The sequence below is a fragment of the Lithobates pipiens genome, unplaced genomic scaffold (genome assembly GCF_037356315.1).
Source record: "Lithobates pipiens isolate NorthernLeopardFrog02 unplaced genomic scaffold, aLitPip1_a1.2 Scaffold_8, whole genome shotgun sequence".
In the NCBI taxonomy this organism is placed as follows: Eukaryota; Metazoa; Chordata; class Amphibia; order Anura; family Ranidae; genus Lithobates; species Lithobates pipiens.
This window is the reverse complement of record NW_027507903.1, coordinates 86630785-86919142: the sequence shown is the minus strand read 5'-3', so window position 1 is coordinate 86919142 and position 288358 is coordinate 86630785. Positions and strand designations below refer to the sequence as shown.

The 288358-nt window shown below is 44.1% G+C and overlaps 1 protein-coding gene across 1 annotated transcript; it reads right to left on the bottom strand.

Moving 5' to 3' along the window:
- Positions 1–92624: 92624 nt before the first annotated feature.
- Positions 92625–266079, bottom strand: MINDY2 (MINDY lysine 48 deubiquitinase 2). The gene is made up of 9 exons (XM_077472635.1): positions 265492–266079; positions 235243–235300; positions 229236–229300; positions 203403–203561; positions 202241–202343; positions 185658–185800; positions 151165–151338; positions 105625–105804; positions 92625–94451 (listed from the first exon to the last, which is right to left on the bottom strand). Exons 1-9 carry the CDS (start codon positions 265981–265983, stop codon positions 94329–94331), a joined length of 1497 nt encoding a protein of 498 aa, XP_077328761.1. The 5' UTR covers positions 265984–266079; the 3' UTR covers positions 92625–94328.
- Between the last annotated feature and the right edge of the window lie 22279 nt (positions 266080–288358).

The window sequence follows — 288358 nt, the reverse complement described above, 5'->3', positions numbered from 1 at the left end:
ATACCCTACTGCCTTTAATAAATATCCATAGTGTCCAAGTGCATTCTCTAATTACCAGAGAAGGGGTTAAGTTATTTCTGAGCTTACAAAATGGCAAGCTATTCTGCTAGCTACAAGTCAGACAATTACCATCGGTGAATTTGTGCAACCCAAAGGGTCCCCTTGGTATTTATCCCTTTTCAACAAAGGTGCCACTCAGAACTCCATATGCCAGGAATGATCACCCTATTTTATACTGTGATATCCTCCCAACTGCCTCACCTAAAATGTACAGCAGACTTGACACTAGACCTGGATGCACAAGATTGATCCCAAATATTTGAAACCACCAAATCCTGTTCTTGCAATGCCCTTGTTGGGACCAGCTTTAAAGTCCTAACATATGGGTAGTTGGTACCAACCTGAATACTCACCTTTTGTTTTAGAGGGTATGGTCAGTTGGAATCTTTTTTCACATATGGTGGACCTGTCCTGCATGTAGAACAGTACTTCAGAGATCAACTGCAATAGTTCTTCCCAGAACAAATGGTCTCCACCGTCACCTTTATAGCTGAACTTGCACTCTCAGGCCGCGTACACACGGGCGGACTGTTCGCCCAACCTTGTCCGCTGAACAGTGTTTGGGCGGACAGTCCGCTCGTGTGTGGGCTTTCAGCGGACAGTTTCAGCGGACAGTTGGACGGACAAAGTCTTTCGGAAATTCCGAAAAACTGTCCGCTGAAACTGTGTTTGAGCGAACAGTCCGCCCGTGTGTGGGCTTGTCCGCTGTACTTTCGAAATGAGCGGACTGTTCCTGCTCGGAAAGTCCGCCCATTTCGAGCGCGTGTACAGGTAGGCGGGGCCCGCGAAGGAGACGTCGCGGGCTCCGCCGCCTGGAATGGGCTTAAAGGGGAACCCCAACGCCGAAAAAAATCGGCGTGGGGCTTCCCCCCAAGTCCACACCAGACCCTTGTCCGAGCACGCTACCCGGCCGGCCAGGAAAGGGGGGCGAGCGAGCGCGCCCCCCCTCCTGAGCCGTACCAGGCCGCGTGCCCTCAACATGGGGGGTGCCTTGGGGAAGGGGGGGCCGCGCGGCCCCCCCACCCCAAAGCACCTTGTCCCCATGTTGATGAGGACAAGGGCCTCTTCCCGACAACCCTGGCCATTGGTTGTCGGGGTCTGCGGGCGGGGGGCTTATCGGAATCCGGGAGCCCCCTTTAAGAAGGGGGCCCCCGGATACCGGCCCCCCACCCTATGTGAATGAGTATGGGGTACAATGTACCCCTACCCATTCACCTGTGAACTAAAGTACAATAAAAAACACAACACAGAGAAAAAATATTTTATTGCACAGCTCCGGGGGTCTTCGGGGGTCTTCTCGCCGGACTCCTCCGCTATGTGTGTGTAGCTCTTTTGCTAGCGGAGGAGTCCGGCTTTCTTCCTCCCCGCCGCCGGCCTCTTCTCCCGACTTCGGGGGTCTTGTCCCCCTCTTCGGTTCTTCTGCCGGGCCACCGCGCCTGGTCCGGTGGCCCGGTCTTCTGTCGCCGTCTTCCGTTCTTCTGTCGCCGCCTTCGGTTCTTCTGCCGGGCCACCGCGCCTTCTTGTAGCTCTTTTACAGGCGGTGGCCCGGTCTTCTGTCGCCGCTGTCGTCGCCGCCGCCGCCGCCTTCCGTTCTTGTTCTTCTTCTTGTTCTTCTTCTTCTTCTCCTGGAGATGTTGACTCGACGATCTCTCCGGCCGGAATGCCAGAGCCGCGCTGTGCGGTCACTTATATAGTGACAATGGGGCGGTGTCACATGGTATATGTCACATGGGTTGGTCACATGGTGACCCCGCCCCCTTACGATGTCATAGTCCCCATGTGACATCAACCCATGTGACCAACCCATGTGACATATACCATGTGACACCGCCCCATTGTCACTATATAAGTGGCAGCGGAGCGTGTCCCTGGCATTCCGGCCGGAGAGATCGTCGAGTCAACATCTCCAGGAGAAGAAGAAGAAGAACAAGAAGAAGAACAAGAACGGAAGGCGGCGGCGGCGGCGACGACAGCGGTGACAGAAGACCGGGCCACCGCCTGTAAAAGAGCTACAAGAAGGCGCGGTGGCCCGGCAGAAGAACCGAAGGCGGCGACAGAAGAACGGAAGACGGCGACAGAAGACCGGGCCACCGGACCAGGCGCGGTGGCCCGGCAGAAGAACCGAAGAGGGGGACAAGACCCCCGAAGTCGGGAGAAGAGGCCGGCGGCGGGGAGGAAGAAAGCCGGACTCCTCCGCTAGCAAAAGAGCTACACACACATAGCGGAGGAGTCCGGCGAGAAGACCCCCGAAGACCCCCGGAGCTGTGCAATAAAATATTTTTTCTCTGTGTTGTGTTTTTTATTGTACTTTAGTTCACAGGTGAATGGGTAGGGGTACATTGTACCCCATACTCATTCACATAGGGTGGGGGGCCGGTATCCGGGGGCCCCCTTCTTAAAGGGGGCTCCCGGATTCCGATAAGCCCCCCGCCCGCAGACCCCGACAACCAACGGCCAGGGTTGTCGGGAAGAGGCCCTTGTCCTCATCAACATGGGGACAAGGTGCTTTGGGGTGGGGGGGCCGCGCGGCCCCCCCTTCCCCAAGGCACCCCCCATGTTGAGGGCACGCGGCCTGGTACGGCTCAGGAGCGGGGGCGCGCTCGCTCGCCCCCCTTTCCTGGCCGGCCGGGTAGCGTGCTCGGACAAGGGTCTGGTGTGGACTTGGGGGGAACCCCCACGCCGATTTTTTTCGGCGTTGGGGTTCCCCTTTAAGCCCATTCCAGGTGGCGGAGCCCGCGACGTCTCCTTCGCGGGCCCCGCCTACCTGTACACGCGCTCGAAATGGGCGGATTTGCCTCCGCCTTACGTGGGCGAGTCCGTTCATTTCAAAAGTTGAGCGAACTGTTTGCCCAACCTTGTTCGTCAAACAGTCCGCTCGTGTGTGGGCAAGTCCGCTCATGCAAATTTTGAGCGGACTGTTTGATGAAACTGTTTGCCGAACAAGGTTGGGCGAACAGTCCGCCCGTGTGTACGCGACCTCAAACCTCAAAGCCCCAGGCCTTTCCATAACACAATTCAAAACTACTGCATTTTCTCAAAGCACCCAAGCAAACAACTGTCAAAGCCTGGATGATTTCTACCCTTTCCTTGACTGAAGCCAAGTAGAAGATAAATGCAGTCATGCTCCATGAAAAGACAGAAACTAGACTGAGCCAATGGATACATATTTGATTATCTGTTATCCCTGGGCCACCCATCTCCAATAGTGATCTGACCTACACTTTTTGACCTGTGGAATACATCTATCCTGCCCCAAATTCCTCCTCTCCCTGCTGTCCTTACCTGTGGCCTTCCTGTTACTGGCTACTTAATCCCGGCTACTCCCCAGCCCCCTCCTGGACCTACCCACCAAATAAGATGGCCTGAGGGGGCCTAGGCTCCAGTTGATCTTACATTTGCAACTCCATTCTCCCTTTTGCATGCTCTCGAAACAACCCTTTTCAACTAAGCCTCTTTGCCAAAGTTTATGAATTGTAAGCTTGTGTTCTATGCGCACACTCTTCCGGCAAATTGGCATAAGCTAGCCCCTTTCTCACCACTTCTGATTCTGAGAGCAACATGATTTTAAGTGTTCAGTCCTTGCTGCTGCCTTCAGTAATCTGATGATCTCTAACAATCCAAACCTCTCCTGCTTCCAGTTAGGCTTGTGCAATTCGTTTCGTAATGAATCGAAATTCGGCCGAATTTTGCATCTTTCGGACATTCGGATGCATCCGAATAAAAAAATAACGAATAACAACGAATACGAAAGAAATATTATGAATGAATTTGAATGAATTCAAATGAATTCAGATGAATTTGATAATTCTTTAAAGATCTAATGAAAGAAAAGGTCAGCTCAAAGTAAATCTTATAGTGCAATCAGCTAATTAATTTTGTGTCGGAGGTTGGATTACTGGCAAAGTGCATTCCTGAGAACTGAGTTAGAAGGGTGTTGCATTGTTTGTGTTAAAAGATTCAATAAACAAACGACTTTCCAAACTAGGAATCATTATCAAGAATGTCTATACATACATAAATAGCGAATTTCAACGAATACGAACGAATGAATTTGACACTCTACGAATAATAAGGAATTATCCGAAAACGTATTACCGTAACATAACGAATATAACAGAACGAAATTATGTATTTTACGAATGACAACGAACTGAAACGAAACAAAATTTTCTGTTGTGCACAAGTCTACTTCCAGTCAGTTCATATTAGCTCAAGGTTTATGTTGTATTAGAGAGAAGTTGTTCCCATTTGAGTTGCAACATGTTTGATTTCAAGCACTAAGGAAGCCATTCTGATGAATTAGGTCTTTCAGGTTCATGATCAACTAATAGGCATAAGAGGGAACACTGTAGGCTGCCCTGGAACTGACACACCCTTTGAACGTTGTCCCCTGCTTGAGTCTTTACATTCATTGGAGTCCTCACATTCATTGGAGTCCTCCTTGGCTCCATTGGGTGGGGCTGCTCCTCCATTTTTTATTTTTTTTGCAAATATAATTTTTATTAGAATTTTGAACAATAAAGACATACATTGGGAGAACCCCAAAACAAACAACAGCAAGTATAACAGGAGAGACAAAAGAGGTCGCAGCCTCACAAACATGCGGTATAAGTAATGGCAAGGGAACATGTAGACTATCAGGAAACCATGTCTTATCTGCTGGCCTCGGAGACTAAACCCCCCTGGCCAGGGCCGGCAAAGATGCCCCCGCCTCTGCATAGGAAGCAATCATGCCGAAGCCTGACTTAGCGCTTCGGCACAAGGTCATTGGGAGCATGTTCGGAGTCGCGGCCGAAAGAGAGAGTGAAGATTGAAAGGAAAGTGAAAGAATAACAGAGAAGAGGGATAAAAGGAAGGGAGGGGCGGGGGGGGGGGAGGAAGAAGTAAGGTGAAGAGGGGAGGTGAGGGGGGGGGGCAGGGCGGGATCGGCCTCACCTGCGCGGTACGTCAGACCCCAGTGGCCAGTAAATTAACGGCCAAAAAAGGCTTTGCCCTCATCCGAGTACACAAACACGTTCCAGAGAGACCAAGTCTTACGATACGTCTCCTGCCGATTCTGAGCTGTAAGCACCAGGTCTTTCATTTTGTTTATATCCTCCACCCTCTTTACCCACATTGCCGCTGAAGGCGGCGTCTCTTGTTTCCAAAGCAAGGGGATACAGGACTTGGCCGCATTCGTTAAGTGACGTAGAATCGATCGTGCGTATGTCTTAGGAGGTATGTCCGAAACATGTAGTAAGAAAAAGGCCGGGTCATTAGGGATTCGCCATTCGGTAAACTTCTGAGATATGTTCCGGACCGCGGCCCAGAACTCCGAAAGCTTAGGGCAGGACCAAAAAACTTGAAAAATTGTACCCCGTCCTTCGCGACAGCGCCAGCAGTACTCAGATGCTTCCGGATAGATAAGGTGGAGGCGACTAGGCGTCAGGTACCAACGTACAAGAATTTTGTAGTTCGTCTCTTGTATTTTGGTACAAAGCGAGGACCACAAAGCGAACCGCAGTATGTTATTAACTTGTAGTTGCGTAAAAGTGCGGCCCAGGTCCGCTTCCCACTTAGTGAGACCCGCGATGTGAGGTGGTTGTGTAGGTGTATTAAGTAGGACATACATTTTAGAAAGGATTCGGGAGATCGGTTCAGTGTCAAAACAGTATTCTTCAAAAGTAGTGAGTGGTCTGGTATAGTCTAGGGGGTCCGGGAGAGAATGGAGAAAGTGATGCAGGCGGCAGGCGTTCCAAAAGTCCAGACCATACGGACCTAAGGGGTCCACAAGATCCGGGATGGAAGTCCAGCCATCCCGCCTGACAAAGTGAGAGGCCATAGAAAGACCGGAGTCCCATAGCGGTCGAAAATGTGTCCGAGATAGCCCAGGCGCAAAACAGGGGTTACCTAATATCGGAGTCAGCGGGGACGCCGTGGTCGTCAGAGAATGTTGCAACGCCGCCTTTGCGCCTTGAGAGATCGTGGTACCTATGAGGGGGTGAGATTTCACCGCTCGTGGTAGTGGCTCGTGGCACCAGAGAGCTGTTTTCAATGGAAAGGGGCACTGTTGTTGTTCAATTTGTGCCCATAGTTTAGTAGCAAGATTACGACCCCAGTCCAGAATCCTACCCAAGTGTACGGCAGAGTAGTATTGTTTAACGTCAGGGAGTGCCAACCCCCCATAGGATTTCGGTAGGGAGAGTTGGGATCGAGGTACCCGAGGCCGCTTCTGTGCCCAGACGAAACGGGTGAACAAGGTCTGGACCTGTTTAAAGTACATGGGCGGAATCTTAATCGGCAGCGCCTGAAAAAGGTACAAAAATTTGGGCAAAATGCACATTTTCAACAGGTTGCACCTACCGAACCATGAATGGATCCCTTTTCGCCATGAGTCCAGAAGCAGCCTCACCCCAGCGAGGAGAGGGGGGAAATTCTTTTCAAAGAGGTCCGACAGGTCCGAGGGGATTTTAGTCCCGAGATAAGTCAGGGCGGTAGATGTCCACTTAAATTGGAAGGAGGATTGTAGAGCAGGCAGCAATCGGGGCGGCAACATGAGACCCATAGCTTCAGATTTGGTGAAATTTATTTTCATGTTGGAAAGCCTCCCATATCTCTCAAATTCCCGTAACAAATTTGGTAACGATATCCCTGGATTGGTCAGCGTAAAAAGCATGTCATCAGCATAAGCTGAAATCTTATGCTGTGACCGTCCCACTCGCACCCCTTGTATATCGGGGTTAAGTCTGACCATAGCCAGAAAGGGTTCCAGGGATAACGCAAACAAAAGAGGGGATAAGGGGCATCCCTGCCGCGTCCCATTAGTTATTGCAAAAGGGGTCGAGAGCGCCCCATTAACTTTAACCTGGGCTGTGGGCGTAGAGTACACTCCAGCTATGCTGTTGAGCATTCTCTCCCCCAATCCCACATGTCGGAGCACTGCAAACATGAATGACCAGCTCACACGGTCAAAGGCCTTTTCGGCGTCTGTGTTCAGCAGAACACAAGGGGTTTTCGTGGTTGTCGCCACATGGAGCAGGTTTAACACTTTCGTGGTGCTATCCTGGGCTTCTCTAGAGGGGATAAAGCCAACCTGATCTAGGTGGATTAAGTGTTGGAGATGGGCAGCTATCCTAGTGGCCAGGATTTTAGTATATATTTTTAAATCAATGTTTAGAAGAGATATCGGCCGGTAACTACCACAGGATGCAGGATCCTTCCCTTCCTTGGGTATCACCGAGATATGGGCACTCAAGAAGTCTCTAGGAAAGCACCCGCCCGAGCCTATGCTCCTCCATTTTAACCCAGGAGGACTTCACTGTAGTTATACAGAATCTTATGGGCTAATTTGAAATTGTAATTGTGGACTCTGACTGCATAGAACAGAAGTTTACCTCAATGGCTTCCCCTTGAGAATCATCTAAGCTGCCCGCAGTCTTGGCTGCTTCTGAACCTTCAATCTATCCAACAAAAGTATATTTTTGTCAGATGTTCCTGAGGATTCGCAGGCAGATGCCATAACACCCCGGCTTAGAGAGACTATTTTGGCTCCTATTGATACCACATCCTATTGATACCAGCAAGCCAATTTAAAAATGGAGGGGCAGCTTGTAGCATTTACTACTGCTGCTACCAGTCTAGGTGCCCTGAAAGGCCCTAAAAGTACCAAAACTTCTCATGCGACCATATCCAGCTGTTCTGTAACTTCTTACATCTTCCAAACATTTTGTGGTCCAATACCTATTTGAGAAAGCCATCATTAAGAAGTGGATTGTTTGCTAAAGCCACTCATCCTTTTTTTTTGGCATTGCAAGCTATTATGGCTGTGATCTTAAACTCTCTAACATTTAGGGAATAGATTAAACTCATGGTAAGGAATCCTGTTTTTTTTTTTTCTCCCCATGCTAATCCTTAGTTTTGGACCACTTAATAGTTCATGCTTACAGCCTTGCAATCTGTGTAGGAAGGTTAGTGGGTGTCTCCAGTTTTATTTCCCCACATTAGTCTCCTATCCGAGAACATGCAGAAAACCTTTTGACTAAAATATTGGATTGAAAAGAGAGAAAACACTGCGCTACTATATATAACAAAGGTGATAGAGCAGCTAACACTAAAGCAAACAAAGCTAAACAAAATGATAAAAGATTAGTGTAGCGCTAAACATTATGTACACAAGTGTCAATACAAGTGTGATACAACACATAGAACAGCACTGCACAATGTGATGAAATTTACATAAAAGTGCAAAACAATATATGAAAAAAGTGGACAAAGTGAAGGACTTGGTTCACATTGAAAAACTTAACTCCAGTGTGTCCTATATTGGAAATAGTCCGCATAAGCCCAAATGTGCAGGTGAATCAAGCCCCTGTTGAAGACCTCTAGAATCGAAACGTGCGTTGGGCAGCTTTCTTGTACCCCGCATTCCTTTTACTATTGTTTTACCATTGTTCGTGATCACTTTTTATGGATATTTTTTGGTGTGTCATTTTATTTATGACATATTGCAATAAACCTATGAGTGTTTTTTGACCTGCACCATTTGGAGCCCCTCTGTTCTTTTTTTATATCTCAACCTGAACATTGGAGGACAACAAGTGAACTGGTCCCAGATACGGCCATCTTGGAGTATTTACTCCTTGGAGCTCATGGATACAGAGTCAAGGATTTTTTGTAAGGATCCATCTAACCACTGCTCCCACAGGACATTATATTGTGATTGCAAGCCTCTATGACCCACTGTCGTATGACGTGTGTCCAACTATATCTGTAAGAGTACCAACTTTTTTTCTTGACTGGTCGATGTTGATGTGACTTCAGACAACTAGTCCTAGCCCCCATTGTTGGCATCGCTTTTCCCAGATTTCTCTTTGTGTTTGGCATTATCCTACAGGAACATTCAACTGCACATTTGGGCTTATGCGGACTATTTCCAATATAGGACACACTGGAGTTAAGTTTTTCATATATTGTTTTGCACTTTTATGTAAATTCCATCACATTGTGCAGTGCTGTTTTATGTGCTGTATCACACTTTTAAAATATTGGATTGCAGAGCATTTACTGTGCATGCCCTTTGAGGGTAAATGCCTCTTCAGAAGTGCCTTAAAAACCCCTCAGCAAGGATGTTATTAGGATTAAGAGTGCTCATCTACTCCAGCAAAAAAAAAAGTCAGAAGAATTGCCCCACCCCTGAGGAAGAGTTCATTTTCTGAAACCAAAATAGTAATTCATAGTCCATAGACTGTTGACACAATGGAGCTTTGTACGTAGGTGATATCTGGGCATCCACACAAAGAATAAGGTGTCTAGCCAGTGCATTCCACCATATTTGGTGCTTTCAGAGCAACCTTCCAAATGTCACTGCTTATATTGCCAAACCTCTGTATAGCCCATGTGGACCTATCTATTCCAAATTGCTGTAGGGGAAAGGTTTCAGTGATTTTTATTTCAGCCTTTTATTTTTATTTTTATTTATTTTTTACAGTTCTGCAAGCATAAGATGGCATTTTTTGGGCCCTGAAAGAAAACATTTAAGACTCAGACATAATTTGGGGCAGCCAAATTATGTCTGAGTCCTAAATGTTTTCTTTCAGGGCCCAAAAATTGTACATTGAATCTATCAGGTCTGTCATAACGTTCCTTCATCAGAGACTTTCTGGCTTCTGTACAGTAGACATCAAGGACACTTGGCTGCATGCCCCTATTTTCTTTTTTTTGTTGCACATTAAGATTTCTTTGATTTGCTGTGGGTCTTTTTCAGTTCCATTAAGTTTTCTGCACCCTGTGTATTCGCCAAAATTATAGCCTCTGCGGTTTGCTTGTTACACTTCCAGGGCATCATCATTGTAGGGTATTTGGATGACCTTTTGTTGAGCAAATAGCACAGGTCCTGACGATTAATTAGGGGAAGATTGCGCAGACCTTGAAAAGTTTTTTGTTTAGGTCCTGAACCTTTTTAAGGCTGCCAGTGGCCTCATTCGTAGCAGTCCCATTTGCTCAGTTTCATTTTAAACTCTACAACTCCACCTCCTGTCATCATTGGACAAATTTGGTTTAGTCTCCTGTTTTACCTGACACCAAGGACTAGATTATCTCTGGCTTGGTGGCTCTGGAATACAACAGACACCAGCCTGACAGACTAGATCAACATTTTGGAGCTTTAAATTATCTTTGCAACACTGGACATCTCAACTGGAGGGTCTTCCTATTAGGAACCAGACAATGACCTACATCAACCATCAGGGATTAACCAGAAGTCTTGCCAGGGCAATAGAAATAGAAAAGACTCTGCCTTGGGAACAAATTCACATTCCAATTTCTGTACACTGATCACATCCCAGGTAAGGACAATTGGCACATGAGATGGATGGCATTCTGGTAATCCTTAAATCTCTGGACTGGTCCTGAAGAATGTGACATTCTGACCTGATTACTCCTGGCAGATGCCTCGAGGACTATTGCAGATTAATTGGAACTTCTGTCCCCAGTACTGGCTTTCATGGCATGGCTGTTGAGGGAGTGACAGGGCTCTCTTACTACATGATGTTAAAAGCCAGAAAGCAATTCCTGAAAAGTCTGCCATCTCATGTGGAAGGCATACTTGGTGAAGGAAACTTTAAACCCAGAAAAAGGTCATCATTTTTCCCACAATTGGACCTATTCATGGTCTTCTGTTTTAGATAATCTAGTGAGATACTAGCGTTGGAAGTAAGGTCCTTCATCTCGGTCACTTTTTTTAACCACTTCAGCCCTGGAAGGATTTACACCCTTAATGACCAGGCCATTTTTTGTGATGCAACACTGTGTAGATTTAACTGACAATTGTGCAGTCATGGAACGTTGTACCCAAACAAAATTGTTGTTCTATTTTCCCCCACAAATGGGGCTTTCTTTGATCACCTCTGCGGTTTTTAGTTTTTGTGCTATAAACAAAAAAATTTTCAATTTTTCGTTCATTGACGGACACAGCCCCTTTAATGTTTACCTTAGGGTTATATCGCCACGTTTAGGCGAGGACTAGACAAAACATGTAAAAACAGCAAAACTGCACAGTACCGCCCAGGGGTTGGTCCTACTGGCTATAACCCCTCACTCTGCTTCCAGCAGTTCTTTTTTTCTGCCTAGTGTAGAAGGACGTGGGGACCATTGGTCCTGGGAATTTTTTTTCTTTTTCTGCTTTTTGATTCCTGTGATCTACAATCAACTACAGTCTCCCCAGCCTGGCCATCGAGCGTGAGAAGACCTTAGCTGTGTTCTAGGTCAGCCACGACATGCCCCGTCTGATCCAGGGGCAGCCGGTGAGCTATATGCTCTGGGGCGCACATATGACCGGGCTACTTCTGTCCATGTCATAGTGTGCCGTGGCCGACAGTCACCCCGCACTGCTTGGGTGATGGGTCTGTCCGTGGAATGCATCCAGCAGTCCCTGCAGGAGGGGTAAGTATGGTTCCACCTGTCTCGGCAGGATGGAGCAGCTGGGCATTCCCTTGGAGGTCGACTAGGAGATCTCTCTCTCTCTCTCTCCCTTTCTCTCCCTGTCCCTTTCCCTCCTCCCCATGCTATGGGCTGCTGTGTGGCTGGGCATATGGGGGTACGGTGCACGTACCTGGCTGGGGGTCCTGGGGGGGGCTCCGAGTCCTGTCGGGGCTGCGCTGTGTGTTGGTTGGGCACTCGGCCCGCGGGCATTTTTCTGTAGCCACTGAGTTTTTTTCTTTTTCGGACTTGTTCCCGGCGCCCTCAGACTTTTTTTGCTGAGGTTACCATTTTCTAAGCTTGTTTTGTCTCTAGCGCTGGGTGACGGTTTCTTTCTGGAACAGAGCAAATTTTACACAGAACACCTTGTGGCTGACACAGGGGAGAGTGGACAGCGGCATCACAGCGCAGTACCTGGGTCAGGGTGGTGAGTCCTGTGGGGGGCCCCTCAGTCTGTGGCAACTAGGAGGATGGGAATTTTGTGTGACTTCCCTTAGGTCCCTAAGTGGTGACAGGCAAGGGTGACTCAGCATGGCGTCAGAAGCTGGCGCTTCTTCCCTAGACATCCCTGTTATGGCAACCAGTTCCCCTATATCTGCGGTACCTATAGACGATCTGTCGGCAGTCCTGGAGTCCTTTGCCAGGGTGGAAGCGACATGCGTGTGCAAGGGGGGTAAAAAAACACCCCCACTGTCTTCTGGGGAAGCTCTGATTCAGACCCGGATCCCGCTGTGGCAGGCGGCCCCTGTTCTGAAGTTTCAGATGATGCGCACCAGGACTGTTCGAACAGTGAGAATGACTCAGCGCAGGAAAAAAGCGCTTGTGGGAGCACTTATCACAGCGGTGTGGGATACTCTAAAGATGGAGGATACGGCGGGGGCATCTACAGAGGTGTCGGTCCCTTTTGGGTCCCACAAGCCGGCCCGCATGGCTAAGGCGTTTCCTTACCTAACTTATTTTGATACGTTTATTTAGAAGAAGTGTGGAAGCCCACAGCAGGCCTTTTCAGTCCCGAGACGCATGGCGGTGCGTTACCCCATTGAGAAAAGTTTTCTGATGGACATCTCCAATTGTTGACCCCCTCGTATCCATGTTAAATAAGGTAACCATGATACCAGTGGAAGGGACCCCTGCTTTCAAGGACCCTGCCAACAGAAGGGCCAAGGTGGTTGCCCGATCCATGTTTATGGTAGTGGGGGTCAGCATTGCGGCCTGTGTTAGCCATGGCCCTGGTGTCCCAGATGCTTACTGAATGGGTTAAATTGTTGCACCGTGAGTTGGAGAAGCAACAGGCTTCCTTGGTCTGCATGGAGCTGGCAGACCAGTTGGTGCAGGACCTTAAGTATGTCTGTGGATGTGACCTTAGATATGGCCCCCTTGCTCTCTAGAGCCTCAGTATCAGTTGTGGGGCCACATCGCCTGATTTGGCTAAAATTCTGGTCTGTGGACCAGGCATCTAAGAAAGCACTGGCGGATTTGCCCTTCCAGAAAGAGAGGCTGTTTGGAGCCTCGCTGGATGACATTAAGAATGTTACTGGGGGTAAGAATATGTTGCGCCCACAGTCCAGGATTTGCCCCCTCCCGACTCTCGGGTGGGGGGGTTGCCTTCGGGGGTTTGCAGCTCGGTAGACCTCCCTACTTTCCGACCAGTGGGTCTGCGAACTGGTTTCATCAGGATACAAGATAGTTTCTTGTCCGCAAAACAGGTTCTTTCTCTCCAACCTTCATCTGCCGGCTCAACGGGAATCCCTGTTCGGGGCAGTACAGGACCTGCTGCTGCGTGGGGTGATAGTGCCTATGCCGACGCCGGAAAGGTTTTAGGGATTCTACTTCAATCTGTTTGTAGTCCCAAAGAAGTAAGGTGTCCGTCCGGTCCTGGATCTCAAGGCCCTCAACAGCTTTGTGAAAGTACAAAGGTTCAGGATGGAATCAGTTCGCTCCGTGGTCACTGCACTCCATCAGGGGATTTTCCTGGCGTCCCTGAACATCAAGGACGCATACTTGCATATGCATCAGGCATCAGAGGTTTCTGCAATTTGCGGTCAGGGATGAGCACTACCAATTTGTATCTCTCCCTTTTGGCCTGGCGTCTTCACCAAGGGGCTAGCCCCAATTTTGGCTTTGCTAAGGCAGCAAGGGATCGCAATCGTGGATTACCTGGACAACCTCCCTTTGAGAGCAGCTTCTGCCTCAGATTTAAGGGAGGATGTGGCAAACGCCATGCAAACTCTTCGGGAGTTTGGTTGGGTACTGAACCTCCAGAAGTCGATGTTGGTGCCGACTCAATGCCTGGAGTACTTGGACTAGCTTCTGGACTCCTCAGTGGTGAGAGTCTTTCTCCCTTCGGACAAGCTGCAGTCTCTTCAAGCTGTGGTGAAGTTGTTGGTGTCCCGCAGGTGGTCACTGCTGCGTTTTTTGCATGCGAGTCCTGGGTCTCATGGTAGCCACTTTTGAGGCGGTACCGTATGCTCAATTCCACACTGGAGTCTTGCAAAAGGCGATCCTGTCCAAATGGGACAAATCTCCGTTATCTCTGGATTGTCAAATTTGGGCGAGCAAGCTAGTCAGGGATTCCCTACTCTGGTGGCTGAGGTCTCCGGCCCTTCGGTCCAGGAAGTCATTCCTTCCCTTTCATTGGACGGTAATCACAGTGGGAGCCAGCCTGACCGGTTGGGGGGGGAGTTTGGGGCGTACAGCCGGCCCAGGGTCACTGGACGCAGGAAGAATCCCGCCTGCCGATCAATGTGCTGGAACTTTGGGCGATCAGGCAGTGCCTCTCCACATGGTCCCAGAGGCTGCATGGGCGTCAGGTCAGGATCCAATCAGACAACGCCACGGTGGTGGTGTATGTCAACCATCAAGGAGGAACAAGGAGCTGGGCTGCAGCACTGGAGGTCGCTCATTCTGCGGTGGGCAGAGCTGCACGTGCCAGCTCTGTCGGCAGTGAACATTCCGGGTGGAGAAAACTGGCAACGGACATCTAAGTCAGATGCTGGACCAAGGGGAATGGTCGCTGCATCCGGATGTGTTTCGGCTCCTTGCCTAAGGTGGGGCATGCCAGATCTCCTGCCTTCTCGACACAATCAATAGGTACAGAGGTTTGTGGCCAGGTCAAAAGATCCCTGGGTGGACGCGGCAGACACATTGGTGGCTCCATGGGGGCATTATTGGCTGATTTATGCCTTCTCCCCACTCAAACTTCTACCACGTCTGCTGCGCAGAGTGGAGGCCGAGGGGATTCCGGTGTTTGCCCCAGATTGGCCTCGACGTCCTTGGTACGCCGACATAGTACGAATGGTGGCGGATGTTCCTTGGTGGCTGCCGATGCGAGAGGACCTTCTGTCGCAAGGTCCAATACTTCATCCTACTTTACCGGCGCTAGTTTTAACAGCATGACTTTTGAAAGCCAGGTGCTAAGGGACTGAGGTCTGTTGGATTCGTTAATCTTCACTATGCTGAGGGCATGGAAGTCATCTTCTTGGAAGATTTATCATCGTACGTGGAAGGCCTACATCTCCATGTGTGAGGAGATGGGGTGGCGTCCGCGTACATATTCCGTTTCCAGGATCCTGCTGTTTTTGCAGCGAGCAGTGGATCAGAAACTTGCATTAAACACCATTAAGGGGCAGGTCTCAGCTTTGGCTGTCTTTTTTTTCAGCGACCTTTGGCGACTCATTCATTGGTGAGTACATTTGTTCAGGGGGTTCGACATGTGGCCCCAGCGGTTCGACCACCGCTGCCTCCGTGGGATTTGAATCTGGTACTCTCGGTGGTTCAGAAACCGCTGTTTGAAAACATTAGAGAGATCCCCTTATTGACTCTCTCAGAAAGTATTTTTTCTAGTGGCTATTACATCTGCCAGGAGGGTTTCTGAGTCTGCAGCCTTGTCATGCAAGTTTCCCTACTTGATACTCCACAAGGATAAGGCGGTGCTGCGTCCGCAGCCTTCATTTCTTCCAAAGGTTGTTTCGGCCTTTCATCTAAATGAGGACATTGTGCTTCCATCCTTATTTCCTAGGTCGTCACATCTCAAAGAGGTTGCTTTGCATTCTTTGGACGTGGTCCGGGCTCTGCGGGGGTGTATCTGTCTGCTACAGCTCCTCTCTGGAGGTTGGACTTGCTGTTTGTATTGGTGGCTGGTCCGAAAAAGGGTCTGGCAGTCTCGTCGGCCACCATTTCTCAGTGGATCAGACAGATTGTGGTTCAGGCTTTTGCCATAAGGGGGCGGAAACCCCCCTTTCCTGTCACGGCACATTCTACCAGGGCAATTGGTGCCTCCCTGGGCTTTCCAACATCAAGAGTCCGTTTCCCAGGTGTTCAAGGCGGCAACCTGATCGTCCGTTCACACTTTCCAAAATTTTGCAAGATTGATGTGAAGGCATCTCCGTATGCTTGCTTCGGCCGCAAGGTTTTGCAGGCGGCTGTTTAAGGTTGCATCTCCTGTTGAGGAGTTATGGTTGTTATGGGTGGAGTTTTTTTATTGCTGTTCCCATCCCTCGTTTTTTGACAATGCTTGGGTCAAGATTAAAGGTGCTGTGTCCATCAATGAACGAAAGAGAAAATAGGAGTTTTGTACTCACCGTAAAATCCTTTTCTCTGAAGTTTGACGGACACAGCACCCACCCCTCCTATTTATGTTTGTATTGCTTTTTGACGAACTGAGGTGCTGGAAGCAGAGTGAGGGGTTATAGCCAGTAGGACCATCCCCTGGGCGGTACTGTGCAGTTTTGCTGTTTTTACATGTTCTGCCTAATCCTCTCCTGAAGGTGGCGATATAACCCTGAGGTCAAGATTGAAGGTGCTGTGTCCGAGAAAAGGATTTTACTGTGAGTTCGCATTGTGCGCTATACAAGTATTTCATTCATTCATTCATTCATGAGTACAAAAATCCTATTTTTGAAGACAAAAAATAATTATTTCTGCTGTAATGCATATCCCAAAAAAATTTAATTTATTCAGCAGTTTAGGCAAAATTGGGATATTCGTGGTAAAATCCCAATAAGTGGTATATTGATTGGTTTGCGCAAAAGTTATAGCGTCTACAAAATGGGGGATAGATTAGGGGACTTTTCATTTTTATGTGTTTGTTTTTACTGGTAGTGGCGGCGATCTGCCATCGAATCCCAATCTCCGCCGCACGGCGGAGTGGTAGGCGGAGAGGGAGAGAGGGGATGTCCGCTCAACGAGGCACCGGTTTCTCAGACTGTCATCCATCCGTGTGAAGGCTAGTGGGCTGGCGGGGAAAGACCCCGCTCATTGCGGTAGCATGGAGGGGAGAGCGAGGCGTCGGCTCACTCACACACACACAGCCTCCTCCATCCGGTCACGCCCCCCCCAAAGCTTGGAGTCTTTTAGCACCAAAACCAGCCAAGGTTCTGCAGTTCTAACAGCTATATAGGGGTTCGAGGTTCATATTTGTTTGACATTCAGCCTTCTCTGCACTTACAGGGGTTTAATAAGCCCTTAGCCCTTTAGTGATAGATTTAGACCTGCTTATGGTCTTCTGCTCTATTAAGACCTGATTTCTATCCTACAGAATTGGTTACACTGTGCAATCTAACCCTGAAGACCACATTTCTGGTTTCTACAATCTCTGTGAAAATGGTGTCGAGCTGCAGGCTTTGTATTCAAGGCACCTCACCTAACGTTTAACCCAAACAGAATAGTCCTAAAACCCCATCTTTCTTAGTGAAGCAAGAGAACCACAGCCCCTGGATGTTGATCTAGGTTGAATGTTAGAGGTTTGAGAGATCTGAAGAAGAGGACAGCGGTCAAGCTAACGGCTAGGTCTCATGGAGTAATGCTTCTTTGTCTACGGGAGACACACTTCACAAATGCTTCTATTTCACAGCTGGGGTGGGGGGAGTACCCTATTCAATATCATTCATGCTATACCTCCTTTTCTAGGGGGGTCAGTATTTTGATCAAAGGAGGGATTCCCTTCAACTGTTTTCAGGCTAAGATTGATGAGCAGGGGAGGTATATTTTTTTATCTGGTAAATTAGAAGAAAAAAAGGACTCCAAGCTTTTGCTGCGTGACATCTGCACATTTTACCCATGTTCTCTAGTAAGTCTTATTCATGGAGACCCTTTTGGCTTGACACAAGGTAGCCAATACCTGCACTGAGTACCCTTGACTTTGTAGCCTCTGCTGCTAAACTTCCATGCCATCAAAAGTAGTCTCTTTGAGCTGGATGGCAAAACTGGCCATGAGAGAGCAGATCTGTCAATAGTGGCCGAGGCAGTGGTGAGTCAATGCTCAACTGTAGGAGAGAGACACTAGAGCCTCCTCAGCCTTCAGATTTACCAAAACCATATAATATGAGGTCAAACCTTAGGAGTTTGAATTTGTATGTAATCAGGCAGGCCCTTGCACTACATGGTTTTGGTAAACCTGAAGGAAAAAAACAGCAGAAAATCTGATAGTGTGTATGGGGCATAAGAATCCTACCCTTCCACTGCTGTCTAGGCACACTGAAACTCTTGTTCCCCTTAGAAAAGGAATAAATGACAGAAGGGCGTTGAACACTGCTCTCAGTTTGAGGGCATTCAATACTATGCCTCATAAACTGAACATCCCATAACCTTGAGCAGCCTGCTCTTTGAAATGTGTCCTCCAACCTCTCTGGCTGGGGTCTGATGTGATAATGTTCCATTCAAAAACAACTATTGGTCAGTTTTAAGAGATGTAAAGGGTCCCCCCCCTTTTATACTTAGTTAGGTGGATGCAGCATGGGACCAATGCTGCATCTGTCCCCTGGCGTCTCTACACTGAGAACCGGGCCATTAAACAATGCCAATGGCGCGGTTCTCACAGATCTCTGAGAGGAGAGCTGCTGACTGTCAGCAACTCTCCTCTCTGCTTTATGCTCACTTGAGAGCTAAGCTGTGAAGGGGCAGGGAGCGGCCGTCTCAGTGGCTTGCTGAGACAGGCATCAGTCCAGCCAGGTACCTGGTGGATCCAGACTTTATTGTCGTGATGATGCGGTGCCTGGACTGATTCCAGTGACATCAGCAGAGAGCGGACTTCAGACTGCTCTCTGCTGAAAACGGGTCACAGAAGTGCAAAACAAATAGTACTCCTGTGACCCATAGGAGAAGCCCAGCCAAACAAGCTCAGGCTGGACTTCTCATTTTAAGAACTAAGGATACTTATTCACTGTTCTGCTTGAAGAGACTTCGCTCCCAAAGTGCCTTTGACTTTATCAGAGGACATATCTTCCCTTGTGGAAGTTCTACTAAATTTTTCTGTTAATCTAAAAATGCCCACAAGAACCCCATTCTTTTGGCTGGGCAGAGGAAGTTCCTTATCCAATTAGCTATCAAAATTCTGTAGATTGTGTAGCAGAGTGTCCAGATGCCAAATAAGCATCTCACAATTGCTGGCTAGAAGAAGAACTCCGTCCAAGTAGTGGTGTATTCTCATCCCTGTCGCTAATGCAGGCAGTAGGACATTTGTGAATGTCCTGGGGGAGGTGGACAGACCGAAGGGGAGGCATTTAAACTGGTAGTGGAACTGAAATGCAGGATGGATTGGCACAAGTAGGTGTCTGATAAATCTGAGAGATTGGATGCTCTGTAGGTTTATCAGTAAAAGGATTGATTGGAGGTTCCTCTATCTTGCATTACTCCAACTTTCTGTGCTTATTGAGGTTTCTTTTTTTTTTCTCCAAGTTTAGCACAGGACACAGATTGCCTGATTTTGATATTTTATTTTTTAATCTAGGAACAGAGGTGACCTGAATCCTCATCTCCTCTGGGCACTTGTAACATTCTGAAATGCTCGTCTTTGTTTATTTTTTTTATTATTCGACTACAAACTGGATGAGAATTTGACCTTTGGCTTTCTTGTGCATCAGGGGACACAGAGCTGTAGTAGTTACTATGTGGGTTATAGACCACCTTCAGGTGATGGACACTGCCACGCCCTAAATTAAAAAGTGCACTCCCTATATAACCCCTCCCACTGGTGGGAGTACCTCAGTTTTTTCACCAGTGTCTAAGGTGTTGGACTAGAGTAAAGATGTGCTGTGCTGAGCTCCACTGGGCTTAGCCATGCTGACCGGATCCATTCAAAGTGTCCTTTTTTTGGGCCAAATTTAATAGTACCCGGGCCTCGTAGCCAAAGAAACAAAGTTTTGCCTGCAAATGCTTCTCCTTTTAGAGAGCTGGACCCCAGGATCCAGTACTTTATGGTAGCGAGGCCATAACATTTTTACTGGCAGGGTGCTGTTACAGGTCCAGGATTGTGGGTTACCGCTAGGATCCCCTGCTCCTGAAGGTTTAACGGAACCCATCGCGAAGGGTGAAGATTGGGTCTGTTGGTTTTCCACAGAAAACCCTGCAGCGGGAAAAGGTAAGTGGCGTTTTCTACGAATTTCCTTGGAATTTTCTTAAGAATGTCTCCTTTAAGAAATAATGTCATGCCTATGTGTCACCACTCTGAACTGTATTGAGCACTCACCGCCTCACGCTGAGAGAGCATGCTGTGCCAGGAGAGCTGAGATGCTTCTTCCTCCAGGCAGACAACCGGACCTCCGGTAAACTTGGGGGGGGGGGTTTCTTCTCCCCACCAATCACCCCCCCCCCATGCTGATTGTTTCCCCCCCTCTCCTTGGGGGAAGAAGCACTTTAGGTTTTCTTTAGAGAAAAAAAAAAACTGGTGCGATCAGCACGCCACGCGGCAGCTTACAAGACCCCCCTGCACTATGCTGCTTCATCCCGTGGGTCCCAGGGACCAGGAACACGCCGCTCTCACAGGAAATGCTTCTTTTAAAAAAAAAATAAAGTAATGGAAAAACCGTGGCTGACACGGGCAGGCGGGGCTAAGCGCGGTGTTGGCATCCTCGGACATCCAAACACAAGAAGGCATGGTTTAAAGGCACCATATCTATTGTTGCAGCTGTGGAGGGACACAGGAGCAAAGTGGCATTAGAAGTTGGCGACACAGGCATTCCTTTGGCACATTTACTATTGCATCAGGCTGGGCATTGATAGCAGCAGAGCTGGACTATCGCTGAAGCAGTGCATGCGATTTCTTCTGATGGTACCTCTGCTTTGTGCATCGGGCTAAGGTCAGAAGGGCAGTTAAAACACCCCCAGAAATAGCTAAAGGCGCCCCTCTCTAGCTCTGGTAAGCCTACTCATCTCTACAGATGGCATTCTCCCCTGAGAGGGAGTGACTGGTTAGAGTATGCATTAGGGGCATGAAATGTTTACAATTGTTTTCAACACTGCAGCCCCTGTGTATTTTGCCAAAGGTTCTTTTTTCCCTCAGCCATGATGGGGTTAAAAAAAAAAGTTTAGCGAATTTAATTGCACAGGTTCTCTTTCATTGCCCAGGACCCTCAAATGAGAACTAGGGATGGGAGAAGACAAATCCCCACAGGGGACCGTGGTGAGGCTGATGACTCCTCTTCTGAGGTGTCAAATGTGGGAGAACCAGCTGGTTTCAATATCTTGCTGAATGGGTCCACTCTACATTTATGCTCCCTTAACTAAGTATTTGGGTTCGTTAAAGCCGCCTCAGACTGTGCATGCTTTTTCCTGTCCATTTATTGTCGGAAAAGCCTTTTTCTCTTTCGTTCATTGACAGACACAGCTCCATTAAATCTTGACCGTAGGGTTATCACGCCACCTTCAGGAAAGGACTAGGCAGAACATGTAATATATGTGAAACAACAGAACTGTACAGTTCCGCCCAGGGGGCGGTCCCTCTGGCTATAACCCCTCAGCCTGCTTCCTGCAGCTCTGGTTTTTTTTATCCCTAGTGAAGGAGAAGGACCTAGGCTCCCTTCTGGGACCATCGGTCCTAGGGATTTTTTTCTGGATTTTGCCTTTTGCACAAGATATTGATCCTGTGATCTTCTATCAACAGCCGGCTAGGTGACAGGCTGGATAATATATGTAGTGCTGACATCCTTGCTTATTGATGTGGTTATGTATACTTTAATGTAAGGTTAATGGACATTACTGTGGTTCCGTACCAGAGCCATCTAGTGACCAAATATGGGTAACGCACCTGTATATTATTACCTGAGAACAACCTAAAGACTTGGACAGGAAGTGACTGTTGTTTTGATTGAGAAGGTTGACCTTGTTACCGAGGAGTCTGTGTGACCTTCCCAAGAACACTCTCTTACGCAGTGCATGCTGGGTAGGGGATAAAAAGGACCGGAGCGGCCATCTTAGGTCTCTTGGGATCACGTTGCCTGCCTGTGCGGATCTGTGGGGTGGCTTCCCGGAGACAGCGGCCTGTGTTTGCAGTAAACAATATTTCTGGTTAAGTATCCAGTTGTGTGGCGTACTGTTTTTCCCCACCAGGTGAAGCCAGTGGATCCCGAGGGTATAATACAGGTGCTTTGCATTGTCATATATTGTATTGTATTACATTGCACCACAGCTGTGTCAAGGGGATTGAGTCAAGTTAGTGGGGTTTCTCGGTAGAGTGCAGGCCCAATTCAAACCAGCAGTATCTTCGGGGGTAAGTGCTACATATAGATCTTTGTAGTCTCCCCAGCCTGGCCATCGAGTGTGTGCAGACCCTAGCTACACGTTGGGCCAGCCACGACATGCCCCTCAGGCTGCAGGGGCGGCCGGTGAGCTACATGCCCTGGGGCACACATGACCGGACTACGGATGTCTTTGTCACAGTGTGCCGTGGCCCGCAGCCACCCCGTACTGCTCAGGTGTGGGTCTGTGATGGGATGCCTCCAGCTCGTCTGGATGGTAAGTACAGCTCTCCCTGTCTCGGCAGGACAGAGCAGCTGGGCATTCCCTGGGAGGTCAATTAGGGGGTCCTTCTCCCTTTCCTCTCTCCCTGTTTTCACTCCCCCCCTCCCCTGTGGCAGATGCTGCATGACTGGGCTGAAGTGTGGTGTGTGTACCTGGGCCAGGGGTCCTTCGGGGGCTCTGATCCTTGATTGGGGGCTGTGCTGGCTGTCTGTGTCCCTGTGCTGTCATCTGTCTCTCTGCTGGTGTCTGTGGGCTCTGCATGTGCTTCCGCCATAGCACAGACTGCTGCCATTTTGTGTGTACAGTATATCATCTGCCATTTTTCCTCTGTGAGAAGCATGGTCAGTGGCCGTTTTCCCTGTGCTTTTTTGCTATGCAAGGGTGGCCGGAGGCCATTTTGTTGTAGCCTCAACACAGTTTTTCTCCCCAGCGCTGGTTTCTGTTTCTCAGAACAGCGCGGTTTTTGTTCCTGGACACTTGGGAGCTGACACAGCGATCATCAGCAGCATAGCGCAGCACTCGTTCGAGGTGGGGCCCCTCAGTCTGTTAGTAACTAGGAGGGTGGGATTGAGCACCTTGTCCTAAGTCCCCAAGGGTGGTAGACAGGGTGGGTCAGCATGGCGTCAGAAGCTGGTATTTCTTCCCCAGACCTCCCTGCAATTGCAACCGGCTTGCCTGCAAACAGTGCAGTGCCGTTAGACGCTTTGTCAGCAGTCCTTGAAACATTTGTTGCCAGGGTGGAGCCGGTGTGCGGGTGCAAGGGGGGTAAAAAACGGCCCCTGTCCCCTCTTCCTCCAGGGAGAGCTCTGATTAAGACCCTGGCGACCCCTGTTCTGATGTGTCAGAGGATGCTGACAAGGACCGATCGGACAGTGAGGATGATTACGGGTCAGGAATTGGAGCACTTTTCACCGCTGTGCGTGATACCCTGAAAATACAGGATGCGGCAGGATCCTCTGCCAAGGTGGTGGTCCCTTTTGGGTCCGGTAAGCCAGCTCATACACCTATGGTGTTTCTGCATCTGACTTATTTTGATAAGTTCATATACAAGGAATGGGGAAGCTCACAACGGACCTTTTCGGTCCCAAAAAGAATGGCGGTGCGTTACCCTTTTGAAGAGAGCCTCCTTAAGAAATGGTCAGCTCCCCTGGTCGTTGACCCTCCAGTATCCAGGTTAAATAAAGTAACCTAGACAGTCTCCTTCTGAGAGCAGCTTCCACCTCAGAATTAAGGAAGGATGTGGTGATCGCCATGCAAACGCTACAGGAATTTGGGTGGGTGTTGAACCTCAAAGTCGGTACTAGTGCTAACTCAGCACCTGGAGTACCTAGGCTTACTGCTGGACTCCGTGGAAGTGAGAGTGTTTCTTCCTTCAGACAAACTGCAGACTCTCATAGCCGCGGTGATGCGGTTGAGGAGCCGCAAGTGGTCGTTTCTGCATGCGAGTTCTGGGTCTCATGGTAGCCTCCTTCGAGGCGGTGCTGTACGCCCAATTTCATACCAGAGTCTTGCAGAAGGAGATACTGTCCAAATGGGATAAATGTCCATTATCCCTGGATCGGCAGATTCAGGTGAGCCAGTTAGTCGGACTCTCTTCTCTGGTGGCTGAGATCTTCGGTCCGGGAAATCGTTCCTGCCTCTTCTTTGGACGGTGATCACAACGGACACTTTTTTTTCTCTATGTTGTGTATATGTAAACAGAATCCATCTCACTGGGTCGCCTAATTGGGAGTAGTTCCAATTTAGAGGGATATAAGTGTATTTAAAACAGTCCCAGTTTTGAGAGATATAGGTGGAGTAAAGGTATTCGTAATATAAACGTGGACATATAATGAGAGATAAATTACCTTTGATATAAGTGTGATATAAGTGTGGGTTTAAATATCCATATTTGATGACCATATGGTTTGTCTGTGGTGACAAGGAGATTTTAAAATTCATACCTTGTATTATATAAGAGTGTGGGTTATGCAGGTGGGATATACGAGAAGGTCATATTCAATTCATTTTTATTAACGTTAATTTTTACTAATATTGCTATGTGTGGATTAATTAACGCTGGTTTTGTAGACCACTCAGAAACCTGTGCCGATGTGATGTTGATGTTGGAGCAACATTGAGGCTTGGTTCATTGGTTTTGAGGATGTCCGGTCTTTAACCGAAAGTGACGCGCTGTCCTTACGCGCCAGTTCCGGCAGCTTCACACATTAGCTACAAAGACATTGAGGCTTGGAATGCAAGCCTTGATGCGACCTGGATGACCCAGAAGTGACGCAACGGACATCTTTCTCGTCTCCTCCGTGTTTTATGCCTAAATTTAATGAGTCATAGGGGGGAAAGAGAGCCTTTTAGAGCTGCCCTTTTCTGGATTAACACATGCCAAGTGGCGCTATTTGTTTGGCGATATATCCGTTGTAGATTCCAGGTGGAATGCACGATTGTGCTATGGAAGGGAGGCGTGGAACGCACGCCTAGCGGCCATTTTGGCAGCAAACTGGAAATGATGAGTGGTGACACGGGGATGGAATCTGGCTCATTTGCACTTGGCACCTTATATAAGTAAGTTTGGCAGCAGTGGTAGTACACCCCAGATGATGTCCAAGAGGACAAAACTCGTCGGGAGGACTCCACTACTATTTTTTATTGATAAGCGCTTTAGTCACTTCAAAAATGTACGTTTGTTACTTTTTTTAAACGGTATTACACTATATGGCCCTATCCTTCTGCCCTATATGTATTTCGGCTGGTGTCGGAGATCTTTGATAAGTGGAGAAAATCGGTTTATGTCCGTAAGTTGGAGGAAGGCATTTTCCACATTGAGTTCGACCATCCTTTGATCTGGGAAGTTTGTCCCCCATAACCAGAGCATTAAGCATGTATGACCCTTAGAATATATGTTCGTTTGGGTCAACACCATTCGGTAGGCCTACATCTATTAAGATAGTGGTATCGTCACATGGGTGATTGCTCGGCTGAACCATAATTGGACTGCTCTTCTGATTTTTCATCTCATATTTGGGACTTCACTTTTATAAAAGACTGTCTGTCTTTTTCACCAATTACTTAAAATTTTTCCTTTTGAGTGTAATTTTTTTTTACACATGGTTTATTCACTTATTGATGCATATATATTAATAAGCATAAGTATGTATTGATTGTTGGAAATATAATACTTTTAATGTGTACACCAACAAAAATTATATGAGTTTTCACGTACAAGTTCAACTATTGAACTGATTCACGTATTATTATTTCTTTTTTTAGCGCTACACTTTATATATTGTTTACATGATTTGAGCTAAAATATAAATTTTTTGCGTGTTAGCGGCTTTATTTGGATCGAGCAGTGTCACTTTTGGGTTATAGTTTTTGTTCACAAAGGACGCCAGCCTGACCGGCTGGGGTGGTGTACTGGGAGTACAATCGACCCAGGGCCTCTGGTCGAGGGAGGAATCCCAGTTACCGATCAAAGTGCTCAAGCTTTGAGCGATCAGGGTATGCCTCTCCACATGGTCGATGAGACTGAGGGCGTCCGATCAGAATCCTGAATTTTAGAATCGGCTGATTTACACCTTCCCTCCGCTCAAACTGTTACCACGTCTGCTACGCAGAGTGGTGGTCGAGGGGATTCCAGTAATACTGATTTCCCCAGATTGGCCTCAACGTCCTTGGTACGCCGACCTAGTACGCCTGGTGGCGGATGCTCCGTGGCGGTTGCCGATGTGAGAAGGCCTTCTGTCACAAGGTCCAATACTCCATCCTGCTTTACCGTCGCTGGTTTTAACGGCTTGGCTGTTGAAAGCCAGGTGCTAAGGAACTGAGGTCTGTCGGACTGGGTGATTTCCACTATGCTGAGGGCACGAAAATCTTCTTCTCGGAAGATATACCATCGTATGTGGAGGGCTTATATCTCCATGTGTCAGGAGATGGGGTGACGTCCACGCACCTATTCTGTTTCCAGGATCCTGCTGTTCTTACAGCGTGGAATAGACCAGAAGTTGGCCTTGAGCACCATCAAAGGACACATATCAGCCTTGGCTGTTTTTCTCCAATCACTCCTGGCGTCTCACTCATTGGTGACCACCTTTGTACAAGGGGTCCGGCTTGTAGTCCCTCCAGTGTGTCCACCCCTACCTCTGTGGGATCTGAACCTGGTGCTATCGACGCTTCAGAAACCGCCACTTGAGAACATCAGGGAAATTCCATTGTTGACTCTTTCTCAGAAAGTAGTCTTTCTAGTGGATATTACATCTGCCAGGAGGGTTTCTAAGCTGTTGGCCTTGTCTTGCAAGTCGCCCTATCTGGTTATCCACGGGGATAAGGTGGTGTTGCGTCCGCAACCTTCTTTCCTGCCGAATGTGTTTTCAGCCTTCCATCTCAATGAAGACATTGTGTTACCATCTCCGTATCCTAAACCAACACATCCTAAGGAGGTGGCCCTCCATTCCCTGGACGTGGTCCGGCCCTAAGGGTATATTTGTCTGCCACGGCTCCCTTCAGGAAGGCAGATTCTCTGTTTGTTTCAGTAACTGGTCCAAAAAAAAGGGCTCGTCGACCACCATTTCCAGGTGGATCAGACAAATTGTGGTCCAGGCTTACGCCCTAAAGGGGCAGATGCCCCCCTTTCCTGTCACGGCCCATTCCACCAGGGTAATTGGGACCTCTTGGGCTTTCCAACATCAAGCGTCAGTTTCCCAGGTGTGTAAGGCAGCGACCTGGTCGTCCGTTCACACTTTCACAAAGTTGTACAAAGTTTATGCGAGCGCATCTTCTGAGGCCTGCTTTGACCGCAAAGTTTTGCAGGCGGCCGTGTAATCATTGCATTTTACACTCTTTCCTCTTGTTGGAGAAAGTTACATTTTGATTGTTAATGCATTTTGATGCATATGTTGGCTACAAGTTCTGATGCGGTTGGTTCAGAGGGTGACTCCTCTATTGGGGAGCACCTCTGGTTCTGGGTGAAGTTATTTTTGCTGTTCCCACCCCTTGTTATGCCACTGCTTGGGGACACCCCTACGGCCAAGATTAATGGAGTTGTGTCCGTCAATGAATGAAGGAGATAATAGGATTTTTGTACTCACCGTAAAATCCTTTTCTCAGAAGTTCATTGACGGACACAGCACCCACCCCTCCTATTATTTTACGTTATACTGCTTGTTGACATACTGAGCTGCAGGAAGCAGGCTGAGGGGTTATTGCCAGAGGGACCACCCCCTGGGCGGAACTGTACAGTTCTGTTTTTTTCACATGTATTACATGTTCTGCCTAGTCCTCTCCTGAAGGTTGCGTAATAACCCTATGGTCAAGATTAATGGAGCTGTGTCCATCAATGAACTTCAGAGAAAAATATTCTACGGCGAGTACAAAAATCCTATTTTTTTTCAACAACCACTTGCTTCTCACTCTCTGGTTCGTAACTTATTCAGAGGGAAACGTGGATTAATCCTTCAGTTAGGTCACCCTGAATCCTTGGGACTTAGAATTGGTCCTGTCGACTTAAAAATACTTTTTTGAGCCAATACAGGATTTTTCCCTTGGTCCTCTTGATGAGGAACATAATTTTCCTGGTTTCCATATCTTCTGCAAAAAGAATATCAGGGTTGGCTGCTCTTTCTTGTAAAGAGTCATATTTGATTATTCTTAAGGATAAGTTTGTATTGCGGCCTCATCCTAATTTCCTTCCGACGGTAGTGTCAGGTTTCTTTCATTTAAACCAGGATATTATTCTGCCTTCTTTCTTTTTTTTTCAGAACTTCATTCTCTGACCGCTCAGATGCATAAAAACTGATTTTTTTTTTGTTTGTGTTGCCTGACGGTTCTAAGAGGACAGGCAGCATCGGAATCTGCAATTCCTAGGTGGATTCGTCAAGTGATTGTTCAGGCCTTTGGCTTAAAAGAAAAGAATACCTCCTTTTTCATTTTAAAGGCATTCCACCAGGGCCGTTAGTGCTTCTTGGGCAGTGCATCACCAAGCCTCCATGGCTCAGATCTGCAAGGCCGCAACTTGGTCTTCAATCCATACTTTTACCAGATTCTATCAAGTAGATGTAAAAGATTGAGGATATTGCCTTTGGGCGCAGTGTACTGCAGGCTGCAGTTTGAGTCCTCTAGTCTCTTGGTGCCCTACTATTGCATCTCCCTCCCTTCAGTTAGCATTGCTATGGGACATCCCATATAGTAACTATTATGGATCTGTATCCCCTGATGTATGAAAAGAAAATAGGATTTTTAAAACAGCTTACCTGTAAAATCCTTTTCTTTGAAGTATATCAGGGGACACAGAGGTCCCTCCCTTATTTTATACCTATATTGCTTTGCTACAAAAATGAGGTAATCCCACCAGTGGGGGGGGGGGGTTATATAGTGCATTTTTTAGGAAGTGCATTTTTTAATTTAGAGCGTGCCAGTGTCCATCACCTGAAGGTGGCCTATAACCCAAATAGTAACTACTACGGCTCTGTGTCCCCTGATGTACTTCAAGGAAAAGGATTTTACAGGTAAGCTGTTTTAAAAATCCTATTTTTTCTCTGACTTCTTCCGGGATTAACTCTGCCAGTCGTTCAATTAAGTGAAATGAGCGTTTCCTCCATAAAGAGGACCTATCACGCACCATTCCTATTACAAGGGATGTTTAAATTCCTTGTAATAGGAATAAAAGTGATCAACAAACAAACAGGATTGTAATTTTGATAACAGACGTGCGCCCGAACCAGGCAATGGAAGATCTATCCCACCACTGGAGGTCCTGACGTATACTTTGTAGTTTTGCCAAAAAGTTCCTGCTGTAAAGATCTGGGAATCTAACAGAGTTGTATGCCTAGATATGTTATGGCATCAGTTTTCCACTTGAAAGGAAAATGTTGTCGACATTGCTGAACCATGCTTGCCGGTAGGGAAATGTTCATAGCAAATGACTTGGCATAATTGATTTTTAAGTTCGATAAAATTTTGAACTGTTCCAGGACCTGCAGGAGACTAGGTAGGGTCATCAGTGGCGAGGAAAGAAAGAGAAGGACGTCATTGGCAAAAGCCGCAATCTTGTATTCTCTTTCTTGCACTTTAATACCCCCAATATCCAGATGTGATCGAATACATCTTAAGAGCGGTTCTAGTGTTAGAATATACAATAGGTGAGAAAGGGGGCAGCCTTGCCTTGTCCTGTTGGGGATGGAGAAGGCGTCCGACAGGTATCCGTTTACTCTGACTTTAGCATTGGGATAAGCATGCAGGGACATAATGAAGGTTCTTATGGGAGGCCCGAGCCCTACTGAGCCCAGTGTCACTTCCATATGGTCCCATGCTATCCTGTCGAATGCCTTCTCAGCATCCATTGCAAGGAAAAAGCCTTCACTTCTGGTAGACGTAAGCCAGTCATGTAGATTTAATGTTTTGGTCGTAATGTCCCTGGCTTCCCGGCCAGGGACAAATTCCACTTGATCCAAACCTATCCAATTGGGCATGTGGAAGGAGAGGCGTGTTGCCAGAATTTTAGAAAACAATTTGACATCCACGTTGAGGAGTGAGATCGGGCGATAGCTGAGCGTCATTCGAGAGATCCATCCAATCTTTGGGGATCACCGAAATATGAGCCTCCAGCAGTCGCACCAATTCGCAAGGGATGGTAGCAAGTGAATTAAATGCCTTAAGGAATCTTGGTGCTAAGATGTGGGAGAAGCTTTTGTAATATTGGGCCGTGAACCCATCTGGTCCTGGGCTCTTGCCCAGCCTCATGGCTTTTAATGCTGCTAGGAACTCTTCCGGCGACAATGGTTCCTCTAATGCCTGGGCGTCATCATCCAATAACGCTGGGGGGCCATGCAAATCCAGGAATTTTAGAGAAGAGGGATAAAATCGATTCTTGCTGCTCTTTTTTCTTCCTAGAGGCGATGGCTAACAATTGCCCCCTGATAAAGTACTTGTAGGCCTCCCATTGCGTCATAGGCGCAGTGTCTGGGGTGTCATTACGGAGTAAGTATTTCTCTAGCTCCCGGCTCAGGCTCACGTAATCCTCAGGGTCTGGAAGAAGAGATGCATTTAATCTCCATATCTTAGTGGAGGCGACTCTGGTTGGGAATTCTAGCGTAATTGTTACAGGGTGGTAATCTGAGAGAACCATGTTTTCAATAGAGGCACCATGAAGGTAGGATAGATCTGCTTGGGAGATAAAAGGGTAATCTATTCTCGCATATCTGTTTTGTGGTGGAGAGTAAAAGGTAAAGTCCCTACCATGATGGTAAAGGGTTCTCCATGTGTCGTGCAAGGTCAGGTAAGCTAATTGCAGTTTGATTTGGCGTAGCGCAGAGTAAGGGAGGGAGGAGGTTTTTGTAGAGTTGTCAAGCAGTGGGTCCAAAGGGAGATTAAAGTCCCCCCCCCCAGAATTAACAGTCCTGATTGGAACAGGGTGAGTTTAGTTACAATCTCCCGTATGAAGGGGACCTATTTGGTATTGGGGCAATACACATTAGCTAGAGTGATCGGTTTGTCGTTCCATTTACCCTTTATGCCGCGTACACACGATCAAACAAGCGGGTGGAAAAGTCCGGCAAACTCAAGTCCGCCAGACAATCCCCCCGTGTGTAGCCTCCGGCATACTTTTTTGACCCGAAAGTACGGCGGACTTAGAAGGCAGTGTTGCACTCCAATCTTCCCGCCGGACGCGCATTTCGGCGGACATTCCGGCGGTGTGTATGCCAGTCCGCCGTACTTTTGAAATGAGCGGACTTTTCCCGCGTGGAGAAAAGTCCGCTCATTTGGAGCGGGTCTGCAGGTAGGCGGTGCCCGCGAAGGAGACGCCGCTGGCACCGTCACCTGGTATGGACTTAAGGGGGAACCCCAACGCCGAAAAAAATCGGCGTGGGGGTTCCCCCCCAAGTCCACAACAGACCCTTGTTCGAGCACGCTACCCGGCCGGCCAGGAAAGGGGGTTACGAGCGAGCGCCCCCCCCTCCTGAGCCGTACCAGGCCGCGTGCCCTCAACATGGGGGGTGCCTTGGGGAAGGGGGGCCGCGCGGCCCCCCACCCCAAAGCACCTTGTCCCCATGTTGATGAGGACAAGGGCCTCTTCCCGACAACCCTGGACGTTGGTTGTCGGGGTCTGCGGGCGGGGGACTTATCGGAATCCGGGAGCCCCCTTTAATAAGGGGGCCCCGGATACCGGCCCCCCACCCTATGTGAATGAGTATGGGGTACAATGTACCCCTACCCATTCACCTGTGAAAAAAAGTACAAAAAAAACAACACAGGGTTAAAATATTTTATTGCACAGCTCCAGGGGTCTTCCGTCTTCGGGGGTCTTCTCGCCGGACTCCTCCGCTATCTTCTTGTAGCTCTTTTTCTAGCGGAGGAGCCCGGCTTTCTTCCTCGCCGCCGGCCTCTTCTTTCGACTTTGGGGGTCTTGTCCCCCTCTTCGGTTCTTCTGCCGGGCCACCGCGCCTTCTTCTAGCTCTTTTACAGGCGGTGGCCCGGTCTTCTGTCGCGGTCTTTACGTCGGACAGACGGCTACGTGTGTACGCGGCTTTAGAAACAAATACCTCCCTGCTGGGTCTTGCATCTGGTCGGTGATTTCAAAGCGGAAGGATTTGGCCAACAAGATTGAAACCCCCTTAGATTTAGAGTTGGGGGCATGTCGCATGATATGCTATTGGAAAGCGGTCATTACGGAAACATGGGACTAAATCTGACTTATAGTGTGTTTCTTGAAAGAAAAGAACTTGCGCTCTTAGTCTATGGGCCTCTGCAAGGACACGACTTCATTTTTCTGGTAAGTTTAGCCCTCTTACATTAAGTGAATACACTTTGAAAGATAAAGGGGTTGAGCGGGACCTTGTATGTGTCATTATCGAATCTGTGTTGTAGAGAATTTTTTTTCGAGAGTACTGCACGTGCCGCTAGCGCACTTTGGGTCTGGAGAGGGCAGTTGGGATGGTATAGAAGAAATAAAAAAAATAAAAATAAAAATCCAGGAGTAGGGAAGGGAAGGAAACTGGGCTAAGATTGGCGGGGGGGTCACAAGTCTTAGCCAAAAGGCCTGCCCTGCAACCCTGTCCCCACCCCAAAGCAAGAGGGAGTATGCTTAACGAGGAATTACCTGGAAAAGATTCAGGAGGTGTGCACAGACCTGCCGGCCCACCTAAACCGTCTAAGGGCCAGGGAATTGGGATTACCGGAACTGTTCAAAGAGGGCCTGCCACTCTGAGGTGGGAGCGAGGTCTAACAATAGGACTTCTATAAAAGGGCGGATTTGGGACTTTAAATGAGGCACGGTAAGGCGCCTCCATCCCTATATTCGTTACATCAAAAAGGAGATTGGGACTTTAAATGAAGCAGTTGAAATGTGGAGGTGAGGGTAAAAATAATTTTATTGATCATAAATATATAATAAGAGAGTAATATCATTTATATACATGCATATAATAAGCACAAGACATAGACATGATAATACAAGGGTATAAATAAATAACCACATGATTCAGGAAGAGTACATAATAATCAAATGATAATGTATAATCTAATTAAGTTAAAATTGATGACATCATCAGGGCGTAATAGGTATCACTGTAGCATCAAGTATAGCTCAGCGCGTTTCGTGGATGTTTCTCCACTCATCAGGAGCAGCTGAGACAGGGTGTTATATTCTTAATATCTAAATTTTAATTGGCTTTATTATACTTTATTCAGAATATAATATTTTCATACTGTGTGAAAGGAACCTTTGAGTCAATTAATTCTGTGTTATGGCTTGCATAGCTGGAAAAGTAAATATTTAAAACCTGTCAGGATTTTGATGAATATTGTATATCTTATATATACTTTTAAGGGCTATGTAAGTGATATTGTTTATGTAAACTTATCTAGTTCATTATATATATGTTTTTAGAAGGTCTTTCCTATGTAATAAGAGACGATATTTGTATTAGACAGAAATCCTCTCTCATATCCATTTCCTGCCAGTTCATTAGAAGCTAGAATTGCGTTTTAAGTGGTAACACATGTCAGCTCTGTTATAACAACCACTCTTAGCCCCCCCACCTTTGGAAAGGAGGATCTGTCTTTTTGGCGCGAAATTAGAAGCCTGGTTAATATAATGGTAAACCTGGGAGGAAGACTGCCTGTTGTTTCTTGCTCTCGCCACGAGGCAGATGTGCTCTTGAAAGACCAAAGCAGGCAAGCTAATACATCTCTTATACACAGCAGACAAAGGGTTATTCCACACATGCAATAACTTTATACAAATGATTATCATTGTACTATTTTTGTAAGCATCCTTTTGTATTTAAATGTGTACAAATAAATACACATTTTTTGAATTACGCTGACTCAGATCTAATTAAGGAAATTCGTCGCACAAGATTGATCGATTTCAACATATACTTAAGACTTTGAAATATCGTTTATTATTTCATATATTTCATTGGCGAACTGCAGCCAGTTTAATCATAAGTCAGAAGTTTTTTTTTTCAACTTCCATCCTTTGATCAGAGGGGAAGGAATTGATGAACAGAGATTAAACTTCGCAAAGATTGAAAAAGAACCTAGAAGGAAAATCGATCGATTGATTGTGAAAGACCGGAGAATTTCAGATATACAGAAGTCTTGACAGACGTGAATTTCGAGGACAGCGGAAAATTGATATTTGGTGAGTAGAAAATCAATTATGGAATTTGTAGATGTTTTAGCTGATGAAAGTAAATTAGAATTTACAGGTTTATCGAAACAGGTCTCTGATGCTGTTTTATGGAAATCTATGTATAGTCAATGCTTACAAGCAAATACTGAAATTGAGAAAGCTAAATTTTCATTAACGAAAACTAAGAGGAAACTACGTAATGTAATGAAATTAATTTCAGTTTTTAATAATATGATATTTGATGAGCCAGAAAAACAAATGATTTGTGTAGTAAATCAAGCAGCAAGTAAAAATGTAACTGAAAATATACAAACACATGAAAATTTATTTTTTGAACCTAGCTGTTCAGGTTGTGAAACTTTTTGTACATATATTGAACATTTAGAATTGCAGAATAATGTAACTTCAAAAGACAAACATATTTCGGTAATTTCAAAGAAAGCTGAGAAAAAACAGTCAGATGCAGCAAAATCCTCGTTTATACCGGACAATCCGGTTGACATAGAGGATCCTTCTTTGGATGATGTTCGAAAACAGAAATTGTTAGAAAGAGCGTCTAGACTTAAGTTGCAAATACATGATCAGCTGATGAAGATTTTGAAAGATATCCCTCGTTATGATCCAAGAGCAGATGTGTTTTTCAACGGGAATGTCTTTGAAAGTTTTTGTGATCGTTTCAACTTGAGTGATGAACAAAGGAATAAAATCTTTTGTTTATGGGTTCCTAGTCACATTGCAAGACGTTTAGTCAAAACACCCTATCTTGATAATTATGGCACTGAAGTTCATAGTGATGCATCTGAAAGACTGCGTCAGTTGTTGAAGTGTATTACTGGGGAAGAAACCCCAACAGCTGAGTTATTGGATTCTTTAAAAGTAACAATACATGATGATCCATTTCATTTTAGTGAAACATTTGCATAGGCATTTAAAATGGTGTATGCAGTGGATGAAGAGACTTCTGCATTAATAAAGGCATTTGTTCGCAAATTTACATATTTAGACCCTGCATCAATGGCGCTAGCTAGTCAAAAGGAAACTTTGGATGATGCTACTTCAGTTATAGATCTTGTAAGGAGACAATTAAAGAGAAGTAATTTAAAATCAAAAATTTCTGTCATTCAGGATAGCAATTCTGAATTAGATAATCAGAAAGATGTTAAAGCAGGCAATACTGCCACCGTCAGGAATGGCAGGGTAAGACAATTTGATAATAAAAAATCAATAACTTGTTTTTTTTGTCAAAAGCTTGGTCATTATAAATCTCAATGTAGACAGTATTTAAAACATATTGAGTTGAAAAACATTGGAAAAGAAAATGGATTAGTATCCAATAAACCTTCTGCCCCACCTTCAACAGAAGAAGTTAGAAATTTTTCTCCTTATGCCCCTCTGAGAAGGGAATTGAAAGAGATTGGAATGAACATGAATGCTCATTCAAACGGTGATAGCAATGGGAGACAACCTTTGTTATCGGCCCCATGACAGATAGAGGAAAAGGAAATAATTTATCATTCTTTGCCCCTATATTTTTAGACAAAAGTGGACGCCCTTATTTAAAAGCTAAAATTAATGGACAAAAAGTGAAAACTCTTTTGGATACAGGTGCTCAGATTAGTGTCACTGGTTTGAATTTACCTGTTTTATCGGACGCGGCAGTCTGTACAATTGTCGGGTTTAATGGAACAGGTGATTCTCAAGCTAAAATGTGTAAAAATGTTTCTTTTGAAATCCCAGGTTATTTGCAAACTGAAATAGACATGTGGTGTTGTAAGGGATCTGAAAATATTATCGGAACTGATATTTTGTACCAAAGAGGATGGATTATTGATTTAGGCAATGGAGTGATTTGGAAGGGTTCAGCTAATCGTAAGCCTGTGGTAATTGATCCAGCTGATTATTCAGAAGTGGGAAGCATTTGTTTAACAGAAGCAGTTGACACCGATTATAAATGGCCTGATACAGGAGATAATTTGAAGTTAAAACAAGTGATACAGTCACACAAAAAACTTTGGAGTCAAAAAAAGAATGATGTTGGCTTATTTAAGGATATTTTAGTAAATATCGAAGGAAGGGATCATCCTTTTGTGAAGCCATATAAATTACCACCAGATTCTGATGAACCTGTTTCATTGATCATACAAGAGTTTTTGGAACAGGGTATTATCAGGAAAGCAAATTCGGTAACAAATAATCCTTTATGGGTAGTGGCTAAACGAGATGACCCTAGTGCATACAGACTTTTGATTGATCTAAGAATGCTAAACAAATACATACCCTGTTGTTCGCCTATTGTAGCGGAAACACCAGATATCATGTCACAGTTAAATGCTAATGCAAAAGTTTTTTCTGTATTAGATATTGCGAATGGATTTTTTAGCATTCCTTTGGCCAAAAGCTGTCAATATAAATTTTCATTTGTTTTTAAAAATATATTGTATGTTTTCACAAGACTTCCACAAGGCTTTCATAGTTCCCCATCTATATTTCATCAGGCGTTGGCAAATGTTTTATCAAGGTTTTCTAGACCTGATTGTTTGATTCAGTATGTAGATGACATACTTCTTTCCAGTGAAAATGAGGAGGAGCATTTGACTCTTCTGGCAGAATTGCTGACAATTCTGCAGGAAGAAGGTCTAAAGCTGAATACACGCAAAGTTCAGCTCATGAAAAGTGAGGTAAAGTTTCTAGGAATTTTGATTGGTCCAGGGAAAAAGCAGCCTTTGCAGGAACGTATAGAGGCTATTGCATCTTTACCTGTACCAACTACATTTAAAGCATTGAGACAATTTTTGGGATTGGTGAATTTTTCCAGAGATTTTATTGAGTCATTAGCAGAGAAGGCGAAACCACTATATGACTTATTAAAACATACAGAGGATAATGAATTTGGTCCCTGGACAGAAGTTCAACAAAAAGCTTTTGAAATTTTGAAAAATGATTTGCAGTCAGCTCCTGCATTAGCAACAGTGGATAAACAAGCACCGTTTGCTTTGCAAGTGCATGCTTCAGAAATTGCCATCTCAGCTGTTTTGCTTCAGAAACAGGGAGAAGATTGGAGAATTCTAGGGTATTTTTCACGTTTAATTACCCCAGTGGAGAGGGGATTAGACGAATGTGTTAGACAATTAGTGGGTGTGCATTATGCAGTAAAAGCAACAGAGCATATTGTAGGATTTAACAAAATCATTTTACAAACCCCACATAGTACCTTGAAGTTCCTTTTTGAGAAAAATGTTCCTGGAGTCTCCAATCAAAGATTTTCTCAATGGTTGTTGGCTCTGTCACCTAAACAAATACAGGTTGAGCACAATGCTAAGTTTTTTCTTCCTCAGTTGATGGAATACAATGGGCTAGAACATGAATGTTTGTGTGAAGTCCATGATACTCATTCTCCTCTTTTTCGTAGAGAGGCAGAGAAAATTGATGAGCCTGTATTTGTTGATGGTTCGAGATATTGTGTGTCAGGCAATTATTATAGTGGGTATTCAATTTGGTATCCAAAACGTAATTTTGCCATACAACACAAGTTGCCAGGACATTTTTCAGCTCAACGAGCAGAACTTGAAGCAGTAAAAACCGCATTGATTATTGACAAGGAAGAGAAGAAAGGTTCACTAGCGATTTATAGTGATAGTTCATATGTTGTACGTTCTCTCACCGATTACTTACCTATTTGGAAACGTAGAGGTTTTGTGGATTCATCCAACAAGACTCTTGTGCAGAAAGAGACATTAGAAGCAGTTTTTGACCTTGCAGAGAGTAATCCTCTTGCATATGCTATTGTAAAAATTCCAGCACATAAAAAAGATGATAGTGAGTTATCTGTAGGTAACAGAACAACAGATTCATTGGCAAAGGAAGCAGCTTTGCATGGGAAGTTAGTAGTTCAACCTGAAATGGTATTAATTAATGTTGTGAAGAAAACAGACACACAGATTCCTTCATTTTCAGAGGAACAGAAAAGGGACACGTCACTTTTTTCTTCCTCACCGGTTGACACAGGCTCTTTGGTTTATGAAAACGGGATCTTATGTCATGACTCAGACGGAATTCTGTGTCCGGTTATACCACAACACCTACAGGTGGAATTCACTAAATTTAACCATGATAGTTTAGGTCACATTGGCAAGCAAAAATTACTTGAAATTCTTAAAGAGAAATTCTATTGGGATAAAATGGAGGAGACAGTAGACAGTGTGATTAAATCTTGTTTAATTTGTGCACAGGTGAATCCTAGACCAAAGGGACAGAAACCTCCATTGCAAAGAATTCCTCCAGCAGACGGACCTTGGTCTTCTATCCAAATAGATTATATAGGGCCATTACCATCAGGGAAATATGGATACAGATTTGCTTTGGTTTTGATGGACATTTTTTCAAAATGGCTAGAACTAATCCCAGTACGTAAAGATGATGCTTTAACAACTGCTAGGATGTTGATTAATCATGTTTTTCCAGTTTGGGGTATACCAGCACATCTCAGTAGTGACAGAGGATCCCATTTTACAGGTAAAATCATGCAGGCAATGTGTAAAATTTTGGGTATAGAACAGAGATTTCATGTGCCATATCATCCACAGTCTGCAGGTATTGTTGAGAGGATGAATCGAACAATTAAATCTAGAATTGCAAAAATGTTGTTGGACAGAGGAAATACTTGGGTTGATGTTGTTCCTTTTATTTTAATGGGTGTAAGAAGCACAATTTCTGCTGCTACAAAGTATTCTCCATTTGAATTAATGACAGGAAGGAAAATGCCACTTGTATTTCCCCATGAACCTTTTTTGTCTACACCTCAAAGAGAGGCAATAGAAAAGTCAAAATGGTTGCAGATGTTACAAGATAATTTGAATAGTATATTGCCACATGCAGCTACATGTATGCAAAAAATGGTTCCTCCTCATATTTCTAAGTTTGAGAAAGGAGGTCAGCTCATGGTAAAGAGTTTCAGGAAAAGTGGGCCATGGCAAAGTAATTGGGGGAAGGTCCATTTGACATTTTGGACGTTCGAGGGGTGATGGTACAGGTACAAAGACCTCTTAATTCAGTGAAAAACGCACGTAGACAACAAAAAACGTGGGTACACACTGATCAATGCAAACTTTATATTCCGAGATAATGATGCTGCCTTTCTTTTTTCAGGAATTAAAAATAAAAATTGAACCTGAAGAAAGTGCGTATTCCAAAAGAAAAAGATGTCAGCACTACAAATGAAAAGTGTAAAAGAGAGAAAATGTATCCTCATGACAGGATTCATTTTTTTCCTAATGACAATTTTATTTGTGATAATATATATCAAGAACTGCTCAAGTTATGCAAAGACTAACAACATTGAAGGATTACACAACAAAGGTCACATGTTATTCAGAAATAAGAGAGATGTAGACACTGATCTCATTACAGATGAACAAAAAGATAACAATGCTGAGATCATTACAAAGGACAAAAATGATATTGATATTAATGCTCATGATAAAAACCATGATTTTAGATATGTTGATATAAATACAGCAGAAGATTTGTATGGATATATTTGTATTAGTCAAGGGTATGATTGTTGTTTGCAATTGTATTTCATTCACAGCAATAATATTGACATCAAAGTTAAAATAGAATCCAAAACAAGTTTTGTTAAAATGCAGGGATCTTATAGACTAAATAACAAAACCGGAACTTTTGAATGTAACATATTGTTGAGGAGTTCCTGGTCTATATTTTTAAAGGGTAATGAGTCAACAATTTGGTCAGGAGATGTGGATAATAGTATGTCAAGATCTGGAAAATCACTTTATCCATTAGATCAATATTTTTATCTTTTTCAAAGTTTTGTAAAAATATTAGATCCAGAACATTTAGACATCATTGGAGATGAAAAAGGAGACGTTGTAAGAACATGGGATTTTAAAGTTACAAGAAAATTTACTGAAATAAGGGTCAAAATTGATATCTTTATAATTGATAAGATTGTTCCAGAAATTAATATTTTCCCACAATCTTTGAAAATTATGGAAGATAAAGATAATTTGCATTTGATATGTGATACAAAAATATCTTTACCTCAAAATTCATTGTTGACTTGGAAAAGGAATGATGAGTTTTTGGGTAGTTTTCTTTATAGTTCTATTATCATAATTCATAAAGGAATTTTTGGTAGTGTGAAAGCCGGAATGCCAGAGCCGCGCTGTGCGGTCACTTATATAGTGACAATGGGGCGGTGTCACATGGTATATGTCACATGGGTTGGTCACATGGGTTGATGTCACATGGGGACTATGACATCGTAAGGGGGCGGGGTCACCATGTGACCAACCCATGTGACATATACCATGTGACACCGCCCCATTGTCACTATATAAGTGGCAGCGGAGCGTGTCCCTGGCATTCCGGCCGGAGAGCTCGTCGAGTCAACATCTCCAGGAGAAGAAGAACAAGAAGAAGAACAAGAACGGAAGGCGGCGGCGACGACAGCGGCGACAGAAGACCGGGCCACCGCCTGTAAAAGAGCTACAAGAAGGCGCGGTGGCCCGGCAGAAGAACCGAAGGCGGCGACAGAAGAACGGAAGGCAGCGGCGACAGAAGACCGGGCCACCGCCTGCAAAAGAGCTACAAGAAGGCGCGGTGGCCCGGCAGAAGAACCGAAGAGGGGGACAAGACCCCCGAAGTCGGGAGAAGAGGCCGGCGGCGGGGAGGAAGAAAGCCGGACTCCTCCGCTAGCAAAAGAGCTACACACAGATAGCGGAGGAGTCCGGCGAGAAGACCCCCGAAGACGGAAGACCCCCGGAGCTGTGCAATAAAATATTTTTTCCCTGTGTTGTGTTTTTTTTTGTACTTTATTTCACAGGTGAATGGGTAGGAGTACATTGTACCCCATACTCATTCACATAGGGTGGGGGGCCGGTATCCGGGGGCCCCCTTCTTAAAGGGGGCTCCCGGATTCCGATAAGCCCCCCGCCCGCAGACCCCGACAACCAACGGCCAGGGTTGTCGGGAAGAGGCCCTTGTCCTCATCAACATGGGGACAAGGTGCTTTCCTGGCCGGCCGGGTAGCGTGCTCGGACAAGGGTCTGGTGTGGACTTTGGGGGAACGCCCACGCCAATTTTTTTCGGCGTTGGGGTTCCCCTTTAAGCCCATTCCAGGCGGCGGAGCCCGCGACGTCTCCTTCGCGGGCCCCGCCTACCTGTACACGCGCTCGAAATGGGCGGATTTGCCTCCGCCTTACGTGGGCGAGTCCGTTCATTTCAAAAGTTGAGCGAACTGTTTGGCAAACAGTTCGCTGAAACAGTCCGCTCGTGTGTGGGCAAGTCCGCTCATGCAAATTTTGAGCGGACTGTTTGCCGAAACTGTTTGACGAACAAGGTTGGGCAAACAGTCCGCGCGTGTGTACGCGGCCTGAGCGTCTATTTGCAATCAACAACCTAAAATGCCATAAATTTGATAATAATTGGAAATTATGGTGCGACTGTTACAAACATTTTTAACATTGTGATTTCCAAATTGTCTCGCTCCCGCGTACTTCTATTTGTATTGACTCAGTTTTACTGATTAGCATATCACTCACTACTATCCTGGTGTATTGGGTGTATTGTGTGTAACTAGTGCCTGATTTACTGTTATTTTTTTCTTTGAAACGTTGTCTTTCATGTACTTTGATCAAATGTTTGTTTGAAAATATGAAAACCCAATAAAAATTATTGAATGAAAAAAGTTTTCCTGACAGACTCCATGGCAGCCTACGTGTGGGTTTAGTCCCGCCTCCATTACCTTATAGGACGATACTCCCATAAATCTTTGCTCCCTGCCAGAGGCCGTGTTCTTTTTTTGTCCTCCCCTCCATAGGACCTAGCATGTGTCTTTTTACCCTGAAGACTTGCATTTTTTTCTGCGATACGGACCGGCCGAGCGACTTGGAGTCGCATATTTCCAATAAGCTCTAGCTACTAGCGGAGTATGGAAAAGGGGCATATGGAAGAGGCGCTGAAGAGGTGTATGCCTGGTCACTGACAGGTGAAGCCGCGTGTTAGTCGTGAGCCTAGCTACTAGCAGGTGACTATCGCCCCCCCCCTCCCAGAAGTCCGGCATGTGTTTGGGGACCTACCTCGGCTGGTGTCCGTCTACAGGAGTGGTGAGCTGTATGTTGTCCATGGCAGCCTTTCTGTGTCATTTTCTGTGTGTTTCTTGTTTTATTGCGGTGTGTCTTTTTCCCCCATACAGCGCTGTGCAATGTATCTGGCTGGCTGGGCGGCTGGTTTCCTTGTGTTCCAGCCACCCAGTTACTTCCTCGTTCGCCGCTCGGTCGTTCTGCGCATGCGCGAGACCGGCGCGAGGACGAGGCTTGGTTCGCGCATGCGCTTTGCGGGCTTCGCGCATGCGCTTTGCGGGCTTCGCGCATGCGCACTAGCGTTTTCATGACGTAATTCGCGACGTCATTAAGGCGGCAGTTTTAAAAACAGAGAACAGCTTGCAGAGCCTCTGGGATGCTTGTAAAGCCTGCAGTGCCATTCCTGAGCCCTGGTTTCTTCAGCATTAGGTATGTGTCTTTGATAAAGGCCAGTTTATCTTTGCTTACCCTAGCTGTTCTCTGTGTTTAATTGGGGCTGTTTTATTTCCAGCCCTGATGGATCCTTTGGATGCCTCGCCGTCTGCTAGTGGCCAGCCCTCTCGGAGAAGGTACTTTTTTTTGGGTTACCTGCCAGGGGGGGGGGGGGGCAGTGGAACATTAGGGGATGTTCCACTAACACTGCTGGGTTTTCCCTTTTTCAGCCCTTCTAGGTCTACTCAACGCCGGAGTTCTCACCGAGGAAGTGATTCGTCTAAGTCCCACCGCCGGCATTCCTCTTCCAGATCCAGACGACATGATTCTCCTGTGAGAACTAGTCTCCGTAGCCGGGAATCTTCCCGCCCTTCAACAGCTTGCCCAAGTCACGCAGCTGAAGGTTTATGCTGGGGGTGCAGGATGCAGGTTCCTGCTGACAAGTCCCTTTGCGATGCCTGTTATGTTAAAGCGACGGGTGAAAGGAGTGACTCTGACCAACAGCTGAAGTCTATGGTGGAAAGATTGGTCAAGGACAGTCTAAAGAAATTTGAAGCCCCCCAGTTGTCTCCCATAGAGTCTCCAAGGTCTCCGGGGAGGGATACTCAGGCCCAGGACACATGGGATTCCTCTTTGCCTAGCCATCCGTCTGCTGTCCTCTCAGATAGTGAATCTGCGGAAGAAGAGTCTGGTTAGGGTTTTGACTTTGCCCTGCTTCCTCCTTTGGTCAAAGCCATCAAGGAAACGCTGAACTGGGAAGAGCCAAGAACGTTTTTTTAAGCAATTAAAGAAGGAGCGTATTAGCTTCCCTTTCCTCTCAGAGTTGGGAGAAGTGATCTCGGGTGAGTGGAGCAAGGTAGAGAAAAATAATTCTCTTCTATCTAAGATCCAGAGACTTTACCCTTTTAAGGAGGAAGAAGTAAAAAATTTGGAGTCTTCCCCTCTGGTGGATGCGGCTGTAATGAGATTGGTCAGACATGTGACCCTTCCTCTTGAGGACACAGTCTCTTTTAAGGATGCTCTGGATAGGAGAATTGATTCTGACCTGAAGAGGATCTATCTTACGGCTGGCATGGCCTGTAAACCGGCTCTGGCCTTGGCGGCTCTGTCTAGAGCGATGGAAGTTTGGTCTGATAGTGTTGATGAAACACTCAGGAACGTCTCAGAAGATCTGGCCAAGAGTTCTCCCATTCAAGAACTAAGACTGGCTTCAGCTTTCTTGGGAGAGGCCTCGATCGATATTATCCGACTGGTGGCTCGAGCTATGCTCTCATCTGTAACTGCCAAGCGTGCCCTGTGGCTCCGTCCTTGGCTAGCCGATCCCGCTTCTAAGCAGGTTTGGTGCCGTATTCCTTTTGATGGTTCTTCCCTTTTTGGCAATAAGCTGGATAGTGCTATAACTCGAGCCACCGGGGGTCAGTCGGGGTTTCTCCCCTAGGATAGGCGCCTGCAGAATCAAAGGAGATCGTTCCCAAGAAAGCAGGGTCAAGATCGTGCCAGGGAGGCATGCACTTACAGGCCTGGACGGGAATTTTCCAGATCTTGGAGATCCAGACAGACATTTCTCAAAAAATCTGCAAAGGGCAGTTCGATGGGGGAAAAGGAGCCTACTAAGTCCTTTTGAGATCGGGCCCATCCAGGCGGTCCGGGTAGGAGCTCGATTGTTCCACTTTTGGCACGTCTGGGCAGCCTTGATCCAGGATTTTTGGACCATCAAGACGGTCTCCTCCGGGCACACTTGGTCGTTCAGCAGTGTCCCCAAACTCAAGTGTGTTCCCACATCCATTCCAAGGTCAGAAGAAAAAAGAAATTCTTTTAACCTACATAAAATCTTTGTTGGATCAAGGCGCCGCTATTCCTGTTCCAGACAACCAACGCGGCATGGGAATGTATTCCCCTCTTTTCCTGGTTCAGAAAAAGAACGGTACGTGGAGACCCGTAATAGACTTGACGCGTCTAAATCGCTTCATAAGAAAGGAGAAATTCAAAATGGAAACTCTGTCCACGATTCAACAATCAGTGCAGCCAGGGGACTGGCTTGTCTCAATAGACCTCAAGGACGCCTATTTTCACGTTCCAGTGGCCATAGAGTTCCAACAGTTTCTTAGTTTCTCCATTTGCCGGCTTCATTTACAGTTTACCTGCCTTCCTTTCGGTCTGTCAACCTCCCCTCGCACATTCTCGAAGGTCCTTCTAGCAGTCGTAGCATTGTTGAGAGTCAGGAAAATCCGGATTCATCATTATCTGGACGATTTGCTTCTTCTTGCTCAGGACAAGGATTGTCTCTTGAAACACAGGGATCAAGTCATCGCAACCCTCAAGGAATTCGGGTGGTTCCTGAATTTAGAGAAAAGCCAGTTAGTTCCTACACAGTCTCTCGTGTTCCTCGGCGCTCTGTTCAATACGGCAAAAGGTACCATCTCTCTGCCCGAGGAGAAGATTGCAGTAGTACGGGACAGGATCCACCTGGCTCTCTCTTCGTCTCGTCTCAGTGCTCTTCATTGCCTAAAGATCATAGGCACCATGGTGTCTACCATACCGATGGTGAAGTGGGCACAGTGGAGGATGCACCCCTTTCAAATGGGTTTTCTTCGCCAATGGTCGGGAGAAAAGGTCCAGTCCACCGAGATTACTCAGACCATGAGAGGTTCCCTCCTCTGATGGCTTCGTCGGGAGAACCTGTTGAATTGCCACTCTCTTCTTCCAATCAAATGGATCTCAGTGACGTCAGATGCCAGCAACAAGGGCTGGGGGGCACATTGTCTGTCGGAAGTGGCTCAGGGCATTTGGGACTTTCCCTCTCGGGGAATAGTGTCAAATGTGTTAGAACTACGAGCAGCCTTCCTAGCGCTGTTGGCATTTCCGCATCTGATAGTGGGAGCATCCGTAGTCCTCAGGCTGGACAATACGACTGCGGTCGCATACGTAAGGAAGCAAGGGGGCACCAGAAGTCGGTCTCTGCTGAGGGAAGTGGATCCAATAATGCGTTGGGCCCAGAGGAATCTAGCCAACCTAACAGCAGCCTATGTGCCTGGAGTTCTCAATGTCCAAGCGGACTTTCTCTCACGAGTCCACTTGGACAACAACGAGTGGACCCTTCACGAAGATGTGTTTCAGTGGGTTCTATCCCTGGGGATGTCTCCAGAAGTGGATCTCTTCGCCTCCCGTTTCAACAGGAAGCTAACGAGGTTCTATTCGAGGTTCAAGGATCCGCAGGCCTACGGGATAGATGCCCTAACAGAGCAGTGGTGGTTCCACAAGGCATACGCCTTCCCTCCAATTCCAATTATCTTTCAGTTCCTGAAGAGACTCAGATGGGAAGAAGTGGAGGTGTTGGCAATAATTCCGCATTGGCCCAACAGGCCTTGGTTTCCTCTCCTATCCCTCCTCAGCTTTCGGGACCCAGTTCCTCTTCCATCCAGACGGGACCTGCTCTCCCAGGGTTCGATTCTCCATCCATGTCCCGCTCACCTTCAGTTGAGGGCCTGGTTCTTGAGAGGGGAAGGCTGGAAGCACTAGGGTGTCCTAAGGAAGCCATTTACACCCTCTTAAGTGCAAGGAGAAGAAGTACTAATAAGGTGTATGAACGAATCTGCGCCAAATTTGTATCTTATGTGTCCTCCAGAACCAGTTCCTGCGTTTCACCCACAGTTTAAGACGTTTTGGGTTTCCTGCAATCAGGCTTGGACTTACCCTTGTCAGTTAGCTCCCTTCGGGTTCAAGTCTCGGCTATCTCCGCATTTACAGGGGTTCAATGGGCCAAGCATGCCCTTATCCAGCAGTTCTTCAAAGGCGGAGTAAGATTGAGACCCCAGAAAAAACCCAGATTCCCTAAATGGGATCTGCCTCTAGTTCTGGACTTCTTTTCTCTTTTCAGTAAGGCTCTTTCCATCAAAGAACTCACCTTGAAAACTGCATTCCTGGTGGCGGTCACCTCGGCAAAACGAGTATCAGAGATTCAAGCTCTAGGAGTCAAGGAGCCTTTTCTAACTTTTTTTCCGGACAGAGTGGTCCTGGTTCCAATGTTGGGGTCAAACCCTAAGGTCACTTCGGTTTTTCATGAAAATCAAGAAATCTCTCTACCCATATTCAGATCCTCAGATTCCTCGGACATTCATCCACTTGATGTTGGACGCTCATTAAAGCTCTATTTGGAAGCTACAGCTCCATTCTGGCAGTCGGACTTCCTGTTCGTTCAGTTCTGTGGCAAGAACAAGGGCACTAGAGCATCAGTCAGGTCAATTGCGGCATGTATAGTTCAAACAATCCAGTGGGCATACAGAGAAAAGGGCTTGGCTCCTCCTCACGACGGCGCATTCGACCAGAAGTCTTTCTACCTCGTGGGCGGCCTCTCGCCACGTGGCTCCTGACGTGATATGCAGGGCGGCCTCGTGGTCTTCAATACACACCTTTATGTCTCATTATTGTGTTGAGCCGGCGGCTGTATCCTCAGTTGACTTTGGAGTTAAAGTTATGTCGGTTGACGGTGTCAAATAAATCTTTGTTAAGCAGCATTTTTGCCCACCCGGGTGTGTCTTGGCGAGTTATTTCCCACACGTAGGCTGCCATGGAGTCTGTCAGGAAAACGGAAAATTTATGTCAAAATACTTACCGTAATTTTCCTTTCCTGATGGACTCCATGGCAGCAGGAGTTCCCTCCCAAATGGCTGGAGTAGGATAGTTACCGAACACGGCCTCTGGCAGGGAGCAAAGATTTATGGGAGTATCGTCCTATAGGGTAATGGAAGCGGGACTAAACCCACACGTAGGCTGCCATGGAGTCCATCAGGAAAGGAAAATTACGGTAAGTATTTTGACATAAATTTTCCGTTTTTTTTTTCCGGTTACCTGGTTAGAGTTACAGAGGAGGGGCTAGAATTATTGCTCTCGCTCTGATACCTCACATGTGTGATTTGAACACCGTTTACATATGCGGGCGCGACTTCCGTATGCGTTTTTTCTTTGCTTTGCAAGCTCGCGGGGATGGCGGGCGCTTTAAAATTTTTTTTTTTTTTATTTATTTTAAAATGAATAAATTGTTTAAAAAAAAATAATGTATCACTTTAATTGCTGTCACAAAGAATGTAAACATCCCTTGTGACAGTAATAGGTGGTGACAGGTACTCTTTATGGAGGATTCTGGGGTCTAATCATAAATCCCTCCTTTACACTTCAAAGTATTCAGATGGCTGAAAACGGCGATTCTGAATACTGTATATTTTTTTTAAACGGGTGCCATTGGCAGCTGAGTAAGCAGGAAGTGACGTCATGACGTCGCTTCCGTGTTTACTGTTAGGAGACTGGAATGACGGCGCTTACGGCGTCATTCCAGTTCCTCCCCAGCAGCCGGAGGCATCGGATCGTGAATCAGTGCTCCCGATTGAGTGGGAGCACCAGTAACAGCGGCGGGAGGCGGCCGCATCGGTTGTTATGGCTGGATAGCCAATCGCCCGCTGTAAAAAACGGTATCGGGATGATGCCTGCAGGTACGGGCATCATTCCGGTATAACCCCCAGAAGCCGAGTATGCACATCTGCGTACGCTCGGCGGGAAGGGGTTAATCACTTCAGCCCTGGAAGGATTTGCCCCCTCATGACCAGGCCATTTTTTGCGGTACATCACTGCATTGCTTTTACTGACAATTGCGCGGTCGTGCGACGTTGTACCCAAACAAATTTGACATCCTTTTTTACCCACAAATAGAGCTTTCTTTTGGTGGTATTTGATCACCTCTGTGGTTTTTATTTTTTGTGCTATAAACAAAAAATAAAAGACCATTAAAAGAAAAAAAAAAAACATTTGTTACTTTCTGCTTATAATGCATATCCAAAAAAATTAATAAAAAAAAACTAAATTTATTCATCAGTTTAGGCCGATATAAATTCTTATTCATATTTTTGTTAAAAAAATTGCTATAGGTCTACATTGATTTGAGCAAAAATTATCGCGCCTACAAACTACAGGATAGATTTAGGGACTTACTAGTGTTTTTACTGGTAATGGCGGCAATCTGCAATCGCTAATTAGTGGGACTGCAACATTGTGGTGGACAAATCTGACCCGAAATTACACTTTTTGGGGACCAGTGACATTATTACATTGATCAGTGCTATAAAAATGCACTGATCAATGTAAAAATGACACTGGCAGGGAAGGGGTTAGGTGTGCTCTAACGGTAGGGGGGATGGGCTCACTGAAACATGATAGATCACTGCTCCCAATCACTGGGATGAGTAGATCTCTGTCATGTCATCTGGCAGAACAGGGGGGTCGCCTTGTTTACATAGGCAGTTCCTTGTTCTACCTCTCACCGCGATTGTGGGTCGCCGGAGGACATTGAGTCCGCGGGCACATGCATGTCCGCTATCCTCCTTGCACGAACAGCAGAGCCAACCTGCCACAGTATATCTGCGTGAGCTAGTCGGCTAGTGGTTAAAGCTTTCTTTGACGGGTCTGCACAACCAGAATGGGGCTCCAGCCATATAACTCATGTAGAGGCTGTACAGGAAGGACTTCCATCTAGGAGAGGATAAACTATACCCCCCAGAATGAGGCTCCAACCATATAGCTCATTTAGAGGCTGTACAGGAAGCATTTCCACCCAGGAGAGGCTGAACCTTGCTGGTGCAACAAACGGTAAGGTATACCTCACGACACCAGTCCTGATCAGGTTAGGACAAAATGGAGAATGCTGCAAGTTGGGCCTGTCTTTGATTTATAGTTAAACAGTCCTATCATGTTGTGGGGGTCAAGCCACAACCCATGGTATGCTGCCATGATGCACCAGGAAAGGGATTTTATGGCAAGTACTAAAATCCAATTATTTCATTCATGAAAACCAGTCAAGTATAATTCAAAAGCTACAGTCCAACAGTGATTACAAGAAAACTTTTTTTTTTGATAGTGCTTTATTTTAATAAATTTGAAACACAAATGTTTAGCGTTGATCATTTTGCTCATACCCTTTTACTCTGCACTGATGCATGCTTTACAGCTCTGAGACAGGGCTTCTGCAGGAGGAGCCAAGTAGCCACATGATCTCCCCGACTGACGTCAGAGGGAGATCTCGGCCCCTCCCACAGAAGCCATGTATCGGAGCTGTAAAACGTCCGCGAGTCACGTGACCAGCCTGAAAATAGGTCTAAATAGATATTTACATGCCTCGTTTTTAGAAATTACTACATAGCTGTGGTATGCCAAGCTCTAATAGAGGGGCTGGCAGTGACCATTGTAGGTTTTTTATTTTTAATAATAGCAGTGGGGGGGGGGGGGGTGGAGACAAAGACACAGATACGTACTTTTGTACTAGCACATGTACACAAAACAGTTCTGATAGATGTCTCTTCTACTCTTCTAGTCATGTTCTTTTGCTGCTTGACAGAAAAAGCAATACGATTTTTGTACTCATAAAATCCTTTCTTTCTCGTACATCACGAGACACAGAGTCTTAGTAATTACTGATGGCTTATATAGGGTATCACTAGGTGATTGGACACTGGCACACCCTAGACAGGAAGTTCAACCCCCTATATAACCCCTTCCCTTACTGGGAGTACCTCAGTTTTTTTGCCAGTGTCTTAGGTGTTTGTTGGTCACGAGTAAAGATGTGCTGTGCTGAGGTCCGCTGAAATATCCTCACTGGGGCAAGCCATGCAACCGGATCCATTCAAGGTGTCTTTTCCAGGCTGAATTGGATGGTACCCGGGCCTTGTATCTGAAGAAACAAGGTTTTACCTGTAAGGGTTCTCTTTTTAGAGAGCTGGACCCCGAGATCCAGTATTTGGTTTTTCCAGGCATATTCCTGTTGGGGTGCTTTACAGGCCCAGAACTGCGGATCTCCCTATTCAAGGGGACCCCAGTCTCTGAAAGTTTTTCTCTAAACGGAGCCCACAGTGAGAGGTGAAGATTGGGTCTGTTACACGGAACCCTGTAGCTGGATAAGATAAGGGAGACTCCTCAAAATGTTTTCTTATTCTTGTAGGCGTCATGTCCGGTTCATTTCTCCCCTCTCTGTACCGATCAGTACAGTGGGAGGGGAGAGATGAGTGGCAGCAGCATCCATGCTCACCCATCCATAGTGATCATACTCATCCATCCACCCATGCTCAGCTATCCATACTCAGCATACTCCTCCATCCATCCATGCTCAGCATTAACATCCATCCATGCTCACCCATCTATACTCAGCATAGCCATCCATACTCAGCACACTCATCCATCCATCCATGCTCAGCCATCCATCCATCCTCAGCAATACTCATCCATCCATCCATCCATGCTCAGCCATCCCATCCACACCCATCCATACTCAGCCATCCTATCCATACCCAGTTGTACCCATCCATAGTTGTACCCAGCAATACTCAGCCATGCCATCTATACTGGGCCGTACCCATCCGTACCCGGCCATACTCAGACATACTCATTCATCCCATCCATGGCTCACCCATCCCTATTCATGCTCATCCATGCCACATCAGATCTCATGCATGCCACTACAGTGCCTCACAAAAGTGCAATAGGTAGTCCTATTAGATTTGAAATGTATGCCCCTAGAACACCTGACAGTGCTCCCTGCATGTTGGGCCTCTCTATGTGGCCGCACTGTGGAAAAATCGCACACATGTGGTATCGCCATACTCGGGAGTAGGAGAATCTATTCTTGAGTGTAATTTTTGGTGTGTACATGCTATGTGTTGGAAACATTGTGTAAAAAAAAAAAAAAACTTTTTCATTTTCTTTACACATTTTCCAAAAATTTGTAGAAAAAAAATGTCAATTTTCAAAAGACTCATCATGCCTCAGATTATACATTGGGGTTTTTTCTTTCCAAAAAGGGGTCATTTTTGGGGCGTTTCTATTGTCCTGGTTCTCCAGGGCCTTTAAGAGTGCAAGAGGTAGTCAAAAAATTATATGTGTAATTTATGCTCCAAGAACGCCTGATGGCGCTCCCTGCATGTTGGGCCTCTGTATGTGGCTGCACTGTGTAAAAGTCTCACACATGTGGTATTGCCATACTTAGGAGGAATAGTAGAATGTGTTTTGGGGTGTAATTTGTGCTATGTATATGCTGTGTGTGAGAAATAACCTGCTAATATAACAATTTTGTGGAAAAAAAAGAAAAAAAAATCTTGATTTTGCAAAGATCTGTGGGAAAAAAATTACAACTTCAAAAAACTCACCATTCCTCTAACTAAATATCTTTTAATGTCTAATTTCCAAAAAGGGGTCATTTGGGGGGTATTTGTACTTTCCTGACTTGTTAGGTTCTCAAGAAATGAGATAGGCCATCAGTGCATCAGGTGCGATCAATTTTCAGAGACTGGCACCATAGTTTGTGGACTCTATAACTTTCACAAAGACCAAATAATATACACCAATTTGGGTTATATTTACTAAAGATATGTAGCAGTATACATTTCCGCCAAAATATATGAAGAAACAGAAACAACGAAAAATTCATTTTTTTTAACAGAGTTTTCGGTCTTTTTATAGCACAAAAAAAAACAAAAAAAAAAAACCCAGCGGTGATTAAATACCGCCAAAAGAAAGCTCTATTTGTGTGAGAAAAAGGACAAAAAATATACATAGGGACAGTGTTGCATGACTAGTCCTCATTCAAAATGTGAGAGCACCTAAATCTGAAAATTGGTCTGGTTAGGAAGGGGGTTTAAGTGCCTAGTGGGTAAGTGGTTAAAGTGAACCAAGATAGAGTATTTAAACAAGGTGCACAATATATGCAAACACCTTGAATAAGAAAAAATTAACAATAAGTGAATACAAAAGTGAATGTACACAATATCAAAACGTAAAACAGTGTTCATAAAGTTTGTTAAAAGATCATGGGGAGACCTAACTTTCAACATAATAATTAAATCCACAGGTCTCTAATAAAAAAAACAATTGTGTGAATATCATAGAAAACAAATAAATAGAGCAGCAGTCCAGAAAGTGAAATAATTCAAAGTCCATAGATATATGAACATAACAACAGGGTGACTTCAGATTAAAGGTTTGCTTAGACCAGAATGCCAATACACGCTCCACCACCAATTGGTACAAGGCTTACCGGAAAGATTGAACTAAAACAGGCATACGCCTAATGAATCAATCAAGCTTGTGGTGTAATATACTAGGGAAAACCAGCATCAACATACACGACCTCTGGTTGGGGATATAAACTCCTGTGGTCCAGCAATACTTCTAATGAATAACCCTCCAAAGGGGTGATGAGAGGGATCCAGATGAGTGATCTCTCCCTATAAACCACACCATACAGAAGAAGAGAGAGGCCACATAGTGTAAATTCCATTTCAGTAAAAAGGTATTTATTATGTAAAAATGAACACTTACGGGGGGCGTGGCTTGACAGCTGAGGAAGATGGCCGCCTAAGTCTCTCTCTCCCGCTTACAGAGACACTTTTTCATTAATCTCGGAGGTAATCTTTATAATTTTCCTATAGGAATTCTATGGGAACATCTTCTAGAACTTCCTCCACCTAACGATTCCATCCTCCTCACGATTTATCTCCAGGATCGATAAGTTTTCTGCCTGATTTGTCCCGATATGGCTTCTTCACGAAATAGGCAATTACGGATGGAACATTTACAAGTACATGACGATTCATCTCTTTCAAATTTACCTCATGCTGATACTGAAGGTACTATTTTACTTTCACCAAATCAACCACCTAGCTTAAATGATCTCTACTCCATTGCAGCAGATATAAAGGACTCTTTATCAGCGAAAATTATGGCGGCCATTTCTGAATTGCATATTGATATTCAATCTATTGCGGGCAGAGTCCAAGATGTTGAAAAAATCAATGCATCTCATTCCATCAAAATTACTAAATCTCAGAAATGACTTTTTACTCATTCTTTGCAACTTCGTGATTTTAATAGACATTTGGAAGATCTTGACAATCGTGGCACACGTCATAATTTACGATTGAAAGGACTTCCAGAAAGTGTTGCACAAGATCAATTACAAGATGTGGTAGATAATATTTTCAACAAAATTCTGGAGAGAGACACTGCAACACCGATTGACATGGATAGAATACATTGTGCGCTTAGACCCAAAGGCAAAGAAACTGATCCACCGAGAGATGTAATATTTTACATTAATGATTATCACCTCAAAGAAAATATCTTACGGAAAGCAAGGAATAAATCATTACTTTCGCATAATGGTAAAAATCTACAATTGTTTCAAGACCTTTCTACTATTACCCTTCAACGTCGTAGAGAACTAAAACCTTTATTGGAAATCCTACGTAAAAATGGAATTACTTATCGTTGGAAATTTCCTTTTTGTTTATCTGCGTCATCGCAAGGCCGCACTGCTCTGCTTAGGGTACCTGAAGATCAGAGGTGGCTCTTTAATTAGGCAAATTAGGCGATTGCCTTAGGCCTCGCCCACAGGAAGGGCCTCGCCATCGAGCGATTGCCTAATTTGTCTCTGAGGTGTTGTGCTGCACTGTCTGCTGCTGTGTGGAGTGTGGGACAGTCTCTCAAACGGCTGGGTGAGCGGGCGGCGGGTGCGCTGCACACAGCTGCAGACAGAGTGAGCTCCGCGGCGGTGGACGAGGGGGGGTGATAAGAGTATGTCTGACTGTCTAATCTGCATGGCTTAGGCTGCCTGCGTGTCCAATAGCAGCAGCGCCGTCCTCCGAGTCCTATCCCTTCCTTCCCCTAACGGCGGCCCCATTGCATGCCGGGAATTGTAGTTCTCCCACAGAGCACAGGCACATAGACTTCAACATGGCCATCTGGTGCCTGTGCTCTGCAGAGACTACAACTCCCAGATTGCACTGCAGGGCAGAGCTAGAACATCATGTGTTGCTTCTCCAACTGAGTCCTGCTGCCTTTACCAATTTGTCACCAAGGCGAGGAGCAGGAGCAGGTACAGTTTATATATATATATATATATATACATATATATATATATATATATATATATATATACATACATATAAACATATACATATATATATATATATATATATATATACACACACACACACACACACACACACATATATATATATATATATATATATATATATAGGTTTTTCATATATATATATATATATATATATATATATATATGAAAAACCTAACAACAATGCACCCCCACCAAATCTAAGAGTCCAAAGGCCATATTAACTCTGCATTGACAAGACAGTTTTATTTTCACACATTCTAAAAATAACTTTTCATCTGCTTTACTGAGGATGCTTTACAGTGGCTGCGTTTGATGGCACGGTGGCTGCAATTGATGGCACAGTGGCTGCGTTTAATGGCACAGTGGCTGCAATTGATGAGCACAGTGGCTGCGTTTGATGGCACAGTGGCTGCATTTGATGGGCATGGTGGCTGTGTTTGATGGCACAGTGGCTGCATTTGATGGGCACGGTGGCTGCGTTTGATGGCACAGTGGCTGCATTTGATGGCGCAGTGACTGCATTTGATGGGCACAGTGGCTGAGTTTGATGGCACGGTGGCTGCAATTGATGGCACGGTGGCTGCAATTGATGGCACGGTGACTGCATTTGATGGGCACGGTGGCTGTGTTTGATGGGCACGGTGGCTGTGTTTGATGGGCACAGTGGCTGCGTTTGATGGGCACAGTGGCTGCGTTTGATGGCACAGTGGCTGCGTTTGATGGCGCAGTGACTGCATTTGATGGGCACAGTGGCTGAGTTTGATGGCACGGTGGCTGAGTTTGATGGGCACAGTGGCTGAGTTTGATGGCACGGTGGCTGCAATTGATGGGCACAGTGGCTGTGTTTGATGGCACGGTGGCTGCAATTGATGGGCACAGAAAAGGGGTCATTTGGGGGGTATTTGTACTTTCCTGACTTGTTAGGTTCTCAAGAAATGAGATAGGCCATCAGTGCATCAGGTGCGATCAATTTTCCGAGACTGGCACCATAGTTTGTGGACTCTATAACTTTCACAAAGACCAAATAATATACACCAATTTGGGTTATTTTTACTAAAGATATGTAGCAGTATACATTTCCACCAAAATATATGAAGAAACAGAAACAACGAAAAATTCATTTTTTTTAACAGAGTTTTCGGTCTTTTTATAGCACAAAAAAAACAAAAAAAAACCCAGCGGTGATTAAATACCGCCAAAAGAAAGCTCTATTTGTGTGAGAAAAAGGACAAAAAATATACATAGGGACAGTGTTGCATGACTAGTCCTCATTCAAAATGTGAGAGCACCTAAATCTGAAAATTGGTCTGGTTAGGAAGGGGGTTTAAGTGCCTAGTGGGTAAGTGGTTAAAGTGAACCAAGATAGAGTATTTAAACAAGGTGCACAATATATGCAAACACCTTGAATAAGAAAAAATTAACAATAAGTGAATACAAAAGTGAATGTACACAGTATCAAAACGTAAAACAGTGTTCATAAAGTTTGTTAAAAGATCATGGGGAGACCTAACTTTCAACATAATAATTAAATCCACAGGTCTCTAATAAAAAAAACAATTGTGTGAATATCATAGAAAACAAATAAATAGAGCAGCAGTCCAGAAAGTGAAATAATTCAAAGTCCATAGATGAATGAACATAACAACAGGTTGACTTCAGATTAAAGGTTTGCTTAGACCAGAATGCCAATACACGCTCCACCACCAATTGGTACAAGGCTTACCGGAAAGATTGAACTAAAACAGGCATACGCCTAATGAATCAATCAAGCTTGTGGTGTAATATACTAGGGAAAACCAGCATCAACATACACGACCTCTGGTTGGGGATATAAACTCCTGTGGTCCAGCAATACTTCTAATGAATAACCCTCCAAAGGGGTGATGAGAGGGATCCAGATGAGTGATCTCTCCCTATAAACCACACCATACAGAAGAAGAGAGAGGCCACATAGTGTAAATTCCATTTCAGTAAAAAGGTATTTATTATGTAAAAATGAACACTTACGGGGGGCGTGGCTTGACAGCTGAGGAAGATGGCCGCCTAAGTCTCTCTCTCCCGCTTACAGAGACACTTTTTCATTAATCTCGGAGGTAATCTTTATAATTTTCCTATAGGAATTCTATGGGAACATCTTCTAGAACTTCCTCCACCTAACGATTCCATCCTCCTCACGATTTATCTCCAGGATCGATAAGTTTTCTGCCTGATTTGTCCCGATATGGCTTCTTCACGAAATAGGCAATTACGGATGGAACATTTACAAGTACATGACGTATCATCTCTTTCAAATTTACCTCATGCTGATACTGAAGGTACTATTTTACTTTCACCAAATCAACCACCTAGCTTAAATGATCTCTACTCCATTGCAGCAGATATAAAGGACTCTTTATCAGCGAAAATTATGGCGGCCATTTCTGAATTGCATATTGATATTCAATCTATTGCGGGCAGAGTCCAAGATGTTGAAAAAATCAATGCATCTCATTCCATCAAAATTACTAAATCTCAGAAATTACTTTTTACTCATTCTTTGCAACTTCGTGATTTTAATAGACATTTGGAAGATCTTGACAATCGTGGCACGCGTTATAATTTACGATTGAAAGGACTTCCAGAAAGTGTTGCACAAGATCAATTACAAGATGTGGTAGATAATATTTTCAACAAAATTCTGGAGAGAGACACTGCAACACCGATTGACATGGATAGAATACATTGTGCGCTTAGACCCAAAGGCAAAGAAACTGATCCACCGAGAGATGTAATATTTGACATTAATGATTATCACCTCAAAGAAAATATCTTACGGAAAGCAAGGAATAAATCATTACTTTCGCATAATGGTAAAAATCTACAATTGTTTCAAGACCTTTCTACTATTACCCTTCAACGTCGTAGAGAACTAAAACCTTTATTGGAAATCCTACGTAAAAATGGAATTACTTATCGTTGGAAATTTCCTTTTTGTTTATCTGCGTCATCGCAAGGCCGCACTGCTCTGCTTAGGGTACCTGAAGATCAGAGGCGGCTCTTTAATTAGGCAAATTAGGCGATTGCCTTAGGCCTCGCCCACAGGAAGGGCCTCGCCATCGAGCGATTGCCTAATTTGTCTCTGAGGTGTTGTGCTGCACTGTCTGCTGCTGTGTGGAGTGTGGGACAGTCTCTCAAACGGCTGGGTGAGCGGGCGGCGGGTGCGCTGCACACAGCTGCAGACAGAGTGAGCTCCGCGGCGGTGGACGAGGGGGGGTGATAAGAGTATGTCTGACTGTCTAATCTGCATGGCTTAGGCTGCCTGCGTGTCCAATAGCAGCAGCGCCGTCCTCCGAGTCCTAGCCCTTCCTTCCCCTAACGGCGGCCCCATTGCATGCCGGGAATTGTAGTTCTCCCACAGAGCACAGGCACATAGACTTCAACATGGCCGTCTGGTGCCTGTGCTCTGCAGAGACTACAACTCCCAGATTGCACTGCAGGGCAGAGCTAGAACATCATGTGTTGCTTCTCCAACTGAGTCCTGCTGCCTTTACCAATTTGTCACCAAGGCGAGGAGCAGGAGCAGGTACAGTTTATATATATATATATATATATATATATATATATATACATACATATATATATATATATATATATATATATATATACATACATATATACATATATATATATATATATATATATATATATATATATACATACATATATACATATACATATATATATATATATATATATATATATATATATATACATATACATATATATATATATATATATATATATGAATATATATATATACATACATATATACATATATATATATATATACACACACACACACACACATATATATATATAAATATATATATATATATATATATATATATATATATATATATATATATATATATATGGTCCAGAGCCCTCTGACCGATACGGATAAGGATGACAAACAAGGTTAACATAAACTCGCTTACTTGAAATGGACCTGAAAGTATGCCCTGGTTTAACGTACGGTATACCAGAATAAGGGGGCATACCTTAGATAGAGAAGTGGGTGATAATGAAATGAATATGAAATGGAGTGAAATGAGTACTCTCATGAGGAGTATGATGCTTGAGAAATGCCCTGAAAAGGGGATGGGTGGGTGTGTATCGCGCACCGGAACCGACGAGGAAGATAGGCGCACGGGCTGGTTATATACTCCCCCGGGCTCCACCCATAATTCCAGGCCACCATACTGGCCTTTCTATTTATGGTCCAGAGCCCTCTGACCGATACGGATAAGGATGACAAACAAGGTTAACATAAACTCGCTTACTTGAAATGGACCTGAAAGTATGCCCTGGTCTAACGTACGGTATACCAGAATAAGGGGGCAAAAACATTCAGGTAGGGGATGCATTTTATTGGTACAAGTTTGTTACTGGGTGAGCTTGACAAAGGCCTGGGCCATCTCTACTTGCGGATTGGGTATGTAACGGGCAAAACAGGTAGACTTCCATCTACCCAACTTCTTAATAACATGGTCCGGGACCCCTTGGCGGGAGGCAGTTGAAGCTGCTCCGATACGGAATGAAAGTCCAGAGTAGTGAGCAGGATTGAGGTGAAGGATGCCCAGGAGTATCCTGACATGTTTCATGAACTGGGCTGCGTTCAGCGGCTTAGCGTGAAATGGCAGAAGCGCGCCAGTTCCTGGCTGATCGGCCAGAAGGGTCATCAAGCGGGTGAGAATGGCGACCGGGCACCAGCGGTTGTTGGTCTTATAAAAGTGTATGTCCGTGCCTGAGCCAAGCTGCTGTGTCTTGGAGACTGCTATGTGAAGGATAAAATGGTCTTTATACCTGACCAGGTGGTGCTTGCACAGCATGCGTGCTGAGGGGCTACTAGAGGTAAACTCACCTGGCCGTAGGAACCCGTAGAAGGCCAGGTGTATGGCTGCCTGTAAGACGACACTGGTGTGAAGACCGAAAGGTGAAGTGGCCAGAACATCTGACATGTCTCTGAAAATGTCTCCTGTGATGGGCAGCCGTTTGGTGCAGGCCATAGGCTGGCGCTTCTGAATGCCGTGCATGACAGCCCGAACGGCGTGGAAAGTGAACAAGGAGGGTTCGGTAGGGTCCTGGAGGGATGTGAAATGTTGTACCCCGGCCAGGTATAACCGGATCGTGTTAAAGGATAACGCCAACTCCGAGTGGCAATAAGAAATGAAGGCCAGGACTTGTTTGACCCGGGAGGACTCTGAGCGGTGATACGTCATAAAGCGGTTAAAGGCCTTGCGGGTATTGCCTGAGAGGGAGTGATCGATGAGTTGAGTTGCTGCTAATAGGTGTGGGGCTAATCCAGGGTCAGTTGAGTCCAGTCCGGGATAGCTGCTGATGTTGGTCCGGCTCCGGGCACCTGATCAAAAAATTAAATTAAGTTAAAGCGGGAGAGGGCATCCGCTGCCTGATTGAATTTACCGGGGATAAAGGAACAATGAACGTTGAACTGAAATAATAACGAGAGCTGGACCAGCCGCCGCAGGAAGGACATAATCACTAGAGACTTGGACCTGCCTTTATTAACGATCTCTGCAGTGGCCAGATTGTCTGTTGAAAAGGTCACCGTTTGACCTGACCAACTGTGGCCCCATGTATGTGCAGCGGCTACGATGGGGTACAATTCGAACAGGGAGGACGTCTCGGTGAAGCCGGGAATTGCCAGTAGCTGAGGAGGCCAGGGGGCCGCGAGCCAGAGGTGGCCAAAAATTGCCGCAAAGCCTGTGGAGGCCGCTGCATCGGTCACCACCTGGGGTGAAAGGGAGGACACGGAGGGAATGAACAGGGACACGCCATTCCAAGATGTTAGGAATTCCTCCCACATGGCAAGGTCTGCTATAGCCGCAGGATCCAGGCTAAGGACTTGCTCCGGGTCCTGTGCGTGGGACAGCAAGACTAATAGGCGTGATACGAATGCACGACCCTGTGGGATGATGCGCATGGCAAAATTTAGCATGCCGAGCAGGGACTGTAACTGTCTCTTGGTGCAAGTTCTGGCGTGGGTAAAGTCCCTCAAGACCGTCCTGATGCGGGTCAGTTTATCCGGAGGGAGGCTGGCCTGCATAGTGCTGGTGTCTAGGCTGATCCCGAGAAAGGTGATGGCCTGCGACGGACCCTCCACCTTGTGCTCGGCAATGGGGACGTTAAGGTTATTGAAGACCACCCTTAGCTTATCCAGATCTCCTGGAGGAGAGCCGGGTGGCTCTATCAGCAGGAAGTCATCCAAATAATGTATGACTGCCTGACACTGGGCTACGTGCAGCAAGATCCATGCGAGAGTCTGCGCGAACATGTCGAAGAGCCAAGGGCTACTCTTGGACCCGAACGTTAGTTTAGTGGCAAAATAGTACAGTTCCCTCCACTTGATGCCATGCCAGCACCAGAGAGATGGATGGATAGGAAGAAGCTTGAAGGCGTCCGAGATGTCGGCCTTGGAGAGCCAGGTTCCTGTGCCGGACTTGAGAATGGCCTGGATGGCCGTGTCTACAGATGTGTATTTAAGGGAGAACTCCTCAGAGGGGATAAGGGAATTAAGACTGGGGATAGAAGAGGAATGAGGCGCTGACAAATCGTACACCAATCTGAGTTTATTAGAGAACTTGCCCTTGACAAGCCCAATAGGGCTGACTCGCCAGGTGTTAAATGGGGGCTGTGTGAAAGGGCCTATGATGAAATCCTGGTCTAGCTCTGACTGTAACAGTTGGTCGATGGCTTGTTCATCCGTGGCTGCTGACCGCAGGTTCTGGCATTCGTGCGTGAAGTGAGGGAGAGAGATAAGTCCAGTATGAAAGCCTTGAGTGAAGCCCTGAACTAGGTAGGCAGATAGTGAGGGGGTAGGATGATTGATGAGGTAGATACTGAGCCACGAAACGTTGACCCGGCTTAGTCAAGATTTTTTAATCTGTCTGACCTCGCACATAAGCCTGGGATGAGCTCTATGACACTGGGTGCACACGTGGAGCAGCCTGCACTGACTGAAATTACATGACCCGCTGTTATAATTATTGCAGATTGCTGCACCTCCCATGGTTTTGACCGGGCGCCCCAGTTTATCTGTCTGCGGCAGGCGTGCTGGCGCCAGCGGGCCCTGAGCAGAACCTGAGGTCAATGGACCATCTAAGGGCGGGGCTGCCACTGAGCTAGCGCACCAAGTCGCGGTATGAGTAGCCGACTGGCAAATCGCACAGAGAGGAGACCGTAGCCCCGCGAAGTGTCGGCAGAATAGCTCGGTATCCATGACGCTCCAGTCAGTAGGCGTGTGGAACTGAGAGAGCCTGGCGGCCGCTTTAGCGGAGAAGGAGCGGTGGTAATCATAAAATGAAAAACCGCCGTATTTATAACCCAGGTCAACTACCACATGGAGGTAACGATCCAGCTCCTCCCTCCTGCCGGGGGAGGCTGCGCAGATGATGTCCCCCAACATGCCGAAGGCCAAGGTAAACTCGGTGACAGAAAGCTTCCTGTCCAGCCTGGGGTCTTTGGTTTTGAGGACCACTGACACGTCCCCCCAAGTATAAGCTTTGTTCTCCGCCAGCTCATGAATGGAGATGAGGAGAGAAGCCAGATTTACGTCCTTGCCCTCTAGGATGTCCTTCCTGATGTTAGCTGACACCAGATGAGAAGGGTACACTATTGGTGTACCCCTAGAGATACCTGCGAGCGTGTTATCCACTGCCTGGGATGCTGGTACTAGAGGAGAAACAGATGGGCGGGTCTCGAGGAGGGCCACCCGATTCTGAACCTCTGACATTGAGGTCGTCAGAGACGATACCAGGGTGTGAAGCTGCGAGATGGAAGAAGCGATAGAGCCCAGGGAGGCCTGCTGGGTACTAGCCTCAACCGCGGCTGGGGGAGGAAAAAGGAGCCCGAAAAGCTCGGCCTTTCTGGCTGTTGCTGGAAAGGGTATACCCCTGCGCCTTAACTCGGCTGTCAGCCTGGGGATGGTCCATGCTCTGAAGGACCTTTGACTGTCGCTCTCTGAGAGAGGAGATGGAGATAACGGAGCCGTGAGGTCCTCGCTGCCAGCCCGGGACATGGTGGCAAAATCCAGGCCTGGCGAGCCTATAAGTCCTCGGGTCCGGGTTTTCTCCTATATGGAACCTATGAGGGTGACATGGATTACAAGATTCGTTGGAGACTCCTAAGGAAAATACATATTTTGAAGAGAAGGATGCTTCCGCTCGTGAGCGTATGCCTCCCAGATTTTTTATTTTTTTTTCCTTACCTAAGGAGGCACCGTCCTACCAGGTGCAGGTTGGACCTACTGAAAACTCGACTGACCTGAGGAGATGAAGGTGAAGTTTGTTTGAGATTCCTATACCTAAACAGAGATGGCTAGCTAAGCAGTGGAGGTGAGATCAGAAATGAGATGAAATGACATAAATGAAATGAACAACCAAACGAAATGTTGCTTTTAGAATAACGTGCATATCTTGACTTTAACAATGAAATGAGGCTGATGAGCAAGGCCCCCTGATAGGAATCCAACATTGAAGAATCAACTGGACTAAAACCGGGGAGCGGTATGTGACCGAGAAATGAGTGAATCTGCCATGACAGAGATCCGAATCGCCATGCCACAAACTTGCGACCGAGCACGAAACGGTTTCTGGAGCATGTACTGAAATGAGGCCATTCCTGGGGCACGCCGAGACGAATTTGGTACACAAACGTGACTATTCGTACCGGAACGTGATAGGTGAAATGAAATGAAACCCATGACAAGACAAGAATCGGAGGACGAGCCCATGAAGCCGACAGATGAATCCTGTCTTTGGAGCATGTACTGAAATGAGGCGTAAAAGCTGGGCGCACCGGAACGAATCGGTGCATAAATAAATGCAACGGAGTTCGAATCGGAGCGTAATAAGTGACAGAAATGATATGCCATGACAGGGACAAGATTCACCGATTGGACTGATGGTTACAACAAAGAATCCGTCTCTGGAGCATGTACTGAAATGAGGCGTAGCAGCTGGGCACGCTAGAACGAATCGGTGCATACAGAATGCGACAGGATTCGAATTGGAGCGTAATAAGTGACAGAAATGATATGCCATGACAGAGACAAGATTCAACGACTGGACTGATGGTTTACAACAAAGAATCTGTCTCTGGAGCATGTACTGAAATGAGGCGTAGCAGCTGGGCACGCCAGAACGAATCGGTGCATACAGAATGCGACAGGATTCGAATTGGAGCATAATAAGTGACAGAAATGATATGCCATGACAGAGACAAGATTTCAACGACTGGACTGATGGTTTACAACAAAGAATCCGTCTCTGGAGCATGTACTGAAATGAGGCGTAGCAGCTGGGCACACCAGAACGAATCGGTGCATAAAAGAATGCGATAGGATTCGAATTGGAGCGTAATAAGTGACAGAAATGGTATGCCATGACAGAGACTAGAATCAAGGACCGTGCCTGAACCTATGAGTGACTCAGTCTCTGGAGCATGTATAGAAATGAGGCCGAACCCTGGGGTGCTTCGAAGCGAATCGGTGCATTGGAGATGCGACGAGATTCGCACCGGAGTGCGGTAAGTGACAGAAATGATGAAATGATTTAGAAATGGTAGAAATGAAATGATCTGACATAACAGACTGAAATGATTTGAAATGAGATGAAATGATGGATATAATTCAAACGGCATGAAATGATTGAAATGATTGAATTTATTCGGATTTGGAACGGTTTCGACCGGTTTTGTGGTTCAAAACAACATGAAATTTGACATTTGTCCGGACTGCTCGTTTTAACGTGACGAACAGTCGGCTGTGATTTCGAACGATTCGATCGATTCGAATATAGAGAACTGATCGGGGAGTCGTGCGGCTTAGAAATGACGTACCTACAAAACGAGGTGCCTGATTTGGCACGATCGACATGTCCCGAAAAGGGCATAACGACTTCTTTCGAAGAAGGGGTAGTGACATAAAGTAACGAGTACGAGTGCCACAGTTAAAACGTTCGTGCAATAAGAGTGAGAGGTTCGTGAGTTCAGAGAATCTAGTTTATGTGACATTGTAACGCATGAGAAATGAAAAGGGTGCCGAAGCCCTACCTGCGACAGCCGGCCCAGACGTGTTGTACGACAACCGAAAATTTCGTTGAGTATGGCGATACTCGGACGGCAAACACACGGACGCTGATAAATGACAAGATGATTTTGTCAAATGCGAAGGCGAACGGACAACGTGGGAACTCACGAACCCGGCTCACTATGTTTTGGTCTCGAGGATAGTCGGCCCTTGATTTCTGACGTATCAGATATCGCGCACCGGAACCGACGAGGAAGATAGGCGCACGGGCTGGTTATATACTCCCCCGGGCTCCACCCATAATTCCAGGCCACCATACTGGCCTTTCTATATAGGTTTTTCATATATATATATATATATATATATATATATATATATATATATATATATATGAAAAACCTAACAACAATGCACCCCCACCAAATCTAAGAGTCCAAAGGCCATATTAACTCTGCATTGACAAGACAGTTTTATTTTCACACATTCTAAAAATAACTTTTCATCTGCTTTACTGAGGATGCTTTACAGTGGCTGCGTTTGATGGCACGGTGGCTGCAATTGATGGCACAGTGGCTGCGTTTAATGGCACAGTGGCTGCAATTGATGAGCACAGTGGCTGCGTTTGATGGCACAGTGGCTGCATTTGATGGGCATGGTGGCTGTGTTTGATGGCACAGTGGCTGCATTTGATGGGCACGGTGGCTGCGTTTGATGGCACAGTGGCTGCATTTGATGGCGCAGTGACTGCATTTGATGGGCACAGTGGCTGAGTTTGATGGGCACAGTGGCTGAGTTTGATGGCACGGTGGCTGCAATTGATGGCACGGTGGCTGCAATTGATGGCACGGTGGCTGCAATTGATGGCGCGGTGGCTGCATTTGATGGGCACGGTGGCTGCGTTTGATGGGCACGGTGGCTGCGTTTGATGGGCACAGTGGCTGCGTTTGATGGCGCAGTGGCTGCGTTTGATGGCGCAGTGACTGCATTTGATGGGCACAGTGGCTGAGTTTGATGGCACGGTGGCTGAGTTTGATGGGCACAGTGGCTGAGTTTGATGGCACGGTGGCTGCAATTGATGGGCACAGTGGCTGTGTTTGATGGCACGGTGGCTGCAATTGATGGGCACAGTGGCTGAGTTTGATGGCACGGTGGCTGCAATTGATGGCGCAGTGGCTGCATTTGATGGGCACAGTGGCTGAGTTTGATGGCACAGTGGCTGCAATTGATGGGCACAGTGGCTGTGTTTGATGGCACAGTGGCTGCTTTTGTTGGCACGGTGGCTGCGTTTGATGTCGCAGTGGCTGCGTTTGATGGGCACAGTGGCTGCGTTTGATGGCACAGTGGCTGCGTTTGATGGCACAATGGCTGTGTTTGATGGCGCAGTGGCTGCATTTGATGGGCACAGTGGCTGAGTTTGATGGCACGGTGGCTGCAATTGATGGGCACAGTGGCTGTGTTTGATGGCACGGTGGCTGCAATTGATGGGCACAGTGGCTGTGTTTGATGGCACAGTGGCTGCTTTTGATGGCACAGTGGCTGCGTTTGATGTCGCGGTGGCTGCGTTTGATGGGCACATTGGCTGCGTTTGATGGCGCAGTGGCTGCATTTGATGGGCACAGTGGCTAAGTTTGATGGCACGGTGGCTGCAATTGATGGTGCAGTGGCTGCGTTTGATGACACAGTGGCTGCATTTGATGGCACAGTGGCTGCGTTTGATGGCGCAGTGGCTGCATTTGATGGGCACAGTGGCTGAGTTTGATGGGCACAGTGGCTGCAATTGATGGGCACAGTGGCTGTGTTTGGTGGGCACAGTGGCTGAGTTTGATGGCACGGTGGCTGCGTTTGATGGCGCAGTGGCTGCATTTGATGGGCACAGTGGCTGAGTTTGATGGGCACAGTGGCTGCAATTGATGGGCACAGTGGCTGTGTTTGATGGGCACAGTGGCTGAGTTTGATGGCACGGTGGCTGCAATTGATGGCGCAGTGGCTGCGTTTGATGGCACGGTGACTGCAATTGATGGCGCAGTGGCTGCGTTTGATGGCACAGTGGCTGCGTTTGATGGCACAGTGGCTGCGTTTGATGGCGCAGTGGCTGCATTTGATGGGCACAGTGGCTGAGTTTGATGGGCACAGTGGCTGCAATTGATGGGCACAGTGGCTGCAATTGATGGGCACAGTGGCTGCGTTTGATGGCGCAGTGGCTGCATTTGATGGGCACAGTGGCTGAGTTTGATGGGCACAGTGGCTGCTATTGATGGGCACAGTGGCTGCAATTGATGGGCACAGTGGCTGCGTTTGAGGGCACAGTGGCTGCTTTTGAGGGCACAGTGGCTGCGTTTGAGGGCACAGTGGCTGCGTTTGATGACACAGTGGCTGCGTTTGATGACACAGTGGCTGCGATTAATGGCACGGTGGCTGCTTTTGATGGCACAGTGGCTCCTGTATCATTGTCCGCCCACAGTCTCTGACCATTTCCTGTATCATTATCCGCACACAGTATCTGACCATCTCCTGCATCTTTGTGGCATGATTGTCTGTCAGCACCCTGTCAGTGGCTCCAACTTTTCATACCGTGTTAGCCAGGTAAGAGTTTGCTTGTCAAAATAAAACCGTCTCCTGTATCATTGTCTCTGCAAGTCTCTGACCGTCTCCTGTATCATTGTCCACACACAGTCTCTGACCGTCTCCTGTATCATTGTCCACACACAGTCTCTGACCGTCTCCTGTATCATTGTCCACACACAGTCTCTGATCGTCTCCTGTATTATTGTCCACACACAGTCTCTGACCGTCTCCTGTATTATTGTCCACACACAGTCTCTGACCGTCTCCTGTATCATTGTCCACACACAGTCTCTGACCGTCTCCTGTATTATTGTCCACACACAGTCTCTGACCGTCTCCTGTATCATTGTCCACACACAGTCTCTGACCATCTCCTGTATCATTGTCCACACACAGTCTCTGGCCATCTCCTGTATCATTGTCCACACACAGTCTCTGACCATCTCCTGTATCATTGTCCACACACAGTCTCTGGCCATCTCCTGTATCATTGTCCACACAGTCTCTGGCCATCTCCTGTATCATTGTCCACACAGTCTCTGGCCATCTCCTGTATCATTGTCCACACACAGTCTCTTGCCATCTCCTGTATCATTGTCCACACACAGTCTCTGGCCATCTCCTGATTTATTGTCCACACACAGTCTCTGGCCATCTCCTGATTCATTGTCCACACACAGTCTCTGGCCATCTCCTGATTCATTGTCCACACACAGTCTCTGACCATCTCCTGATTCATTGTCCACACACAGTCTCTGACCATCTCCTGTATCATTGTCTACACAGTCTCTGACCATCTCCTGTATCATTTTCCGCAGTCTATGACCATCTCCTGCATGATTGTCTGTCAGCACCCTGTCAGTGGCTCCAACGTTTGATACCATGTTAGCCAGGTAAGAGTTTGCTTGTCATTACCATAATAAAACCATCTCCTGTATCATTGTCCACACAGTCTCTGACCATTGCCTGTATCATTGTCTGCACAGTCTCTGACCGTCTCCTGTATAATTGTCTGCATAGACTCTGACCGTCTCCTGTATCATTGTCCACACACAGTCTCTGACCATCTCCTGTATTATTGTCCGTACACAGTCTCTGACCATCTCTTGTATCATGGATGTGAGGTCGGTGACTGTCCTTTAGCTGGGTTGGACTGTCCCTTAGCTGGGCTGTCTCTTATCTGGGACTGTCCCTTGGCTGGATTGGATGGGTCGGACTATGTCCCTCAGCTGGGTTGGACTATGACTATATCCCTCAGCTGGGACTGCTCCTTAGCTGGATTGGACTGTCCCTTAGGTGGATTGGATTGTCGCAGTCCCATAGCTGAATTGGACTGTCAAACTCCTATAGCTGGATTGGGCTGTCTCTCAGCTGTATTAGGCTGTCCCTTAGCTGGGCGTCGGACTGTCTCTTAGGTGGATTGGAATGTCACAGTCCCATAGCTGGATTGGCCTGTCCCTCATCTGATTGGCCTGTCCCTCATCTGATTGGCCTGTCCCTCATCTGATTGGACTGTCCCTCAGCTGATTGGCCTGTCCCTCAGCTGATTGGCCTGTCCCTCATCTGATTGGACTGTCCCTCATCTGATTGGACTGTCCCTCAGCTGGATTGGACCATCCCTCAGCTGGATTGGACCGTCTCTCAGCTGGGTCGGACCGTCCCTTATATGGGACTGTCCCTTAGCTGGTTTGGACTGTCTTCACTAAAAGAAGAAATTTTGTCATATGAGTTTGTTCTGTCATTAATTGTATGGTATGAGATTTTAGTAAAAATCAACCTTATCAGCAAGGTGTGGCAAAAGGATTGTCTGCCTTAGCAGTTTTGTACATTGAACTTGATATTGGCTTCAAAATTAAATTATTCATCTGTGATAGATGAATTTACAACTGCCAAATGTAGGCGACTGTTTTGCAACTTCTGATATTGAAACATTCAAAAAAATGTACTACTGTTAAAACTTCCCAGGGGGTTTGTGTATGAGCCCCAACTATAGTTAGCACATATATTGTGGTATTGTATATTGAAACAAAGGTTTTGTTTTGTTTTTGTTTTGATTGGCTTTCAGTAAGTGCTTGAGAAAGGACCCTGGTATAAGTCTAATCTAATAGGGCACTCTTACACCAGGCTGTTTTCCTGCAGGCACCCTAAACAGACACCTGTTCAGAATTGACAGTCATTTGTTGGAGCAGCACCATGGTAGTTGCAGATCAAACAGAAGCAGCTTCTTTGGCTACACAGGATAGCAGGACTTAATTTTCTGACTAAAGTTCCAATTTAAGTTTTTTTTATTGATGTTTTGCTAAAGAATACAAGAAACTGAGTTATTTTGTTACTTGAAAAATATTGCACTTTATACCTATTATGTTCCATGCACTACTGAGCAAATATTCAAAGTTACATATTTATATGTTTTTATGTTTTACATTTTTGTAAAAAAATCACTTGTTGCATTAAACAGGTTATGTTTTAGAATATGTTGTAAAATTACTTTTTTTTTTGTTTTATACTTTGTTGACAAATTAATTTCACATTTATGAGACAGCACAAAGGATAATGAGTAGGCAGCTGCACAATTTGATCTATATCTGTGTGCGTGTAACATATATACCCACCCACCCTATGTTTAATGATATTTGATTAAAGAATAATTGGCTAGAGAAATTTATAGAAACTGTGAATTCATAGTTCATAGGATTTAAGTAAATATATGCATTCATACAGTTAATTTTTATCATTTTTATAATATTTTTCCCATTATGGGCGTGAGTGGGGCCTCATGTCTAAGTTTTGCCTCAGAAAGTCTAGAGCCGCCTCTGCTGAAGATCTTCCTCAATTTTGTGACGCACTTAATATTCCACTTACTGATGTACCGGACTGGTATGCTGAATTTCAAATACCGATTCAAACATCATCACCTCGTAGTGAGCTTATGGATACTCAGGATGTTTGCTTCAGGAGAAGAAGATCTCCTTCTGAATCTTACTCACGTGCTCCTAATGATGTCCATCTGGATTCCAGCCCTCAAACTGCACCTAGAACCAGAAAAGCTTGCTGTGATCAGTAATATTTGTTACAACTTTTATGTATTCTGGTTTGTGATTCCACTGCTGTGACTGTAAACTTTCTCATGATCTCTATTCTCCTCTGTTTACTACTTTGATGCATTTGATACATTGACTAAATATTTTGATCTCCTCTATTTATTTATTTATGTATTCTAGTTTGTAACATTGTATTTTATTAGGGATGTTTTGCTCTTGTTACCAATTAACTCTTTTAGGCTGAACTTTCCCTATATGCTCTGCTGTATTGGTAGATATTTTTAATTAATTAATTAATTAAATTCTTATTTATTTGGGATATTTATTTCTATTGCTACATCCTACATATAGCGATGATAATATTTAGCTTTCTATATTCTCTTGATTTCTTATGTCATGAATTTCATATGAATCTATTTATCTTACCTAATTTTAAAATAAGTTTCCTTTAATTCATGCATGACTTATGAGTTCCTCATGTTTTTTAATGGAATATTAATTCCCTTTGCTACTTTTCTTTTTACAGATACTATATAATATTTATATTAGCCTATCATACTATGAAATATGATATTGTCACTTATTTGAAAAAAAAATAAAAAATACAGAGGAAGGAGAATTAGACAGTCATAAACTTTAATACCTCCTTCTATATTATTATTCTCTATATAGCGGGTTAATATATCTTGATTTTTGAGACCTATCTACTCAGTCTCTGGTTTCGTGACCCAGAAGTGTTTTTTATTACCGATCTATTTAATATTTTTTTTCTTTTGATTGATTTACTTCATACCACTACTAATTTCCATTTACACCGTTTTATTAGTGTGTAACATCTTTGAACTAGTACATTTCTTTTTACTAGTTAATGGAATTTACTTTTAGTTTTAGATTTTTGTTCCCCTTTTCTTTGTTCCCTTTTATTTTCCTTAGTAATAATTTAGTATTGGTAATAGTCTTTACCACTGACACATATTCACCTCATTATCTTCGTTAGGTATATAATATTTTGATTTATAATGTCTTTCTCTTCTTCTTAGCCCTTGTACACACGGTCGGAGATTCCAACGGAATGTGTCCTATCGGACCATTTTGGCGGATAATCCGACTGTGTGTGGTATGCATCGGACTATTTCCGTCAGAATATCCGTCGGACCCAATTTTCCAACTTGTTGGAAATATTTTCCGACAAACTGCTCTGATCGGACATACTCCCATCATGTGTAGAGAATTCCGATCGGACAAAGTGCCACGCATGCTCAGATCAAATTCCTACATCAAAGCTATTGGCTACTAGTGTGAACATAGTCCTGTCGTAACGAAATAACGTCATTGCGTTCTGAACGATCGGATTTTCCGACAACTTTGTCCGACCGTGTGTATGCAACAGTTTCGGACACAATCCGTCGGACAAAACCTGTTGGACAAAATCCAACGGATTTGGTTGGCAGAATGTCCGACCATGTGTACAAGGGCTAAGACTACATTACCCTCTCTTAAACTCCTTTCTTTAAATGTAAAAGGCCTTAATGTTCCGGAAAAGCACTCTCAATTACTTCATTCCATTCATAAAAGTAAAGCTGATATTATCTTTTTGCAGGAAACCCATTTTAAAACGAATGCTACCCCTAAGCTTCATGATGCACGTTATCCAACTTTTTTCATGCAACAAATAGTTCAACTTTTACAATACTCGCTGACTTTCAGGAAGGTATACTCCTCTTGGGTGGGGATTTTAATGTGCCTCTTAATCCTTTACTCGATACCTCTACTGGAACTTCTTCAGTGCCTTATGTAGCTTTGTGTGCCATTAAAATACAACTCCAAAAATTAACACTTCATGATTCCTGGCGTACCCTTTATCCTACTGTTAAAGATTATACTTTCTATTCGGCTCCCCATAATCGTTATTCTAGAATAGATTATATTTTTAGATCGCAACAAGATTTACCAATGGTGACTTCTGCCACCATAGATCCTATGTACTCGTCGGATCATCATCCGATATCAATATCCATTACCTTTCCTGATATGCCAAAGAAATCTGGTATTTGGTGTCTAGATCCCTCTCTTCTTACTGACAAAAACATCACACAACATTCTACTGCACAATTATCTCACTTTTTTTATCCGAGATGACACTTTGGGAAGCTCACAAATGTTCCATTAGAGCAGGGGTAGGGAACCTATGGCTCGCAAGTCAGATGTGGCTCTTTTGATGGCTGCATCTGGCTCTCACCCCTCAATCCGCGAATTGCGTGGTGTGCCGGTTTGTGGATTGAGCCCACAGGAAAGGCTGCGGCTTCAGTCTAGCTCCACAGCTGTGGCCATCTTGGTATACCCGGCGGCGGCCTAGGTGGATGGCGTGCTGACATCACCATCACCCGCCTCAACTGCTGGTGGATCTGCCTGCCTGTGTAGTGGTAAGCAAGCAGACAATCATAGGGGAGATGTGGATATTACAGTGGAGGAGATGACGTGGATATTAGTTATAATTGAAATTAATCGATTTAAAAAAAAATGTTTTAAACATATCGTATGGCTCTTGTGGAATTACATTTTAAAATATGTGGCGTTCATGGCTCTCTCAGCCAAAAAGGTTCCCTACCCCTGCATTAGAGGATCGTTAATAACCATTTCTATGCATTGTAAGAAAGAACGCCTGGCTCTCATTAATAGATTGACATCTCGTATTCACCAATTAGAGAAGGCACATAAGGCTACACAAGCAATTTCGTCTTTGAATGAGTTAATTCAAGCAAGAGAAGATTTATTACTTGAATTAAATAAACAAACCAAAAGAAACTATATTCTTGCAAATAAAATATTCTGAGTTTAGTAATAAATTTGGGAAGTTGCTGGCTAATGCTCTTCGCAAAAAAAAAAATCCTCTACTTCATTCTATTACCACTCCGATGAGACGCAAATTAGTAACCAATGAAAACATTGCTACTGAATTTGTTCAATATTATACACACCTTTATAATTCGAAATCTGCTGCTACTCCTATTAATGACTCTTCCCGCAAGCAGATGATCTCAGAATTTCTTACACAGTATACTCCAAATAAATTATCTGAACATGAAGCTGAAGCTTTGGACAATAATATATCTTCTGAAGAATTTGACTTAGCTCTTAAGCAATTTAAGCCGGGTAAGAGTCCTGGTCCTGATGGGCTTACTACTGTATATTATAAGATTTTTTGTGACACACTTCGCCCATACATTTTATCTGCATTCAACTCTTTTGCCTTCAATCATTCCCCGCCTAGGGATCTTCTTAATGCACACATTTCTGTGATTCCTAAACCTCGAAAAGATCCTACTTTGATTACTAATTATAGACCAATTTCTTTACTGAATGTTGATCTTAAAATTTATGCTAAAATTCTAGCCAATAGACTTTTACCCCTGCTTCCTAATCTCATTCACTTGGATCAAGTGGGATTCATACCAGGTAGGGAAGAAATGGATAACACAGTTAAAGCACTTAATGTACATAAATAGTTGACCTCCACGAATACTAATGTTTTTTTCCTTTCCCTTGATGCAGAGAAGGCTTTTCGATAGGGTGGCCTGGGATTTTATGACAGAAAGTCTTACAATACTTGGTATTCCACGTCGTATGTTAAACTTTATTCTTGCTTTATATTCCACTCCCACTGCTCAAGTTAGGATTAATGGTCAACTATCGAAGACCTTCCCGATTTTTAAAGGAACTCGTCAAGGTTGCCCCTTATCTCCTTTAATGTTTGTTCTTACTCTTGAACCATTTTTACACCGCATTAGGTCTAACCCTGATATTAAAGGTGTTGCTCATAATACCTATAAAATTGCCGCGTTTGCTGATGATATTCTATTATTTCTTACAGAACCTCACATTACCTTGCCAAATGTTCTCAAATATTTTGACTTGTTTAAGAAATTGTCGAATCTTCAGATACATTTTTCAAAGTCGGAAGCTTTAAATATATCCTTGGATTCTAAAACGATATCTTTGTGTCAATCTAATTTTCCCTTTAAATGGAACCTCAATTCAATTACTTATTTAGGTATTCAATTACCCACATCCCTTTCTGACCTATATTCTAAAAACTTCCTACCTATTTTACATAATATTCAAAAAGACTTAAAATCTTGGTCCTCTGGACTTTTTTCTTGGTTTGGTAGAGCCTCAATAATTAAAATGAACATACTACATAGAATATTATATATCCTACAAACATTACCTATCAGACTCCCCAAAGCTTTTTTTACTTCTATTCATCATACATGTTCTGAGTTTATTTCGGGCAAATCTAAACCTAGAATTAGCTTTGAGAGACTTACTTTACCCAAACTTAAGGGAGGCATTGGCTTGGCTACTGGGGCTTGCCATTTGACGAGAATTACTGATTGGAATGTTCATTTTACTACTAAAGCTTGGGTTGTCATTAAACATGCATTTTCTAATATACCTCTTCACCACTTACCATGGATTTCTGCAACTCATATAAAGTTGTCATGTAAACAACATCCTTTCATTGATAATACCCTACAAATTTTTCAAAAAATATGTGACACTTTTGATATCTCTTCAACTTCCGGTCTTCTTACACCTACATGTAAAAATCCGGATTTTCCTCCGGGTATGGTTAACTCTTTTCTCAAAGGATTTTGGCCTCATGATATTGTCAGAGCTGATGATTTTTTCCATGACAATTCTTTTATTTCTTTACAAGATCTTAATTTACTTTCTCCAGATCGTCCTTTTCCATTTTGGTCATATATGCAAATTAGACATTTTTTGAATGATCCTCACACTCGTGGTACTTATTCTAGAAAACGTACTCCCTTTGAACATTTTTGCACTTAATTGGAACCTCAAAAACATTTAATTTCTAATATGTATTCACTATTTTTTTTCCACCCATTCCCCTAAATCCAATCTTGCATGCAAACATTGGGAAAATGATCTTGCTATTGAATTATCAGATGCAGAATGGGAAAATATTTATTCTTATATTCACAAAGGCTCTCCCAATGTTTTTGCTCAAGAAAATAGCTTCAAAATTTTCTCCAGATGGTATCATACTCCTGTTTGGTTACGCAAGATGTCCTCTTCTTTTCCTAACTGTTGGAGATGTGCAGATGTCGATGGCTCACTACTACATATGTTATGGTCTTGCCCCTTAATTCAACCATTTTGGACAGAAGTTCACCGTTTGATATCTTTAATTACAACGTACCCTTTGAATTTTTCTCCTGCCCAAATGCTTTTACACCATTTTTCTATTCCCAAATCAACTTATCAAAATTCCTTGACTTTACATTTATTAAATGCTGCGAAAACGTGTATCCCAAGGTATTGGAAGTCTACTGTTACTCCATCCATTTAAGAATGGTTTAAACGCATTAATACTATTGCTACCATGGAAGAACTTGTTCATAATTCTAAGGATTCACCTGATAAGTTTCTGAATATTTGGTCTTGTTGGCACAACTTTCAATCCTACTGAATATTCACGACTACTTATGTCGTTATGCTATATTTTATATTCCTTTTTGTCAGTGGTTAAGGTATTCATGCTTTATTATATCTTCCCCTGTTGTTACTAGTTGTTTTTTTCTTTTTTACTATGATTAATTCGATGTTTTCTTTTTGTTTGTGATTATCTGTTATTTCTAATTTACAATCTATGAATTTGTATCATCATACTTTTTACTCAATAAAATATTTTATTGCAAAAATAAATAAATAAAAAAAACATGAACACTCACATTTGTGAAGATAAAAAGCACTTCATATAAAATACGGATTTTGATGCAGTGGTATCAGCAGAGCCAGAGCTATAGATTAGCAGAGCCTGAACTATTCAAAAAACAGATCTAAAAGTCTCCACCTATGCCTTTCCTCTAATCAGCTGTCTTGGCTGTATGCCCAGGCTTCACTGCAGTGTTTAACAGTAAGAAAAAAAAATCTAGCAATGTGCACTTTCTAAACAGTATATAAAGATGAAGACAGCAGATATACATGTAAAACTTATGTAGGGAGATTTGTTTCATCCCTGTGTATCAGCTGAGGCTGTTCACTTCACTGGGTATACCGTGCCTTGCGAAAGTATTCGGCCCCCTTGAACTTTTCAACCTTTTGCCACATTTCAGGCTTCAAACATAAAGATATAAAATTTTAATTTTTTGTGAAGAATCACCACTTTTCATTTTTTTATTAGTTAAAAAAGTTTCAAAAATCCAATAGATTTCGTTCCACTTCACAATTGTGTCCCACTTGTTGGTGATTCTTCACAAAAAATAAAAATGTATATCTTTATGTTTGAAGCCTGAAATGTGGCAAAAGGTTGAAAAGTTCAAGGGGGTCGAATACTTTCGCAAGGCACTGTATGTGAGGGTTTACATCCATTTTAAGCTTCTTCTACTGAATATGATAGGTGCTCGTCGACAGTAGCATTCTTGTTAAAGGCATCAAGAGCAAGAGTTGATCTGAAGAGACGTCCCTCAAGGGTCTTGTGAAGCAGAAACTTATTAGACACAGATTCAGCAGTCCAGCACTTTAGCCAGTGTACCAACATGAGACCCATGCGGGAGAAAAGCCAGGAAGCCTCCACAAAACCAACAAAACTGAAGGATATAATCACCCATTCTATAAGTAAGCGTTTAACTGCAGTAATAAGATTCCTTTAACCACCTCAATACAAGGCACTTACATCCCCTTCCTGCCCAGACCAATTTTCAGCTTTCAGCGCTCTCACAATTTGAATCACAATTACTCAGTCATGCAACACTGAACCCATATGAAATGCGTCCTTTTTCACACAAATAGGAGTTTTCTTTTGGTGGTATTTAATCACTAATGTTTTTTGTGCTATAAATAAAAAAAACTTAAATTTGTGAAAAATGCCTTTTTCTTTGTTTCTGTCATAAAATTTAGCAAATTAGTAATTTTTCTTCATAAATTTTGCCCAAAATTTATACTGCTACATAGCTTTGGTAAAAAATAACCAAAATTAATGTATATTATTTGGTCTCTGTGAAAGTTAGAGTCTAAAAATTATGGTGCCAATCACTGAAAATTGATCACAACTGATCAGGCCTTCAGTACATCGGGTGTATCTCATTTCTTGAGACACTAGAGAAGTCTTGCGGCCCAGAGAGAGGTCATATCCTAACTTTGTCAGAAAACAATATACCCTACCTATTGGTAATCTTCATTCCAGGAATAGAGAATTAGCAGGCAGACTACTTGAGTCACCAGCAGTTGTTCCCGGGAGAATGGTCTCTTCAACCTATCTTTCTGACAATATGTCAAAATTGGGGAATTACGGACGTGGATCTGTTTGCCTCCAGGTTCAACAAAAAGTTTGACAACTTTGTGTCAAGAACAAAAGATCAGGTTGGCATGCGGAACAGATGCCTTGGTATTCCCATGGAATCAGTTTTCACAGATTTATGCATTCCCTCCTGTTCTTCGGGCTTCCTCGACTTCGCAGGATCAAGCAGGAAGGGAAGTTGGTGATTCTTGTGGCCCAGGAGATCTTGGTATACAGAGATTGTAAAGATGGCGGTAGGGGTCCCATGGACCCTACCGCCATGTCCAGACTTTCCCTCGCAAGGTTAGGCCGCGTACACACGCGCGGACTGTTCGCCCAACCTTGTCCGCTGAACAGTGTTTGGGCGGACAGTCCGCTCGTGTGTGGGGCTTCAGCGGACAGTTTCAGCGGACAGTTGGACGAACAAGGTCTTACGGAAATTCCGAAAAACTGTCCGCTGAAACAAGGTTTCAGCGGACTGTTCGCTCGTGTGTAGGCTTGTTCGGCCAACTAAGTCTCGCGCATGCTCAGAAAGGATTTCCACGTCGGAAGGTTGCATTGCAGTGTATAGGACGTCGTATTTTTCGTCCCGTCGTACGTGCCGTTCACGTCATCGCGCACGGTTTCAGCAAACTGTTCGTCCGTCGTGTGTGGCCATGTCCGTCCATGCTAAGTTTGAGCGGACTGTTTGCCGAAACTGTTGGACGGACAAAGTTGGGCGAACAGTCCGCGCGTGTGTACGCGGCCTTAGGTATTCCATCCTACCTTACAAACGCTAAATTTAATGGTTTGGCTATTGAGACCCACATTCTGAAGAAGCGTGGGCTGTCAGGTTCAGTGGTGTCTACCTTGGTTAATACAAGGAAGCCAGCCCCCAGAGTCATATTACAGAGTCTGGAAGGCATGTCTCCTGGTGTGAATCCAGGGGTTGGCACCCCAGTTAATATGTCATAGGTAGAATCCTTGACTTTCTACAGATGGGGTTGGAAATTAAGCTGGCTTGAGTACTATCAAAGGCCAGGTTTCGGCCTTCATGGTATTATTTCAATGACCACTTGCTCCGCATTCTTTGGTTTGTAGCTTTATTCAGGGGGTAACGCGGCTTAATCCTGTGGTTAGGTCACCCCTGAACCCTTAGGACTTGAATTTTGTTCAGTCAGCATTACAGAAACAGCCTTTTGAGTCGATACGACATATTCCCTTGGTCCTCCTGTGAAGGAAACTAGTCTTTCTGGTAGCCATATCTTCTGCAAGATGGGTATCAGAGTTGGCTGCTCTTTCTTGTAAAGAGCCATATTTAATTATTCACAAGGATAAGGTTGTATTGTATCCTCATCCTAATTTTCTACTGAAGGTAGTATCAGGTTTTCATCTAAACCAGGATATTGTTCTGCCTTCATTTTTCCCAGAACCCTGCTCTGTGGAAGAAAAATCACTATATTCTCTTGATGTCGTGAGAGCTGTCAAAGTCTACTTGAAGGTGACTGCTTAGGCGGCGTACACACGCGGGGACTGTCTGCCGAAACTAAGTTCGTCAAACAGTCCGCTCAAACTTTTGAATGAACGAACACGCCCACACACGGCACTTTTTGAGCGGACAAATACGGCAAACTTTGTTCGTCGTACTAAGTCCGCGCAACTTTTGAAATGAGCGGACTCGCCCACACACGAGGCAACAGTCCGCTCATTTCGAGCGCGTGTGCAGGTAGGCGGGGCCCGCGACGGAGACGTCGCGGGCTCCGCTGCCTGGAATGGACTTAAAGGGGAACCCCAACGCCGAAAAAAATCGGCGTGGGGGTCCCCCCCAAAGTCCACAACAGACCCTTGTCCGAGCACGCTACCCGGCCGGCCAGGAAAGGGGGGCGAGCGAGCGCGCCCCCCCTCCTGAGCCGTACCAGGCCGCGTGCCCTCAACATGGGAGGTGCCTTGGGGAAGGGGGGCCGCGCGGCCCCCCCCCCACCCCAAAGCACCTTGTCCCCATGTTGATGAGGACAAGGGCCTCTTCCCGACAACCCTGGCCGTTGGTTGTCGGGGTCTGCGGGCGGGGGGCTTATCGGAATCCGGGAGCCCCCTTTAATAAGGGGGCCCCCGGATACCGGCCCCCCACCCTATGTGAATGAGTATGGGGTACAATGTACCCCTACCCATTCACCTGTAAAGTAAAAGTACCCAAAAAAAAAAACACAACACACGAGATAAAATATTTTATTGCACAGCTCCGGGGGTCTTCCGTCTTCGGGGGTCTTCTCGCCGGACTCCTCCGCTATCTTCTTGTAGCTCTTTTGCTAGCGGAGGAGTCCGGCTTTCTTCCTCCCCGCCGCCGGCCTCTTCTCCCGACATCGGGGGTCTTGTCCCCCTCTCCGGTTCTTCTGCCGGGCCACCGCGCCTTCTTATAGCTCTTTTGCAGGCGGTGGCCCGGTCTTCTGTCGCCGCTGTCGCCGCCGCCTTCCGTTCTTCTTCTTCTTGTTCTTCTCCAGGAGATGTTGACACGTCGCTCTCTCCGGCCGGAATGCCAGAGCCACGCTGAGCGGCCACTTATATAGTGACAATGGGGCGATGTCACATGGTATATGTCACATGGGTTGGTCACATGGTGACCCCGCCCCCTTACGATGTCATAGTCCCCATGTGACATCAACCCATGTGACCAACCCATGTGACATATACCATGTGACACCGTCCCATTGTCACTATATAAGTGGCCGCACAGCGCGGCTCTGGCATTCCGGCCGGAGAGAGCGACGTGTCAACATCTCCTGGAGAAGAACAAGAAGAAGAAGAAGAAGAAGAAGAACGGAAGGCGGCGGCGACAGCGGCGGCAGAAGAACCGAAGAGGGGGACAAGACCCCCGAAGTCGGGAGAAGAGGCCGGCGGCGGGGAGGAAGAAAGCCGGACTCCTCCGCTAGCAAAAGAGCTACAAGAAGATAGCGGAGGAGTCCGGCGAGAAGACCCCCGAAGACGGAAGACCCCGGAGCTGTGCAATAAAATATTTTATCTCGTGTGTTGTGTTTTTTTTTTGGGTACTTTTATTTTACAGGTGAATGGGTAGGGGTACATTGTACCCCATACTCATTCACATAGGGTGGGGGGCCGGTATCCGGGGGCCCCCTTATCAAAGGGGGCTCCCGGATTCCGATAAGCCCCCCGCCCGCAGACCCCGACAACCAACGGCCAGGGTTGTCGGGAAGAGGCCCTTGTCCTCATCAACATGGGGACAAGGTGCTTTGGCCCCCCCTTCCCCAAGGCACCCCCCATGTTGAGGGCACGCGGCCTGGTACGGCTCAGGAGGGGGGGCGCGCTCGCTCGCCCCCCCTTTCCTGGCCGGCCGGGTAGCGTGCTCGGACAAGGGTCTGTTGTGGACTTTGGGGGGGACCCCCACGCCGATTTTTTTCGGCGTTGGGGTTCCCCCTTAAGTCCATTCCAGGCGGCGGAGCCCCGCCTACCTGCACACGCGCTCGAAATGAGCAGACTTTCCTCCGAGCGGGAACAGTTTGCTCATTTCGAAAGTGGCCTACACACGGGCGGACTGTTCGCTCAAACCAAGTTTCAGCAGACAGTTTTTCGGAATTTCCGAAAAACTTTGTTCGTCAAACTGTCCGCTGAAGCCCCACACACGAGCGGACTGTCCGCTGAAACACTGTTCAGCGGACAAAGTTGAGCCAACAGTCCGCCCGTGTGTACGCGGCCTTAGATTTGGAAAACTGATGTTTTATTTACACTGCCTGAAGGTCCTAAAAGAGGACAGGCAGCATCGAAATCTACCGTTTCTAAATGGATTTGACAAGTAATTGTTCAAACTTATGGTTTAAAGAGGAAAATTCCACCTCTTCAAATTAAAGTGCACTCCACCAGGGCTGTTCGTGCTTCCTAGGCAGTGCATAGCCAAGCCTCCATGGCACAAATCTTCAAGGCCCCAACTTGGTTTTCTGTCCATACATTTACCAGATTCTATCAAGTAGATGTAAAAGTTCATGAGGATATCGCCTTTGAGCGCAGTGTGCTGCAAGCAGCAGTATAAGCCCTCTGGTCTCTCGGTGCCCTAATTTTGTTGTGTCTCCCTCCCTTCAGTTGGCATTGCTCTGGGACATCCCACATAGTAACTACTATGGCTCTGTGTCCTATGATGTACGATTAAGAAAATAGGATTTTTATAACAGCGCACCTGAAAAATCCTGTTCTTTTAAGTACATCACGGGACACAGAGTCTCTCCCTTCTTTCTGGTATACACATGTATGGCTTTGCTACAAAAACCGAGGTACTCCCAGTAGTGGGAAGGGTTATATAGGGAGTGGACTTCCTGTCTTAGGGTGTGCCAGTGTCCATCACCTGAAGGTGGCCTATAACTCACATAGTAACTACTATGGCACTGTGTCCCTGATGTACTTCAAAGAAAATGATTTAACAGGTAAGCGGTTATAAAAATCCTATTATTTTTGCCTTGTTATATAAAGATTGTTTATATATACGCGTTTGATTTCCTATAGAACAAATTCTCCTCTGTGTTATACTCCTTAAGAAGCAGTTCACCACGAAACATGTAGCGTTCCGAACTGGGAAGGGATGAATATTCAATCCCTCATCTTGGGTTGATGCATTTGTATTTCATTCCAGTTCTCATCAGATATTTCACTGTTTTAATATGTTAATTGTCTGCCCTTATTATTAATTGATTCTTTTCAATAAATTTATATTTTTCTGTAACTGTTTTGAGCATTGTGAGTCTATACCGTACCATGAAAGTCCAGGGTTGCCTCAAATTTTCTTTCTTTGAACTAATGGGACGAAAGTACATTATTTAATATATTCCTCTCAAAATCAGTAGTAACAAATCATTTTCAAAGCATAATTGTGGCATTCTAGGCTGGTGCAAAGGTTAGAAAACCTGAGTTCCAGCATACATTTGAGAAATCCTAACCCTATTTAAAGCGGGAGTCCGCCGGGACTCCGCGTTTTTTTTTTTTTTAAAGTCAGCAGCTACAAATACTGCAGCTGCTGACTTTTAAAATAGTGACACTTACCTGTCCAGCGCGCCCGCGATGTCGGCACCCGAAGCCGATCTCTAGATCGACACTCGAGTGCTGCCGCCGCCATCTTGGGTATGGGAGTCAGGAAATGGAGCCTTTCGGCTTCATTTCCCGGTTCCCTACTGCGCATGCGCGAGCCGCGGTGCGCAATGAGGACGGTCCCGCTGCCTCTGGGATCTGTATGTTTCCCAGCAGGCAGCGGGGCACTTGCGGAAGGGGGCAGGCACTTGCGGAAAGGGGCGTAATGTACGCCCCTTTCCGCAGAGAGCTAGCCCGGAAGTGGGTGCAGTTACCTGGATTATCCAGGTAACTGCACCCCCTCCCCCCTGAAAGGTGCCAATCGTGGCGCCGGAGGGGGGGAGGAATCCGATGAGCGGAAGGTCCATTTTAGGGTGGACCTCCGCTTTAAGTTCACACAGATACCAGATAATAGGGAGCGCAGATCCAGTAACCAGTCTTTGAAGAAAAATAAATTAGGGTTTTCCAAAGTAAAAGGATCTGAAGGCCGTTTTAAAATTTCTCAGATAGATTGCAATTTCAGGAAAGCACATAATTCTTGAAGACGACACTAAAGCATTTAAGCATGTAGGCCTTCGAGGCGGCTCAATCCCCTCCGGTCTAATATCTCCACAGATATTCACTTGGGTAAAGAATAGGATGCAGTGATAGATTACCAGAACCAAAACTCATTGGCTTTGTGAGATGGGCTTTTGATCCTTTGCTACCAATTAGTTAACAAATGAGGTTCTCAACCTATACCTTTTTGTTATATATAGAATAGAAAAAAAATCCCAGTTTTTTATTTAAATCCCCCACATGGTATTGATGCCTTTTCACAAATCTAAATTATAACTTTCCTTTGAGCATTTTGCAAAGTCCTTAAAAATCTGAACAAAGGGATCACACACTAACCGGCCACTTTATTAGGTACAAATAAAATATTATTCACAAACTATCTGATGTGCTGTCAGCTATCACTATTTTATACAAGACAGCATGTTTTTTTCACATTGTTCTACACTTTATTAGGTACACCTGTTCAATTGCTTGGTAACACAAACTGCTAATTTGCCAATCACGTGGCAGCAACTCAATACGTTTAGGCATCCAGACGGGTTTAAGTGACTTTGAATGTGGCATTGTTGTTGGTGCCAGACTGGTTGGTCTGATTATTTCAAAAACTGCTGAGCTACTGGGATTTTTCACACAACCATCTCTAGGGTTTGAAAGGGAATGCAAGTAGATGTGTTGCTGCTCATGCATTTCATACAATATCATCTAGTCTGAAATATAAGATAAAATTATCTAGAAATATTCAATATAATTATTAGTGATGTGTTGCAGTGAAACAATGTGTAGTCTCTGTGAGGTGTGATCTCATCCACCTGAGATCTACTACTAGATGTACTACCAGTATTTATTGCAAATACTACCTTAAATTTTAAAACCAAATTACTTAGTATAATTATGTGCAAAAAAACATGTATAGCATACACATTGCAAGGTACGCTTCAGATGACGGCACATTGGTACACATCAATCCCAAATATACATATTAAAAAATAAAAATTAAAAAATATTGATAGAATGAAATAAAATAAAAATAAAGTCAAACTAGGGATAGATTTCCCTTAAAGTTCAATAATTTGTGCTCAAAAAGTGTTTAGTGCTTGTGGAGAAATAAAATGTCACGGTGCTGGTTTGAATTCCTCTTCCCAAAGTGATCACAGCATGCGTGACTTATCCGTGCTCTTATTGTGACCGCAATCAACAGAAATTTCTTCTCCGCCTGGGGCATGAGGCATTCACAGTATTTGCCACTGTGTAGCACCCTAAGGCTTGGCCAGTCCGGGATGTTTTGTTGGTGTTCCGCTTATTTACCATGTAAAAGAAGAGAGGGTCCCCAACAGTGTAATACTATTTAAAACTTTTTAATTCCAGTTAAAAGAAATGTGGAAATGCACTCACATTTTACCATACACAATAAAGCATGTATTGCTGACACTATCAACGACAACTGGAAGTGATGCTAGAACGTGTGCTGACTCCTTCCTACGCATTTTGTCACACTGACGTCATCTGGAGCGTACCTTGCAATGTGTATGTTATACATGTTTTTTTGCACATAATTATACTAAGTAATTTGGTTTTAAGATTTAAGGTAGTATTTGCAATAAATACTGGTAGTACACATTTTGATCTCAGGTGGATGAGATCACACCTCACAGAGACTACACATTGTTTCACTGCAACACATCACTAATAATTCATCTAATATTTTTAGATAATTATATCTTATATTTCAGACTAGATGATATTGTATGAATCGCATGAGCAGCGCCACATCTTTCATTCCCTTTCAAATTCTTACCCCACCCAGGTGGGAGCAATGAAGTAGAGGCAGCAGTTCTGATTCTTTCCTTACCTCCCCATTTTTTCTCTGCTGGCACTTTTCCTTTGCATGGAATCACACATATTTATTTAATCTCTAGGGTCCAAAAAGAGAAAATATCCATTAAGTGGCAGTTGTGTGGATGAAAATGCCTTGTTGATGTCAGAGAATGGGCAGATTAGTAGAGTCGGAATTTGGCATAAACATGAAAGCCATGTATCAACGGTTCAGGATGGTGATTCAAGGGTATGGGGGATACAGTGCCTTGAAAAAGTACACAAAATGGCACATAATTGTGAAGTGGAAGGAAAAAATGGTTTTCAAATTTTTTCACAAATATTTTAAACAGTGTGGTGTACATTTGTATTCAACCCCCTTTAATCTGATACCCCTAACTAGAATCTAGGGGAACCAATTGCCTTCAGAAGTCACCTAATTAGTAAACAGCATCCACATATGTGTAATTTAATCTCAGTATAAGTACAGGTGTTCGGTGAAGCCCTCAGAGGTTTGTTAGAGAACCTTAGTGGACAAACAGCATCATGAAGTCCAAGGAACACACCAGCCAGGTCATGGATAAAGTTTTGAGAAGTTTAAAGCAGGGTTAGGTTATAAAAACATATCCCAAGTTTTGAACATCTCACGGAGCACAACTGCAAACCTACCGAGACATGGCTGTCCACCTAAACTAACAGGCCGGGCAAGGAGAGCATCAGAGAAGCCGCCAAGAGGCCTATGGTAACTCTGGAGCAGCTGCAGAGATCCACAGCTCAGGTGGCAGAATCTGTCCACAGGACAACTATTAGTTGTGCACTCCACAAATCTGGCCTTTATGGAAGAGTGGCAAGAAGAAAGCCATTGTTGAAAGAAAGCCATAAGAAGTCCCGTTTGTAGTTTACGAGAAGCCATGTGGGGAATACAGCAAACATGTAGAAGAAGGTGCTCTGATCAGATGAGACCAAAATTGAACTGTTTGACCTAAAAGCAAAATGCTATGTGTGGCGGAAAACTAACCCTGCACATTACCCTAAACACACCATCCCCACCGTGAAACGTGGTGGCAGCATGATTATGTGGTGATGCTTTTCTTCAGCAGGGACAGGGAAGCTGATCAGAGTTAATAGGAAGATGGATGGAGCCAAATACAGGGAAAAGAAGAATGAGCAAAAAGTTCACTCTCTAGATGTGAAAAGCTGGTAGAAACATACCCAAAAATACTTGCAGCTATAATTGCAGCTAAAGGTGGTTCTACAAAGTATTGACTCGGGCTGAATACAAATGCACACCACACTTCACATATTTATTTATAAAAAAAAAATTGAAAACCATTTATCATGTTCCTTCCACTTCACAATTATGTGCCACTTTGTGTTGATCTATCACATAAAATCCCAATTAAACACATTTACGGTTTTGGTTGTAACATGATATAATGTGGAACATTTCAAGGGGTGTGAATACTTTCTCAAGGCACTGTACAATAGAGCTTTCTATGACTTTAAACTGAACTCACCACATTGGACTCTTGAATATCCTTTCAGCTAAACATGCCCTGCATATAAATCCTCATTTTGCCATTGTATAAACTAAGCACCACTAAAAGTAGCATATTTTCCAAATGATCCTTCTATCACTGCTGGGGAGATTGAGGTGTTTTCAATCCTGAAACCATATTTTTCCAACATATGATAAAATTGCGATTCATTTTCACCATCCACTACTAATTTAAAGTACCATCAAACTTCTACCATAAGCAGGAAATAATCCTAACCCCTTTCATCAGTCCCATGCTAAACAAGAAGTAAAGAAAACTTAATCTTCTGGGTATTAGGAGATGTGACCTGTACTATCTCCCTTGACCATATTAAACAAATGGCATAAAAACAGTTTTACTTTTTCTTTTAGCAGGGCAAAAACTGGTACAGATATACCCATGTTAACTGTTGTGAAGTGGACTAATATAGCTATCTCAGTGTTTGTAATGGAAATTTGTAGGTTCTGTATATAATTGTATTCTATTTTATATGTATTGCACAATGCCCTCACTGTGCACACGGCACTAACAATGTTTTCAGTACATGTTTTGCATTCTTTCAAGACCAGATTAGAATTAGTCTGCCTATGTAACGCCCCTTGTTACCATAAACATACAATTGTAATATTAATGTGATACCTACGTAATCATGTGTATAAAAGCCTTCAAATGCGTCATAATAAAGGAGAACAGTTATTTGGAAAGATGCTGAGCGTATCTTTTGTGTCTGTTCCCTACTGCAGTAGTTATTAATTTGGAACCACTAATCAATATGAGGATAGGAGTTGCCTATCAATTATAAATCCATTTCAGGTGGCGAAGCCAGCTCAGCAGGGGTTATCAGGTGACCCTGAGTATCCGAAACGAGGAGCTTGAGACGACCAGGGAATTTCTGATAATCAGCCGGCTGAGGTAAGCCTTTTGCTTACATTTGAGTTATCAGACTTCCTTGATCGGTAAGGCATTTTCGGGACAAAGGGTACCTATTTTACACCCCTTAATCGAACTGTATTGATTAGTGGTTATATGTTATGTTGTCACTGTCTACTGTCCATCAGAGTGTTATAGAGAAAGGGAAGAATAGTGCTGTTCACAGGTATATGTAGCACATCTGCTAGTTAAAGTAGTTTAGAGGCAAAAGGGTATAGGCACACGTAGAGAAGACTGGCCAGTCATTATGGGCATTAAATTAAGTAAGGGAATGATGGGTAAGAGACCCTCAAAAATGCCCAGCGCAAGAGGAGCGCTATATATGAACCGAAGGTGCGGTTCCGCCTATACTGAGCCCCTAGATTAATGGTTAAAGTGGACAGGGATCCACAAAGGGTAACTGGGTTACCACCAAAGTCCACAGGGACAAAGAATCATGCAGAGTATACAGCTAGAGAAACAGCTATTTATGTGAGCAGGATGGATCAAGAGTGACATTAACAGTAGACAGAAAGGGACTTTTTGATGTTAAGTTGTGGGATGAATTTGGGGTCAGGCACTACAACTAGTAAAGTCAAGAAACAGTAATGAGAGTTAAAACAGAATGCTTTATATGTTGTCAGAGAGGGAAGATGGGATGAGCACTATAGGTACAGTATGTGAAGTATGGTTTTACAATACATTGGATGCAAAGGATATCAGAACAAAATAAAGAAAGCAGAAATTTAAGCAAGGAAGTATTAAAAAGCGTTAAAAGAAAGTGAGAGAATGATAGGCATGTGTTGTGTACAAATGGGAATAATGTAAGCGATTTTAGAGATATGTTTGTGAATGCTGGAACCTTTAGTTCTATCGCTTGTGTCATGTACGCAGATGTGACCCCCTCCTTTGTGCTCTCCTGAAAGAATGTGGCTGACATGAGAGATTGGTGATAAGCTGCAAGGACACTATGCCAATTTCAGTTTTTTAGACAAAACATTTATAACAAAATGTGCCGGGTTTAACGAATCTAATGATAAACAATGTGATCACAATTATTTTTGAATCTGTTTTCCAAACATGGTAGAATGAAGGTTACAAATTAACCGTGTCTTACACAAATGTAATTTCCTGTGATAGTGGAAACAGTGCATTAAAAAAAAAAAAAAAGAGAGAGAAATTGAGTAAAATTAAGGACATTTATCTGTGCATATATATTAGTGTGTGATATTGAAATTATCATATGAGTATTCATTTCTAATATGAGTTTAACAATTTTATTAATAAATATAGATATATTAAAACTGGTTTAGACAACCTTTGGTTGGAAATGAAATCCAGGTTAATGGGGAAATTGGTAAAAATGGAATTAGTTTAGATTAAGATAACAATTTTGTAATTTTACATTTATTGAGTGGAAAGAAAAAAAAGATTAAGATGAGGTTGTTAATTTGAATACAGCTGCAATAATGTTTAACAAAGCCAAGATGGATGGGATACATAGGAAGTTTTTCTACAGAAATGAAATCTTAAAGTCTGATAATAACTTGATGTGCGGTCCATGATGTGAGAGTAATAATAACATGTAAATATAACAGACCCATCACATCAAGTCCACACACCCTGTTAGGATAGCTGCTGCCTGCAGCCAGTTGGTTTACAGTTTTTGATGGCCGAGTGCTTTCTGGTCCGTCATACATATTGTTGGTCCTTTTGTTTTTATGTATTTTTATTTTTGAAATCCAAAGCAGAATGTGTGGATTGTGAAATGATGTGCCCCTTTTCCTTGTAAGTGCAGTGGGTATAAGTAGAAGAATATTTTGGATTTATGGACATCTCTGCATGACTGCAGGGTATTCTTATCATTTATTATAATATTGCCAGGAAAAAGTTGTCTTTTTGAAACATGAAACTGGAGTTCTTACACAAACAGCATGATAGAAAACAAGCCATTGTTATATTTATGCAAGCTGGACCCAGTAATGAAGGGTTCACTCCGATGTATCAGAGCTGTAGCTTTATGCAAAGTTGCTATTAGACAAAGTTACAGATATTATTTTGGTTGAATATTGAATTTTTAATAGTCCGACATTCTGCACAGCAAATATATAGCTAAGTGTTTGTCTAATGAAAGGTTCAAAATATGAATTTGTTTTGTGTGTTTATGTACAAATCTAACAATGAAAAATGTGTACATTTGAATCCGGCCACCTTATTGCCTCTATTGGAGGAGGCTGGAGACAAAGAAAAAGCACATGTGTTAAATTGATGACGTGGGAATCAGCTGCTGTGAGCCCAGTGCAGGACACACTCCCTGGAGACCAGAGTATTTACTTTTTTGTAGTGTTATTCCCGGTTTTATACCGAGGATGAAGTTTATCACCCAGAAGGATTCCCTGTATTCAGAGTCATTGGATCTTTTTTCCCCAGCTCAAGAAGCAGAGCTCCATGTTTAAGTAAAGCCCGTTTGCTATAAAAAGAGTATATATTTATATAGTCAAGAGATAGAGAGCTTTTGGTTCCATTTGAAGGGCCAGAAGTTTGATTTTCCTTCGGCAGGTAAACCAATCAAGCATGCCAAGTTAATATGATCGGCTGTTTTCAGCCTTCCAGGTTCTTGCTGAGGTAGCCATACTAACAGTAAAACTCACACATGGAAGCAGACCAGGCGACTCTTAGGATGCTGCATTTACAGCCCCGGACACTTGCTGGGTCTGTGCAACTCACAGATTCCACCCTAGTTCTGGCCCAGTATAGCTGGGATTAATAATTCAACTTTAAGGACCCCAGAACGAGAAGCACAAGTGGTCCACAGAGGGCAACTTCTTACGAAACAGGACTTTGGAAAAGGTGATCATTTATGTTTGCCAGACACTCCTTTCCCTTCAGCTTGACACGTGGACCGTGTCATCAGTCACAAGTAGTTATGGCTGCCTTAGTAAATGAGCATGGGATAGAGCCAGGGTTCTCCACAGTTGTTTTTATAACATACCACTTCTTGTTTTACCTGTTACCAAAGGTGTTACCAAAAGCTGAACATCCCTTCCAGAGATAGCAAAAAGATATATCCAGATGCCCAAGTCAGGATCTTAGTATGTATTTTGTTTGTATGGACATGTTTTCTGGATGTCCAGTGGCAAATGCTACTACAAAGGCCACAGTAAAAAAAAGTGTTATCAGAAATAGTTTGTAAGTACAGAATCTACAGACAGTAACAGAGGAAATCATTTTTATAGGAGAGTCCTTACTGGAAGTTTTGAGGTTTTATTTTTACACCCCCTACTGTCTACAATGTAGCGGACAAAGTAGAGTAAGAAACTAGAAAACTTTTGCCTGAATGTTTTATTATATTTTATCAAGCCCGTAGGGGGATGTTGGACTCTCTCCCTATGGGATTTGCTTATATTTTGTCTCAGCAGCTGAAGTCCTCCTTTCGGATCTCACAGAGAATGTTGCTGATTTTTTTAAGGTTTTTGACAAACTCATTTATGTGTTTTCTCCCCAATTCCAGATCCTACAAGTTTGGAAGGATCTAAAACTAAAGCCAGTTGACATTTATATATAAGGAAATGTTTGGAGACTCAATACAGCATCTATTTCAAGTACAGTTTTGCAAAACTTGAAAGAAAAGTCACCTGGATCCACACCAGACACTGCAAAAATGTCTAAATTAAAGAAATCTCTGTGTTTGATTTGTTTCCCTCTTGCGATCACAGTCTAGGGTACTTTTTGATTCAATTACTTTAATTGTAAGGGATACATATATTTGAAAAGTAGTTTAGCCATGCTGAAGTCATATTTGTCTTTTGTACCTCTTCCATTTTATGTACAATTGTCTGTGTTTACATGTGCTGATAAGTCAGCATACCAGCAATTAAGTTAGAAGGCCATTCTGGCCACAGGAGTGTACAGCCAGTACTCTGTAAATATGTATTTGTTTTTCACAGTGAAAAGTCATTGTGTAATGAAAAAAGCTGCTCAGCTATTATTTTCTCCACAATGGAGTTTTTGCCTCTTTGGCCGGGACTACCTCCACCTAAGCGTGTGGAGGTTTCAGGTTAAAGGTGATAGCAGGTATGGTTAGTGATCAAAATATTGATCAAAAGAGAGGAGACTGTAATGGAAATTTGTAGGTTCTGTATATAATTGTATTCTATTTTATATGTATTGCACAATGCCCTCACTGTGCACATGGCACTAACAATGTTTTCAGTACATGTTTTGCATTCTTTCAAGTCCAGATTAGAATTAGTCTGCCTATGTAACGCCCCTTGTTACCATAAACGTACAATTGTAATATTAATGTGATACCTACGTAATCAGGTGTATAAAAGCCTTCAAATGCGTCATAATAAAGGAGAACGGTTATTTGGAAAGATGCTGAGCGTATCTTTTGTGTCTGTTCCCTACTGCAGTAGTTATTAATTTGGAACCACTAATCAATATGAGGATAGGAGTTGCCTATCAATTAAATATCCATTTCAGTGTTATACTTCATTTTTACAATGCTTGTACCGTAGGAATAAAGGGCCCACAAATCCTTACTTCTAATTCCAACATAGGTAAATCTATCCCCAAATAATTATTTAAACGGCTGTATTCCAGTAAATAGTACTCGTAATTATCTCTTCACTTTGTACTTCTTCATTTCTGCCCCTGTAGGTGGGTGATCTATTTCTGTGTCCTGTCTGGATTACATAGAAACACCATCACAGAGGAGTGTAATTTCTATTTTCTCCAATTTAAAGATCATTTCCTCTATCCTATGTACCCAACCTTTTCCCGCTGACCATACACATATATGCAGTCTCACAGAATGGACCTTTATCCAGGGCCATATGTGTATCTGTCTTTGTGCTCAAAGCGTGCTCCCAGCACAGAGATCGGGTTCTCACTGGAAGCTCTGAGACTCCAGATTCCACATCCCCTGAACGCTGCAATAGCCTCTGAATGGCTATCACAGTAAACAATCACTGTGCAGCCCGATACTGTTTTCTTTCTCTGAATGGATGGAGAAATACATTGAGTCTCTCTCCTTGTAGGGGGAAAGATATAAATAAAAAGTGTACAAAAAAAGTGTCATGGTCAAAGGTCGGGGTTAGTATATTTTGGGCAGGATTTTATTTTTATTTTTTTAATTTGTATCAGTGTATGGTTTAGGTAGGATTTAAAAAAAAAAAAAGGCAAAATATGCACTATTGTTTCTTGGCCGTGCTATGGGTACAAACAACTAACATTACACATGTGGTATCGCTGCAATCATCTGAAGCAGGATAATTTATTTCCGGTTGTTCTTTGGTGGTAGGTTATGGTAGTAGCAGGAAATATACAGCTAAACTTTTTTCTTTTTTTTTTTTTTTTACTATTTTGGGACAGTTTTTCTTTGATAATAAAAACAAAAATCAGATATCTTTTATGATATTTATGGTTTTACAAACACATGTCAAAGTTGTAAAATTGTGTTTGGACATCAACATTTGTTTTACCCTCAGTCAATAAGGAGTTAAATACCTCTATTACAAGAAATGCATTCACCCTAGTCTGAATTTTGAATTGCCCATTGCTTGCCCAACAAATGATTACTGGTTAGTTTTGTAGAAAGCAGAATAAGGCATGATTTTCTAATCTGCTACATTCATAGCCATTTATTGGGGATATCTTGTGTTCATCAAGATTTCTTCTTGGAAAAAAAAAATGCATGTATTCTTACAAGGTATATGTAAATACACAAATCACAAGCAATGACCTACTTTGGTACAATCTAGAAACTACACCTCATACAGCATCTTCTTAAAAGGTAAGTCCATTCAAAAATCTTGGCTTCATCTATATTTCTGGGACTCTGCCTGAGAGATATTGGTGATTAATATCCTATTTGAATTATGGAGTACACATACATAGGAGTGCAACTCTCTTGCGCCAGGGCTTGAAGTATTCGCTAAGGACAGGTATGTTGAGATTATCCAAATGATACCTGAAGCCAGCGAGTGACTAAAATACCAGCAATTACAAAATTAGGTATAGGTGGACTTGACTTTTAGCCATATTTCCACAACTCATCTAGACAGCTACCTGTAACTAGTCTATATTAGTAGACAAAAACAAGTGGATAACTGGAGCAGACATTGATTGTCTACAGTCATAAAACATATAGAATAAAACCACATTAACTTTACAGCCAATATAAATACATACCAACATTAATCATTCTTCATTCAGCCACTCTTGCAGCCTTACAGAACCAGTATAAGAAGTCAAACACAATTAAAACAACAGCTTTGTTCAGTCTTCATCATTAAAATGTGTCCTTCCGAGCTGCAAACACCAAGTGGTGCTTATTGCAGTATTTAACAGTCTCATTTGTTGGATTGAAAGGTGTTCACCTTAGATAACCTTATTGACTAGACACAACTTCAGCTCCTTATGCTACCAATTTATCACATACAGAACATTGTATACAAAAAGACTGGTCCTAAATATTAAAAAAAGAGTACTCTGTCACAAAATATTCAAACCTGATATTTTGGGTAAAATGCCCAGATTATGACACAGTGAAGTAGTAAATATTCCCTTAATTACATTGAGTAAAAGTCTAACTGGATCTATATTTACAGGGGCAAATACATAAGACAGGCTTCATTGAAACTTGTGGGAAAAAGTGCAAGTCCCAGGATAAGAGGAAGTAAGGCCAGCACTTGAAGACACAAAGCATGCTGGGGCATGCTTTTACTCTCAGTTTCCTTCAACAATATGCTGTTTATTATTCAGAACATTTTCCTATGTCCAGAATAGTAACCATTCTTCGTTCCCATGGGTAGAAAATGTTGGGATAATTTATTATGGCTTAATATCAAGAAAGCCAAACAGATACAAAAACATAACGTAAATGATGCACTTAGTGCTTTTGCTCCACACCTTGTAACACGGACACATGGTTTCACCACACTACTCCATATGAAAAAAAAAGTAATGTGTACCAAGTCTGTAACAAATCCCCCCTAACAAACTGAAGCACAGCAGGGGGTGTTCAGGCACAGATGGCTTATAACCGTTGTTTACTTTTTCCTGGACCTATTTTCATGACATATTGCTAAATAGGCATTTAGCTTCATTACAATAGTGTACACGTGTTCTTTTCTTTTTCCTTCTCTTTGGACTCTTTTTTCTTTTTTTCACTGCTCCCTGATGGTCGCCCACTGGACAGACTGGTGCTTGCTTGAGGTTGCTGTCCCGGCTGTAATAAGCAAACAGATATAAATTATTTACAGTTAAAAGCTCTCTCCTGGGCCTCTAAAACCACCAGGAACTATTGTATATTTTCTTTATGCATAATATAAAAAACAACACTGGAAAAATTGGTGACACAATATAAAAATGGCAATTCCAAATTGAGTAAACCTTGGTTTAAGAGTAACTTGGTTTGAGAGCATTTTGCAAGACAAGTAAAATTTTTTTTTATAAATTTTTGATTTGATATGCAAGCGATGTATTGATACACAAGTAGCGTCATGTCACAACGGAGTATAAAAAAAGAAGAGAGGCGCCTCCAAGTGTAGCAATATGGTTAAACTTAATGAAGGTACAACATTTAACAACTCACAAGGTTGATGATTAAAACAGGCATATTTAAACATGCAGGCACCCGGGGTAAAGCTATCCACATAGACCAACCTCCTCACCACTATTGACGTCACTTCCATGCTGCTCTCCACGAGCGATTCAAGCCTCGCTTTCAGATCGCTCTACTGCAGGGTAGTCTTCCCAGGCACAATTGCAGACTGACAGCCGAGAGAGTGAGAGCCGCTGGGGATGGTCGATGTGGACCACTTTACCCCGGATGCCTGCATACTTAGATTTGCCTCTTTCAATCACCATGTGAGTTGCTACATGTTGTACCTTCAATAAATGTAACCATATTGCTACACTTGCAGGTGCCTCTCTTCTATTTTATACTCTCTAGCTCCTGCTGGATTTTGCTTCTAATCCCTTGGAGGCTTCCATTTGTGGATGGATGTCTTATGGTTACACAACCTATCACATTGCTATAATCTTTTTATATGGGATATAAACTGAATGACTTATGCATAAATGATTGTGGAATGAATCATTTGAGTTTCCATTATTTTTTATGGGGAAATTCGCTTTGATATACGAGTGCTTTGGATTACAAGCATGTTTCCGAAACCAATTATGCTCGCAATCCAAGGTTTTACTATACATGCCTTGCAGTTAACACAATTGTGCAAAATTTTAGACAAGTGTGAAAAAATGCTGTAAATTATGACTGCTTTCAGAAATAGTGTTAATAGTTTGTTTTTTTCAATTAACAAAATGGAAAGTTGAATAGAAATCCAAATCAAATCAATATTTGATTAGAATTTCTGTTTAGGTACACTTTACACAGTTTTTCAAGGAACTTGGCCGGTAGGTTGTTTCAAACATCTTGGGGAACGAACCTCAGATCCTCTGTGGATGTAGGCTGCCTCAAATCTTTCTGCCTTGTTGTGAAATCGCAGACAGACTCCATGATCTTGAGATCTGGGCTCTGTGGGGGGTCAAACCATCACTTTCAGGACTCCTTGTTCTTTGAAACACTAAAGATAGTTCTTAATGACATTGGCTGTATCTTTGGGGTCATTGTCCTGCTGCAGAATAAATTTGGGGCCAATCACACGCCTCCCTGATGGTATGGCATGATGGATAAGTATCTGCCTGTATGCTTCAGAATTGAGAACACCATTGATCCTGACCAAATCAACTCCATCTGCAGAAATGCAGCCCCAAACTTGCAAGGAATCTCCACCATGCTTCACTGTTGCCTGAAAACATTCATTATTAAAAGAAAAAGGAAAACTGCCCTAGTATGTACTAAAAGCCCTAAACAATATGATCAAAGCAGCAATTCTGTGTGCAACACAAACGCCAACAGTGCATATAATGGTTGCTACGCAGGTGCCTTATCCGATCGTTCACCTACCGAGTGAGACCAGATGTGGGGCGCAGCTGTGAGACAAGGAGAAATCTCCAGGCTGGGTGATAAGCCACAGGCGGTACCCGACCTCCTATAATAAGGGGTCCACAGGAGCTGGTAAACAGTTTCTTCAGCTGGTGGTGGATTCACAGTGGTTGTGGTGTTGGAAGATGGACTTGTTTCCGAAATAGATCAGCTTTACAAATCACCTTTTTATGGACAGTTTGCACATAATTTAAATTCCTTCACAAATCTATGCACTGTGGCAATTCATTCATTTGTATAGCTTATTGTTTTGATTTATCATGTATGAATTTTTCACCATATAGCACAATTCCTATTATTTATATAAACGCTCATTATTGTATGGCTCTCCAGTCCTTCAATGGGCAAACTGTCTCCTGCTACAGCCAAATATTTTGACTCATCTGTCCAGAGCACCAGTCCAGCTGACATTTTTCTGCACCCCAGTTTCTAAGTTTCTGTGCAGAGTCGTTTAGCCTTGTTTCCAACATCGGAGGTATGGCTTTTTGGTCACAATTCTTGCCAGGAAGACCACTTCTGGCAAGACTTCTCCAGACAGTAGATGGGTGTACCTGGTTCTGACTGGTTTCCACCAGCTCTGTGCTGATGGCACTGCTGGACAACGTCCAATGTTGAAGGGAAGCAAGCATGATATGTCATTCATCTGCTGCATTAGGTTTCCTTGGCCAACCACTGTGTCTATGGTCCTCAATGCTGCTGGATTCTTTGTGTTTCTTCAAAATAACTCGAACAGCACATCTTGACCCCAGACTGCTTTGAAATCTTTGGCTAGGAGAGACCTTGCTGATGCCGTATAACTACCTTGTGTCTTGTTGCTGTGCTCAGTCTTGCCATGGTGTATGACCTGTGAAATGACACTGTCTTCCACAACCTCACCTTAGTACCAGAGTTTGGTTGTTCCTTACCCAGTTTTAAGCCTCCTACGCAGCTGTTTCAAACTACATATGAATTTGATGATTATTAGCACCTGATTCCTACAAAATCCCTGACTTTGTGTAAGTGTAAAAATTGATGCTGGTTTGAAGCCAAAGGGTAATCACTCCAAATATTTATTTGATTTAGATTTTTGTTTTGGCATTTTGCATCCTGTAAACTTTAAAAAAAATTAAAAAGATTTTTTTTACTTTACAGCATTTCTTCACATCTGCCCTAAACTTTTTTTTTTTTTTTTTTTTTTTACGTACACGACCATCTGCCCTGGGCCAAGTGACAATGCAGCTCATCCAGTCAGATATATTCACCAATCCAGGTTTCCTTCTCACCTCCCTACTGCAGATGTGATGTTGGAGCTTACCTGGATGTATGGTGTCACTAGACCCCTCCCCCATTCCTGGCGACTGAATACTTAAGAACAGTAACATGCTCCCCCATATTCGGCAGCCTTTTTCAATTAGAGCAATGGAGCAAAGGGGGTGGTCTATCAAGCGGCATCTCTGTCACTTTGCTTATTCAGTATCTCTTTAACCACTTAAGGAATAGTCTCGTTTTGAGATTTTGGTGTTTACATGATTAAAACAGGTTTTTTGGGGGGAAAAAAACTTAGAACCCTCAAACATTATATATTGATTTTTTTTCGAATACCCTAGAGAATAAAATGGCGGTCATTGCAATACTTTTTTCACACTGTATATGCGCAGTGGTCTTACAAGCCCACTTTTTTTGCAAATAAAACACTTTTTTGAATAAAAAAAAAATAAGACAACAGTAAAGTTAGTCCAATTTTTTTATATTGTGAAAGATAATGTTATGCCAAGATTAAATTATATCCAATATGCCACGCTTCAAAATTGCTGCTCATGGAATGGCGTCAAACTTTTACCCTCAAAAATCTCCATAGGCGACGTTTAAAAAATTATACCGGTTGCATGTTTTCAGTTACAGAGGAGGTCTAGGGCTAGAATTATTGCTCTCGCTCTAGCGATACCTGACATGTGTGGTTTGACCACCATTTTCATATGCGGGCGCTACTCACGTATGCGTTCGCTTCTGTGCACTAGCTCATTGTCCCAGCACTTTAAAAAAAAAAATGTTGTATGGGTAGCTGCACTGTTGCTTCTGTTTATATTTCGATTCTTGCCCTTGTCACATGTGAATACTTGTATACAGAACATGCTTGTTAAAAGAAGACCGTATATTCCTGGCTTTCCAGAGGACAGTTTCTTAAAAAGCCACTGCTTTAACTGCTCTTCTAGCCGATGCAAGTATTCACACACTTCCAGGTATGTTAAGAACTGCACCTCCTCAGGATTGCACTAAGCACAGCAAGTGCAACGACCATGTTAACATCTGTCCCCCCTCCTTTGTGTGTGCATCTGCACACTATTGCTGTTTTTTGATATTAAAAAAGTGTTCACATTAAAGATTAGGGGATGCAGGCAAATAGACTTTTTTTTTATTTTACACACGATTTGACTTATTACCAGGCAGCTCAGCTGTCACCAATGTCCATATGCACCCTAAATAACGCGCCCTCTCTTTGATGACCATTGAAGCCCCAGCTTGTAACCATAGATCTATAGATATCCTGATGTGGCCCCCATGAATATAAGATCACCAATACTGAGCCCATGACTTTTGATGATGCGGACAAATCGAGTAGAAGATTTTCACTAGCCTCAATCCAAACCCTACTACCCATAATTATAGACAACCCTCAATTTCCTCCTTGGCTTCAACCTTGTAACTTCAGATGGTAGAACAACTAGGACTTCCACAACTGAAGATAGGGCGGCACAGTGGTTAGCACTCTCACCTAGCAGTAAAACGGGTCGCTGGTTCAAATCCCAAACCATGAACTGGATGGACTGGTGTCTTTATTCAACCTTACTAACTATGTAACTATTTTATTTCACAACTGGGAAATAAAAAACACACATTTTTCAAGTTGCAACTCCAATTACCAACTACTTTACATTCAGACAAATTACTAATTTTCAGACAAATATAACTAGAGCAACAAAGATACTCCAGATCTTACCCCATTTGGAACCGCCTGTAAATCATCAGGTTCATCAGTGGAACAGGAGGATTTTGTCTCACTTTCCGCAAAACTCAATCAACACTTCTTTGAGAGAAGCTAATCAATTGGCTTTCTAAAAACGGTACATGATTCAAACCGGAACTTTTACATACTGTATATTCCATAGCTCCCCCCCCCCCCCCAAAAAAAAGGAATTACCTGCTTCTCCTGCTGCTCCCAGTGGTTTCTCCCACTGGCTTGTACCTCACTAAAGAACATGTGAGCCAGCAGAAGAAGCAGCAGGGAGTGACGGGAAGCTGCTATTTGACCCATCCAACTGAAATACTTGCAGAAGACAGTAAAGAGCGAAGCTGCGCCTTTTCAAGATAAAGGCCAATGGAAAGGAAAGTACTGTATGTGTGGTGTTCTTTCAACAGAATACAAACAACCCTGTGCTGACTGGGTCACTAAGTAAGTGAACATGCGCACCAAAAGTTAATTAAAGACATTTATTTTTAGTTTTTAATAGAGTGGGACAAAAACCTCTTGAAAATCTTTATTGCTGTCTTTAATCATACCAGGGAGGTTTTCGCTCATGGTTTGCTTTTGGCAACAACCCTGTGACACTACAATAAAAAGATGAAATAGGGACCAATACAGGAAGGTACATGAATAAAAACCTGACTGGAGTTCTAACTTTTATTTACAGTACTAAAAAACAAAACAAAAAAACAAACAAAATACGTATCTGCCTGTTGCTGTCTCAGTCTGCATTCAGTAGTTTTCCCATCGCCTCTTTACCCTCTGACTCCTTGTCATTAGGACAAGATGTGAGGATATCTAACCAATGCAGACACACACATGCAATAGAATTCTAAAATAGGTTCTAATCCCCTCTCCCCTTTCTCCATACAAGACTAAAATCAAAGCTTTGGCTATAGTTCAGCTTTAAAAAAGAAATCCAAAAACTACTATGGCTCTGTGTCCCCTGATGTATGAAAAGAAAACAGGATTTTTAAAACAGCTTGCATGTAAATTCCTTTTCTTTGATGTACATCAGGGGACACAGAGCCATAGTAGTTACTATTTGGGTTATAGGGCCACCAATAGGTGATGGACACTGGCACGCCCTAAGGCAAGAAGTGTACTCCCTATATAACCCCTCCCACTACTGGGAGTCCTCAGTTTTGTAGCCAAGCAATACAAGTGTATACCAAGAAGGGAGGGACCTCTGTGTCCCCTGATGTACATCAAAGAAAAGGATTTTACAGGTAAGCTGTTTTAAAAATCCTGTTTTCTTTTCATACATCAGGGGACACAGAGCCATAGTAGTTACTATGTGGGATGTCCCATAGCAATAGCAAGTGAAGGGAGGGAGACACAACAAAACCGTAGGGCAAAAAAAGAGACCAGAGGACTCCTACTGCAGCCTGCAGTACACCGCGCCCAAAGGCAATATCCTCATGACCTTTAACATTGATTTGATAAAATCTGGTAAATGTATGAACTGAAGACCAAATTGCGGCCTTACAGATCTGAGCCATAGAGGCCTGATGATGCACTGCCCAAGAAGCACTAATCGCCCTGGCTGAGTGTGCTTTAACATGAAAAGGAGGAATTTTCTTCTTTAAGCCGTAAGCTTGAATAATTACTTGACGAATCCATTTGGAAATAGTAGATTTTGATGCTGCCTGTCCCCCTTTTGGATCTTCTGGCAGTACAAACAAAACATCTGTTTTGCGAACCTGAGCGGTCGCCTTTATATAGTTTATTTTATATAGATTAGTTTATATATATTTTTTAGCCCCAGCAAGGATTGCTTCCAGTGGAGCCCAGCACAGCACATCTTTACTCGTGACCAACACCTTAGATACTGGTGAAAAAACTGAGGACTCCCAGTAGTGGGAGGGGTTATATAGGGAGTACACTTCTTGCCTTAGGGTGTGCCAATGTCCATCACCTATCAGTGGCCCTATAACCCACATAGTAACTACTATAGCTCCGTGTCCCCTGATGTATGAAAAAATGTATACTTCTTCAGAAATGTGTTTGTATGTGCAGTATTCAGGTCATTTTGTCATCTACAATACAAGATTATACAATGAGATGTAATTACAGCTAGAAACAGACAAGCGACAGCAGAAAAAAAGACCAAGTGGTCCATCAAGTCTGCCCACTTTTTTTATTTTTTTTATTTATACGCGTTTTTGTATTTTGGGTTTTTTTTGGTAACTTTTTTGTCCAAGTATAGATCTAGGTTTGCCCCAAGAAGGTTTGAAACCACTTACTGTTGACCGACTCACTACCTCTGTTGGAAGTTTATTCCAAGCACCAACTAACCTTTCAGTAAAAAAAAAAATGCTTTCCAAGATAAGTTTTGAACTTTCCTCCTGTGAGTTTGGGGTCATGTCATGTCCCTGTGTTCTTGATTTTGGTTTCATATTAAAGATCATGCACTCCTGAACCTTATTCACCTTTTTGATGCACGTTTCCCTTCTTTCCTCCAGACTGTACATATTAAGTTCCTGATGTCTCTCCTGATATGTTTTATCCCCCACACCTTTCACCATTTTTTTACCCGTCTCTGAACTAGTTCTAGTTTATCAATACCATTTTGTAAGTGAGGTCTCCAGAACTGGTTACATAGTCAGGTTGAAAAAAAAGACACAAGTCCATCAAGTTCAACCACAAAAAAATAAAAATAAATAAAAAATAGCATACAATCCCATATACCCAATTCTATACCCACAGTTGATCCAGAGGAAGGTGAAAAACCCCAGCAAAGCATGATCCAATTTGCTAAAGCAGGGGAAAAAATTCCTTCCTGATCCCCCGAAAGGCAAATCGGATTTTCCCCGGATCAACTGTACCTATAAATGTTAGTACCCAGTTATATTATGTACACTTAGGAAATAATCCTGGTTTCTTAACCACTTTATGACCGATGCACGATAATGTACGTCCATTTTTTGAAGAGGGATATCTCGGTAACGATAATGGCCACCCCCCGTGTCCTCCGCCGCTTACCGGAGCCGTCGAGAGCAGCTGAGGCGATTGGGTCCTGCACACTGCTTGGTATGGAGACGAGTGAGGCTAAGATGGCCCCCACTTGTCTCTATACCATAGGAGGGCGGAAGCGACATCAAAATGTCACTTCCGCCCATACCTCTTAAAGGAACATTTTTTCAATGTCATTTTCGCGAATTCATTTTTTTATTTTTTTTATTGCATTTAAGTCCAAATATGAGATCTGAGGATTTTTTGACCCCAGATCTCATATTTAAGAGAATCTGTCATGCTTTTTTCTATTACAAGGGATGTTTACATTTCTTGTAATAGGAATAAAAGTGATACATTTTTTTTTAAACAGCGTAAAAAATAAAATCAAGTAAAATAAATAAGAAAAAAATTGTTTTTTTTTAAAACACCACGTCCCGATGAGCTTGCGCGCAGAAGCGAACGCATACGTGAGTAGCGCCCACATATGAAAACAGTAGTCAAACCACACATGTGAGGAATCACCGCGATCGGTAGAGCGAGAGCAATAATTCTAGCCCTAGACATCCTCTGTAACGCAAAACATGTAACCTGTAGAATTTTTTTAATGTTGCTTATGGAGATTTCTGAGGGTAAAAGTTTGACGCCATTCCACGAGTGGGCGCAATTTTGAAGCGTGACAGGTTGGGTATCAATTTACTCGGCATAACTATCTTTCGCAATATAAAAAAAATTGGGCTAATTTTACCGTTGTCTTATTTTTTTTTATTAAAAAAAGTGAATTTTTTCCAAAAAAGTGCGCTTGTAAAACCGATGCGCAAACACGGTGTAAAAAAAAGTATTGCAATGACCGCCATTTTATTCTCTAGGGTATTAGAAAAAAAAAATTAATGTTTGGAGGTTCTAAGTAATTTTCTAGCAAAAAAAAAAACTGTTTTAAACATGTAAGCACCGAGCCTGAAAAAGAGGTCCGGTCTTTAAGTGGTAATCTACTGAGCTGGCCAGAACCACCTCTGCAGGGAGTCTATTCTACATTTTCACAGCTCTTACTGTGAAGAAACCTTTCCGTACTGGTCACAGTATTCTAAATGAGGTCTCACTGGAGAGTGCTCTATTGATGCAAAAGGTACCCCCAAATCTTTTTTGTCTGTCATGTTGGCCAAACTGTACCCCAATATTGTACTTCAGGGATTATTTTCCCTAGGTGCATTTTTTTACATTTAGAAACATTAAACTGCAGTTTTGACCAATCTTGCAGCAATGTCAAATCATGTCCCATGTTACAGACACCTCCAGGTATATCCACCCTATTACACACCTTTGTGTCATCAGCAAAAACGCATACCCTATCCAACAACCCTTTAGTTACATCACTTGCATATACGTTAAATAGAACAGGACCTAGTACAGAGCCTCGTGGTACACCACTAGTGACTGGTCTCTGTGCCAGATGAACCCCATTTACAACCACACGCTGGTATCTATACTTTAGCCAATTTCATATCCACTGAACCACTAAAAGGTTAGGTCCTAGCTTTTACAACTTTTGCTTTAGATCATTAATTATATAGGATTTATATAGCGCCAACAGTTTACACAGTGCTTTACAATGTAGATCACTATGTGGAACCATATCAAATGTCTTGCTGAAATCAAGATATGCTATGTCTACAGCACCACCCTGGTCCAAAACATTGGTAATATAGACAAAAAACTGAATCTGATTAGTCTGACATGATCTGCCTTCAGTAACGCCATGCTGCTTTGGGTCCAGCAAGTTGTGTATTTTTAAGTGATCAATGATCCTTCTTTTCAGGAGTGATTCCATAAACTTGACTACAACCGATGTTAAACTCACTGGCCTGTATTTGCCAGTCATGGGGAACTTCTCCTGTTTAGAAGAGATTGGTTAAAAAGATCAGTAAAATACATGGCTTTTTGGTAACAGTGGTACAGGTGGCTGAAAAGCTGCCCAGTCACTTTTATGGTACTGAGAATATAGCACATCCATTCCTACATCTGCTCTGTGACTAAAGAACATGGAAGTGATGAGCCTTTTTGTCACTGCTGGATTGGAGCGGTCATTCCCCATCTACAGTGGAGAGCAGTTAACACTTGGTGTTTGGGACTTTAAATGAGACGCCTGCCTATGCAAGGGCTTGGTGCTATGAGTAGGGCAGCTCCTACATTAGAGCTAGGTATCTCCATACCTATTCATGACACAAAGGAGAGGCGAGTTGGGACTTTGAATGAGAGGTGTAGCTTACAGTGGGCAAACCACAGTATCATATTCAACCAAAAGCAAGAAATAAAGTAATAATACTAATAAGGACTAGTTTTTTTTTTTTAATAAAACTAGGTCTCAGCAATATTATTTCTTTATTTCTTGCTTTTGGTCGATTAGGATCCTGTGGTTTGCCCTCTGTAAGCTACACCTCTCATTCAAAGTCCCAACCCTCCTCTCCCTTGTATTTCTATAAGCAAGTGGGCATTAAAGGGGGAAATCTCTTGTTAAATATATTTATTGAAGTTTTAAGAGATAAGTATAACTGCAGAATTGACCACTCAGAGGGATCTAAATTTCTGATTTACCCTAGGATCACATCTTTGCGTTCTGTGTGGGCTGCATTTGCGTGGGCATGACAGCCCAAATAAATGGGCTGCCGTTCCTGTGTTTCTGCAAAAAAAAATAGGTGCATTCACCTTTTCAAAAACGCAGCCACAAGGGAAATTGCATGGTCTTTTGGACCATGCAATTTCCCTGCGGTTGCCGCACCTGCACTGCAATTTTACATGTGTGGGGTTGTAAATCAGAATGATTGGCATCACCACAAGTTTTCCGCAGAGCAGTGCGTTCTCACTGCAGGTGGTTGCAGGAATCACTGAGATTCCCACAGCCACGCATAGAGATGTGACCCTAGGGTAAGATGTAAATGCTGACAACAAAAAAGAACACAAAACATAAGCAGAGTTTCACAACCCTATAGAGTAACATAGGTGGCTGGCCATGGCAGGGACTCATGAGAGAGAGTATGCTCACAGTAATGAGGAAAAAAGAGAGAGAAGGCAAGGCGGAAGAAAGATAAAAAGGAAGAATGAAGAAGAGTGGGAGAAAGAGGGCATGCGCTCTAGAAGGGGAAAAGGAAGTGGCCCCCATGTACTCGAGTACAATCAGTCGGACAATTTAGAAGTTAGACATACTGGAGATATGCACTGAAGGCAGGGCATACAGGAGCCACACCCCCCATATCTTTAGGAATTTGGGATAAGAATCGTTAAGAATGCCGGACATCTTTTTAGAGAGGGAAATCTCAGAAAAATTTACAAAAGTAAGCAAAGTAATTATGTTGGTGAAAAGGATAGTCTTTTTATAGTGCACTTATCACTAAAAAGGTGAAGTTGCACATTACCTTAATAAGAAATGAGAAAAAGTACCTGTGGGGGAGCAGAAACCGCTGCCTGCTCCTGTTCCTGATAATACTGTGAGGCTCTCTTGTCCTCTTCCTCCTGAAGTTTTTTGGCCAGCTCCAGGTCACTGATGCCTTCTGGTATTTGCTCCCAGTCTATATCTTGGTTCTGCTGCTCCTGTTGTAGTGATAGTGCCATCAGATAATCCTAGTAAAGACACAGTCTGTGAGAATTCCTTCAAGAAAAATCTAAAGGCATGCACAATTATTCCATTTACTTTACAGTGCTCCATCAAATTGAACATTTTTTTTTTTGGATCAGTCAAGTCTCTAACCTTCATATAACTCTCAATCTAAATTCCCTATGTAGCTAGAAACCATTTTTGGAAAAGGGCTATCAGAAGTTTTTTGAATGGTTGTAGGAAAAGTTAAACACACTGAAATCTAAATCTTGAAGCAGTTTGTTCTACTTGAGTTCTCCCTGTGTGGACTCTAGACTCTCCGCCACCCCCCCACCACAATCTAAGTGGTGGGTAGTCTGTCTTTCACACAGGAAAACTCAGGCAGGGTTGACAACATGGCAGCCTTGCAAGCCCACTACAGGAAGATAGAAGCAGCTCAATGGATATCTGGCAGCATTAACAGGTTTTTGTACTTGCAGTGTTTTTAAAGATTCAAAACGTAGTGAAATGTTCATTTATTGATTTGTTTACACTTAACCCTCCCTTCTGGATTGTAAGCTCTAACGAGCAGGGCCCTCTGATCCCTCCTGTATTGATTTGTATTGTAAGTGTATTGTCTGCCCTCATGTTGTAAAATCCTGTATTAAAATAATAATGTATTGCAGAGATGTACAGCATTTTTATTTTGGAGAAGACATACACTTTAACTGAATTGGCTGCTGGATTCCTAAGAGCAGCAGGTTTAGGTGTCCATCAAAAGACACTGCATTCCATAGTGAGATTAAGCAACAACACACACTGGCCCTAAAACAGGCCACAGATGGGCAGTACTTAACAGGAACCAACTGGTAGGCAGGTATCGGCTCATCCTCATACCACAGATACGAGAACAGGGATCCACCTTGATACTTTTCTGGTGTTAACAGCTTTTCATGCACGGTGGAAAGACCACTGAAGAGTGAAGATTTGCACCAACCTGAAGAAATCTTTGCTTAATCATTTTTAATTTGCATGCTTTATTTATAATTTTGCTAATATACAAACATGAAAGGCATATTGAGGAAAAAATAGTCAAGGAAAATTTGACATATCTAACATCAACCATGGCAGTTTAAAGTTTACAAATGACGTGTATAAATAAACATTGATTTGGAAGGTTTAGAGGAACCAGAGCTAGGACACAAAAATCAGTTGTAAGGATAGATGTCAAATAAGTGAAATGTAAGTCCAAGGGCCACCACGTCATATTGTGACTCTGGACTAATATTGTAGTCAAGTCGAAAGTATGAATATATCGATGGTCAATGCCCAGTGGTAGCAAAAATGTGTCACTCAAGGGGAATTAATAGGGATGTTGTGCATAGGGTAGATCTAGGCAAAGTAAAGAGTAAGTAGAAAGGGTAGTATCTGGTTAGGGCTAAAAGATAGGAAGTGGAGGGAAGGAAAAGGGCATCAGGCGAGGAAAGAAACCCTGACTATCAAACATGCAGTCACAATGGATGCAAACATAATTTGAGGGAAATGTACACGCTGTGTTTACCAAATTATTTTTATGACTGGTTACGGGTATTGAGTTATGTAGGAGTAAAAATTCAGCGATTTAGGGACAATCCTATCTGTACATTTTTGGGCTATCTCATGTACTTGTGTCCACAAATTGCTCAGAATTGAACAGGACCAGAAGACATGTCACATTTCTCCAGGTCCCTGCCTGTATCTCCAGCATGTTGCCGGAGAGGCATGGTCGATGGCATGAAGTACATCTGGTGTACTATACCAACGGGTAACAATATTATAGCCAGATTCTTGGTATTTACTGCTTATGGAAGGTTAATAGAACATAGTATTTTTTGATTGTCTTTGGTGAGATGGTGATAGAGGTCCTTCTAGTGTTGTAAAAAAAAATGCAGCTGGGTTTTTGAAGCTTCTATAAGGATGAATTGGCAGGATAAAAATAGAGCATGTTGGATTTGTTCATACATTCCTGTTAAAACTGGGTTAATGCACGTGAGAATTTTTCGGGGGGCAGCTGCGATTGCAGGAAATGGGCAATTTGTAATATTTGCAGAGTGCCTCAGGAGGAAAAACATCAGATTCAGTGCCATTTAGGTGGGTGACAACCAGGATGAGCAGTATAGAAAATGTTTTGCGCATCATTATTCTACTAAAGAAGCCGGAAGAATGTTTTATCCTGGAGGCCAGATAGAAAATGAGGGTTTGCCAAAATATGAAAAGTGATCCTTTTCTTTTTTTTTCAAATTCTTTAAGATTCTAAAGGTAGCCAAGACAATAAATAAAATCAGAACATTGGAAACGTAACCATTTTGCTATCCTGTTTGGGTGTGATAGATCGTCCCAGATCTGCTTCCCATTTGATAAGGCTGGGATGACTGAATTCTGCAGGCGGGGAGATCAATATAGAGTACATTGTGGAGAGAGTGCGTGTTAATGTGCCTCCCTCCACGCAATCGGATTCAAATGTGGTCGTTGGCCTTCTGTATTCTGTTGGAGACCCTAGCATTTGGAGGAAGTGATGGAGTTGGAGTGCCCTCCAGAAAACCAAGGCAAATCTCCCATCAGGTTGCATCAGTGTCGGGATAGACGGCCATCTGTCCAAACTGCGAAAATGTGACACCTGGAAACAGCCTGTATCTAGCAAGTGCTGAAGAGGTCCTCCCTGAAGATACAGGGGAAAATTGGTATTACCCAATATCGGGTATAATAGTGGCATAGAGGAGGTAATAACCGGGTTTTTACACAGAACGTTGCAAACTCGTAGAGTTGGACCTACGACAGGGTGAGCTTTGAGTATCAACGGCAAGACCTGAAAGCACCAGGGAGCTCTACGAAGAGGGTATGGTACATAATTGTTGTAGTTGGGTCTGCAATTTTTGAGTGCCGTGTCTGCAACAATCAATCACCCATGTGAGGTGAACAGGGCAGCACAGTGGTGTAGTGGGTAGCACTCTCGCCTAGCAGTAAGAAGGGTTGCTGGTTCGAATCCCAACCACGACACTACCTTCCTGGAGTTTGCATGCTCTCCCTGTGCCTGCGTGGGTTTCCTCCCACACTCCAAAGACATGCAGGTAGGGTAATTGGCTGTCCAAAATTGGCCCTAGAATATGAATGGGGACCTTGGATTGTGGGCTCCTTGAGGGTAGGGACCAATGTGAGTGTGCAATGTACAGGGATAGGGACAATTGTATACACTCACTTTGGTTGAACTGGATGGACTGGTGTCTTTATTCAACCTTACTATGTAACAGCTTGGTGATATTTTTTGGATATCTGGGACCACGATCCCCCCAAATATTTTAGGGAGAGTCAATAAATGTCCCCTTATCCTGAGCTTTTTGTTAGTCCAAATAAAGTAAGTGAAGAGGGCGTTCACTTGTTTAAAGTAGGCCATGGAATATGAATAGGGAGGGCCTGAAAGACATACAAGAATTTGGGTAAAATACTCCTCTTTATAATGTTATATTGACCGACCCACGAGTGTAGCCCATAACACAATTTATCCAGAAGCTTAACCAGGCCCAAGAGAGGTGGGAAGTTCAATTTAAAGACATTGGACACAGATGGGGGATATGTGTCCCTAAATATTTTAATGACGTGGAGGTCCAGTTAAATCTAAAATTACTTTGTAAGTGGTGTAGTTGTGTGGGAGTCATCTCCACTCCCATAGCCTCAGATTTTGAAAAGTTAATTTTCAAGTTTGATAGCTCGCCATATCACTCGAGTTCCTGTAGTAGATTAGGCAGAAATATAATCGGGTTCGATTTTATAATGGGAATTGCCGATCTGTAGGCCTTTGATGTCATTGTTTAACCTCTTGCTTACTGGGCACTTAAACCCCCCTCCTGCCCAGACCAATTTTTAGCTTTCAGCACTGACGCACTTTGAATAACAATTGCGCGGTCATACAACACTGTACCCAAATAAAATTTTTATAATTTTTTTCCACTCAAATAGAGCTTTCTTTTGGTGGTATTTAATCACAGCTAGGATTTTTTTTTTTTGCTAAACAAAAAAAGATCATGTTTCATAGTTTGTTATAAAATTTTGCAAACAGGTAATTTTTCTCCTTAATTAATATCTGCAGATGAGGTGGCACTGGTGGGCACTGATAGGCTGCACTGGTGGGCACTGATGGCCCCTGATGGGTGGCACTGATAGGTGGCACTGTTGATGAGGCACTGTGGGCACTGATGGGTGGCACCAGTGGGCACTGGTAGGCAGCTGCTAGGTGGCACAGGTGGGCAATGAGGTGCTGGCTGCAGCTCTCCCTTATCGGGACTATTGTCCCTCTCACAGCCGTCGGTGATCAGGAGAAAAAATAGCCAATCACCGGCTCTGTTTACATCACATGATCAGCTGTCATTGGCCGACAGTTGATCACGTGGTAAGGGGTTGGGATCTGACTCTACACAGGAACAGTTCCAGGGTAAGTGCGAATAGTAGTGGTGACAGAGGACAACCCTGCCGAGTCCCGTTCGATATTGCGATCTGGTCTGAGGACACACCGTTAACCTTGACTGAGGCCCTCGGGTAGTATATACACCTCGGAGATCCACTGAATCATCCTGCCCCTCACACCGAATTTTTGAAGGGATGCAAACATGAAGCTCCAATTCACCCTATTGAACGCCTTCTGAGCGTCTGTGCTCAAGAGGACGCATGGTATTTTGGTATAATTGGCTAAATGTAACAAATTCAAGACTTTTGTGGCGTTATCACGTGCTTCATGGGTGTTGATAAAGCCTACTTGGTCTACATGGACTAGTTGAGGAAGAAAAAGCTGAAGATGTGTAGATAGGATTTTAGAGTTTTGAAGAGTTTCAGGTCTACGTTAAGTAGTGATATGGGTCTATAGCTGCTGCACAAGGAAGGATCTTTACCCTCCTTGTGTATGCCTGAGATATTGGCTAGCAATGTTGCAGGCAGGAAGGAGGAAGATTGTCCCAACACATTAAATGTTTTTACCATTTGGGGTCCTAAGATTGGTAATAAGGTCTTGTAGTACTGGATGGTGTAACCGTCAGGGCCAGGAGCTTTGACTGGTTTGGCTGAGTCCACAGCAGTCTATAACTCCAAGGATATAGGGGCCTCCAAGTCACGCCGTTGTGGAGACGACAGCCTAGGGAGGCGGCCTGAGGAGAGAAAATCGTCCAATTGCATCTGTGATGGTGGGTTGGCAGTGAGGTTATATATAAATTATTAAAATTATGTAAAAAATATAAATATTGTCAAATGAATTCTTTCAGGGGGCGGAGGTGTGAAACGTTTCAATCGAACCAATAAGTCCTATAACATTGAATCATTCATCACGTGCTCTGAGTGTGTGGTGTACAGTGCCTTGCGAAAGTATTCGGCCCCCTTGAACTTTTCAACCTTTTGCCACACTTCAGGCTTCAAACATAAAGATATAAAATTTTTATTTTTTGTGAAGAATCACCAACAAGTGGGACACAATTGTGAAGTGGAACGAAATCTATTGGATTTTTGAAACTTTTTTAATTAATAAAAAAATGAAAAGTGGGGCGTGCAAAATTATTCGGCCCCTTGCGTTAATTGTAGAGCCACCTTTTGCTGCGATTACAGCTGCAAGTCGATTGGGGTATGTCTCTATCAGTTTTGCACATCGAGAGACTGAAATTCTTGCCCATTCTTCCTTGCAAAACAGCTCGAGCTCAGTGAGGTTGGATGGAGAGCGTTTGTGAACAGCAGTTTTCAGCTCTTTCCACAGATTCTCGATTGGATTTAGGTCTGGACTTTGACTTGGCCATTCTAACACCTGGATACGTTTTTTTTGTGAACCATTCCTTTGTAGATTTTGCTGTATGTTTGGGATCATTGTCTTGTTGGAAGATAAATCTCCGTCCCAGTTTCAGGTCTTTTACAGACTCCAACAGGTTTTCATCCAGAATGGTCCTGTAGTTGGCTGCATCCATCTTCCCCTCAATTTTAACCATCTTCCCTGTCCCTGCTGAAGAAAAGCAGGCCCAAACCATGATGCTGCCACCACCATGTTTGACAGTGGGGATGGTGTGTTTAGGGTGATGAGCTGTGTTGCTTTTATGCCAAACATATCGTTTTGCATTGTGGGCAAAAAGTTGGATTTTGGTTTCATCTGACCAGAGCACCTTCTTCCACATGTTTGGTGTGTCTCCCAGGTGGCTTGTGGCAAACTTTAGACGAGACTTTTTATCGATATCTTTGAGAAATGGCTTTCTTCTTGCCACTCTTCCATAAAGGCCAGATTTGTGCAGTGTCCGACTGATTGTTGTCCTATGGACAAGACTCTCCCACCTCAGCTGTAGTTCTCTGCAGTTTATCCAGAGTGATCATGGGCCTCTTGGCTGCATCTCTGATCGGTCTTCTCCTTGTCTGAGCTGAAAGTTTAGAGGGACGGCCAGGTCTTGGTAGATTTGCAGTGGTCTGATACTCCTTCCATTTCAAAATGATCGCTTGCACAGTGCTCCTTGGGATGTTTAAAGCTTGGGAAATCTTTTTGTATCCAAATCCGGCTTTAAACTTCTCCACAACAGTATTACGGACCTGCCTGGTGTGTTCCTTGGTCTTCATGATGCTCTCTGCGCTTTCAACAGAACCCTGAGACTATCACAGAGCAGGCGCATTTATACAGAGACTTAATTACACACAGGTGGATTTTATTTATCACCATCAGTCATTTAGGAAAACATTGGATCATTCAGAGATCCTCGCTGAACTTCTGGAGTGAGTTTGCTGCACTGAAAGTAAAGGGGCCGAATAATTTTGCACGCACCACTTTTCAGTTTTTTATTTGCTAAAAAAGTTTAAATTGTCCAATAGATTTCGTTCCACTTCACAATTGTGTCCCACTTGTTGGTGATTCTTCACAAAAAAATTAAATTTTATATCTTTAGGTTTGAAGCCTGAAATGTGGCAAAAGGTTGAAAAGTTCAAGGGGGCCGAATACTTTCGCAAGGCACTGTATATGATTCAGTGTCGGATGCATTAAGAGAGCCTAACGCGTACGTCTTTTTGAGCATGTAGGAAATATAAAGCGTGGCTTCAGTAAAGATAATTTGTCTCAGCATTATGCCATATACCAAAATAAAAAAATTGAAGGGGACATTATTTGTAGCCTTGGATAAACTTCAACCTCATTGAAGGGGTACAAATAAAATTAGAACTATTTCTAGACTTGAAACTAAGTGGATCTTTACCATGCAATCTTATGTGCCTCACAGTCTCAATGTAGAGTGGGACATAAACTCATTAACACAACTCAATAATTCTTAATATTTTAATTTTGTAGTGATATGTTTTTATTTTTTCTGATTTGTTATAAATGTATTTTTTTTTGCAATAATATTGATTTGTTATAAATTTATTTTTTTTGCAATCTTTTTTTTATAGATATTTTAAGGTTGTGAACGCGGCGTCTCCCTTACCTCTTGCTCTTTTTTTTGTGTATCCCATCAGCTCTATGTAGATATATTTATATTGACCACAAGGTGGCGATAATTTTTTATAAAAGGAAAATCCTTTCTTCTTGTGTCCCATTATGTATAGATAGGGTGCCATTAGTAATAATGGCGCTGCCATGTTGTTCCCATCCTTTATACTTTGAGCGGCCAATACGTAAGATGGCGCCACGCGATTATTTAAGCTCCGTTCGCAATGACAGTGGCACTGGCCAATCCCCAGACGACGTCCTATGGTGATGAAACGCGTATGGCGAAGCCTTGTGGTGGTGATGTCATTATGTTTGTTGTTCGGAGACTGATGGAACACAGTTAGGAGGCAGGAGGAAGTGAGAGGAGACGCCGCGATCTTTCGTTTTTATATGATTATACCATGCTTTACTTGAATAAATAATCCTGTAAGTGCAATTCATTTTACTATTAAAACCTCTTAAAGAAATATTACACTATGGGAGCCATTTTTGTTTTATGAGTTCTACAGTATATCTTTAGTGGTGTGGTTCTCTACGGGTTGTGGGGAGACCTTAACTTTTCCCCATGCTTGGCGAGACTATGCTTATGGTAGTAATTTGAAGCTGGTTAGAGGCTTTAATATACACTTGGGTGGGAAGCACTCTGGACATGGGACTTTTTCACTGACGTTTCATCTGGGAGTAGCACTGGCACTTTATGGACTTTTGTTTAATATTCTGAGATACTTTAATGCACTGGCACTTTATGGACTTCAGTCTAATATTTTGAGATATATTAATGCACTATTTCATATTAGTTTTTTCTTATATGTTTGGTATATTTGATTTATGCACATATATCACTTAATTGGATAATTTATTAATTGACTGCCTTGGTGATTGTTGGGTGAGAGTTTTGGTGACTGCTTTAGTTTTCTTCACCAGAGTTTTTTCACTCTTACTTTTTTATAGATTAATTTTTATATTAATTTTTTTTTATTTATTTTGTTTTTTTCATTGCATGTAATGTTAAATTCATGGTATCATTTCCGCTTTTATGGCATATTAATGATTTTGGGTTATCATGTTTTTCTCACATAATTATTAATTGGCGCCGCATTCACATTTGTTATTTATTAGGTTATATAAAGACTAGTAGTATTCTCCAAAGGACTGTGCTAGGCATTTCGGTAGTGTCATCTTCCAAGACCGGGCCCACTACGTGGTGAATACGGGAAGCTATTCTTTGATCCTGTAGGGTATTTTCCAGTTGTTTTCCACATTTGTCTCCGGATTCATAGTGAAATCTCCTGCAGGTCTGAATCGCTGCCTTAGCGCGATAACGTAGTAATTTTGACACCTGGCGGCGTAAGTGTGTGAGGTCGTGTTCTAGAAAGGCTTCAGGGGTCTGCTTATGACGCAACTTCAACGCTTGTATGTCTGTAAGTAACGTAGTGAGTTTAGCGTCCCGGGCACGCTTGATACGGGTGCCATGCTTGATCAACACCCCTCGGATGACCGTTTTATGTGCCTCCCAAAACGAGCCTGGGATCGCTCTCTGGGATATCCTTGAATTGAAAATATGTGGTAAGTTCTCTGGTAACATCTGCCAGAACTGCAGGGTCTTGTAACAGACTTTAATTTATGTGCAAGCACCACTCTCAGGAGGGAGAAGGCTCCGTGAGTCTGTACTGTAATGTGATAGGTGAGTGATCTGACCAAGTGATGTTGCTGATCTTCACATAAATGAGATCTGAGAGATGTTGATGGGGAGCCAAGAATAAGTTTATTCGGTAATATTAGTGGTGTTGGGTGGAAAAAATGTATAGTCCCGTTCCCCGGGATGGAATAGTCACCACGCATCGATCAGTTGGTGATTATGCAGGGTTTGGAGTATGTGTCTGCGAGTGTTGGGGAGAATGGTGGAGGCGCCCATAGACGTATCAACCGCTGGGTCAAGAGGAATATCAAAATTTCCTCTAGTATCAGCGTTCCCTCTGTAAACTCTGCCAGGAAGGATAGGGTGCTAGAGAGGAAGGCATCTTGATGCTGATTTTGGGAGTATACCGTAGCCATTGTCACCTTCACACTGGCCTTTCACAAACAAGAACATACCATCCTTATCCACACAGATATCCAAGAGGGACCAAGGAACGTGGCTAGAAATTAGGATAGAGACGCCTTTAGATTTGGCTGAATGGTTTGAGGCATGGTAGACAAAGGGGAAGAACCTGTTTTGAAATGTGTTTCTTGTATGAACACTACGTCAGATCGAGAGCCTTTCAAGTCGTGTAGAAGCATCACTAAAGCCATCCCGTCACTGAGCAGCTAATTAAAAAGGGGGGGGGGGGTAGGACTAGAGTGGGAAGGACTGAAAATAAAGAGTGTTCAGATGGAGGGATAAAGAAAGTAGAGGAAGGACACAAAGTAGTTGTAGGATACCAAGTGGTTCTGGGTGAGAAACCCTAGAGCCCAATAGGTAACTAAATTATTAAGGCACTCACTGCGGCGTCACAGCGCCAGTGAGTGCAGGTCTGGGGGGGGGGGTAAGGAAACAGCAGGTAGGCCGTGTTCTGAACTTTCCAGCAAATTTCAAAAACCAATGGATTAATATCAGGCACTAAAAAAATGTAAAAAGGGAGTGGAAAAGAGGAGAAGTAAACATCAAATCACATCAAAAGGGAAGGAGAGACATGGATCATCCAACATTTTTAAAAACAGTTGAAACATTACTAAATGAGCTTCCGCAATAGCCACTCTTATGCGTAGGCCAGTTCTATCCAGTCGGGTAGCACCTTCAGTTCTGAATGTACAGATGGACCTGGCTGTCATCATAGGCATAGCCAATCTGTAGATATTTTCTGTATGTGCTTCAGATATAAATGTAAGATATGCAGGCAGCGGTATCAGTATGTTTGGTGTTGTAGGTTTGACTGGATATAAATGTCCGACTGGGTGCGTGAGTTAAAGTGGCGTTGCACACCAAAAAAAAAAAAAAAATCATAAAAAAATTTTGGGGGAAAAAAGCATTTTTTTTAACTCACCTCTAAATGCCTGTTGCTAGGGGGTCCCTTGTAGTCTGCTTCCTTCAGTGCCTGGGCTGGTGACATCACTTCCCCTCTGTGCAGGAAGGGCTCAGCTCTGCCCCCTCCCTCCACGTGACAGGTCCCAGGTGACTGCGCGGCCAATCACGGCGCTCGCGCATGCGCAGTGGGCCCACAGTTACAATGCCAGCGCTGCCGAGCGGAGAGGGGGACGAGTGGGGCTTCGTTCCCCCGCATCGCTGGACCCTGGGACAGGTAGGTGTCTGATTATTAAAAGTCAGCAGTTGCAGTATTTGTAGCTGCTGACTTTAAATTTTTGGGGATTTTTATTATGGAAACTCCTCTTTAAGAACTACTGTAGGGCAGACGTAAAAAAAAAAAAAAAAACATCAAAGCTGTGGGGACCAAGTCCACTTCATTTGTTGTGACCGAAGGTATAATTGTCACCTTATGTTGAAATGAAATATGCCTTATGTAACAGGAAGGCACTATATAATTATGTCAAGAGTATGAAGGAACATTCATCGGAATGGCTTATGTCCTAACAAGCAGGCATCTCATAACTTGTATGGGTACAATAAGGACAGCAGTAATCTATATATGGTGCTGGTCAATGTAGCTGTATTGCACTTTGTGTGGTGTTTATAGTGCAGGTGTCAACACCCCAATCTTCAACCGCATGTCAGATAAAAACATTTGCAGGCCCAGTGGGACCGACAGCCATGGGACCATGATCCTGCAGGACAGCTCGAAGTACCTGCTGTGCCCCACCATGGGACCGCCAATGGCAGAACCACGTGACAGATGGAATACGGTAAATAAAATAAAAAACAGACGTGAATTTATGTAGAACTAAAAAAGAAAACAACAATGTATAACATAGCATAACACCCCAAACAGGAGATAGGGAGCATTAACATAAATCAGGGGCTGTCCTTGTCCCTGCATATGGTGGGCAGGAAGTTATTTAGAGAGCTCTTCAGTGCCCTTAAATATAACCCTGAGGGGAAGAGGTCACAAAAGAGGGGACATAGTACAGACAGTCATAACAGCAACACCATAGGATGATGAGTATATTACTGACAAGGAGCGTAAAAAATTGAGGAACAAAGCCCTCCAACCTGAAGAGAGTGTCCACGGAGCATCAATACAAGGCTGATAACAGGCTTACCATGGTGGTAGCTGTATGTGTATAGAGGCTAGGAGGAAGCCCATAAAAAATTAAGGAACTGAGCCCTTGTCCGCGTGGAGCAAAAATATATGAATGCAGCTCAGTGTAGTACTGTGCAGTGCACCGGGACAGTGTAGGCACCATACTTCATTTGCAAGACTTTAAACAGTACCTTACAGAAAAATGGAGTGATCAAGGCTCAGGGTCAGAGGAGCTTGGTGAATTCCTAGGGATTTGAAAGATCCTGGGCGTTTCAAGAGTGGTGGATCCCCTAGCGACTCCAGTTCTCCTGACAGGCCGTGGTAAAGGTTGTAGCCAGTCCAGTACTGGGATGGGATCCATGTCTAGGAAGGTGAATAAGGCTGGGAGGCCATCGGGCTGATGCAATACAAAGGATGAGGAGTTCTTTCGATCCATCAGTGACAAGGGATATCCCCATCTATATGTGCCCAGTGGACAGAGCAATGCTCAGAGTTGAAGCATCACCTTGGAGAGATCCGGGAGTATTTTCACGAATGCTCTGTCCACCTCCCCACGTTCCCAAGGATCATTTCCTTGTGAGTATACCGGTGAATGCGGCATATCACATCTTGCAGCTTGTTGGGATCTGGCGAGCGGGGGCCCAGGGATCTACGCACTCTGTCCAGTTTCAAGTTCAGTGGAGGGAACGAGTCAAGTAGCCTGTTGAAAATTGCCACAACTGTGACTGGCAGGTGCTATGGTCCGATAGCCTCCGGGAGGCCCGGAGCCGTACGTTGTTTCAATGGCTCCGGTCCTCAAGATCCTCCAGGTGGAGCTGCAGGGACGACCCATGAGCAGCCTGTGAGGCCTGCACTGCCTGTAGCTGTGTGATGCGAGCCTCCATGGAGACAATAGAGGCTTCCCCCGTGGAGACTCGCTCCGCCACCTGGTGTACTTCCGTGCGGACTACCTGCAGGTCTTTGTGGTGCGTCTCCTCTAGACGATGGAAGAGTGCCTCAATGTCTGTCTCCGGTATTCAGCAGGGCTCTCATCTGTTCACATGAGGAGTTCACCAGGTTAGAGCGGAAGACGTCCGGGAGATTAGGGAAGGTATCCGAGCATGAGAAGCCACCATCTGAGAGGCCTCTGTTGATCTGCTACGTGCGACCACTGAACGGGCCTGGTATTTACCATAATTCCGTGAAATAGTGCAGCATCTCCGATCAGATGTTCTGTGGAGGCTTTTCACTCTCCTCCATGTAGAGCTCATTCCATGCAAGTTTGCCTTCTGGAACGTGTGGGTTTGCTGGAAAGGGAGCAGGAGCTCAGGCACTGTGCTTCTCTACTCCGCCATGTCCAAGCCACTCCCCCAGTGATCTTTTTCTTAACCTTTGATACAATGGGGCACATATGCAAACTACTCTTTATACCATCTGTCAGCAATAACACCAGCTGCTGCACTTGGCCCACATTTATCATGAAACTGACTTCTGATGCTGCTGTGACATGCCTAGCAGAAGAGGGTGGGGACTTTTTAAAAGGGCACAGTGCTTCAAAACTGGTACATGGGTTAAATGATAACTTCTTCGATCAACACTTTATAAGTACATTTTAGAGTAGCAGCAGTAGAGGAAGCAATGCCTAGGCAATAGAAATCAGTTTAGTATGCTGGTATTAGCTTCGGTAGAATATCCCAGAATTTTTTTTATAAGGCCATTGTAATTTGTTAGTGCGCTGTCAGAATATGTTGTTATTTAACAAATAAGCTGTAAGCGAAACCTTTAATATATATAGTGTCAATATACGTCAAAGAGACAGACCACATAGCAACAATCCACTGTTGAAAATTCAAATAGCATAACGTCAGTCACAACACACAAAGTGAACATGTTTATGGCACAAAATTGGCCTTTGCAAAGTAGAGAATAACAGAATTTCTGTACTTGCCTTAAAATGCGCTTCCTAAAGTTAATTAAAGTGGTTCTAAGCATTAAAGTATAAAAACCTGTGTTCAGCACACCCCTCCCCCACAGCCCCCTTATACTTACCTGAGCCTGATCTTGATCCATTGCCATGCCTGAGAGCAGTAGCTCTCTCCTCTCTGTCTCTACTCACTGGACATGGAGGTAGCGGCAGGAGCCAATGGATGCCGTTAATCACAGGCAGTGACAAGGGAGCGGAGGGCGGGGCTAAGTCTTGCTGGCTATGTCAATAGACGCAGACAGCGATGTTCAGGAAAGAGCCTACACAAGTGCACCCACAGCAAGCGGTTTGCTGTGAGTACTCCCTTTTAACCCCAAAGAAAGGATTAAAAGTGCCCATGTTGCGGCACTTCCGAAACGCTTTTCAGGCATTCATTTCAATGGGCAGGGTGTTCTGGAAGCGCTAAATACAGCGCTCCCAAATCACTCCAAAGATGTTGCTTGCTGAACTTTTCCTAACACTCCGCAAGCACACCGTCCCAGTGTGAAAAATCACCTTGAAATGAATGAGAGGCGGTTTTCTGGCACTTTACAGATGCTATTTCTAGAGCTAAAACGCCTGAAAACAACCACAGTGTGAAAGGGGTCTTCATTTGTGGTTATCACAATGCCGCTCATTGCGATGTTTTGTGGTGACCTGCAGCACCATCCATTATGCATCAGAAAAATATAACAAGTCTGCATTTCACACCAAAATTGAGGTGTGAATGACACAGCTCCAATAATCTTGACCGTAGGTTATTATGCTACCTTCAGGAGAGGACTAGGCAGAACATGTAATACATGTGAAAACAACAGAACTTTACAGTTCCGCCCAGGAGGCGGTCACTCTGGTAATAATCCCTCAGCCTGCTTCCTGCAGCTCAGTATGTCAACAAGCAGTATACCAGCGTAAACCAACAGGAGGGGAGGGTGCTGTGTCTGTCAATGAACTTCAGAGAAAAGGAGTACAAAAATCCTATTTTCTTTTTCATTCATTGACAGACACAGCTCCAGTAATCTTGACCGTAGGGATGTCTCCAAGCAGTGTCATAACGAGGGGTGGGAACAACAACATTACTTCACCCACAACCAGTGGTGCTCCCTAACAGGGGAGTCACCATCTGAACCAATCGCATCAGAACTTGCGGTCAACAAACGCAGCAGAGTGCATTAACATTCAAAAAAGGTAACTTTTTCTTAACAGAAGAAAGTGTAAAATTGCAACATTACACGGCCGCCTGCAAAACTTTGCGGCCAAAGCAGGCATCAGAAGATGCGCTTACATACACTTTGTAAAACTTTGTAAAACTTTGTAAAGGTGTGGACGGACCACCAAGTTGCCGCCTTACACACTTGAGCGACTGACGTTTGATGTCCGAAAGCCTAAGAGGTCCCAATTGCCCTGGTGGAGTGGGTAGTGACAGGAAAGACGTAAGCCTGGACCACGATCTGTCTGATCCACCTAGAAATGGTGGACGACGAGACCGGCATCCCTTTTTTCAAACCAGCTACCGAAACAGTCTGACTTCCAGAATGGAGCCGTGGCAGACAAATATACCCCGAGAGTCTGGACCACATCCAGGGAATGAAGAGCCACCTCCTCAGGATGTGTCGGCTTAGGACACAGAGATGGTAACACAATGTCCTCATTGAGGTGAAAAGCCGAAACCACCTTCGGTAGAAAAGAAGGTTGTGGACACAACACCACCTTATCCTTGTGGATAACAAGATAGGGCGACTTGCAAGACAAGGCCGCCAGTTCTGAAACCCTCCTGGCCGATGTAATGGCCACCAGGAAGACCACTTTCGGAGAAAGAGTCAACAAGGGATTTTCCCTGATGTTCTCAAACGGCGGTTTCTGAAGCGCCGATAGCACCAGGTTCAGATCCCACGGGGGCAAGAGTGGACGCACCGGAGGGACTACATGCCGGACCCCTTGTACAAAAGGTGCTCATCAGAGAGTGAGACGCCAGTGGTCGTTCGAAAAAGACAGCAAAGGCTGATATCTGTCCCTTGATGGTGCTTAAAGACAGTTTCTGGTCTACTCCTTGCTTTAGGAACAGCAGGATCCTGGTAACGGAATAGGTGCGCAGACACCACCCCATCTCCTCACACATGGAGATTTAAGCCTTCCATGTACGATGGTATATCTTCCGAGAAGAAGATTTCTGTGCCCTCAACATTGTTGAAATCACAGAGTCAGACAGGCCTCGGTTCCTTAGCACCTGGCTCTCAAAGGCCACGCCCTTAAAACCAGCGACGGTAAAGCAGGGTGGAGAATCGGACCTTGAGACAGAAGGTCTTCTCGCTCTGGTAGCCACCGGGGAGCGTCCGTCTGGAATCCCCCTGGCCTCCACTCTGTGGAGCAGACGTGGTAACAGTTTTAGTGGAGGAAAGGCGTATATCAGTCAGTACTGAGCCCATGGAGCCACCAAAGCGTCTGATGCGTCCACCCAAGGATCTCTTGTCCTGGATACGAACCTCGGCACCTTCCGATTGAGCCGAGAGGCCAGGAGATCCACGTCTGGTGTGCCGCACCACAGGCACAGAAGCCTGAACACCTCCGGATGCAACAACCACTCTCCTGGGTCCAGTATCTGGTCGACTTAGATAGTCCGCTTGCCAGTTTTATACTCCTGGGATGTATATGGCCGACAGGGCCAATACATGTCGCTCTGTCCACGGAAGGATGTGAGCAACCTCCCGTGCTGCAGCCGAGCTTCTTGTTCCTCCTTAATGGTTGACATATGCCACCGCTGTGGTGTTGTCTGACTGGATCCTGATCGGACGCCCTCTTAGTCTCATTGACCATGTGGAGAGGCATAGCCTGATCGCTCGGAGCTCGAGCACATTGATCGGCAACTTGGATTGCTCCCCCGAGCATAGGCCCTGGGTCGACTGTACTCCCAGTACTTCACCCCAGCCAGTCAGGCAGGCGTCCTTGTGATCACTGTCCAATGCAGAGGTAGGAACAACTTCCCCGACCGAAGTGCCAGGGGATCTCAGCCACCATAGCAGTGAATCCCTGACTGACTGGCTCACCCGAATCTGCCGATCCAGGGATAACAGAGATTTGTCCCATTTTGTCAATATCTCCTTCTGCAAGACTCTGGTGTGAAATTGGGTGTACGGTACCGCCTCGAAGGAGGCCACCATGAGGCCCAGGACTCGCATGCAGAAGTGCAGCGATGACCACCTGCGGTGCATCAACAGCTTCACCATGGCTCTGAGAGTCTGCAGTTTGTCTGAAGGGAGAAACGCTCTTGCTTCCACGAAGTCCAGCAGTAAGCCTAGTTACTCCAGGCACTGAGTCGGCACAAGCACCGATTTCTTTAGGTTCAACAGCCACCCAAATTCCTGCAGGGTGTGCATGGCGATCGCCACATCCTCCTTTAATTCTGAGGCGGAAGCTGCTCTCAGGGGGAGATCATCTAGGTAACCCACGATTGCGATCCCGCGTTGTCACAACAACGCCAAAATTGGAGCCAATACCTTGGTAAAGACTCGGGGTGCTGAAGCCAAGCCAAAGGCAAGAGCCACAAACTGGTAGTGGGCTTCCCCTACTGCAAATCGCAGAAACCTCTGATGCCTATGGGTATGTGCAGGTACACGTCCTGGATGTCCAAGGACGTCAGGGAGTCCCCCTGATGGAGTGCAGCGAATACTGAGCGAACTGATTCCATTCTGAACCTCTGTACTTTTATAAAGCAATTGAGGGCTTTCAGGTACAAGATTGGACGTACCCATTCCTTTTTTGGGGACTACAGATAGGTTTCAGGTGTTCTATTCCATTCTGTTTCCGGAACAGGCACTGTCACCCCACAGCTTACCAGGTCCCTTACTGCCCCCAGCAGGGCCTCCCGGCAAACCGGGAGTAAGGGTATACTGGAGAGGAAGAATCTGGTGGCCAAGAGAGAAACTCTATCTTGTAGCCCGATGAATTCAGTTCGCAGACCCATTGGTCGGACAGCCGAGAGACCCACCGAGCTGCAAACTCCCGAAGGCGACCCCCCACCCGAATGATGGGCGGGGGCAAACCTTCATGCGGAAGCATTTTTGCTCGCTGGCTCGTTAGGCTTGCGAGTTCAGTCCCACAGTAGTCGCCCTGTCGGACTGGTAGGACGAAAAAGTCTCTTGAGTATAAAATGAGGGCCCTTGCCTGTGGCGCGGCTCCTTACTCTTCCTCGACTGTGGGAGAAAGGTGCTCTTCCCACCTGTGACATTTTTAATAATGTCATCCAACGAGTCTCCAAATAGCCACTCATCAAGAAAAGGTAGATCCGTCAAGGCTTTTTTAGATGCCTGGTCTGCACAGCAGCATTTTAGCCAAATCAGGCACCGCAGCACCACTGCTGACACTGAAGCCCTGGAGAGCAAAGGAAGCGCATCCAGGGCCACGTCACAAACATACTTAAGGTCATGCACAAACTGGTCTGTCAATTCCACGTAGACAGGAGAGGCCTGCTGCTTCTCCAATTTGCGGTGCAAAAGTTTTGCCCTTTCAGTAAGTCTCTGCAACACTAGTACTCTAGCCAGTAATGGTCGCATTGCTGACACCAACAACCATAAACAAGGAACGGGCCACTGCCTCGACCTTCCTGTCGGTAGGGTCCTGAAATGCAGGATTTCCCTCTACTGGGATCGTGGTTACTTTATTCATCCTGGTTACTGGGGGGTCCACGACCAGAGGAGCCAACCATTTTTTTAAGAAGGCTCTCTTCAAAGAGGTAGCGCACTGCCATTCTTTTAGGGACCGAGAAGGTCCGTTGTGGGCTTCCCCATTTCTTGTATATGAACTTATCAAAATAAGTCAGACACGGAAACACCTTAGGTGCACGGGCTGGCTTACAGGACCCAAAAGGGGCCACTACTTTAGCAAAGGATCCTGCTGTAGCCTGAATTGTCAGGGTATCATGCACAGCTGTGATAAGTGCTCCAACTAGCGCTTTGTTTTGCGTGGACCCGGACGGGGAATCATCCTCACTGTCCGATCGGTCCTGGTCAGCATCATCTGACACATCAGAGCAGAGCCCCAGTCTGAGTCAGAGCTCTCCAAAGAGGATGGGGGTGCAGGGGCTGCTTTTTACCACCTTTGCGCCCGCACACGGCCTCCACCCTGGCAAACATTTCAAGGACTGCCGACAAAGCATCCAAAGGTACTGCACTGTTTGCAGACGAGCCGGTTGCAATTGCAGGGAGTTCTGGGGAAGAAACACCAGTTTCTGAAGTCATACTGACCCACCCTGTCTGCTACCCTTGGGGATTTAGGATAGGTGCACAATCCCACCCTCCTAGATACTGCAGACTGAGAAGCCCCCACCGCAGGACTCACCACCCCGACCGAGTGCTGCACCATTCTGTTACAGGTGCCTGTGTCCACAGTCAGCTCACAGGTATCCAGAGCAAAAAACGCGATGTTCTGAGCTACAGGGACCAGCGCTGAGGATAAAAACCATGCTGAGCTACAACAAAATGGCCAGCCATCCTGTATAGAGGACAATCACAGGGAAAATGGCCGCCGAACTGCGGGAAAATGGCCTGACCATGCTTTCCACAAAGACCCACAGAAAATGGCCGACAAGCAATTGTACACAGTGAATGAACAGAGATAATGGCGGCAGAACAGCGCTATGGCGACAGCACACGCAAAGCCCCAAGCAAAGCGGTGAGACCACAGACACAGAGGGACACAGACAACCAGTGCAGCCCCCAATCCAGGGTCAGAGTCTCCCAGAGGACCCCTGGCTCAGGTGCACACACTGCTCAGCAGCCCAGCCATGCAGCATCCCCCACGGGGGGGGGATAGGGACAGAAGAGAGGGAGAAAAGGGACCCCCAAATTGACCTCCCAGGGAATGCCCAGCTGCCCAACCTCGCTGAGGCAGGAAGAGCTGTACTTACCATCCGGACAAGCTGGGGACATCCCATCACGGACCCACTCCCAAGCAGTACGGGGTGGCTGCTGGCCACGGCACACTGTGACCAAGACATCTGTAGTCCAGTCATATGTGTGCCCCGGAGCGTTGCACTCACCGGCCGCCCCTGGAGCCTGAGGGGCATGTCGTGGCTGACCCAGTGCATAGCTAGACTACAAGGATCTAGATTATCCAGCCTGTCACCCAGCTGGCTGTTGATAGCAGATCACAGGATCTTAAAATCTTGCGCAAAAGGCATAAAGAAAAATTCCCAGGACCGATGGTCCCACAGGGAGCCTGGGTCGCTCTTCACTAGGCAGAAAAAAACTGAGCTGCAGGAAGCAGGCTGAGGGGTTATTACCAGAGGGACCGCCCCCTAGGCGGAACTGTAAAGTTCTGTTTTCACATGTATTACATGTTCTGCCTAGTCCTCTCCTGAAGGTGGGGTAATAACCTATGGTCAAGATTACTGGAGCTGTGTCCATCAATGAACAAAAGAGAAATTGTTTCTTCCTCCAGAGTGTAGGCACCCTAATAAAGGAGGTGTGCTACTGTCATGAGCACCAGAGAAAAAGCCTAAAAAAAGAAAATTAATGCAGCCACCACATTTAGTGTTAATAAACCCACAACAGTAAAATCAGTCTGTATATACAGTAAAGTATGCTTGTTATATTTGCCGTGGAAGCTAAGGAGGCAATTCTCAGAATTGTCTAAAAAGGCTGTTTGATCCTGTCTTCTATGATCCTCCCCTTCTTTCATTGTCTTCAATTCATCTGCCGATAGTACAGAGCCTTGTGGGTACTTTGCACATGCTCAGGCGTGTTTTGCTAGAGAGATTTTTTTTGGGGGGATGTGATCAGCACAGGGCCAATTAACACTGTTAAGACAGAGGGTCAGGGATCATGCAGTCTAATAGGACAGTCAGAGGAGAATGAATACTCCTCCTACAAGCTTATAGAAGTCACAAGATTGCTATATACTACTAATGAGAAAATATATTTAGCTGTTTATGTTTACTAAAATAATTGAGACCAGATATCATGAATGCAGGGTCCTGGGTTTAGTAACACTTTAACCACTTCCGTACCAGCGCCACAGTTTTACTGCGGCAGGTTGGCTCGGCAAATCGGCATTACCTTACGTCGCTTTTCCTTGTGGCCAACAGGGGTGCGACCGCAGCGCGTGCTCTGAGCCGATGCGAGTGCCTGGCAGCCGCGATGACTGACGGGCACCTGCGATCGCTCGTGACAGAGCAAGAACTGGGATCTGTGTGCTGCTTGGGCGCTGTGGTTCGTAGGTTCCATGGTTGGCTCTGCTGGGCCTGGTGGGGTGCTCCACTATCTCCATAGTGGAGCACTTCTGCTTGCTCCTGGCGTTTCCCCCCGACTGGCAGCGACAAGCTCTAACCACAGCTGTCATTTCCGGGTGTGCCAGCCATAGCCAGCTCTGTCCATCGATCTGGCATCCATTGGGTTCACCGCCTGTCCCCAGGACTCCAGGGTTGGAGGCGTCCGTTTAAGCCGTCGAGCTCAGCGGAGTCGACTGTGGAGCCTGAGGATTGCGGAGCCTCACTGACGCTTCCCTGCATTGGCTTGTGGTCTCCTTGCATGGGCTTGTGGCCTGTTTGCAACACACACTTCTTTGCAGTGCAATTTGTGCCAATTGCACTGCAAAGTATCGTTACTCGATATCGGCGACTTCTTGACCGAATGTATCGTACTCACCGATAAAAAAAAAAAGGGTATCGGTGCAACCCTAGTTCCAGTGTTGACCTCTGATGGTTCAAGATCCAAGCTAAAGCTGGTCTGGACTGTCCAGGTATTCCATAAAGAGAACACCATGGGGATTCACAGTAAGGCTAGCACAGGTGCAAACAATATTTCGTGAACACTAGAGGGGCAGAAGACAAACCAAATTATAAGGCTACAAACTGGCAGTGTCATGCTCCCACGGCAAAAGGGAGGTAGCGTGGATGCACTGGAATGATAATGATAATATGCAAAGTACACACTTTTGATGTTCACAGATGCACGGAAGTCTTCCTGATGAAGACCATGGAAGAGTTGGTGAATTCAATGCAACATTTTTGAACTGGAATAAAGACAAGCTTTTCGATCCAAAATGGGACGAAAGGAACAGTGAAAAGGATAGAGGAAAACCCTAAAGTCTACCCTTGGGAAAAATGGCAATAACTGTGCAGACACTGGCAGATTGGACAGCAGGGAGGGCAGAGAGCAGAACTCTGCTTCTAGTCCTGGTAGCTACATCACTTAACCAGGCATCCAAGATGCTTTCTGACTATTTAGGAGACAAGGGCTTGTGCTTGAGCTGGGCTCCTATTCCGGGTCATGTCTTGGAGATTGAACCCTAGGATTAATGAAAGGAAATCTTTGTTGGTCTCTAAGAGGGGGAAGGAGTCTTCCCGGTTTATGGCTTAGGCTTCTGCTGCGGAGGCAAAATAATAATTTTACCCATACGGACATCCTTTATGAGCATATCCAAAGAAGCACTGAAGAGTAGTTCACTATCAACAGGCATGTGCAGCAATCATTTTATACAGTGAGGGGAAAAAGGTAATTAATCCCCTACATTTGCCCACTGATAAAGAAATTATCGGTCTATAATTTTAATGGTAGGTTTATTTTAACAGTGAGAGACATAACAAAAATATCCAGAAAAACGCATTTCAAAAACTTCAGAATTGATTTGCATTTTGACGTGTGAAATAAGTATTTGATCCTCTATCAATCGGCAAGACTTCTGGCTCCCAGATATCTTCTATATAGGCAACGAGCTGAGATTATGAGCACTCTATTAAAGGGAGTGCGCCTACTTTCAGCTTGAGATAGAAATTAGAATAAAGGGACATTTGAGTTGCCAAAAACAATAAAAAAAAACGATGTCATGTATAGTAAAAGTAACATTTTATTGAATACATCTAGTTAAAGATATAACGATCTCAAATTAAAATGTCATGTCTGTGGAAGTATAACTACTGCACATAAACATCATTCTCGACATGTTTCGCTAGAGTATATAGCTTCTTCAGGAGATTTGACCCAAAAGAAGGCTGCTTTTGGGTTAGCATGCGAACATATCCGGGTCAGTGGGCCGCCATTTCAGAGGTTATCAGTAGATCATAGGACCACCAAGGTGCCTATAAAAAAGATCTAATGTATAAAAAAAAAACTTGATTCTAAAAATTGGGAAGCTGCAATTTATTTTTTCAACCATCAGATAGAGCCCAAAGGAAAGGCCTACTAGTAATCACAGCAAGAAAAGATAAGAGCAGTCCAGGTATACAAAAGCATAGACTTCTACAGATCACATTATTTCCGGCTTTAAACCGACCAAATCTTAGGATTGTAAAAAAAGAAATACGTGTGGCTTGTTAACTATATAAAAAGACACATGTCCACAGAAGCAATCAGATTCCAATCTCTCCACCATGGCCAAGACCAAAGAACTGTCCAAGGATCAAGATTGTAGATCTACACAAGAATGGAATGGGCTACAAGTACATTGGCAAGCAGTTGGTGCGATTATTCGAAATAGAAGAAACACAAAATAACTGTCAATCTCCACCAGTCTGGGGCTCCATGCAAGATGTCACCCCATGGAGTTTCAATGATCATGAGAACGGTGAGGAACTACACGGGAGGATCTTGTCAATGATCTCAAAGCAGGCTGTTCCATTTTAAGGTGGCATGTATCACATTCATAAGAATGCATATGGTATATTTAAGCCTGGGAACTATGGCAGCTGCTTGCCACTCTGAGGAACCTTAATCATCCAGCAAGGATTTGTGTGACACTTTGACAGACAGATCCTCTGCAACAGAGGGCACAGAGACCTCTGCCCTTTCAGGTAAATACAGGTATGTCAGACATAGATTCTGGAGGGGCATATGTAGATGTATGCTTATGGCCTCTGCATTCAGAGTCAGCAAGCATAATTGCAATTATTCCCAAACATTCTAACATAGCTGTGGGTCACATTCGAGACAAGAACTGAAATCTTTGGTCTAGCCTTCCAACGCTATTGCTGAGGATATGCTGGTTAGAAAGGCTGCATAAAGAGCCCAGCACAGCCACATGTAAATGTCTTGATTGAAGAAAGAAAAATGAACTTAAAAAAAAAAAAAAAAGGAAAAAAAACAGCTACAAAGATAAGTACAAATTTTTCAAAAAAGAAAAGACATCAATCCTCCCGGGACACTATCAAAAATCTTAAGCATGCTAGCAGTGAGAGAGGTTATACCTGGTTGGCCAAAGACATTTTTGTGTGCCAATGTCCAATTTATTCAATATGTGGCAGTATAACCCTATTGTATTAAAATGACTGAATGTGGTGTCTCTTCATGAATGAGAAAGAACATTTTTAGCTATACATACACCTTTGAGCCCTTCATTAAAGTCTTCATCATTTTGTTTTCCTTTTTCCTGAAACCTATTTACACACACATTAGCATCTTAATATGAAGAGAATAAAAATGTAATCAAAAGAGATGAACATGTATAGAAAGACCAACCACTCACACAAATGATCTAATAATTTAATATACCGTATCTGTATTTGTCTTCACGCCAAATAATATATAAGAGGTAAAAAAACAACTGCTGTACTTTTCTACATTTTAAAAACCCTCTTACAAGTTGAAAAATATGACAAGTAATAATAGGATGCCTGAGCCATCAGCAGTTGTCACAGAGCTGATAAATAATATATAAGTCTCATAAGCTTTGCCGAAAGACATGGCAGTTATATGACAACAGTACTCAATCACTGCTTACATCAGTAGGGTACCCATGCTAATGGCAAAAATCAAATAGAATTTTCTACTTGATTGTGGGAATAGAAACAAAATAAAGAGCCCTGTTGAGATTCTGTTAAAACTCTTTGGTTAAATAGGAAATCGCTGCCAGAGATTAAACTCCTGTCGTGGTCTCCATGGCTATGTTTTATAAGGTTTATTTCCCCATTTTAACCTCTTCTTTGCTTACATTTTTTTTTATAGGTGACCTGAAAGAGAAAGTGGGTAAATGTAAATCGATCCTACAATACAGCGGGTAAAATAAGTATTGACCACGTCATTTTTTTCCTAGGTAAATATATTTCTAAAGGTGCTATTGACAAATAAGTTCAGAAGTTGGGTTATGTGTAATAAAATGGAATGTCAGGGAAAAAGCATTGAACAAATGAAGAAAGGAAGGTGCAAAAAGGACCTGAAAGACAAGACATCAGCTGAAATCTATCAGTTATTAGAAAGCAATCCTGCCACCTATCAATGAAAATGAATATCAGCTGGTTCAGTCTTAACTGATGGCCTATAAAAAGGTGTCTCATTACCAAGGTGTCACACAAGAAACTCATCATGGGTAAAAGCAAAGAGCTCTCTCAAAACCTTTGCAACCTTATTGTTGCAAAACATATTGATTATTGGTTACAGGAGGATTTCTAAACTTCTAAACCAGTGAGCACTGTTGGGGCCGTAATCCGGAAGTGGAAAAACAATTTCACTATAAACCGGCCACATCCAGGTGCTCCCTGCAAGATTTCTGACAGATGAGTGAAAAAAATTATCAGAAGAGCTGTTCCACGAGCCAAAGACCACTTGTCAAGAGCTTTAGAAAGGCCTAGAATTAGCAGATACAATTGTTTCAAAGAAAACAATAAGTAATGCATTCAACCACCATGGCCTGTATGCACGCTCACCACGCCAAGACTCCATTGTTGAAGAAAAAGCATGTTGAAGCTCATTTAAAGTTTGCTGCACAACATTTAGACAAGCCTGTCCAAATTTGAGACCAAAATTGAACTGCCATAATACACACCATGTTTGGAAGTCAAATGACACTGCACATCACCCCAAAAACACCTCCATACCTACAGTGAAATTGAGAGAAGGTGGGAACAATAGGATTTTTAAAACAGCTTACATGTAAAATCCTTTTCTTTGATGTACATCAGGGGACACAGAGCCGTAGTACTTACTACGTGGGTTATATCGGCGTATCAGGTGCTGGACACTGGCACGCCCCTTAAGGTGTGAACTTCCTCCATATAACCCCTTCCACTACCGGGAGTCCTCAGTTTTGTAGCCAAGCAATCAAAGTATATAAGGAGAAGAAGGGAGGGACCTCTGTGTCCCCTGATGTACATCAAAGAAAAGGATTTTACAGGTAAGCGGTTTTAAAAATCCTATTTTCTTTTCTTACATCAGGGGACACAGAGCCCTAGTACTTACTACGTGGAATGTCCCATAGCAATGGCAACTGAAGGGGGGAGACCCAACAAAAAAAGGAAGTCAGAGGACTTATACTGCAGCCTGCAGTACGCTGCGCCCAAAGGCAGAATCCTTCTGACCCTTAACATCACTTTGATAAAACCTGGTAAATGTATGAACTGAAGACCATGTCGTGGCTTTACAGATCTGAGCCGCAGAGGCCTGACGATGAACTGCTCAGGAGGTACTAATCGCTCTGGTAGAGTGTGCCTTAATATGAAAAGGAGGAATCTTCCACTTTAAACCATAAGCCTGCACAATGACTTGATGAATCCACTTGGCAATAGTGGATCTAGATGCTGCCTGTCCTCTCCTTGGACCATCCGACAGAATAAACAAAATATCGGTCTCACGAACTTGAGCGGTCACCCTTAAATACACTCTGACCGCCCTTACTACATCAAGGGAATGTAGCAACCTCTCTTCCCTAGATTGAGGCTCTGGGAAGAAAGAAGGAAGAATAATATCCTGGTTTAAGTGAAACCCTGTCACTACCTTTGGCAGGAATTCAGGATGAGGGCGTAAAACCACCTTATCCTTATGCATTATCAGATATGGCTCCTTACAAGATAGAGCCGCTAGTTCAGAAACTCTTCTAGCAAAAGAAATGGCAAATAGAAAGGCTATCTTTCTGGTCAACAGAACCAAGGGAGTTTCCCCTAATAAGGGTTCAAAAGGCTGCTTTTGCAAAGCTGACAAGACCAAATTCAAATCCCAAGGATTTAGGGGTGTCCTGATCGGAGGACTGATCCGTGTTATCCCCTGCACAAAGCTACGCATTAAAGAGTGAGAAGCTAAAGGCCGCTGAAATAATACTGACAAGGCCGAGATCTGGCCCTTGATGGTATTCAAGGCCAGATTCATCTCTAATCCCATGTGTAGGAAATCAAGAATTCTACCTATAACATATTTCCTGGGATGCCAACCCTTGGATCCGTACCAGGCAACATATGCCTTCCAGACTCTAAAGTAAATGATCCTGGAAGCTGGCTTCCTGGCATTAATCAAGGTAAATATGACTGAAGGAGATAACCCACGATCCCTTAGGATGTGGGTCTCAATAGCCAGACCGTCAAATTTAGCATCTGTAAGGTAGGATGGAATACCGGACCCTGCGAAAGACAGTCTGGCCATAATGGCAGAGTCCAGGGAACTCCTACTGCCATTCTTATGATCTTGGCGAGCCAAGGCCTTCTGGACCACACTGGGGCCACGAGAATCACCTTGTTCCTGCCTGATCCTGCAAAGAAGACGCAGAAGTAGCAGAACTGGAGGAAATGCATAGATCAAAGAAAACTGATCCCATGGGAAGACTAATGCGTCTGTTCCGCAAGCTAGCGGATCCCTTGTACTTGACACAAAGTGGTCGAACTTGTTGTTGAATCTGGACGCGAACAGGTCCACGTCCAGAATACCCCATCTCTGACACATCGCAAGAAAGATGTCGGGGTGAAGAGACCACTCTCCTGGAAATAATTGTTGGCGGCTCAAGTAGTCCGCCTGCCAATTCTCTATCAGGAATGAATATTGCAGATAGGCAAGGGACGTTGTGTTCTGCCCAAGACAGAACGTGATTCACCTCTCTCTGGGCTGCACAACTGCTCATGCCCCCCTGGTGATTGATGTAAGCCACCACCATAGCGTTGTCGGAATTAATCCTGACAGTACAGCCATTCAGTCTGATCGTCCAGGCTCTTAAAGCCAGACTGATGCCTGAATTTCCAAAATATTGATAGGCAAGATCCTTTCCAACCTGGACCACTTTCCCTGGACAGAATCCTCTTCCAGAACTGCTCCCCAGCCTAAAAGACTGCCATCCGTGGTTACTACCTTCTAGGTGGAAGGTAGAAACGTCCTTCCCTTTTGAAGGTTGCTGGATATCAGCCACCAATTTAGGCTCTGATGTACTTCGGGAGCAAGCTGAATTGGGAAATCCAAGACCTAAACCCTTTTGTTCCAGGCTGACAGGGTTGCGCTTTGCAGCAATCTTGATTGAAACTGTGCCTAAGGGACGGCCTCGAGGGAGGCCACCATCTTCCCCAACAGTCTCATGCACAACCGAATGGAAGGCTTTTACTTTGCCTTGATGAGATTAATTACTTCTACAATGGAACTGATTCCCTTTGGAGGTAGAAATACCTTTCCCTGCCTGGTATCTATGATTAGTCCCAGGTACTGTACTCTCCTTGATGGCCTCAAGGAGGATTTTTCTAGGTTGAGAACCCAGCCTAGAGCTTCCAGGTAGTTAACCATTGTCTCCAGACCCTGGTCTAACCCAGAAACTGAATGATCTACTAGGAGATAGTAGATCTAGGCTAGAACCATTATGCCCTGAGCCCTTAACCTGGCTAAAGCAGGAGCCAGAATCTTTGAGAGTACTCGAGGAGCTGTGGCTAGATCGAATGGCAGGGTCACAAACTGAAAGTGATGGTTTTCTACTTCGAAGTGTAGAAACTTCTGATGAGCGGGAAATATTGGCACATGAAGATAGGCATCCTTGATATCGATCAAAGCCAAAAATTCTCATCCTTGGAGGATGGCTACTACCGACCGAATTGACTCCATGCGGAAGGATCGGATGCTCAAATGCGGATTTAGATCTCTAAGATCTAAAATATTTCTTACTTGCCCGTTTGGTTTCGGGCCTGTGAAGAGGGTTGAATAAAAACCTGTGCCCTGTTCCTCTAAGGGAACCTCTGATATGACTGCCCTGGCTAGCAGATGGTTCAGTGCTAGTAGGAGAACCTTCTTCTTTTCTGGATCCTTGGGAACCCCTGACCTTAGAAATCGGGGCGATGGCAAAGCTCGGAAACTCTAGTTTGTAACCTAGAGAAACCGCAGAAGCCACCCACTTGTCCTGACATTGCTCCTGCCAGATCTTTGAAAATTGCAGGAGCCTCCCCCCTCACCCGAGCGAGCGTGGGCGCCCCTTAAGGAGGCTTTAGTACTCTGCTTGGTGGGCTTCTTTCCCCAAAATCTTTTCTGACTTTGATGCTGTCCCTGGGGTTTCCCCCTTGAACCTGATGGCTGAGGCCATCGAGACTGCCTAGAGGCCAATGTCTCTGAGACAGCAGAAGAGGCCCGCTTAAATGAGAAATGTATAAAATGTCTTCTTTACTGGCAACAGAGAGCTTTTGCCATTGGAAATTTCTGTAAGTATTTATCCAAATCTTCTCTGAATAGCCATTCACCATGAAAAGGGAAACTGGCTAGGAGCGTCTCACACGGTGCTTCGGCTGACCAACTCTTAAGCCAAAGAACTCTGTGAGAATGCACTAGTCCCAACATCAGACGTGAAATCTGAATGGACGCATCTCTCATAGCATTTACTGTGAAACACAGTGCGTCTGCTAAATCAGCGTACTGCTGAACCTGTTCAACAGGTAAAAACGTAAGCATCTCCTCAAATTGTTCCTTAATCGCCTGGGATACACCCATTGCGGCCAGAAACGCCTGCACTGCTGAACCTGCTAAAGCCATCTGGTTCTCAGAAAGGTGCTCCAGCTTCTTATGCGCTGACATTGGACAGGGTCTTAGTTTGTTGTGACCCCTTACAACCCTTAGAGGAGTTCCTGGACCCCTTGCCACTTATAGCTTACAGTACAAAGCAGCGGCACTACCAGCAAAAGAATGTTACACTTGCTAGGCTATAGTACAGTACAAAAGCTATTAGTCCTAGCTATACAGTGCAATGTTGTCAATCCGCCAGACTGCAGATTTTCCTGTATAGCTTAAATTACTGCCTCTACGTTTAGCCACACACACCCCCGTGCGAAAACGCCCCCCCTTCTCTTTCAACAGGGATGTGTGTGAGCACCAGAATCCTGGCGGGCAGGGGGTAAATCCTCCGCCTGACAAGTGGCCGCGACCTGCCAAAATTTTTTTTTAATTTTTTTTCCCTTTTTTTTTTATTTACAGTGGGGATCGAAAGTTTGGGCACCCCAGGTAAAAATGTGTATTAATGTGCATAACGAAGCCAAGGAAAGATGGAAAAATCTCCAAATGGCATCAAATTACAGATTAGACATTCTTATAATATGTCAAAAAAAGTTAGATTTTATTTCCATCATTTACACTTTCAAAATTACAGAAAACAAAAAAATGGTGTCTGCAAAAGTTTGGGCACCCTGCAGAATTTATAGCATGCACTGCCCCCTTTGCAAAGCTGAGACCTGCCAGTGTCATGGATTGTTCTCAATCATCGTCTGGGAAGACCAGGTGATGTCAATCTCAAAGGTTTTAAATGGCCAGACTCATCTGACCTTACCCCAACAATCAGCACCATGGGTTAAGCAGTTGTCTAGAAAACTGAAAATAGTTGACGCTCACAAAGCTGGAGAAGGCTATAAGAAGATAGCAAAGCGTTTTCAGATGTCAATATCCTAAGTTCAGAATGTAATTAAGAAATGGCAGTCATCAGGAACAGTGGAAGTTAAAGCAAGATCTGGAAGACCAAGAAAAATATCAGACAGAACAGCTCGCAGGATTGTGAGAAAAGCAATTCAAAACCCACGTTTGACTGCACGATCCTTCCAGAAAGATCTGGCAGACACTGGAGTTGTGGTACACTATTCCACTATAAAGAGTGTGGCAGCAGGCAGGTAAAGTCACCTGGTTGTATCCAGGATGGGAAATATGTGTGCCCTAGATTCAGGCTTTATGCAGACTTGTACAACTAGAGGAGAAGAGTTAATGAGCCCAGCTGAAGTAAGTGGGCTCATTAAGACCTCTACAAAAAACCCCAGCATGCTTAGGGAGATGCTCCATCCTGGAACCAGTTTTGTGTTGTATAGACTGGGGAGTGTGACACCTGTTCTGTGCGGTGAGTTAACGCCTGTGTGGCAAACCTCTACAACAGAGACAGGGACTGGTGCAGCACAAGGCTGCATTCAGTTGTTAGACAGGGAATCTATGTGTGTATTTAGAGGTCAAGCTGACCAGGATTTATTTTCATGTTTTTCTTTTGTTTTGGCTGTTATATTTTTTACTGCATGTAGCATGAATAAACCGCATCTTTTGTTTTTTTTTACCTACAACGCTGTCTGCTGTGCCTGATTTTGTGTTGTGAACCCATCCAGGGGGTCACACACACCCGCTGCCGAGCTAACCCCTCACAAGAGATACTTGTACAAATATGGTCTTCATGGAAGAGTCATCAGAAGAAAACCTCTTCTACGTCCTCACCACAAAAATCAGCGTTTGAACTTTGCAAATGAACATATAGACAAGCCTGAGGCATTTTGGAAACAAGTTCTGTGGATCGATGAGGTTAAAATTAGGGCTGAAACAACTAATCGATTATGAAATTAATCGATTACTATTTTCATAATCGATTAATCTGCCAGTAACAAAATGGGGTTAAAAATAAATAAAATGAACCCTTTATAGTACAAAAAGAGCAAATAATCACTACTGTAAATATTACTCACGTTTCTACAGTAAAAAAAATGAACCCCTTACAGTAGTGATTATCTGCTTTTTTTTCTACTATAAAGGGCTCATTTTAGTTTTTTTTTAACCCCATTATGTAGTAAAAGTCTTAGACCTGGTTTACATCCATGTGTTGGTGCTTTTTGCAGAAATGCACTACAGTTCATTTACATGGTTTCCTATGGAACACGTTCACATCTGAAAGGGTCAGGGACTTTTAACGCAAAATGTTGCTTCTTTGGTTCAATATACTTCAATGGAGAAGCTGCAGAAAAGCACGTAATGCGTTTTTGCAGCAATTTGTGTTTTTTAATCTGCCCAAAAAAAAAGGCAAAAATTGCTGTAAAATCACGTGTGAAAAAATCAAAATGTACAGCAAAAAGCACGGCAGAAACAGATCAAAAGCAAACTGCCTAGGTGTGTACAGAGCCTTATGCTGGCCACATGGATCAATTTTCAGATGAGAATATTCAGACAAAAAATGTTTGTACATTCGCTGAATGAAAGAATTTTGTTTGAAATTTTCACTTGTTTTTAACATTCTGTTTTTAAAATGAATGTAATTTCTGAACGAAAACCACATACATTGTCTGAAAATTCCTTTGACTAAGAAGTTTTCTATTATTTCCAAATTTTCCCATCACTGTGGTTGAAAATTAACATCAATTCGACCCACTTTTTTTTTAAAGGTTATTAACCGATTAATCGAACAAATAATCAGCCAACTAATCGATTAAAAAAATAAACGTTAGTTGCAGCCCTAGTTAAAATAGAACTTTTTGGCTGAAATGAGCAAAGGTACGTTTGGAGAAGAAAGGGCACAGAATTGAATGAAAAGAACCTCTGTCCAACTGCAAGCATGGGGGTGGATCAATCATGCTTTGGGGTTGTATTGCAGCCAGTGGCACAGGGAACATTTCACAAGTAGAAGGAAAAATGGATTCAATAAAATTTCAGCAAATTTTGGATGGTAACTTGATGCCATCTGTGAAAAAGCTGAAGTTAAAGAGAGGATGGCTTCTACAAATGGATAATGATCCTAAACACACCTCAAAATCCACGGGGGATTACATCAAGAGGCGTAAACTGAAGGTTTTGCCATGGCCTTCACAATCTCCTGACCTCAACATTATTGAAAATCTATGGATAGACTTTAAAAGAGCAATGCGTGACAGACAGCCCAGAAATCTCAAAGAACTGGAACACTTTTGTAAGGAAGAATGGGCAAAGATACCTCAAACAAGAATTGAAAGACTCTTGGCTGGCTACAAAAAGCGTTTACAAGCTGTGATACTTGCCAAACGGGGCAGTACAAGATATTAACTCTGCAGGGTGCCCAAACTTTTGCAGGCGCCATTTTTTTGTTTTCTCTCATTTTGAAAGTGTAAATGATGGAAATAAAATCTAACTTTTGACATTATAAGAATGTCTAATCTGTAATTTGATGCCATTTGGAGATTTTTCCATCTTTCCTTGGCTTCGTTATGCACATTAATACACATTTTTACCTGGGGTGCCCAAACTTTCGATCCCCACTGTAAGAAAAGGAGGCAGCTGGCTGGCATTAAAAAGATCAAAAACTGCCAATCTGGGGGCCCAGGAAGTGATCAGAAGCCCCCTTCATACCTGAGGGTCTGAGCTGGCTTGAACGGAGAGGGGAGTGGAGCTTCTGCTGTTTCCAGCGTCAGAATGGTGAGTGCTCAATACAGCCTCAAGTCGTGACACAGACATGACAACACAATACATGGAAGGAGAGATTCCTGAAAAAATCTCCTCTACCTTTCCTCGCAGCAGGGCTTATCAAAGATAAAAAACCCAATCTTCGCTCTTCACGGTAGGTTCCGAGACCTTGAAAGGAAACCTTCATGAACAGGGGTACTCTCAGGTAATCCCGCAATCCTGGACCTGTGAGAAGACCCTGCCAGTAAACTTTTATTGACTTTACTACCAAAAAGTACTGGATCCCAGGGACCAGCTTTAAAAGCATTCACAAGCAAAAACTTGTGTCTTTGCATGACAAGGCCCGGGTACCATTCATTTAGTCCATTACGGAGACATCAGAAGGGATCCGGTCAGGATGGCTGGCTCTCATCAAAGGATTACTGCCCGTGGAGCTCAGTACACACATCCTTACATGTGCCCAACACCTTAGACACTGGCGAAAAAACTGAGGACTCCCAGTAGTGGGAGGGGTTATATGGGGCAAGTTTACGCCTTAAGGGGCATGCCAGTGTCCAGCACCTGATACGCCGATATAACCCACATAGTAGGTACTACGGCTCTGTGTCTCCTGATGCAAGAAAATAAATAATGGTGTGGGGCTGTTTTTCAGCATTCAGACATTCTTTATAAAAATCTGCTGCCATCTACCACGATGATGAAGATGAAATGAGGGTGGACATTTCAGCAAAGCAATGGTCCCAAACAAAAAGCCAAGGAAACTCTCAATTGGTTTCAAAGGAAGAAATAAAAAAATAGAGCTGCTAGAATGGCCCAGCCAATCACCTGACTTGAATTCAATAGAAAAACTATGGAAAGAACTAAAGATCAGAGTTCATAGAAGAGGCCCATGGAACCTTCAAGATTTGAAGACTGTGTGGAAGAATGGGCCAAAATCACACCTGAGCAATGCATGCGACTAGTTTCACCATACAGGAGGGGAGATGCCTTGAGGCTGTGTCAGGGATACCACATGCAGGCACCCAGCATGGGTGATCAGACCAGTTGGCTACACCTAAAGGAACCAGGACCAGATGAGTACGTGAAATATATATTTATTAAAGCGGAGTTCCACCCAAAAATGGGACTTCTGCTGATCCGGTTCCTCTACCCTCTGAGGTCACATTTGGCACCTTTCAGGAGAGAGGGGGGAGCAGATACCTGTCAAATCCAGGTATTTGCTCCCTCTTTTCGGTGAAAGAGCAGTGCAGATTCTGCGGCGAACAACACCATGTCCAGCCCTTCCTCCTCCCCCCCCGGCTGTCTTCTGGAAGAGACACATCCCAGAAGACAGCAGGGATCGTTCAGAACACACAGCGTGACTTGCGCATGCATAGTAGGAAAAAAGCTGTGAAGCCGCAAGGCCCCATATAATAACTAACTATCGTATATACAAGTGGGAGGAACACACATGACAAGGGGAACAGGAGGCCAGTTAGGCTACTTTCACACTGGGGCGGGGGGGGCACGTTAGCGGTAAAGTGTCGCTAGGGCAGCGGGCAGAGGCACATTGGGCTGGGCAGCAGGCACCGAAACATCAGGCTGGGCAGGGGGCACCGGAACATCAGGCTGGGCAGCAGGCTTGTACAGATTGGCTGGCGTGGGGGGGCAGACTGGAACAGATCGGCTGGCGTGGGGGGGCAGACTGGAACAGATCGGCTGGCGTGGGGGGGCAGACTGGAACAGATCGGCTGGCGTGGGGGGGGGGGGGGCAGACTGGAACAGATCGGCTGGCGTGGGGGGGCAGACTGGAACAGATTGGCTGGCGTGGGGGGGCAGACTGGAACAGATCGGCTGGCGTGGGGGGGCAGACTGGAACAGATCGGCTGGCGTGGGGGGGGGGGCAGACTGGAACAGATCGGCTGGCGTGGGGGGGGCAGACTGGAACAGATCGGCTGGCGTGGGGGGGGGGCAGACTGGAACAGATCGGCTGGCGTGGGGGGGGGGCAGACTGGAACAGATCGGCTGGCGTGGGGGGGGGCAGACTGGAACAGATCGGCTGGCGTGGGGGGGCAGACTGGAACAGATCGGCTGGCGTGGGGGGGCAGACTGGAACAGATCGGCTGGCGTGGGGGGGCAGACTGGAACAGATCGGCTGGCGTGGGGGGGCAGACTGGAACAGATCGGCTGGCGTGGGGGGGGCAGACTGGAACAGATCGGCTGGCGTGGGGGGGGCAGACTGGAACAGATCGGCTGGCGTGGGGGGGGCAGACTGGAACAGATCGGCTGGCGTGGGGGGGGGGGCAGACTGGAACAGATCGGCTGGCGTGGGGGGGGGGCAGACTGGAACAGATCGGCTGGCGTGGGGGGGGGGGCAGACTGGAACAGATCGGCTGGCGTGGGGGGGGGGCAGACTGGAACAGATCGGCTGGCGTGGGGAGGGGCAGACTGGAACAGATCGGCTGGCATGGGGGGGGCAGACTGGAACAGATCGGTTGGCGTGGGGGGGCAGACTGGAACAGATCGTCTGGCATGGGGGCAGACTGGAACAGATCGGCTGGCGTGGGGGCAGACTGGAAGAGATCGGCTAGTGTAAAAGCAGGATTGGATAGTGACAGGATTGTTCGGGCTGGGAAAAACTTCTGTTCTTTTTGGGTTTAGCCACTGAAGTTCTGTATGTGAATGCAGGGCTGTAAAAAGGGGGTGCAGCTGATGGAAGAGAAGAGCTAGAGAATGGAAAAAAAAAAAAGAGGGAGCAGTTGCTAAGGGAGATCTTTGCAGGCAGCTGAGAAGAGGTAAATGGGTTAAAGGCAGGGTAGGTGCAGCAGGCGGAAACAGGGTACTGACACGTAGTTGGTAGCAGGGTATATTGGGCTGCAACTGTGGTTGATAGAGAGAGAGAGACAGATATTTGAGCAGACAGGTGTCTAGCAGCAGGAATGGGTTGTTGCAAGCTGGCGGAGGTTGAGTGCAATATATCTGACCATGCCTGCAGTAATGGTTACACAAAATTCCGTTTAGACTCCTGTACCTGTAGGGAAAATGCTGAATAGTGCTAAAAGAAATAAGCTGAATCATCCTCCAATAACCACACCAGAGATGCTACCTGAGCCTAAAAGGACCACCAAAAGGAGGAGAATCATAGCTACCATTAGGGATACTAAACAAAGCCAATGCTGCACAGATTTGAATGAGTGGCTGAATTTCTTCAAACAAAAATCTGCCTTGACCAACAAGAGAGCGTGCCAGAAGGATGCATTTCAACAAATGCTCCCTAGTCTGCTCTTTCAAAATTTGGCAGCGATATTCCTTGTCTTCTGTTACAAGCAGTGAAAAATATAGAACCTCCTCAGAACGCATCTTGCAGTAATTAGCAAATGCTTAGACGTAATTCCCAGGTGCAGCCGATCTGACTGTATGGCTTCAGTATTTTGTCGGGGATACCACATGCAGGCATCCAGCAGGGGTGATCAGGTCGGTTGGATGCTCCTAAAGGAAACAGGACCAGATGAGTAAGTGAAAATATATTTATTCCGATAATGACACACTTCAAATACCAACACCAGTAAATCATAAACTAGCAAGTGGAAAGTAAACGTAACGCAGCCAAGACCCCATATAATAACATAACTATATACAAGTGGGGGGGAACACACATGAGCAAAATAGGACAGGGACAAGGGACAAGGGGAACAGGAAGACAGGAACTGGGAACAGGAAGCAGGTTCCAGGGGGACAAGTCTCCAGATCAGGGTACAGGATCAGGAACAGATCGTACTCAGGCAGGGACACAGCTTGCAGGGAAAAGGCGGGCTTATATACCCCCAGCAGTCTATATCAGGTGCAGCCTAATTCCCTGTATAATCGATCTGCTGGGAGAAACTGGCTGGTGGACACTGGAACTGCATCCTATGGATCTGGGAGCCACAGTGCCACCAGCAAGTGAGTCCTTTCCTGACACTGTCATTACCAGAGGATTTGTACAAAGTATTAAATAGATTTCAGTTAGCTTGTTCAATACTTTTTTCCCTTTGTCATTCCATTTTATTACACATAACTTCATTTCTGAACTTATTTGTTTTGGTTTCTTTGTATTTATGGACCAACACGTGGTGAAAATTTAATGTCAATAGCACATTTAGAAACATATTTACCTAGAAAAATGGTGATGTGTTCAATACTTATTATACTTGCTGTATATACCTTAAAATTTTAAAAACACATTCTGTAATATTAATTTACAGAAGTTAAAGGATTGTATGTTGTATTCCAAAAAGTAGCAACCCGCGGTACTCCACTCAAAAAGCCACATTGCCACAAGCACAGAATGCATCACTGACCTCTGAACTGATGGTCAGATGGCATCTTTCATGGATCAATTTATAAGGCTAACTGACAAAACAGTAGTGATCTGTATGATACAGGTCTTATTTTGATGGTGCAACAGATTATTTCTAGTGTCTCATTCACACTGGCACTGTCTTATCTGCATTTATAAGGATATAGAGGAAATGCATGTCATGATTTTTCATAGGTGCCATTCACATTCACTTGCTTGAGTCCACATTAACTGCTTTACAAATTTGCCCCAGAGAGTCTCCAAAGATGCCCTTCCATAACCATACTAAGCCAGTTTCTTACTCTTTTAGCCTTCTTACTTCAACCCAGTTCTAATTGCTTTATCAAAATCTTTAGGGATTTATAGGTAAATATGTATTTTTATTATTTGTTTCCATCATAAGTATTAATACAACAATGGGTTTTACACAAATAAAACTGTTTGAGTGAGCAACGATAAAGGCTTTCAAGTAAACAGGTGATAACATTGCAAGGCAACATAGCAGGGAGAAGAGGCTGCCATGTCACTGATATTTATATTAAGTGGTGAAACCATAAAGCAAGTACTGTGTGTGATCTATGCAAGATTAAAAGGGAGAGGAAAAGGGAAGTAAGGTCAAGGCCTAGGGAGGCCTAAGAAATATTAGGAAAGAAAGAATGCAGACTCTCTCATGTCTAGACAATGGGGGAGGGTTAAAAAAAAAAAAATTATTAGGTGAGTATACTAATGGTTTAGTTATAGCATGTTTTTAAGAGCAGTGGAGGTGGAGTAGTCAAGGCACACACACACCAGAGGATTTTGAACTTCTCAAAGGTATCGTTATCCAGCGTAAGCATCTCCACCATTCGCATAATATTGTTGACGATGGAGACCCACAGTGACAGTGAAAGGGACTTGTCAGTTTTCCAAAAAAGAAGGATTAATTGCCTCGCTGCAGAAAGGAAAAATCATAGTAGGCATCGTTTCCGAGACGATATCGATCCCGGATATTGACAGAAGTGCTATTTCAGGGGTTGGCGTCAGGGAATCCTGATAGATTTTATTATAAATAGTAAAGACTTTGGACCAAAATAGGCGTGTCCCACTGCACTCCCACCAAACATGTAAATAATTTCCTTCTGTCAAGCCACATCTCCAACAGGAGGCTGACATCTCTGGAAACATCCTATGTAGCGATAAGGGGTCCCTGTAGCATCTAGAAAGGACTTTACGATTTATTGTTATGCTCAAGAAAGAGAAATTATAGACTTGTGTGTAAAGTGAAAGAAGGTCTGCCAATCTTTAATTGTAAACTCTTTCCCCAGAAAGATGGCCCGTGTTCGACTATATGATGGGAGTCTATCGTGTAGCAATGCGTGGATTGATTTATAACATCGAAGAGAGTAGATGTTTGGGGGTCCTGAAGAGGGAGCACAGTCGCTCATATTCAGAGGGTGGTCCATATGAATAGCATAAAATATTCAAAAATATGACAACTCATATACTACAGTAAAAAATCCTCATGTGAGATCACACCATACATAAACCATGAACTGTGATTTTCATTGAAATGTCCAACAATCTATTAGCAATGAGCATAAAAAAAAAGTGTATGTCCGGTTCTCCTATTGACAGTTCAATGACGTGAAATATATAACAAGTCAAGACATGGTGAGATGCTTCTGATCCAGACAAGATCTTATACTTTGAATCATTTGCTGTCACACTTTCACCATTCCACCTCATGCACGCCCCTTTGTATATTTGCTTACCAGAGGTAAGTGTTAATTGGACCTGTAGAATCCTTCCAATTGTAAGGCTGCTATGCTCTTACTGGGGAATCTGCTCCCCTTACCAGGTACAATGAGGTGGATGTATCATGTAAGAATACAAGGGGATACTTTCCATAGTGTCAAACGGTTTATTGAAAGTAACCAATCCCCGTCTTACAAATTATGCTTACAAGAATTTAAAAAGGTAACCAGCATGTGACAGTATTAGCGTCAATCTCACCGCCAATCAGAGTTCCAAACGAACCACCCACCACGATGAGTCCCAGGATGACGTGGATTGCAGCAGATTTTGTATTTTATATTAGTGGCTGAAGGTGCAGGCTACATATTTTGATTGAGCGCTGGGTTCAGGAGTACTGCATATTTCTGACTTTTATTTTATAGTACACATTACATGACAGACACTGCATGGCACAGCACAACATGGTGCGCACTGCAAGGCACCGCATGACATAGTGGGCACTGCAAGGCACAGCTCGTGACTTGGTGGGCACTGCACATTACATGGGGGCACTGCATGGCAAAGCACATGGCATGGTGGGCACTGCACATGACATAGTGGGCACTGCATGGCACTGCACATGACATAGTGGGCACTGCATGGCACTGCACATGACAGTGGGGGGCACTGCACATGACATAGTGGGCACTTCATGGCACCGTACATGACATGGTGGGCACAAGAGAGCACATTACATGGGGGGGAGCAGCACTCTGTCCCCTAGCACAATCAGTACACCCCTCAGGTCAGTTTCTAAACAATCCTCCCTCCCTAATGAGTTTACTAACCTCATCTCAACAGCATGGCAGATTTCCTTCCTCCCGGGCTCCTGCTGGTTAGGATGACATCAGCGCCCCACCCCCAGACTGCTGCCTACGGCTTTTAGAACACTGTGTGAGTGGAACAGATCCTGTGATAGGAGGCATGCATCGGCAGAGACAGGACTCCGCTGCAGTGGCTGACACTTGTCTCCTCCATGTGTGCAGTGCACAGAGGGCTCCTCTTCCTTCAGGAAGAAACACAGATAAGCCACTGCCATGGGCCTATATTGAGGGAGGGGCCTGGAGCTGCAGCTGCAATAGCCCCTATGTTAATCTGGCCCGGGGTCCGGCCTTAACTGGAGTATGCTGTCCAGTTCTGGGCACCAGTCCTCAGGAAGGATGTACTAGAAATGGAGCGAGTACAAAGAAGGGCAACAAAACTAATAAAAGGACTGGAGGATATTAGTTATGAAAAAAGGTTGTGAGCACTGAACTTATTCTCTCTGGAGAAGAGACGCTTGAGAGGGGATATGATTTTAATTTACAAATACCGTACTGGTGACCCAACAATAGGGACAAAACTTTTTTGTGGAAGGGAGTTTAACAAGACTTGTGGCCACTTACTAAAACTGGAAGAAAAGAGGTTTAACCTTGAACTGCGTCCCGCCGAGCTCGCATGCAGAAGCAAATGCATACGTGAGCAGCGTCCGCATATGAAAACTGTGTTCAAACCACACATGTGAAGTATCACCACAATTGTTAGAGCGAGAGCAATAATTATAGCCCTAGACCTTCTCTGTAACTCAAAACATGCAGCTTGTAGAATTTTTGGCAAAATTGAGATTTTTAAAGGTAAAATTTTGGCGCTATTCCACAAGCGGACGCAATTTTGAAGCGTGACATGTTGGGTATCAATATACTCGGCGTAACATTATCTTCCACATTCTAAAAAAAATTGAGCTAGCTTTACTGTTGTCTTATTTTTTTGATTCAAAAAAGACCACTACGCAAATACGGTATGACAGAAAGTATTGGAACGACCGCCATTTTATTCTCTAGGGTGTTCGAAAAATATATATATAATGTTTGGTATTTTCTAGCAAAAAAAACTGATGTTAACTTGTAAAACACCAAATCTCAGAAAGAGGCTCGGTCCTTAAGTGGTTAAATAATTTATAGTTAATCAATAGTTTTCATTGTGGTTACAATATCTAACAGCTATCGGCCTCTGCTTATTCCCATGTTTAAATTATACGTTTACAGTGCCTTGCGAAAGTATTCTGCCCCCTTGAACTTTTAAACCTTTTGCCACATTTCAGGCTTCAAACATAAAGATATAAAATTTTTATTTTTTGTGAAGAATCACCAACAAGTGGGACACAATTGTGAAGTAGAACGAAATCTATTGGATATTTTAAACTTTTTTAGCAAATAAAAAACTGAAAAGTGGTGCGTGCAAAATTATTCGGCCCCTTTACTTTCAGTGCAGCAAACTCACTCCAGAAGTTCAGCGAGGATCTCTGAATGATCCAATGTTGTCCTAAATGACTGATGGTGATAAATAGAATCCACCTGTGTGTAATCAAGTCTCTGTATAAATGCACCTGCTCTGTGATAGTCTCAGGGTTCTGTTGAAAGCGCAGAGAGCATCATGAAGACCAAGGAACATACCAGGCAGGTCCGTAATACTGTTGTGGAGAAGTTTAAAGCCGGATTTGGATACAAAAAGATTTCCCAAGCTTTAAACATCCCAAGGAGCACTGTGCAAGCGATCATTTTGAAATGGAAGGAGTATCAGACCACTGCGAATCTACCAAAACCTGGCCGTCCCTCTAAACTTTCAGCTCAGACAAGGAGAAGACTGATCAGAGATGCAGCCAAGAGGCCCATGATCACTCTGGATGAACTGCAGAGAACTACAGCTGAGGTGGGAGAGTCTGTCCATAGGACAACAATCAGTCGTACACTGCACAAATCTGGCCTTTATGGAAGAGTGGCAAGAAGAAAGCCATTTCTCAAAGATATCCATAAAAAGTCTCGTCTAAAGTTTGCCACAAGCCACCTGGGAGACACATCAAACATGTGGAAGAAGGTGCTCTGGTCAGATGAAACCAAAATCGAACTTTTTGCCCACAATGCAAAACGATATGTTTGGCGTAAAAGCAACACAGCTCATCACCCTCAACACACCATCCCCACTGTCAAACATGGTGGTGGCAGCATCATGGTTTGGGCCTGCTTTTCTTCAGCAGGGACAGGGAAGATGGTTAAAATTGAGGGGAAGATGGATGCAGCCAAATACAGGACCATTCTGGATGAAAACCTGTTGGAGTCTGCAAAAGACCTGAAACTGGGACGGAGATTTATCTTCCAACAAGACAATGATCCCAAACATACAGCAAAATCTACAAAGGAATGGTTCACAAATAAACGTATCCAGGTGTTAGAATGGCCAAGTCAAAGTCCAGACCTGAATCCAATCGAGAATCTGTGGAAAGAGCTGAAAACTGCTGTTCACAAATGCTCTCCATCCAACCTCACTGAGCTCGAGCTGTTTTGCAAGGAAGAATGGGCAAGAATTTCAGTCTCTCGATGTGCAAAACTGATAGAGACATACCCCAAGTGACTTGCAGCTGTAATCACAGCAAAAGGTGGCTCTACAAAGTATTAACGCAAGGGGGCCGAATAATTTTGCACGCCCCACTTTTCATTTTTTTATTAGTTAAAAAAGTTTTAAAAATCCAATAGATTTCGTTCCACTTCACAATTGTGTCCCACTTGTTGGTGATTCTTCACAAAAAATAAAAATGTTATATCTTTATGTTTGAAGCCTGAAATGTGGCAAAAGGTTGAAAAGTTCAAGGGGGCCGAATACTTTCGCAAGGCACTGTAGTTTCACATCTCTATGTGGGGGACACATGCAAATTGCCTACCTTTCCAAACTGCAGAGAAACGTGTTGCACTTTAGCAGATGCATGGGATGCCATTAATAAATAGGCTGCCCTACACCCACAACATGCGCATGATCTGAACTGAGAATTAGAGGTGTACCGAAATTTCGTCTGCCGAAAATTATAGGCCGAAAAATGTGTTTTTTCATTTGGCTGATAGAAAAAAACAACTGATAACGAAAGGGGGCGGGGTCCACCCCGGGTGCTGCTCATTACAGAAGTGTCACCCTGGCGTGCACCAGTCCCCCCCCCCCTCCTCGCCACGATCTCCTTGTGTCACAGAGCTGAATTGTCTGGGGCGTAGTAACAATGTCCCTCCTCCTGTGATAGACGTGCAGTGATCCAATGGTGGGACACTGAATCGGTGTGACGTGATCACAGGAGGCGGGACATTGTTACTGCCGTCCAGGCAAGTCAAAACCTGCTCCGTGACACGCGGAAATCGCCACTCTGATCCGGACACAGGCATGCTGCTTTTAATGGGCACTGGTGAGGCTGCTGGGCACTGGTAGCTAAATTTGACGGGCACTGGTGAGGTTGCTGGGCACTGGTGAGGTTGCTGGGCACAGGCAGGCTGCATATGATTGTCACTGGTGAGGCTGCTGGGCACTGGTAGGCTGCATATGATGGGCACTGGTGAGGCTGCTGGGCACAGGCAGGCTGCAAATGACAGGCCCTGTTGAAGCTGCTGGGCACTGCCAGGCTGCATATGACAGGCCCTGGTGAGGCTGTATATGATGGGCATTGGTAGGCTGCATCTGATGGACACTGGTGAGGCTGCATTGATCTCTTGTATCATGTCTGCAGTCTCTGACCACCTCCTGTATCATATCTGCTAGAGGTACACAGAATGGAAATTTTGCTACTATTAGCAATGTGTTTAAGTAAGAGAATGCAGACATGATACAAGAGATGGTTAGAGACTGCAGACTGCATTTTTCTTGCCCTTTCTTGCACTAAAGGTGCCAATAATAGCAAAAAATAAATTCATATTAATTTAAATTGATGATATTATTAAAAAGTTGAATATAATACAATTATATATAAAAATCTGGAAAAAAAAATTCGGTATCGGTTTTTGGCCTAGTGCATCCTTGATTTCTGGTTTCGGCACCAAAATTTCCATTCAGTGCACCCCTACTGAGAATAAATAACACTTTTACAGGATCAGTTTAAACATTTTGCCCATTCCTTAAAAGGGAATCTATAGTCCTTTCCTTTATTTCTCATAAATTCATGCACGCAAAAGCAATCAGCCTGATGTAAAATAATCTTGTGTGTTATTGTTCTAAAAAAACATTACATATATGAATAGATCTTAAAGTGGATGTAAACCCAATTCATGAAATTTGAGCTGGGCACATATCGCTGCAGTGTTTCATCTCTCTCCAAAGCACTATGTTCCATAGCTGTCTCCAGCTCCGTTCTTCTGTTATCAGCCTGATAACTCCTGGAAAGTTCTCCGCCACATATGATAAAAGCAGCATGAGTTTTGTATTGGGGAGGATGCTATAAATAGATTAGCAGAGCCCTGAACTATTCAACGATCAGCTCTGAAAGTCTCTACCTATGAGGAGAGGGAGTGTGTGCCTTTCCTCCATTTAGCGGTCTTGGCTGTATGCACAGGCTCCAATGCAGTGCTAATAAGGAAGAGAAAATCCCCTAACACGATCTGAGCTTTCTAAAGAATATATAAAGCTGAAAGCATGTAAAATGTATGTAGGTGGATTTGTTTCATCTGAGGCCGTTCACTTCACTGGGTATATGTGAGGGTTTACATCCACTTTAACATCATGGGGACAGCCATATTTCCTTATCAACTGCCTTTTGCTTTGCATCGATACACAATAGCTCTCCTTAGCTGTTCTTTTTTTTTACATTGTAAGCCAATGAGTCAGCAGACTCAAAGAACATACCTCCAAACTTTCTGAAACAGGAATGAGGGACACTTTCCAGCACAAAGTATGCAAAGGACACATCCCTGACATGCCCCCAGTTACAAAGACCGTAAAAAAATGAAGAAAAAAAAAATCTACTTAACTTAGTCAATTATAGATGCCATCCATGTTAAGTGTGCCACATCCCTTACATACCAAACAGCAAAAATTTGAGGATACCTTGTTTGCTTTTAAGGTACAAATGTTCTGGTGGCATCCTACATGGAGGGGATCCAGGGAGCATTAGCAGTAACCAATTAACAATGTGGAAATTAATTACATGTTGTGAAACCCCAAACTAAGAGTCTAAAAAGCAACAGCCCTTAAGAATGTGAAGGAAAGTGGGAACATCAGCATACTACTAATATATTGGATATTTTTCTGTTAAAAAAAAATATATAGGACATATTATAAAAAAATTTTGCAAATGGATAACACTTTACACTGAATCCATTCAACCAAGCACACAACAATGGTGTCACTTTCGTTTAGAACAGCAGAACCTTTCCATTAACTGTTTTTGGTTGGTCAGTATGCTTTGAGGACATTACAACTTTATTTAGAAACCTTAAACAATGGAGATGCTTCTCTTCTGATGGCCTCCTGGAGTCGCCCCAGTAGTGGCCGGTGCTTAATTTATTTTTTTGGGGGGCTGCAAACAAACCACCCGACCCCGTTTCGGTCCCAGTCCTGTTCGGTCGGTTCATATCTCCATGTCTTAGACACAAATTTGCACAAAGATGTTTTGACTTTACTGCACCCTTTCACATACCTGATCAATTTGATCTTGCTGCCCTTGGTAAACCGTCTCTGGATCAGTTGGAGGTCTTAAGTGGAAATCTGAATCACAAAAGTTTCCATCTCCATCCACATTGTGTAGACTTTCCCAGACAATGTTCTCTTCTGTAAGAAAACCTTGGTCCGTGACAAGCAAGTACAGCAGTCCCTAAAAAATAAGCAACATTGTTTTTCATTTGCACCATAACCCAAGAAAGCAATGTTATTTACTGATGGGAGGAAAGATGATCACTGGGAGCTGAAAAGTCTTTAATATTGATTACATTATAACCCACAGAAGATTCCCTAATAGCTCTTCAGTAAAATGTTCTTGTAAACAACCTTTTGGATGTTGCTTGGGAGATGTCTTGGCTGACCAAGTAATCCTGAACAAGGACAGAACGAGCTCTCTCATTAATGTACAATGCAAGAAGTCGAGCCACTAAACCTTTAGCATTTTGTTAGAACAGTGTTCAAATCTAGTTACAGCGGAGAATAATGCCCTGTACACATGACCAGACTACAGCAAAGGTCCAACGATCGTGTGTGGGCTTCATCGGACCTTTGCCGTCTAAGAATCAGACAGACTTTAGATTTAGAACATGTTTAAAATCTTTCCAATGGAATCAAGTCCAGTCGAAAAATCAGTTAGTCTGTATGCTAGTCCAACAGACAAAAACTGACGCTAGGGCAGCTATTGGCTACTGGCTATGAATCCTATTCTAGTCCGATCGTACGTCATCACGTTTGAATCCTTTGGACTGTGGTGTAATTGTGTGTGTCCAAGTCCGTTCATTCGGAAAGTCAGTCGGAACTCCGCTGAAAAGACTGTCGGACCTAGTCTGCCGGAAAGTCAGATTGTGAGTACACAGCATTAGGATCTGCCTGCATGGTACAGACAATTGATTATTGCAAACACGGATGCACAGACCCATCATAAACAAAGAGAACTATGTAGGATTTCACAGTGCTGAAGGTTCCAGAATAGAGCATCTAAAAAAGGTAAGCTGCATTAAAAAAAAAAATGTTGTATCAGTGTAAGGCCAGCTTTACTTTGAATGGTTCCTCAGGCAAAAATATAGAATGGTAGAGGTGGGGACAAAACACAGCATGTCCCTCACTGACTTTTAGTAAGTATAAAAGTATAACTAAAAGGCAAAACTTTTTTTTTTTAGTTTTGGATTGAGTTTGTTTTTTGCTGTCCGAGTCCCTGTTAAGGATATTCACCCTCTCCATTTGTTCTGTTCACCATCATCATTTCAAGTGAAAGTAAAAGAAAATCCCAAATTTTGGGTTGCCCCCAAAAAAGTAATAGAGGGAAATCTTCCAATGGGTACACTGGTTCTAATGACCGGGGGGGTCCCAAGAAATTACTTTAATTTACAGAGATCTCATCTCACTTCAAGTTTGGCTTTGGGACAAGAAGTGAAGATAAATCTCCAAAATAGGACACAAATGGCAAATAAAATAAAATTCTGACAGGGGTTATAACCCTCCCTTACACTATTCAAAATTAAAAAAATAAGGTTGTCTATAGTTCTACTTTAAGGCTAAACCAGTGGCCATGGGACACGCTTGTCCTTTTCGGCAGCTGGACGTGTTGAGCCGCATCATGCTGAAGACTTGGTAGAGTGGATGACCAAGCCCTCTTCATCCTCCTCATCCTCTCTCACCCAGGCTCAGTGTACTAGCAAAGCAGCTGCCAACGCATCGTCTTCCCTCGTCTCAATGTCATCATCAGTGACTTCTTCCATAGACCCACCACGTCCTCCTGAGGAGTCCCCTGAACTCTTTGAGCACAGTGTTGGGTACATGGTCCAGGAGGATGCCCAGTGTTTTGTAGGCTCTGATGATGATACTCAGCTAGAGGAAGGCAGTAGCATGAGCACAGAGAGAGGGGATGCTCAAGAAGGACAGCAATCTGGCAGTCATGTTCCACAAGCTGCAGCATACTGCCAGGTTTGCTCCAGCGATGAAGAGGGAGGGGATGATGAGGGCACTGACTCCACGTGGGTGCCTGGTAGGAGAGAGGAGGAGGAGGAGGCACATGTCCAATGAGGCAGGATGCCCTCCGGGGGCCAGCTTAGGGGCAGCGCACCGACTGAATCACACCGCAGAGCTCCGCCTGTGCAGGGCGCTACCTCTGCGCGTTATTCTAAAAGTTCTTTGGTGTGGGCCTTTTTTTGAGACAAGTGCATCAGATCGTACTGCTGCTATTTGCAACATATGTCTCAAGCGTATCTCGCGTGGCCAAAACATCAGCCGCTTGGGCACCACATGCTTGACCAGACATATGTTGACCTGCCATGCAGCTCGTTGGCAAGCGTACCTCAAAGACCCACACCAAAGAACAAAGCGGACCTCTCCTTGCTCCTCATCAGCTGGGATCTTCAACCCCACTAAACCTTCAGTCCTCTCTGAAACCTGCTCTGAGAGGAATGAAGGTGTAGAATTAGGTGTGTCACAGCCAAGTGCTTGCGGGCACTCTGCTAGCAGTACACCCACGTCTGATTATAGCAGGCAAATGTCCCTGCCCCAGCTGCTGGACCGTCGAAAGAAGTTCACTCCCAGCCATCCACATGCCCAGCGGTTGAATGCTAGCTTGGCTAAATTGCTAGCACTTCAACTGCTGCCTTTTCAGTTGGTAGACTTGGCCCCCTTCCGTGAGTTTGTACAATGTGCGGTTCCTCAGTGGCAGGTCCCCAAATGCCACTTTTTCTCATGGAAGGAGATTACGGCTCTCTACCGGCATGTGGAAGGCAAAGTCCTTGCCTCGCTGGACAGGGCGGTCAGCGGTAAGGTGCATATTACCGCCAACTCATGGTCCAGCAGGCATGGACAGGGACGTTACCTGTCTTTCACGGCCCATTGGGTCACTCTTCTGGCTGCTGGGAAGGATGCAGGACAAGGTGCAGTAGTGTTGGAGGTTGTTCCGCCACCACGCCTCCAAAATGCTACTACTGGTTGTGACACACCTCTCTCCTCCATGGCCTCTTCCAGTGCTCTGTCCTCAGAACAAGCGGTGCTCCGTAGGTGTTCCAGGGGCTACGCAAGTACGCAGGCAAAACAATGCCATGCCGTGCTTGCGCTGGTTTGTTTGGGGGACAGGAGCCACACTGGAGCAGATATTTTGTCAGCTCTGCAGGGGCAAGCCGAGAGATGGTTGACGCCACGCCAGCTTAAGCCAGGAATGGTGGTTTGCGACAATGGCACCATCCTCCTATCCACCGTCCGACAGGGACAACTGACCCATGTGCCCTGTGTGGCTCACGTCCTTAACCTGGTGGTGCAGCGATTCTTGGGCAGGTACCCAGGCTTACAGGATGTCCTGAAGCAGGCCAGGAAAGTCTGTGTGCATTTCCGCCGATCATTTAATGCCTGTGCTCGGCTGGCTGAGCTCCAAATGGAGTTGAACCTGCCCAAGAACCGCCTTATATGTAACATGCCCACCAGGTGGAACTCAACGTTGGCCATGCTGCAGCGGCTGCACATGCAGCAGAGGGCCATCAATGAGTACCTGTGCGACTACGGTACCAGGACAGGGGTGCTCGGTTTTTTATCACCACGCCAGTGGGGCATGATCAGGGCTGCATGCACTGTCCTGTCACCATTTGAGGAGGCCACAAGGATGGTGAGCAGTGACAGTGCATGCATCAGTGACACTGTACCTCTTGTCCACCTGTTGGAGCATACGCTGCGTGGAATAATGGATAGGGCACTTGAGGCAGAACAGAGGCAGGAAGAGGAGGACTTCCTTGCCTCTCAAGGCCCCCTTTATCCAGAAAGTGTTCCTGCTGTCCCACGCATCACACAGGAAGAGGAGGAGGAGAAGGAAGAGGATGATTGTGTCAGCATGGAGGTGGAGACTGGCACTCAGCATCAGCAGAAGCAGTCTTGTAGGGATGATTTACAGTCCCAGGAAACCCGTGGACTTGTACGTGGCTGGGAGGAGGTAGCTGCAGATCATGTTGTCCTTAGTGACCCAGAGGACTCCAGACCGAATGCCTCAGCTAACCTATGCTGCATGGCCTCCCTGATCCTGCAAAGCCTGCGGAAGGATCCTCGTATTCTTCGGATCAAGGAGAGGGACCATTACTGGCTGGCCACTCTCCTTGATACATGGTACAAGGGTGAGGTTGCCGACCTTATCTTGCCGTCGCAGAGGGAGCAGAGGATGAGACATCTCCGGGAGGCCTTGCAGAAAGGTCTGTGCAACGCGTTCCCAGAGACTGGGAGGTTACAAACTCCTGGTCCTGGACAACGTGTTGCTGAGGCATCGGTCAGAAGGAGTGGTGGAGAAGGTGGCCGTCTGACTGATGCGTTCAGACAATTTTTTAGTCCGCAGCCCCAAGGTATGATCGGTTCCAGCAACCATCGCCAGCGTCTGATTTACATGGTGTAGGAATACCTAGGGGCAAGGTCAGACTTGGACACCTTTCCCACCAAAAATCCTCTGGCTTACTGGGTCTTGAGGATGGATCACTGGCCAGAGCTTGCACAGTATGCAATTGAGCTACTGATCTGTCCTGCATCCAGCGCTCTTTCAGAACGCACCTTCAGTGCTGCTGGTGGCTTTGTTACCGATCACAGGGTGCGCCTGTCCACCGACTCGGTTGATCGACTGACCTTCATAAAGATGAATCAGTCTTGGATCACCCACAGCTACCAAGCACCTGAAGCTGATGTAACCAAATATATATTTTTTTTGAAATATCACATCCCTTCAAGACTGCCTATGCTGATGCTTAGTGACTGTCCTGTTATGTTGATCGTCTATCCTCTTCCTCCTCCGCTGGTATGTTGGAAGAACATTTTTGGTTCTGGGTGATGCCACCAGCCCAATTTTTCAGCCCCTGTTTAACAGGGGCGTTTAATTAACATTTTTGATGCAATGCTTTGCAGCAGGGCTCATTCCTGCACTACAACTAGAGTATATGGGAGAGGTTGGAGTGTCGTGGCACCAGCACCAGTGCCTAAGGCCCAATTTTTCAGCCCCTGTTTAACAGGGGCATGTAATTACAATTCTTGATATAATATTTCACAGCAGGGCCCGTTCCTGTGACCACCCAGAGTAACTGTGAGGACCTATAGTGTTGTGGCACCAGCACCACAACCACCAAAGGTCAATTTTTCTACCACTGTTCAACAATGGCATGTAATTACAATTCTTGATATAATCGTTCACAGCAGGGCGCTCCAGCGCCCACCAAGAGTCACTTTGAGGGCTTACAATGTTGTGGCAACACCAACACCTTGTTCCGCCATTTCTGCAGAGCATATAGGGCAGGCCCCTACTTTCAAACATCCAACTTACAAACGTCTTCTACTTGCAAACGGAAGGAGACAACAGGAAGGGAGATGAAAAAAGACGGAGCTACACTTTAAAAATGTACCAGTTCAAAATTACAAACAGATTCTACTTAAAGCGGGGTTCCACCGCTGTTTTGTTTTTTTGGGGAAATTGCAAGAAGTACGTTTTATAATTTTTTTACTTACTTTTTTTTTTTTAAAATGCTCCTGCTGCCGTTTTTCCGTATTCTAAACACTTTATAAAAACGTCTCCTGACGTTTTCCATTTTGCCTGCGGGCATGTGAAGCCCACAGGCATTGTCTTCCGGGACACTGTGCTGCTGATGTCCCAGCATGCACCGCCAGTTTAATCGCCGATCTCGCGCATGCGCAGATGAAACCACTCGAGCGCTGACAACTCAGGTTGCCATCACAACGGGCGGCGTCTTAGGAAGTCCTGCTCCGTTGTGATGGGAACTATTCCTTCCTCGCGCGAGAACTCGAGCCTGGGCGCCGCACAGACTCCTGGGAAATTGAAAAAATGATCCCAGGAGACAGTGCGGCCAACAGGAAGTGCAGACCTGCCGCTGAAGCCCTGCCCTTATCCGCAGCCGCTCCGCCCCTATCCGGAATCTCCAGGACCAGGAAATTTAAAAAACGAAAAAGACAGAAGATGACAGCAGCAAGGTAAGGGGGATATCCTGCAATTACATAACAAGAAAATCCTAAGGGCATAGGAGTAGTAATTCGGGTGGAGCTCCGCTTTAACACAACAAATCGACACAGTCCCTATCTTGTTTGCTCCGCCTGTATACTGCTGTTCTGAGTATATAGGGCCTGGGGGCCCCACGTCTTTCCTTTTTTTAATATGGGTATGGGGTTCCCCTTAATATCTGTACAAGACCCAAAGGGGCTGGTAATGGGCAGGGGGGGCTACCCATGCCATTTTTCTCAATGATTTTCATCCATATTGCCGGAACCAGATATTACATTAAAAACGCAAGCTGTTTGAAATGACTTTTTTTCTGTTAAATGTCATTTTGTGCAGGGACTGTTCTAAACACGGGAAACGCGTGGCACTTCACAGGCATACTATAGACACCCCCCAGGCACGATATTTAAAGGAATATTTCACTTTTTTTTTCACTTTAATCGTCATTAAAATCAGTGCTCCTGCCAAAACGGCCATTTTTAAAAACATTTTAGGCATTGACCCATGTCCCCTGGGGCAGGAGCCAGGTCTCCAAACCCTTTTTAGGACAGTATCTTGCATATTAGCCATTAAAATTAGCACTTTTTATTTCGAACGTTCGAGTCCCATAGACTTCAATGGGGTTCTAAAGTTCGTACAAATTTTTGGTCCGTTCAAAAGTTCTGGTGCAAACCGAACCGGGGGGTGTTCGGCTCATCCCTAGTGTTGATTAACCGCTTCAGCCCCGGAAGATTTTACCCCCTTCCTGACCAGAGCACTTTTTGGGATTCGGCACTGGTTTCTTCTACATATTTTTGGTAAAAAAAAAAAATTGCAATAAGTGTATATTGATAACAAAAGTTATAGCATGTACAAAATAGGGGATAGTTTTAGGGCATTTTTATTATTATAATTATTTTTTCACTAGTAATGGCGGCGATCTGCGATTTTTATCGGGACTGCGACATTATGGCGGACACGTTGGACAATTTTGACACATTTTTGGGACCATTGTCATTTATACAGCGATCAGTGCTATAAAAATGCATTGATTACTGTAAAAAGTTCACTGGCAGGGAAAGGGTTAACACTAGGGGGCGATTAAGGGGTTGTGTTCCCTAGTGTGCGTTCTAACTGAAAGGGGAGGTGACTGTATAGGGGAGATGACAGATCGCTGTTCATACTCTGTATGAACAAACGATCTGTCTCTTCTCCCCTCAGAGAACCGGAAACTTTGTGTCTCCATACACAGATCCCGGTTCTCGGCGTGCTCCGAGTGATTGAGAGAGCCCGGCGGTGATCACGACTGCCGGGCACTCGCATCGGCTCCATAGGTGAGCAGGGGGGTGCGTGCACACCCCTAGTGGCCAAAAAAGGAAGCAACATAAGATAACGGCGATTCACACAGCCGAGCCATGTTGCTGCAGTACAACTGCGGCGGCTGGTCGGCAAGTGGTTAAATAGATAGCATGTCAAGCCTTAAAATTGCATAAAATGGAACAAAAAAATGATGGTACCCAAAAGAGTTATGATTTAAATATAGATACACATGCTTACCCTAATGCTGTGTTTAAAGCGGAGTTCCACTTATTTAAAAGTGTAGCTGCTGACTTTTAATAATCAGACACTCACCTGTCCCATGGTCCAGCAATGCAAGTGCAGGAAGCCTCGCTCCTTTCCCCCTCCTCTCTGTGGGGCCAGCATTCTGTGGGCACCCGACTGTGGCTTCACACCCAGGCGCACACTGTGCATGAGCGAGCCTCGTGCTGTGAATGGCCGGGCAATCTTCTGGGACCTGTGACGTGTCCCACAAGATTGGAGGGAGGGAGGGGGAGAGGTGATCTTCCTTCCGGCACCACAGCACCAGGAAGGGAAGTGGGAGCTGGGTGCCTCCAAAAACAGGTTACTCACTCCCCCACAAACAAATTACATGCCAAATGTGGCATGTCAGGGGGTCATCAGCACTTAAAGAGGACTTTCCATTTTTGGGTGGAACTCCGCTTTAAATTGGAGTTGGTGATGGAGTATTGGGGATGCTTTAAAAATGTTTTAATAATTTTTTATTTATTTAATTTTTTTATTTTTACACTTTTTAGTAAAGTAGCTGCAGCAGTAACATGTTACACCCTGTACACAGGGGTATAACGTCATAAAAGGTGAACTTAGCCTTTGAAGTGGTTCTAAAGTCTGGGTACTTGCATTTTCTGTATTAAAGTAAAAAACACCCCATTAACTATTCCCCCCCTCCCCAGACAATTACCCAACTCCTCATTCGATTCAGTGCTGTACTGTCTGCAGCAGTGGGGCTCTCTCTCTTCCTAGTCTCATGCAAACTAAGAGCAGCAGGAGTCACTGGCACTCAGATTTCTATGGGGCATCTGAAGAAAGAAGGAGAGGACAGTGCAAACGGGGCACTGCCAAAGAGTTAACGGACTGGGATCTGTGCAATTATGTTTCACAGGTATGCAAAAAATAAAAAAATTTAAATAAAAATGTGCCTATAGAACCACTTTATCTTTATTGTTAACAAGCCCCCTACCTGACAGCATCAGGCAGGTGACAGGTACGCTTTAGGAGATATCAGGGCTCTATCAGACAATGTCTCTCCCTGTCATCCACTGCAGTTAATCAAGCACCGATAGTTACATATTACATAGTAGGTGAGGTTGAAAAAAAAGACACAAGTCCCACCTATGTGTGTGATTATATGTCAGTATTACATTGTATATCCCTGTATGTTGCGGTCGTTCAGGTGCTTATCTAATAGTTTTTTGAAACTATGAATGCCCCCCGCTGGGACCACCGCCTGTGGAAGGGAATTTCACATCCTTGCCACTCTTACACTCACGAACCCTTAACGCAGTTTTAGGTTAAACCTCTTTTCTTCTAATTTTAGTGAGTGGCCACGTGTCTTATTAAACTCCCTTCCGCAAAAAAGTTTTGTCCCTATTGTGGGGTCACCGGTATGGTATTTGTAAATTTAAATCATATCCCCTCTCAAGCGTCTCTTCTCCAGAGAGAATAAGTTCAGTGCTCGCAACGATTCTTCATAACGAATATCCTCCAGACCCTTTATTAGCTTTGTTGCCCTTCCAGTACATTCTTCATGAGGACTGGTGCCCAGAACTGGACAGCATATTCCAGGTGAGGCCTGACTAGAGTCCTGTAGAATGGGAGAATTGTTGCTTTATCCCTGGAGTTGTTCCCCATTGACGTCTGCTGATGACGAAACGCATCTGGAGGAAGGCACGTAGTGACGTCACCACACGATCTGAATAGGACGGCGGGCTCCGTTTGTGCCGGCCGGCCGGCATTCATTTTACGCATTATACTACTTTTTAACTGTAAGTGCAATACCTTGTTTAAATAAATCTGGAATTTTAGACTTTATTATACTATGGCCAGTTTTTTTTCTCTGAGCATCCATTGAACACACACTGACATTCTACCAGGAGAGAGGGAACTGTCAATACCATCCGACATCGCTGTCATTGTGGTCACCTGCAAGTTTAAAGGCCCAGGCTGGGTTATAGTCATCTGCCTTTAAAGTAGAGCTGCCACGACGTGTCGACGTAATGGACTACGAAAATACGTTGACGCGTCACGCTCATCTCATCTCGCTTCATCTCGTGGGTAAATGGCAGTTGCTGCTCCTGCTCCTGGGAACGGGGAAAGTTCCAGTGCAGCACCAAAAGCCAGACCACGACTTTCAAAAGTATGGGAATACTTTAAACAGAGGCCAGATAAAATGGTCCTTTGTTCCCTCTGCAAAACCCAAATGCTGTACCACGGCATTACTACTGTGATGCACGAGCACCTCAGAAGAAAACCTTCTGGCGCTCTACAACCTCAAACGGATGAGCCATCTTTGTAAGTAGTACTTTAGTTTTGGGAGACCAATATGGGAGTAATTATTACAACTGCGTTGTGGTCAATTAATATATGCTAGTAAATAATTACGGATACATCATTATTAATGCATGCTCGGGGGTACCCATATTTGTTGCTGTGCTTTGCTAATTTCTTTTTTGTAGTGGCCATCTCACTTTTTTTAAATGTTTCACAAGGCACTTTGCATTGCAGCCCTCAGTGTCTTGCTGATCTGGGGATCCCTCAGGGCATGGTTGACATTGACAACTAACTGCAATGTATGACCAGCACAGAGAAGAGATGCCATGCTTTTCTTCCAAAATACGCAGAGCAGCAACAACATTGCATTTGGATATGGCCATGGATATCTCAAACTTTTTCAAATAGATGAAATACATATTATTATATTATAATCATTATCATTCATAATTAAACATAAACATAGTTATTAATCACATTCAGTTCATATTTATTATGCAGATTTACTACCCTACCCGTACCCTCTTTGAAATACAGTACAAGTACATTATTAGCATTGAGCATTCATAGATTTCATGTTGGTTAAGCTTAGTTGGTTCGTAAATCTTATTAATTATTGTGTGTTTTGTTGTTTTTTCTCAGGAAGAGGCAAAGCTGTGTACAGGAGTTCTTCTTTCATAAAAAGGATGTCACTGTTTGCACACCCCAAATGGCCATTGCACATACCAATAACATACTCAACATGATTGTAAAAGATATGAGACCTCTGTCTATTGTAGACAGTCAAGGATTTTGTGAGATGATCAACACATTTTACCCAGGATACGCACTTCCCTCCAGGTCCCATTTCACTAAGCTGATGGAGAAGAAATACGAGGAGAATTTTGAAAGATTGAAAGCATCTCTCAAAGATGTGAAATCAAAAATAGCTCTCACCACAGACGCATGGACCAGTATTGCCACAGAGGCATACTTGGGGGTCACATGCCACTTCATTAATGAAGACTGGAATCTTACATCGTACAATCTGACCACTATGCCACTTGAAGATCGGCACACAGCTGAAAACATTGCTAACTGGGTGGAAAGAGCAGCTGAAAAGTTTGAGATATCCATGGCCAATGTAAATGTAGTTGTCCATGATAACGCTGCAAATGTTGTCACTGCTCTGCGTATTTTGGAAGAAAAGCATGGCATCTCTTCTCTCAGGTGTGCTGGTCATACATTGCAGTTAGTTGTCAACCATGCCCTGAGGGATCCCCAGATCAGCAAGACACTGAGGGTTGCAAAGTGCCTTGTGGAACATTTAAAAAAAAAAGTGAGCGGGCCACTACAAAGCTTAAAGCAAAGCAGCAACAAATGGGTACCCCTGAGCATGCACTAATAAATGATGTATCCGTAAGCTAGAACAGTACTTTACACATGACCAGCCGCCTGCTAGAACAGAGGTGGCCTGTGACTGCAACTCTTTCCGATCCTGATGTCACACCACGAGGGAAGCTCTTCCTGGATTTAAAACATGATCAGTAGAGCTTACTTGAGGAAGTGGAACAAGTCCTGAAGCCTTTTGAGTGTGCTACTGTTTTCTTGAGTGGAGAGTCCTATGTGACTGCTTCCGCTCTACCTCCTCTGGTAAAGGGCCTCCATAAATCCATACAGAGCACAATTTGCGAGACAGCAGCAGTCAAGGCTTTCCAAAGTGTTGCTGCACAGGAGATGACATCAAGATGGGAGCGGGAAACTAAATTCAGAGATGATGGTGGAGAAAATATATGTCTTATTGCAGCAGCCCTAGACCCCAGATTCTGCAAACTAAAATTCCTGCCAGCAGAGGACAGTTTAAAAGTTCACCTCAAGGTCCAAGCTCTTGCTCTTAAAGTGAAAAGAAGATATGAGCAAGAGCAAACGCAACATCGGTGTGAGGGACAACAGTCAACCAGTGCAGACATGACATTTTCTGAGAAGAGCCAAGTGTCTCTGTTCGACACTTTGCTTGTTTCTTCAGATTCAAATGACCACCACAGTAATGGCGAGCATGACATGACTGGTCACATCCAAGATCAAGAAACCCACAGTGAAGTTGTGAGGAATGAGACACACATGTATTTTAGTGAGCAGGCTATTCCAAAGGAAGAAAATCCACTGAAATGGTGGAAGGAAAATGAAGAGAGGTTTCCCATCTTGGCCATGCTGGCAGAGTTACTTGTCTGTGCCTGCAACATCAACCCCATCTGAAAGGCTTTTCTCAGTTGCTGGCAACATTGCGACTAAAAAAAGAGCAAGCCTACCTTCAGAGCACGTCGATATACTAACCTTCCTCCATTGCAATGGAGTAAGTAACACAGGCCCCCAACCTTTTGTACTGTTCTTGTTGGGCTGTATTTATGTTGAGATGGCTGCCTTCAGTTTGCACTGTATTGGCTATTATTTTTGCACAGTGTTGAGCAGTGCTTTTGTTGGGCTTGGTTGGTTGGTTCCTTGAAAACTATGTTACCTTACAGGTATGTTTTACATTACGATTACAAGTAACACACCACAAAAATACTGCTCAATCAACACTCTACAATAACACTATGTAATGATTACATAGTGTTATTGTATGTTGACCAGCATTTTTGTGGTGTTACTTTATAAACACTTTAGGGCAACAGGCCCCATATAAATTCTGCCTAACACTTTGCAAAACATGCATTCTGAAGGCATTATGTGGTTGAAAGTAGTAAGGTTATCACATAATGCCTTGCTTTCAGAATGCTTCTTTTGCAAAGTATTAGGCAGAATTTATATGGAATTTTCATGCCTCATGCCCGTGTTACATTTTATTTTTTGGCACTTTATTTTTGTATAAAAGTCTTTCGTGTGTTTTTGCACACAGTGTTGAGCAGCAGTGCAGAGCAGCAGTGCTTTTGTTGCATTTTTTTTATGCTTTTGGCTCTGAATTAATGGCAATGCCATTATTCGTGCCTGATGCTAAAGTGTTTATGTTTTATTTTTGGCACTTTTTTATACTGTAAAAGCTTCAACCACTTTGAAGTATTTTTTGGAAAAAATGTAATAAGTTGAAATATTATATTAGAAGTTGTACTTATTTTTTGTAAAGTTATCCAAAGGATTAATTATCTAATCACAAAAAGAACACACTAGATTAAGTAAAAAAAAAAAAAATAATAATAATTGGTATAGTCGATGACTAATCGAAAAAAATTAATGATAGATTAGTTGACAGACAAACTAATCGTTAGTTGCAGCTCTACTTTAAAGCTTGCCATCTGGTAAGCAGAATCTACAGCTATAGTGGTCGGGCAATCTGTCTGTCTGTGTGTGCACATTGCCGTGATTTTAAATTTTCAAGTGGCTTCCAGTTTCCATATGGTTGATTGTTTTCCATGTCAGTATGCCAGTTTCCGTGGGCTTAATACATTGAGACTTTGTAGCGCAGCTTTTCCAACTTTATCCCTGGAGTCGATCCCCTTTTTAATACATGCTAACATTCTGATTGCTTTATTAGCAGCAGCTTGGCATTGCATGCTATTGCTGAGCCTATCTACTAGGATCCCCAGGTCCTTTTCAGTCCTAAATTGCCCCAGAGGTTCACCCCTAATGAGTAGATTTCATTCATATTTTTGCCTCTTAAACGCATTATTTTACATTTTTCTACATTAAACCTAATTTGCCATGTAGTTGCCCACCCCATTATTTTGTTCAGCTCTTCTTGCAAGGTTTCCACATCCTGCAGAGAAGCCATTGCCCTGCTTAGCTTAGAGTCATCTGCAAATACAGAGATTAAGCTGTTACCCTACCCTTCAGGTTGTTTATTAACAAATTAAACAGGATTGGTCCCAGCACAGAACCCTGGGGGACCCCACTTCCAACCCGACCATTCCGAGTGTTCAACATTCATCACCACCCTCTGAACTCGCCCTTGTAGCCAGTTTTCAATCCATGTACTCACCCTATGGTCCATGACAATGGACCTAACTTTGTACAGTAAACGTTTATGGGAAACTGTCAAATGCTTTTTTTAAATCCAGATACACCACATCTACGGCCTTCATTTATCTAGATGGCAGCTCACCTCCTAATAGAAGGTTAATAGATTGGTTTGGCAAGAATGATTCTTCATGAATCCATGCCGATTACTGCTAATGATACAGTTTTCATTACTAAAATTTTGTATATAGTCCCTTCTCATCCCCTCCAAGAGCTTGCATACTATTCATGTTAGGCTAACTCAGGGTGTCCAAACTTTTTTCAAAGAGGGCCAGATTTGATGAAGTGAACATGCACGAGGGCCGACCATTGAACCATTAAAATTCTGTCTGCCTGTTCGTCCAAGCACTAATACACTGCCCAGCAAGAATTCTCTTGCCTCTGTACCCCACACATTGGAAAACGTGGGGTTCTTTTGGTGCAGCTCAATAAAAAAAAAAAAAAAAAAAGATTGGGGACTTCTTTCCCTGCATTTTTGTGAGTAGGGAAGTCCATTGAATTGAATGGGCTTCCCTACACACAGCACGCAGCCACACAGATGTGAACCAAGGGCTTGTTCACATGTCAGGTTGGAGGGTCAGTAAAACTACATGGTTAAGCTGTTTTTACCACCCCCAATTTCTACCCCTTTAGCTGCAGAGGGAACAGGTGGGGGTGTACACATGATATGGCTGCAGCTGGAGGTATACCCAGGGTGAATGGGCCTGCACTGCAACTACCCCACAACTGTGTGCATTGCACAGTTGCGGTATAGTGATGCTGCATTTACGGGCTTAAAACAGGTGGTGAGGAGGCAACATAATGCCTCTTTACCACGTTTCAAATGCCTCTGAAAAGCGATCTGTGCATGGGTTGCTTTGCAGAGGAGCAGCAGTCCTGGCTGCTATCACACACAAGCCCTACAAAAGCAGTTCTGATAGTACAGGAATGGGGGGGGGGTCTGGATTAAAAGTAACATACATACAGACACACAGACAGACACACACACAGACATACAGACACACACAGACATACAGACACACACACAGACATACAGACACACACAGACACACATACATGAATAAAGCACTTTTAAAACGAATGTAACTTCTAGCATAGTACAGTACCTTTCCAGCTTCCTCATTCAGCCGGGTACTGCACTGTAGGGGGAAGCAGAGAGCACAGCACACTTCCCTGCATTTTACTTTCACTTTTGGGGCTGAGGAGCCTCTCAAAGTGTCGATGTACAACTCGGCAGGGGATCGCACATCTGACAGCCCTGATAGCCAGGCGGGCCGTTCAAAACCAGACCGCGGGCCGCGATTGACCCGCGGGCTGGACTTTGGACATGCCTGGGCTAACTGGTCTGTAATTCCCATTTTGGCCCTTTTTTAAATATTGGTGCTACATTGGCTTTTCTCTAATCAGCTGGTACCATTCTGGTCGGTAGACTGTCAGTGAAAATTAGAAACAATGGTCTGACAATTACTTGACTGAGTTCCCCATGTACCCTCGGGTGCAAGCCATCTGGTTCCGGTGATTTATTAATGTTGTTTCCCAAGTCTATGTCTAATTCTGTCCTCTGTTTGCCACGCTTCCTGTGACGCGTCATGAAGAGAAACACTACAGTTCTGGTTACTGAAGCCCCCCTGATTCCCTCGGGAAGACTGAGGAGAAGAATAAATGTAATACCTTCGCCATCTACCTCCCCATCCTTTGTAATCCTATGTCCTTCCTTATTCTTTATGGGGCCAATATGGTCTGTCCTCCCTTGTTTACTGATTATATACTGAAAACATTTTTTGGGGATTTTTTTTGCTCTCCTCCACTATGTGTCTTTCTCATTCTATCCTAGCTGCCCCCAATTACATTACATATCTTGTTGCATTCTTTGTAAAGTCTGAATGCTGATGATGATCCTTCAGCCTTGTATTTTTTGAAGGCCTTCTCCTTTACTTTTACATGCATTTTTAAATTAGAGTTAAGCCATCCAGGACTTTTGTTCACTTTCTTAAATTAATTTCCCAATGGGATGAACTGGCCAATGTCCTTATTTAGTATGCTCTTAAAGCAAACCCATCTCTCCTCCGTGTTCTTTATTTATAATATTTTATCCCAATTTATATCTTCTAGCAAGGTTCGGTTTCTCATTTGTGTGATTTATACTGAAGCTTGATTAGCTACATCTACAGCCAAGGAATGACAACTATGAGCTTGTAAGTGACATAATACACATTGATTCTGGGTTCATTAGTCGCAAGGGCGGTGTATGGAATTGATGTTCTCCAGTCACCTCCTGCTCTCACTGTAGGAGACATTTTCCACAGTTCTGCGCTCCCTGGGGGAACAGGAGAGCCCAGGAACCATTGTGGATGCCAGGGTGGGGATTACACCTTCAGAGCCCTATAAAAGTGATCTAGCTAGATCTGGAGCTGTGAGCTTGCTTTAACCCCTTGTATACCAGACTGTTTATAAACACACCTTGTTGGACAAAGAGTTGGGTTTAGTTGTTTTTTTAATCAGCACCAGTAATTATACTCACATCAAATAAGAAATGTCCCTTGTCCTGGAGGCTGCTCTCTTCACTTAAATCTTCAGTCCTCTGCCTCCCCACATACTCTCTCAGTGGGCAGTGCCGTCCTTTCCATCCCTCTACTACATAAATAAAACCTGTTCTATAGCTTCCCTCAATAAAAAGCGCTCTATGAATGGAAGAGGTGGACATTTCATTTATCCTCTCATCCTCCATTTACAGAACATCTTTCATTGCCAGAAGCTATAGGACAAATTCCACCTACTATACATTTGTTACAAGATCCCATTCAGCATAATTTTCGAGCATTTTTCATACTTTATTTGCTCTAATTGAAGTCAATGGTACTAAAAATAGACTGTCACACCAAAAGAAGTGCCTGCACATTGCATAAGTGTGAACAAGCCCCATAAGCAATAACAGGAATTGTTCTGTTGTGCATTTTTGTGCAATGGCCACGACATGGGTGAATGGGTCTTTAGAAATTGCTAGTTACCCTTTTACTTGCTTAAAAATTCTACATAGCTTTCCCCTTCTGTGTAATGTCAAAGAGGGTATTGTTGCAGTTACACCATGGTGATAGAAATTTATCTCAGTTTATTCTATAACTGACAAAGACATTCGTTTTGGAAAAGAGATAAGGTAAGATAACGTGTTAATTGGCTGCCTGGCAACCAAGGTCACTTCAGGCTGTATGCTTGGGTGTCTTCAATCTTATCTCAAATTTTCCATGATAGGATAGTTGAAACAAATTTAAAGATGAACTCTAAAAAGTAAAAAAAAAAAATTATAATTATTTTTAGGTATGCTGTGTGAAAGGGAACACAAACATACAGTGCTGGTTTCTCAAATCGGACTGCAAAAGTGAAAATGTAGGTTAGCAGGATAGACACCCATAGCAAACAATTTCATTACAATAAAGAAATAACAGAGCCTCACCTCTGACAAGCCCTTTATAAATAACTGTAGGGATCCAATTCTACTGCTTGAAGTGCTTGGTGAACTGAAGAATCTGTGTCTGAATGGATACACGGAGCTCTGACTCGACTTGGGTACCCCCTGTAGCAAGCTTCTGGCTGAGGGGCACTCAAAAGGAGGGAGGGCCTAGGACTAGCGAAGAGGGACCTAAGAAGAGGAGGATCCAGGCTGCTCTGTACAAGAGGAGGGACGTATTATTTTTTATTTTTTTAACAAAAATGTTAAAGAAAATGCCTTTACAATCACTTTAAGTGTGAATATGTGCAAAGCATTTCAACAAGGCGAGTCAGTAAAATGTTACCATTAAATATAGTGAAATGGAAAGAGATTTCGAACCTGGAGAAATTCTTGGGAGTGTCGGGTTTAGTGGGTAGGGCTGAAATTAGGTTGTAGAACATTCTGGGGTCATGGATGGGATCTCAGTACCATTTGTATGAGGCACCTGCAAGGTCTATAGGTGAGTAAGCTACAGCCAATGTTGTTTGGTAGGAAGTGAAAAAGCCATGAATTCTAGTTTTCCTTGAGCTACGGCATGGTGTCCAAAAGTTTTGTGGGTTTTCCATTGGATTACGTTCAGTGGATGCTGGATTTGAATTCAGCTAATGCAAGTGAATATAAGGCCATGCTTCTGCAATAGTTTGTTTTGTCTCCTAGAAAATATGGGTCGATAGAGTAACTGATGTTTGACAATACCTTCCATTTTCAGGTTTAGGAGTGGTTCACAAGGGTTTATGTTAATGGAAGTTTGTAGCAAACTTTCCTTTCTAATTCTGTGATATGCGAAGTCTACCATTTGTGCATAAATGCTTCTGGTTGCAAGTAACTCTGGTCAGAGGCCTGTTACATGTGCTAGGCGAGTACCAGTGGATTAGTACTTTATAGTTTGCATTCCCTGTATCACAGTCTTATTGGCATTCTGAGAGGTAGATTTGCTGGTACACCATATTTGGAAACACATCTTGGGTTCCAGGGTGACATTTACATCAGCTGCCCATTATTATGCAATGATGTCCTATCCAAAGTAGGTAATCCACGCAGAGGGGGTCACAGTCAATTGCTTCAAGAGCCACCCTGAGTGGGAATTCCTTAAAAGCATGATACTTGGGGTGAGTGGCCAGTTGTGCAGCCTGATAAGTGTGGGACTCCATTGAGTTTAGACTGGTGCAGTGTGTGTCCAGGTAATTGCAGCCTATTTTCCATATAAATTACAAAACCTGGCACTGCAAGATTCTCATTGCAAGAGAAAGAATCGGGACAAGCAAGATGCAGAATAGGTTGAGTAGTTTCAATAAGTACGTAATTTTTATTGTGGCTATTTGGCCCAGCCAGGAGGGCAGTAGGTACCCCAGGCCATGTGAAGGGCTTTAGGTATAATCCCAAGTAGGGGGGTTGTTTAGGCTCCCACAGGCACAGAAAGGAAAATTAGTAAATAGGGTGCTTTTATGGTGGTGTCTGGCAAAATCAAAAACAACTATACCGGGATTTTTCCTAATAAGTTGTGCCAGGGGCTTGAAAGCTAGGGTAAATTGAAGCAAGGATAATGGACAGCCCTTTCTAGTCCCACAGCCAATGGGAAATGGGGGAGATTTAAAATCCTCATTCTTCACACTGGCTAGGGAAATTGAATAAAGGGAGGAAATCCCATTAAAATTTAGGGCCAAAACCCTTTTCTGCAGGGTAAAGAACAAGTTTGGCCAGGACAGTAATTTGGAGGCTTTTTTAATATCAAGTGAGAATGACATGAGGGGGTATTAAGCTTCCTAGCATCCTCCATTTAAATAGTTAGTCTGTGGACACTGTCACATTCTTGTCTGGAGGTTATATGGTTATGGATCAATTTCCCTGGGTTTGTGTTAAGCCTATTTGCTAGGAATATCAACGACAGGGAATTTGGTGTAAGGGGAAAACCATGCCTCAAGTTGTTGAAGGTGCGTGTCAGCAGTGCAGTTAAACTATATATAGTAATCAAACCTTTGCGCCTAGTTATTATTGTAGTCAGGATCTATGTTGGTGACAGTCTGGTTGAGAGTCTCCCTAAGGGAGTCTGAAACCTTTGATAAGGTAATTGAAGAGACTCAGTGGATGAGTAAAGAGTTAAATGTAAATGTAAGTGTCATGGCCTACGCAGAGACGGATCCGTTTTTGAGTCGGGCCTGTGTTGTGCAGGCACTCCAGGAGGGAGTTTTGTTCATTCCCCTCCAAGTAAAATTTGTGCTTAGTCCATCCAAGAAGCTGTTTGTCTGCAGAGAGGTCTTGATCTTAACTTGGGGCTTATTTATCTTTGTTATGTTGTGGGGTAGGGGACTGCTGAAATTCTCTGGTCTTATCTTAAAATTTGAGTGCCAACCAGAGAAGCTTTTTAATTGTCTTTTGTTTGAGACTTCCCCTCTGTACTGGAATTCTTTGTTTGGATCTCTCCTCCCTGAGTGGACTGTTCTAGTATATTGTGGCATTAACACACCACTATATGAACTTCACTCACTATTCAATTATTTGGCGTTTTATCACTACATGAACTCTATTCACAATATCATTATTTGTATTTTTTATTTGGTCGTTTGGTGACTTTTTTGCACCTTTGTACTTGGCACTTTAGTCTAGGAATGTGATTTGATTATTGCATTGTATGATTTATTTTGCACATGATTTATATGCCAATATTTTGTTTTAGTGCTACTTTAGCGCTGTCTTTCTATCTGTTTTAATTTGTCGAATTTTGTGTTAACTGCTTTGAATTGTAATTTCCGGTTAGCGCAGTAATCTCGCTCTATGTACACTTATAATTTGATTCAATAATTACCTGATATCTGCCATTGTACAAATAAATGAGAAGGTCTGCACAAAGCTATTCCCTACTGTGTGGTTTTAATCGACAGTTTACAGATTTTGAAGTGATCCAAAATACCATAGATTAAAATGAAGACTGGAAATTGCCTGAAGGCCTGCTTGTGGTCAACATGCCTACAATTCAGCTGTATCCTTTGACGCCTTTGCTTTGGTTTTCAACAAAATCACATTTACTTGTGACTTACATTTTCCAGAGAGAATTGAATTAACCGGTTCCCGACCAGCGCACGCCGATGTAAGTCGACAGAATGGCACGGGCAGGCATATTGGCGTACAGGTATGTCCAATCTTCAATGCCGCCCTGCCATCGGGAGCGCGCCGCCGGCAGCGCGTTCCCGCGCTGGTCAGGACCCGCGGACTCGATCGCCGCGGGCATACCCGCGATCGTCTCACGGGACGGCTGAATGGAGGAAATGCCGTGTAAACAGCATTTCTCCATTCTGCCTAGCAACTAGTGACGCTGATCTCTGCTCCATGTGATTGGAGCAGAGATCAGTGTTCACTAAATGAAAGCCCAACCCCCCCACAGTTAGTAAAACACCCCTAGGAACACTTAACCCCTACACTGCCACCCACTGGTTAACCCCTTCACTGCCAGTGTCATTTACACAGGAATCACTGCATTTATATAGCAGTGATTACTGTATAAATGACAATGGTCCCAAAAATGTGTCAAAAATGTCCGATGTGTCCCCCACAATGTCGCAGTCACAATAAAAATCGCTGATCGCCGCCATTACTAGTAAAAAATAAATAAATAAATAAATTATTTTAAAAAATGCTATAAAACTATCCCTATTTTGTAAATGCTATAACTTTTGCGCAAACCAATCAATAAATCGCTTATTGCGATTTTTTTACCAAAAATATGTAGAAGAATACGCATCGGCCTAAACTGAGGGAAAAAAATGTTTTTTTTATATATTTTTGGGGGCTATTTATTATAACAAAAAGTAAAAAATAATGCGTTTTCTTTCAAAATTGTCGCTCTATTTTTGTTTATAGCGCAAAAAATAAAAACCGCAGGGGTGATCAAATACCACCAATAGAAAGCTCTATTTGTGGGAAAAAAAGGACGTCAATTTTGTTTGCACGTCGCACGATCGCGCAATTTTCAGTTAAAGCGACGCAGTGCCGAATCGCAAAAAGTGGTCTGGTCTTTGACTAGCAAAATAGTCCGGTCTGTAAGTGGTTAAAATGGTTCAACAGGTTTGTTTAATAGGCCTGTGCAGAGAATACTATTACTATTAAACTGACTAGGCAAATGACCTACTAAAAATATACCATATATTGTCAACTTTAAACGGCCTGTGACAATACAAAACTAGGCAAACATAATCCAACATAACCACTTCACGCAAAACGGCGTACCCGTTTGCCGCTAAATACCAGGGTTATGGCAGCAGCTAGCTGTGCTTTCAGAGGAGATGAGCCATATTGCTTGTTCCTACTAAGTAGGAAAAACAATATGGCTCCTCTCCTAGTCAATCCTATCCCCATACAGTTAGAACACAGTGAAGGAACCCACAATTAACCCCTTGATTGTCCCCTAGTGTTGACCCCTTCCCTGCCAGTGACATTTACACAATAATCAGTGCATTTTTATAGCTGTAGAGTGTTAAATAATAAATAATGTCTGGGGGTTCTATGAAATTTTCTAGCAAAAAACAAAAAAAATGATTTTAACTTGTAAACAAGTGTAAAAAAGAGGCTCGGTCCTTAAGTGGATAGCAAAAATCGTACTCCAGAAAGCAATGAAAATGTAAAGCCATGAAACAAGCCACTTAAAACTGCACTTGTATTTCCTTTTGTTTCTTTGTTTTAATATTTACATTTCATGTCGAACACTGTTGTTTATGTGATAATTTGATGGAAGGATCCAAGGAGGTATTTTGGCAGACAGCCTTTTCAGCATTTTATTGTGCAGCAGTAAGTCAGAGAGAAGCAATTATAGCTTTGAAAAATAGAGTATAATTCACAATTTGCAAGGTCTTCTCAGCAGAAACAGGCTCCATTATATAGGTCGTTTGCAGCAGAAAATGTCTCTTGCAGTATTAAAACAAAACTGCAGAGAATCAGAGTCCATGAGCTAAAACAGCACTTATGTTTGGCAATGGCAATTCTCCTTCTGTGGCAATGAACACATTGATATAATAATACACTACCCCATCTACATTCAATTATAAGACTTTCAGTTTTTGTTTTAAACCAGTAAAATTTCAACTCTCTTTATTCTACAAAAAAATGTATATTATTATAATGGCAATCAATGGGGATCCTGAAATTTGCTTTGCTCATGCCTTTTAGAGGATCAGTTAATTACACAGCCATTTATTTCTTGCTAAGGAGAAGTGGGAGAGTAGTGGGCTTTTATTATAAAATAAAAAACACAGCACAGAATTATAGACAATGGGAATAAGCACCACTATTGCCTTTGCACTTGTGTTTAATTTAGGTATAGTATGTTCTGGGTGAAAGAACGTTTGTGACTATACTTACCTACAATTATATCTGGAAAGACTATCCTTATTGCCAGTTTTGACAATGCTACTCAATTTTGTAAGATAGTCAACTGCCAAACCTAAGCAACAGCTTGAATTATACAAAAGCAAGCTCTATAATTTACATGCAAACAAAGAAAAAGTTCAGAAGGCTGCCAGAAGTGAAAGCAGCCCTGCAGAGATATTTTTCTATACTCAGTTGACTGTTAGTCCAGTAATCCCACTGACAGTGCAGGCAGCCACTTGTAAACCAGTTCCTGTCTTTCTAATTCTACTGGCCATAGACATTTAGGGAAAAAAAAAAATCTACAATTTTTTTTTTTTTTTTTATAAGGGCTCGTTCACTTCAACCTGTACAGAAAAATTTGCAATTTTCCCGTGCTGGTTAGAGTTGTTAAAATTTTTAACAAAAGTGATATTTTTGTCATGTACTGCAGCAGTGCTGTGTAAAAATGCACAAACATTTACAGAAACATAGAGCTCTGTCTTTTTCTGCACACCAAACCTCTCCACTGCGTTGTATGAATGGGGCATATAAACAATTGTTTTCTGTGTGCCCTTGCAGAGACCACCATTTTTAAAGTGTAGAACAACAATGAATGTCAGGAGCCCTTTGTGATCACTTAATGCACCTTGTATAAATCAAATCTAAAGTTCAATCTGCTTATATTTTACCTTCCCTGGTTCCTCATTTCACCTCTCATCAGCATGCTAATGAAATTTTAAAAATATTACTGGTCTTCTCAACATTTTTTTCTTCAGTGTCTGTAGCTTTCCATGCTCCCCCAAAAAGCTATACATTCCATGAAATACTCCTGCCTGATAAGCCATAGTGGAGGCTAATGTTTAACCACTTCAGCTCCGGAAGGACTTACCCCCTTAATGGCCAGGCTTTTTTTGTACAATATGGCACTGCATCGCTTTAACTGACAATTACATGGTTGTGCGACATTGTACCCAAACAAAATTGATGTAGTTTTTCCCCACAAATAGAGCTTTTTTTGGGTGTTTGGCATTTGATCACCTCTGTGGTTTTTATTTTTTGCGCTATAAACAAAAAAAGACCAACAATTTTGAAAAAAAAAAATATATATATATATATATTTTGCTTTTTGCTATAATAAAAATCCCCCCAAAAATATATAGAAAAACAAATTTCTTCATCAGTTTAGGCCAATATGTATTCTTCTACATATTTTTAGTAAAAAAAAAAAAAAAAAAAATTGCAATATGTGTATATTGATTGGTTTGCTCAAAAGTTATAGCATCTACAAAATAGGGGATTTATGGCATTTTATTATTTTTTTTTTTACTAGTAATGGCAGTGATCACTGTTTTTTTTAGTGGAGGACAGATTGGACACTTGACACTTTCATATCCACTGATCACTGTATAAATGACACTAGCAGGGAAGGGGTTAATACTAGGGGGCGATAGAGTGGTTAAGTGTGTCCTAGGCAGGCGTTTATAACTGTGGGGGGAGTGAACTGACTGGGAGTAGAGAGATTGATATCCACAATCACAAGGAAGAGATGATGACACTGTACACCCCTGATAGAGTGGGGATCTGCTTTGTTTACATTGACAGATCCCTGTTCTGCCTCTCTGTGGAGAGATTGCGGTGGCCAGCGGGCATCGCAGCTGCCAGCCACGCGCATCAGCGCGCACCTACTGTATCTATTACACAATAAGCGCCATACCGGTACGGCGATTCACGCAATACAGCTGCCCTGCTGCAGTATAACTGCAGCGGCTGGTCGGCAAGTGGGTAAACAAATCTAAAATTTCACATGCTGGTAGGTTAATCGGCTCCTGTCAAAATTGGCCCCAGTATGTGTATGTATAAAATGTGTGTTAGGGACCTTAGATTGTAAACTCCTTAAGGACAGGGACTGATGTTAATGTATAATAAAGACATAAAGCACTGCATAAATTGACAACACTATTTAAGTTCCTGTAATAAATATATAAATAAAAAAATACATTTAAAGTGTTTGTTACTCCAGCAACTAAACTGAATGGACTGTTTTACAAGGTGATCATTTACAATCACTTTAATAACTATGCACGAGTATAGATGGTGATCTGGCCTTGTCCCTTCCTAACACTACCCCCTTGGCTAAGTCTCAGGACTTGTGAGAAATGCGTCATGCCTGTTGGAAACATTTGCCACTTGATTTCACACATCTGGAAGAAAGATATAAATCACCATTTCTGTTTTAGAAGTAAAGTGGCTATCCATACATGACCCAGCATACCAAGCTACAATCTGCTCCATCTCTGCCTCATTTCTCTTCACTTCCTAGGCCATGACAAGGTCTATAAACATAAAAAAGTGACGGCAGAAAAAAGACCAAATCGCTCATCGAGTGTGCCCAGTTTTTGTTTTTTGTTAACTTTTTTGTCTGAGTATAAACCTATGTTTAAAACCATGTATAGTTGACTGGCTTAGTATCTCTGCTGGAAGTTTATTCCGAGCATCAATTACCCTTTCAGTAAAATAATACTTTCTAAGATTAGTTTTGAACTTTTCTCTGGTTAGTTTGAGGTCATGTCCCTGTGTGCTTGATTTTGGTTTAAAAAAATACTGCTCTCTTTAACCTTATTCACCCACTTGATATATTTAAAGGTTTCAATTATATCTCCCCTTTCCTCCAAACTGTACATATTAGGTTCCTGAAGTCACTCTTGATACAGAATGTTTTATCCCCCAGACCTTTCACCATTTTTGTTACCTGTCTACCCCTGCATCCTCTCTCCGGGAAACATGATTATTGGCTGCTCTCTCCATTTCCTGCCCTTTAGCAACCTGCTCTACTTCCTTCCTAGCCAGCTATAATCATCTTTACCTTTGTCCCCCAACCATGTTCAGCCCTACTCTACCTAATCTCCAAATGGTCCATGATCAGATAGATCACTTCCTCCATTAGTTGTCCATGATCATTTGCCTCCTATAACACACAGATTCACAGCTTCACCAGTCAACTTCAACTAGGTCTTTCCCCAAATCAATTAAGTGAAATGGCACACCAAATAGTATGTGCCCAACAAAACTATTCTCTGTATGATCTGTACAGTAATGTACACCAGTGTGTTGGATCTCTCAGAGACCCAAAACCACTCAGCCTAAATAAACCATTCATAAACAGCCACGAAACCCACAATTCCACAAATACAGGGACAAAATGTTCTACTTACCACACTCTGCACTGAACATGGAGGTGTCCCAAATGTATCCAAGTCTCCATCATGGCTTCTGACCTGTATATAGCACACTAGCTCCAGGAGTACAGGTTGTTTCCTGCTCTCGGGTGTCTGAGGGGAGATGTAATTGTAATTTTTTTTTCCCAATCCCCTCCCTCTGGTGACACTTCCAAGTCCATAGACAGGTCAGTTACTCTGGTTTTCTGGGTTCACCTTCACATTTTTGAGTCTGTACTATAAATGGCTACCCTGCTCTGGGTGTGTGAGATTCTTGTTAGCTGATTAATAGTCCCAGTAATGATTTTTACATGGTATAATTCTACTTTGCATCCCCTAGGGGGCAGTGAAGCCATCGGTTTCTTTTTTTGGGGGACATTTCTGCATCCAAAAGGGGGCACCTTTTTGTCTTTTGTCTACTGTAAATTATTTGGCTTATTATAGTTGGTAAAACTGATTTGGTCTGTTGGGCACATTGTTGATATTCTTTTTTCAATCAAACATGTGTCTCTCTTGTAAGCTCTTTTCGTTATGCAACTAGTAGGGGTGTGCCACTGTTTGGTTTCTCATGTTACCCCCATACTCACCTCCAGTGGTCCTGACTGTTGTCAGGTACCCGAGTAGTGAAAATGAAGTAGCGAATGACTACACATCCTATTCCTTTTATCTCCCTTAACTTGGGCAGCCAAACTTTTTTTTCCCCTCCTCTCGCTTTGACTTTTCACCCAACCTCCTTCCTCTTTTTCCCTTAGCCCTCCCCCTCTCTCGCCAACCCCCACCCCCTACTTTTTTTTCACTTTTTTTTGCACACCCATTTTAGTGTCCTTAAAGAGGAGTTCCCCTGAAAAAAAATTAAAAGTCAGCAGCTATAAATACTGCAGTAACTGACTTTATAATCAGACACTTACCTGTCCCAGGGTCCAGCTATGCGGGGGAACGAAGCCCTGCTCGTTCCCCCCTCCTCTTGGCGGCGCCGGCATTCTAACTGTGGGCACTGTGAAGCCACAGTCGGGCACTCACTGTGCATTCGCGAGCGGCGCCGCGTGCCGTGATTGGCCGCACAGTAATCTGGGACCTGTCACGTGTCCCAGGTGACTGACAGGAGGGAGGGGCAGAGCTGAGCCCTTCCTGTGCCGAGGGGAAGTGACATCAGGAGCCCAGGCACTGAAGGAGGCAGACTACGAGGGACCCCCTAGCAATAGGCATTTAGAGGTGAGTTAAAAAAAAATCCAAATGTTTTATTTTTTTAGGAATTTTAATCTTTTTTTGTGTGGACCACCACTTTAACTCTGATCTTCTTCACCAATCGAAACAAATGAGTGAAAGCTTTCCACTCTTTTCAGTCTTGCTACTCTGATGTGGTGTGCTTACAGACCCATTTTCAGTAGCGCTCGATCCCAAAGTTCTTACGTGCTTTGTGAGGATTTAGCTCAGGAGTGGGCTGTGCGTGACTCCCTGGATGAGTTCACGGTATGGTTAAAAAGCACAGCAGACAACAGGATCTTGGTAAAACACAAGCACTGTTTATAAAGTCAGTGTTGATACAGGCATAAAAACAACAGTATAATAAAACAAAAAATAACACAATAAAAAAAGCACAGAGTACGCAGACCTGCTTCAGCTGGGCTCGTTAACTCCCAAGCAAGCTCACTAAACAGCACAGCAAGAAAAGTATTCTGTATACTGCTTGAATTTGGGATAAATATCTCCCATCCTGGACACAACCATTCGTTTTTCATGATCTCCTGTCACAGCGTCTTAACCCCCAATTTTACACAGCCTCTGCGAATACAAAGCAGCAAGGAGTACTAATAGCTTTTCGTAACTCCGTCCATTTCTCATGTAGCAAATTGCTAACTCTGAGGGTAGGTACATAGTTCTTGTGGGCTCAATCTACAATAACCACATTACATTTGCCACATATAATGCCCCTGATTCGGACCCCTTATCACAGTACAACCTTGTGGATCTTTGACGGGAACAACATCTTTTCACTGAAACCTATATGTTTTACTCCAATCCTCAGAATACCTTCTCCCATATAGTTCACATTCTTGTATACCATAGCCTCCGACCCCAGGCAAATAACACTTTAATTTCCCCCATCTTGTGGTTTGATCATGATGCAGTCGATTTAACTCAACATTAACTTCTAGAACTGGTGTTACGTAGTCCCTAAGAGAGACATCCTTCTCTCAGACCCACAGGCCTGATGAAGGGGTCCTGTAGGGCTCTGAAGTTTTGATGTTTTCTGCGGTGATGTGATCATTCAATAAAGCATTGAACAATTTTATGGAGTTCCTTGGTGTGCTGGTGACATAACTCTTGCCTTGAAGTCCTTCTGGTTTCCTGCAAGTGGTTGCTTCAGCACCCATTCACTCTTTAGCCATATTCAGGAATAACTACGGTCTACGACTCGACTGCGGTATTGGCTGGATTGGATCCTTTGAGGGAATTTTTCAAACAAAATAACCAGTCAAATGGTTAATTTGTAATGGTTTGGGAGGCTTACAAACCTACCATTTGTGGCACACTTATCCAACTGTCCTCACAATGTAAAACAATTGAAAAGCTCATTGTGACGGAACCGTTCAGCGCCAGGCTTCAGTGCTTCTGTCAGTATACAGCTTCCTCCAGTCTGGACATAGGAACCAGATATAGCTGACCATAGCTTGTATGAGAACTGCAACTCTTTATTGAAAATTCACACAGGTGAGGGGTGGATTATATTACCCTAACAATACAAACTGTAAACAGTAAGCCAATTAAACTAATAGCCACCCAGACAATGTTGTAATTAATTAATCAAAGATTTCACTCCAGGTCAGACTGCTGGCACCGAGCTCACAACAAATAATATTACACATTATCATAAGTATAAACACATAACACCTTAATAAACAGACGATAGCAGGAGACCCCCAGTAACATACTGTCCAGCTCCTACATTGGAGTACTTGGAACAGAGGCCAATGTGACCAGCTCTTTCAATTTACATGTAAAATTCTGAATTAAACAAACCAGGAATAGTCTTCAGGGCAAATACAAGAAAACAGTCCCTCAAAAATGTAACAGAAAGAGAAATAAAGCAATAACAGGGTGAATGTGGGATGAAAAGGTCCCTGCAGCCAGTGTCTGTGACAGTCCCGCCCCCCATCCCACAATCTGGTAGACCCAGTTAGATCAAAGATGGGTTGGCTTGGGGCTATCCGGGATCATCTTATAGTTCCGTTTGGCACGAAAGCCCATCAGGATGGTAAAATTGTAAGTCTGCAGGGCCAAGCTCCATCGTAACAAATTTCTATTATCCCCGGAGACCCGTTTAACCACTTCCCACCGCACATATACGGCCGGGTGGGTGCTTCCTCCTTCTGAGTGGACGTTCAGGAGTCACTCAGAAGGAGGGGGATCGCGTGCGCCGTGGCACAATCCCGATGCGCTTGTGTCACCCTGACATCTCCGATCGGCAGGAGGGCTCTGTGATTAGCCCTCCTGATCACATGACGGCTGTGTCCAATCAGAGCCGTCATGTGATGTAAACAGAGAGCTGGTTGCTAGGCAATCGGCTCTCTTCTCCTCACATGCAAGTTGTCAGTGAGGAGAGGGGAGCAGATCGCTGCAGTCAGCCGGTGATCAGTGAGTATGAGCTTTTTTTTTTTTTTTTTTTTTTTTTTTTTACACACTGATCACCGGTCCCCACACAATGTAAAAACGCACAGTGTCCCCTAAATACTGTTCCCCACACATTAAAAACACCTGTCCCCCACATATGTAACACTAAAATCATATGTCCCAATGATGTAGTAGAATACATTGGCTTAAATTTATGACAAAATTAGATTTTATTGGATTTTAAAACAAAGTAGAATTTTTTTTTCAAAATTTCAATTTTTTTTCACTTATGTTGCAAAAAATTAAAAAATTGATTTGTGAATAAATACCACCAAAAGAAAGCTCTATTTGTGTGTACAAAATTATAAAAATTCATTTGGGTAGAGTGTTGCATGACCATGCAATTCTTATTGAAAGTGCAAGAGCACTGAAAGCTGAAAATTGGCCTGGGAAGGAAGGGGGTGAAAGTGCCCGGTATTGTAGCGGTTAAGCAAGATTAATGAATTGTGGTCAGTGAGCACCTTAACAGAGCATCCATAGAGATAAGGTTGGAATTTCTTGAGGGGCCACACCAGCGCCAAACACTCTTCTTCCATGGCTGCATAACTGACTTTCCTGGGTAGCAGCTTCCAACTGATGTAGGACACTGGGTGCTCACCACTATCAGGTCCCACTTGGCTCACCACTGCTCCCAATTCGAATGTAGAGGCTTCCGTCTGGACACAAAAACTCCAACTGATCTTACCTTGATCCTTTTTTTTTCCCCATTTCCTGTCTGCCTACCACTGGAGTAAACCATTACATATACCTAATAATGTGACTGGCCTAAGGTGATACACAGAGATTCAACAAATCCTTGTACATAAATTGTCCCTCTTTATCCGCAGCCCTCTCTTCTCTACGGTACTTCAAACTGTAGCATTCAAATAAAGCTTGTCTGAGCGGTCAGAAAAAAGGGCGGAGGGCTGACGTTATAAGCTGCAGAGCTCAGTGAGGGGAGCTCTGAGAACTGATTGGAGGGAAGAGACAAACCCTTTTTCACAGAGAAACATGAAAAGAGCTGGGACTCCATCCTGTCAGCCTGTTTTTTTTTTGGAGGCAGGAAAACTTGTCAGAAATGTTTCATGCTGATAGCAGAGGAATGAACCAGCAGATAGGAATGATATTTCATTTTCTTAAAGTGATTGTAAAGGCTTGTTTTTTTATTTTTTTTAAATAACATGTCATATTTACGTCCTCTGTGTAGTGATTTTGCACAGAGCAGCCTGGATCCTCCCTTTCTCGGGTCCCTAATTGCTACTCCTAGCTCCTCCCTCCTTTAAGTTCCCCTCAGCCAGCAGCTTGCTACATGGGGCACCCAAGCCGAGTCAGAGCTCCGTGTATCCATTTAGATGCGGAGCCCAGACCTGGCCCGTCTCGCCCGATTGGCTGACTGACTTTGATTGACAGCCTCAGGAGCCAACTGCACCACTGCTCTGTCTCCACCAATCAGGAGGAGTGCCTTGGCTGGCTGAGGGGATTGTGGACATCGCTGGAACAAGATGGGGCTCAGGTAAGTATTGGGGGGGTGCTGGGGGGGCTGATACACACAGGTGTTTTTTTTATTTTAATGCATAGGATGCATTAAGATAAAAAAAACCTTCTGACTTTACAACTCCTTTAATGAAAACAAGTACACACTATAGAGCAGTGATGGCGAACCTTGGCACCCCACATGTTTTGGAACTACATTTCCCATGACGCTCAGCTGCACTGCAGAGTGCATGAGCATTATGGGAAATGTAGTTCCAAAACATCTGGGGTGCCAAGGTTCAGCATCACAGCTATAGAGGGACATGTTTTGTTCATATTTTACGTTTGAAGTTTACAACCAACCACTTTAAATAATTTTTTGCCTAATCCCAGTCCCAAAATGAAATATCTCTGGGAACACTACTTCTAGTACACATTCTGGATGCTATAACGCATTAATAACTATCCCATAGTCCTAAACGATAGTCTCATGTTGCTTTTTACTTCTGCTACTTTATGTGCAACATAATAACTACGTACTGTTCTGTTCCACAGTTTTATTATCTGTAAACTACTGAAAATTCAATACAAAGTATAGAAACAAAAAAAGCCTACTGTTTGGGCAGCAACACAGCATTACCATTGTAATGCATTAAACATGCAAGTATTGGTAGTACAACCCCTTTACATTAAAACATTTACAATACCAAACAGGAGTGTGCACTTCACATAAAGATAAATCTTCAAAGCTGGTGCAAATAAAGTGCTAGAATAGTGCTAAGATACTCCTGAATGCAGTTTAACCATTACAATGCCAAATATGGCTCAACATGATAATGCTCTTAGAGGTTATATATTTTTTGGAGTCAGAGTAAATGCAGCTAGAAATACACCTAACTGAATGATCTTCTAAAGATTAAACACATATTACCAACATAGTAAACAACCAGGACCAGAACATTGACTTGCCTGCAACAGCCCTAAAAATTGTAAACACTGCAGAAGAGACAAAGTAGTCTGCAAGCTCTAATGCACGATTCACATACGTGGACTGAATCGCAGTCCCACTCATGGGCCTGCGCACATTTCTACTGTAAGAGAGGACAAGGAAGGCGATTCAAAATGTCAATGTGCCACACAGAGCTTAACCACCTCTGTATTCCGTTAACGTGTCAGGTCTACATCAGAGAATGGAAAAATTTCAGAAGTAAAATGGCAGTTGAGCCTACACAGTGGTTGGCTGGCTAGGTAGTGATCAGTCCCAAATCCTAATAAAAATGAGGGATCCAATTCACTGCATCAGAGAAATCAAGACAGAATACAATCCTATTAGAGAAAATAGAAAGGCTCCGAAATAAAAGTTACCTTCCCAACCACACAGCCCACTTCATGCAGCAGCTGACGACCCCAAAGTAGCCATGCTCGTCACTCACAACAGAAAGTCTAGAAAGATGGGGGTCAGAAAAACTGCCAGTCCGAATACTCATTCAGGAATCCCTGCTAACACTGGTCTGACTTGAATAGCTGAGACGTGTGATAACTACACAACAGAGAGAGAATGTCAGGAAAACTGCCACATTTCTTGTCCTGATACTCAGCCAGCAAACCCCAGATGCTCTGGCCTGACTAGAATAGTGGAGTTTTGTGTTAATAGGATACAGTTTGTTATTGCAGTTCTCTCCAGAATGCTGCACAGGAGACAGCCACAGTACGTGATGAATCCCTAGCATGGCCATAGTAACTGCACATGCTCAAAACATGTCCCAGCTCTGGTCCCATTATACAATAATTCTCAGACAATACTGGACTGACCTCAGCTATGAAATCCTCACAAGTGGTTGTCATCACTAGAACAGGGCCATCACAGAGAGAAACTGGGAAAACCTGCGCCCAGCAGATTGTAGAGGCTTTCAGCATTTCATCAATCTATCTTCTTAGCTAACTGGAGAAACCATACAGCATTATTATATCCAACATTAATCTACAAGCACCAATGGCTGACTGGAGAGACTGGCATAATTTTATATATCCAGCATGAACCTATAGTACATGCAACTGTTGATCGTAGAAATTCATCCAGAAAATTTTCCGAGCTGAAGAAAACACATTCATTTTCCTGTGGACACTAGCAAAAACGAAGGCATGATGCTGTGCCAGCCAAGGGCTTTTATTGTTGGCAGTGTCCCTTTTTCAAGTAGGGGGCAGAGTAACCTGACAGTCTAATAATGCTGGCGTCTCTTAACTGACAGCTGAGCAAATGGGCGTACCTGTACGTCCCTTTGAATTTGCCGCCGTGCCATTGCATGCACACCGCAGGCACGCGTGCGCCCGCTGAGAGCTCCATGAGTAGGATCACGGGTCCCGTGAACTCGATGTCCACGGGGATAACCGCGACGGAGAGGAAGAATGGGGAAATGCTAATGTAAAAAGGTATTTCCCCGTTCTGCCTAGTGACCCTGTCACTACTGATCACAGCTCCCTGTAATCGGAGCGGTGATCAGTGATGTGTCACACGTAGCCCCTCTCCCCCACAGTTAGACTCACTCCCTAGGACACACTTAACCCCTACAGTGCCACCTAGTGTTAACCCCTTCACTGACAGTCATTTACACAGTAATCAGTGCATTTTTAATCGCACTGATCGCTGTATAAATGTGAATGGTCCAAAAAATGTGTCAAAATTGTCTGATGTGTCCGCCATAAGTCACAGTCACAATAAAAAAATAAAAATAAAATAAACAAAAATCGCTGATCGCCGCCATTACTAGTTAAAAAATATGAATAAAAATGCCATAAACCTATGCCCTATTTTGAAAACGCTATAACTTTTGCGCAAACCAATCAAACACTTTTTTTTTTTACCAAAAATATGTAGAAGAATACAGTTTCAAAATTGTCGCCATTTTTTGTTTTTTAGAGCAAAAAATAAAAACCGCAGAGGTGATAAAATATCATCAAAAGAAAGCTCTATTTGTTGGGAAAAAAAGGACGTCAGTTTTGTTTGGGAGCCACGACACACGCCTGCTCAATTGTCAGTTAAAGTGACGCAGTGCTGAATTGCAAAAGGTGCTCTGGTCTTTGGCCAGCCAAATGGTCCGGGGCTGAGGTGGCTAATACACAATAAAGACAATATGTTTTCTTTTGGCAGTTAAATATGACATAACGGATCTCATCCCCTGTTGAAAAAAAAATCCTATTCACAGATATCAATATCTCCAGTTGCAGTTTGCACACAGAACTGAATGACTCTTCCAAGTGACCCATCGCTAATCAAACAACTCAGTCCCAGGCTGCAATCTAAGACAGGCATTTAATTGTTGTAGTGTCTCTGTAGATAACCTATAATGCTCTGGAAATCTTTTGTCATGTATTAAAAGTGTTTAAACAAAAACAAAAGAACCAATATAAATAGGATTGACCCAAATTCTATATAGCTTCCCTTTAAGTGCACATTATTTAACTTGTTAGACTATATCCATTGCAATAAAACAATATAAAAGTCCTACCTTATATTTGGTCATAGTGCTAAAATGATTGTTCCTGAAGAATACACATAGCTCTCCCTCCTGAATGGTTGATGTCAACTCACTTAGCCCGTGGTAAGTCAGCTGTGTGGCTGTGCCATTTAAAAACTGTTCAGCTACATAGCCTGAAAGAGAATGAGCAATGCAATAATTAGATCAATTCACAGTAAACATGAAATATCTTTATATCTGCAACTTGAAATGTAACGCATTTAGAAAAAAAGATTAAAAGCACCCCCACACTCTTCCCCAAAGCAGTGGTTTAGTGTCTCGCTGACAAAAACGACCTTCTTCATCTTTTGCTAGATTAAAATTAGATACCCTAGTTGCCAAGACTCTTTTGGAAAATTGGTGGATCACATAGGCAGCATCTGGAAGGTCTCAGGTGGATAATTTACCAAACATTTCTGTATGTACTGTACCTTCCAAGACCTCAGGGGCTACTGAACTAGGCTCTCATATTTTGCCACTGTCTATTCTGCAGACATGAGTAAAGAATGCATCTTCCATTGCACTAAAAGCTTTTGCCTCCTGGGCTGATTATGTACCTGCAGGTGCACAAGTGACCTTTAAGTGTCTTCCCACAATTCAGGGCTTAGTGCTTATATGTTGCAGTTATCACTATTGGGACTGAAAGTGCTGCATGACATCCACTTCACAAAAGATATCCACTGGGAGTCGGGGAAAATAATGGCAGGGTTTATTCTTCTGTTGGTTCTGAAGGATTATTTTTAAGCAGGGGCAGCTCATCTATTAAGGGCGCACTGGTGATGCCCCCCCTCCATGTGTCCGGTCCCTTTCAGGGGGATTCCAATGCAGAGGGGCTGATTAGAGCCAGGGGATGGGTGGTTGTTTGCTGCCCCAAAAAAAAAAAAACAGCCGCCACTGCTTTTAAAGAAGAAGCTTGTTTTTTGGCTGTACTTCTGTGGATCACAGGAGTGCAGTTTGTTCTGCACTCCTGTGACCCGTTTTCAGTCACTGTTAGAACTTCGCAGAGAAAGGAAAGTCATTGTCTTTACATTTTAAAAGACTAGAAAAACATCCTCTGTACTGCACTCTAAAATAAAATAAAATTTGATTCAAAGTCTGTTATATTGAAGAATTAAGCTGCCTGTGGGTGGTGCCAAGTCAGCAGGTGACCACAATGTCTGGACAGACTGGGTCTAAGAAAGCATGTCAATGCATAAAGTGGCATTTGAGAGAGAACTTAAAGCGTAGTTCCGACTAAAAAAAATACATTTAAAAAGTCAGCAGCTACAAATACTGCAGCTGCCAACTTATAATAATCGGACACTTAACTGTCCCAGGGTCCAGCGATGCGGGGGAACGAAGCCCCGCTCGTCTCCGCCTCCTCTCTGTGGCACCAGCATTGTCACTGTGGGCGCCTGGCTTTGGCTTCAAAGCCGGGCACGCACTTCGCTAGCCACGCTGTGACTGGCCGGGCAATCATTGGGGACCTGTGACGTGTCCCAGATGATTGCCGAGAGGGAGGGGGAAGAGGTGAACTTACTTCTGGCGCCACGGTGCCAGGGGAGGAAGTGGGAGCTGGGATCCTCTAAAAAAAGAGGGTTTCCGCTCACCCCCCAAAAAAAAGGGTCACCTTCCCTTAAAGCGGAACTTCCATTTTTGGGTGGAACGCCGCTTTAATCAGTAGGACGCTACTTTCTCATTAGCTACTGAGGAAGTCCTATCTAGGGACATAATAAACATAGAGGACGGAGCAATGCTATTGACATCATCTTGCGGAAATTTAGATGGCCGAATACTGCAATGTTGAGTTTGGCTTGAATAATGTGGTTGTAACTAGCACAGCACTAGTGATAGCACTTTATGTGCTCTTGTCTTGTAAGTGTTTTGTAAGTGTTTTTAACACTTTCTTAGCATCATTAAACATAGTATACGGAGAACACCATTTGTCCCCCTTTTTCTCTTTGCATGTTTTATGAGTTTGAGAGGTGCTTATAGTGGAGAAGCCTTGGAAGCATGGCCCTTACCTTGGCATTTGAGGGAATGAAGGCATTTTTAGCTAATTTTTCATTTACGGGTCAAATTTGGAGGCGAGTTGCTATATATGTAACATGTGGTGGAGGCACACAAGATAGTGTTTGTACTGTGAATTTGGAGGATCTTATGTACTTCATACACAGTGATGATTGAAGATTCTTCTAATGGACTATATATGTGTCATGAACATTATTTGTTTGAATTTTATATAGGTTGCACTACACTATAATGTACCGTATTTATCGGAGTATAACACGTACTTTTTTCCCCTTAAAATCAGGGGAAAATCGTGGGTGCATGTTTCACTCACCTTTGGCCCTTCTCAGTGGCTTTTGGCCGCCTTCGGCCCTTCTCGGCGGCATATAGCTGCCAAGAACGGCCGAAAGCCGCCGAGAAGGGCCAAAGGCGGCCGAAAGCTGCCGACAACGGCCAAAAGCCGCAGAGAAAGGCCAAAGGCGGCCGAAAGCTGCCGACAATGGCCAAAAGTCGCCAAGAACAGCCAAAAGCCACCGAGAAGTACCGAACACTGCCGAGATACACAGGATATCCGACTCTGTATGTGAATTAAAGTGGTTGTATAGTCAATTTTGGGACTTTTACCTACAGGAAAGCCTATAATAAGGCTTACCTGTAGCTAAAAAAAATATCTCCTAAACCTGTACAGTTTAGGAGATATTCCCCTCGCAATGCGGCACTGACTGCAGCAGCGCATGCGCACAGGTGATTCTCGGCTGAAAGACTGGCAGACGCCGGAGCCTGCCGTAAAGTAATCTCCTGCGCGGGAGTGACGACATGTTACCTTGGCGTTTCTTTGGGCTATTGCGGCTCCGGCGCTGTGAGTGGCCGGAGCCGCTATACCTGGAAGAAATGCCAAGGGAACATGTCAGCTCCCTCGGCGTGGATCAGGCCAGATGTCAGGGCCTCGTTCTAAGGTAAGTATTTCATAATGAGCTAGTATGCGGTGCATACTAGCTCATTATGCCTTTTCCTTTGCAGGTGAGTAAAAAACAAAAAAAACTTCAGCGGGTATACAACCGCTTTAAACTGACAAGGCTGCAAATGATGGACAAAGCTGCATATGACATTGACAAGGGTACAATAATGGACAAGGCTGTGTGTCAAGGCTGCAAATGACACTGAGAAGGGTGCAATGATGGACAAGGCTGCAAATTATGGACAAGGCTGCAAATGACACTGACAAGGCTGCAAATGATGGACAAGGCTGCAAATGATGGACAAGGCTGCAAATGACACTGGTAAGGCTGCATTGATGGGCATTTAAATATAATTGTTTTCCTTAAACTTCCCTCCTAAAAGTTATTTTTCTTAAAATTACCTCCTAAACTTGGGGTGCGTGCTATATGCCTGCGCGTGTTATACTTTGATAAATACGGTCGTTTTTATGTTACAGACAGCTCTGGGTCTCGTACTAATGATTGGAAGCTGGGACAACTGGCTCCCAATCACATGATCACTGTGATAGCCAGTGAGTTCCAATCACAGTGTTCGCTCTGTAAAACCTGCCCCTATATTTACTTTCTCCAAGAATGGAAGCCAGAGAAGAAAGCCTCCTACCTAGAGGAGAACATTTTCAATAAAAAAAGTGTCAGGGTGAATGTCTGAGTCAATGGTCAAGGTCAGTGTGTTTGAGTTAGGACAGAAAAAAGGAGCAAAAGCCACTATTATTTCTTGGTCCTATTACGGTTACACACAATAATAAACACATAAGTGGTATTGCCATGAACGTCAGAAGTATCAAAACTTATTTTGGTGGTGGGTCATGGTAATGACAAGGAATATACTGCTACATTCCACAATATGATTTTTTTTTTTACTCTTTCTGGCCAGTCTGGACTGGACCAGTGAAAGTCTGGTCAAAACCTACCTAAGCCTAAACTTTCTCCCACCCCCATTCCAAGCCCTGTACCAATTAGCCTGTAAACTGTGTATACTTACCTAAGGGCTCTCCGGTCCAGTCATGTAATTTCCCCAGCAGCTAGCTTTAGGGGAGAGCAGTGACTATAGCTGCAATGCCAGTGCGGTGGCAACACCCACAGACTTACAATGGGGCATCCATGTGTGAATAGACACACAGAGCCACGTGCCTGCTTGGGTACCCCCAGATCAAGCTGCTTGCTCTGGGGGCACTCAACAGGAGAAAGGAGCAAGGAGCACTAGCATGGGACCAGAGGAGAGGCGGATCCGGGCTGCTCTGTGCAAAACCACTAGACAGAGCAGGTAAATGGAACATATTTGTTTTTGTTTTTTCTTTCAAAAAACAAGGCTTTAATATCACTTTAAGCTTAGACTTCCACTTTAAGCAAAACAAAAAAATCAGGAGATATCCATTAACATTTTGTCCAAATGAAACACTTAGGCAGGCCATACATGGGTCGAATTTTGAAAAGAATTTGCTTTTGAATTTCCCACCATTAGTGGGCTGCAGCAACAGCTGTTTTTCGTGCAACTATAGAATTTGAGTAATCGGGCATGTTGGAAATTTTTTGAAAAACAAACTATTTTGTAATGAATGATGCAATGCAAATCGAAAAAGAAATGGGCATGTGCAAGAAAAGAAAATTCCCAGAAAGAAAAGAAGATTCCCAGCCACGAAAATTCTTTTCTGCAGCAAAAAGAGGTGAAATTGAAGGCTTGGTTGGATGAATTTCGAAATCAATGGTGGCACCATCGGATAACGCACAATATTTCTGATTTTCCTAAGAAAATTCTTTCAAAATGTGACCATGTATGGCCAGCTTAAGTTGTCCTAAAAAAACAAGGTACACTGCAAGTCACCTGGACACACTAAGTAGTTGCAAAGATATGTTCAGTTTTAGTAACACATGCAAAAGTTGTCTTGGCCTTTACTATTAAAGCCCAAGTTTTACCTCTATAAAACAAAATAAGCACAAGGTACATTACTCACTTTCAATGTGATATGTCCTTGTGCTTCTCTTAATTTAGTAGAAACCTCCCCCCACCGCCACAATCTTCTGGTGAGCCAGGGGTTAATAGAACTGAGTTGGTCTCATGCGCTTTTATCAAGTGTGACCGACTATGCCTGCCTTTTTCGCCTAGCTCCTCCATTCATAGACGTTATACTACAACTTCTATAAGGCCGCGTACACACGCGCGGACTGTTCGCCCAACTTTGTCCGTCAAACAGTTTCGGCAAACAGTCCGCTCAAAATTAGCATGGACGGACATGGCCACACACGACGAACGAACAGTTTGCTGAAACCGTGCGCGATGACGTGAACAGCACGTACGACGGGACGAAAAATACGACGTCCTATACACTGCATTATAACTTTCGGCGTGTAAATCCTTTCTGAGCATGCGCGGAACTTAGTTTGACGAACAAGCCTACACACGGGCGGACTGTTCGCTGAAACAAGGTTTCAGCGGACAGTTTTTCGGAAATTCCGTAAAACCTTGTTCGTCAAACTGTCCGCTGAAACTGTCCGCTGAAAGCCCACACACGAGCGGACTGTCCGCCCAAACACTGTTCAGCGGACAAAGTTGGGCGAACAGTCCGCGCGTGTGTACGCGGCCTAAATAAAACAAGAATTATGAATGGAGAAAGCAAACTATTCAATGGTCCATCCATTCTCTATTTCATCCACAGAAGTCAAAAGGACACATCACACTGAAGTAATGTCCCTAGTGCTTATTTTGTAGACAATCTAGCCAATCAGGAGAGAGGGAGTGGGCCAAACAGCGGCTCCGTGTCTAAATGGATAAACGGAGCTGCAGCTCGGCTTGGGTGCCTCCATAGCAAGCTGCTTGCTGTGGGGGCACTCAACAGGAGGGAGGGGCCAGGCGTTCTAGACAGGGACCCGATAAAAGGAGGATCGGAGCTGCCCTGTGCAAAACCACTGCACAGAGCAGACAAGTATAACGTTTGTTATTTTAATAGAAAACAAATCAAAAAAACAAGACTTTACAATCACTTTAAATTAATAACATTTATTATTTTTTTACAATGGCTTATTGTTAGTGGGATATATTAGGCAGCAAGTAAACGTGTTGTTCCTGAAGTTGATGTGTTGAAAGTAGAATAAAATGGGCATTGCAGGTTGTTCTGCATGGGGCTGTGTAGCCACAGACAGTCCATGCTGGCTCGTGTCCATAGTCAAAAGCTGCTACAATGGACATGGTAGCATCAGAACTGGACAACAAAGCAATGGAAGAAGGTGGCTTTATCTGATGAATAATGTTTTCTTTTATATCATATAGATGGCCCTATATGTGTGCATCACTTAACTGGGGAAGAGATTGCACCAGGATCCAGTAAGGAAGGAAGGCAAGCCGGAAAAAGCAGTATAACATTTTGGGCAATGTTCTGCTGGAAAACCTTGTGTCCTTGCATTCATGTGGATGTTACTTGACACCTGCCATCTACAGTACCTAAACATTAATGCTGACCAAGTACACCCCTTCATGGAAATGGTATTCCCTGGTGGCAGTGGCCTCTTTCAGCAGAATAATGTGACCTGCAACATTGCAAAAATGGTTCAAGAATGGTTTGAGGAACCGGAGTTCCAGGTGTTGACTTGGCTTCCAAATTCTCCAGATCGCAATCCAATCAAGCATTTGTGGGATGTACTGGAAAAACAATTCCAATCCATGTAGGGCCCACCTCTCAAATTACAGGACTTAAAGGATATGCTCCTGACACCTTGGTTCCAGATACCACAGCATACCTAGGTCTAGTGGAGTCCATGCCTCCATGGGTTAGGGCTTAGAGCTTTTGGTTACAATGGGGCTGTTTTGGTGGCAAAAAGGAAACCTACTCAACATTAGGTGGGTGGTCATAAAGTTATGGCTGATTGGCCTAAGTGCCTGTATGTTTCAGTAAACCTCTAGTGCTGTCTAGGAGCTTCAAAGCCCAATATTTACTATTAAGTAAATGTTCAATTAGTCTGTGTCATCTCCAGCGCTTTATCACTGGTCTGTAAGGCAGCCCATTAAACAATATTGGGGTCAGAGAATTCATACTTCAAGTCAAGTGAAGCTAACAGGTTCTCAGGGTGTTCTGGATAAAATACTATGATCTCTAAAGGCATTCTGGGTGCCTGCAGAATAGGTTCTCTTGTTCAATCATTTTTATTGTAGGTACTGTATATCAAAAATATAAAGTAATACAAACACACTGCAGAATATGTTCAAATATTCACTTGCATGCTATTAATAACTTTTTCCAGAGAAAGAGATAAAGCCCAACTCCAGGCAACCAAATATTATCCCTTGCAGTGGGGCTGTTGCCCCACGGCAAGAGTTAATGATTTGTTTAGGTCTAGGGGACCTAGGCAAACAAAATTTACTTACCTAATCTTCCATTCCTCCTTTTAGCTAGATCAGTCCCTGCAACCCTTTCTCCCCATGTTGTAGTGGTCTAAGGTCCCGTCATAAAACACAAAAGCAGGGACCATAGCCAGTATTGAATGTGTCGACGCCTAGCGACAGTTTGCCACTGGACTGTGGAGGAGCGCCATCTGCTGGGGGAGCAGAGGATCAAGTAAAAGTGTTTTCCTCTCCCCTGAAAAAAAACAAAAAACTAGCAATTAAACCTTGCAGTGCGAGCACAGCCCACTGCAAGGGATAATTTTAAAGCTAAACTCCAGCTTTTGCTACACTCTACACAGCTTGGCACAAACTAACTGTATGTCCCTCACTAACATGTAAGGCCACTGGATGTGCAGTATAAACTGTATGTAGCTGGGGCTACATACAGCACTGTTTTTTGGGTTAGAGTCAAGACTTCTTGTCTCATACCTGGAACACACTAGTGTATCTGATCGGGCTCAGTCAGAAAAAATTATGTATTCTGACCGACACGATCGGTCGTCTGACTGGTGTCTCTCTGGAGGGGAACCCTGCGGCCTGCCTGCTGCACTTGTCGGACCGATCCATTAAAAAGTATAGGAACTCGTTGACTATTCAGCTGCTTAACGCGGCGAAGGCCTGTATCCCTCTGTGCTGGAGATCTGAGAACCCACCGGCTATGGCTCTATGGTTCTCTAAAGTGAATGAATTAAGAGATATGGCAGACCTCACAGCAACGCTTCATAATAGGGAGGAGGCCTTTCGTGAGACTTGGAGACCTTGGAATCATTTCACCTACACTGAGCCTTACCTTCGGGTGGTGGCTTTAAATGCCCGCTGAGAGAAGGTCTCTGCCGGCTGGCTTTGGCCCCCCCCTGCGGTCCGGTGGTGCTCACAGTCTCCGTTTTGCTCTTTTCTGTTAGCCTTCCTCGCTTTCGCTCGCCTGGAGCCTTCTCTAGGTTTCTTCTGCTTGGTCTGTCTCTCTGTTCTGATATCCCTTCTTTCTCCCTGGCTCCCCTTCCTCTCTGTCTCCCCCTGTAGTCCCTCCCTTCCGTACTCCCCTTCCCCCTTACCGTTTTGCTTCCTCAGCCCTCTATCTTTCATGATTAGATCCTGCCGGTTAGCCCTGGCGGGCAGCGGTGGGTTGTGGGCTTCCCTGGGAATGACCAGTTTTCAACGAGTGTTTGTTCTGTCCGTCTGGGGCCCGACTCATCGCCCATCTCCCTCCTTTTCCCTTTCTTTATAACACAAAAAAATGTGTCCATCTCGCTGTAATGCATGGCCATGCGATGATTGCTGCTCACCTAGGTGGGATTGGTTTGCTAATTGGTGTTGGAGGTCTGGAGAAGGGACTCTAGCCCCCGGTCTGGGAATGTTTTCTTGTTTCATTTAAGCCTGTATTGGGGGTGGTCTCTATGTATATCCCACCTGAGTGATACTGTAAGCTGTATGTTTGAAGTTCTGTATGTTTTATTATTGTTGTCCATGTGCCTGTTATTTCTTCCGCATTAAATAAAAGAATTACAAAAAATTATGTATTCTAACAATGAATACAAAGCGTCCTCTGAATGGTCAGAGGTTGTGACATCATCAGCCAACCTCTCTGAGTCAGCCAATCAGTTAAAGCCTTGTAGTCATAGCTAGAACACATCACTTTCTCTATCTATCAGATAGACTCTAATGTGTTCTATGAGACAAAAAGTCTGAGATTGAACCCAGAATACAGTATGGTATGCTGTATGTAGCCTCAACTACATACCATACAGTGTATACCACACATCCACATGGTAGCGAGGGACATAGTTTGTTTGACCCAGCTTGGTCCAAACAAACTATGTAGAGTGTAGCAAAAGCTGGAGTTCAGCTTTAAACGTTCCCAGAGTGGGGTTTTAATGTGGGTTTATGTTTAGTGTTTTAACCACTTGCCGCCCGGCCACAGTACATTTACTGCGGCAGGGCAGTATGGTTAGGCAGGATCATGTACATGTATGTGATCCTGCCTCTTCTGGGTGTCAACTGGACCCAGCAGATTGTGGCTCCCATTACCTGGCCAATTATGTGATCGCTATGATCACAATGTCATCAAAGCTGTTATGAATAAATTGCATTCTTAATACCTGTGTTTTCTACAGTGATGCTGTGATTGGCCCAGGTACCATGTCAAAGCTGTGGGCCAATAACAGCACACAATAGTAAATCACAACTGTGCTAGCTAGTCCATCTCAAACAGTTTACAATTTGTTGTTTTTTCCCCCCAACTAGCTCTTAGGGCTGGTTCACATTTGTGATAGGGGGGTGGGGCAGTCAAACCCCTAAGCTGAGGTGTCTTTTTACCATCCCTCAATCACCCCCACATTTGATGCAGAAGCAGCAGCTGGGGGTGTACACATGCAACAGCCACGATGCTTTGTCTATACTATGAAAATCCTCCACCTTACCAGTGCCATGCCATTACATTTTCTCCACCGTGCTTTACAAAAGGGATAGTGCAGTCCTCCATCATATTATTTTGCTATATGTCTTGCATATTTTCAATGACTAATTAAAATGTGGCACTATCTGATACTCTTACGCCACTGTCCCAAAATCATCCTTTCACTGCGGCAAATAATGTTGGTATTTAGCATACACAATTTAAAGCTAAACTCCATGATAAAGCATATACTGGCCTTGTAAAAATAAATAAATAAATAGCACAGAAGTAAATTAGATGTAATTTATTCTTAAAAAAAGAACAATCCATAAGTCTAAGGATTACAATTCCCTTTTATTTGCATTAGCTGCAGCTCCTCAAATTGAAGATAGCTCTATAAAATGTAAAGGAACACCAGAGTGCACCAGACTTAGTGCAGTATACAATAAATCTTTAATGATTAAAATTTCAAATAGCAACTCACAAGATGGTTGATAACATGGCACTTATCAAATCTGCCCATCAGCACAGGAACTCAGTGGGGACACATGAGTCCAGTTCTGGAGTCCGTGGTACTGCAGTTGGCTGGGTCATGTGAAGTTACCAGCTACCAGGAGGCAGAGAGGATTTGTGGAACGCAAGGCTGACATGAAGTGACATCACACACAGTGCGGCAGGCAGTGGGAATTGCTACATAGTTCTCTCAAAGAGAGAAAATCTAAAATTTTACGTTTTCACCAGAACAGGAATACAGGTGAAATCTATCAATGGGGGGACACCTGTTCCAGTTACAAAGTAGAGAATTCCCCTTACTTTTAGAGATTTCATCTTCCATTCTTGTTGTGTTCCTGAGACCGTAAGTGAAAGCCAATATTCCCAATTCTCACACATGTAGGGAGTTCATTGGTCGGCATTAGGGATGAGCCGGACACTCCACGGTTCGGTTCGCACCAGAACTTTCGAACGGACCCCAAATTTGTACGAACGTTAGAACCCCATTGAAGTCTATGGGACTCGAACGTTCGAAATTAAAAGTGCTAATTTTAACGGCTAATATGCAAGATGCTGTCCTAAAAAGGGTTTGGGGACCTGGCTCCTGCCCCAGGGGACATGGGTCAATGCCTAAAATGTTTTTAAAAATTTTTGGCGGGAGCACTGATTTTAATGACGATTAAAGTGAAAAAAAAAAATAAGTGAAATATTCCTTTAAATATCGTGCATGGGGGGTGTCTGTAGTATGCCTGTGAAGTGCCACGTGTTTCCCGTGTTTAGAACAGTCCCTGCACAAAATGACATTTAACGGAAATAACATCATTTAAAACTGCTTGCGGTTTTAATGTTATATCTGGTTGCTGCAATATGGTTGAAAATCATTGAGAAAAATGGCATGGGTAGCCCTCCCTGCCCATTACCAGCCCCTTTGGGTCTTGTACGCATATTAAGGGGAACCCCGTACCCATATTAAAAAAAGGAAATGCGTGTGGCCCCCAGGCCCTATATACTCAGAACAGCAGTATACAGGCGGTGCAAACAAGACAGGGACTGTGTAGGTTTGTTGTGTTAAGTTGAATCTGTTTGTCATTTTCAACTGGTACATTTTTAAAGTGTAGCTCCAGTCAAAAAAACTATTTTTAAGCTTTTTGGAAAACATAGGGAAGGGTCATCACCCCTGTATAATTTGTTTTGTCGTCCATCTTTTTTCATCTCACTTGCTGTTGTCTCCTTCCGTTTGCAAGTAGGAGATGTTTGTAAGTTGGATGTTTGAAAGTAGGGGCCTGCCCTATATGCTCTGCAGAAATGGTGGAACAAGGTGTTGGTTTTGCCACAACATTGTAAGCCCTCAAAGTGACTCTTGGTGGGCGCTGGAGCGCCCTGCTGTGAACGATTATATCAAGAATTGTAATTACATGCCATTGTTGAACAGTGGTAGAAAAATTGACCTTTGGTGGTTGTGGTGTTGGTGCCACAACACTATAAGTCCTCACAGTTACTCTGGGTGGGCACAGGAACGGGCCCTCCTGTGAAATATATCAAGAATTGTAATTACATGTCCCTGTTAAACAGGGCAGAAAAATTGGGCCTTAGGCACTGGTGCCACGACACTGCAACCTCTCCCATATACTCTAGTTTTAGTGCAGGAATTAGCCCTGCTGCAAAGCATTGCATCAAAAATTGTAATTAAACGCCCCTGTTAAACAGGGGCAGAAAAATTGGGCTGATGGCATCACCCAGAACCAGAAATGTTCTTCCAACATATCAGCGGAGGAGGAAGAGGATAGACAATCAACATAACAGGACAGTCACTCAGCATTAGCATAGGCAGTCTTGAAGGGATGTGATATTTCAAAAAAATTATTCGGTTACATCAGCTTCAGGTGCTTGGTAGCTGTGGGTGATCCAAGACTGATTCAGCTTGATGAAGGTCAGTCGATCAACTGATTCGGTGGACAGGCGCACCCTGTGAACGGTAACAAAGCCACCAGCAGCACTGAAGATGCGTTCCGAAAGAACGCTGGATGCAAGACAGGCCAGTAGCTCAATTGCATACTGTGCAAGCTCTGGCCAGTGATCCATCCTCAAGACCCAGTAAGCCAGAGGATTTTCGGTGGGAAAGGTGTCCAAGTCTGACCTTGCCCCTAGGTATTCCTGCACCATGTAAATCAGACGCTGGCGATGGTTGCTGGAACCGATCATACCTTGGGGCTGCGGACTAAAAAATTGTCTGAAAGCATCAGTCAGACGGCCACCTTCTCCACCGCTCCTTCTGACTGATGCCTCAGCAACACGTTGTCCAGGGCCAGGAGTTTGGAACCTCCCAGTCTCTAGGAACGCGTTGCACAGACCTTTCTGCAAGGCCTCCCGGAGATGTCTCATCCTCTGCTCCCTCTGCAATGGCAAGATAAGGTCGGCAACCTTACCCTTGTACCGTGGATCAAGGAGAGTGGCCAGCCAGTAATGGTCCCTCTCCTTGATCCGAAGAATACGAGGATCCTTCCGCAGGCTTTGCAGGATCAGGGAGGCCATGCAGCGTAGGTTAGCGGAGGCATTCGGTCCGGAGTCCTCTGGGTCACTAAGAACAACATGATCCGCAGCTACCTCCTCCCAACCACGTACAAGTCCATGGGTTTTTTGGGACTGTAAATCATCCCTACAAGACTGCTGCTGCTGCTGAGTGCCAGCCTCCACCTCCATGCTGACACAATCATCCTCCTCCTCCTCCTCTTCCTGTGTGATGGGTGGCACAGCAGGAACACTGCCTGGATAAAGGGGGCCTTGAGAGGCAAGTAAGTCCTCCTCTTCCTGCCTCTGTTCTGCCTCAAGTGCCCTGTCCATTATTCCACGCAGCGTAAGCTCCAAGAGGTGGACAAGAGATACAGTGTCACTGATGCATGCACTGTCACTGCTCACCATCCTTGTGTCCTCCTCAAACTGTGACAGGACAGTGCATGCATCCCTGATCATGCCCCACTGGCGTGGTGAGAAAAAACCGAGCTCCCCTGACCCTGTCCTGGTGCCGTAGTCGCACAGGTACTCATTGATGGCCCTCTGCTGCGTGTGCAGCCGCTGCAGCATGGCCAACGTTGAGTTCCACCTGGTGGGCATGTCACATATAAGGCGGTTCTTGGGCAGGTTCAACTCCTTTTGGCGCTCAGCCAGCCTAGCACAGGCATTAAATGATCGGCGGAAATGCACACAGACTTTCCTGGCCTGCTTCAGGACATCCTGTAAGCCCAGGTACCTGCCCAAGAACCGCTGCACCACCGGGTTAAGGACGTGAGCTACACAGGGCACATGGGTCAGTTGTCCCTGTCGGAGGGCGGAGAGGAGGTTGGTGCCATTGTCGCAAACCACCATTCCTGGCTTAAGCTGGCGTGGCGTCAACCACCTCTCGGCCTGCCCCTGCAGAGCTGACAAAACATCCGCCCCAGTGTGGCTCCTGTCCCCCAAACAAACCAGCGCAAGCACGGCATGGCATCGTTTTGCCTGCGTACTTCCTTGGCCCCTGGAACGCCTACGGAGCACCGCTGGTTCTGAGGACAGAGCACTGGAAGAGGCCATGGAGGAAGAAGAAGAGGGGGTGGAGGAGAGAGGTGTGTCACAACCAATAGTAGCATTTTGGAGGCGTGGTGGCGGAACAACCTCCAACACTACTGCACCTTGTCCTGCATCCTTCCCAGCTGCCAGAAGAGTGACCCAATGGGCCGTGAAAGACCGGTAACGTCCCTGTCCATGCCTGCTGGACCATGAGTCAGCGGTAATATGCACCTTACCGCTGACAGCCCTGTCCAGCGAGGCAAGGACATTGCCTTCCACATGCCGGTAGAGAGCCGGAATCGACTTCCGTGAGAAAAAGTGGCATTTGGGGACCTGCCACTGAGGAACCGCACATTGTACAAACTCACGGAAGGGGGCCAGGGTCTACCAACTGAAAAGGTTGAAGTGCTAGCAATTTAGCCAAGCTAGCATTCAACCGCTGGGCATGTGGATGGCTGGGAGTGAACTTCTTTCGCCGGTCCAGCAGCTGGGGCAGGGACATTTGCCTGCTATAATCGGACGTGGGTGTACTGCTAGCAGAGTGCCCGGAAGCACTTGGCTGTGATACACCTAATTCTACACCTCCATTCCTCTCACAGCAGGTTTCAGAGAGGACTGAAGGTCTAGTGGGGTTGGAGATCCCAGCTGATGAGGAGCAAGGAGAGGTCCGCTTTGTTCTTTGGTGTGGGTCTTTGAGGTACGCTTGCCAACGAGCTGCATGGCAGGTCAACATATGTCTGGTCAAGCATGTGGTGCCCAAGCGGCTGATGTTTTGGCCACACGAGATACGCTTGAGACATCTTTTGCAAATAGCAGCGGTGCGATCTGATGCACTCGTCTCAAAAAAGGCCCACAACAAAGAACTTTTAGAATAACGCGCAGAGGCAGCGTCCTGCACAGGCGGAGCTCTGCGGTGTGATTCAGTGTGCTGCCCCTAAGCTGGCCCTCGGAGGGCATCCTGCCTCGTTGGACATGTGCCTCCTCCTCCTCCTCCTCTCTCCTACCAGGCACCCACGTGGAGTCAGTGCCCTCATCATCCCCTCCCTCTTCATCGCTGGAGCAAACCTGGCAGTATGCTGCAGCTTGTGGAACATGACTGCCAGATTGCTGTCCTTCTTGAGCAACCCCTCTCTCTGCATTCACGCTACTGCCTTCCTCTAGATGAGTATCATCATCAGAGCCTACAAAACACTGGGCATCCTCCTGGAGCATGTACCTAACACTGTGCTCAAAGAGTTCAGGACACTCCTCAGGAGGAAGTGGTGGGTCTAGGGAAGGAGTCACTGATGATGACATTGAGAGGAGGGAAGACGATGCGTTGGCAGCTGCTTTGCTAGTACCCTGAGTCTGGGTGAGAGAGGATGAGGAGGATGAAGAGGGCTTGGTCATCCACTCTACCAAGTCGTTGGCATGTTGGGGCTCAACATGTCCAGCTGCCGAAAAGAAGGACAAGCGTGTCCCATGGCCACGTGCTGATGATGACGATGCACCGCGTCCACGACCAGCACTGTTGTCTCTAGACACAGAGCTTGCTTTCCCTCTTTTATCGGCTCGCGCCTGTCTGCCTCTCCTTGCTGGCCTTCCAGACATGGTAATGGCCTGAAGGGAGTTGGGAAAAACAGCAATTGGGTAGTGTATATTGTGCTGGAGGCACACACAACTTCCACTAACTCCTGCAGATGGCTCAAATAGAGAAGAGCTATGTAGGTGGATATAGCGGTGTATACTGGGTTCAGAGCACGCAGACAGCACGCACAAGCTCCTACCGCTGACTGCAAGCTCTATTTAAAACGAGCAAGATAGTTTGCTAAATAGGTGGATATAGCAGTGTATACTGGGTTCAGAGCACGCAGACAGCACGCACAAGCTCCTAACACTGACTGCAAGCTCTATTATAAAGATAGATACATCACTAGCTATATAGGTGAATATAGCGGTGTATACTGCGGTCAGGGCACACAGACAACAACCACTAGAGAAGCGCAAGAATGAAACATCGGCCCATAACGATCGGTGTATACTGTGTTGAAGGTACACAGAACACCCACTAACTGCTTCAGACGCCAACACACTACACAAGGCCGCCGCGCTGGTGGCCTTATATAGTGTGAGGCGTGTACTACACAGCCTGAGCTATGATTGGCCACAGGCATCCTGCCTGTGGCCAATCATGGCTCTCCTCGCTGCCAGCACTGTGATTGGCCAAGCATGCGGGGCCACAGTGCATGCTTGGCCAATCATGAGCCAGCAATGCACTGCGCCATCGCAGTGCATTGTGGGCTGTGAGCGCCACACGAATTTGGCGCAAACGGCCCATAACGTTCGGAATTCGCCTAACAGGCAAACAGCCGATGTTCGAGTCGAACGTATGTTCGACTCGAACACGAAGCTCATCCCTAGTCGGCATCTGTGCACCCGGGTACAGTACAGCTTACTACGCGATGCACCATCCCATACTACACTGGATCTCCCCTGTTCCTGCCATTTGTGCAGGGCAGGCAAGGATCTGTGAGAGCCACCGAGAGGAAAGCCATTCTTGTAAACACAGAAGGCTTCAGGCTTTTCAAGTGACAATGGTGAGCCCTGGATTGCGAGGGTGACATGAGATTGCCAGGTTTTACATGTATTCTAGAACCTTTGCATTACAATGGTTGTAGTCATACTGCATTGCTCTGTATGTTTGAACTTACAGAGAACTGCGACATGCATGGGCATTTTTCCAATAATTTGTCAATTTTTATTTTGAATTGAAATGTAAGTAAAGTAATCAAAATCACTCACCCACCTTCACTAACCAGCTCACTGTTGTCTGACTGCTTGCATGAAATAATCTTCTCTACCAGCTGGTTGTAGCTGCAGTTACTGACTGCCTTTGCAACTTCAGAAATCTGAGAGATGAAAAGTGTAATCATAATTAGAAAATGTACTGAAACTGTGTACAGAGATTCAATGTGTGATTCACATTCACTGATAAACTTGAGGTGACATGGCATGAAAGTTAAAATTATGCTAAAAAAAAAAAAAAAAAAAAAAAACTGCTGGAAAACATTAATTTTTTTTTTTAAATGTCTAAGTTTGAAAAAGAGATTGCCTTTCACTTACTGTTGTGACTATAGAAAGTGTACAAGCACAAGAAATGTTTCACCATTTATGCATCTCATTATGTTATTTGGTATAGAGATATACAGACATTCAAAACATCCCATTTTCACATGAAGTTTAGGATAGAAAAAAAAAAAAAAAAAAAAAATCAAATCAGAAAGCCACATACACATTTCTTGGGCTTCATGAACATCACGGGAACCATGTTACCTTCTGATGTTCACATATGCAAAAGACAGGCATGTGGAGGCAAAGTTAGGATCTAATCTGCCCTTTATCACACTTTACTATATTACTATTGGACCTTAAACATGATGGGTGGCCTCAATGGCCAATAATGAGGTGTGGGAGAAAGGTGGGACCTTACTCTAGTATCTGCATATTACAGCTTTCATAGTTATGGGGAGGATCTTTATTAATGAGGATTGAAATTATCCAGCTAAACATATTAGCAAGCCATGGTGTCCTGCTTTATCAGTTAGGCCCCTTTCACACTTGTGCAAAGTCATATGACAAGTCCTACCCCATGATTTTCAATGAGTACCATTCATATCTGTGTGAATTAAAATTGCACCAACTTCAAAGTAGTCCCTGTCCGACTTTGATGCGAGTTGAGGTCCATAGACCTCAAGATTACAAAAACATTCCCTGAAATTGTGGCGAAGTCGCAGTAGTGTGAAAGGGGCCTCACCAGGCACTTTCATTCTGTACTACTGCCTCTAGAAATGTCTGCTAACAAAAAAATAATTTTAAATAAAGCCATAAAAAAAAAAAAAAATCAGTAATAAACCATTTTTTCTTTTTCTATTCAGTTATTTTGGTAATGACTCAAAATTTAAACATACCTCTGGGTCCACTAGCCAGCCATGGTAAAGTGGTATATCAAGAAGATCAAACACAATGCACTCAGGAGTGTACTCAAAAACCCTCACTCCAGTGAACTTCACATTGACATCAAGGCCAGTCTGTAACTTATGTAGAATAGCCATGGCATCACTCATATTCTGTAACATAAGAAAAGATAAAGCATGAAAGCTCATATATATATGAGTATATATAATTTCTACTGTATACTGTTTTCTCATGATGCAGGCTCTGTGGCTCATAAGTCATCCAGCCAAACTCTGTCACTTTGGGGAGGAAAATTTCATAATAGCTGTAAATGTTTTAACAAATGCCTTTAAAATATACCGGTCACAAACCAGTAAATCAAACCAAGCACAATGTGAAAAAAACAACAAGCAGATGTTTATTTCAATAAAATTCACACGAAAAATAAAAAGATATAGGCAGCTACATGTTACATGCAGATTTCCACTTACTTGTAAGGGTCCTTACACACGGGGAGGATCAGTGATAATGGATTATGTGGATATCCGCTTGCTCAGCAGGGATCGCTCCGTCGATCCTAGCTGAGCAGGAAGATGACAGGTCTGTCTCTGCACACTGTGCAGGGATGGAACTGTGAGAGCGCCGCTCTCCCCTATGGGAGATCGGATAAAGACGGACCACAGAGTCCGTCATCACCCGATCTGATGACAGATGGAAAAGTAGCTTTTTCCTCTGTCACCTTTTTTTTGGATCGGAGCGGGTTGGATGTCAGCGGACATGTCACTGCTGACATCCGACGCTCCATAGACCTCTATGAAGCATCCGTTCAGGTCCGCCTGAAAAACTGACAGGAGGACCTGAATGGATCGGTAGTGTGAAAGAGGCCTAAATGTTGAGCTAGAGCAGTGGTTCTCGACTTTCATAGCGCCGTGACCCCTTGATAAAATTTCCTAAATTGTGGGGACCCCTAACAGTAAAATTATTTTCGTAGCGCGAGTTGTCAGCACCCAAGGCAAGACAAGTAATTTGCACCCCTAACCAACGGACATTTAGCTCTCCCCGAGTTCCTTCCACTCGTACAATATTAAAACCCCTTGTGGTACATTTTAGAATGTACCACTCTTTCTCCTTGTTCTCCTTTCTTTCCCTTTTATCTCTCTCTATCCTAATTTCTTGTTTATTTCCCCCCATCCCTCGCTCTAGCCACCTTTCTTGTTCTCTTATTCTTTCGCTCCCTTTTTCTTTGTTCCTCCCCCTCCTTTCCTCTCCCTCCCATGTATTCTCTATTTTTATTCCTTCTCTTACTCCTTGGTGGGGGGTGGGGGGAACGGGATGAGTGTCAGTGCTGGTGGGGAGTTGGGATCAGTGGCAGTGCTGGTGGGGGGGTGGAATCAGTGGCAGTGCAGTCTTGATCAAGGACATCTGCTGATCTGAGAACTGTAGTGGGGACTTTTAATGGCAACTATAATCACAGGTAGTGTTACTCACTGTGTCTCCGGCTTCACGGTGTCTCAGACTTTGTGGTGTCTTGCAGCAGTGACACCTATGCCGAAATCAGGAGATAGGGTAACCTCCAGCCCCTTCACATTCCTCACCAGTCAGCTGATATTTAGTCTCTGCCCCCCAGCCATGCCATGAACTGAATGGGTGGCTGCGGGCTCCAGGAACAGCTCAGCTGGGCGGCCACAGGCTCCAGGGACAGCCCTGCTGGGCGACCGCGAAAAGGCTGGGAGAGTGGTGCAGGCTTCAGGAACAGCCCAGGATTCGGTGACCCCTGACAAATCATTTGACCCCCAGGTTCAGAATCACTGAGCTAGAGCTTAGTCTTGGCTCTAAGCCCTCCTTCATACCAATGGAATTTGGCAAGTTCAAAACAAGTTGCACCCTATTTTCGAAAATGGAACCATTCAAATCATTGAGACTCGAGTCAGGGCAACTTCGAAAGGTTCCTGCACGACTTTTCTGCGATTTGCATTGACTTTTCTTAAACAAAGTTGCAAGCTGCAATGAAATCAATGATCCAAATCACACTGATTTGCGGCTTTGAAATCACGCTGATTTAGTACGATTTCAAAGCTATACTGGTATGAACCAGGGCTAACGCTACAGTCCACTAACAGGTCTTTCAGTGCAACAGACCACCGCCTTATTTATTGTGAAAAGTGGAATATTAATACCAGCTCTGGAAAAAAAAAATTCTTTTGAAATACATGGTAATACAACTAAACTACATATAGTTTGTTTGCTGAAGCACTGTGTATCTAACAACTGGCATTTTCTTTAATTAAAATAAAAAATTTTTATTTATTGAAGCATCTTAGTGTTGCTGATCTCCAGCAGTCTTTTTGTAGACATTGTCTGTCTACATGCACTCCAGAGAAGGTTGCACTTCTCAGGGTGGGTTTCCTGATGGCGATAAGAATAGACCATGCCTGTGTGATGTATACTGAACTAGTCACTTACAGTCTCCAGTAGAAGTCTGTGGGACAGGGTGACATTGTAGGAGTACAGGTTAGAAGCAGTGTGTTATCACTCTGTAACAGAAATGGCTTGCCCCAAGATCTCTGTGACAGGATCATCAGGTAATATGTTAATAAAAGATGCAAATTTAAAAAATATTAAAAATAATTGCAACATGTTAAAGCTCATATTAGATTTTAGTGATTAGGTTTACATAAACTTTCCAGTTCAGCTGATGATTAACCTTCAGTGACTTTGGTGACTTCCTTTGTGAAATAATTGCATTTTTGCAAATAAAATTACAGAATTAAAAGTGAATACTCCACCCCCCCCCCCCCCCCCCGATTGTTTCACATTTATCAGCCTGTATTTAAAAAAAAAAAAAAAAAATACATACACACACACGGTGTGTCCATTAAATAACGAGACTCTGATCCCACCTAGTAAACAAAGCAGTCAGAACCGATTATAACTGCATGCGTGGGGACCTTGAAAATATTTGAACCTGTATGACAAGCAGTAACACTCTGACGTTCAGTGGATTGTGAGTCGCCATTTCATTTGGTTGTGTTTTCTGTAGTGTGCCAAAAAAATGCTAAATTTAAAAGTTCAACAACGTGTCAATTTTAAGTTTTTAGTAAAATTGCACAAAAACACCATGTTTTCAAGTGCTTACTACAGCTTATGGGAATGATGGCCTGTCTTGTGCACGTTTGAGTGGAACAAAAGATTCAGCTTGAGGCATGAGAATGAAGTTCCAAAAGTTAAATCAGTGCTTAACCACTTTAGCCCTGGAAGATTTGGCTGCTCACATGCAGAACCCAGTTCTTGCTCTGCCACAAGTTACTGTGGGTGCCCGGCGGTCATCTCGCCCTCTGGACACTTGCTTCGGCCAAGTGGCCAAAAGGTGAAGCAATGCAAGGTAACGTCGTATCGCCCAGCCGTGCCATTCTGCTACAGTAAGGCCCCTTTCACACATGCGGACATTATGTCCATATTTCATCCATCCTTTTGCGGATGAAATACGGACATACATGCATTCCTATGGGATAGCGGGTGTCTGCGGATGAACATCCGCAGACATCCGATATCGTCCGCCTCTGCCATTGTCCGATTCTGCAGACGGAGGAAAATCCTATTTTTCTATCCGTCTGCAGAGCGGATCGGATGAACATGGACAGAAGGTCCGTGTTCATCTGATCCCCCATAGAGAAGAGCGGAGAGCTGACAGGGCGGGCCCTGCACAGTGTGCTGGGACCGCCCTGTTATCCGCCGGCTCAGCGGGGACAACGGAGCGATCCCCGCTGAGCAAGCGGATCATCACGGGGCGGATCATTACTGATCCGTCCTGTGTGAAAGGGGCCTAAAACTGCGGGGGCTGGTCGGCAAGCGGGACAAAAAGGAACAGGTTTTGAGTCAGTTGATGCTGTAAAGACAAAAACGGTGGAACTATTGAAACAGAAATAGATTTTCTCTAAGCCTTCGACCAGTGGAAAACAAGACTGCAGCAATCTATTAGTACAAATGGGGAATATATTGAAGGGGACAAGCATTCAATTCATAATACATATAAAGAGGTATTTAATCAATCAGTCTCGTTATGTTATTTAATACACACAACTCATACACATATATACATCTCACAAAAGTGAGTACACCCCTCACATTTTTGAAAATATTTTATTATATCTTTTCATGTGACAACACTGAAGAAATTACACTTTGCTACAATGTAAAGTAGTGAGTGTATAGCTTGTATAACATTGTAAATTTGCTGTCCCCTCAAAATAACTCAACACAGCCATTAATGTCTAAAACATTGGCAACAAAAGTGGGTACACCTCTAAGTTAAAATGTCCAAAGTGGGCCCAATTAGCCATTTTCCTTCCCCGGTATCATGTGACTCGTTAGTGTAATGGCGCATACACACGACCGGACTTTCCAGCAGAAAAGGTCCGGCGGTCTTCCCGGACTTTTGACGGAATTATGACAGACTTCCGAAAGAACGGATTTGCCCACACACAAACGGACTAAAGTCTGTTCGAAAGTCCATTCGTTTTGAACGTGATGACGTACGACAGAACTGGAAAAGGAAGTTCAATAGCCAGTAGCCAATAGCTGCCCTTGCATCGTAAGGGACAAACGGTTTTCCCGATAGGAATTGAGTCCATTGGACAGATTTGATACATGTTCTACAGTGGTGTGAAAAAGTGTTTGCCCCCTTCCTCATTTCCTGTTCCTTTGCATGTTTGTCACACTTAAATGTTTCCGAACATCAAACCAAATTTAAACAATAGTCAAGGACAACACAAGTAAATACAAAATGCAATTTGTAAATGAAGGTGTTTATTATTAAAGGTGAAAAAAAATCCAAACCATCATGGCCCTGTGTGAAAAAGTGATTGCCCCCTAAACCTAATAACTGGTTGGGCCACCCTTAGCAGCAACAACTGCAACCAAGCGTTTGCGATAACGTGCAATGAGGCTTTTACAGCGTCCTGGAGGAATTTTGGCCCACTCATCTTTGCAGAATTGTCCTAATTCAGTTACATTAGAGGGTTTTCGAGCATGAACGGCCTTTTTAAGGTCATACCACAACATCTCAATAGGATTCAGGTCAGGACTTTGGCTAGGCCACTCCAAAGTTTTTCTTCAGCCATTCGGTGTTGGACTTGCTGGTGTGTTTAGGATCATTGTCCTGCTGCAGAACCCAAGTTCGTTTCAGCTTGAGTACACGAACAGATGGTCGGACATCCTCCTTCAGGATCTCTTGGTAGACAGCAGAATTCATAGTTCCTTTTATCACGGCAAGTCTTCCAGGTCCTGAAGCAGCAAAACAGCCCCAGACCATCACACTACCACCACCATATTTTACTGTTGGTATAATGTTCTTTTTATGAAATGTAGTGTTCCTTCTACGCCAGATATACTTGGACACACACCTTCCAAAGAGTTCCACTTTTGTCTCATCGGTCCACAGAATGTTGTCCCAAAAGTCTTGGGGATCATCAAGATGTGTTGTGGAGAAATTGAGACGAGCTTTGATGTTCTTTTTGCTCAGCAGTGGTTTTCTCCTTGGAACTCTGCCATGCAGGCCATTTTTGCCCAGTCTTTTCCTGATGGTGGAGGCATGAACGCTGACCTTAACTGAGGCAAGTGAGGCCTGCAGTTCCTTGGACGTTGTTGTGGGGTCTTTTGTGACCTCTTGGATGAGTCGTCGCTGCGCTCTTGGGGTAATTTTGGGCGGCCGGCCACTCCTGGGAAGGTTCACCACTGTTCCATGTCTTCGCCATTTGTGGATAATGGCTCTCACTGTGGTTCGCTGGATTCCCAAAGCTTTGGAAATGGCTTTATAACCCTTTCCAGACTGATAGATCTCAATTACTTTCTTTCTCAATTGTTCCTGAATTTCTTTGGGTCTCGGCATGATGTGTAGCTTTTAAGGATCTTCTGGTGGACCTTACTGTGTCAAGCAGCTCCTATTTAAGTGATGCCTTGATTGTGAACAGGTGTGGCAATAATCAGGCCTGGGTGTGGCTAGAGAAATTGAACTCAGGTGTGGACAACCACAGTTATAGTATGTTTTAACAAGGGGGGCAATCACTTTTTCACACAGGGCCATGATGGTTTGGATTTTTTTTCACCTTTAATAATAAACACCTTCATTTACAAATTGCATTTTGTGTTTACTTGTGTTGTCCTTGACTATTGTTTAAATTGGTTTGATGTTCCGAAACACTTAAGTGTGACAAACATGCAAAGGAACAGGAAATGAGGAAGGGGGCAAACACTTTTTCACACCACTGTATTTCTAGGTCCGTCTAAATTTTTTAAAGAAACCGATTTTAAAGAAAAACTATCCCATACACGATAGGACTATCCGACAGAATGATTCCATCTGACCTATTCTGCCAGAAAGTCCGGTCGTGTGTACGCGGCATTACAAGGCCTCAGGTGTGAATGGGGAGCAGGTGTGCTAAATTTGGTGTTAACACTATCACTCTCTCATACTGGTCACTGGAAGTTCAACATGGCACCTCATGGCAAAGAACTCTGAGGATCTGGAAAAAAAAAAAAAGAAGATTACCAAGACCCTGAAACTGAGCTGCAGTACAGTGGCCAAGACCATACAGCAGTTTAACAAGACATATTCCACTCAGAACAGTCCTCGCTATGGTCGACCAAAGAATTTGAGTGCACGTGCGCAGCATCATAGCCAGAGGTTGTCTTTGGGAAATAGACATATGAGTGCTGCTAGCATTGCTACAGAAGTTGAAGGGGTGTGGTGTCAGCCTGTCAGTGCTTAGATCTTACGCTGCACATTGCATCAAATTGGTCTGAATGGCTGTTGTCCCAAAAGGAAGCCTCTTCTAAAGATGATGCACAAGAAAGCCTGAAAACAGTTTGCTGAAGAGAAGCAGACTAAGGACGTGGACTACTGGAACCATGTCCTGTGGTCTGATGGGACCAAGAAAAACTTATTTGGGGGGGTACCTGGTTTTGAGAGGTACCCAGCTCCCACTTTCTCTCCTGGCTGCGCGGCGCAGAGCGGAAGTTCACCTCTCCCCCTCCCTGCAATCTTCTGGGACATGTCACAGGTCCCAGAAGATTGCCCAGCCATTCAAGACAGCGCAGCATGACTCGCGCATGCGCAGTGCGCCCGGCTGTGAAGCCGCAAACTGCCATAGCCGAGCACCCACACTTATAATGGTGGTGCCGTGGAGAGGATGGAGAGAGGATTGGAGCTTCGGGCGGATGCATCAATGGACCGTGGGACAGGTGAGTGTCTGTTTATTAAAAGTCAGCAGCTACACTTTTTTTGGAACTCCGCTTTAAGAACATTTTTATAAAAATACTCAGAACATTCCAATGTCGTTCAAAGGATTTTGTTTGGTTTTAACATTTGATTTTGGAATGAAAGGACTTTACCAAATGAAAACCACACACATTTTTAGAAATTCATTAGTTCGAGAAAAAATACCACCCTGCTCCTTCCAATTATCTTGTCACTGCAGTTGAAAAAGAACATCGATTTTATCCACTAATGATTCGAAAAATTAACAAACTTTCTTACAGCATTGATTTCCTAAGAATTTTCATTCTAAATTCTACCCATGGCAAGCTTTACTGTGTTCTTTTAACCACTACAGGACCACTCGACGCATATATACTGTAGCAGGATGGCCCCATTGCCCCCGTGCGTGGTTTCATGCACGAGATACTGCAGGCGTGCACCCGCTGCGCGGCGAGACAGCAGATGCATGGGTTCGGAGGCCACCATGTCTGCTGGCCACCCGCGATTGTTCCTCATAGAGGCAGAACGGGGATCTGCCTATCTAAACTAAGCAGATCCCCGTTCTGACTGGGAAGTACAGAGATTGTCTGCTAATATTGATCAGGAACAGTGATCTCTCTGCTCCCAATCAGTCTACTAACTCCACAGTTAGACAGCACCTCCCTAGGACACACTTTACACCTTGAAAATGCTAACTTTTTGAACAATTTCAAAATTGTTGCTAATATTTTGTACACCATGCATTCATTATAATCTAAAGTCTGAAAGTTTGCTTGACCAGTTGTGGGCCGGGCGGCTACAGCATGGTCGGAGAACCCTGGGAGGGCGCCATATGTCGTCCTCCTAGAATCACGCTCCCATGCGCCACCTGTGGAGCACAACTGAGAATGTAACCGTCAGGTCTTCCAGACTCGATGCGTCACCTATCGGAGGAAAAGGGGCAATGACTGAGACCCTTTACCATGTAATCGTTCCGTTCAATGATAGATCGTTTCATTGTCTACAAACAGGACATGTCCAGTTCAGCTCCTCCCTCTCCTCACACCGATTGGTACAGTGCGCGAGGAGAGGGGGGGTGGAACAGCGCTGTGGGCTGGATCTGAAGTTGCCACAGCGTTGCTCTGTGCCTATCCATTCATCCTCATCCATCCCCATCTGTGCCACATCACTGCTCATCCGCGCCACATCAGTGCACATCTGTGCCACTACAGTGCCTCACAAAAGTGTAATAGGTAGTCAAATTTGATTTGAAAATTATGCCTCTAGAACACCTGATGGTGCATCCTGCATGTTGGGCCTCTGTATGTGGCCAGGCTGTGGAAAAGTCTCACACATCTACATACTCAGGATGAGTAGCAGAATATATTTTGGAGTGTAATTTTTGCTATGTACATGCTATGTGTTAGAAATATCTTATAAATTGACAACTTTGTGTAAAAAAAATTAAAATAAAAAAAAAAGTTTATTTTCTTTCCATATTTTCCAAAAACGTAAAAACACTCATTGTGCCTCATAGATTTCTTGGGGATTTACTTTCCAAAATGGGGTACTTTTTTGTCCATTTCCATTGTCCTGGTGCTCCAGGGCCTTCAAAAGTATAAGGTGGGCTGTGCATTATACAATTTCGTAAATTCTTTTAGATTCATCTTTAACTATGTAGTGCAAGGACCTGTCTGACTGCATACCAATTGAAAGTGTTTAGGTGTGACCTCAGGTTATATGGTTTTGGTAACTCTAAAGGAAAATTGTGAAAGACAATGGTATAATATATGGCCTGCCTAAAGGCCCATACACACAAGAAAATCATAATGTCCGATTTTAATTTAATTAGTATAGTTTTCATCTAAAAAATAAATAAATGGAGGTGATCTCAATATTGCCCTCTCCCCATCCGCAGACACATCCTCGGGTAAGTCTTCTGTGCCTTGTTCCACCTTGACACGTATTAAATCACTCCTCCATTCCTCCCATCTGGTGGATGCTTGGCGAGTCCAGCATCCCACAGAAAGGGATTACAGTTATTTCTCAGTTTCACACAACTCCTACAGTAGATTGGACCACTTTCTCATATCGCAATCCCTTCTAGACACGCCCCTCCATACGGCGATCGGTAACCTCCTGTGGTCCGACCATGCCCCCATCTATCTGACTAGTCCGCCCTCCCGTTGCCCGCCGGGGGGCGAGCTGGAGACTTAACGACAATCTGCTGCGGGACACCGCATGCGTAGCGGATGTCTCCAAAGTCATAAAAAACTTCATAGGTGACCACTCCGCTGACACAACCTCCCCTTTAAACCAATGGGACACGCTCAAATGTGTGATCCGGGGTACCCTCATACAACATGGCTCCCGCCTTAAGAAGGCCCGCGCTCATGATATACGCAAACTCCTCTCTACCATAGCGGACCTCGAACCCCTTCATAAAAAAGAGCTGGACCCTGCGGTTTTTGTCCAGCTCTCCAACGCCCGCAGAGACTTGCTCCAGCTTTTAGACGCGCACTCCCCAATTGCCAGGGATAAAGCGCGGAATCACTTTTACTCCCTGGCGAACAAATGTGGTAAACACCTGGCTAGAACTATTCACCCTAGACCCCCACGACATTCTATCCCCTTTATCGTCCAATCGGACCATAGGAAAACATTTAACACTTCTGGTATTTCTGAATCCTTCCGGCAATACTATTCACAGCTTTATAACCTTTCGCGTGCAAACCCCTCCGATCGGTCCCCCCCCTTTCCCGACCCCACACTGGATTATATTATGGAAACTGCCTTACCCACTATTGATGATGCAGACGCGACATCCCTAGATGAGCCCCTAATTACTTCTGAATTTTTGCAGGCCATCAAAGCCCTTAAAGTGGGAAAATGCCCGGGTTCAGACGGCTTTACACCCCGGTTCTACAAGACATTTGCCCCACAACTTGCACCCCTTCTGACGAAGGCCTTTAATTCGGTAGACAGTCTTAACCTCCCCTCCAAGGAATCTTTATCTGCCAACATCTCTATTATCCCCAAGCCAGGCAAGGACCCTTCCCAATGCAGCAGCTATCGACCCATATCCCTGCTCAACATAGATATTAAGCTATTTGCGAAGGTTCTGGCTACCCGTCTGTCCCCTTTACTGCCTAAAATTATTCATAACGATCAAGTGGGGTTTGTCCCTGGCAGAGAAGCGAGGGACAACACCTCCAAGACGATACATCTTATCTCCCTGATCCAACGTAAAGGCCTGAAATCTTGCCTCTTGTCTTTTGACGCTGAAAAGGCCTTCGATAGGGTCAGCTGGAGGTTCCTACGGCTGTCTCTACAACAACTTGGCCTCGGATCACCCTTCATCTCTAAAGTTATGTCCCTATATTCACGACCCTCGGCTGCAGTTCTAGTCAACGGTACCACGTCGGCCCCCTTTGACATTGCAAACGGTACACGCCAGGGCTGTCCCCTGTCCCCCCTCCTCTTTGTCATCATTATTGAACACTTGGCATGTGCCATACGACAAAACCCCTCCATTCTAGGTATCCAAACTCCGTCTGCACATCACAAACTTTCCCTGTATGCTGATGACCTCCTTGTGTATGTTCAGAACCCACACACCTCCCTACCATCCCTACTCAGAGAATTTCAACGTTTTGGTATCCATAGTAACTTCAATATCAACATTGCTAAGACTGAAGCCCTTAACATATCCCTCACCCCCTCCACGCTGTCCCTTCTAAAATCCAATTTCTCATTCAAATGGCAGACCAAGGGGATCTCTTATCTAGGGGTTATTATACCCCCCAACCTGGCTAATTTGTTTTCCCTGAACTATATTCCCCTGCTTAACCGTATACGGAAGGACCTTGAGGAATGGGGGGGATCTCCCCTGCCCTGGTTCGGAAGGATTAATATTCTAAAGATGGACATCCTGCCCAAGCTCCTGTATTTATTCCAAACCATCCCCATTCAAGTCCCCAAATCTTTTTTTATCTCCCTGCGTTCGCTGGCCATCAGATTCATGTGGAACAGGGGCCTCCCCAGAGTTAAATTTAAACTGCTTACACTCCCGAAGACTATGGGGGGAACAGGCCTCCCTGACTTTGAGACCTACCATACGGCTGCTCACATGACTCGCATCATAGAATGGTTCCCCCGTCCTCCCTGCAAGGCCTCGGTGGCTGTTGAACAGGACCTTTCTCCTGTGGATCTCCGAGCTCTTCTATGGGGCTACAATCAGGACTACCCTAGTATGACATCCTTATCCCCGTTGACTTTGGCCTCCTTGAAATTATGGTATAAGACAGGGCTAAACACCACCCTTTCCTCTGATCCGGGCCCCTTGACGTCCCTCTTTGACCATCCTGCCCTGCCACAAAGTACAGGGGCAGCTTCCCTAGGACCCTTTAGGCGTGCAGAGTGGCCACAAGCTCTCACTTTTGTACATCCCTCTCAGGGGACCCCGGTCCCCCTGACAGACTCTGGAGATTGGCTCACGGCCCTACAGGTGTCCGCATTTACCAAACGCCTACACTCCTCCTCTCAAATACACCGCAAGCTTACCAACTTTGAGGTATTGTGCTCGCTCCCAGAAACCCCCAAACACCTGCTATCCTCCTTATATAACTTGCTACAGACTTTAGCGCATGATCAGCTCCCATCCTATACTAGGCTGTGGTCTGCGGATTTGGGTGAAGACATCTCTGTGCCGGAATGGCAAACCTCTTTTCACTTCACGCACAAGTCGACCATCTCCTGCTACTCTCAAGAGAAGAACTATAAGCTACTGTCCAGATGGTACAGAGACCCTGCTACTTTACACAAAATCTTCCCATCTACGCCAGCCACCTGCTGGCGCTGTGAAGCCTCAGTCGGAACTTATATACATGTCTGGTGGGACTGTGAGAGGATTCGCCCCTTCTGGACACAGGTTTTTAACTGTTATAATCTTCTAGCTGATACTCCGGTTTCTATCTCCCCGAAAATTGCATTACTCTCCATACTGCCCGGGTCTATTAAATCGCAGAGACAAAGATTACTCCGCTTTTTTATGTCCTCTGCTAGGCAGCTGATACCTGCTTATTGGAAGACGACGTCTACTCCCCCATTGTCGCGGTGGGTATCCATTATGAATGACACCATGAGAATGGAGGAGATGTTGGCACTGGACAATGACACTTACACCAAGTTTATATCTCAATGGTCGATCTGGCTCCGCTTCTCTTCCTCTGACACCTTAATGAAACAAATCCTGGACGCGTAGAGACGCTGTGGGCTCTCTCCTACCCTACCCCCCCCCCCCCCCCCCTATCCCTATCTCTTCCCCTTCCCCCTTTCCCTCTCCTCTCATCTTACTATTCATTTTTCCCCTCTACCACTCTGTTCCTCTTTCTCTTGCTCCTCTCTTCCCTTTTCTCTTCTCTCTTTCTTTCTGTCTTCTTTGCAATATTAATTACACGTTGTCTCATGTATTAACCCATGAGTGTTTGTCCCTGCTGTGGCCTTGTGGATCGGGAACGGGATGTTTTCCATGTTTTCCAGACTTTCCGACGGGACCGACTGTGGCTGATAGTCATTAGCCGGACACCCAGTGAATGTAATCCTGTTACTGTTCCTGCTTGTTTTTGCCTCATGATGGTTACTGTCTTATTGTTTTCATTTGAAATGTTCAATAAAAATATTTTCAACACTAAAAAATAAATAAATAAATAAATCGCAAGAGCAAGAATACGCATGCTCAGAAACTAAAAAATACATACAAAACTATTCAACACACAGAAAGAAAAAATACTGTGGGGGGGGGGGGGGGAATCACTGGATTGAAGCAGAATATTACAGCAAACACTGATTTTGCCATTTTATCTTTTAACATGCTGTTCATTTTTATCTTATTTTTGGCTGCAGTTCTACATTAAGTAGTTACAGTATTCTGAGATTTACATATAATCCAAGACATATTTTTCAGTCTTTTCGAGAAAGGGAGTCCTTGCACGGCTATGTTCACTCATTCCAATGTACAATCTTTGAAGGAAGCCATGGCAGTAACCCAGGCTTCCCTTTTGAACTAGACAACAGGTCTAAATGACCGTAGTAATTTACAGAAGATATCTTGACAGAAAGATAAGACTGTTAATACTTTTAAGACAGCTCAAATGAAGTGACAAGAACACATCTCGGCCGAGATCAACAGCATACTGCTTGCATACTGCTTATCAGCATACTCCTTGCTAGCACATGAGCATTGCAACCAAATGATTGAATGCTTGAGCTGCTTTGACGACTCCCAGTCTGAGCTATGTCTAATAGGGAATTGGAAGAGGCTGATACCAAGTGCATATTAGGTACTTGCTGTGCTTGCATTTAATACATTTAATCATGCATCAACAACAGAGATAGAATAATTTGGGCCTTTTAAATCAGCCCTTAAGAGGAAGAAAACCTACATATCCTTTACAGACAAGGAAGCTCCCATCTTGGTCCCTTTTAGATCTGCAGTTGCCATGGTGCTACACATGTGATCAGAAAACAAATAATGTTCTTTAAAGCTGAACTTTAGGTTCATTTTATGTGTTAGACTAACACAAAGTGGCACATGATTGTGAATTGGATGGAAAATTGTAAGTGGTTTTCTGAATTCAGCCCCCCTCCCAAGTCAATCCTTTGTAGAACCACCTTTTGCTGCATTTACAGCTGCAAGTCTTATTGTATATGTCTCTACCAGCTTTGCACCATCTATCCATCTAAGGAGTGACATTTCTGCCCATTCTTCTTTTCAAAATAGCTCAAGCTCTGTCATATTGGACGGAGAGCATCTGGGAACAACAATTTTCAAGTCTTACCACAGACTCTCAGTTGGATTTACGTCTGGCCTTTGACTGGCCCATTCTAACACATTAATATGCTTTGATCTAAACCATTTTATTGTAACTCTGGCAGTATGTTGGGAGTCGTTGTCCTGCTGGAAGGTGAACCTTAGCCACAGTCTCTGTCTTTTTAGTCTTTTGCAGACTAACAGGTTTTGCCCTGTATTTGGCTCCATCCATCTTCCCATCAACTCTGATCAGCTTCCCTGTCCCCGCTGAAGAAAAGCATCCCCACAAAATAATGCTACTACCATGTTTCGCGGTGGAGATGGTGTGTTCAGGGTGATGTGCAGGGTTAGTTTTCTGACACACATAGCGTTTTGCTTTTAGGTCAAAAAGTTACATTTTGGTCTCATATGACCAGAGCACCTTCTTCCACATGTTTGCTGTGTCCTCCACACGGCTTCTCAGAAACTGCAAACGTGACTTCTTATGGCTTTTTTTCAACATCGACTTTCTTCTTGCCACTCTTCCATAAAGGCCAGATTTGTGGAGTGCACGACTAATAGTTGTCCTGTGGACAGATTCCCCCACCTGAGCTGTGGATATCTGCAGCTCCTCCAGAGTTACCATGGGCCTCTTGGCTGCTTCTATTAAATAATGCTCTCCTTGCCCAGCCTATCAGTTTAGGTGGATGGCCATATCTTGGTAGATTTGCAGTTATGCCATACTCTTTCCATTCTCAGATGATGGCTTGAACAGTGCTCCGTGAGATGTTCAAAGCCTGGAATATTTTTTTATAATCTAACCCTGCTTTAAACTTCTCCATGTTATCCCTGTCCTGTCTGGTGTGTTCTCTAACAAACCTCTAAGGGCTTCACATAACAGCTGTATTTAAACTGAGATTAAATTACACACAAGTGGACTCAATTTACAAAATTAGGTGACTTTTGAAGGCAATTGGTTCCACTCTATTTTAGTTAAGGGTATCAGAGTTAAGTGGGCGGAATACAAATGCATGCCACAGTTTTCAGATATTTGATTGTAAAACATTTGGAAAACCATTAATCATTTTCCTTTCACTGAACAATTATGTGCCACTTTGTTAGTCTATCACATAAAAATCCCAAATAAAGTACATTAACGTTTTTACATAGTCAGCTTGAAAAAAAAAAAGACACAAGTCCATCTAGTTCAACCATAAAAAAAAAATAAAAAAAATAAAAAAAATATATCATACTATACCCACAATTGATACATAGGAAGGCACCCCCCCCCCCAGAAAAGCATGATCCAATTTGCTGCAGCAGGTGAAAAAAAAATCCTTATTGCCTCTCTGGGATCAGGAAGATTTTCCCTGGATCAATTTTGCCTGTAAATGTTAGTACCCAGCCATATTATGTATATTTAGGAAAGAATCCAGGCCTTTCTTAAAGCAATCTACTGAGCTGGCCAGAACCACCTCTGCAGGGAGTCTATTCCACATTTTCACAGCTCTTACTGTGAAGAAACCTGTCCATATTTGGAGGTGAAATCTCTTTTCCTCTAGACGTAAAGAGTGCCCCCTTGTCCTCAGCGTTGACCGTAAAGTGAACAACTCAACACCAAGTTCACTATATGGACCCCTTATATATTTATATATGGTGATCATATCCCCCATTAATCCACTCTTATCAAGAGTGAATAAATTCAGTTCCTCTAATCTTTCCTCATAGCTGAGCTCCTCCATGCCTCTTATCAGTTTGGTTGCCCTTCTCTGCACTTTCTCCAGTTCCCCGATAACTGAACTGAATATTCCAGATGAGCTAACTAGTTAAACCGCGCTCTCTTACAAAGTGCAAGTGCATAAACAACAAAATGGTTAACATAACAGAACTAATAAAAAAAGTGCAAACACCATAAGTGCTTGATAAACTAAAGTCCAAAATATAAATGTTGATGTGTTCAAATAAAATATTGTTCAAGCTTGACAGACAAAATATGAATGATTACTGGATAAGGTCTTCCTAATATTCAACGATCATCACAAGGGTTTTTGCAAAATCCAAGTACACCACGTCCACAGCCACCCCCTCTGTCCAAGGTTTTACTTACCTCCTCATAAAAAGAAATTGTTTGACAACTTCTGTCTTTCATGAATCCGTGCTGTCTGGTGCTTAAAATTTTTTCCCAGCAAGAAATCATCTATATGTTTTTCTTTTAAACTCTCCAATATCTTCCTGACTATAGAAGGTAAACTAACAGGTCTATAGTTACTTGGTAAAGACTTTGTTCCTTTTTTAAATATAGGCACCACATTGGCCCTACGCCAATCCAGTGGTACTAGTCCCGTCATTCACGAGTCCCTAAAAATTAGATACAATGGCTTTGAAATGACATAGCCCAATTCTTTTAGGATCCGTGGGTGGATGCCATCTGGTCCAGGTACTTTATCCACCTTTATTCTGTCTTGGTTGTAACATGACAAAATGTGGAGAGGTTTAAGGGATATGAATACTTTTTCAAGGCACTATGCATTTGTACATTTTGTCTGCCTTGATTGTATATCTTGGCTCAGATAGAGAGGAAGACTGTCAGAAGCTTTACAGTGCTGACATTCACATGAGGGAGAAAGAAGAGAGATTAAGTGACATAAGAAACTATCCTTATAAGTTGATTTTTTTGGTGTCTCCCTGGCAGCAGAGTTTGTCCTGTCCAATCTGTCCTTCCACAGCACAGCATGTGTCATTCATGTTACTTTATTCTCCTTCAGCAACAGTAAAACTTAAAGATGTCAGCTATTCAGCCTCTAGTGGCTCTGATTTTAGGCACAGTGCAGAGGAAAAAAAAGCAACTGAGCATGTGCGAAAGCAGGAGGAGACATTGTATTATTGGATTTTAAACAGTATAGACACTTATTGTTAATGCTGTACATTGCAGTACCTGCAAAAGAGGCCAGCATAAAGTGATCCATCAGGACTTCAATTTGTGACTAAAGTTTCACGTTAAAGGAGAAGTACAGTGGTGTGAAAAAGTGTTTGCCCCCTTCCTCATTTCCTGTTCCTTTGCATGTTTGTCACACTTAAGTGTTTCGGAACATCAAACCAATTTAAACAATAGTCAAGGACAACACAAGTAAACACAAAATGCAATTTGTAAATGAAGGTGTTTATTATTAAAGGTGAAAAAAAATCCAAACCATCATGGCCCTGTGTGAAAAAGTGATTGCCCCCCTTGTTAAAACATACTATAACTGTGGTTGTCCACACCTGAGTTCAATTTCTCTAGCCACACCCAGGCCTGATTATTGCCACACCTGTTCACAATCAAGGCATCACTTAAATAGGAGCTGCTTGACACAGTAAGGTCCACCAGAAGATCCTTAAAAGCTACACATCATGCCGAGACCCAAAGAAATTCAGGAACAATTGAGAAAGAAAGTAATTGAGATCTATCAGTCTGGAAAGGGTTATAAAGCCATTTCCAAAGCTTTGGGAATCCAGCGAACCACAGTGAGAGCCATTATCCACAAATGGCGAAGACATGGAACAGTGGTGAACCTTCCCAGGAGTGGCCGGCCGCCCAAAATTACCCCAAGAGCGCAGCGACGACTCATCCAAGAGGTCACAAAAGACCCCACAACAACGTCCAAGGAACTGCAGGCCTCACTTGCCTCAGTTAAGGTCAGCGTTCATGCCTCCACCATCAGGAAAGACTGGGCAAAAATGGCCTGCATGGCAGAGTTCCAAGGAGAAAACCACTGCTGAGCAAAAAGAACATCAAAGCTCGTCTCAATTTCTCCACAACACATCTTGATGATCCCCAAGACTTTTGGGACAACATTCTGTGGACCGATGAGACAAAAGTGGAACTCTTTGGAAGGTGTGTGTCCAAGTATATCTGGCGTAGAAGGAACACTACATTTCATAAAAAGAACATTATACCAACAGTAAAATATGGTGGTGGTAGTGTGATGGTCTGGGGCTGTTTTGCTGCTTCAGGACCTGGAAGACTTGCCGTGATAAAAGGAACTATGAATTCTGCTGTGTACCAAGAGATCCTGAAGGAGAATGTCCGACCATCTGTTCGTGTACTCAAGCTGAAACGAACTTGGGTTCTGCAGCAGGACAATGATCCTAAACACACCAGCAAGTCCACCACCGAATGGCTGAAGAAAAACAAAATGAAGACTTTGGAGTGGCCTAGCCAAAGTCCTGACCTGAATCCTATTGAGATGTTGTGGTATGACCTTAAAAAGGCCGTTCATGCTCGAAAAACCCTCTAATGTAACTGAATTAGGACAATTCTGCAAAGATGAGTGGGCCAAAATTCCTCCAGGACGCTGTAAAAGCCTCATTGCACGTTATCGCAAACGCTTGGTTGCAGTTGTTGCTGCTAAGGGTGGCCCAACCAGTTATTAGGTTTAGGGGGCAATCACTTTTTCACACAGGGCCATGATGGTTTGGATTTTTTTTCACCTTTAATAATAAACACCTTCATTTACAAATTGCATTTTGTGTTTACTTGTGTTGTCCTTGACTATTGTTTAAATTGGTTTGATGTTCCGAAACACTTAAGTGTGACAAACATGCAAAGGAACAGGAAATGAGGAAGGGGGCAAACACTTTTTCACACCACTGTATAGTTAAAGCTATTTTGGCCCAACTTCTCCTAGGGATCACAGAAGTGCAGTTTATTCTGCACTCCTGTGACCTGTTTTCAGCCAACAGCGGGCTAAAGTCGTCTGTCGGTTGATCTCACTCAACCGAGCAAGGCCCAGATGCCTGGACCGACAGTTGGCTCAGCCTCTCAGCGAGCCGCTTAGAGCTTGAGCCAGCCACGACCGCCCCCTTCACAGCCCAGCTCTCAAATGAGCGCTGGAGGGGCAGAGAGCCAGTGACTGGCAGTCACAAGCTCCCTGTTCACTGAAGACTGAGAACTGAGCAATCACCTGTGTTTGATCACTCGGTCCCTAGTGTGTGTATGTGAGCAGCTCAGGCTGCAAGGAAATGTAGTTCTGTGCCTGCTGCTGTAAATGCTGGCCGGAAAGGAGCCCATCACCATGAGTGAAATCCAGTGGTCAAAGTGAAACGTGTTGGGGTGTAGCCTAGCAGGGGTCCAGGCTGAGACTGCCACTTGTTCATACACAACAGGTCTTGTTCTGATGTGGAGCTCCTGGGGCCTTCAACTCTTATCGCTCGGTACTCAGTCTTAGATCTGACAGGGGACAGATGCAGCTCCAATGCTGCATCCATTTAGGTAAAAAAAAAAAAAAAAAATATTATATATATATATATATATATATATATATATATATATATATATATATATATATATATATATATATATATATATATATATATATATATTTTTTTTTTTTTTTTTTTTTTTTTTTTTTTTTACACAAGCCCATACTTTTCATTTAATGTGTTTGTTCTAGCTTAAAAAAAACTGGTCCAGGGAAGTCTCTAGGCTGTCCGAACTATTTTAAGCAGACCACAGGGAAAGGCTAAAGAGTGGGAGGAGATTTTTCATCTATGTATCCAAGGAATAACACCATGTATTTACTGCAAGTGTAACATTATACTGGCCCCTTCTCAAACAACACTTCCTTAGATTTATTGTTTTAGCAGTATTTGAATTTAAACTAACATTAAAATGCTAAGAATAATTCAACTGCACCAATAATCACTTTATTCTATTGAAAAACGTGTATAGATTAAAATTCATTGAATTTCTAATCCCAGCCATGTATTGTTCTTTACACTAAATTAATGATTTTGCAAATCCTTTTCCAGCAGCTTATAGGACATCTTTATAAGAGACAACCATCCTTAAAAGGAGCAATAATGCAACATAGCTTTTGTCATTTGGAAAAGATTTATATTTTTATTTCTCTTACACTTTCAGGAACATAGTAAGTATCAATAAATGTTTATTTAGAAGCTCACAGTTTACCCAGGTAGCATAGTAAGAAGTAATTGTGTCTTTATAAAAACTGAAAATGGCAGCTTACGTCGGCAGGAGCAATCAGTCTACCGGTATTCAGCGACACTTGAAGTACTGTTAGCCCGGCTTGCACAATGATGTACACCCTAGGGGCGTGTAAATGACAGGCTGGGCTCACAGAAAACAGGTGAACAACAGGACTGTCACTGTGCCTGTGCCAATGAGGAAAGTGGGGAAAACACTGAAGCGTGGTGAGGACAAGCTGAAACTTTTTTTTTATTAAACACAGGAGAGGGACTAAGAAAAGGAACTGGAGTTCCACTATGAATAGAGGACATTTAATAATCTTACCACATTTTAACAAAGTTTATCAAATGAAAAAAATAATTTATCGGTTATATCTGTATTTAGGGTGTAACATGTTCCAGCTCGCCCACACCTCTATTTCCCTCCCCATCGCCTTGACAGAGGGCAAGGGTTGGTACTAATACAATGATATATATATATATATATATATATATATATATAGACAGAATCGTTACTATGCTTTGGTTAGAATGCTGTATGGGATGACAGCCATTGTGTATGCCTACGCTGCACCCCATCATTGGTGCTGGGCTGCGGCTCCCTGCCCATGGGCTTAAGGACAACTTTATGCAGAGGGATTTAAGATGATGGATAGCAGTATACACCTAGGATAGATTGACATGGTGGGCGCCCACTCTGATGGGTGTGGTAACTTATAGTGGGCGTTGACTTGGACATGTGCATGTGGATATATACAGAGGTAACTAGAGAAGGCCAGTCTACTACTGCTGTGGCCCTGAGGAAGAGGGTCCTCCCTCATAATGCGTGAGCCGTTTGCGATGCTATCTAGTCCCCCCAACACCAGGTCCAGGTTGCAGGTGTCTAAAGATACATTTTATCTTTGGGAATGCACAAGGTTGGTGCACCCTCCTGTTTTTTTTTTTATATGTTTCAGTTCTAGGGATACCCATTGTTCTGAAGAGGGCAGCAAGACCATTGACATTTCTAGGTGCAGTAGTTAAATAAAAGATTTTAATAAGAAACAAATTGTGCACTCACATTTAGCAGAATAATAGTTGTTGACAAAGGAGTGCGACTTGAAAGGACATCCAAGTGTGCATGCTCACGAAACACATCCTTAACTAATGACGACATCCCCTGGAGCCGACTGAATAGTCTGAGGCTCTATTTCACAAGTCGGCATTTCCATCTTACGGAAGTATACAATCTAGTGCACAGCCCATTCCAGGGAAACCGTCTACTTAAACTTATATGCAATGCCTGCTATTATTCTGCTAAATGTGAGTGCACAATTTGTTGCTTATTAAAATCTTTTATTTAACTACTGCACCCAGAGACGCCTCTACTTGTCTATTTTTGCAGTTCTATAGAACATGGTTTCATTTCCAACTGACGGCTGCCTGGTTTGCATACCCTTGGATTTTAGTTCAGATCGGACTAATTTACATATTATTGGAACTTGGACTGTTACCATTAGAGACTTCTAGCTAAATGTATTGGAAGATTTTACAATACTGATTCAGTTGTGCGCCTATACTTGCTATATAGACCATTGACATTCCACACTCTATCCAAAGGGTTGGCTACACCAGCCAGGGGTGGCCTGGGCCAGGGGGCAGGGATGCAATTGCCCCCCGGGCCGCTCTGATGTGCTGTACAATTTGGCTGGTGTCGCCAGCTCACAACTGCGCATGTGCAGTGTCTGAGCTGGCCGAGTGCAGCAGCTCCATGCAGCAATGTGTTCTGTCACTGGGCTGAAAGTCTGTGTTACAGAGCGCAGCCCAGTCCAGCCCCTCCCTCCTCCACATAAATGGCTGGTAGATCTGCTCTTTCTTGCCCCACCCATACTCTGGGCAGCCAGTGTGCGGTCTGAGAAAAGGATGTGTGGCCGGGAAAGTTAAAATCAAGCTGTCGGCTGAAATCCAGTGAGCGTCCATATAAGTGAGCTTCTCATCCCTCCCTTCTCTCCCTCTCTCTCTCCCAAATCTCTCTCCTTCTCTGAAGCTAAAGAGTTTTCTTTCTGGCAGCCAGTGACTGTACCTTGCCCTAGGTGGTATGAAGAGGTTCACACGGACACGTATTCTGCAGCTGGCAGTCTTCCTGCATGTTACCCCTGGCCCCATAGACCACTATTAGGTTGTACATTTTTACTGCATGTTCTGAAAGTGCACAAAAAAAGTCCTGCATGCTGCATCTTTGGTGCACTTTTAGAAAATGCAGCAAAAAATGTGCAACTTAAAAGATATCTGGGGGACTGCGAATAAAGAAAACCACCAGTACACCAGCACTGCAGCCAAACACAGCACACCAGTGTAAGCCCAAAGGCTATTCACTTGTCACAGGCACTGCCACTCCACTGAAAAGCGATTCATGCTCGGGTCACTTTTTTGAGGCATTTGACAGGCAGTGAGGAGGTATCATCACATTTCCTCCCTGCCTGTTTTAACCTTCTAAATGCCAATCCCTCCAGCTAATGGCACGTTTCCCTTTGAACTCCACCTTATTTCCATTACTCTCTCTGCAAGCAGTGTCAAGCGGTCTCTTTCTCTTTCTCTCTGCAGGCAGTGTGAAGCGGTCTCTTTCTCTTTCTCTCTGCAGGCAGTGTGAAGTGGTCTCTTTCTCTTTCTCTCTGCAGGCAGTGTGAAGTGGTCTCTCTCTCCCTGTTCAGGCAGTATGAAGCTGTCTCTCTCAGGGGGCTGAACTTCCGGCTCAGTTTGCCTGGTTCAAATTCAAATACCTGCCCCCGAAAGGTGCCAAATGTGGCAGCAGAGGGGGGATGGAGACATACAAGCGGAGCTTCCCCATCTGGGTGGAGCTCCACTTTAAATAATGGTTACTATGTATGAAAGAATCTCTTAAGTGGAGAAGTACATATACCATCACGAGGGGATGCCCTCGTAAATATGATAATCTCTAGTTGGACACCCTGAGCTTAAGCCCACTTGACCTAGTCTTGGATAGGCTCCTGATGGGTTAATGTATACTCCATTGGCTATTGAATTTACCTGAGTGGCTGTAAAACTAAAGAAGTTACCTCCACTGTATAATGTTTTTTATTTATTGTGCCGCTGGTATGATTTCTGATATACTTGCTGGTCTCTGTTATGATGTGCCCAAATCATTTGGAAACAATCCAAAGGGTCACAGATTTTGTGGCAGTTCTCATGTTATCATGATGTAATTCTTAGTTAGATATTTGGACCATAAATTCAAGGAATAAAGAATTTATGCAACATAAACTCAATGATAGTTGACAAGACAGACTTAAAGTGTTACTAAACCCACAACAGTAAAATCAATCTGTATATACAGTAAAGCATGCTTGTTATACTAGCTGTGGAACCTAAGGGGTAATCCTCTGCATTATGTAAAAGGGCTCTTTGAGCCTGTCTTCTCTTATCCTACCCTTCTTTTAAAGTGGTAGTAAAGTCTTATTTTTGTACCTAAAGGTAAGCCTATAATAAAGCACGGTTTAGGAGATTTTCACACTGCATGCAGCTAGAGACATCACCAGCCCATGCTCTCTGAAGGGGCAGCATAATTGTGCCATCCCTTCAGAGCTTCGCTCCATGACCGTGACATCGTGGCTTGCACAAAATCAGAAGGACGGAGCACTGAAACCTGGATAGAAAACCATATAAAGATGAAAGCCCTGTCAGTGGTGACAGCACTCTGCTGGAGGACTTAGTTCTAAAGTATTTCATAATGTGCAAGTATGCGGTGCATACTTGCACATTATGCAATTGTCTTGCAGGGTTTTTTTTCTTTTAAAGTTGCAGTTTACTACCACTTTAACAAGTGCTCTGCGGGACACTGATAGAAGTCACAAGACTGCTATATACTGCTGATGAGAAAAGGTATTTAATAGTTTATATTTACTAAAATAATTTCATTTACATGTTCTGTTCCCAGATATAGTGAATGCAGAGTCCTGGGTTTAATAGCACTAACATAATCCCAGATCAACTGTCCAATGTAGTCCTTGTGCAACCAACAGTTCAAACTGTGCCATCAAAACCCTTATTCATATTAAACATTTTGCCAACATGCATGACTCCAGAGGCAGGAGCTGTGGGCAGGAGACAGCAGACAACAGCTGGGAAATTCTTGGAAAGTGACGTCACCCATAGACTTACTATGGGTCTTCAATTTGTCCACTGCCTACACAGAGAACCCGCCGCTGACAGCTCAGCGTGGGACTGGACCGGAGTGGCTACTGTATAGCAATTTTTGCTTTACAGCACTATATAAGTTAGTCTTGGCTGCAAGTAGATTTAGAGATTTTCATTTTCGGCTGAACTTCTACTTTAAAGCGGAGTTCCAGCCTGTATTAACCCCTTGCTGACCAGCCACTGTAGTTATACTACATTTTGTGCATGTGAAACCGTGGTGACTCATGATCATGGTACACAGAGGCAGAACTGGGACCGGAGAGATCTCAGAGATCTGCTGTTCCCAGTGATCAGGAATAGCGATCTCTGTCATTTCCTTGGGCAGCCAATCCCCCCTACATTTAGAACCAACCTAGGAAACACAGTTAACCCCCTGATCGCCCCCCAGTGTTAACCCCTTCCCTGCCAGTGTCATTTATACATTGACCAGTGCATTTTTATAGCAGATAACTGTAATAAAGTCACTGGTCCCCAAAAAGTGTCACATAGGGTCATCACAATGTCGCAGGCCCGCTAAAAATCGCCATCATTACTAGTAAAAACATATAAACATTTTTTTTTTAAAAGTCTGTAAATCTATACCCTATTTTGTAGATGCTATATCTTTTGCGCAAACCAATCAATTTTTTTTACCAAAAATATGTAGACTACATATTGGCCTAAACTGATGAATAAATCCTATTTTTTTTTTATATGTATTATAGCAAAAAGGGAAAATAATAATAATAATAATAATAATAATATATAATATAATAATAATATTAATTATATATATATATATATATATATATATATATATATATATATATATATATATATATATATATATATATATATATATATATATATATATAATTTTTTATTTTTTTTCCCTTTTTGCTATAAAATACATAGCAAAAAAAATAAAAAAATAGGATTTATTCATCCCTCTTAACTATATGCCACTATCAAGTTGCAAACGTTAAAACACGTTTCATACATACGTGCATAATAAAATAAAAATAAAAATAACGGTCCTATACCTAATAATCCGTGCCTTGATCTATAATTATAGATGCACAGGTGAGTAATAAAGTGCCTAAATAATAAACACACAGCTGGTATGTTATTTTTATTTTAGCTACAAATACTGTAGTTACTTTTAATATAAGGACACTTACCTGTCCAGGGAGCCTGTGATGTTGGCACCCAAAGCCGACCCATCCATCGGCTTCGGGTGCAGGCGCCAGCATGTTTACTAAGCGAAACAGCAAGAGAAGCCTTGCGGCTTCATAGCCGGTTTCCTTCTGTGCATGCGCGAGTCATGCTGCACTTTCTGAATGGTCCTGCTGTCTTCTGGGACCCGTGTCTCTCTGCCAGAAGGCAGCGGGGAAAAAGAGGACGGTTCGTAAATGTCGTAGGTTATCTTTACACGGAAGTTGGAGCGAGCGCCTGTTTTTGACAGGTATGCGCCCTTCCCCACCTCCACCCACCCAAAAGGTGCCAAAATGTGGCATCAGAGTTGGGAGGAAGCAGAGCTTCCACTTTTGGGTAGAACTCTGCTTTAGGTATATCATAATGTCATAAAGATGAGTAAAAACACAATCGCTTTACATGTTAAAAGAAAAAAAATATATCATTGTATAAGAAACAAATAAAATATATATATATATATGTCTTTACCTGCTCATAGTTCAGACGCTGAATTTCAGAAATCTCTTTAGGTTTCGCCTCTAAAATATAATCTCCTAGAAGAAAAGTGACAAATCAATTGAAACAATTTAATTCTAGGCATAATAAAATACACACGTACAGTAATTTTTTGTTTTGTAGGGGGAAAAAAAAAAAAAGATATAAAATAATCACTGGATGGCGCAGCAAAAAAGTCTTGATGACTGTAATGAAGGCTTTCTTGTGAAACTATAATCAATAGTTTTGGCAGTAACTAAATGTATGGCAGACCTTGATTTATCGATTTAGCAATGACATTTTCAGCCTTTTCACATTTCAGAACACAAAAGAAAGTGAAATCTATCTAAGCTCCAGCATACAACTAAGGATGCGTATAAACAGGCTGAATATCGGCCAGTATTGGTCAGTTCTACAGTAACTAGCCCATATTCGATCAGTGTGCACAATTGTCTGACAAAAACCAGGTTTTTGTTGAAGGGACATGCTAGAAAATCAGCATCTGATCAGTGCTCGCAGCCAATGGTTGCAGGTGCTGATCAGTGCATTCTGGTGGTGGGATAGTCCCCCTGTCAGAAGACAAAATGCACAGCGGGGGAGATCACCGCACTAACATTGCGTGTGTTAAAAAGGCGATTCATCAGGGTTTTTTTGTTCTGCCCGCTGGGCTGAGTGAAACAAAAGCTTATATGTGTACCAGCCTTATGATTCTAGACATAAAAGAGGTCAATCAAGAGATATAGATAGATTTTGTATATTTATGATAAATTGAGCACAGAAAAATCTGCATATGGGAATTTCAAACAAATTTAAACTTCTTTTCTGTTTATCTAGGGATTTCTCAAATGAGTGTTCACCATCAAAAGGTATGCATAGAAGACGCTTTTTACAAGCAGGCTCGGCTTAGCCACAAAATCCTGCTCATAGGCATAGAAATGAGGGACATGCTAAGCAACTGGCGCATTACATTAATGTCTATACAAAACAATAAGGCAAAGAGCATTAGCTGAAATTGTTCTAGGGGAGAAGGGTCATCAAAGACAGGTCTTGCTTCAGGGGTGGACCTGGAAGGGCAAAGGGGGCCTTTAATAGGAAATATCCTCAACTGTAAGATGGTTATTGAGAACTGAATAGGCAGGATCCACTACCAGAATAGCCCATTTCTTCGTAAAAACACTTTTTCTCCCCATGGGAAAAAAATTGGCAAAAAGGTTAAGAGGAATGAATACCCTCTCAGCATCTAGTCAGTCTTTAACCACTTGACCTCTGGAAGATTTACCCCCCTTCCTGACCAGGCCATTTTTTTTACTAAACAGCACTGCGTTATTTTAACTGTCAATTACACACCTGTACCCAAAAAATAAAAATAAAAAACGCATCTTCTGCATTAAGGTAAAAAAAACTTCTGTGCTACAGAATACCCCCCCCCCCCACGATGTGCACAAGAGCCCTCCCTAGGCAGATTGATAGCAGCGAGAGCCATTGGCGCCCACTGCTGTCAAAAAAATTATGTGATGAAGGGGAGGGGCCCGAGCCACCCATTCTGTGTCAATAGACACAGATAGGGTGGCTCAGGAGTGAGCCTCCATGAAAGGTCCCTTTATATGGCGGCACTTGCCAAAGAGGAGGAGCATGGAGCACCAGCAGGGGACCCCGGAAGAAGAGGATCAGTGCTGCTCTGTGCAAAACCATTGCACAGATTAGGTAAGTAAAATATGTTTGTTATTTAAATAAAAAAAAAGAAAGTTTAATGTGAACAATAAATCTACGTGGGTATGAAAAAAATGCTTTTTTAACTTAGCTAGCCTCTTTGTGCCTGTAGGGGCTTGATTTGGCTGTTTAGAGTCTTCTGGAAAGCCAGATGCTGCTAGGAAAAGACTAATATTAACTGCATAAATTAATGTGTAGTAGAACAGTAGAGTGTGTTTTGCACAGGATAGCACAAAAGTGTGGGCTGGGAATGGTCCCTGAGGCAACACCAAGGGGTACCAATCCAGAAACTTTAGACAGTCAGGACAATAAACAGTCAGATCTTGAAAGAAGTGTCATAAGAGAAAAACTGAATGGTCAAATAGTAAAAGAGGTGAAGATCTATATGAACAACATGAAAGAGATCAAAGATCACCAGGTTGGCACCTTTTTTTTTATAATTCAATGTGTTTATTAAGGAAAAAATTACAAATAACCAGGTTCAAGTTAGCCAGACATATAGATATACTGGCGTTAAGTTTTCTGATCATCATACAACACTTTAGAGAAATAAACAGTACAGCCATAATACTCATCCATCAGCTGATAAAAATAACAGAACCTAACAACCGTGATATGTGTTCATAGTACTGGCAGGATAAACCAGTAATTTCCCACTATAGCCAAAGTATCTCAATATGAAGGAGTAGTAGAGACCCAGAGTCCCGGGAGACCCGGCTGCAATCACTGGGATAATCCCAGGGCTCACAGTCATGTAAGGCCTCATGTGGTATCATTTGTGTTGTGCATAAATATTCCAAAAAATAAAATAAAAAGAAGAAAAAAGAGGAGAAAACAAAGGGAGAAACAGAGGGAAAGAAGGAAAAGAGGAGAGAGAGAGGATCGTCCTGGAGTTCACTACGGAGTTGAAATGTAATCAATCCATGGGTCCCATATCTTATTAAATTTCTTTGTTTTGCTATTACGGATATGAGTGAGCTCATCATTGATCATAATCCAATTAAGTTTACTTTTAACCTGGTCAAGAGGAATTTACGACTGTCTCCAGTGTATTGCAATTGTAATTCTCATTGCCCACCCTTTTTTTTTTTTTAAGAAACATAAGAACTTCTAAAAGGATTTTTTAAATTAAATAACAAACATATTATACTTTCCTCATCTGTGCAATGGTTTTGTATAGATCGGGTAAGTATAACATGTTTGTAAGCAGCCTTGATCCTCTTCTTTTTGGGTTCCCTGCTGATTGTCCTGGCTCCACCCTCCTACCAAGTATCCCCAAAAGCAATCCTTTCTATAGGGGCACTAGAGCAGGCTTGCTCCCGAAATGTAATGCATTAAGGTAAAAAAAAAAAAAAAATGAACCTTTAGAACGACTTTAACTAGCAAGGCCTAACTAAACAGTAACAGTCAGGTGTCTGTGAAAGTTAGCCTTTGTAGATCGCCAACTTGTGGTTCTCCAGGGTGCAGAGTCTACGCCCCAGCCTGTTTCCTTACCAGGGCCTCTGATGGTGGGGATGGACTTGCAGCAAGCTAAAACCAGGTCACGGCCCCCCAAGTACACCCAGCTGAGGATGCAGCAACCACTCAAGTCAAACTTATCGAGGTCAGGGTAGGCGGCAGACAAGCACAGACGGTAGATAAAGTTGGGATCAGTACACGGGAAGTCAGAATACACGTAGTAGGCAGGAGCTCAGAGGACTGAGAAGTTGATCAGCCAACGCAGACTGCACTGATTATGTGTGATACAGGGAAGCAAACTGGGAGGTGGGCCAGAAAGTGACGGAAAATGAGGAAAAGGGAGGCAAAGGGAGGAAACCTAAACCCACAGAATAGCAACCAATGCCCATAGGTGAGCACAGAAGCTAAACAACACATGTGAAAGGAATCAGAAGAATTATACAGAATTACACAGGCAGGAAACCTGTAAGCTAAATCAGGACAGTAAGGAAAACTTATAAAAATATAATAAAATAAAGGTCACTGTAAAAATATAAACCTACACTACCTTACAAGTGGACAGTATCAGCAGGGCAGCTGACGGTGTGTGGACAGCGTCAGTAGAGTGGACAATGTGTGGATGGTGTCAGTAGAGTAGTGGACGGTGTCAATAATTATTTATTTTTATTATTTTATTTTTTTACCAATTTAATTTTTATTATTTACAATGTTATTTTATTTTTTTATTCCTTTTTTTAGGACCCCCGTTCGGGGGCTTTGGTGAAATATCAGGAGTCTAAACAGACCTCGAATGTCTCACTTTTGAGACAGACAGAGAAAAGGACTGAGAGCAGAGGCTCCCCAGTCCCTTCCTCTGCAGTCTCAGCTGCACTGGACAGTGAATGAATGGGAAGTGCTCTGTAATGTGCAGCTTCCTGTTAATTCACAAACTGAAACATAGTAAACAGTTAACTATGGTTCAGTTATGACAGTAAGTGATCTGTACCGATCACACACTGCCACATTAAAAAAAGAAAGGGGCCAGTAAATTATATATTTTCCACCCTCCATCCCTGATCTTTATCCTAAAACATTCCCACTGGAGCCATGGGTGTCGGGGGAGATCTAGGCCCTCCTGCTGCAGACCTAGATCAGAGGTGTAGAGCGGCCGCAAGTCAGATGACCGGCTTGAAGATGTAAATTTAATTTAAAATGTATTTAGAGGCATAGTTTTTAACGAAAACATATACAGTACATTATGGATGCATACAAGTAAGGGGCTGGCGGGGGTGGGGGGCAAAGAGCAGGGAAGCGGATGACGGAGGCACGTAAACTGACCATGGTGTCAGGGCTCAGCAGCCATGATAAACCGTGGTCAGTTTACAGGAGGGAGGATAGAAACTGGCAGGATCAGCCAGGTTTTTTACAGCCTCCAGAGGAGCAGGTTGAAGAGTAAAAGCACTGTGCTGTTTAATCTGCTATAAGGGAACAGGATCTCCATTTTATTTTTATTTTTTGGGTTATAAACACTTTAAGTCCCAGAAAGCTTTGTCTGCTCTGGAGACTACAGAACTCCACCTATCTCCAAGCCTTCTCCGTCCAGCTCCAAAAACATACATTGGTTTCTTTTACGGTAAATAAAATGCTGCTGTCATGGCTCCAAAGAATCTGCCCGTTTACTGTATAAGGAGATGCATTTCTCGGGGCTTGGCTACCTCAATTGGAAATTACTACCAGCAGCTGCCTCTACAAGAATATATTACAAGGTGGTCAGTTACATAGCAAACTCAGTCAACAGTAAAATTCAAGTAGACTACAGAGAAGCATTTCATTTCTCAAACCTAAGATTATTCTTAAAATATGATTAATGTGTAGAAAAATGCATTCTAAGTTATGATAGCTAACCAAATAGCTACAATAAAGGGGTTATTATTAATCAAACCTAATCTACTTTATATGCTCCACACATTGAGCTACAATTAAATTGTCCCAACAAATTTTCTTCCAATTATTTGTTATTATTCATTTGTACCAAAGCTAGATTTTAATATGGCACCATACAGTATATTGATAATGCAAAAAACACCCCTGTGAATGTGCCACACAACTGCCAGAGTAAAATCGGTGATCAGACAGCTGCCAGCTCACTAAGTTGGGTCACGCCAAAGCAATATAAGAATATCGCTAAACCAAATTAAAGGTTTGTTTTCATGTCAGTAATCAGCAGTCTACAAATAGAAATTAAATTACGGCTCTGAGCAAACCAAGACAACCACACAGCTAAGCAAAGATTATGCAATAAAAAATAAAAAAAACTTCTAGTCAGCAGTGGACACACTTATATGTTAGGTTTTCCACTATTATCCTTCCACATGTTGGCATTATGGGCACATTTATGGATGTGACCATTATCTCTAGTGTTTGCAGGTATAAATACATGACAGGTAATCATTGTAATTAGGGTTTAGTGTTTTAGGGTTTAATTTAGACATCGAATATTTAATTGACATTTGTCTGTCTGTATTTTATAGCATTCAGCTATTGTTTTTAAAGAGGATGTGTCCTATTCATAGTTCATTTTCAGAGGATTAAGAATTCATTTTCTCTTTTTTTTTTAAATAGACTCTACATGGTGTATTGGCAAATATATGGTATATGATTATTGCAAAGATTGTACAGACAAATATATAATAAATGATAACTGTAATTATAGAGTGTGTGTAGAATATATGATATACAATATTGCAAATATAAGCTGTATAGACACATATACAGTATGATATAAATGAACTCAAGTCTATCAAAATCACAGCAGCTAAAGTAGTAAATAGTGCAGAAAAAACCTTCCACCTACCCAGATACTCCATAAGTTGTTCTGCAGTGATCATTTCTATCATGGGGGGTAATTTCACCTGTAAAAAAATAAAAATAAAAAAAGTGTTCACTTTTATAAAATTATTTACTAATGAATACAAGATTGTGTTTTATTCCTGCATATGACATGCTGCTATCCTGATATAATAAGAACGCTTGTTTTGAATATTTTGTATATCCTATACAATTATTTATCATTAGGATTTAATGTACAGTATGAACATATTTTTCTAAAATGCACGCAACTTGTAAAATGAGATTATGAGAGCCCCTGTACCAGACTCACCTTCATCCAAAATTTACCTTGCCATGACTTATGCTACTTAACAAGCACTTACAGGGTTATCTCCAGAAAAGGCAAGTAGAAAGCCCCGGTGCAAATATGTCATGTCACCAGGGTTCAAAGCACAGAAATATGGAAAGAAAACGCTTCTCGCTGGAATCCATGAGTATTTCCAGGCATGTGGGCGGCTCCGTGCCTGCTGTCTGCTGAAAATGGATCACAGGAGTGCAGACCTTAGTAATCCACAGGAGAAGTACAGCCAAATGAGCTTTGGTTGTACTTCTCCTTTAACTATCTGGCCATTTCCCACTCCCAACAACTTGCCTCACTCACCAATTCCTTTCTACCCCTATCTTCACCCTCGCAGCCGACAGGTACTACTCCCCAGCCTTGTCCCCCCCCCCCCCCCCAACTAAAATTATTCCCTGGCCACATTCCACCCAATATTGCATTACACCCTGGCCATACCCCACCTCCCAAACTTACATCACTCACCGGCTACCTCCCACCCCCAAACTACAACAATGACCATCAGATCCCCCCCCCCCCCCCTCAAATCTTACATCAATCTCTGGCAATGTCCTATTTCACACTTACAACCCCCCCAAAATAGTAAATGTTTTGTGAGCATTATATGCACCATAATGTGTAACTGTGGGTGTGAAAAGGCATGAAATTGGGAGCGCCAATTACAATAGACAAAAAAAAAAATTATTTGCTCACAAAACTGAAAAGGGTTGATTTACTATAGCTGGAGAATGCTAAATCTGGTGTCCAGTTTATTTTTTTTGCCAAAGCTTGAGGCCCGGTTCACACTGGTACAATACGACAGTCTTACCACTTTGGATCTGACTTTGCCCTGCGACTTGAAGTCCGACATCCATCAGACTTCAATAAACAGGGATCCGACTTTGATCCCCGACAATGCCAGGCACTGTGCCTGGTATGAATCTTTAGGGGAACTCTGTGCACAACGTAAAAAAAACAAAAAAACAGCATGGCCTCCCCCTCCAAGAGCATACGAGGCCCTCCGGTCTGGATTTTCAAGGGAAACCCCCAAGCTGAAATAACGGCTTTGGGGTCCGTCCCCCCGCAAAATCCATACCAGACTCTAATCCAAGCACACAGCCCGGCAGGTCAGGAAAGGGGGTAGAGACGAGCAAGCGCACCCCCCCCCCCCCCGAACCATACTAGGCCCCATGCCTGTTTTTTCGGCGTGTGGGTTCCCCTGAAAATCCATAGTAGTATGCTCTTGGAGGGGGAACCAATGCCTTTTTTTAAAATTTGGTGTAGAGTTCCCCTTAAAGAACCTCAGAGCCCAAGTCGCATACCAAAGTCGGGTCAGTTAAGACGGCGCTCTGACTTCAGTGATAATCAATGGGCTGAAGTGGGATCAAAGTCAGACCAAAGTGCTTGTGTTGGACCAGTTAAGATGGCGCTCATAGGGAAACGTTGATTTTTCACGTCGTGCGACATGAGCTCCCAATGTTGGAGCATTTCTCATACCAGTGTGAACCCAGCCTAAATTAACAAGCTGAAGTTAGAAGCTTATAGGTTACTGTGCACAGCTGCACCAGATTTTGCACTTTCCAGTTTTAGTCAATAATCCCCTATGTGTCATGATACATCTTTCTGGCTACAAAAAAAATGAAAAAAAAAAAAACAAGAAAAAAAAAAAAAAAACAGTCCTATAGATAATGAATTCCCACTTCGAGTCACGGGAGAAAGAAGCGAGCTATGAAGAGAAACTGTTACTTTGCCATGAATAGGCAAAATCTTTTCCTATAGTAGATAAACCCTTCTTGCTTCACTGAACATATAACTACCTTAAAAAGAGGTACCCTCAGGTCCCTTTGTTTCCCCTTTTTTTTCTAGTTACAATTAGGCTAGAAAACAGTGTGCCTGCCCAGAATACAGCATCACTTTTTCTTTACACTTTCAGTGGCAACTTACCCACATATCACTCTGCTTGCAGCCAGAAAAACTACAGTTCATATGAGTAGTGGGACGTGATTTACAGAAATGCTCACTCTTCCGGATAATACAGGGGCTGTGGAATGATTGATGGTTACAAGAGAGATTGTGCCGACTTATGTGATGTACTTTAGTAGCTCAGCTATGGATTACAGATGTAATGGTTTCAGTGCTGAAGCATGAGTATTGTGAGCTCACCTGAGGAAGTCAAGCCAAGTTTTTGGCACCAGGTATGGTATAGCATAAAAATACAAAAAAATTATGTTTATAAAATAAAAGTTAGTAAATTCGATTGTATCTTGAAGCTAACAACTATACCCAAAATATTTAAAGTGTAACTCCACTTTTTTGTAGAGAAAAAAAAAAATTCCCCTCTGGGTGATCTATGTACATTGCAAGGATTATAACAAACTTTGTTGCAGAATCCTACCTTTTGTTATTCTGAAGAAATCTCTGTGTGTTCCTCTGTGTCCCCGTACTGAGTGGGTCTAATGGGAGGGGTTTCATAATTATGAGTCAGCTGTGGCAGCTGCAGGGCACTAATGAAGAAAGCTGCTGGGCCTGCATCCCTTTAGACATGTTCCTAGTGGAAATATCTCACCACAAAATACATTTTTGTTGCAGGGGATGCCTGAAATCTGACTTCTGGGAAAAATGGTGAGCCAATCACACAAGCAGGAAATTATGTTTCTGGAGAGTGGTCAGTACACATTCTGTGTACAGAACAACTCCATGTAGCCATGTTGCTTTGCATTTATAGAAAATTGCAGCGGCTGTAGATTGAAAAGGAAAAGTAATTTTTAATAACATTCAATTACAATATGACTTGTGTCGCATACTATACTATTTTCTTTATTTGCCTTTTTTTTCCCCCCACAAAAGTCAAGTTACCCTTTAATTTAAATTTTTTTTTGTTTAAAGAGGATCTACACCCTGTAAACAGAAATTTAAAAAAGTCAGCAGCTACAAATACTGTAACTACTGACTATTAAAAAAACACTTACCTGTCCCAGGATCCAGTGATGTGCTCACCTGACCTAGCTTTTTGTCCTGTTTTCAGGTCCAGGCGCTGGCAACTTAACTGCGGGCAGCAGGCCTAGGCTCCTTGTGGCTTCACAGCCGGCTGCCCACTGTGCCCCACGATTGGTCCCTGAAGTTTCCTGGGACCTCTGACTTATCCAGAGAGGCTGCAGGGGAACATGTGCTTCATTCCCCTAGGTGGCCAGAGTGGAAGTGGGAGTGGGTACCTGTCAAAATCAGGTACCCGCTCACTCCTTTCTCCAAAAGAAACTCCAAACATGGGAGAGGAGGAAGAAAAGCGGAATTTTACCTTTTAGGTGAAGTTTTGCTTTAACTTTTAGACAGACCAGGAAAAAGAAAGAATCTCTGTTGGTTTTTATTGTAATCTATCTCCCCAATGGGAGATTTGCCCCACTTTCTCTTAGAACTTAAAGAGTTAAGAAATCTGCTGCTTGAGACATTGCCTTCGACAGGAGTAAAAAGGAGTTGAAATTCGAGATAAAGCCAAAGACAAATGTGAAATGTTTGTAAACTTTAGACTGGGTCCACACTAAAGCACGGAGCGGCGCACAGCATCGCATACTAGCCCATTATGTGACACTTACCTGCAAAAGAATCCAGCGATGTCCCCTGTGTAGCCAGCGTCCATCTTCAAGCCCCTCTTCCTTCCGGGCTGAAGACTCCGGCTCTGTGATTCACCGGAGCCGCATGACGTCACTCCCGTGCATGCGCACAGTAACAGCACAGAGTTTCTTCCCCACGCATGCGACATTCACTTTATCGGCGCACTGCAAGTGAAATATCTCCTAAACGGCGCACGTTTAGGAGATATTTCCACTACCTATAGGTACGCCTTATTCTAGGCTTACCTATAGGTAGAAGTCCCAAAAAAGGGTTTACAACCACTTTAAGACTGAGAAAATATATGTTGATTTTGTTCTCTGTGCATGAGTTTTATACTACAGATCTACACCAAATACTGTTTTGTATACACGTATACACGTGATGCTTGTAGTTTCCTCAATAAAAACTCATTGGAAAAAAAAAAAAGGGCTGCCATAACCTGAAATACAGTTTTGGACTGGTGACATTCATAAACGCACCTACTTGGGTTTAATCTCTCCAATCTCACATAACTATAATAAAAAGGTTACGAAGTGAGGCAGAGACCATACTTTTACAAATAATGACACCAAAAAATATGTGGATTCAATGACACTTAAGGCCTTGGACAAATTAGAAGCAATGGTTGAATCTCCACCTTAAAAAAGCCATGGTTATGATACAGTAAGAACTCAGTAGCACCTAAGAAATAAATTGATCACATGCTTATTCATCTTAGCAAGAAATTCTTCACAAAAAAAAAAAAAAATGTTCTTGTTGCCTGTAATAAGGAAAAGATTTGTAAGCTGACTGGTTGCAATGAACAAGAACATTGTTCTTATGAATAGTTTTCACACAAGGCCCATGGTGCACATAGATATTGCTTTTTATGTTCACCATAAAGATGATTGATCTTCTACTGCAACAAGAACTAGAAGTACTCCACATGTAGTTACCTCACTAACGAGCGGAAGAAAGCATAACATTTTCAACAAAAGAGTATAAAACATCAGATTTAAAGTATATGTAAACCAAATCACACAACCTCATATACCAGGCATGTCCAAAGTCCGGCCCGTGGGCCAATCATGGCCCGCCTGGTTATCTAAACATATATATCTTTTGTGCCCCCTGACAATCTCTCAGCGCCGGGGCCACAAAAGATATATAGGCTCAGTCTGGCTGCCTTGGAGATAGGAGGTGGTACGAGTGCCATGCACACAGAAGGAGTATTTCCTGTTTATATGGCAGCTTCTGTAATAGGAAGTCCTGTCTCCGCCATTGGACAACTGTTCTGTCCAAAGGAGGCGGGACTTTCTCTTAAAGAGGCCTCTGTATAAACAGGAGATTATCCTGTAGGATATCTTTGGCGTTTGTCCTGCCCCCTCCATGTCCCCTCCAAGGCTGCACTGATGGCAATGGTGAGTGCAATCCTGGCAATGGTGAGTGTATTCCTGGCAATGGCGAGTGCCATTCCTGGCAATGGTGGGCGAGTGCATTCCTGGCAATGGTGGGCGAGTGCATTCCTGGCAATGGTGGGCGAGTGCATTCCTGGCAATGGTGGGCGAGTGCATTCCTGGCAATGGTGGGCGAGTGCATTCCTGGCAATGGTGGGCGCTGCATTCCTGGTAATGGTGGGCGCTGCATTCCTGGCAATGGTGGGCGCTGCATTCCTGGCAATTGGGGGTCTGCAGATGGGCACTGACCCTTATTTTGCTTCACAGTTCTTTATTTAAAATGTTAAGGTTTTTTTTCCTGAAACTTCCCTCTTAAAGTGAAGGTTTGTGCTATTCGCCAATAAATACGGTATATCCAAATAACACACCCAAGCTCATCTCTTTACACAGCCACAAAGGCAAGAGAATTCTTCTTGGGCATTGAACTAGTGCTCGAGCACATACGCTTAGACCGAATTTTAATGGTTCAAAGAATGTCAGACAAAATGGTTGACCCTCACGCATGTTCACTTCTTCAAATCTGGCCCTCTTTGAAAAAAGTTTGGACACCTATGTCATATACGATTCATTTTTCAATATTTTTACATTCACAGCTCTCTGTTCTTGTTCATACACTCTGACTCAGTCTCCCAGTTGTGTTCCTATCTTTTCACACGGTCACATAAGCTTTCAAGGTACACATGGGGGTTTATTTACTAAAGGCAAATCCACTGTGCACTGCAAGTGCACTTGGAAGTAGATCTGAGGGGGACATGCAAGGAAAAGAAAAAAAAAAACAGTATTTTAGCTTGCACATGATTGGATTATAGAAATCAGCAGAGCTTCCCTTTACAGTGCCTTATGAAAGTATTCGGCCCCCTTGAACTTTTCATCCTTTTGCCACATTTCAGGCTTCAAACATAAATATATAAAAATTTTATTTTTTGTGAAGAATCACCAACAAGTGCGACACAATTGTGAAGTGGAACGAAATCTGTTGGATTTTTTAAACTTTTTTAACCACTTTCAGACCGGACCATTTTGCTGGTCAATGACCAGAGGTCTTTTTACAATTTGGCACTGCGCTGCTTTAACTGGTAATTGCGCGGTCATGCAATGTTGTACCCAAACAAAATTTGCGTCCTTTTCTTCCCAAAAATAGAGCTTTCTTTTGATGGTATTTGATTGCCTCTGCGATTTTTATTTTTTGCGATATAAACGTAAAAAGACCGCAAATTTTGAAAAAAAATGATATTTTCTACTTTTTGTTATTAGAAAAATCCAATAAACTCAATTTTAGTCATACATTTAGGCCAAAATGTATTCAGCCACATGTCTTTGGTAAAAAAAAAGTCAATAACTGTATATTTATTGGTTTGCGCAAAAATTGTCACATCTACAAACTAAGGTACGTTTTCTGGAATTTACGCAGCTTTTAGTTTACGACTGCCTATCTCATTTCTTGAGGTGCTAAAATGGCAGGGCAGTACAAAACCCCCCCAAATGACCCCATTTTGGAAAGTAGACCCCCTGAGGAAATTGATAAGTGGCATGTTGAGCCCATTGAATATTTTATTTTTTTGCCTCAAGCGATTGAATAATGACAACTTTTTACACAAAGTTGTCACTAAATGATATATTGCTCACACATGCTATGGGCATATGTGAAATGACACCCCAAAATAAATTCTGCTGCTTCTCCTGAGTACGGGGATACCACATATGTGGGACTTTTTGGGAGCCTAGCCGCGTACGGGGCCCCGAAAACCAAGCACCGCCTTCAGGCTTTCTAAGGGCGTAAATTTTTGATTTCACTTCTCACTACCTATTACAGTTTTGAAGGCCATAAAATGCCAAGATGGCACAAAACCCCCACAAATGACCCCATTTTAGAAAGTAGACACCCCAAGCTATTTGCTGAGAGGCATGTTGAGTCCATGGAATATTTTATATTTTGCCACAAGTTGCGGGAAAATTACAAACTTTTTTTTTTTTTTTCACAAAGTTGTCACTAAATGATATATTGCTCACGCATGCCATGGGCATATGTGAAATGACACCCCAAAATAAATTCTGCTGCTTCTCCTGAGTACGGGGATACCACATATGTGGGACTTTTTGGGAGCCTAGCCGCGTACGGGGCCCCGAAAACCAAGCACCGCCTTCAGGCTTTCTAAGGGCGTTACAGTTTTGAAGGCCATAAAATGCCAAGATGGCACAAACCCCCCCCAAATGACCCCATTTTGGAAAGTAGACACCCCTAAATTTAGGGGTACACTAGTGAGACTAGGTAATAAATGGCGGGTGCCCTGAAACTATAAAAAAATAACTAACCAACCAGCGTCACCTGTAACAGTTATATGGTGATCACTGGTGAAAGGGTTAACTAGGGGGCAATCAGGGGGCTTTATGCGGTAGTATATGGGGGTCCCTGGCACTATAAAAAGCTGCGGCGAACCTAAATACCTACCTGCCTAACTAGCGTCACCTGTGACACTAATACAGCGATCAGAAAAACGATCGCTTATTAGGCTGGGTTCACACTGGAGCGATGCGGGAACGCCACGAATCCGCGGCGGGTTCCCGCATCGCATGCCTCCCGGCGGCAGTTCACACTGCCCTATGCGAACTGCTGGGAGTGTCAGTGAAATGTTAATGACACCCCCAGATCAGTTCGCATATCGCAATGCGATCTGCAAACTCGGATCGCATGGTGTGAACACCCATGCGATCCGATTCTGCTGCGGACCAAAAAAAGGGTCCCGTGCGAGTTTGCGGCGGGTGCGACGCAAATTCAGCCATACTATCTGTATGGCTGAACTCGAATCGCACAGAGATCGGATGTGATTTGCACTGCAGTGCGAATCACATCCGTTCTCATAAACCGCTGCAATGTGAACCCAGCCTTAGTGACACTGGCGACGGGGGGTGATCACGGGGTTAAACCTTTATTGGGGGGGTTAGGGGGGTACATTAGAACTAGTCACAAATGACACCAATGCAAAAAAAATAAAAAATGGCATTGGTGTCACTGTGACTGGGGGCAGGGGTAATTGGGGGGGTGATCGGGGGGGTGTGAGTGTGCCTGGCATGTTCTACTGTGTAGTGTCGTGTTGGTGCAACTCACCGATCCTCTCTCCTCGGTGTCGGAACGAAAAATACCGACACGGAGGAGAGATTACATCACTTCCTCTCCTGTGTTTACATTACAGGAGAGGAAGTGATGTCACGGAGCATTTTCATTCGTCGGGAGCGATCGCGAGGGGGTGGCCATGAATGAATGGCCGCCCCCTCATCCCGGATCGCTCCCGAACGAATACCGACCGCCGCAGGCACCGGGGGGGGCCCGATCGGGCCCCCCACCCGCGGGAAGGCAGGGACGTACAGGTACGCCCATATGCCTGCCCGTGCCATTCTGTCGACGTACATCGTCGTGCGGCGGTCGGCAAGTGGTTAACCAATAAAAAAAATGAAAAGTGCGGCGTGCAAAATTATTCGGCCCCCTTGCGTTAATACTTTGTAGAGCCACCTTCTGCTGCGATTACAGCTGCAAGTCGCTTGGGGTATGTCTCTATCAGTTTTGCACATCGAGAGACTGAAATTCTTGCCCATTCTTCCTTGCAAAACAGCTCGAGCTCAGTGAGGTTGGATAGAGAGCGTTTGTGAACAGCAGTTTTCAGCCCTTTCCACAGATTCAGGTCTGGACTTTGACTTGGCTATTCTAACACCTGGATACGTTTATTTGTGAACCATTCCTTTGTAGATTTTGCTGTATGTTTGGGATCATTGTCTTGTTGGAAGATAAATCTCCGTCCCAGTTTCAGGTCTTTTGCAGACTCCAACAGGTTTTCATCCAGAATGGTCCTGTATTTGGCTGCATCCATCTTCCCCTCAATTTTAACCATCTTCCCTGTCCCTGCTGAAGAAAAGCAGGCCCAAACCATGATGCTGCCACCGCCATGTTTGACAGTGGGGATGGTGTGTTGAGGGTGATGAGCTGTGTTGCTTTTACTCCAAACATATCGTTTGCATTGTGGGCAAAAAGTTAGATTTTGGTTTCATCTGACCAGAGCACCTTCTTCCACATGTTTGGAGCGTTTTCCAGGGGGCTTGTGGCAAACTTTAGACAAGACTTTTTATGGATATCTTTGACAAATGGCTTTCTTCTTGCCACTCTTCCATAAAGGCCAGATTTGTGCAGTGTACGACTGATTGTTGTCCTATGGACAGACTCTCCCACCTCAGCCGTAGTTCTCTGCAGTTCATCCAGAGTGATCATGGGCCTCTTGGCTGCATCTCTGATCAGTCTTCTCCTTGTCTGAGCTGACAGTATAGAGGGACGTCCAGGTCTTGGTAGATTTGCAGTGGTCTGATACTCCTTCCATTTCAAAATGATCGCTTGCACAGTGCTCCTTGGGATGTTTAAAGCTTGGGAAATCTTTTTGTATCCAAATCCGGCTTTAAACTTCTCCACAACAGTATTACAGACCTGCCTGGTGTGTTCCTTGGTCTTCATGATGCTCTCTGCGCTTTCAACAGAACCCTGAGACTATCACAGAGCAGGTGCATTTATACAGAGACTTGATTACACACAGGTAGATTCTATTTATCACCATCAGCCATTTAGGACAACATTGGATCATTCAGAGATCCTCGTTGAACTTCTGGAGTGAGTTTGCTGCACTGAAAGTAAAGGGGCCGAATAATTTTGCACGCACCACTTTTCAGTTTTTTATTTGCTAAAAAAGTTTAAATTATCCAATAGATTTCGTTCCACTTCACAATTGTGTCCCACTTGTTGGTGATTCTTCACAAAAAATTCAAATTTTATATCTTTATGTTTGAAGCCTGAAATGTGGCAAAAGGTTGAAAAGTTCAAGGGGGCCGAATACTTTCGCAAGGCACTGTACACATGAATTAAATAAGATGAAGATAAAATAGCTAAATCCTGTTTACCAGGATAAAGCACATGATTTGACTGGCCTCGTTACAGGTTACATAACTATTAACAACTGCCCAATGTATCATTCATCGGCTTCTAAAAAAAATAAATATAAAACACCAAACACATCTCAAGACTGCAAGGTTCTTTTCTATAACTTTTATATGCATTTTAAAATAAAGGTTACAAAGAAAACAGTGGGGGTTATTTACAAAAGGCAAATCCACTTTGCACTGCATGTACACTTGAAAGTGCAGTCGCTTTAAATCTAAGGGGTAGATATGAAATGAGAGGAAGCTCTGCTGATTTTATCATCCAATCATGTGCAAGCTAAAATGCTGTTTTTTATTTTCCTTGCATGTCCCCCTCAGATCTACAGCGACTTTACTGCCAAGTACACTTGCAGTGCAAAGTGGATTTTCCTTTAGTAAATAACTCCCAGTGTAGTAAAGTGTTGTCTCTGTAATTTAGAGCAGGGGTAGGCAACCCCAAACACAGGTGCCGTAAGCGGTACACAAAGCCTCTTTTGCCAGCACTCGACTCCCTCCCCATCAGCAGAGCAGCGCAGGGAGTGTCAGGGAGACACTAATGCTTTCCAATTTCAGAATTCCCCACACTGCACCTGCACTGAGGGGGAGGCACTGTGCCCCCGCACATTGTAAAAGATGGGAAACATTGTTTGGTTCTCTAACTTTGCTGTAGCTACAATCATCAGCTTTTGTGATGAGGAAGAGACTGGGTGCAGTTCTGCTAGGGTAAGCGATTCCTGTTTCAAGGAGGAGGACTGTCATTGGCCACTGCTAAAGCCAATCACAGTCCTGCTAGCACCGTCCACCATCTGGAGGAAGATGGCTCGCTTGGTTGCCACTACCAATCTCAGATAGAAGAGATTTCACTGTGATCGGGAAAACCACAGTCAGGTGACAGTTTGTAGAATTATTGTTGAGCTTCTGGAAACTTTATTGAAATTATTCCTGAACATTTGCATCACTTACTACTGAACCCCGGCACTCCATGTCCCTTTAAGCCACAGTATTCAGCGCAATAAAAATCACACCCAACTTTTCCTGCGGCGCAGAGAACCTGACTTTTTCTCAGCTGCGGGGGTCCAACTTATGATCCTGCACACAGGGCCACTGCTTTCAGAAAATGCCCCTGACCTGAGCTCATCATTGTGCATCCATTCCAAATGCTCGTATGAGACATCACATACAAGCACGAGGGCTGGATGTGAGAGGTGGATCAGCAGGATGAGTGCGCCAAGACAAGTAGATGTGTCTCATCTCTGCTTCCTTTCACCACTCTGCATATCACGCATATCATAGATAAGAAGAGGGTACAGTGGTGGAGCAGATGAGCAGAAGGGTACAGCGGTGGAAGAGATGAGAATGGGGTTCTGTAGTGGGCCAGAAGAGCAGGGGGAGTTACAGTGGGGGGAAAATGAGCGGGAGGGGTTCAGAGGTGGGACAGAAGAGCAGGAGGGTACAGCGGTAGGGCAGATGTGCAGGGAGGTACAGTGGTGGATGAGATGAGAATTGGGTTCAGCAGTGGGATAGAAGAGCAGGGGGGTTACAGTGGTGGAGCAGATGAGCAGGGAGTTTAAGTGTTGGGGCAGATGAGAAGGGGGTTCAGCAGTGGGACAAAAGAGCAAAGGAGTAGAGCAGTGGTGAAACAAGAGAGAACGGGTGTATGGCAGTGGAGCAGATGTGCAGGGAGGTACAGTGGTGGGGCAGATGAGAAAGGCTGAACATTGGTGGGGCAGATGAGCAGGGGGTTACAGTGGTTGGGCAGATTTACAGGGGTTTATGGTGGTGGGACAGATGAGCAGAGGGGTACAGAGGTGGGGCAGATGTGCAGGGTAGTACAGTGGTGGAGCAGATGTGCAGGGGGTTACAGTGGTGGGGCAGATGTGAAAGGGGGTTACAGTGGTGGGGCGGATGAAAAAGGAGGTACACTGGTGGGACAGATAAGGAGGGGGTTACAGCAGTGGGGCAGAAGAGCAGGGGGAACAGAGGTGGGACATATGTGCAGGAGGTACAGTGGCGGGGCAGATGACCAAATACATTCAGTGTTAGGACAGATGAGAAGATGGTCCAGTGGTGACACAGAAGAGCATGGGGGTAGAACGGTGGAGCAGAAGTGCAGGGAGGTACATTGGTGGAGCAGATGAGAAAGGAGGAACATTGGTGGGGCAGATGAGCAGGGGGTTATAATGGTGGGACAGAAGAGCAGGGTGGAACTGTGGTGGGGCAGATGTGCAGGGTAGTACAGTGGAGGGGCAGATGTGCAGGGGGTTACAGTGGTGTGGCAGATGAGCAGGGGGGGTACAGAGGTGTGGCAGATGAGCAGGGGGGGTACAGAGGTGTGGCAGATGAGCAGGGGGGTACAGAGGTGTGGCAGATGAGCAGGGGGGTACAGAGGTGTGGCAGATGAGCAGGGGGGTGCAGAGGTGCGGCAGATGAGAAAGGAGGTACATCGGTGGAACACATGAGCAGGGTGTTACAGTGGTGGGGCAGAAGAGCAGGGGGAACAGAGGTGGGACAGATATGCAGCAGGTACAGTGGTGGGGCAGATGAGAAAGGGGTTTACAGTGGTGGGGCAGATGAGCAGGGGGAACAGAGGTGGGACAGATATGCAGCAGGTACAGTGGTGGGGCAGATGAGAAAGGGGTTTACAGTGGTGGGGCAGATGAGCAGGGGGAACAGAGGTGGGACAGATGTGCAGGGGGTTACAGTGGTGAAACAGATCTGCAGGGAGGACAGTGATCTGAGGTGTGAAGGTACATGAATTGGAGCTGATCTGAGGCATGAGGGTGCAGGATGTTAATTTCTCACTACTACTCAAGTAGTTTACAGCATTTACTTTCCAAAAAATCCTTTTCATGATTGAGAGTGTGAAGTTGACTTTTTTTTTGTTATAAAATCGTCACGCTCAATTTCTTGAAATTCTGTGAAAAAATTGGCATTATTTAACCAGTTGCCGACCACCGCACGACGATGTACGTCGACAGCATGGCACGGGCAGGCATATGGGCGTACCTGTACGTCCCTGCCTTCCCGCGGGTCGGGGGCCCGATCGGGCCCCCGCCCGGTGCCTGCGGCGGTCGGTTTTCGTCCAGGAGCGATCCGGGACGAGGGGGCGGCCATTCATTCGTGGCCACCCCCTCGCGATCGCTCCCGACGAATAGAAATCCCCCGTGACATCACTTCCTCTCCTGTAATGTAAACACAGGAGAGGAAGTGATGTATTCTCTCCTCCGTGTCGGTATTTTTCGTTCCGACACGGAGGAGAGCGGATCGGTGAGTTGCACCAACACTCTACACACACAGTAGAACATGCCAGGCACACTCACACCCCCCCGATCACCCCCCCAATTACCCCTGCCCCCCAGTCACAGTGACACCAATGTCATTTATTTTTATTATTTTTTTATTTTTTTTGCATTGGTGTCATTTGTGACTGTAATAACTGTTAGGGCAGTTAGGGTTAGCCCCCTTTAGTTCTAATGTACCCCCCTAACCCCCCCAATAAAGGTTTAACCCCGTGATCACCCCCCGTCGCCAGTGTCACTAAGGCTGGGTTCACATTGCAGCGGTTTATGAGAACGAATGTGATTCGCACCGCACTGCAGTGCAAATCACATCCGATCTCTGTGCGATTCGAGTTCAGCCATTCGCCGCACCCGCCACACCCGCCGCACCCGCCGCAAATTCGCACGGGACCCTTTTTTTGGCCCGCAGCAGAATCGGATCGCATGGGTGTTCACACCATGCGATCCGAGTTTGCAGATCGCACTGCGATATGCGAACTGATCTGGGGGTGTCAGTAACATTTCACTGACACTCCCAGCAGTTCGCATAGGGCAGTGTGAACTGCCGCCGGGAGGCATGCGATGCGGGAACCCGCCGCGGATTCGTGGCGTTTCCGCATCGCTCCAGTGTGAACCCAGCCTAATAAGCGATCATTTTTCTGATCGCTGTATTAGTGTCACAGGTGACGCTAGTTAGGCAGGTAGGTATTTAGGTTCGCCGCAGCTTTTTATAGCGCCAGGGACCCCCATATACTACCGCATAAAGCCCCCTGATTGCCCCCTAGTTAACCCTTTCACCAGTGATCACCATATAACTGTTACAGGTGACGCTGGTTGGTTAGTTATTTTTTTATAGTTTCAGGGCACCCGCCATTTATTACCTAATAAAGGTTTAACCCCCTGATCACCCGGCGGGTGTCATTTGTGACTAATAACTGTTAGGGCAGTTAGGGTTAGCCCCCTTTAGTTCTAAGGTACCCCCTAACCCCCCCAATAAAGGTTTAACCCCGTGATCACCCCCCGTCGCCAGTGTCACTAAGGCTGGGTTCACATTGCAGCGTTTTATGAGAACGGATGTGATTCGCACCGCACTGCAGTGCAAATCACATCCGATCTCTGTGCGATTCGAGTTCAGCTATACAGATAGTATGGCTGAATTCGTGTCGCACCCACCGCACCCGCCGCAAACTCGCACGGGACCCTTTTTTTGGTCCGCAGCAGAATTGGATCGCATGGGTGTTCACACCATGCGATCCAAGTTTGCAGATCGCACTGCGATATGCGAACTGATCTGGGGGTGTCATTAACATTTCACTGACACTCCCAGCAGTTCGCATAGGGCAGTGTGAACTGCCGCCGGGAGGCATGCGATGCGGGAACCCGCCGCGCATTCGTGGCGTTCCCGCATCGCTCCAGTGTGAACCCAGCCTAATAAGCGATCGTTTTTCTGATCGCTGTATTAGTGTCACAGGTGACGCTAGTTAGGCAGGTAGGTATTTAGGTTCGCCGCAGCTTTTTATAGCGCCAGGGACCCCCATATACTACCGCATAAAGCCCCCTGATTGCCCCCTAGTTAACCCTTTCACCAGTGATCACCATATAACTGTTACAGGTGACGCTGGTTGGTTAGTTATTTTTTTATAGTTTCAGGGCACCCGCCATTTATTACCTAGTCTCACTAGTGTACCCCTAAATTTAGGGGTGTCTACTTTCCAAAATGGGGTCATTTGGGGGGGGGTTTGTGCCATCTTGGCATTTTATGGCCTTCAAAACTGTAACGCCCTTAGAAAGCCTGAAGGCGGTGCTTGGTTTTCGGGGCCCCGTACGCGGCTAGGCTCCCAAAAAGTCCCACATATGTGGTATCCCCGTACTCAGGAGAAGCAGCAGAATTTATTTTGGGGTGTCATTTCACATATGCCCATGGCATGCATGAGCAATATATCATTTAGTGACAACTTTGTGAAAAAAAAAAAAAAAAAAAAAAGTTTGTAATTTTCCCGCAACTTGTGGCAAAATATAAAATATTCCATGAACTCAACATGCCTCTCAGCAAATAGCTTGGGGTGTCTACTTTCTAAAATGGGGTCATTTGTGGGGGTTTTGTGCCATCTTGGCATTTTATGGCCTTCAAAACTGTAGTAGGTAGTGAGAAGTGAACTCAAAAATTTACGCCCTTAGAAAGCCTGAAGGCGGTGCTTGGTTTTCGGGGCCCCGTACGCGGCTAGGCTCCCAAAAAGTCCCACATATGTGGTATCCCCGTACTCAGGAGAAGCAGCAGAATTTATTTTGGGGTGTCATTTCACATATGCCCATAGCATGTGTGAGCAATATATCATTTAGTGACAACTTTGTGTAAAAAAAAAAAATATTTTTTTTTTTGTCATTATTCAATCGCTTGAGGCAAAAAAATAAAATATTCAATGGGCTCAACATGCCTCTTATCAATTTCCTTAGGGGGTCTACTTTCCAAAATGGGGTCATTTGGGGGGGTTTTGTACTGCCCTGCCAATTTAGCACCTCAAGAAATGAGATAGGCAGTCGTAAACTAAAAGCTGCGTAAATTCCAGAAAACGTACCTTAGTTTGTAGATGTGACAACTTTTGCGCAAACCAATAAATATACAATTATTGACTTTTTTTTACCAAAGACATGTGGCTGAATACATTTTGGCCTAAATGTATGACTAAAATTGAGTTTATTGGATTTTTCTAATAACAAAAAGTAGAAAATATCATTTTTTTTCAAAATTTGCGGTCTTTTTACGTTTATATCGCAAAAAATAAAAGTCGCAGAGGCAATCAAATACCATCAAAAGAAAGCTCTATTTGTGGGAAGAAAAGGACGCAAATTTTGTTTGGGTACAACATTGCATGACCGCGCAATTACCAGTTAAAGCAGCGCAGTGCCAAAGTGTAAAAAGACCTTTGGTCATTTACCAGCAAAATGGTCCGGTCTGAAAGTGGTTAATACAGTTTTGTATTAAATAATTGAGTTTATAGAAGAGACAAACTCTGAAAAAGGGAAAAGGATTAAAAAAAAAAAAAAAAAAAAAAAAAGGAAAAGGGGGAAGGAGAGGAAAGGTGTGTAAAAGATAAGCGGTATAGGGGTTCCAGAGGTCTCCCGATTGCAGGCATAATATCCCATTTGAGCCTAGGAGTTCAGGTCAAAACTATCCTTACTATCAGTGCAAAGAGGCTGGAGATCAGTGGTAATAAGACTGTAAAGGAATCCATGGGTTGCAGATATTTTTCAACTTATCACGGTCTAACTTATAAAAGGATGACAAGTTTCATGCAGGCCATAATCAGCAAGAGTTTAGCAATAATTGTGGATAGAGGTATTATTTGGGTTTGCCAAGCCCTCACTCAAGAAATATTAGCCATTAGCTTTATAGAAAAAAAAAAATCTGGGTATCTAAGGAGGCTCTGTGCAGGTTCATTCAATAATCGCATTGCAAGGGTCCGTTTTTACTATTATGACCCATGTCTTTATAAACAAAAAGTTCTAAGGCAGAGCCACCACATATAAATCATTATGCCCTGTTGGCCAAAGCCTTTAAAGCATATAGATGATATGCACAGTAATATGATGGAAAAGACTAAACAAATCCAGGAACCATCAAGAAAGAACTTTACATTTGCTTCTATTAGAGAATAACCGATAATGCCCTCCAATGTTTGTATACATCGTCAGTTTTACCCGTTTCCCTCCAGCTGGTCACTGGGGTCTGCCCCCAAAGGCCACCATATATCAGGCTTGGTGGAGTCCAGCTGGGAATAGAACATTAAAATTCCTCCACACTGCCCCAGCACGTGAAGAGAACATTTTTTTACATTTAGTATAAAAGGAAAAGACTAAAAAGAAATTAATTAAAAACAAGGGTTGGGACTTTATATGAAGCACAGGGCCTCTCAGGCCAAGTGCTTCCATCCCTGATATATAATAATGGAGAAAGATTTCAATATTTCAGTTTGCAGTGTGTTGGGCAATTCTCTCTGGCCGCTGTACTGAATCCCAGGAGATGAAATGCGTTTCGGGGGCCCTCCCCTTACCCCTCCTCCTCCATTGGGTGGTGCGGGGGTTCGTGCGGATGTCCCATTGCGCTCTGAAGTCACACATTCAGCGTTGCACAAACTACATCATTGCCAGTGGTGTCAGTGCGCCAGCGTTGCACGATTCCAGCTCGGCGTCGTACACGGGGACACTTGGCGCTGAATGGCGAGTAGTGGCATTGCCTGGCGATTTGCACTTTTTCCCCTCATTGGCCGCTAGTGTATCGTTTGTGGACACCCACGACCATACTGGAAGTATTTATATTCCCCCCAGTTGATCCTGCCAGTCCCCATGGCTGCCACCCATGTGATCACTATGCACCCTTGGACCTTTACTGCTCAGGCAGGTATCGTAGGTATATTAGCTACTCCTTTTTATATCTCTACTATAGTTTATATTACAATATATACTTTTTTTATAGATTGCTACAATGATGTGGATAACATTAATCTTTAATATCCATGGGTTTTTTTTTCCCGGGGACTGCTGTGTTGCCTTTCTACCTCAGCTCCCGGGGCTGATGACGCCTTTTGGCCTGCCTGTAATCCTCTACGCTTGCGCCCAGACTCATCGGCATGTCTGCCAGTACTACTGGGTAATTATATCCCTCCCTATAGAGAGATACAATTTACAACATTATTTCTACGCACAGTATTTGAACATTCAATATATAGACACCTACCCTACATCTGTCCCTGAAGAGTGGCATAAGCCACAAGACGCGTCAAGCTATTAGATGGCCTCCTGTGTTTTACAATGCAAGATTTCTACCGTTTTACCCTTTATGCTTATCTGGATGGTACCAATCAATTATCAATAGCCTACATTTATTATTCTGTGGAGATAGGCAACAATGAGTTTGGTTTTTACTAGGTCTACAATATGAACTATTATTATGTTACTATATTACTATACAAATTGTATGCAATAAATTATACTGATTTTACAATGTTTTGCATTATGCCTTCATTCTATGTTCATGGTTCTAGATCATTATGTACAGTACTTGCCAGACATTTTTGTTGTTTTATCTCCCTGGTTGCATGCGTCATACAAAGTATAGGAGGAAAAGTCACCCCAGCCCTTTGTATACTGTTTAGTAAGTTACGAATTTGATGTAATCTCAGTGATTCAGAAGGTGGTACCTTCAGAGGTGTATGGGAAAACTGAAAATATATCCTTGAGGCCTATAAAATGTCTTATGCTGTTTGAGCCTTTGCTAGACCACGCCAGGTAGAGGTAATAGGACCCAGGCAGAAGGCTGGTTTCCTCAATAATAAAGTGAAGATAAAACGGAAAAGGACTGGTACCAGGTTCTCAGGTCTGCGTTTATTTTTGGAGACTCAAGAATATAGAGCTAGTACTGCACTATGCAGAGAAGCCTTGGAGTAAGGACTGCAGCTTTGACATATACAGTATATATCAGCGTATAACATGCACCTTAATTTTAAGAGAGAAGCTTCAGGAAAAAAAACTTACATTTTAAATAAAGAATTTTCAATGCCCATCAATGCAGCCTTATCAGTGCCCATCTGCAACCTCGCCATTGCCCAATATTGAAGCCTGATCAGTGCCGATCTGTAGGCTTGCCATTTCTCATCATTGCAGCCTGATCAGTGTCCATCTGCAGCCTTGCCATTGCCGAAATAGACAGAGCCGGATCTCCTGTACATTTCGGCGTCACGCCCAGTCCCGCCCCTTGGCCTGGATCCTACAATGGACATAATGCCGGTCCAATGCCGGGACATCCCGTCCAGGAGGAGGGACTGGGTGTGACTATTTTGGCGGCATTCCTCCCCTCCGTGGCAGCCTATATCGGTGTATAACACGCACACGCAATTTTCCCCCTATTTTATTTTTTTAAATTGCACAAAAACTAAAATATACATATATAAAACAAGCATAACAAATGTCCAATATGCTAGTCAATATTATTGGCAATTATCACACAAAGATATCCCGTGTTGTTTTAAACAGAAAAGTGAGACACTTTATGACATTTAAAGCGGTAGTAAACCCACATTATTATTTTTTTAAACCTGTAAGGCAAAAGGCATAATGAGCTAGTATGCACAGCATACTAGCTTATTATGAAATACTTACCTTAGAAAGAGGCGTCGGCAGGTGATCTCGGTCCACGCTGAGGGAGCTGACATTTTCCTTCTGCGTGTCTTCTGGGTATTGCGGCTCCAGCGCTGTGAGAGGCCGGACCCGCGATGTTGTCACTCATACGCATGTGCGCAGGAGACTTCTTTCCTGGCTTTCAGCCGGTAAATTCAGAGTGCATGCCCTGATAAAGTCAGCGGCTGCATGCAAGGGGAATATATCCTAAATCGTACAGGTTTAGGAGATATTCTTTTTACCTACGGGTAAGCCTTATTACAGGCTCATCTGTAGGTCAAAGTAAAAAAAAAAAAAAAAATGGGTATACAACCGCTTTAAGCCAAGTCAGAGTATACCGCTTTCAAGGTACATTATGCTCTTGTAATCTCTCCTCCCAATTTCTCCACACAATGTTAACAGGGACACTGGGGGTCCATGGGTTTAGTGTGTGGGAACTCCTTATTGGCTGCAGGTTTCAGGGGTCTGTAGCCACTTGTACCAGATCTTATTGTAGTGTGAATGGCATCCTCGATGGTAATACATACGTTTTTTTATAGGACAGAGTGTTGTTCAATTCTACTATCCAGTTAGTGAGCTTCGGTGGGTTAGGTCTCATTCATAGCCTGGCTATGGCTTTTCTTGCAGAAAAGAGAGTTTCGTTTAGAAATTTTTTAGTGAATTTATCCATATCTGGATCCAGGAAAATACCCAGAAGTCACGGCTTGGGGTGTAGTGTCAGGGGGAAACCCATGTTATCATGTAGAAACTGCACTATTTGTGTCCAGAAACCCTGAACTCTTGGGCAGTTCCAGATTAAGTGATAGAATGTTCCTCTTTCATGATTGCACATTGGACAGTTATTGGAATTTGTTTATACCTAGAAAGTCTTATGCCGCATACAGACCAATGAGAGCTTTTCATCTGAAAATGCGACCATATGTAGGCTCCATCGGAATTTAGCTGACCGAATTCCCGCCAGCAAAAATTTGAGAGCATCTTCTCAATTTTCCCGATGGAAAAACTTTCTATCGGAAATTCCGATCATGTGTATGCAATTCCGATGTGCAAAAAATCACGCATGCTCAGATTCAACTACGAGATGGAAGCTATTGGCTACTGGGTATTGAACTTCCTTTTTCTAGTCCCATCGCACATATTTTACGTCACCGTGTTCTTGATGGTCGGAATTTGGTGTGGCCGTTTGTAGGCAAGACAGCTTGAGCAGAATTCCGTCAGGAAAATCATCAGACCTTTTTCCGACCATAATTCCGATCATGTGTACGTGGGCATAAGTAGTGTGATCGGTGGAGTATAACTCGACAATGAAGAGGATGTGACGTCCTGGGCCGTGGCCCAGCTGAATCAGAAGTACACTTCCAAAAAAGGACTATTGGAAAAAAAAACTCAATATCCAAAAACGAGGGTTGGAGAGGTGGTCTTTCGTTTAAGACCACCTCTCAAAAGTGGGTGGAACTCCACTTTAATTTGTTTTGGTGTCTTTGTATGTATGGATTGCATGGGTTGTTACTGACATGTGATGAAAATTTCATGTCAATATCTTCTCTAGAAATATATTTACCTATAAAAATGGTGATGTGTTCAATACTTACTACTTTACCCGCTGTATATTTACCATATAGTAGCACTCTTCAAAGAGACAGGGACTCTTTTAACCACTTCAATACCCACATATTGTCATATAACGTCCGCAGGTGGGATCTCCCACCCTGAGCGGGCGTCATATGATGTCCTCAGCTTCCTGGCGGTATTGGGGGCACATGCGCACCATGTCACTCTGGAGCCGATGCGCATGCCCGGTGGCCGCAATATCAGCCGGGCACCAACGATTGCTGGTAACAGAGCGGGAACATGGATCTGTGTATGGAAACACACAGATCCTTGTCCTGTCAGGGGAGAGGAGACAGATAGTGTGTTCCTAATATATAGGAACACCGATCAGTCTCCTCCCCTTCTCAGTCCCATCTCCCCCCTTAGAATCACTCTCCAGGTAACACATTTAACCCCTTGATTGTCCCCTAGTGTTAACTCCTTTCCTGCCAGTGACATTTACACAGTAATCAGTGCATATTTATAGCACTGATCGCCGTATGAATGTCAATTGTCCCAAAATAGGGACAAAATTGTCCAGTCTGCCTGCCGCAATGTCCTAGTCACGATAAAAAATAAAAAATAAAAAAAATCGCAGCTCACCGCCATGCCTACTACAAAAAATAAAAATAAAATTATAATAAAAAATGCCATAAATCTATCCCCTATTTTGTAGGCACTATAACTTTTGCGCAAACCAATCAATATACGCTTATTGCGATTTTGTTTTACAAAAAATATGTACGAATACATTTCGGCCTTGCGTTCTGAGACAATGTCATATGAAAAAATGGGCGAGCAAACTACGGATAACAATAAAGCACCACCAATCAGTGCCCACCAGTGCCAGCAATCACTGCCCACCAGAGCCCATTAGTGATGCCAGTCAGTGCTGCTCATCTGTGCCACATATCAGTGCCCATAAGTGTGGCATGTTAGTGCTGCCTCATCAGTACCGATAAGTGCCACTACCACCTCATCAGTGCCCATCAGTTCCCATTAGAGCCGCCTCATCAGTGAAGGAGAGTGAAGTGCACATTAGTGAAGGAGAAATTAGTGAAGGAGAAAAATTACCGTATTTTTCGCTCCATAAAATGCACCTAGGTTTTAGAGGAGGAAAACGAGAAAAAAAAAATCTTCTGAACCAAATGGTGTCCTAAAATATTTACCAGCGCCCACGAAATGCAGCCTGACCACTGCCATAAATGCAGCTTGGCCATTTCACATAAATGCAGCCTCTCTTTGCCCACCACTGCAGCATCTTTGCCCACCAATTGCAGCCTATGTGCCCACAAATGTCAGCCTCTGGATAACACAGCGCTCTCCTCCCTCTGTTCTCTGGTGCTCGTATGTCACGGAGCTTGGTCTGTGTGAAAGGTCCCGCCACCCTAGACCGGCTCTTGTGATAAGCGGAACACCGATTCAATCTATTATCACACGAGACGGTCTAGGGGGGCAGGACCTTGCACACAGACCCAGCTTCGTGACATACGAGCACCGGAGGGCAGAGGGAGGAGAGCGCTGCAGTCACAGGTAGTCCAGCTCTGCTCACAGGGGCTTCAGATGTCTGTCCTCCGCTCTCCTGTCCCTCTTCTAGCTGTGGTGGCGTTGCCATCGGCGGCGGGGGGGCAGTGCATAACATGCATTCGCTCCATAAGACGCAGAGACATTTTCCCCCATATTTCTGGGGGGGAAAAGTGCGTCTTATGGTGCGGAAAATACGGTACTTATTTACAAAATTTACTGACAGAAACTAAGAAAAAAAACTTTTTTTCCTCAAATTTTCTTTATTTGTAAAAAATAAAAACTCCAGCAGTGATTAAAAATCACCAAAAGAAAGCTCTATTTGTGTGAAGAAAATGATAAAAATTTCACATGGTTACAGCGTAGCATGACCACGCAATTGTCAATCAAAAGCTGAAAATTGGCCTGGGCAGAAAGGGGGTGAAAGTGCCCTGTAGGCAAGTGGTTAAAGTAATATGAAAGTAATTTTTTTGTTTAAAAATAACAAACATGTTATGCTTACCTGCTCTGTAAAGTGGTTTTACAGAGAGAAGCCCCAGCCCTCCTCTTCTCAGGTCTCTTGCCGATGCTCCTGGCACCTCCCTCCTGCTGAGTATCCCCACAACAAGCAGCATGCTATGGGGCACCTGAATTGAGCCCCTGCTCTGTGTCTCCATCCATCCAATGGCGCCCACTGCTGTCTCAGCCATTGAAGAGGGAGAGTCTCGGACAGCCGAGACTCTTGTGCAACCAGTCAAAACACAGCCTAAAGCAGAAATAAAGAATCCTATCGTATTCAGCCAAGGAAGCTGCCATCTTGGCCTCTGATCTTCAACTGCCATGGTGCTGCACATGTGATCAGTTATGAATCCAGCCATTTGATGGTTTGAAACGTGGTAGAGAGCACAACCAACGTGACAGTTATATTCCTGCCACGTTCCAGGAATGTAACCGTTTTTTTAAACTGTTAGACCTCTTTCACACTGGCGCCGTGTTAGCAGTAAAACGCTGCTAGTTTTATTGGAGCTCTACAGTCATTTTAGGGGTGCTTTTCGGCCACTAGCGAGGCGCTTTTAACACACGCTAGCAGCCGAAGGGTTAAATGCACCCGAAAAGCGCCGCTGACAAAATCGCTTTGCACTTTGGCGCTTCAGCAGCAGTGCCCATTAATTTCAATGGGTAGTGGCGATATACACCTCTCATAAAATACTCTAAAGATGCTGCCTGCAGGACTATTTCTAACATCCTGCAAGAGCACCGCTCCAGTGTGACACACACTGGGGCTGCAGGGAAGGGAAGGTGTTTTTCAGGTGCTTTACACACGCTATTTTTAGCCCTTTAGCACCTGAAAAACGCCTCAGTGTGAAAGGGGTCTAAAATCAATGGGTTTAGTTCCTCTTTATCAACTTGGAAATATCATTTAATAAAGAACGATGGAAACAAGATATTACAGAGAAAAGGGATTACAAATAAAAAAAGACAATGCAACAAAAATAAAAAATAAAGAGTTTAACCATTTTCTGCCCGCACTTTAGTCGAAAGAGGACTACAGCGCAGGTTATACATGGAGTTCTTTCCTTTGATAAAAGAAGGAAAAGATACTTTTTTCTACGTATTTGTGTAATAAAACTCAGCAAGCTGCCCGGATTTTTTTTTTTTCAGCTGAGAGAACTCTGCACTTGTTAGAAAGATTGTGACACGCTGTTTTGAAGATCAGGAAGGGAAAATGATCGCGATTTCGATTCTCAGCAATTGATCGTGCAGCTCTACCGGATATCGGCATTCCTTGTCTCACACTGACAGTGTGAGGAGAGAAGAAAGCCAATAACTGGCTTGTATTAAAAGGACGTGGGCACTGATAATCAGTGCAGTCCTAACAGTGGCCACCAGTGCCACCCATCAGAGTCCATCAGTGAAGGAGAAAGATTACCCGTTTACACAATTTTATAGCAGACTATGAAAAAAAATGTTTTTCCTTTTGAAAATTTTTGGTCGTTTTTCATTTGTTTAGCAAAAAATAAAAAATAAAACAGTAGTGATTAAATACCACCAAAAGAAAGCTCTATTTGTATGAAAAAAAAATTATAAAAAATGTAATTTGGGTACAAAGTTGCATGACCACGCAATTGTCATTCAAAGTGTTACAGGGCTGAAAACTGGCCTGGTCAGGAAGAGGGTCTAAGTGCCCAGTAGACAAGTGGTTAAAAATCCTGCCAGTTCCCCCATTTCTACTTTTTAGTATAAAGTTCCCCATACCGCTCACCCATTGGATTTGTATTGTGAGCAGGTGGTAGCGTACTGGTACATTGCAGCTTTTCTTCAGGGCATGGGGTGTGTGTGTGTGCGCGTGTCCTGGTGATTGGACACGGCATGAGCTTGGCAGAAGATTTTTAGTCAATGATTTTGGTTGAAGTCGGCTGAACGTCTGTGGCAAATCACACACAGAGTGTTGCGTTTACAAAAAATCTACTACATACTAAAGCTGCGCAAATTAATCGCCAAGAATAGTTATCGCGATCTTGACTAAAGTGTTTCACAATTCTTTTTCTGCAAAGAATTCTCTCTGCTCTTCTGAAGCCACAGCCCTCAAAAGAAAGGAAGAGAAAATCCGAGCAGTCTGCCAAAAATCAAAGCATTCTTTATCAGTTGAACTGAAGTATAAAAATTGTAACAATTTGTCAATGGAATAGATTTTGTGTGTAAGTGAAAAAAGTGCAACCACTTAAAGTGGGGTGCCCCCTAAAAAAAAAAAAAATTTAAAGTCAGCAGCTACAAATACTGCAGCTGCTGACTTTTAATAATCGGACACTTACCTGTCCCGGGGTCCAGCAATGCAGGGCAACAAAGCCCCCCCCCCCCCCTTGTTCTCTGCTCCGCTCGTAGCTCCGGCATTCTTACTGTGGGCACCCGGCTGTGGCTTCACAGCCGGGCAGGGCCAGATTAACATAGGGACGTTTGGAGCTGAAGCTCCAGGCCCCCATCATATTATAGGCCCAAACACTTTAATTTACATGCAATATAAGTCAATCACCACGGCCCGGCCGTCGGCCGCCAGCCACTATATGCCTTTGTTATTGCCAGGCGGCTGCATTATAGGCCCACATATTGCGGCGCTGATAATGTTGCAGATAATGCCCTGCAATGCGGGCGGTATGTATCAGCTCGCCGCCGAGGCTGAGCGCGCTCGGCTGCTCACATCCTTCCTGTAGGCGGAGCTTGACGTCATCTGGAGGCCTTCCCAGCGTCCCGAGGCTTGACTGGGAAAGGACTGGATGTACTGAGTGCGAGCGGCGAGCCAAGAGAAATATCTGCCTGGAGTGGACACAGCACAATTAAGTTCAAGTAAGCCACAGGCGCTAGCCGCTAGGGAAGTCAATAGTAGACTCAGGCAGAAATTTTTGAAATTGGCTAGTAGTTAACTTACACTGGGGGGGTAATATATGTGTGCAACTCGATAGTGACTGTGCAGGCAACCCATTTAGTGCATCTCATCAGTGCCACTGTGCCAGTGCCCTCTATCAGTGCCTCCTATCAGTGCCAGTGTCCTCTATCAGTGCCACCTATCAGTACAGCTCATCAGTGCCATCCAATCAATGCCAGTGCCCCCTATCAGTGCAGCTCATCAGTGCCACCTATTAATGCCTCCTATCAGTGCTGCTTATCAATGAAGCTCATCAGTGCCATCCAATCAATGCTAGTGCCACCTATCAGTGTAGCTCATCAGTGCCACCTATCAGTGCCCATTATTGCAGCTCAGCAATGCCACCTATCAGCGCCGCCTATCAGTGCCACCTTGTCAGTGCCCATAAGTCCTGCCTGTCAGTGCCGCCTATCAGAGCCCATTACTGCCCATTAGTGTAGCTCATCAGTGCCACCTATCATTGACCATCAGTGCTGCCTGTCAGTGCCGCCTATCAGAGCCCTATCAGTGTCTATAGGTGCATTTAATCAGTACCCATTACTGCAGTTCATCAGTGCCACCTATCGTTGACCATCAGTGCTACCTATCAGTGCAGCTAATCAGTGCCACCTATCATTGACCATCAGTGCTGCCTATCACTGCAGATCATCAGTGCCACCTATCAGTGTCACACATCAGTGCTGCCTATAAGTACCCATCAGTGCCGCATAATAGTGCTGTCTCACCAGTGCCACCTTATCAGTGCCCATAAGTGCTGTCTGTCAGTGCCGCCTATTAGAGCCCATTAGTCCAGCTCATCAGTGCCACCTATCATTGACCATAAGTGCTGTCTGTCAGTGTCACCGATCAGAGCCCTATCAGTGCTGCCCATCAGTGCAGCTCATCAGTGCCACCTATCATTGACCATCAGTGCTGCCTGTCAGTGCAGCTCATCAGTGCCACCTATCATTGAACATCAGTGCTGCCTATCAGTGCAGATTATCAGTGCCACCCATCAGTGTCAGTGCCACCCATAAGTGCCCATCATTGCCACATAATAGTGCTGCCTCACCAGTGCCACCTTATCAGTGCCCATAAGTGATGTCTGTCAGTGACCCCTATCAGAGCCCATTAGTGCAGCTCATCGGTGCCCATCAGTGCTGCCTATCAGTGCAGATTATCAGTGCCACCTATCATCAGTGTCAGTGCCACCCATAAGTGCCCATCATTGCCCATAAGTGCTGTCTGACAGTGACCCCTATCAGAGCCCATCAGTGCCCATTAGTGCAGCTCATCAGTGCCCATCAGTGCTGCCTATCAGTGCAAGTTTTCATTGCCCATCAGTGCTGTCTATCAGTGCAGCTCATCATAGCTCATCGCTGATGATCTGCATATCAGTGCAGATTATCAGTGCGCCATATCAGTACAGCCTCATCAGCGCCCCCTTATCAATACCTCATCAGTGCACATCAGTGAAGAAGAAAAATGACTTATGGCAAAATATTATCACAAACTAAGAAAAACATATTTTTTTTATTAAACATGTCTTTTTTTCATGTTTAGCAAAAAATAAAAACCACCATGGTGTTTAAATACTAAACAAAAGGTCTATTTGTGTAAAAAAAAATGACAAAAATCAAAACACATTAATTTTAGTGGGCGCAGTCTTAATCAATGTGACTCAAGGCGCAGGGACAGCAATTCCAGTAATTTTATGGGATTTTGGTGCGATTTGGGTGCAGTAGACTGCAATGTTAAATCATAGAAGATGCAAGAAAGTCACACGACTTTGGGTCTCAGCAGTGTGAACCGAACTTTGCCATCTTGGGATCCCTCCACAGTGGACGGACTGCCACTAATTTGTTTTAACAAAAAATTGTTTGCATCTTCATTTTATTTATTTCCATAAAAAGGCCCACCGAAATCCTCAGCCCCAGGCCCATGATGCTCTTAATCTGGCCCTGGCACATGCAGTGACAGGTCCCAGATGACTGTGCAGTGCGAGGGGAAGTGATGTCACCAGCCCGAGCATTGAAGAAGGCAGACTACGAGGGACCCCCTAGCAACAGGCATTTAGAGGCGAGTAAAAAAAATGTTTTTTTCCAATTCTTTTTTTTTTATACATTTTCAGCAATTTTTTATTTTTTTTGGTAGTAACACCACTTTAAACACTAAACCTTTTTCTGACATTTGTTGGTTTCAAGTTAAAATAATTTTTTGGCTAGAAAATTACTTGGAACCTCCAAACATTCTATATATTTTTTTAGTAGACACCCTAGAGAATAAAATGGTGGTTGTTGCAATATTTTCTGTCACACTGTATTTGCGTATTGTGAAAAAGTTTACGTTGCGAGAATCGTGATCTTTTTATTCTAAGCAAAAAAAAATTGTGATTCTCATTTTGGCCAGAATCGTGCCGCTCCAATATATACCAGTTTGTAGACGCTATAACCTTCCCACAAACAAATGATTATACAATTTTTTTTTTTATATACCAGACATGTAGCAGAATACATTTCAGCATAAATGTGTGAAAAACTTTGGATTTTTTTCTTTTTATTGTATATGTTTTATAACAGAAAGTAGAAAATATTGGAGGGTTTTTTTTTCTCAATTTTTTTTTTCCTTTATATTACAAAAAAATAAAAAAACCCGGTGGTGAACAAACACCACCAAACAAAAGCTCTACTTGTGTGAAAAAAGGCGATATAAGGGCCAGTTCACACCACATGCAGTCCATTGCGGGTTTTTTTTCTGCATCAAAAATGCATGGAAAATAGGTTATATGGTTTTCAATGGCATAGTTCACACCAGTGCGTTCCAGTTCCAGGAGAAAAAAGTAGAACATGCTGCATTTTTTCTGTACTGGAACGCTGTAAAACGCATTAAAAAACGCACCGGAACGCACCTAAATGCACTGCAGCACACGTGTCCTTATTTAAGGTTAAGAAAAAAAGAGGGGGGGGGAGCACTGGACTGCATCAAAAACGCACTGGAACGCATCAAAAACACAGATGGAGAAAAGCATCTGGAACACATCCGACCTGCGTTTCTATGGTGTGAACTGGCCCTAAATGTAATTTGGCTACAGTGCTGCATGACTGCGCAATCGCCACTTAAAGTAGCGCAGTGCTGAATAGTAAAAAGAAAAAAATGCCCTGGTCATAAAAAGGGTAAAACCTTCCCTGTCTGCAGCCCCTCCTCTGTACACCTAACCCAGTCCCCGTCTTCAGTCCCTCCTGTGCATCCCACTTCCAGTCCTCGGTCCCTCCTCTCCCGGGTCCCTGTCCTCGGTCCCTCCTCTCCCGGGTCCCTGTCCTCGGTCCCTCCTCTCCCGGGTCCCTGTCCTCAGTCCCTCCTCTCCCGGGTCCCTGTCCTCGGTCCCTCCTCTCCCGGGTCCCTGTCCTCAATCTCTCCTCTCCCGGGTCCCTGTCCTCAATCTCTCCTCTCCCGGGTCCCTGTCCTCAATCTCTCCTCTCCCGGGTCCCTGTCCTCAATCCCTCCTCTCCCGGGTCCCTGATCTCGGTCCCTCCTCTCCCGGGTCCCTGTCCTCGGTCCCTCCTCTCCCGGGTCCCTGATCTCGGTCCCTCCTCTCCCGGGTCCCTGTCCTCGGTCCCTCCTCTCCCGGGTCCCTGTCCTCGGTCCCTCCTCTCCCGGGTCCCTGTCCTCGGTCCCTCCTCTCCCGGGTCCCTGTCCTCGGTCCCTCCTCTCCCGGGTCCCTGTCCTCGGTCCCTCCTCTCCCGGGTCCCTGATCTCGGTCCCTCCTCTCCCGGGTCCCTGTCCTCAGTCCCACTTCTCCGATTCCCTGTCCTCGGTCCCTGATCTCAGTCCCTCCGCTCCCGGTCCCTGTCCTCGGTCCCACTTCTCCTGGTCCCTGATCTTGGTCCCTCCTCTTCCGATCCCTGTCCTCAATCCCACTTCTCCCTTTCCCTGTCCTCGGTCCCTGATCTCAGTCCCTCCTGTCCTCGGTCCCTCCTCTCCCGGTCCCTGGTACCTTCCAGGCCAGCAGTAGGACGTTCATGATGGCCAACAGCGGGCAGGGCCCGTTCTCGTTCTGGGTGACGATGGGGGTGCTCTGCTCCTTCCAGCGAATCCATTTGATGTGATAGACGGACTGTCCCGGGTAGCGGTCCCTGGCCGCCTGTCCCTCCCGGCCGTCCTCGTCATCCTCCGGTCCCCCGGGAAGGAGCCTGTCATCCGGGCCGCCGTCGCTGGCGGAGCTGGGACAGGAGAGGAGGTTGGAGAAGGAGTCCAGGGAGTCCAGGCTGTGCGAGGCGCCGGGGATGCTGCTGCTCGCCTCCTCGGCGGAGCTCTTCTCTCTCCCGGCCTCCTCAGAGTGTGGAGAGGATGGTACCCGGAGCCGGGCGCTGTCATCCTGCCCACCCCCTTCCGAGACAGCTGTCTGCACCGCATTCGGCTCCGTGGGCTCGGAGGCCTTTCCCGCCCCGTCCCCCACACCCGCCGCCACCGGACCGGGACTCTCCATGACCGGCAATCGCTCGGGGCTCAACCGGACCGCATCGGCTCCTCAGCAGCTGTCTCCGCCGCCATGACAGCCCCGCCCCTAGTGACGTCACGCCACAGCTGTCCCGTGCTCCGGGCTGGATGCTGCTGCTGCCCAGGTTGCTCACTGTTACCTGTCAATAAAGCTGTGTAGGGAAAAAGGCCTAACAAGGAGACATAAACAGTACTTTACCTGCCCTAACCCACACTCCTATCCTCCAGTGATACAAATTCAACATATCTTGGCTAACCAGGCAGTTTGACCCATGAACTCTGGGCTATAGATTTATGTTTTATACTTTATTTTTGGTGGGGGGGGGGGGGGGTGATCCACCCTGGGCCCCTATAGGAAAATAACTAGCAAAGATTGGGTGAGAACAAAACTGCCCCAGCAAAGGGAGGGGTTTAAATCTTACCTCCCTTCCCAAGACAAAATCCCCCCCTTCCCCCAGTACAGCTCCCCTCATCACAGGTATTCCCAGTACAGACCTTCCCCCCAGTACAGCTCCCTTCAGCACACGTATCCCCAGTACAGACCTCCCCCCGGTACAGCTCCCCTCAGCACACGTATCCCCAGTACAGACCTCCCTAGTACAGCTCCCCTCAGCACACATATCCCCAGTACAGACCTCCCCCCAGTACAGCTCCCCTTAGCACACGTATCCCCAGTACAGACCTCCCTAGTACAGCTCCCCTCAGCACACATATCCCCAGTACAGACCTCCCCCCAGTACAGCTCCCCTCAGCACACGTATCCCCAGTACAGACCTCCCCCAGTACAGCTCCCCTCAGAACACCTCCCCCCAGTACAGCTCTCCTCAGCACACGTATCCCCAGTACAGACCTCCCCCAGTACAGCTCCCTTCAGCACACGTATCCCCAGTACAGACCTCCCCCCAGCACACGTATCCCCAGTACAGCTCCCCTCAGCACATGTATCCCCAGTACAGAACTCCCCCAGTACAGCTCCCCTCAGCACACGTATCTCCAGTACAGACCTCCCCCAGTACAGCTCCCTTCAGCACACGTATCCCCAGTACAGACCCCCCCCCCCCCCAGTACAGCTCCCCTCAGCACACGTATTCCCAGTACAGACCTCCCCCAGTACAGCTCCCTTCACTACATACTGTATATCCCTTTCACTACAGACCTCCCCCAGTAGAGACCCCCCCCATACAACTCCCTTTAGTACATACTGTATATCCCTTCCACTGCAGATCTCCCCCCAAGTACAGATCCCCATTAAAGACCTCTCCCCCAGTACAGCTCCCCTCAGTTCATATCTCTCCCCCTGTACAGATTTCCCCCAGTACAGGTCCCTCCAATACAGATCACCCCCAGTACAGATCTACCCCAAGTACATACCACGCCCCCCAATACAGACTTCCCCCAGTATAGCTCCCTTCAGCACATACATTATCTCCCCTACACTACAGGTCTCCCCCAAGTACACTAATCCCCCCCAGTAGAGACCTCTCCCCTATTACAGCTCCCCTCAGTTCATATCGCTCACCCTGTACAGATCTCCCCCGATACAGGTCCCTCCAATACAGATCACCCTTATTACAGATCTCCCCCTAAGTATATACCACGGCCCCCAATACAGATCTCCCTCAGTACAGATCACTCCAGTACATATCCCCCCAATATAGATCTTCCCCAATAAAGATCTCCCCCCAAGTAGAGATATCACCCTCAGTTTAGACCTCTCTCCCTAATTACAGCTCCATTCAGTTCATATCTCTCCCCCTGTGCAGATCTCCCGCAGTACAGCTCCCCTTAGAACATACAGTATCTCCCCCACTCTACAGGTCTCCCCCCTCCAAGTACAGATCTTCCCCAATAAAGATCTCCCCCAAGTACAGATATCCCCATCAGTATAGACCTCGCCCCATTACAGCTCCCATCAGTTCAGATCACTCCCCCCGTACAGGTCTCCCCCAGTCAGGGCTGAACTCACCATTGGTCTTGACTGGGCTCAAGCCCATGGGCCCCTCCCAATAGTGGGCCCCACGGGCCCCATCGAGATACATAGTCGAGTGTACTCGGCTCCGCTCCGCTCACAGTCCTGCCCTATGATGGACATAACACAGGGACTCGGCGTGACTGTGAGCCAAGCCGAGTACACTCGGCTACTCTCGGATCCGCTCGGGACTGCGAGAGGACCTGAGAGCCGCTGAGGGGACCCGAGAAACTCTGTATCTTGGTGGCACTATTTTTAAACTTCAAGACTGCAATGACTAGGCTGCAAATGACACTGAGTCAAGGCTGCAAATGACAAGGCTACACTAACAAGGCTGAAAATGACACTGGGTAAGGCTGCAGATGGATGGGCAAGGCTCCAGATGGACACTGACAAGGCTGCATTGATGGGCATTTAAATGAAAGTTTTTTCATTAAACTTCCCTCCTAAAAGTTTTTTTCCTTAACCACTTGACCACTGGGCACTTAAACACCCTTAATAACCAGACCAATTTTCAGCTTTCGGTGCTCTCACATTTTGAATGACAATTACTCAGTCATGCAACACTGGACCTATATGAAATTTTTGTCCTTTTTTCACACAAATGGAGCTTTCTTTTGGTGGTATTTAACCACTTGAGATCCGCGCTATAGTAAAATGATGTGTATAGCGCGGATCTCAATTTTCAGGACTACGTCTATTGACGTCGTCCCCTTTAAGAGTTCCCCGCGCGCTCCCGGGAGCGCGCATCGAGGAAAATCTGTGTTGGCCGTGTCCGCTGGACACAGCCAATCACAGATCGCTGTAAACGGCCAATCACAGCGGCCGTTTACAGCGCGATCGCCTCCTCCAATGGGTGATGATCTCAAATGTAAACAAATGAGATCATCACCCATTGCCGAACGTGTCTCCTCACACAGCGATAGCGTGTGAGGAGACCGAATGTGTTTTGTGAGTGTAAAAGTGTCAGTAAACGGATAAAAACCCCACCTGTGCCCAGATCTACCCTGCCAGTGCCCTGCCAGTGCCCAGATCTACCCTGCCAGTGCCCTGCCAGTGCCCAGATCTACCCTGCCAGTGCCCACCTGTGCCCACCTGTGCCCACCTGTGCACCGCCTGTGCCCACCTGTGCCCACCTGTGCACCGCCAGTGCTCCATCTGTGCACCGCCAGTGCCCGCCAGTGCCCCGCCAGTGCCAGCCAGTGCCAGCCAGTGCCAATCGGTGCCCATCTGTACCAATCGGTGCCCATCTGTGCCTCAGCAGTGCCCATCTGTGCCGCCTAAGCAGTGCCCATCTGTGCCACCTCAGCAGTGCCCATCTGTGCCGCCTAAGCAGTGCCCATCTGTGCCGCCTAAGCAGTGCCCATCTGTGCCCATCTGCTGCCTTATCAGTGCACATCCGTGCAATAAATCAGTGCACATCTGTGCCGACCTATCAGTGCCCATCTGCCGACTCAGCAGTGCCCATCTGTGCCGACTCAGCAGTGCCCATCTCTGCCGCCTCAGCAGTGCCCATCTGCCGCCTCAGCAGTGCCCATCTGCCACCTCAGCAGTGCACATCCGTGCAATAAATCAGTGCACATCCGTGCAATAAATCAGTGCACATCTGTGCCGACCCATCAGTGCCCATCTGCCGCCTCAGCAGTGCCCATCTGTGCCGCCTCAGCAGTGCCCATCTGCCGCCTCAGCAGTGCCCATCTGCCGCCTCATCAGTGCACATCCGTGCAACAAATCTGCACATCTGTGCAATAAATCAGTGCACATCTGTGCCGACCCATCAGTGTCCATTTGTGCCACCTCAAAAGCGCCCATCTGTGCCACCTCAAAAACGCCCATCTGTGCCACCTCATCAGTGCCCATCAGTGCTACAATGGCTAAACGTGTCTTTTCCGCTGAGGAGGCGTACCAAATTATTTCCGCGGCCGACGAGAGCAACGGGGAGCTCTCCTCTTCCGATTCCTTTTCGGATTCGGATTCTGAAGCCGACGTAACTTATGAGCCAGTCCTCAGCAGTGAAACACTGACTGATGAATCCGAGGAGGAAGATATCCGGCCCATCAAGCGAAGGCGTTCTAGTGAGGCAGTGCCGTCCACCAGCACCGCAGTGCCGTCCACCAGCACCGCAATGCCGTCCACCAGCACCGCAGTGCCCCAGCAAGAAAGGCCAAGTACCAGTGGGGTGTCATCTCAGCCCCAAAGGGTTAGGAGCCATGCTGGCCTTCCCTATGCCCTTCAGAACCCCTTGTGGCTTCCTCCTAATTCAGGAGAGGCCAATGTTCCCCCTTTCACCGCCCAGCCAGGAGTCCAGGTGGACACGGAGAATTTTAGCCCCATCGATTTTTTTAATTTAATTTTTACGGAGGAAATGTTGGCGTCAATTGTGGCCCAGTGCAACCTGTATGCACAACAATGTATTTTTCAAAATCCAACCTCCTATTATGCCCGTCCCTACGAATGGAGAGACCTAACGGTGGAGGAGTTCAAGCTTTTTTTAGGCCTCACATTTAATATGGGACTCAACAAAAAAAACAATTACGTACCTACTGGTCAACCCACCCCCTCCACCACTCACCGCTCTTCTCCGCGGTAATGCCCAGAAGCAGGTATCAGATGATCCTGAGGTTCTTACATTTCAGTGACAATTCCCAATGCCTTCCACGAAATGATCCAAATTTTGACCGCCTTTACAAAATTCGACCAATACTAAATTATTTTTCTGAAATATTCCCCAAATTGTTTACCCCGGACCAACACATATGTGTGGATGAGTCCCTTATTAAATTTAGTGGCAGGCTTAGGATGAAGCAATTTATGCCCAGCAAAAGGGCCCGCTATGGGGTGAAGGTCTACAAATTATGTGACCGAGCCACAGGGTACACATATTCCTTCAAGGTGTACGAAGGGAAGGACACCCAGCTACAGCCCCCTAATTGTCCGGATTATTTGGGATCCAGCGGAAAAATTGTTTGGGACCTCATATACCCCCTACTGGATAAAGGCTACCACCTCTATGTAGACAACTTCTACACATCTCTGCCCCTGTTCCACAACCTTCACCGGAAGAAGATGCCAGCATGTGGCACTGTAAAAAAGAACCGGAAGGGCTTTCCTCAAAGTCTGGTGAACAAGAAGCTGCGGAAAGGAGAAACCGCAAGTCTAAGAAACAAGGAGGTTCTGGCAGTGAAGTGGAGGGACAGAAGAGATGTGTACATGTTATCTTCTATCCACAACGATACCTTCGTAGAAATCCCCAGAAGGAATGGCCCCGTAAAGAAACCCAAATGTATTTCAGAGTATAATTTGTTCATGGGAGGAGTCGACTTCAACGACCAAATGATGGAACCATATCTGGTCTCAAGACGGACATATCATTGGTACAAAAAAGTAGTAATTTATTTTTTTCAATTGGCCATTTACAATTCATATGTAATTTACAGCAACGCCACCCAAAACCCCAAACGTTTCTTTGGCTACCAGGAGGAAGTTTTCACAGCCCTTATTTTCCCAAACGGCCCACCAGAAATTATCCGATCAGACGTTGTAAGTCGACTCTCCGAGCGCCACTTTCCGGATAAAATTCCCCCCACACCAGCAGGCAAAAGACGCCAAAAAAGATGTAAGGTGTGTACCAAAGCAGGAGTCAGAAAAGACACATCTTATTATTGTGCACAATGTCCTTCCCAACCAGGCCTCTGTATAGGCGACTGTTTTCGGCGTTACCATACTTCAATAAATTTTTAGTGAAGTATGGTAAACATAATCCTCAGTTCCTGCCTTCATACACCTTCACACCCCTTATGCCACTGCCTGCTCTGTAACGGACCCTGGCTTGTTATTTGACCACTCTTATGCCTGCCGATTCTGTTCATACCGCTGCCTGATCTGGAACTGACCCTGGACTGTTATTCGACCACGCTTCTGCCTAACGATTCTGTACATACCTCTGCCTCATCTGGAACTGACCCTGGACTGTTATTCGACCATGCTTCTGTCTAACGATTCTGTATATATCTCTGCCTGATCTGGAACTGACCTTGGACTGTTTGACCACGATATTTGCCTGCCTCTTGGACTGATCTTGTATTCTGCAACTGGACTAGTGGGATTCAACACGGGGTCTCACATATGTGAGGGGCTCCAGTATAGTTTTTCTGGAAGAAGAAAACAATTTTCTTTGTTTTCTTATTCCTAGATTAGGGTCTGGAGACTCGGAGGCTTCAAAGAGATTTGGGAGGGAGAAGCCTCTACCCCTATCCCCATTCTGTCCTGAACGAGGCTCTACTTTTGTCTGCTGCCTGTAGGACTTACTGCCATCATGCCGCACTGACCACACCACAAGGACCTGCCTACTACCAGGACCAATATTTTTGGCACTGCTGACATCTCTGCACTAACCCTGGACTGTAATATGGACAGTATCCCTGCCTGCTGCCTGAAAAACTGTGTTCGCTGTTGCTGACCAAGCCCCTGCCTGCTGCCTGGACCAGTGATATCCTCCTGTGGACAACTGCGCTTCTAAAACCACAGGTAATCTTTTCTTTACCCTTTGCTCAGCATAATGTATTTGGGGGTGTAATTCTTGGTATGTGCAGGCTATGTGTCCCTGGAACGCCGACGGTGTTTCTTGCATGTTGCGCCTCTGTATTTGGTCAGGCTGTGTAAAAGTCTCACACATGTGGTATCGTTATACTCAGGAGGAGTAGTAGAACGTATTTTGGGGTGTTATTTTTGCTATGTAAATGCTATGCGTTGGAAATATCTTATAAACGGACAACTTTGTGTAAAAAAAAATGCGTTTTCATTTTTTTTTCCACATTTTCTGAAAACTTCTGGAAAAAAATGAACCATTGAAAAGACTCATTATGCCTCATAGATTATACGTTGGGGTGTTAGCTTTCCAAAATGGGGTCATTTTCTGGACGTTTCCATTGCCCTGGTGTTCCAGGGCCTTCAAAACTGTAATAGGTGGTTGAGAAATGAAATGTGTAATTTATGCTCCTAGAATGCCTGAAGGTGCTACTTCAAAATTAGGCCTCTGTATGTGGTCAGGCTGTGTAAAAGTCTCACACATTTGGTATCGTTATACTCAGGAGGAGTAGTAGAACGTATTTTGGGGTGTTATTTTTGCTATGTAAATGCTATGCGTTGGAAATATCTTATAAACGGACAACTTTGTGTAAAAAAAAATGCGTTTTCATTTTTTTCCACATTTTCCGAAAACTTCTGGAAAAAAATGAACCATTGAAAAGACTCATTATGCCTCATAGATTATACGTTGGGGTGTTAGCTTTCCAAAATGGGGTCATTTTCTGGACGTTTCCATTGCCCTGGTGTTCCAGGGCCTTCAAAACTGTAATAGGTGATTGAGAAATGAAATGTGTAATTTATGCTCTTAGAATGCCTGAAGGTGCTACTTCAAAATTAGGCCTCTGTATGTGGTCAGGCTGTGTAAAAGTCTCACACATGTGGTATCGTTATACTCAGGAGGAGTAGTAGAACGTATTTTGGGGTGTTATTTTTGCTATGTAAATGCTATGCGTTGGAAATATCTTATAAACGGACAACTTTGTGTAAAAAAAAATGCGTTTTCATTTTTTTCCACATTTTCCGAAAACTTCTGGAAAAAAATGAACCATTGAAAAGACTCATTATGCCTCATAGATTATACGTTGGGGTGTTAGCTTTCCAAAATGGGGTCATTTTCTGGACGTTTCCATTGCCCTGGTGTTCCAGGGCCTTCAAAACTGTAATAGGTGGTTGAGAAATGAAATGTGTAATTTATGCTCCTAGAATGCCTGAAGGTGCTACTTCAAAATTAGGCCTCTGTATGTGGTCAGGCTGTGTAAAAGTCTCACACATGTGGTATCGTTATACTCAGGAGTAGAAGAATGTATTTTGGGGTGTTATTTGTGGTATGCACATTCCGTGTGGGAGAAATAAGCTATTACAATGAAAATTTTGTGAAAAAAAAAAAAAAATCGTCATTTTGCAAAGAATTATGGGAAAAAATGACAACTTAAAATAACTAACCATGCCTCTTACTAAATACATTGGAATGTCTACTTTCCAAAAAGGGGTCATTTGGGGGGCATTTGTACTTTCCTGGCTTGTTAGGGTCTCAAGAATGGAGATAGGCCTTAGTACATCAGATGTGATCTTTTTTTGCAAATCTTTATGATTTGCACCATAGCTTGTAGACTCTATAAATTTCACACAGATCATATAATATGCAAAAATTTGGGTTATTTTTACCAAAGATGTGTAGTAGTATAAATTGTGGCCAAAATTTATGAAGAAAAATTGCTAATTTGCTAAATTTTGTCACAGAAACGAAGAAAAATTCATTTTTTTTCAAAATTTTCGGTCTTTTTTCATTTATAGCGCAGAAAATAAAAAACCGAGAGGTGATCAAATACCACCAAAAGAAAGCTCTATTGGTATGAAGAAAAGGACAAAAAAATCATTTGGTTACAGTGTTGCATGACTGAGTAATTGTCATTCAAAATGTGAGAGCACTGAAAGCTGAAAATTGGTCTGGGACTGAGGGGGGTTTAAGTGCCCAGTAAGCAAGTGGTTAATCAACTCTCAGTTTTTTATTTTTTGTGCTATAAAAGAAAAAAGACCGAAAATTCTGCGAAAAAACAAATTTTTCTTCGTTTCTGTTATAAAATTTAGCAGATTAGTAATTTTTTCTTCATAAATTTTGGCAAAAATTTATACTACTACATATCTTTGGTAAAAATAAGTACAAATTGGTGGATATTATTTGGTCTTTGTGAAAGTTATAGAGTCCACAAGCTATGGTGCCAATATCTGAAAATTGATCACACCTGAAGGACTGACGGCCTATTTCAATTCTTGAGACCCTAACATGCCAGAAAAGTACAAATACCCCCCAAATGACCCCTTTTTGGAAAGAAGACATTCCAATGTATTTAGTAAGAGGCATGATGAGTTTTTTGAAGTTGTCATTTTTTCCCACAATTCTTTGCAAAATCAAGATTTTTTTTCCTTTTTTTTTTTTGTCATAATTGTCAATAATTGTCATATTATCAGTTTATTTCTCACACACAGCATATGCATACCACAAATTACACCCCAAAACACATTCTGCTATTACTCCCGAGTACGGCGATACCACATGTGTGAGACTTTTTTACACAGTGTGGCCACATACAGAGGCCCAACATGCAGGGAGCGCCATCAGGCGTTCTGGAGCACCCAGGACAATTCTGACATTTCTCTCCTACATGTAAAAATCATCATTTATTTGCTAGAAAATTACAGAGAACACCAAAACATTATATATTTATTTTTAGCAAAGACCCTGGAGAATACAATGGTGGTCATTGAAAATTTTTATCTCACACGGTATTTGCGCAGCAATTTTTCGAACGCGTTTTTTTGGGGGAAAAAACAGTTTTGTGCTTAAAAAAAAACAAAAAAAAACAGTAAAGTTAGCCCAATTTTTGCATAAAGTGAAAGATGAAGTTATGCTAAGTAAATAGATATCAAACATGTCACTCTTCAAAATTGCACATGCCCGTGGAATGGCGCCAAACGTCGCTACTTAAAAATCCCCATAGGCGACGCTTTAAATTTTTTTTACTGGTTACATGTTTTGAGTTGCAGAGGAGGTCTAGGGCTAGAATTATTGCTCTCGCTCTAACGTTCGCGGCGATACCTCACATGTGTGGTTTGAACACCGTTTTCATATGTGGGCGGGGCTTACGCATGCGTTCACTTCTGCATGCGAGCACATGGGGACAGGGGCGCTTTAAATTCTTTATTTTTTTTTTATGGTTCATTTTACTTTATTTATTTTAGTTTGACATTTTTTTCCCCAAAAATAAGTTTTTGATCACTTTTATTCCTATTACAAGGAATGTAAACATCCCTTGTAATAGGAATATGGGGTGACAGGTCCTCTTTACAGTGAAATCTGGGGGTCAATATGACCCCACATCTCACCTCTAGGCTGGGAAGCCTGAAATAAAAAAAAAAAAAAAAAAAAGATTCTGGCTTTGATCGTACTGGCGAGTTGGTAGAAGCACCGAAGGGTGGTGAGGGGTGGGGGGGCGTCTATGGCTGGGTATTGCAGGGTATCACTGAGTATGGCTGGGTATCTCTGAGTATGGCTGGGTATCTCCGAGTATGGCTGGGTATCTCCGAGTATGGCTGGGTATGGCAATTTATGGCAGGGTATTGGGGGGTATTGCAGAGTATTGGGGGGTATTGCAGAGTAATGGGGGGTATTGCAGAGTAATGGGGGGTACTGCAGAGTAATGGCAGGGTACTGCAGAGTAATGGGGGGGTACTGAAGAGTAATGGCGGGTACTGCAGAGTAATGGCGGGTACTGCAAAGTAATGGGGGGTACTGCAGAGTAATGGGGGTGCTGCAGAGTAATGGCAGGGTACTGCAGAGTAATGGGGGGTACTGCAGAGTAATGGCAGGGTACTGCAGAGTATTGCAGGGTATTGCAGAGTATTGGCAGAGTATTGGCAGGGAATTGAGGGGTTAAATTCGGTGAGCAGCGATGTGGGCACTGCAGATGCAGCCCACATCGCTGCTGACATCGATCTCTTTCCCCTCCGCTGTACCGATCGGTACAGAGAGGGGGAGGGAGGAACCGGCGTCATGTTATGACGCCGGTTTGTTTACAAGTGATCGCTCCGTCATTTGACGGAGCGATCACATGGTAAACGGCCGCGACGAGCGGCCGTTTACCGTGATCCGTGATCTAGTGGACCCGGCGGTCACGGATTATCTCGTGTGCGTGCCCCAGGGGGCGCGCAAGAGCAGAATTCTGGGAGGCCGTTAATTAACGGCCTCTCAGAGTCAAACAACCGCCCTGAAGCCGTTAATCGGCAATGGGCGGTTGTTAAGTGGTTAAAATTCCCTCCTAAACTTGGGGTACGTTTTATAGGCTGGTGCATGTTTTGCGCCAATAAATATGGTAATGTATAGAAGGTAGGGCCCGAAAGTGACTCAAGCCCAGGGGCTGCCACCACCCTAAGTCCTGCCCTGCATCTATGGACTTGTAGAGCTTTGTGTTTAATTTTCTATCTTATTATAGCAGCTGCTAAATTCTATTATAGATTTTTTTTTCAGAGGAGCCGGATGAGCTTAATTCTATTTGCTTAAAAGTTTTTTTAAACATTGCCAATCACTTGGTTCACCCAGCTCCCTGAGCAGAGAACTGGTGACTGTCAGTCAGCAGCTCTCCGATCTGCCCCCCCATGCTCACTGGAGCACTGGGCTATGGTGGTGATGGGAGGGGCCTGCTCAGGCTCTCAGCAGCTCACTGAGAGCCTGAGCTGGGTGCTGGTCCAGGCATGTGGGCAGATCCTGACCATATGGTCGTGATCTTGCCTGAGCTTGGACTGGCTCTGTGATGTCAGCCAACAGTGGGCTTCAGGCCGCTGTCTGCTGAAAATGGGTCACTGGTCTCCTCCGATCCACAGGAGAAGAGCAGCCAAATGAAAATTGGCTGTACTTCTCCTTTAACTCTTTCATGTGAAAAACAGATGTTCAGGAAAGCACAACTAAAGGAGCTGGAGTTAGAGTCATGGAAAGTTGTAAACTGAAAGTGCTGTGGTGAGAATTTTAACAAATAGTTTACTGGGGATGATTTATTTTTATTTTGCTCAGTGTGTTAAAAAAGAAGTTTGAGTTTCCGATAAAAAAAAAATTATATATGTATATATATATATATGTATATATATGTATATATATATATATATATATATATATATATATATATATATATATATATATATATATATATATACACACCGTATTTATCGGCATATAACACGCACTTTTTTTCAGGCTCTGTCTATCTCGGAGGCAGGAAATTTAAATGTGGCGCAAATGACACTGGGCAAAGCAGCAAACAGCGCTGGGCAAGTGGCACTGGGCAAGGATGCAAATGGCACTGGACAAGGCTGCAAATGGACACTGATCATTCTGGAACGATGGACAAGGCTGCAGATGGACACTGATAAGGCTGCATTGATGGGCATTTAAATGTAAGTTTTTTTCCTTAAACTTCCCTCCTAAAAAAAATTTTCCCTTAAAATGGTCTCCTAAACTTGGTGCGTGTTATACACCGATAAATACGGTACTCACCTAGGTGAATGCAGCATCAGTACAATGCTGCATCTATTCCCTGCTGGCTCTAAGACTGAGAACTGAGTGATCAAACACCACTGATCGCTCAGATCTTAATCTTCAGCCTTCATGGAGCTGGTGACTGTCAGTCAGCAGTTCTCTGCTCTGCCCCTCCAGTGCTCACTGGAGCGCTGGGCTGTGGAGGGGGTGTGAGAGGCTCTCAGCTGCTCACTGAGAGGCTGAGCGAGTTGCTGGTCCAGGTATGTGGGTGGATCTTTCCGCAGCCTGGACCGGCTCTGTAACAGCAGCCGACAGTGAACTTTAGCCCACTGTCAGCTGAAAACGGGTCACAGGAATGCAAAACGCACCCCGCTCCTCTGATTCATTGAAGAAGTATAGCCAAAAAAGCTTTGTCTATACTTCTATTGAGGAAAAAACACGGGGGTGTGGGGGCGGGGTAATATGTTGTGTTGTGATGTAGACAGTGCCTTCAAACCTACTGAATGCTGCTGAGAAAAAGCTTTGCCATGTAAACAAGTTTATTACCTTTTGATGCTGGCCGTGACTCATCATTACTTTTGTAATTTATTTGTATACAAATACATTGTACAATGGGGCTGTCAAATTTGCTATAGTAGTAGTCACAATGAACTGTAATGACCCTGCCTGGGATTATATGAATGGTATGAATGGGCTCATTTACATAAAAGCCATTCTTGTAATCTAGAGAAATATCTAAAATGTATTGCTTTCTCTAGATTCTAATGAATGAGATTTTTTACAATCCCAGTCCAGAATGGTCATTACAATTCATTAGTGCTGATTTAGTAATGAATTGTTTTGACAGCTCTGTAGAGGAATGTATTTGTGTAAAAACTAATAGGTTCTTTAGGGGTTTACCAGGGTCACCAAAAATAATGTGTTCTTTCCCTCTTTTTGCAAATTCTTTGGTACACTGTGTTATTATTTACACATTTTAAACATTAGGAAAATCAGAGTACTAATAGTAAATGTGAAAATTTAAAGGCACTCAGCTTTAAAATGTGGTATTTTGACCCCCATTTTTTTTTGGGGGGGGGGGGAGTTATGGTCTAGGAAACCGCAGATATAAGCACAAAATATACCAAATAAAGTATAAGAAAAACTATGCAAAGAAAGGGACAAAAATTTTTATTTTTTTTTGAAGGAGGGGATATTTATTTTTTGCTTTATTAAAAAAAATATTCATGATCATGTTTGACATGTTAAAAAATGCACAAAAAAATAACGACAGAATATCAGTTAAAAAATAAAAAAAAGTTCACCCTATTAGGTTTTGCTACTCTTTTACCGTAAAAATGCAGAGAAATAGAAACTGGATATTTTTAAAGAGTATTTGAAATATTTTGCTAATTTATGTTAAAAAACATCAATATCAGAGAAGAAACAAATCGATTTTTGTGATTTAATTGCCACTATTGTGACCATGATTCCAGTTCACATAGCAATCACTGCAAAATACACATCGTGTGTTTGGGTGAAATTTTTTTCAAAATAGCACCCCAAATGTGGTGCGATTTTGCCGCTCCTGAACATGACAGAACCGCTCTGCAATCACAGCAAAATGTGAATTGTGTGAAGCTTGTCACTCAAAAAAAGAGCAGGAGCTTCTTTTAGGCAACAAGCGCATAGAGCGGACCATTGAAGTGGGTGGGTTGCCTGATGGATGACACACAGAATCCCGTGAAAATCAATCACACAAAATTGTGAGCAGGAATGTGAGGTCCCACTATACAAAGTGTGAATGGGGCCTCAAATTAGAACAAATCACACCCAAAAACTAGTCATTTGGGTTGACAGTTTGGTTGTGACGGTTAGGATTCTCGACATAGCAGCAATGTAACTGTTTGTTAAACCATTAAAGCAGAACTTTACCCATAACTTGATAAAAAATAATGTTCTTTAGCAAGGAATATATTCCACAATAATAATTATCAGTGGTGGTGCATCCAAAAGCCACCTCCTCTATGACCAATGGATAGATTGATGCATTGCATGAATCTATCCAAGGCTGCCTCTGCCACCCCCTGAATTACTGCGGCGGGGGTTGTTTTTGAAGCACCTGATTAGAGCCAAAGGCTCTACTAGGCGTAAAAAAAAAGGTGATCCAGGTCTGTTGGAACAGCGAATGAATATTTGATTTCCTAACACTGAAGCGCCTCTCCGTCAATCAGGTGCTCGAGTCTGTTACCCGTCACCTGATTGACTGGAACGACAGGCACTGTGATTGGATGCCTATCAGGAGGAGAGGATGGGAGGAGACACATGGAGGACACCACTCGCCATTGTCAGCCAACACGGGGAGGTGCATGGTTCGTGGAGGTGTCCGTGGCCCTGGGCGTGGGCGTGGGCGTAACCAGCAGCAGAGGGTGGGCGAGTTTATTTCTGAGACTGAGAGCAGGGCGCTTGCACTGCTGCAGTAAGTGCGGCAGGAGAGGCGGAGCTTTGATGCCTTCCTTGACCCAAGCAACAAGTGCACCTGCTTCTGCTGGCATATGTACAACTTAATGGAGGACATGGGTGGAGACCTTCAGATACAGTGCATGGATCGACTGAACACCATCTGTGTTCAATACAGACAGTTAAAATACAGTGATGTGCCACCTCCATCTTCAGTCGATCCATACACTGTATGTCAGGATCCACCAATGGCCCCCGGGACCTCAGCAGTGCAAGCACACCCCTCTCAATATCAGCCCCCTCCTGTACGACAACCACCACCCACCATGCCCCAGACCCTATTATACCCATCACCCTCCTACGAAGAATTTACACCGCCATCTTATATGCATAGGAGCCATCCCCATTCCTTCCCCCATCCCCAATCCCCACATGCCCAAGGTGACCAGGCATCCCAGCTAATCTATCACCAGTTGTAAATATTTTCATGTTCAATAAAAAATTTTTGCTTGACAAATTCTGTCTTTTTTATAGGATGCAAAACAGCAGTCAATTGAAAAGAGCACACTGCACTCTGCTTAAGACAAACGCATGATGAGCCTAGGCCAAGCATGCATTTGTCCCAAGCAGATTGAAAGGAGCACACTGCATGCTGCTTGAGACAAACGCATGCTGAGCCCAAGGCCTAGCATGCGTTTACCTCACGCAGAATGTAATGCACTCGAGGAACAAAAGAAGAAACATGGACACAAAGAGCATTAACATAAATGACATGTTTTATTAAAGCGGAGGTCCACCCTAAAATGGACCTCCGCTCATCGGAATCCCCCCCCCCCCTCCGGCGCCACAATTGGCACCTTTCAGGGGGGAGGGGGGTGCAATTACCTGGATAATCCAGGTAACTGCACCCACTTCCGGGATAGCTGTCTGAGGAAAGGGGCGTAGATTACGCCCCTTTCCGCAACTGCCCGCCCCTTTGCGCAAGTGCCCCGCTGCCTGCTGGGAAACACACAGTTCCCAGAGGCAGCGGGGACCATCCGGATTGCGCCGCACGGCTCGCGCATGCGCAGTAGGGAACCGGGAAATGAAGCCGAAAGGCTCCATTTCCTGATTCCCATACCCAAGATGGCAGCGGCAGGACCGGACAGACGACCTAGCGATCGGCTTCGGGTGCTGACATCGCGGGCGCGCTGGACAGGTAAGTGTCACTATTTTAAAAGTCAGCAGCTGCAGTATTTGTAGCTGCTGGCTTTTAAAAAAAAAAAAAAAAAAAACGCTGAGTCCCGGTGGACTCCCGCTTTAAAGAGCAAAATGCAAGCTAATTTATTCAATGTCAACATTGTTTTTTAAATATGATCACCTTGCCATAACACCTCTCCATTTGGAGATACAAAATATTGTGTATGCACGGCTGAGCCTATAATTGAAAATTCTATGTTCATGGCTGAGTCCATATCCACTAAATGGCCTCATAAGGTTTTTGGCCAATTCAAAAGCCTCATCCCCAACCATGAGCAATGGCAAACTTGGTTCATCAGTGGAGGGTAGAGGCCTACTGGCTGGTATGTTGAGGCGTCCCTCATGCAGTGTCAGGGCTGGCTTAGCCCCTCCTCCTCTGGGCTGGCCGCTCAGCTGTCGGCTAATTGCCAGCTCTCTTCTCTTTCCACAGTTACCAGCTGTTCCCGATGATGCTCGTCTGACCTGCCTATTTAAAGCTTTCCAGCTCACTTTTTCCTTTGCCTTCGCGTTGGTCACATCACAAGGAACCATCTCCTGCTGTTTGTTTCAAAGACTGGCTTACTGAAATCCCTCCTGGCTTCTTAACCTGCTTACGGTTGCTCTCCTTAGATCCCTGACTTCTGGCCTGGCTGATCTAGTTAATGAACTTTGGACTGGCTGACTACCCGATCTGGCTACTGGACTCTGGCTATGCTTGACTATGCTTTTTTCTATTTACCTTTTATTTTTATTAATAAACAAGTGTGATTTGATTGTACTTCTGTTTCATGGTTTCTGACATGCAGACTACGTCCGAAAGATGCCAGGAGTACCACGGAGAAATATTTCTTAGAATTAAAATAAGATGATCCGGACTGGGGAGGCTTCTTCACCTGGATGTGTTTCCCATCCAGGGCACCGATGCAATTAGGAAATTGTGTTTTTTCCCAAAATCCATCCACAACAGACTCTCAGATTTCTACACAGGCTCCGGCATGACTGAGTCGTGTAGTTCCTCCAAAATTGCAACACATGTTGACCTTGTTACTATAGAGACAGTTGCGACACCAAGGAGGAAATCATGGTGAAGGGACACAAAACTTTATCCGGTGGCAAGGAACCTAACATAAAAATGTAAAAATATTGAATTAAAACAGCATACAAATAAAATGTCCTACCTACCCGTAACCTTAACCCACTATTCCCTAAAACCAGGGCTTGACAAATTTACTTGGAATCTAGGAGCCAGCTAAAAAAGTTAGGAGCCAGGTCCGTGACGGCGATCTGGGCCTGTCCCTGGCCTGACATGGAGACGCGTGAGGGGAAGATAGCCCCCAGCCCCCCACCTGTCTCCAAGTCATTGCCCATAGCTCTTAGAGGGACATTTTATTTATTTTATTTTTTTCAAATGACAATTTTTTTTCAAATTGCATTTTAGTGTAGTCTATTACAAAGGATTTCCTTTACATTCCTTGTAATAGGAATAAAAGTGACACACATTTTTTTTTAAATGAACAGTGAAAAAAATAAAAATAAAAGTTAAAATAAGAAAAGAAATAATAATTTTAAACACGCTCTGTCCCACCAAGCTTGGGTGCAGAAGCTAACGCATATATGAAAGCAGTGTTCAAACCACACATGTGAGGTATCGCTGTGATCAGTAGAGTGAGAGCAATAATTCTAGTTCTCCTCTGTAACTTAAAACGTGCAACCTGTAGAATTTTTTAAACGTCGCCTATGGAGATTTTAAAGGGTAAAAGTTTGTCGCCATTCCATGAGAGGGCGCAATTTTGAAGCATGACATGTTGGGTATCGATTTACTCGGCGTAACATTATCTTTCACAATATAAAAAAAATTGGGCTAACTTTTCTAACTTTTATTTTTTTATTATTAAATAAATTATTTTTCCCTTGTAAGTCCGCTGTGCAAATACGGTGTGACAGACAGTATTGCAATGACCACCATTTTATTCTCTAGGGTGTTAGAATAAAAAAAATATATAATGTTTAGGGGTTCTAAGTAAAGGGAAGGAGATAGGCTGGCAGGCAGGGGAAGCTCCGTTAGCATTGCTGGTTGTCATTCCAATAGCCACCACAAGAGGGCACCAGATTCCAGAAGGAACCATAGGATCGCATAAGGCCTCAAAGCCACGGCTCAATTACCGGCCGCCGGCGGCGCGGCCCGACGCGATCACGCCGGGGGGGTCCACGGAGACAGGATACCCCCAGCTCTGCTGCCCCAGGTTTTGTCGAGCCCTGACTTAATCCCTTACCCCACGGGTGCTCAACCATTGGCCTGGGGGCCACATGTGGCCCGCGGAGCCCTCTGATGTGGCCCGTGACCTCCTTCTGTGGGATGGCAGATTGGGTTGCAAACCCACCATCCCAGAGCATCTGGTTTGTTAATGAAGCCGGCAAAGCAAGCAGCTGTGGAGCAGAGCTGTATAAGCTGATGCTTCCTGTATAGCGCCGTCTCTTGCCACAGGCGGAGTGGTACCAAATGCAATGTGCCGGGGACAGCAACAGCAGGCGATACCTGAATGGAAGACTGTTATTAACGGTCAGTTTATTACTAAAATTGCAGTGTATATATGGGCATATCTGCGCAGTGGTTACTGGGCTGCTTTCATACTGACCCGCAGGTGCAGTGCACCTTCAGGTTACCTGCACTGAGTCATAGTTTGGTGAGCTTTCAGAAAGTGCACCACACCTGCAGGATATAATAGAAGTCTATGGCAAAGTGTAGGTAACCCGCAGGAAAGACACAGGTGCACTGCGCTGCATTAGTGTGGAAGGCCCCTTTCACACAATCGGGCCAGCTCAATCGAACCCTCCATTCACCTCTATGAAACAGCAGATGTAAACAGATTTGTGCCCTTTTTATACTTGCCTACCTAAAAATTAAAAAAAACAGAAGGGGATCAATCCCCTTCCGTTAGGGCGGATCGGATCGAAGGACCCATAGAGTAGAGTGGGCTGTGTCTGTGTCCACTCTGCATGGGCCTGTCATCCGACTGCTCTGCTCATTGTGGCCTGCGACTGGTTACCAAGTTGCTTAAGTGACCCTCGCTCTTCAAAAGGTTGGGCACCCGCCTTACACCCTAACCCCAAACTTCTATTGCCTAAGCCCTACCCCTAAACCCAACCCATTATTCCCTAAACCCTACCCCCCAACCCTACCTCATAACCCATAAACCCTACCACTATTCCTATTCTCTAACCCATGGGTCTTCAAACTACGGCCCTCCAGTTGTTCAGGAACTACAATTCCCATCATGCCTAGTCATGTCTGTGAATGTCAGAGTTTTACAATGCCTCATGGGATGTGTAGTTTCGCAACAGCCGGAGGGCTGTAGTTTGAGGATCCCTGCTCTAACCCTTACCCCCTAACCCTATCCCATATGAGTACTTATTTCACTTACCTCAGTGTCACTAATAGCCGTTCCTCCGGTGACAGAGAGCGATGCATGACAGTGTCCATCCTGGTCAATCGTAGCCGGAGTCTCTCCAAGAGCTCGTCAAACAGCGTCACAGACAGCCTAGTAAAGTTGAAAAACTTTTCCGGGTGTATGCGCAGTTCTGTATACATCTTGGTCTTGGTGAAGGAACCTACTGACAGCTGCTAGAATATCAGCAGATGGGTCCAGAAGCGATGTTGTCTACTGCTTCTATTCTCCTTCAACTGTCTTCTTCTACGAATCCTCAGCAAGATAATAAGAAGGATTGCTTCATCAATCTTTTGCACAACAGGATCCATAATGCAAAAATCCAAGGAAAACGCACGCAAAATAGCAAAAACTCCACAAATACAATACAAATACAGACTCTCTCTCCTCTCTCTCTCCAACCAAAATTGCCCCTTGAAATGATATTGCATGTTGTTTATTCTTTTTCCTTGGCATTGTGGGTAATTTGGAAGTGAAAAATAGCGGGATTTTTTTTGAAAAAATGCGCCTTATCGTTAACGTTACAAATGCCGTTAAACGCGCATTGATGCCAGAGCAAACCACTAATAAAATCACGTTTTTAACGCCAAGGGCTGTTACTAGCGTAATAGGCCATTTTTTATAACGTCCTGTGTATGAGGCCTAAATATCAGATCTGGGGTCAATAATAAAAAAAAAAAAATTAAATGTCATTTAAAAAAGAGCTATGGGCAGAAGTGATGTTTTGACGTCGCTTCTGTCCTGCAATGGTATGGAGATGGGTGGGAGCCATCTTCCTCTCACTCGTCTCCATACCACACATGGAAGAGGACCCGATCACCTCCGCTACCGACAGCTCCGGTAAGTGGCGGGGGCACCAGAGCGTGGCGAAAGGGGGGGCCCTCTCCCGCTGCCGATAAAAGTGATCTTGCGGCGAATCCACCGCAGGGCCACTTTTATCTGAAAGCGGACCGCCCGCTGAAGAAGAGGATACCAGGATTTATACCAGCTAGCTGCTGCCATAACAACAATATCCCTCTTCAAAGTAACGACGGTGGGCAAGTGGTTAATGATATAACATGATGTGATACCTTTTCTTTTTTGTCTTTCTCTCTTCTTTTTTCTGGTGGCCTGTGTACCTGTGTATTTGTTCAGATGCATTATCTTATGGCGAATATATCAATTTGATTCATGTAAACGTGTTTCTATGCACGGTCTTTAGGCTCCATGCACACTGGGCTGAAAAAAATGTCTGTTCTTTTGGGAGTCAAAAATGCTCATATAGAGCATTTTTTGTACAAAGTCTAGACCAGTTTAGGAGAGTTTTACATTTTTTCTGCCTGTGAGCTCCAATCAGAAACACAATCCAGAAGGGTTTTTTGTTTTTGCCCCTAAACGTTAAACTTAAAATATGCCTCTTAACATCCTAATGTGCATGGTCACATAGGATAACATTGGGTTGCTTCTATAGGCAGAACACAAAACTCCTGTAAAAGCAACATTTTTAAGCCTGTGTGCATGAACATGATACTCATCTGTAAAGCCTCGTACACACGGTCCAATTGTTGTACGACCGAGCGTCTCATTTTTGTCAAAAGCATGTGTGCAGGATCTTGTCTAGCATACTAACGATACTCAAATTGTCTTGCGACAAACACGAACGTAGTGACGTACTACGAGAGTCTAAAGAGGAAGTTCATTTCTCCAGTGCCACCGTTTGGGCTCCTTCTGCTAATTTTGTGTTAGTAGAAGTTTGGTTAGTTTTGATTCGCGATTTTCAGATTATTCCTGATCGTACGTTCATCAACCAGCCATGTTGCGAAATAAGAGGGAACATGCGTTTATTTTTACCACATCTTGGCATTGGTGATCCCCTATATTAAGAAGCAGGACACAAGCATGAGGCTTTTTTCATCACTACTGAGCAAAGGCTCATAGCCACCTTGCAGTACTTGGAGACAGGGATAAGCCGCCAGGATCTAAAATGTACTACTGGCATCTCCCCCCAGGCTCTAGGAGTTATTATTCCAGAAGCCTGCTTGACCATCATTCAAGTGGTGCATAGGGACTATATTAGGGTAGGTTTTTTCTTTTAAGATCACATTCTATGTATTTCTGTTAATGCTAATGTTTTTATTTAATGTTTTGATTACATAATTATCAATCTTGTAATATGCTGTGAATGTCCTATTTGTCCTCATACATGCTGTAAGGTTTTCCAGCTCCTTTTTTGGACTACGTGGATATTTTCCCTACAATAACTTAACCAGCATGCTATCCTGGGCCTATACACACCTAGGCTTGTAACTGAATAATGTTTTTTTGTCAGCTACATTTTGAGGCTTACCCTAAACAACCCCTAAAATGTGTTCAAATGTTATTTGTGTGCTCCAAATCGGGCAGAGTGCAAGAGGCCTTATTATTATGGCCATTCGGATTTTCACAATTCGGAAATTCAGAAATTCGAAAATCCAAAAATTGGAAAATCTGAAAAAAAGAAAGAAAATCAGTAAAATTTTAAATAATTAAATAATAACTAACTATTAAATTATAGGTATTGGAATTTCCTTTCAAATTTGGCCGTTAGTGAATGTAACGAATACAAATTTATCTGAACTTACGAATTATCCGATATAATGAATGCCGCATCTAAACAAATGGAATGGAACAAATTAATAATAAATAATAATAATAATAAAAAGGTTTTATTATTATTATTGTTATTTGTTATTATTAGATCGTTATGTTCCATTCGTTTAGATACAGCATTCGTTATTTCAGATAATTTGTTCAAATACATTCACTAACAGCCAGATTTGAAAGGAAATTCCAGTACCTATAATTTTATATTTATAATTCGTTAGTTATTATTTCAGATTTTCACTCTTTTTGGATTTGAACATTTTTGGGGGAATTTTATTGGGTAAGCTAATATAATTCTAATCAATTCAAAGATATCGAGCCATTCAGACACTATGCTGCTAAGGGTGGTGTATGGTGCGTGTGTGGGTATTAGCGTTACTAGTACTAATCTGACGCTGCCTAGGGTAACACAGACCCTAACTGACACTAAACTGATGCCACCCGCCGCATGATCAGGGGGTTAAACCTTTATTTAGGTAATATACGGCGGGTACCCTGACGCTATAATAAATAACTGACTAAACAGCATCACCCGTAACACTAATACGGTAATTAC

Excerpts from the sequence above, each read along its gene's own strand:
- MINDY2 (XM_077472635.1), bottom strand. The coding sequence starts at position 265,983 with ATGGAGAGTCCCGGTCCGGTGGCGGCGGGTGTGGGGGACGGGGCGGGA. Across the intron at positions 203,562-229,235 it reads AGCGTCTGAACTATGAGCAG|AATATGAGTGATGCCATGGC; the intron begins GTAAAGACATAT and ends CTTATGTTACAG. Across the intron at positions 151,339-185,657 it reads GCACTATGACCAAATATAAG|GGACTGCTGTACTTGCTTGT; the intron begins GTAGGACTTTTA and ends CTTATTTTTTAG.